Source organism: Ostrinia nubilalis, chromosome 28 (genome assembly GCF_963855985.1).
Source record: "Ostrinia nubilalis chromosome 28, ilOstNubi1.1, whole genome shotgun sequence".
NCBI lineage: Eukaryota > Metazoa > Arthropoda > Insecta > Lepidoptera > Crambidae > Ostrinia > Ostrinia nubilalis.
Window position 1 is genome coordinate 649,728 of NC_087115.1, and position 241,747 is coordinate 891,474.

The 241,747-nt window shown below is 40.5% G+C and overlaps 11 protein-coding genes, 5 long non-coding RNA genes and 1 other non-coding gene across 19 annotated transcripts; 9 read left to right on the plus strand and 8 right to left on the minus strand.

Moving 5' to 3' along the window:
• Window positions 1–26,411: 26,411 nt before the first annotated feature.
• Window positions 26,412–39,633, minus strand: LOC135085516 (uncharacterized). The gene is made up of 3 exons (XM_063980302.1): window positions 39,497–39,633; window positions 37,893–38,004; window positions 26,412–36,900 (listed from the first exon to the last, which is right to left on the minus strand). The coding sequence occupies exons 1-3, from the start codon at window positions 39,497–39,499 to the stop codon at window positions 29,717–29,719; spliced, it is 7,299 nt and encodes a 2,432-aa protein (XP_063836372.1). The 5' UTR covers window positions 39,500–39,633; the 3' UTR covers window positions 26,412–29,716.
• A 329-nt stretch (window positions 39,634–39,962) lies between these two features.
• Window positions 39,963–41,528, plus strand: LOC135085532 (PCNA-associated factor-like). Its single transcript, XM_063980312.1, has 4 exons — window positions 39,963–40,111; window positions 40,181–40,249; window positions 40,336–40,497; window positions 40,694–41,528. The coding sequence occupies exons 1-4, from the start codon at window positions 40,078–40,080 to the stop codon at window positions 40,999–41,001; spliced, it is 573 nt and encodes a 190-aa protein (XP_063836382.1). The 5' UTR covers window positions 39,963–40,077; the 3' UTR covers window positions 41,002–41,528.
• A 4,524-nt stretch (window positions 41,529–46,052) lies between these two features.
• LOC135085464 (uncharacterized) lies at window positions 46,053–50,881 on the minus strand. The gene is made up of 3 exons (XR_010260122.1): window positions 50,797–50,881; window positions 47,592–47,637; window positions 46,053–46,126 (listed from the first exon to the last, which is right to left on the minus strand). It is a non-coding gene; the product is annotated as an uncharacterized LOC135085464 (long non-coding RNA).
• Window positions 50,882–68,682: 17,801 nt separating this feature from the next.
• Window positions 68,683–74,812, minus strand: LOC135085527 (uncharacterized). Its single transcript, XR_010260151.1, has 3 exons — window positions 74,728–74,812; window positions 72,350–72,395; window positions 68,683–68,755 (listed from the first exon to the last, which is right to left on the minus strand). It is a non-coding gene; the product is annotated as an uncharacterized LOC135085527 (long non-coding RNA).
• Window positions 69,967–71,611, plus strand: LOC135085524 (uncharacterized). The gene is made up of 3 exons (XR_010260148.1): window positions 69,967–70,294; window positions 70,748–70,916; window positions 71,197–71,611. It is a non-coding gene; the product is annotated as an uncharacterized LOC135085524 (long non-coding RNA).
• A 19,601-nt stretch (window positions 74,813–94,413) lies between the features above and the next one.
• LOC135085467 (4-hydroxybenzoate polyprenyltransferase, mitochondrial) lies at window positions 94,414–109,067 on the minus strand. Its single transcript, XM_063980262.1, has 7 exons — window positions 108,782–109,067; window positions 108,218–108,593; window positions 104,762–104,937; window positions 103,589–103,736; window positions 101,566–101,759; window positions 100,034–100,222; window positions 94,414–96,016 (listed from the first exon to the last, which is right to left on the minus strand). The coding sequence occupies exons 2-7, from the start codon at window positions 108,558–108,560 to the stop codon at window positions 95,834–95,836; spliced, it is 1,233 nt and encodes a 410-aa protein (XP_063836332.1). The 5' UTR covers window positions 108,561–108,593; window positions 108,782–109,067; the 3' UTR covers window positions 94,414–95,833.
• Window positions 109,068–109,379: 312 nt separating this feature from the next.
• LOC135085469 (uncharacterized) lies at window positions 109,380–110,804 on the plus strand. The gene is made up of 4 exons (XR_010260124.1): window positions 109,380–109,735; window positions 109,823–110,115; window positions 110,217–110,279; window positions 110,488–110,804. It is a non-coding gene; the product is annotated as an uncharacterized LOC135085469 (long non-coding RNA).
• A 2,056-nt stretch (window positions 110,805–112,860) lies between these two features.
• On the minus strand, window positions 112,861–115,943 carry LOC135085525 (uncharacterized). The gene is made up of 5 exons (XR_010260149.1): window positions 115,774–115,943; window positions 115,251–115,431; window positions 115,048–115,116; window positions 114,283–114,390; window positions 112,861–114,040 (listed from the first exon to the last, which is right to left on the minus strand). It is a non-coding gene; the product is annotated as an uncharacterized LOC135085525 (long non-coding RNA).
• Window positions 115,944–116,218: 275 nt separating this feature from the next.
• Window positions 116,219–143,704, plus strand: LOC135085165 (uncharacterized). Its single transcript, XM_063979921.1, has 18 exons — window positions 116,219–116,338; window positions 116,444–116,560; window positions 117,795–118,017; window positions 118,438–118,521; window positions 125,461–125,581; window positions 127,069–127,195; window positions 128,314–128,469; window positions 131,144–131,301; window positions 134,066–134,216; window positions 134,724–134,812; window positions 135,353–135,459; window positions 135,930–136,049; window positions 136,969–137,520; window positions 137,839–137,970; window positions 138,868–138,993; window positions 139,748–139,885; window positions 140,488–140,762; window positions 141,275–143,704. Exons 1-18 carry the CDS (start codon window positions 116,324–116,326, stop codon window positions 142,421–142,423), a joined length of 3,840 nt encoding a protein of 1,279 aa, XP_063835991.1. The 5' UTR covers window positions 116,219–116,323; the 3' UTR covers window positions 142,424–143,704.
• LOC135085137 (uncharacterized) lies at window positions 119,098–124,287 on the minus strand. The gene is made up of 5 exons (XM_063979892.1): window positions 124,265–124,287; window positions 121,870–122,090; window positions 120,913–121,163; window positions 120,154–120,347; window positions 119,098–119,191 (listed from the first exon to the last, which is right to left on the minus strand). The coding sequence occupies exons 1-5, from the start codon at window positions 124,285–124,287 to the stop codon at window positions 119,098–119,100; spliced, it is 783 nt and encodes a 260-aa protein (XP_063835962.1).
• Window positions 132,542–132,615, plus strand: Trnai-aau (transfer RNA isoleucine (anticodon AAU)). The gene has a single exon. It is a non-coding gene; the product is annotated as a tRNA-Ile (tRNA).
• Window positions 143,695–151,593, minus strand: LOC135085489 (ribonuclease H2 subunit C). Its single transcript, XM_063980281.1, has 5 exons — window positions 151,504–151,593; window positions 149,852–150,187; window positions 149,430–149,557; window positions 149,082–149,186; window positions 143,695–143,794 (listed from the first exon to the last, which is right to left on the minus strand). The coding sequence occupies exons 2-5, from the start codon at window positions 150,003–150,005 to the stop codon at window positions 143,780–143,782; spliced, it is 402 nt and encodes a 133-aa protein (XP_063836351.1). The 5' UTR covers window positions 150,006–150,187; window positions 151,504–151,593; the 3' UTR covers window positions 143,695–143,779.
• A 141-nt stretch (window positions 151,594–151,734) lies between these two features.
• LOC135085490 (uncharacterized) lies at window positions 151,735–158,884 on the plus strand. Of its 2 annotated transcripts, none has more exons than XM_063980282.1 (3): window positions 151,735–151,827; window positions 157,608–157,735; window positions 158,676–158,884. In XM_063980282.1, the coding sequence occupies exons 2-3, from the start codon at window positions 157,612–157,614 to the stop codon at window positions 158,867–158,869; spliced, it is 318 nt and encodes a 105-aa protein (XP_063836352.1). In that variant the 5' UTR covers window positions 151,735–151,827; window positions 157,608–157,611; the 3' UTR covers window positions 158,870–158,884. The 2 variants fall into 2 exon arrangements, with proteins under 2 accessions (XP_063836352.1, XP_063836353.1); XM_063980283.1 differs by lacking the exon at window positions 151,735–151,827 and adding an exon at window positions 156,227–156,423.
• An 849-nt stretch (window positions 158,885–159,733) lies between these two features.
• LOC135085167 (uncharacterized) lies at window positions 159,734–201,722 on the plus strand. Its single transcript, XM_063979922.1, has 27 exons — window positions 159,734–159,849; window positions 160,544–160,913; window positions 162,331–162,463; window positions 163,191–163,403; window positions 165,745–165,838; window positions 168,717–168,832; window positions 175,175–175,339; window positions 176,769–176,933; window positions 177,367–177,495; window positions 177,931–178,059; window positions 178,541–178,669; window positions 179,129–179,278; window positions 180,363–180,478; window positions 181,033–181,153; window positions 181,839–181,953; window positions 182,979–183,218; window positions 183,796–183,968; window positions 184,583–184,750; window positions 186,065–186,237; window positions 194,724–194,883; window positions 197,046–197,218; window positions 197,766–197,925; window positions 198,618–198,811; window positions 199,898–200,003; window positions 200,565–200,660; window positions 201,099–201,226; window positions 201,680–201,722. The coding sequence occupies exons 2-27, from the start codon at window positions 160,825–160,827 to the stop codon at window positions 201,720–201,722; spliced, it is 3,678 nt and encodes a 1,225-aa protein (XP_063835992.1). The 5' UTR covers window positions 159,734–159,849; window positions 160,544–160,824.
• A 12,107-nt stretch (window positions 201,723–213,829) lies between these two features.
• LOC135085259 (mucin-2-like) lies at window positions 213,830–217,160 on the plus strand. Its single transcript, XM_063980009.1, has 3 exons — window positions 213,830–213,910; window positions 214,925–214,964; window positions 215,179–217,160. Exons 1-3 carry the CDS (start codon window positions 213,863–213,865, stop codon window positions 217,029–217,031), a joined length of 1,941 nt encoding a protein of 646 aa, XP_063836079.1. The 5' UTR covers window positions 213,830–213,862; the 3' UTR covers window positions 217,032–217,160.
• Window positions 217,161–222,821: 5,661 nt separating this feature from the next.
• Window positions 222,822–226,381, minus strand: LOC135085552 (protein suppressor of hairy wing-like). The gene is made up of 3 exons (XM_063980330.1): window positions 226,096–226,381; window positions 224,259–225,009; window positions 222,822–223,375 (listed from the first exon to the last, which is right to left on the minus strand). Exons 1-3 carry the CDS (start codon window positions 226,285–226,287, stop codon window positions 223,308–223,310), a joined length of 1,011 nt encoding a protein of 336 aa, XP_063836400.1. The 5' UTR covers window positions 226,288–226,381; the 3' UTR covers window positions 222,822–223,307.
• An 878-nt stretch (window positions 226,382–227,259) lies between these two features.
• On the plus strand, window positions 227,260–234,684 carry LOC135085484 (uncharacterized). 2 transcript variants are annotated; one of them, XM_063980274.1, is made up of 5 exons: window positions 227,260–227,408; window positions 228,201–228,339; window positions 229,244–229,746; window positions 230,351–230,551; window positions 231,966–234,684. In XM_063980274.1, the coding sequence occupies exons 3-5, from the start codon at window positions 229,251–229,253 to the stop codon at window positions 233,669–233,671; spliced, it is 2,403 nt and encodes an 800-aa protein (XP_063836344.1). In that variant the 5' UTR covers window positions 227,260–227,408; window positions 228,201–228,339; window positions 229,244–229,250; the 3' UTR covers window positions 233,672–234,684. The 2 variants fall into 2 exon arrangements, with proteins under 2 accessions (XP_063836344.1, XP_063836343.1); XM_063980273.1 differs by lacking the exon at window positions 228,201–228,339.
• The last annotated feature ends 7,063 nt before the right edge of the window (window positions 234,685–241,747 follow it).

The following is a 241,747-nucleotide window of genomic DNA, read 5'->3' on the forward strand; positions in this document are numbered from 1 at the left end:
ACAAAAAAAAAATGTCAATTAAAAACATTTTTTTAAACATGCAATGTTTCTCTAAACACTAGACATTGGTGGCGAAACCAGCGTGTTCCAAGTACGCAATTGACTTCAATAAAAAAGAAGAAGAAAAATATGTTTTTTGTATGTAACTCAAAAACTTTGCCTCCTTTTTTAAGTCGATTATATTTAATCGTTTAAATAAAACCCAATATACCAACGTTCTAGCAAAGCTATAGATGATAGTATTACAACAAGTATTACGCATTTATACTTATTATAGGATACATTATACTGTTTCACAACGTAGCGAGAAAAAATTGACTATAATACGCATTGAATTATTAAAGGCAAGCACATTTATCTACCCGGAAAGGGATCGTAACCGTATCAACTCGAGGCGGTCAGTATTCTTTAAATGAAACTTCATACTACAACGCACACTTATCCGCACCGTAACGTAAACGCCTCGCCTCGTGGTTGACAGCGCGCGAAAGGCGATGACAGCTCGCAAAACGCAATACGGTGTTGATCCCTTTCTAAGTTGATATGTCTGCTATGACCTTAATAATGCAAAATCTAAGGGTGAATCTGGTTCATAAAGTCAAATCTTTTATTCAGTACTTCATCATCATCATCATCAACAGCCCTTTACAGTCCACTGCTGGACTATGAGCCTCCTCCACTATAGTGGAGGGTTTTGCCACAATCCCCACGCTTGGCAGGCGGGTTGGAGATCGCAGTTTAAAAGATTGATGTTTTTCAGAGAGCGCTGCTGCCCGTTCTCTGTTTGATGTGTAGTCCCTAAGTCGCTTCATACTTCATACACCCGTGGGAAGAGTAGGGGTTGGTGACAAATGTATTCTACTCTGCCGTCACCACACTTCAGTGTTAGTTCAGTCTATTCAGTACTTAGCCCCTAACAAATATGGCGTCTTCAACATTTAAAGAGTTCTTATAAAGGAATATTATTTTTAATATCATCATCAGGTCATTTAGTCTCCACTGCAGGAGCACGACCCTCTAATGCAGCGGTTCCCGAATGGTGGTCCGCGGAACCCTGGGGTTCCGTGGAAAGGCCGCAAGGGTTCCGTAAAAAATATTATCCCACGTTTCGTGACCGACGTTGTTCGCGCGCACCGACTTGTTTACGCATAGGGGAGGGGCAGGGCGTGCGGGCGGAGTAGTACGGGGGTTCCGCTAGGAAAAGTATAATCAATTAGGGTTCCTTGGCAAAAAAAAATTGGGAAACCCTGCTCTAATGTACCAGAGGTAATGGAGGATTTGGCCTACACTCCCCACGCTGGCCAGACGGGTTGGGGAGGCCTGGTGCTCGCATGTTTGTCCCTTAGTCGCTTCTTACGACATCCATAGGAAGATTGAGATTGGTAGACCAGATTCACCACGGCAAAGATTTTGCATTAACTATAGTCTGGTCTGCGAGCACGTAGAATTTTGTCCAATGACCCCAAGCTACCCATCCTTATCACTCGCGCGTAATTATGTCGTTGTCGCGCTCGCACACTCACTGCGGGCGCCCGTCGCACAGTCGCGACAGCAATATAATTACGCGCGAGCGAAAAGGATGGGTAGCTTGGGGTCATTGGACAAAATTCTACGTGCTCGCAGACCGGGCTTTAGAAACATCCCATATTAAATAATATAATTCACAATAGTTATTAGTAAAACAAAACATTTTGTGAATTAATTTGTACTTATTTCTTTAAACTGTTTAAAAACATGTCAATAAATCATGTCACTTTTTATATTTTATTATACAACACATTGACCTACTGAAAAATGGTTAAAATATTCTTCAATTTTGAACCTTGCATAAAACAAGTATGTAGTTCAATTTCGTTTGAGAATTTTGTCATTTTTTGGTAGGTAACCGTACTTATATGAGTAACTCTTTTTGTATACAAATTTACACGATGCAAAAGTTAGTATTAAGAGTAACATTTTAACTAAGATTCAATATCGTAATACTATAGAGGGATTTAGAGAAGTCATTTAACTGTGCTATTAAATATCTGAAATCTGTCTACGGGGTCTAAAAAACCTCGTACGTGCTGAAACGAGGTGATTTTGATACTCAAATACAACTTTGTATGGAACCAAAATCGAGAACTTTAAAATAATCATTTCTATATTAATTGATCGATCATCTATTATAATATTACTGTCTATGAACTAGTGATTTTTTTAAATTTGATGTTGGTCCTAAACAAAAATATGTTGTATCTAAGCATCGATGTCACCCTCTTTTGGATCGAACATGGCTTATAATAAATAATATATCATAAATAAAGATTTATTGAAGTTCAAGAAAGGTTCGTAAAGAGAATTTGGGAAAAAAAAATAGGAATACATAAAATATTGTTTCTTCTATAAGCGATATCGATATTATGTTAAAGTTGGTAATATACATCACTTTATTATGACATTATAGAAGTTCGAACGAAACTCAAAACTTGATTCAATTTGAAGCATAGAATCTATGACTAACATTGAATCAAGTTTTGTACAGTGAGCGTCAAATAATTCGTGACACCCAAAGTAGCCAAAAAGTTCGCAACATGTTTCCTGGGTAAAAAATAAAGAGTTTTAATTAGTCAGTCAGTTAACTTATCAAAAAATACTCGACACCTATTTTTCACTTTTTCAAACTATTGAAAATTTAAAGAGATACAGCGCGCCAAAGTTCAGAAGAAGAGGCCGGTGACGTCAATGAGTGCTTAAAATTGCAGCACTTTGTGACGTCGCGCGGAACTTCAATGCTCCATAGCTTTGTAATTATGTGTTTGATTTACAATTAAAAATATACGTGTCCAATATTTTTTGATATTAAAATTTACGGACTAAAAATTTTTTTTTAGGAAACAAGCCATAAAGGTTCTTTTGTTAACTTTTTGGCCACTTTGGGTGTCACGAAATATTTGATACGAATATATACAGATTGTGTAGAAGAATGCGTACAGTTAAATGACGACTCTCGGTCCATCAGAATAATGTATCATTTAGCGTGAAACATTTAGAATCATGTATTGAAGTTAGTGGTTTTTCAATTTTCTACAGAATTTTAAACACTGTACTTTAGTTTGTATCAATAAACGTGTATATCTACTTCTTGCTTTTTATTTTTTCCATTTGAAATTAACATATTTAAAAATAAAATATTTACGAGAAATAATCCATTTAAAAACTGTAACAGGTGACTAATATTAGAAGTATTATGACCTAGGTATAGCATTCGATAAGTAATTTATTGAAAAAACTAGATAAAATTCGTAGATTCTAGTTTCAATTGAAGTTAATTTCTATTTATTTATTTTTTTCATTTACTCGTATAAATCTCAAAGCCTAAATTTTGAATGCAGTTTTCTTAAAAAAAAGGAATATTTTCTTTGAGAAGAAAGGAAAAATAACAGTAATACAAAAACATACTTTCAACATGTTTATTATTTCAAAAACAATGTGTATCGTAAACTAAGAACATCAACCGAGCAAGTTCTTCAAAACTACTTCCAATCCCGGCAAAAGTCCCGAGGTCCCGCCGGTCGCGCCCCCGGGACTACCACCGCTACCACCGCTACCGCCGTCACCGCCGCTCCCTCCGCTACCGTTACCACCGCTCCCTCCGCTACCGTTACCGCAATCCCCTCCGTTATTACCACCGTTGTTACCGCCGTTATTACCGCCGTTGTTACCGCCATCGTTGTCGCAGCCGTCGTCACAACCGGGCTTGGGAATGGCGAAGCAGGTGCTTATCTATAACAAAGAAAACATCATCATCATAATAATTATTATAGATCGTTTCATGCACGAAGACGCGCCCCACCATTCTTCCGCTAATGTTTGAGTGTTATCGGTACACGCTAAGGCTGGTTTTAGAGTCGCGCTGACCGTCAGCGCTGACAGCCGAAATGTATGTAAGCGTCGGCGCCGAGCGATCAGCCTCACAATTACATACATATTTTGATCTGTCAGCGTCGACGCTCAGCGAGCGGTCAGCGCGATTCTAAAACCAGCCTAAATGATCCATGAGTGCACACGCACACTACAATAATGACGCTCGGATGGCTCGGATCAAACTCCCCGTACACCGCGCGACCGAGACCAAACATACCACACATCAGACATAACACATAACATATCATATCATAACACAACACACATCAGCCGTAGTATGTGCACTGAACAGAGAACTGATCCTGAATCATGTTTCATCATTTATTTATATCAACCGGCAGACAGTGGTGACTGAGTTTGTAGCGGCGCTTCTTCTCAGCACTTGCCAAATGTTGGTCTCGAAGCGCTGGTAGGGTAAAAAGATTATGAGACATGTAGAGGCTCTTTATGAGAAAATATTGTACAAATGCGGGTGGGTGAAGAAAATTCATCGCGCCCAAACAGACGACGCTTCATCTCTTCAGTCTGCCCGCGACCATGACTCGTGCAACCGAGTTGAAACGTCGGGAGTAGGGTTGCCAGGCGTCCGGATAAAGCCGGACATAGTTAGGCTTTTTCATTGCGTGTCCGGCCAAAATAACCGATGTCCGGCCTGTCCGGCTTTTGTTAGGCTTTTTATTTGGCTGCCGCGCCAGGCGAAAGTCGAGCCACAGAATGAGGCACGCACGCATCACGTTAGGCAACCGATGATGATATGATGATAGTACTCACTCGTGAGCTCACTAATTGCCGTCGCATGTCCGGCTTTTAGGGTAAAATGTCCGGCCAAATGAAGCACATAGTCCGGCTTTTGTGTTTTTGGACCTGGCAACCCTAGTCGGGAGGGTAAATATCTGTTTACCGTTAAAAAGTGTGTGTTGCAAAATCCCATGACAGTGATAAATGTGGTGTTATTTTGTGATTTAAAGTGTAGTGAAGTAATAATACCAAGTAAGAATAAATTAATACAGTGAATTCATACATGCATCGAGTGTTATTTAGCTGTGTATAGTCTAGTTCATATAATATTATAAGCCTTCGAAGTATCGGTTGTGACTTCGGTTCCAGCCCCTGCATGGGTGAGTACTTAGACATTTAACATTTATTTCTAGACTAGCTGTGCCCGCGACTTCGTACGCGTGAAAACCCGTTTTCGCAACATTTTTCATTGTTGCTCTGCTCCTATTGATCGTAGCGTGATGTTGTATAGCCTATAGCCTTCCTCGATAAATGGGCTATCTAACACTGAGATAATTTTTCAAATCGGACCAGTAGTTCCGGAGGTTGGCGCGTTCAAGTAAACAAACAAACTCTTCAGCTTTAATATTAGTATAGATATTGGACAATTTTAATAACCTACAAGGTTATTTTCTATTATTTTAAGGAAGTCGTAAAGGTGACTAAGGGGCACACTATGCGAACATCAGGCCTCCCCAACCCGTCTGGACAGCGTGGAGAGTGTACTCCAAATTCTCCATTTGCCTCCGGTACATTAGAGGGTCGTGCTACTGCAGTGGAGACTAAGAGTAGGCGCACACCGTTGATTTTTAGTTGGCCGATAGTTGTGCCCGATTTTAAATTGTATGAAGAATCGGCCAAATCGAATCGGCGTAGTGTGCGCATTCCCATACATGCCCATACTGATCAACTGCCCGACTAAACTATCGGCCGACGAAAAATCAACGGTGTGCGCTTACTCTAAATGATGATGATGATCATAATAAGAAAGGACTTACCAGACAGATCACCAAGACGATCACAATTTTTTTCGTCGACATTTTTTATAGTTTTATTTAAAATAAAACTGAGGTTTGAAGGAATGGAGACTTATGATATTGGTAGCTATTAACATCAGCTTTTTATACTAACTGGCGGTCTTTCACATTAGTGAAGAATATTAAATAATTATTTATACAAGAACTAGGTATTGTCAATTGTTATATGTATATTGTTATATTAATATTGTTGTCCCTTACAATAAAAACAATAGTAAAGCAGGTGCTATATTAGATTGAGCGAAATGACAGCAGTATTGTTCGAGTTCGTAAGTTCGTTTCAGCCAAAAGACGTCCACTGCTGGACAAAGGCCTCCCCCAAGGATTTCCACAAAGACCGGTCCTGCGCCGCTCGCATCCAGGCACCTCCCGCGACCTTCACCAGATCGTCGGTCCACCTAGTGTAGTATTGTACGAGTATGGGTACATAAAAGCGACGATAGCTGAACGGTGAAGGTATCTGTACTTCTAGCATGAACAACTTTCGTCTTGGAATCGTTTGCGTATTCGACAAAACTCGATACTCAACCTGCGAATTAAACGATAACGTGACAATTTTGATTCTCAAAATAAGTTTCGTGCAACCATTTCTCATACTAAGTTCTCTTTATGACACGTTTACAAGGTCACAGTTGTAGTTTTCGTACTAAATCTTTTGATATAGGTACGTAAACGATTCGAACTCGAAAGTTTTTAGTACTGACTGACCGACTCGACACTCGTTCGAACCCCGTGGCCGCTGGACTCTTGTGGTGAACCCCTCGTAACACAAGCTTATTTAGTTTAGTACAAGGGGTTAACAGGACTATTACTATTTTTTTTCGTATAACAAAAATTACTCGTTCGTTCGTTTCGTATTAGAAAAACTTTAAAATAATATTAATACCTTAGTTACATTTGTTACTTATTGAATTTTAATTACTGTGTGTCTAGAGAGATTTTTAGTCAACTCTTGATCCTTAAAAACTAAACATAAGGAAGATTTCCAGGGAAATAAAAACACTTTTATTTTCTCTTTATTTGGGACTAGCGTTCCGCCCGCGGCTTCGCCCGCTTGGTTTACATATTTTTTTCCAAAATAAAATGTAGCCTATGTTACCCGTGGATAATGTAGCTTTCGAATGATGAAAGAATTTTTAAAACGGTCCAGTAGTTTTTGAGCCTATTCATGACAACCAAACAAACAAAGTTTTCCTCTTTATAATAATAATATTAGTGTAGACAAACAGTTACATTGAGGGTTTATGTACTAAATCTTAATAACATAAAAATTGAGTAACAATGTAACCAGCACCATTGTCCACAGATAGGATCAAAAGTAGTATAATGCGGAGAATTTTTAATCGCTTGCATAATGCATAGCGCATCGCGGACACTGGAGGATCAGACCAATGCGTACCTACGCAAGTGTTTTATAAAGATTTTATAAAAGCTGTTTGCTGACCCTTTACAATATTTTTCAGTATTTGTCACGACAGGTGGTAAATTATAAAGGTAAAAAAGAAATTCCTAATGTAAGTAGATAATTAGTATTATGTTCAAATTTAATGTCTGTGCAAATGTACACAAATATGATATGCGTGGAGGTATAATAATGCCTGGAAGATACAATAAGTATTATTTTTCATACATACAATAAGATTCGAAATGAAATTCCCTACGAAGTAAATGTCACATCGTGATCCCTTAAACTTACAAAACGTGAAAGTTTTAATTCCAAAATCGTGTTTCTTTTTATTGTAACTTCGCCTAATGAAGCGATTTCGAAATAGGTAAAAACTGATTTTGAAACTTGTTTAAGAGGGAAGTAATCATCCACAACAGTCCACTATTAGGCCATTTTCACTCAAGTAAAATCTGAAATATCTCAGAGTCACAATTTTCAGCGTGCCAATACTGCCAATAAGTGCTAACGAACTGTCAAACAGGACAGGCAATGCCTAGTGTGGAGGTCTGTCTTTTAGTTATTGTATTGTTGGATTCTGGCAATAAATATTTTCATTTTCATTAACATTTCATTTGTCAGTTGAAAAAAACCTGTGTGACTTGACGGCGACGGCATTACGCATCTCTTGTTATCACAGTGTTGCTGCTAATGACATCTCGCTCGCTTAAGTTCTTTGTGTCTCTATTCCGCTAGGTATATTGACTTTATGGATAGACGTAAGCCTCCCCCAAAGAGTGACATTATGCCCGTATTCACAAACATTACTATGAGGTCTCACAGTGCGCGTGGACGCACAGGGTCACACACGAACCAATCACAGAGCTCTATTCGACGGTGTGCGTTCGATTTGCTGCGTTACTTAAGCAAGCATCGTTTGTGATGTGAATACGGGCCGCAGCCAGGGTCCGCTAGCCATCGGCTCATCGGGCAGGGGGACATCTTAAACTACGTTCACTAGGACGTAGTCACTACTCAAAAACCTGTTTACCTTTCATTAACTGCGACAGATTATAGTCTGTCTACTGATACATACATCATCATCGTTTTAGCCACAGGACTTCCACTGCTGAAAATAGGCTTGCCCTATTCCATGATTTTCGATTGGCTGGCTTCTAGCGCCTTCCTACAACCTTAAGATGCTTGCTACTTAATATGGTATAGGTAGCCACAGGGCCGGATCTATCATATGGATTTTTGGGCTTCAGTCCAGGGCCTCGTTGATTCAAGGGCCCCCCAGCTAAGTCAAGTCAAAATTAGACGATAATGTGAAAGAGTAGGAGGGCCATAAACTCACGGTCCGGCCCTGGCTATCAAGTAAGGCTGGTTTTAATGTCACGCGGACCGTCCGGTGCGTACCCGCTCCGCACGGCCAATCTGTATGAACTTCTAGGGAGCGTTTTAGAGTAATGCGGTCCGGAGGAACCGCTCCGCTCCCTAGCAGTTCACTTCCGCGTGACACTAAGAGTAGGCGCACACCGTTGATTTTTAGTTGGCCGATAGTTGTGCCCGATTTTAAATTGTATGAAGAATCGGCCAAATCGAATCGGCGTAGTGTGCGCACTCCCATACATGCCCATACTGATCAACTGCCCGACTAAACTATCGGCCGACGAAAAATCAACGGTGTGCGCCTACTCTTAATCCTCCAAGCTCCGCGAATCTAGACACAATAGATAATCAATTGTTATGACATTAATTAATTCCGTCTGGGACTCAATCGGTAACCAGCATAAGTGAATCTACCTAGTTATTAGTTACCTTCTAAGCAAGATATTTTAGGATTAACTAGGTGGGCGTGTAGCCTGTAGGTGTAAGGATAAGTATAGGTCTTTCAACACTATCGTGTAGGTTTTTCGTTTACCTACTGCGAAGCTACAACATGGATAGCTGACATTCTGCCATGAACATCTGATAAGGCTCAAGAATTCCACCGAAGGTGTCTTAATGGTTTTCAACTTAAAAACTCTTTTCCCGTTTTCACCATCAATCCCTAATTTTGACCTCTATGAAAACAAAATTCCTGTTAGGTGTTACCACCTAAAAATTAGGGATTCACTTAAAAATTAGGGATTGATGTGAACGAGCATTATTATTTTCCTGCATAGTGAAGTGACCGAGTTTCTTGCGCTGCTTCTTTTCAGCACTGGCTCATTTATTGTCCCAAAGCAGTGGTAGGGATACATACTGGGACGTGTAAATAAATAAAATAATAATAAATAAATATAGTCTTTATTTATTTTTAGGCTTTTACATCCCATATCTTACCTAAATATTTCAAAAATATAGATTGTAAAGTAGGGATTGGGAGACAATAATCTAGTACATAAAATTTAAAACGTTTTTTAAAAAAAAACAGGTAAAGCCTATTTGCAAAAAAATTAATCTGAAAAAGCAGTTGTTTCTATTACCGACCTTATACAGATGTTATACAGGGTGTTAGGTAAATGGGTTTATAAGCCGACACTCGCCCATGACACGGGCCACTTTTGACCCGTGAGCTCTAAAGCGTACAATAACAAATAACTTTATTAACATACATAATAAAAATACAATAAAATGGTTAAACTTAAAAGAAAGAGACAAAAATGCACGTTAATAGGGCGCCCCGCTCAGTTTTGATTGGGACACCTTGTAGGATGTCCCGACACTGGTTTTAAAGACGAAGTATATAAAAGTTGTGTAATAAAGGTAGGTATTTTATTTTGTACGCGGGGTCTTGGAGGAATGTAAGATGGTGCAACTAAACCTTAGACTACACTCTGAACAACATTTCCTAACCCACCAAAAAGATTAGTTAGTAGTATGGACGTCTCATCAGCAACAGACCCGCGTGTGCTGGGACCGCTGAGTCCGGGTGGGCCGGGACTGAGGGGACCGGCAGGTGTGTCGGGGGTCCCGGATGTGGCGGGGTTCCCGGGTGTGCGGGGAGTTCCGGGAATTTGGGGTATGGGAACAGGCGCAACGAAGCAGATGCTCATCTGTGAATAAATAGCGGATTATTAGTTTCAAGAGGTCAATTCTGTACATGAAATATATTTTCAAAATAATATCAGGGCCCATCAGGGGGTAATTAGTGATCGATACTGATGCCAAAAATGCAATCAGTAACATTTTTCAAATTCCCACGGGAACGTCAATTAGCGGCAAAATCCAAAAATTCAATGTTACCAGATTCCATAATCTGTAACCTATTATTGGTACCATTTGAAAGAGCTCGTGAAGCACTTTCAGAATCAGTAACTTGTTTTTCGATATCTTGTATAGTTTAGAAATAATCGAGTGAAATCACTTATCATTTCCACCCTGGTACCTATAATCCGGCTGTATCTCCATGTCACCTAAATACATTCCATAGCAGCCGTAATAGACATTTAGGTACATACATTTACCAATTTTGGTGATAAATAGGCATTTTGTATTAGTTTTTGTATAACGCCTGAACAAAAACAAAGGGTAATATTTTGGTGTTATACCTACATAGATTTCGAATAAAAAAAAATATAATTTAACTAATTAAGACATGACAAAAAAACTGAGGTATGTCTCGTTTCTGTCGGGTCTGGGTTTTTTTGTATGGGGCGTGCGTGACCGTTCTTCTTTAGTTACTATAAAATTAAATGTCTTTAAACGTGTTTGTTGCATTGATTTAGGTATGTTTTTCGATACAATTGCAGAGTAAATACCTTTTTTTTATTAGGTAAATAGTACATTTTCGAAGTTTTTTGACTAAGTTTAAAAAAATGTATATAGCATGTCCTCTTTTAAATAATATTACTATATTTACTTACCAAACCGATGAGGATAAAAAATATCAATGTAATAATATTCATTTTTACTTTTCTATAAAACTGTTTTTAATATGAAAAGAAAAAGCTAATTGACTGATATATTCGAACCTTCTCCATATATACTAGTAACAAGTCTTTCATATTTAAATTATGTACTTAATAAATAAGCGGCTATAAGATGCACATTTTACACTAGAAATAATTGTAAAGCCGGTGTTACACTATGACCAGGTGCGACATGGCAACAATATCCGCTGGACTATTGGGGAACCCCTCGTAACACAAACATTTAGCTTAGTACGAGGGGTTAACGGGACTATTCCTAATTATTATTGCTTAGAGAAAAAAATCTGTAAGTATATGGCTCAATTTGATAGTTTCTAATAAGCAATAAACTTCAACGTGATATCGACTTGCTTGTTTTTTTTATCCACAACGAGGAAGCTCTTGGTCTCTCACCTGATGGTAAGTGACGATCAGGCCGAAGGTGGAAGCGAGCTTCACCCGGAATCCTCAACCACGGAGGAACTGGCTATCTTACCTCTAACTGCCGGAACACAACAATGCTATTAACACTGTTGTTATGGCGACAGACTTAGGTAAGATGGTGGTAGCTAGCCAGGCGGACTTAGAACAAGCCCTACCACCAACCAAACCGAACAGAAAAATCTGCCCCCACTCGGAATCGAACCCGGGACCTCTGCGTCTGAAGCAGGTGGTCTTACCACTAGACCACAGAGGCGGCTTGTATCTGTTTAATACTTTTTAACAGATTTTTTTATTATTTTTAGATAGATCCTTTTCAGAAAATGTAGTTCTTTTAAGCCTCATAATGAAATTGAACTTTGGAGGTCTTTTTAACACGGTTTAGAGTGGTTTATAAACAAAAAATAAATTAACAATAAAAAGAGCACAGTGACCCCTTTAATATGGTTGGCTATTTTTATCCCTCCACGATGATTTGTATTTTGGTCGATGTCACAAGTTTTGTATGGGGCCGATCTACAGTGCACCGCCGCAGCTGGCCAATTCTATAGAAAAAGAGGGCCCGAAACTACTTCGGTTTGCTCCGCTTTGGTGAAAACCGGGCCTTGATAGCTTGCAAACGCATAGCGCATCGCGTGCACTGGAGGCCTCAAACCATTCTAGTCTACGCAAGTGTTTCAAAAGCTGTTTGCTGACCCATTTCAATATTTACAACATTCTGTTATGGTACACGATAAATTATAAAGGCACACAATAATACATTTTATGACACAGTAGGTAAATATAATAGAAGAAGAAGAAGTTATTAAAAATGTAGCGATGATAGGTAGGTAAGAAGATACTTGCATTTAATGAATTTTGATTCGGTTATTCTAAGTCGCCCTCACCGGCATCGCCCCCACTGGGGGCAAATGGGAATTCATAAAAAATAATGTCCCACTTGCCCCCGGCCGGTGCCTCCTATTTTTTTTAATTTTGAAACGTCCCAGTTTTCCCCTCTTGAGACGCTGTAAAGTATAATTAGATATTTTTTCCAAATATTGCTAGAAGTCAAGTGAATATTGTAGCTATTGTTTAAATCTATATAAATAAAAATGAATTGTTGTTCGTTAGTCTGATTATATGTATAAAACTCGAGAACGGCTGGGCCGATTGAGCTGATTTTGGTTTTAAATTGTTTGTCGTGAAGGAACGGTGAGCAAATAAGGAAAAATTGCGATGGCTTATTTATTGCCTTTAAGGCGGAACAGAGTTCGCGGGGTCAGCTAGTATTGAATAAAGTTCATGGTAGCGCATTTTCTTACATAACTTTTCAATTCCTATCATTGGAGGTCCGAAAATATTTCTCATACAATTTGATACCATAATGATCATTCTTCATAAAAAATTTAAAACCTACATATTTAAAAACATAATCATTGTTATTCATAATGTCACTAATCATACACTTAGTTTTTACTAATATTTGTTTTCATACATTTTTCTATACTAATGATCCAAACTCATAATCATTCGAATAAATAACTATAATATTCATAAATGTGATTTATCCTAATATTTGTTTTCATAAAGTTATTACTCATAAGTGTATTTATCCATATTATTGAAAATCATGATGTCTATATTCGTATTAAATCGTATTTTAACATTAAATTAATTTGAAATGGTCCAAAACAGGCAATATTTTGTGCCACAAAACTAACGTGACAGAAACGAATCGCTGCAAAACCGACTCCACGTAGTCTTGTCTGCCCTACCCCTAGAGTGTAATTTAAAAGCCGGAGGCGCGGAGGGAGGGCAGCCCTCGCCCGCTGTAACGAGGCTCAGGCGCCCGGGTGAGCTGGAGCGGCTGAGGCTGGTCGACGAGGCGCCGAAGGCGCCGATGGCGATCCAAAAAGCCGAAGCTGCGGAAGCAAGCGTGGGTGCCTGAGCCTCGTTACGCAAGGGCGGAAGGGCTGCACATCCCGCAGCGCCGGAGACGAGGAGATACCAATGCATGTTGCATGCTTGCTTTCATGCTGCATGCTCTGCATGCTTCTCTACTCTATTAAATTATATATGATTTTTTTAAAGATACGAGTATGTCGGTTATAAAGTAAATTATTCTGAACAACAACATTATGAGTTGAAATATGTTCTTAGTAACAACATTATTAATTAAAACAATCCCATCAAAAACAATACTTGTCAAAAAAACCAAGTCTCGCAACTCAGTTGTTCTACGGTAAAAAGTTGTGAGATCCATGTAATACCAAGTCCAGGCCAGGAAATCTTTAACGTTTTACATAAATATATTGACTTGGCCATCGCATGAAAACACGTGTAAATTAAATTATTTAGTGCGATGGCCAAGTCAATATATTTATGTAAAACGTTAAAGATTTCCTGGCCTGGACTTGGTATTACATGGATCTCACAACTTTTTACCGTAGAACAACTGAGTTGCGAGACTTGGTTTTTTTGACAAGTATTGTTTTTGATGGGATCTCATTTCTTTTTGTATTTTGTAGACAGCAGTTATGTATCTAGAAAACTGGACCGAAATTGAAAATTTTTACTCGACTTGGCGGTTGCACTACCGTGCCCCCAAATCTCATTTCTTTTTGTATTTTGTAGACAGCAGTTATGTATCTAGAAAACTGGACCGAAATTGAAAAATTTTACTCGACTTGGCGGTTGCACTACCGTGCCCCCAAATATTTTAGTTTTTCCTTGATTCATACACCAAACACTACTTATATTCCAAATTTGAAGCTTCTAGGTCTGCTAGAAGTGCCTTAGAGTTTTGATGATCGGTGAGTCAGTGAGTTACAAAATTAAGTAACTTTGACCCGTTATAATTCTTAAACCACTGGTTCAAATTGAATGAAATTTTAAATATACCGTGTCTTTACAATGCCTGCATAGCTAATGAAAATTCAGCCTTCTAGTTTTATCCACAACGAAGTTACAGGCAGTCGAAAATGGCCTGAATTGCTTCGAGAAAAGGATGGTACGGCCGTGCCGCTTTTTTGCTCGACTTGGTGGGGGCACTGCCGTGCCCCCAGATATGATCAATGAATGTTATGAAGAAAAAAGATCTGAAAATAAAAATTATGTATTTTAAATGGTTCTTGGTAGTAACAGTATTGATAAAAAAAATTATGATTACTAACTGTTATGAGCTCCGATGGTAGTAATAAAAATGTATGAATAAAAAAAGTATGAAAAATAAAATTATGAAGAGAGATTATTATGAACACAAATCAGTAGTAAGACAAAAAATAGGATTTAGAATTTTATGTGAGCCAATATAGAACCAAAGTTCATAAGTGCCACTTATGGTCTAAACTGAATAATGATTTTGATTTTTTGATTTTGATTTTTGATTTTGAGTGGTTCTGAATGCTTCGTGGAAAAATAATGTCAGGCCACTCTATTTAGATAGTATTACCTACATAAAAACGAAACATAAAGTAGATAAATTTCCAAGGGGGGGAAAGAATAAATCAATCGCTTGCATATCGCATAGTGTATCGCGGTCGCAGACACTGGGTGCTCATTAAAAGGTTTTCATAAAATCTGTTTGCTGACCCTTTTACCTACATAATTATATTTTTCAATATTTGTCATGTCATGGTAGGTGATAAATTATAAAAGTAAAAAATATTATTAACTAAACAACTAAACTGCCCGGGAGTCGATCCACCTACCTCCTTATCGTGTCAGAGGCAGTGGGACGAGCCGCTCTGTTTGCGTTTTCAGAGTGATCTATTGGCTTCTCAGTAAAACTCAGTAAAACTCATTTATTTCTGTAAGTAGGCTTTAAAAAAGCACTTTTACACGTCCCAGTATTAACCCTACCACTGCTTCAGGACAATAAATGGGCCAGTGCTGAGAAGAAGCAGCGCAAGAAACTCAGACTTCCTCTGAAAATGCTGCGGAACGTGCTCGCCTACTAGCGATCTTTCAGGCAGAGTCCGGTTATTGGCTACATGCTCTTCCTTCGGCCAATATCGGGACTCTGCTTGACAGGAATACACTGTCTCTTGCCATTTCCCTTAGACTTGGCGTCAAGACAAACCATCCCCATCGCTGAAGGGCTGTCGTTGCGGTACTCGCGTCGGTGAGTTAGGACACCATGGCCTCCCATGCCAAATGAGCGCAGGTCGAGTCTCCCGACACGCCTGCATCAATGACGTCATCCGCAGAGCTCTTGTCGCCGTCAATGTGCCAGCAGTTTTAGAGGCTAACGGCATATTCCGTGACGACGGCAAGAGACCTGACGGTATGTCGCTCATTCCCTGGAAGCAGGGACGTTCCTCCTCCCACCCCCTCTTGACCTACCTAAATATGGAAAGGGCGGTGGATTTTTTCGAAATTTCTGTTTTGGTCCTTACTTAAAGTCGTTGAATTTGGGCGATTTTATTATCGGAAAATAATGAAGAGGCTTTAAACAAAAAATCGTTAAAACAATTTTATTTGGTACGTTTAATTATTTATAGCTAGTACTATAATTTCATTTCATGATACAAGGATAAGTAGCTCTATCTTGGAAATATTAAAGTACTTCCTGAAGAACAGCTGCTAATCCGCTTAAAAGACCAGTTGGTATAGACGGCTCATCATCGTCATCGGGGAGAGACCCGTATGTGTCGTTAGGACCGGGACTCCCGGGACTCCCGGGTTTGTAGGGAGAGCCGGGAGTTTGGGGTGATGGAACAGGCGCAGCGAAGCAGAAGCTCATCTGTGAAAAATTTTATATATATTTTTTATATTTATATTTTATACTTATTTAAGCATCATCATTTCAGCCATAGGACGTCCACTGCTGAAATCGCTTCCACCTTCGGCGTGATCATCACTTACCATCAGGTGAGATACAGGCCAAGAGCTTCCTCGTTGTGGATAAAATTGTATGAAAGTCCTATGTTTTTGAGTTGTATCTATATATATAAAAATGAAACCCGTTTCGCGTTGTCACGGCATCACGTGTGAACGGCTGAACCGATTTCGATAATTCTTTTTTTTTAATGTTTGTGGAAGTCCAAGGATGGTTCTTACGGAAAAAAATATTAAGAAAATCTCTACGCTAAGGCGGTACGAAGTTCGCCGGGTCAGCTAGTTACATATAAATTAGGTATGTGCAAATAACTACAAACTAGATTTACTTACCAAACCGACGAGGAATAAAATTATTAATGTATTATTCATGTTTACTTTTCTTAAAATAAAATGCTAATTGACTGATACAACGAGCCTCCCTATAAATGCTAGTAACACCAATAATAACAAGTCTTTCGTTTTATTTATTCAATAAATAATAAGCTTGTATTACTTCCTCTCTGTATTGTATTAAAACACAAATGTTTTAATAATAACAATTGTAAAGCCGGTGTTTCACTAGGCTGAGCGAATCGGCAGCAATAATGGTACGACGGTACGTGCAAGTATACTGGTCATCACAAAAATCGGCCCACCTAGCCATATTTTAGAGATATTTTTTAAAGAATCGTTTCAGCCAAATGACGTCCACTGCTGGACAAAGGCCTCCCCAAGGTTTTCCACAATGAACGGTCCTGCGCTGCCCGCATCCAGGCTCTTCCCGCGTCATTTACCAGATCGTCGATCCACCTAGTAGGAGGCCTGCCCACGCTACGTCTTCCAGCCCGTGGTCGCCACTCGAGAACTTTTCTGCCCCAACGGCCGTCGTCTCTACGAGCTATGTGCCCCGCCCACTGCCACTTGATTTTAGCAGTCCCGCTAACCCCTCGTACTACACTGGGTTCACCACAATAAATAGTCCAGCGGCGGCGGGGTTTCAAACCAACGTTCCTCGGATCACGAGTCGGTAAGTCTGACACCTACTGCTACTGTCGTTTGTTTCGCTACGCTACTCGTATGTACCACAGGGATGTTATGGATATCCGTAACCGTAACCGAAACTTTCGGATATCCGAAATAAAAAAATATCCGTAACCGTTACCGGTATAATATTATTCCAATATCCGTAACCGTATCCGTAACCGAAACTACATATCCATGACATCCCTAATGTACCATATAGCTGCCGATTCGCTCTGCCTACTTAGTGTAACACCGGCCTTACAAATTGTTAATTAATAAAACATTATTGTGCTTTGATACAAAACAAGCTTATTATTTATTAAATAAATAAAATATGAAAGCCTTGCTAGTATAGGCTAGTTTCCTAAAAAAATTTTTTTAGTCCGTCATGTTTAATATCAAAAAATATTGGACACATATATTTTTATTTGTCAATCTAACAAATAATTACATAGTTATGGTACGTTGAAGTTCCGCACGACGTCACAACTTGCGGCACTTTTATGCACGCATTGACGTCACGGGCCTCTTCTTATGAACTTTGGCGCGCTTTATCTCTTTAAATTTTCATTAGTTTGAAAAAGTGAAAAATACGTGTAGAGTATTTTTTGATAAGTTAACTGACGGACTAATTAAAACTCTTGCTTTTTGACCCAGGAAACATCCCTATTGTTGTTACTAGTATTTATAAGGAGGTTCGTGATATCAGTCAATTAGCTGAAAAGTAAAAATGAACAATACATTAATGATTGTATTCCTCATCGGTTTGGTAAGTATCTATGTTTATAGTTATTTGCACATAATTTCTATGTAGGTACCTATAATTAAAAAATATAGGACTCATAAAAACTTCCAACCCCCGTTTTCCCTTAGGGGTGGAGTCTTGTGGACGACGACAGATCTTAAGCTGATCCGTTTACGTTACATGCAAGGCGGCGATAGGCCATACGGCAGGGATGGTATGGATAACCGAAACTTTCGGATATCCGAAATAAAAAAATATCCGAAGCTGTAACCGTAACCGATTCAAAAGTTTCGGATACTTTCGGATGAAGGCAGTTTAAATTGTTTTTTGTATAGCATGATATGTAAAGGCATAACAGCCCGATTTACCTTTATAATGCCATCTTAGTATCAATTTTTTTTTATTACTTTTTATTCGATGTAAAGTGTGCGGCCATGAATGAACCGTGTTGGAAAACTATTGCAAATTGCATTCTAAAGCACAGATATCCGTAACCGTAACCGAAACTTTCGGATACCTATCTGAAATAAAAAAAATATCCGTAACCGTAACCGAAACCGGTATAATATTATTCCTATATCCGTAACCGTATCCATAACCGAAACTACATATCCATAACATCCCTACCATACGGTGTTGACCCCTTTCTGGGTTGATAAGTGTGCCTTAGTACCTACCTGCAAGCGGCGCAGGACCGGTCGATGAGGAAGTGCTTAGGGGAGGCCTTTGTCCAGCAGTAGGTACTGACCTAAGTAAGGCACCTTTCCACGCACGTTTGTCCACGCATTTATCTGAAACTAATAATGACTGAGTTTCTTGCGCTGCTTTTTCTCAGCACTGGCCCATTTATTGTCCCGACGCAGTGGTAGGGACGTGTAAAATTGTTTTATGAAAGCCTACTTCTATACTATCTATACTAATAGGTATTATAAATGCGAAAGTAACTCTGTCTGTCTGTCTGTCTCTCTTTCACGCCTAAACCACTGAACCGATTTTGATGAAATTTGGCATAGAGATAGTTTGAGTCTCGGGAAAGGACATAGGATAGTTTTTATCCCGGTTTTTGAAACAGGGACACGCGCGATAAAGTTTTTCTGTGACAGACCAAATTCCACGCGGGCGAAGCCGGGGGCGGAAAGCTAGTTTTCTATATTTTGACATTCATAAGTGCCACTTGTGGTCTAAACTGAACCTAAATATTTTTGATTTTGATTTTTTGATTTTATTCTTCTTTTTTTCAGATGAGCTTCTGCTTCGTTGCGCCTGTTCCCATACCCCAAACTCCCGGAACTCCCGGCACACCCGGGGCCCCCGCCACATCCGAGACCGCCGACACACCTGGCGGTCCCGGCAGTCCCGGCCCACCCGGGACTCGCGGCACTGACGGCCCATACGGGCCTCTCCCCGGTCCCGCCGAACCCGGGGTACTCAGCAGTCCCAGCACACCCGGGATACCATCTGGTCTTTTAAGCGGATTAGCTGCTGTTCTTCAGGAAGTACTCTAATAATTGCAAGACAGAGATCCTTAATTTGTATCTTTGAAATTAAATTATAGGTACTCTAGCAATAATTAAACGTACCAAATAAAATTGTTTTAACGATTTTTTGTTTCAAACCTCTTCATTATGTTCCAACAATGAATCTACTTAAAAACCCTGTCTGTGAGCACGTATAATTTTGTCCAATGACCCTAAGCTAGGTACCCATCCTTATCGCTCGTGCTCGGCGACCAGACTTTAGCAATAATTAAACGTACCAAATAAAATTGTTTTAACGATTTTTTGTTTCAAACCTCTTCATGTTATGTTCCAATTATGAATCTACTTAGCCTAGACGCAGACCACCGACTTTTAGTTGGCCAATAATTGGACCCGAATGCCCGATTCTAAAGTATGAAGAATCGGCCGATACCAAATCGGTGTAATGTGCTTCATACATCTCCAAAGATCAACATAATTTTTTTAGAGTTGCGTCGTCATGACAAGTCGTCGCCTTATAGTTTCGTCATGTCGGTCTGTCTGTCTGTCCGTCCGAGGTTTTGCTTGGAAACTATTGGGACTAGAGAGCTGTAATTTTGTGGAATTAAATGTATGTAGAAAAAAAAATTGAAAAAAAAAATTTTTTTACGCTCTCCTACGCCCCCCTCCCCCTTTTAAAAACTAAACTGTAGGCTTGAAAAATCTGGAAAAAAAATATGATAATAGTGCTTTTTATGAACTTTTAAGGAAAACTAAAAAAGATAAATCGAGTAGTTTAAGAGTAATAACCGTATTACTCATGTATCTACACTGTGAAATGCAATAAAGTAACTCTATACTGTACATCTACCCTACACTGCGCGTGGCACGACACGCACATGGCCAATTTTTATCACATCAAATAACATGGTACTTTTATCAGGACAAAAGTTGTCCGTCGTTACAACAATATATTTCAGAAGCAAGCAATTACTTCATCTAAATTCACTTTTCATATTTTCTTCTAAGGAATTTTTTTGGTTAAAAAATTTATAATACATGACTATCTTAACCGCTATAGTTTTCCTTGAAAGTTCATGAAAAGCAGTATTATTACGAATTATTCCAGGTTTTTCAAGCCAACAGTTTAGTTTTTAGAGGGGGGGGGGGGGACGCCCTACTCGAACTAAAATTGGCACTTTAAACTTTAATAATTTGCAAACAGGTCCCTAAATCGAAAAATAGTCTTAGAAACCCTTAAACCATTTTAAAAGGCCTATCCAACGATACCCCACACGATGGGGTAGAAGATGAAAAAAAATCATCCCCACTATACATGTAGGGGAGCTATCCTAAAAAATTTTTTTTTCAAAATTTTATTCTACCGTTTTGTGGGCGTGATTAATATACATACCTCTACAAAATTACAGCTCTCTAGTGCCAGTAGTTTCTAAGCAAAACCTCGGACAGACAGACAGCCAGACATATCGAAACTATAAGGGTTCCTTGTCAGGACTACGGAACCCTAAAAAGGTAATTTCATCTACCAGAGTAGTTTGCCCTTGGGAAAAAAAAGAGATCTTATCAAATATTTTTTTTATTCACATAATATTAATTTTAGGCTATATTTTAATTTTATGAAGTCAAAATAAAGTTTTTTTCAACATTACAAAACTTCTCCAGTAGAGCAGTTTGTATGGGAAATATAACATATAACCAGTTGAACAGTTGCGCAGTTGAGCAGTGGGGAAAAAAGGAATTTACTACGGTGAATAAAAGGTACCAGACTTCTTGGCGGGAATCTGAAGCGTCATGTTAGCGGTTTTGTTTTATTTCCTCAAATTCGTGTTTGGGTAATGGTGGATAATTAACCATTAAGTGTTCGTGAACGTGCATGAGTGTGGGCAAGTGAAGCAAAACAGTGCATCGTGATTCTTCTGGTTCTCTCAAGTTGTCCATGGGAGGTCTCAGTAAAGCACCACAACTTTACTGAGACTTAAAAGGTGGGAAGGGGTATCATCCTTCATTATTATCATTACTTGATCTCATTTTGTAACTCGTATCACATAAATACTTGAAAATGGCACAAATCAAGTCGACCTCGACGTGTATTGCCAACATCATCAAAAAAGAAGAAGAAAAAGGAACCAGGCAGGGTAACACCCTTATAGGAGCTATTATCAAATTCTTCTTGGTTGACCCGAGAAATAAATATGTATCACAAAATAGCTCCTTTATTGTTATGTTGCCCTGGTACTTTATCTGATACTTATTATTCAATAAACGGGTACGTAGGTATTCAAAATTCAAATTCAAATATTTATTTGCACAATTTTGGGTAAACATAATGAATTGTATGAATTGTTGTTATTTTATTTTTATTTTTAACGATATAAATTTTATTACATGTTCAATGAAATCAATTTAAAATTCATAGAGGTATTCCACAACACTTTTTGTGTCCTTGTTTGTCAACTTTACTCCCAGGGGTATCGTGGGTCTGACTGAAGTGTATTTATTTAACGAGACCCACGAACCCACGATACCACCAGGAGGGGTATCGTCAGGGGTATCGTCGTATCGTGGGTCTGCAGTGAAAATATGCTTGTATCACGAGCTCACACCACGAGCGTTCCCCGGATCACGAGTCGGCCAGTCCGAGCCCTTCACCGTTCGGCTATCGTAGCTTCTTTAATTAAAACAATAACAATATTTAAAAAAAAAGATAAGTACATCTCTGTTCTTAGAGTACATTCTGCAGCACAGCAGTTAATCCGCTCAACAGACCAGTTGGTATGGCTGTTCCACCGGCGGGACTGGCGGGAGTCCCGGGTGTCCCGGGACTGCCCCCGGGACTACCGCCGGGACTGCCACCGGGACTGCCGCCGGGACAGCTGCCGGGGCAGCCGCTGGGACTGCCACCGGGGCAGCCGGGATCAGGCGATGCCAGGCAGGAGCTTATCTGTGAAAAAAATAATCACAATCCGGATAATGCGTTTAGTCCGAAATAAACCTTTCTAATACTATTTCTAAAGAGCTGTGGTTTTCTGAATAAAGAAAAATAAAATAAAATAAATAAAATAAAGAATTAAGTAGGTAGGCCTACTTACCAAACCGACAACGAATAAAATTATTTTTGTATTATTTTTCATTTTGTTTTTTTTTTCAATAAAACTAGTTTTAAATATGAAGGAAGGAAGCTAATTGATTGATATTCAAACGTTGTTCCTTTAAATAGCAGTAATAAGTCTTTGATATTTTATTTATTTAATTTAATAAATAATAAGCGGCCACTTGTACACTCTGTTTTTATAGAAGCACAATATGTTTCTTTGTTTACAAATATTGTGTTTTGCTTTATAATAAGCCGATTTAGTTATATTGTTCGCATTTGCGTCAAACTTAGCTATACAATTGGATATTCATAGACAATGATGGGTAAATCACATCGACCCTGCAAAGAAATTCTTGGTGTGAAAGCCCTTTTGTGTAGTGAAAAAACGTAAACAGATATTTTATAAAGCGCCATCTAGTCCCAAACTAAGCTAAACTTGTACTTATTGACTGTCTTACCTATGGGTACAAGACGACAGATCCCTTATTTACAGGTACAAGGGTCACAGTTCCAGCTACATTGCATGTCCGAAATGACTAATTGTGAGACCTGAAACATTATCTGTAGGTATCCATCTTCTGTACCACATTTTTCATCCAAAATACCCCAGTACCTAAAGACGAAAGTCTACAACCAATGTGTGTTGCCAGTGTTGACTTATGGCTCGGAACCTCACTATAGGCCTTATTACACAGAAGCTCAAAATTGCACAGCGTGCTACGGAAAGGGCTATGCTCAGCGTTTCTTTACGAGATCGAATCAGAAATGAGGAGATCCTAACGAACTAAAGTCGCTGACATAGCCAGACAAATTAGCAAGCTGAAGATGGACCGCAAGACTCCTCTAAAATAAAGTGTTTTATAAGTAAGTTTACACATGCTTTATTTTCGTAGAGTTAAGTGTTAATTCCATATTGCTAATCTTATTTTTATGACTAAAGAATCAACACTTGTTGATAGATCTTTGTCAATAAATAAGTAAATAAACACTGTTTTGTTTTATTTAAAACATAAAAGTATGATCATTTGAGTAAATAGGTAATCTGAAAAATTGTATAGCTATTGTTTTAATGAATAATAACTGCACTATGTCATAGACCTAGGTCGCGTATATAAATGGATATAAATAACGGATATTCATTCAGTTTTATTACTTTTATCAACTGGTACTACTTTTCTTGAGACAAGAAAAAATGGCCAAAAATAAATTGCTAATACTTTTACTGCTGTGTTTGGTAAGTTTTATTTGGATTGTTTTTTGTAATTTACTCTTCGCGTTAAATATTTAAGAGAGCGTTCAGTTTTAACAGCTGATAAAAACTTTAATCAGTTTTTCATGATTTTTTTTTGTTTTTAAGCTAGTTTTGCATAAATTATAAAATAAAAAAATATTCAGTTACATTTATATTGGTAAATAGACAGTCAATTGACTCGAAAAAAACTGACGTCACCGGCTTTTCTCCAAAAAGTATGACAATTGACCGTTGTAATTTGGGGCGTGTGCTTTTTATAGTCTCAAAAGGGCTTTTTACGGTAAAAGGCCTACTTCTTTACTTCTACTTTTACCTACTTCTAACATTTAATAAAGAATAAGAAATTAAACAATATTTCAACCACAGCTAAGTCCTTTTCTCTCGTTGTAGATAAGCACCAGCTTCTCGAAGCCAACATGTGACGATGACGACGATGACTGCAATGACTGCAACAATGGAGGGGGGAATAACGGAGGAAATAACGGAGGTGGGGACAACGGTGGCAATAACGGAGGAGGGAATAATGGAGGAGGGAATAATGGAGGTGGAAACAACGGAGGAGGGAATAACGGAGGAAACAATGGGGGTAATAACGGAGGAAACAACGGTGGTGGGAATAACGGAGGCGGAAACAACGGAGGTAATAATGGAGGTGGGAATAACGGCGGTGGGAACAATGGTGGCGATAATGGTGGTAACTGTGGCAATAATGGCGGTAACAACGGAGGCAATAATGGAAATAATGGAGGTAACAATGGAGGAAATAACGGAGGTAACAACGGGGGCAACAATGGAGGCAATAACGGTGGGAACAACGGAAATAACGGGGGAAACAATGGCGGAAACAACGGAGGGAACAATGGCGGAAACAATGGAGGAAATAACGGAGGAAATAACGGCGGAAACAACGGTGGTAACTGCAATAACGGCGGCAATAATGGCAACAACGGTGGCAAATGCGACAAGAAGGGCAAATGCAATGGAAGCGGCGGAGGCGGCGGGGGTGGTGGAGGGAACGGGGGCAGCGGGGGCACCGGAGGGGGCGGTGGTGGCGCGCCCGGGGCGATACCTTCTGGCCTTCTGTCGGGGTTGGGGGTGGTACTTAAGAATGCTCTCGGCTAAACAGCTGGGTGCTTTGTTACGAGAAATCAGAAAGCTGCTATTATAATCGTTGCATGTTACTGCTATAATGGTACTGCATGTTATTATTAATTATTATTGTAGTTTATCAAAGCTGTAAAAATATAATATAGTTAAATATAACATTTGACATTAATAATTAGTTTTATTTTATTAATATTTTTGATGCGTCATACTGCAGGGCAATAATGTAACACTAATTTCCTTCTAACTATTATTAAGTAGTAGGTCTGTACGTAAAGTAACTTGGAATTATAAGAGTGTAGGATGGCGCGTCACCTAAGAAAGTAGATTATTTTCTTTAAATCGAGGGTAGCAACTATCTAACGATTAGTAGCAATTAGTAGCAACTGGGTAGCAACTTTCAATATTTGTTTCGATGTAAAATATGGGTAGTGGTGAGTGTGGTGACCGTCCATTCTGACGCACACTGTTATTCATTACCTTTTTTTTTACCTTATTATCGAATAGGTACTTAGTTAGTTTTCCGCCCGCAGCTTCACCCGCGTGGAATTTTGTCTGTCACAGAAAAACTTTATCGCCGCACGTCCCTGTTTCAAAAACCGGGATAAAAACTATCTCTATGCCAAACAGACAGAGTTACTTTCGCATTTATAATATCACTCAGTATACCTACTTAACTAGTTAGATGTAAATTAAAAAACCCTTAGTATGTAATAATTGGAATTTATAAATAGGCAGGTTAGTTTAATAGACAATTTACCTATATTATGTATTATAGTAGTTATTTACTCAATTGTACTTTTTATTGGTGCAACGTGTGCAAATAATAATATTATTCCTTTATGTTCAAAACCTATGCAAATCAATCTTTTTCACTGATGCTCTTTTGTTATTATGTACAAACATTGCTAGGGCGTGAACCTTGGACTGATTGTTTTGATTGACGTCAATCGTCAGGTCTTGTTGGTTTTCATCATCATCATCATTTCAGCCACAGGACATCCACTGCTGAATATAGGCCTTCCCTAGATTTCCAGATTGGTAGCTGCTGCATCCAACTGCTACCTTTTTGAGGTCGTCTGTCCACCTTGTTGGCTGTGTTATAAAGTATGAGGGATAATGCAAAATTACAAATGGGGTTTCAAGTTTTTCGCTGATGGCGCCAGTGGGCGGTCCAGACATGTAAATTTTATGAAACGGCAATTTTTGCGTTTAGGTTATGTACTTTTCAGTGGCCTGGCTTTTTTTGGCCTGGTTTGTAATTTTAACTCAGTCAGTGTTTGAGGTATGGGAGCGGCACGGGAGGGACGGATTTTGACGTGAGAGAACATACAAAAATCTGAAGCACATTTTTGAAGTCTCGCTGACGTTTGACATCCCAAAAACACCTCCCGCTACCATACCTCAAGCACTGACTTTTAAGCACTACCTGTAAGTGCTACTTTTTCCAAACAGAAAGAAAACAGTACAATAGTTTTGTAAAAAAATCATTTATTAATATCTTAAATACATCTTGTATCGGTAGGTGTTTCGATCAACTAAATTTACAGTCACGAAAACTAGGTTAGTCGCAAGTCGCAACTTTTAGCATTGAATTTAGAAACTACAAAATATTTTTGTACACCCCTGTCGAGTTAAGTGCGTACCTGGCTGCCGTGACGTCACATCGACGCTCGAGGGAGTCGCACTCAGCGAGATGCGCAGTTAGCTTGATCGAGTTGTAGTGAAAGAGGTAGATATATGCGTTCTATGCTAAAAGACGCGACTATATTCACTAAAGTCCGGTCGTCGAGCAGATAGAATTTCGTCCAATGACCCCAAGCTATCCATCCTTATCGCGCGCACGTAATTATATTGCTGTCGCGACTGTGCAACGGGCGGCTGCAGTGAGTGTGCGAGCGCGACAGCAATATCATTACACGCGAGCGATAGGATGGGTAGCTTGGGGTCATTGGACGAAATTCTATTCGCTCAGCGACCGGACTTTACAAATAATCAACCATTTTTGCATCCTCAACTAATATTTTTAGGTAATTAACGGTAGATATTATAAAACTGAAAAGAAGTGTCTCTATAGATAGAGAAAGAGAGCTAGATAATTTTTGAGTGGTGTGAAAGAGACAGGTAGCTTTGGTTGCAAATCAGTGTTGCCAGTCCATATATCTAACAAACTTAATAATATTTTACATCGATACAAAAATACTATGTACATTTCGTTTTACAAAATCACTTTTCATGAATTATTAGGGTATTTTTAAATGCTCTCATATACTAAACTTTTTATCTAACCCTACATAATAATAATAGGAATAAAGTAAAGTCAGCGTCAGAAAGTTGACAACACAACCTATTCTAATTAGGGTTTTCGCGAATGAAAAATCCGCCAGATGGCAATATGTAGACGCGAGGTCCAAATGCTGCATTATTGGTTATTTTTGACATGACATTGACAGATATGTCAAAATCCACCTTCTTCTTTTTTTCATGTCGACAACAAACCTACACAGTGTCAGCCCAAAACTCCGCCATAAGAGTGGCGTTGTCAGTAGCACTCATCAAATCCTCCTGAGTGCAGTTGCTTGGGCACTCAGGGCATGGCATCAGGTGCTTCATCGACTGGGGAACAAAAACAAAACATGACAAACCGAAGGTCAAAATCCACCAATCACGCAGCAGTCAGACCCCACATCCACGTCCCGCCATCTAGCGGATCTTTCATTCGCGAAAACATTGTAACAAAGACGTGTCGCGAACTATTTGACGCTCACCGTACCTACTATTATATTAATCTCATAAGACTGTTTTTCTCAACAACAATTATACAATTTTAATTTGAAAATGTGTGTAATCATCATTTAAAGGTAGAAAGTATCTTACGACCGTATTCACAAACATTGCCATCAGAGTAAATACAAACAGACTAAATACAAATGAGTAGGTTATCTTCATAGAAACGCACCGAGCGCGGTTTGTATGTGAGCGCGCCAATACGTATGCGGCGCGCACGCACACACTGACAAAATTCGGCTAATCCCCGCTAAATTTTGTCAGTGTGTGCGTGCGCGCCGCATACGTATTGGCGCGCTTACATACAAACCGCGCTCGGTGCGTTTCTATGAAGATAACCTACTCATTTGTATTTACTCTGTTACTATGTCTCACAGTGCGCGTGGACGCACAGGGTGACACACGAACCAATCACAGAGCTCTATTCAACGCTGTGCGTTCGATTTGCTTTTGCTAAGCAAGCATCGTTTGTGAACACAGGCGTTGTGTATCAAACTGAAAATTGATACATTTTGAATTTTAAACTTACTTCTTTTAAAACAGTTTTTGTTAATTTCAATATCATATTTATTTTTATGACAATTAACAGGCATATCTTTAATTCTATTTGCATTCAGTTTTTTTTTACAAATTTTGTGACAATAAAACTTAATAAATAATGCCATGTATGGCAACATTTACATACTAAATTCGACAACATTACTGGCAACATCGAAGACAATGTGGATAAAAACTAACAACATAGTTGTTGTTTAAATTCAACACACTTATTAATAACTTAATAAATTAACTTATAATTATAATAAAAAAGGTCCCTTTCTTACTTCGTAGTGAGCAGGTTTTTAGAGATTTTCACTTTAAATAAACCATGAAGTAAATGACTATTTAATTATATGGCTAATACTTTGGGTAAATGCCATTTATTACAGTTGACAGTTACAAAATTTAAGTTGACAGTTACTAAATGTAAGTAGACGGTTACTTATAATAAGTCGACAGTTACTAAACAAACAATGTAAGTAGACAGTTACTAAACGTAAGTAGACAGTTACTAAACGAATGTTGACAGTTACTTAATATAAATATACGGTTACTTATTATAAGTTGACAGTTACTAAACGTAAGATGACAGTTATTTAATGTAGGTTGACAGTTACTAAATGTAAGTTGACAGTTACTTAATGTAGGTTGACATACACTAAAACGTGAGTTCACCAGTTCTAATTTGTTTTAGTTGCTGCTAAGTTAAGCTTCGGCCAAACCAAAGCGTTCAGATGCGTTCGCGATGGCGATCAGACGGTATCAACGTGTTCACTTTGACGCGTCCTGTCATTGGCCGCGGCGTCAGATCAGATCGCGCTTGTCACTTTGACGTTTCTGATTTTAAAATGGCGGATTTTTTTCTATGGTATGCGTCTGAAACGCGAACGCGGACGCAAACTGAACGCGTTGGTTTGGCCGAACCTTTAGGTACTTATTTATCTCAAGATGGCGCCCACTACTGTAAGTCAGGAATTAAGTAAAGCACATAATATTATGCACAAAATGCCATAGAGCCCACATAAGTCAGACGCGTGCTTTCCGTACAATTTGACTGTCATCTAGCTTCACACACTGACAGCTGTCAAAAGAACCCTAAAATAGGTCAATGGCAATATATTTTCCACCCTAAATTCATCCTTAAGAAAATGCAAGATACAACCCGGTCGAGTTTACTGCGCACCAGGCAGCTGTGACGTCACATCGCCGCTCTGGTACGGACGGGGCAAACGCGGTGTGCGGATGAGTGCGAGGGAATCGCATTCCAGCGTGGTGCGCAGTTGCTCGATCGGATTGTAAGTAGTCTGCTTTTCAATACTTATTGTTGAGTAAGTTTCCCTCTATGGCGAAAGTAACCCGCATTTACGTTAACCGAAAGTTCCTTTCGTTCTGCCTCAAGAAACAAGTAAAGCACATTTTTGACGCTTTAAACTTAAAATTAAATAATAATTATGCGTGAGAATGGTGCGGTAACATATCATTATTATACTTCTCCCCGCAAACACAGCAGGTGAACATTCCACAGGTTATTTGTAAATGAAGTTCGTTTAAAATGGACGCTGGATAGCTCTTTTTACAAATAGGACAGTCTTTCAACGCGTCCAAATGGTCTAAATCCTCATGGAAGTCTTTCGCTCGTCTACTAACAAATTTTTCAGGACAATACGCACACGAGTATCCATTTTCAGTCGAATCGTTCTTTTCATTTACATTCCCTGCGCCTTCATTTGATTTTCGGACGCCTTCATTTGATTTTCGGGCGCCTTCATTTGATTTCCGACCGCCTTCATTTGATTTCCGAGCGCCTTCATTCGAATTCCGGACGCCTTCATTTGTTTGTAATCTAACAACATCAGTACTGTCATTTTCTTCTTTCACTTCAGCGAAAGATTCTTTGAAATCAGCAATAGATTCCTTCACGTCAGCCAAAGAAGGTATATTGACCATCACATTTTTATTATCACTATCTAATTCCGTTTTAGTTTCTTTATTATTAGTATCACTTATTATTACAGTGTCCCTCGAATCGTCACTCAATTCTATCGCATGACTTTGAGATACTTCAGCAGAATCAACCACGGCATCGTCTGTAGTCGTGCTTATCAAGCGAGACTGGACCTTGTCTTTAGCGTAATAGATATCAATCTTCGGCACCTTGTCCTCCTCCGTCTTAGGTCGGTATTCCTCTATCAAAACTTTGTCAAACTCAAAATCTGTCTTATGGTGTTTTCGGATATGAGTGTTCAGAGATACGATCCTAAATTGGAAACTGCATAATTTGCATTCTATGTATTCTTTGGGGTCCATTGGCGTGTGCTTAATGATGTGTTTGTAGCAAGTGGCTTGGGTAAGGAAGTAAACGTTGCATGCCCCGCATTTGTAAAGTTTTGTGGAACTCGCAGTAGTTTTTGCATTCTGTTGTTCTTCTGTATCCTCTGGATCGTCAGTTTTAATTTTCTTCTCCGAGCTACTTTGCGGTAAATCATCATTAAACCCAAACTCATGCCTCCTATACTTCCCAATACTAGTATCTATCACGAAATCTTCTAGACGCAGCGAGTGGGTCCTATGGTGAACGCGTTGATGCATTTTCAGGCCTACGTGGGAGAAAGTCAACCCACAATCGGGGCAAGCCATCGGTCTCGCTCCATGGACTCCTCTCACCATATGCGCCACTCCGGTCCTCGAATTCAGGAAGTGGTAACCACATTCCAAGCATTTGTACAACTTGTTAACACTATCAGATTCGTCGTCAATGTCTTGTATCAAAAAAACACCTGACGTTCTACCAACGTGGTGCTCTTTATGGTTTCCCATAGAGTTTCTGGTGATCGTCAAACCGCAAACTTTGCAAGTTTCTTTAAGGCTAACGCATCTGTGTTCATCCTCAAAATGCATATCCAATCTTCTTAAGCTTAGAAAAATGACGTCGCATTTTTTGCAGTTGTAATAAATTATTTCTTTCGTTCGGTCATTCTCAGACGCATTGGATTCCTGAGGTTGAATTTCTTCTTGTTTTTCAAGTCCGTTTTCCGTTTCGTCAGGTTCGGAATCGTTTTGCACTGATTCGCTAAATTCATCGTTATCATTTATGATGTTTGCTATACATTTAACGTTAGCAATCATTCTATTATGATGCTTTTCTTTGTGTAACATAAGCGAGCTGTGGTTGAAAGGCAAATCACAGAACGTGCATGTGTACTTTTTGATGTCATGATTGAGAGCCGCTAAATGATTTTTCAAGCTCATTGCTTTCATGAAATGTATCCCGCATACGTGACACTTGTAAAGATCTATCACTACTTCTCGAATTTTGGGGGCGAATGTTTTACTGGATACCCGATTGAATCGTCTCTCAGAATCGTTATTATATTCATATAGAGCTAAATCTTCAATAGTCAATTTCTGAACTTCGTGATGTAATTTAACGTGTTTGAATAGAGATTGCGGCATAAATTGTAAACCGCAGTGCGAACAGGGCACTGCGCGTTCTGGTTTGCAAGCTTTTAGCTGGATATGCTTCTCCACCGAGTTACGTTTCAAGAAATGAGTGGCGCAAAGACCACACCTGTAAACATTCTTGTCGTCATCAACTAATTGGTCAGCTATCACTGGATCGTCAGTTGTCAAATTGGCATCCGATTCAGAATATTCCGCGTCTCTAGCTACAGATTCGTCCATTTGCTCGCTCACATCAAGTTTGGTATCGTTGATAGTCACAATACGACAGGGCTTGCTCAAATCGGACGATGTTTTGTGCGACTCCCTGTGATTTTTGATTTCAGACGCGTGGAACTCCAAATCGCATTCGTCGCATAGAGTCCCTTTAATATTGTTTGGATCACAGCATTTATTATGCTTCAAGACGCGAGATTCATTCATAAACAAGCACTTGCACGAACCGCATCTATAGAATGTAACGGTAGGTATAGTTTTAACCTCAATGGTGCCTTTCCCATAGCTGTGGTGGTTGCAAAGGTGACTAACCAGATGTATTGTGGGGAAAAGAAGACCACATTTGCTACAATTGTCTGCAGGTATATCATGATCCGGAGAACACACGGTGAAGTGTTTTTCTATAGTCTTCTGGGATATAAAGTGTAAACCGCACGAGCATTTGTATACGGTGGACACTTTCTCCACAGATTTGTTACTCCCTTCGGCAGAATTTTCCGAATTCTTGGATTTCGATATTGGTATGACAGTGATTTTCCCTCGGGTCATGGTTTTGTGTCTATCGTGCTTCTTCATATGGTCAAATAGGTTGTGGACTGAGAATTTGAGCTTGCATTTCGCGCACGACCTGATATGCTGAACAGGAGTGCAGATGTCATGCCGATTGGAAGTGACACACACCTCACAGTTCTCGCATCTATAGTAAACGAATTCAGGCTCTCTGCCCGTTGCACACTTGTGTTTATTTAAAAAGATCGTAGCTTTTGAACTAGAACCGCATTTTTTACACCAATACTTGTGATTTTTGAACTCAATGTTATTTTCTGTATTCGTCGACTCGTCGTCATTTCTCTTTAATATATTCTCATTCGCGGACTCAATTTTATCTTTGCTTATTAATATTTTTTGGTTCGTCGATCCCACTTCATCTTTCTTCAATATCTTTTGTTTCGTCGATTCCATTTCATCTTTCTTCAATATCTTTTGTTTCGTCACCACGACCTCATCCTTACTCTTTAATATCTTTTGGTTCTTAAATCGGACCACTTTGATGCACTGTCTGTTGTGTTTTTTGTTTTCCATGTGCCAAGCTTTATGGTTCTTTATTCCGACGAAATAGAACGTCAAATCGCATATCTTGCAAGTCCTGCGATAGGATTTTTTGGAGCAAAAGGCGTGATTCTTGACATAGCTTAGCGTAGTGGAACAGAGCTTACAGAATTGACATTGGTATACCACTAGTTTCTTCGGGATTGGTTTAGGTTTAACTTTGGCTTTAGATACGGGAGGCGGGCGAACTCCCAGCTCTTTTCTGCATCTGCTTATCGATTTTAAGAATAGTTTTCTTTCCTCTTTGCTCTCCGAACTCGTTTTGCGCGACAACGGCACGACTACGATGTCATTTTTAGTCGCGTCCTTATAGGTTTCGTGCCAAAGCCGATGCAAAGCGTAGCTTTTGGGGGTGAACAAATATTTGCATATACGACATCGTTGATTCCGAGGGAGGCACGTAGGGTGTGGCACCCAAAACGAGTAGCACACTTTGCACTTTTTGCACTGATGCAATTTACACACCGGTCGCTTTTCTTCGCCATCTTTGACCGGCCTTCTGAGTAAACACTTGTTATCTATCGCCACAATTTTGATCTGCCTTTTAGTTACATCCTTATTCCGCTTATGCCACTTCCTATGGTCTTTCAAGTCTGCCGCAGGTATGTCTAAATGGCACTTCTTGCATTTGACTAGCTCCTCGCTCGTTAAGCACTTGTGTCGGAGTATGAGCTCGGCATTTGACGAGCAACACATGCAAATGTTGCATTGATAGAATACCCCAATTTTGATGGAGCCAACAATCGTTTTCGGCTGGAATTCCGCAGCTTCTGCGTCAACTTGCAACTTCTTATTGAACTCTTTGTCTGCTACATCGTTAAATGCGACTATTCTAAAAGAATTCGCGGTGATATTAGGCGTCGAATGCAGTTTTTCGTGGTTGTCCCTTGCGTTCTGCGTACTAAAGGGTATGGCGCAGAATTCGCAACTAAAAGCCTTCCTGTGTGGTAAATTCTCTGCAGGCGCACAAGTTGTCGCATGGTTGTATATGGAGTGCGGATCGACGTACAGTTTGCACGTCTCACATTTATATATAGTTAATTCTGGGGGTCCATTCAATATGAGTCTCATTTTCACAAAGCGCGTCACATACATACTACGCGACACAATCTGGTGCACTTCTGCATCTGATAGCGTGCCAAAGAGCTTCAACCAGTCTTCGTTGAGTAGGTTTTTGTAGTCATATTCCACAGCTTTGAATGAGTCCCGCGTTATTTTGGGTGAATGAAGCTGCTTGTGTCGCTTGTAACAACTTTCTTCCAGCCTCAAGACACAAATGTCGCAACTCAACGTTACCGTATCGTGTATGTTGTTATAATGGTTCTGACAATGCACTACAACATCGTCATATGAATCTGTAGCGACTTGGCAAGACTTACAAAAGTAAAGTATATTCCAAGTGGAAGCGAGGGTTTCGTATCTTTTAATCAATTCGTTCACCTCGGCATCCTCTTTCAAATATTTATGGTGGAGTAGATGCACTTTGAGCACGGATTCGGAGAACTTTTTCTTGCAATGCTTGCAAGTTTTCGAACTACCGCACTGATGGTTTGCTAAGTAATACGTTTCGCAATCTTCGCATTTGGGATAGTCCGGAATATGCGGCACTATGGGCTTGTTATCTTCTAGGTTGACGAATGTGAAATCTCTTAATTTCGCGTTTGATTGTTTATGTAATTCCTCATGTGAATTCATAGGGATTCCCCCAAAGAACAAAAGGCCGCAGAATTCGCAATTCCGTTTGCTGGTGTACCGTTTGCACTCGCCAGTGGAATGGAAGCCACGAGACGTTTTCATGCAGGTGTGACATTTCTCGCAATACATAAATTCGTATTTGTCTAGCTTCGGAATTTTAGTCGGAGTCGAATGTTCTGAATCTTGTTGCTTTCGCTTCAGACTTTTTTGAGTGGGCTTTTCTGGGTCTTTAAGTTTCTCTTTTTGTGGACTCATTTGTTCCGGGACTTTTTGGGGAGTCAAATCTTCATCAGGCAAGACGTCGTCTACAAAAATGAAGTCCGCTTTGGTTTTATGTTTGCTGTGATTACTCATATGCGATAATATATCGCTGACGTCTATATCGCACAGTTTGCAACGCACCGACGACGAAGTGCCCGTACAAACGGGTGTGTGCGCCTGAATCTTTTTGATTTCGAAATACACCGCGCACTTTTGACACCAAAACAGCATTTTTGAGTTCATATTCCCAGTGATGGGGTATGTTCGGAACGCGTCGTTGTATTTATGTTGGTTTTGGTGAATCTTCATGTCTCTTAGACGGAATTGCTTACAGCAAACGTCGCATTGGTAGCGTGAAATCATCGTGAGTTCAACGCAGGAAACGTGTAAAATCGCGGACCAACACGTCACGAAGTTAATGTTACATTTGTCGCAGTTAAAAACACAACTTTTCGGCACCAAATTGTCGTTGATTTTAATCTTTTCCGGCACTTTTATCGGAAATTGTGGTTGTGGTTTTTCTATGTTACGATTTAAAGCTTGCGATTTTAATTTGGGTAACTTTTGGATGTCTTTTCTGCAGGTTATACGTTTAATCGTAGTCTCACCCGGGTGAAAACGTCTCTGATGACGTTTTATGCTTCCCAACGAAGCAAAGAAGCTCCTACACTTAATACACTTAAACTTCACTTTAGACCGAGTTTTTTCGTCACTCACTTTAGAAACTGTGCTAACCGAACTTGACTCTATGTGTTGAATCCTTTGGTCTTTTTCTGGTTCTTCTGTATCACTTGATATCACTTTTTCCTTCGGAATTTCCAACAAGTCCCTTAACAACGAACCTCTTGGCTCGAAATTGTCTCTCTCTATATGCATCATTCGCACGTGACTGTTAAACCGTTTCAAATGCGTAAACCTTCCTTTGCAAATCTTACAAACGCCGTTAAAAATCATTTTTTCGTAGTTGCCTTCTTCCGTCATATCATGCACCATTCTCATGTGCACTTTGAACCATCTTATATCTAAATATGCTGAGTTGCATAGCTTACACGAGAACACTATGCGTTGACTAGTACTTGTACAATCGTTGTACTTCACAGGGGTTGGTTGAGGCGTAGTATTCATAGGTAGAATATCATAGAGATGCTGTATCAGCGCTATTTGACTAGGGAAATAAGTTTTGCAATGTTCACAATATTGGGGGGCGTTTTCAGGTTTTTCTTCAACTGTGGGGCTTTCAGATTCGGAACCTTCGGGGCTGTCTAACGCTACTAAAAACGAATGAGCGACCATATTGTGGGCGTCTAATGCATTTTGTGTTGCAAACAGAGTCATACACTCCTTGCAATAGCAGTCACTATTCTCTAAACGGTCTTTCCAGTCTTCTAAAGACACATACGCACCGTTTATGTCTCTAATTGGTCGTTTACAAGGCTTGGTACCTAGAATGATTTTGTTCTTGTAATGGTATATCTCGTCTGAAAGATCTGGTATGTATTCTTCTGCCTCTGGTTCCTCAATTTCAGATTCTTGGAAGCTTTCACAGTTCATCAATTCTTCTTCATGGTCGCCTAATTCTTCATCGTTATAATACTCTTCGAAAACCTCTTGGTGTTCGGATTCTTCTGGGTTTGCTGTCACGCTGAAGTTGTCTAACTCTTGGTTATGTAGATCTTCTTGGTTGTTCAGGTCTTGGTTATGTAATTCTTCTTGGTCGCCCAGGTTATAATTGTTGTATTCCTGGTTTAAATCTTCTTGGTTGTCCAGGTTATAATTGTTTTCTTGGTTTTCTGATTCTTCTGGGTTATCTGTTTGGTTATAGCTAGTTTGTTCTTGATCTTCATTCGTGTAGTACTTGTATTGATCGTAGCTGTCGTATGAAACTGCTGATTCTGTAAACATTGTTATTGGTTTAGATTAAAACAAATGTTTTGAAACACTCCCACTAGGTGGACCGACGATCTGGAGAGGTAGCGGGAGGTGCCTGGATGCGAACGGCGCAGGACCGGTCTTTGTGGAAATCCTTGGGGAAGACCTTTGTCCAGCTATGGACGTCTTTCGGCTGGAACGAACGAACGAACGAAATGTTTTTAAAACGTCTAGCGTCAAGACGAGTAAGAAAAATATCTGCTCATTTGTACACACAGCAACAAGAGACAAGCTCAAAAATGTGATTTAAAGAAAACGAAAAAAATTCATATCTGAAATGATGATTCTTTTACTGATTTTTATTAATCTATCATCTCTTTAAGCAGGCTCTTTTCGGGACACCCTGTATATAAAATATTGATTTGACAAAACTTCGTTGACGTCTTTCCCGAATACTATAAATCCGGGGCTTTTTAAGGCGAGAGTGAATAGGCACTTACAGGACAGATATGTACCATCCTAGAATGCATCTCACTTAACATCAGGTGCGATTGCAGCCTGGCTTGTATAAAAAACGTTTTCAGCTGTCTGTCCCTATGTATGCTTAGATATTTTAAACTTCGCAACGAATTTTGATGCAGTTTCTTTTTAATAGATAGAGGGATTCAAGAGAAAGGTTTTAGAGGTATACTTAGCACCCGTGCGAAGCCGGGGCGGGTCGCTAGTTCTGCATAAAACATAACCGTCTGGCGCAATCGGGTAAAAAAATAGATACAAAAGACTATAATTTGTATATTTTAAAGACTGTAAACCCTTGAAAAGGAGGCTGACAATAGTGACCGAGTTTCTTGCGCTGCTTCTTCTCAGCACTGGCCCATTTATTGTCCCGAAGCAGTGGTAGGGTTAATATTGGGACGTGTAAAAGTGGTTTTTAAAAGTTTATTTGCAAAAATAAATGAGTTTATGAGTTTTTTAAAGCTGGTATTAAAAATTAAAGTACAGATATAGTTTTTACCTTCATACTGGTCCTCGTCAAGGTCAATGGGCTCGTCCTTGATCTGCAGCAGGCCCTGGATGCGAGGGTTGTCCAGGATGTCGTGCTCCTCGATGTCTATGTCGTCTGCCATCTGGAATTAATGTCAGACATCTAAAGTCTTAGTTCAGTTATTCGTGCCTGACACGTTCCTAGCACGGTCATGGTATGATATGGTGTAGTGCAGGGTTTCCCAATTTTTTTTTGCCAAGGAACCCTAATTGATTATACTTTTCCTAGCGGAACCCCCGTACTACTCCGCCCGCACGCCCTGCCCCTCCCTTGTGCGTAAACAAGTCGGTGCGCGCGAACAACGACGGTCACGAAACGTGGGATAATATTAATATATAATATTTTTACGGAACCCTTGCGGCCTTTCCACGGAACCCCAGGGTTCCGCGGACCACCATTCGGGAACCGCTGGTGTAGTGGGTAGAGACCTTAAGGATAAATGTGTTACTGCATAAAAACTTAACACAAATACATACAAGTTCGGTTTCAATAAAATTAAAACACTAAAGTAATTAATTAATACCTAAACCTAAAAAATATTGCCTGTATCTTAGGTATCTATTTAAAAAGTGCAGACTATACTATTGTATAAGTGTGTCAAACTACAATTATGTACATTGAGGCTGCTATACTTAACTACTTACTAAGCATTATTTCTACACTGACCTAAAATTAATAATTAGGCAGTACTTAGTAGTAATAAATAATCCCGCTTTAGGCAGTTCGATTTATTCAAGTTGTTTATTTAAAAAGAAATAATTAGTTGAAAAACAGCGCAGCCCGGGACTTGCTCTCGATGCAGCTTGAGCTGAACCTCATTGCCTTTTGTTTACTGTATTTACTCTAGTTTTAATTTTAATTGTAACTTTTGAATTTTGGTTGTGGGAAACAATAAATGATTTTAATTTTTTATTTATAAGTATGTGGTATTTATTTACCTGATTGTGAATATTTGTGTTGTAGTCTGTGCACTTTTGCAGCACATAATGTGTATGTAAAAATTAACATTATATGCCACAGTAACTACATATTTAGCTTGTTATGTATCATCTGTACATAATATTGGTATTTTAACAAGTTATAAAGTAGAAGAAATCAACCAAGCTATAAAGTACCTAAAATAGAGTCAGTCTGGTACATCTGACAGGAGATAAGATGTAAATACAGTGTGGTAAATATCCATAACAAATGTTTTAATAATTTACTTATTATTTTTTTATGACTCCTAATTGCTATTTTAATTTAAATAAACCTGTTAATTCTACTCTTTCCTTACTGATGTGTTTAGCCCTAAGATAAAGGTATCAATATTTGATGCAAAGGTGAAAGGGACCAACCATAGTAGCTACAAAAAATGTTTTTGTTTGACTTACCTACTTTCACCAAATCAATTTTTAAAAATCATTTGTGCCTTTGAAATCTCTACCATAGTCTCCAAATGGATGTGTTAAGTCATAGTCGAGCTCAGTTATAAAGGGAAATATAACTAAATGCCAGGAATAAAAATTTAAATGCATTTTACTAGGTTGTTTGTACACACAGCAATGGTTTATAAAAACAATTGTTCTATTTACCATGTATCAGCTTTTGTTGATCTTCATTAACTATCACAAACTAATGTGGTAATTTCGGTGGTAATTACGAGTTCTTTAGAAATTTTATCATCAAAATTAATATCCGGAGAGGTTACTTTTCAACGAAAAATGAATGAATGAATGAACAAATACAGACAGAGGAATGTGAATAAATGAGCGAATGTTTATGATAGAATGACACGCTATAGTGCTGCACCGCGACTATTCGATATTTCAATTGATTTGCAATTTGGTTAGTTTATATCTTTCTAAGCCTAAAAAAGCTCAAGAAAAGAACAAAAGTGAAATATTACATCTTAAATGTTCTCATCATATTTTTGTTGACTTTAATACATTTAATCATACTTGATATCAAGATACGATGTCAATACGATCAAATATGATGGCAAGTCGACAGCGAAAAAAAGTCAAGAAGATAGTTTCGCGCCAAAATCTGACATATATGTGCGAATGTCAGCTGATGTTTTGATCATTTTTATTTTGTTGCGAAAACTGAAATTATTGTAGTAAATAGCTCGTGAAATACAGTTTCTGTTAGTTTTAATTATTTTGTATCATTCATGGCCCGAACAAAGGCTTCAGTGGGTGCTAAAGGTGAGTTTTTGACACAAACATGACCTAACCTCTCACTACAATGTTTTCAACAATTTTTTTGCGTTTTAGTTGCATCTGGGAAAAGCAGCAAGGCTCGATGCAGCGTAGCGCCAGTGGCTAGCAGCGGTGGTGGTTCTGGTAGGAAAATTACGATAATTAACTAGTTTTCAGGCTTAAAATTTTAATGTAAAGTTTGGTCTCATAAAAATGACTTATAACTACAGGAAGCGGTGATAAAGCTTCCCGAAGCGGCTCTGGCGGCGGTAACTCCGTCTGCCACCGAGAGACTCCAAAGTGGCAGAAACCAATCACAAACTTCTTTATTTGCAAAGATAACAGTCGCACTAAAAACGATTCCGATACCGAAGAATGTGACGAAGCTGCTGGTAAGTCTTTTAAGTTTTTAAGACCAAAAAGAAATTTTATTACGTGTAAGTTTTTATAAAAATAAATTTAATGCTTTGACTAATTTATTTTTCATTATTCAGAAAACCACAGCTCTTTATAATATTAATACAAACAGGTATTTTCATAGTTCTTACAGCCAATAATGGATTCTATATGTAATGCGTTTGGTTACAGCCGGCAGTTCGAAGCCAAAACCTAAACGTAAGGTAATAGAATCAGAGGACGAAGATGAAACCGAAAGGCCAACTAACAATGTTCTGGATGAAACAATCGAATTGGAGCCGTTAACAGGTGAAGACAGCCACAAGATTGATGAGTATTACAACAAAAATTCAAAAGGAAAAGGCGTAGGGAAGAAAACTAAAGGCAAAGAGAATATCGATGCTAACTCTGAAAAAAGAAACTCGGTGAAAAGGGATCTCGAAGAATTGACGCTGGAAGAGGAAAGCTTACCGGCCACAAAGAAGATGAAAGTGAATTGATCTGACAAACGTACCTCTTAGTCGTAAGTATTGTTTAAACCACTGTTGATACCAACAATTTTGTTGTATGTTACTTGGGTTACAAATCATTTATGTCCGTTTTCACCATCTCTAATTTTTAAGTGACCCCTGTGAAAATTACCACCATAATATCAGAGTAAATACAAATGAGTAGGTTATCTTCATAGAAACGCACTGAGCGCGGTTTGTATGTGAGCGCGCCAATACGCATGCGGCGCGCACGCACACACTGACAAAATTTAGCGTGGATTAGCGGGGCGGGGAGTTGCGCCGAATTTGGTCAGTGTGTGCGTGCGCGCGGCATACGTATTATTGGCGCGCTCACATTCAAGCCGCGCTCGGTTCGTTTCTATGAAGATAACCTACTCATTTGTATTTACTCTGATAATATATAAAAATTAGAGATTGACGGTGAAAAAGGCATGAGACCTGTAAATATACCTTAGTTCTAAGTAAAAAGTTGATGGGCGAATTTTTAATCAGCTTACTTGAAGATTACTATGGATTTTTGGACCAAATAAATAAAATAAAAATTTCAACTTATTCTTGCCAGTTCAGAAGTTTAGTTTTTGCATTTTTGTTTTAGTAAAAAACTAGCTTTCCGCCCGCGGCTTCGTCCGCGTAAAATTTTGTCTGATACATAAAAACTATCCCTGTTTCAAAAACCGGGATAAAAACTATCCTATGTCCTTTCCCAGGACTCAAACTATATCTATGCCTTATTTCATCAAAATCGGTCCAGTGGTTTAGGCGTGAAAGCGTCGCAGACATAGTTTCTTTCGCATTTATAATATTAGCAGGGATAGGGATCATAAAATCTTCAAATAAGTAATAAATAGATTAAAATCAGCCTATAATCAATGTATTTTCTTGATTTCTTATGTTTGTGGACCAAATAGATGTAATGTTAAGTTTTTTTTTATAATAAAAACACAATGTAATTGCAAAAAATATTTTATTTCTGTATGCATTCATAGAAAAAGCAAAATGTATTATGCATAAATAAAAAATGACACACAATAATTTAAATTACACACCCGAAAATAATATAAAACATAAATTGTTTTTGTTTTTACATGCAAAGATCCAAAAAAAAGTACATAATAAAAAAATAAAATGTTTAATTCAAAATAAAACAGCATTTTACACACTATCTACCCGAAAACGGATCGTAACCGTATCAACTCGAGGCAGTATTCTATGCATGAAACAATGTACTGCAATGCACACTTATCCACCTGTAACGTAAACACCTCGTCTCGCGATTACGATGCGAGAGGCGATACGATGTTGATCCCTTTCCGGCTTGATAAGTGTGTTATGACCTTTAGTGTGAAAACTACGGAAATCAACACGGAATTGAGAATGACGTTACCGTACGTACTCCACATATAGCATTAGGAGACTGTAGCCTAACAACATGGGGGTAGACTGATTTTAAACCACAGTCACCAACCGCTCCAGTCTGCCTGTGATCACGACTGGTGGTGCAAGTATTACAGGATTCCCGATTTACGTTTTCTACAGCAATTTGTATTCTGAATTAAAATATTACTTATTAAATTCCGGAAATACACAACTTTAGGGAGGCTATTGTTTTTGAATTTACCGCTAGAGGCGCTACTGTAGTGTGATGTTAAAATTCAAATATGGCGCTAGTGTTTGGTCTCCGAAATAATAATAACTAATTTTTAGTAATGTGGGTGGATTACGCGGTTTTATTTCTGAATTGTTGTGAATATTTTTAATTCCTATGATTAAAAAGTGCAAATATGTGTTGTGTTAGTACTTTTAAAGAGGAGTCATGAAAAAGTGGAATGAAAGAACATCTAATTCGAAGGTAAGTACCAATTTTTATTTAAACTGGGGCAGAAATGTTCTCGAGTGGCGACCACGGGCCGGAAAACGTAGTGTGGGCAGGCCCCTCAATAGGTGGACCGACGATCTGGTGAAGGTCGCGGGAAGTGCCTGGATGCGGGCGGCGCAGGACCGGTCATTGTGAAAACCTTGGGGGAGGAATTTGTTCAGCAGTGGACGTCATTCGGCTGAAACGAACCTATTTTTATTATTATGTACTTAGTAGATACGTATTTTACGGTGTTTAAAGATTGAAATGTAAACTTTATTTTTAACCATCGTAACTTCGTAACTGACTGAGGACAAAACTGTAGCTCTCATTAGCGCCATATTTTTCGCAATTTTTGAGATTGGATAAAATTATACGACGTCGTATCGTGGGAATATACGACGAGCAAGCGACACGCACTAGACTGTACTCGTACATCGAAGTCCTTAAGAGATTCCAGCAAATTAATAAAAAGTTATAGATCGTGCGATCCACGAAGACGCGCCCCACCAGTTTTTGGTCGAGTCACGCGGGGTGCGGGGAGTTTGATCCGAGCAATCCGAGCGTCATTATTGTAGTGTGCGTGTGCACTCATGGATAATTTAGCGTGTACCGATAGCACAAACATTAGCGGAAGAATGGTGGGGCGCGTCTTCGTGGACTAAAGGTGAGTTAAGGAAGTAGCACATTTATCAACCCGGAAAGAGATCGTTACCGTATCAACTCGAGGCGGTCAGTATTCTTTGTATGAAACTCCATACTGCAACGCACACATAACCGCAACGTAAACGCCTCGCCTCGCAGTTGACAGCGCGCGAAAGGCGAACGTTGTTGATCCCTTTTTAAACTTTCGCGTTCCATTTCACTTAAAATAGTAAGACACGGGTCTTAACTCGACATTTATTAATGAGTTACATTATGTACTCACGGCTTGACGCTTCGGCTGCGATGCTGCACGCGTTAAGACCAGGGTCTTACTATTTTAGTTGTTGATCCCTTTCCGAATTGATAAGTGTGCTACGTCCTTTACTCTACTAAATTACTCGACTAGCGCGGGCAAGGCTTATTATACATACACACTGGACTGGCTGCTGTCATAATATTTTTGTGCCTATTTGAGTTTCGCCATTTTAGGGCACTAGGCCATATGCCTTCTTCCTTGATCACACGTATCGAGCAAACGGGCGAGACAGTGCTCTCGGCCGAGTACTTGGTGTGTATGAACATTACGCCGAGTGCTCGAGTAGGTGACTCGCTCACCCAACTCTCTCGGTCTTACTGTCTCGCCCGTACCACTAGGTAGGTGTGATCAAGGCTATACTGTAGGCAGATACGATCATACGATTGTCCATGAAACTAAAAGTATGGACACAGCCTGTCCAGTGTGTATGTATATGTAATACGGAGGGCTTAGTGTGAGTTTACATCAAACGTCCACACTAGTAATGGCAAAAAAAAATTACATCAAATGTATCACGGATTATACCAGGGCCCCGATTACGCTAAAAATTTTCATCTTCAACGTGCCCGGACGTCAGCTGTTTTGACAAATCCGTATCGCAGAATCGAAGAAGCACGTCTGTATTGGAGACGTTAAAAATTAGCGTAATCGGGGCACAGGCCCCTAGCGAAAACTTTCGAGAACTAAAATGTTCAGTACCTCTAGTAGGAAAAACTTTCGAGTTCGTTTCGTTGCGTATTCAAAGTGTCATCGAAAAATTTTGTATGAAAAATTAAACAGCGCCCCCTAGGGCGGCTATAATATAGGGGGCGCTGTTTAATTTTTCATACAAAATTTTTCGATGACACTTTGAATACGCAACGAAACGAACTCGAAAGTTTTTCCTACTAGAGGTACAGGTATTTTTAACGGGCTCACTAGTGTGAACGTTTGATGTAAACTCACACAGGTGACCTTTTACTTTCCAAGATTGAGTTTAACTTTAAGTAGATCTCCAACAATGCCACCTCCTAACAGCCCAGTTCTTTCATCATCGCAATCGCCCGGGCTGTTGCCGGGGGGCCCACCGTTTGAGGGGGGTCCACCGTTTGAGGGGGGTCCGCCGTTTGAGGGGGGTCCACCGTTTGATGGGGGTCCGCCGTTTGATGGGGGACCGCCGTTTGATGGGGGACCACCGTTTGATGGGGGACCACCGTTTGATGGAGGACCACCGTTTGATGGGGGACCGCCGTTTGATGGAGGGCCGCCGTTTGATGGGGGACCACCGTTTGATGGGGGACCACCGTTTGATGGGGGACCGCCGTTTGATGGGGGGCCGCCGTTTGATGGGGGACCACCGTTTGATGGGGGACCGCCGTTTGATGGGGGACCACCGTTTGATGGGGGACCACCGTTTGATGGGGGACCACCGTTTGAGGGGGGTCCGCCGTTTTATGGGGGACTGCCTCCTGGGTTGTTGCCTGGCCCTCCGCCTGGGTTTGTTGGGGTACCGCCGTTTGATGGGGGACAACCGTTTGATGGGGGTCCGCCGTTTGATGGAGGACCGCCGTTTGAGGGGGGACCACCGTTTGAGGGGGGTCCGCCGTTTGAGGGGGGTCCACCGTTTGATGGGGGTCCGCCGTTTGATGGGGGACCGCCGTTTGATGGTGGACCACCGTTTGATGGGGGACCACCGTTTGATGGGGGACCGCCGTTTGATGGGGGTCCGCCGTTTGATGGGGGTCCGCCGTTTGAGGGGGGTCCACCGTTTGATGGGGGACCACCGTTTGAGGGGGGTCCACCGTTTGAGGGGGGTCCGCCGTTTGATGGGGGACCGCCGTTTGATGGGGGACCGCCGTTTGATGGGGGACAACCGTTTGACGGGGGACCGCCGTTTGATGGGGGACCACCGTTTGATGGAGGACCACCGTTTGATGGGGGACCACCGTTTGATGGGGGACCACCGTTTGATGGAGGACCGCCGTTTGATGGGGGACCGCCGTTTGATGGGGGACCACCGTTTGATGGAGGACCACCGTTTGATGGGGGACCACCGTTTGATGGAGGACCACCGTTTGATGGGGGACCGCCGTTTGATGGAGGACCACCGTTTGATGGGGGACCGCCGTTTGATGGGGGACCACCGTTTGATGGGGGACCGCCGTTTGATGGGGGACCACCGTTTGATGGGGGACCACCGTTTGATGGGGGCCCGCCGTTTGATGGGGGACCACCGTTTGATGGGGGACCGCCTCCTGGGTTGTTGCCTGGTCCGCCTGGCTTGTCGCACTTATCGCCACCACCACCTAGCAGTCCACCTGAATATAATAAAAATATAATTTGTAAGTAAATAGGTAAAAAATACCCAATAGCCTTATTCACGTAACAAAACTCCAACGACAACAAATCGCTGATTTGAGAAGAAAGAAAGCAAGGAAGAAAGAAAGAAAATACATTTATGGCACACTAGAACAACAAATTACAGAAATTAATAAATATTATTAATTTAAAAATTATGCCAAATTTGCTTCCACTCCAGTTGCGATCGTGAAATACGCGAGTTAGGCCACAGACCGATCATCATCATCATCATCCGTTTACAGTCCACTACTGGACTTTGAGCCTACTATACTTTAGTGCAGGGTTTCCCAATGTTTTTTTGCCAAGGAACCCTAATTGATTATACTTTTCCTAACGGAACCCCCGTACTACTCCGCCCGCACGCCCTGCCCGTCCCTTGTGCGTAAACAAGCCGGTGCGAGCGAACAACGTCGGTCACGAAACGTGGGATAATATTTTTTACGGAACCCTTGCGGCCTTTCCACGGAACCCCAGGGTTCCGCGGACCACCATTCGGGAACCGCTGCTTTAGTGGAGGGTTTTGCCATAATCTCCACGTTTGGCAGGCGGGTTGGAGATCGCAGATTAAAATATTTCTCTGACCGATACAAATAATATGACCAATGTTCAAACACACAAATGTTTGCATTGTGTTATCTCAATTCGTGCTCATCGCTGAAACTCCTGTGCAGCCAAGATCAAATTCAAATTCATTTATTTCACAGAAATACACGTCCACTAGATGTTAGTAGTACATAATCAATTTCGTTACAGTGTATCTTGCCATGACTGGCAAAAAGTCCCGAACATTAGCGTATTTGTAGGCTTTTTTTACCAGGGGGCCCCGGGCTAGTTGGTCCGGAGCAGACCATTTCCACAAAGGCCGGTAGGTAGCGGCCTCAGCGCCTTCCTGCTACGCGCGTTTTCCGATACCTGGCCTCCACTCCAGAACCTGCCCCATCGGCCGTCAGTTCTGCTTACTATATGCCCTGCCCATTGCCACTTCAGCTTGCTAATCCGTCGGGATATGTCAGCGATTTTAGTTCGTTTACGGATCTCCTCATTTCTGATTCGATCGCGTAAAGAAACTATCCAGTAGTTTCAAAGTCGAACCGAACCGGGTAGAAAGAAACCGATTTGTCAACACACGCACTAAGGGTGGCCCGATTCTAATTTGTATGAAGGATCGGCCGATACCGAATCAGTGTAATTACTTTCGTACATGCCCATACTGATTAACAGCCCGACACAACTGCCAACTTAAAGTCGGTGGTCTGCGCCTAGGCTAAAGGTTCGGCCAAACCAACGCGATCACACGCGATCAGCCGGCGTGCAGCGATGGCGATCAATGCATTTAAGTCTGGTCGCCATCGCTGCACGCCGGCTGATCGCGTATGATCGCGTTGGTTTGGCCGAACCTTAAGGGTATCGTATTTTTCTTACCTAATAGAGGAAGGGTGGGTTTCGGGTCACAGAGGCAGTAGCATACCTGAAACAAAGAATAAAGAAATAAATTACTAACAAACATAAAAACAGAACAAACAGTTTGGTTGTCTTCTTCTCCATCGCTACACTCTTGGTCGTGATCGTTACACATGGATTGGTAGCAAGCTTCAGAATCCGTCATCATTCGTCCCGCATTGCAGCCTTTCTTGTACACTCGTGCGTGGAGTGGACCATTGAGTGCAGTTTTAACTTGAGGGCCTAGTGTGAGTTTACATCAAATGCGCTCACTACATTAAATGTATGACGGATTGTACAGCGTGCCTAGCGGGAAACGTTCAAAAACTAAAATTTTCATAATTTTTTTAACTCACACTCAGCCCACTGATCAGTCCAGCGCCCTTCAGGTTAGGTCATAATAGACTTACGCCCGTATTTACAACACGTATCGCTTAGTACAGCAGCAGACGCAGCAGACGTACGCCCGTATCGCTTTTTTTTTTTTTTTATGTGACAGGAGGCAAACGAGCAGACGGATCACCTGATGGTAAGTGATTACCGTCGCCCATAGACACCCGCAGACCCAGGGGCGTTACAGGTGCGTTGCTTGCTTGCGTGAAGTAGCAAATCGAACGAACAGCGTTGAATAGAGCTCTGTGATTGGTTCGTGTGTGACCCTGTGCGTCCACGAGCACTGTGAGACCTCATAGAAATGTCAAATCGGAAAGGGATCAACACCGTATCGCCTTTCGCGCGCTGTCGTCGCGTTTCGCGCGCTGTCAACCGCGAGGCGAGGCGTTTACGTTACGTTGAGGATAAGCATAGCTGGGCACCGTTAATCAAATAGTTAACTTCGTTAATCGTTAAACCGTTAATAAATAAATTAACTTCGTTAAACGTTAAAACGTTACATTTCACAAGATTTAACGCAAGTTAACGTTAATCGTTAATCCGTTAACACATGATAATAAAACGAAAAAAATAAATGTATGCAAGGTTCAAATAATTTCGAAAGCTTGTATCGCGCATGAAAATTCCTCTTTTATGTTTGCGCTACAAGCTTTCGAAATTATTTGAACCTTGCATAAGTACCTACAATTATTTTTTTCGTTTTAGTACAACTGCATTTCAGAATAAAAGCTTGTTTTTAAAAAAGTTTTTAATTATTATAATTTTATTTTACACTTTTTAGTAAGTATCTCAATCTCAGAGCCTTGGTTCAATTACAATACAATTTAGCACCAAAGTGCTTGAAAAGACAAATCCAGCAAACACAAACTCGATAAGTTTCCACCGTTTCGTTTAGGAATTCCTATGGCCAACTCCTGACTCCATCATCAGGACCCTGGACATCATCTAGTACTAAAGTGCTCGAAAAGACAAATACAACGAACCCAAATTCGATGCGATGCCGCCGATTCATTTAGGAGTTCATATGGCCACCTCATGACTCCATCATCAGACCAGCTCAATGGTACCATAACATTGTATTGTCATCGTACCTACATAAGTATACCAAATTTCAGCTTAATCGGTTGAGGAAAACTGGTCTTAAATTCAATTGCAAGAGTTGTCCCACACATACCTACTACTTAACAAGTGTCGTTAGTGATCTGGATCTAAAAACTGTTGTTTTGGGTTCTGGAAGTTCTGGAAGCCCGAATGTACTTGTAAGAACGCGTTTTTCTAGCGTTTTTCAGCGTGCCTGCTGTATCTTTTTGGTAAATAAATAGTAGGTACTGGATTAACGATTAACGGACTTAGGAAAATTTAACGGAAGTTAACGAGTCCGTTTACAATTTTTAAAGTTAACTTAAAAGTCAATCCGTTAATAGAAATGTTAACTTCGTTAATTAACGATTAACGGATTAACGAGTTAATGCCCAGCTATGAGGATAAGTACATTGGAAGCAGCAGCGACGACATCGTAAAGGTAGCAGGGAAGCGCTGGACGCAGGCCGCTACCAATCGATCAACGTGAAAAGCATAAGGGGAGGCCTATGTTCAGCAGTGGACGTCCTATGGCTGAAATGATGATGATGAGGATAAGTGAACGTTGCAGTTTCATACAAAGAATACTGACCGCCTCGAGTTTTTTATTTTATTTTATTATTTGTTAATTTTATTTTTTTATTGAGTTGATACGGTTACGATCCCTTTCCGGGTTGATAAGTGTGCTATGTCCTTTATCTAAATCGAGTAAGTAGGTAGCTAGGTCGTTCCAGTCAAAAGATATCAACTGCTGCGTTTCGATGGTTTCGATGACTCTTTTATAATGCGAACAGCTAGGGACTGGAATTCGCTGCCTGTTGGTGTCTTTCCCGAAGACTATAATCCGGGTTTTTTCAAGGCGAGAGTGAATAGGCACTTACAGGGCAGATATGTACCATCCTAGACTGCATCCCATTAACATCAGGTGCGATTGTGGTCAAATACCTGCCTTGTTATGCATTAAAAAAACTGCAGCCAAGGTATTTTTTGATCACTATACAGGGTGGAATTTTGTAATGCCACCTGGAGGGAAAGTACTCTTAATACTGTAGATAGAAAATGTTACTCAAAGGAAACATTCCTTAATTTAGGAAAACAAATAGAACTGCATTCGAAGATTTCTTAAATTTTACTTGCCACACTGGGGAATCGAACCAACTAAAATTTGTTTAAAATTACACCCTGTATTTTTATTGCATCGATCGTAAGGGTTAAGTATAAGGAGGAAATCTCTCTAACAAACTTGATAAATCAAATCAAAGGAAAACCATGAAATCTTAAATTACTATAATTATTTACAGAAAATTGTATGGTATGATGGTTAATTTTCGACAATTATTAGAAAAACTTTGAATGCAGTTCTCTTTCTTTTCAAAAATAAAGGTATGTTTTCTTTGAGTAAAATTTTCTATACATATACAGTATTAAGAGTACTTTCCCTCCAGGTGGCATTACAAAATTCCACCCTGTATAGCTTCCCTTACCACCACTTCGGGACAACATTATGACCTGGTTTGCAAGATGCCCGTTTATTATTTTAAGGGTTTTATTAATCTAAGATTTTAAGTTTATTTATTTAACTTATATGCTCATAAAATACAGTAAGTACATAAGGCAAACGTAATATTCGGCACTATCCTCCAGTTAACCTTTAGGGCCACACTGAGAGAGTAGGCGGTACAAAATTCAATTATAAATAAAAAAAACTACTTACCAAAGTTATCAAAAAGAAAATGGTCTTCATATTTGCTTCGTTTAAATATTTTTTCCAAATTAATTTATCACACTTTCTGTACAGAAGTGTGATGATGTGTGTGAAGATATAAATTTGATACCCCTTTTATACGGATTCAGGTAATTTATGCATTATTAGAATTAAAAACAAATAGTGCACTCGCAAACATGCAACTTCTCAGTAATTGGTGAACGAAATAAACATAGAAGTGAAAAATTATTATTGAACTAGTTATTATAGAATAAAGAAAAAACCCCAACTGCGTAAAAATGAACTAAAAAGATAAAAACAAGCCTTAGTGTTTACAAATGCAGTCGGAGGCATCAATGACTAATTCTTTTGTTAGTGATATGTATTTGTATATATTATACATCATACCCACATACCTACATACACTCGAAAAACATAACCCTCCTTCTGGCGCAGTCGGGTAAAAAAGAAAGAAGCCGAACGGTGAAAGGGTCGGACTGGCCGACTCGTGATCCGAGGAACGCGGGTTCGGTCCCCGCTGCCGCTCTATTGTGGTGAGCTTACTCGTGATACAAGCATTTAGCTTAGTACGAAGGGCTAACGGGATTATTAGTAATTTTCTAATTAAACAATTACTAATAATCTTTATAAAAAAAATACAGGTGACTAATGCCCGTTTTCACCATCAATCCCTAATTTTTAAGTGACCCCTATGTAAACAAAATTCCTGTTATTTGGTACCATAGGGGTCATTTAAAAATTAGGGATTGATGGTGAAAACGGGCATAAGGGTTCGTTAGTTTCAGCCAAATGAAGTCCACTGCTGGACAAGGGCCTTTCCCAAGGATTTCCGTAACGACTGGTACGGCGCTGCCTGCATTCTGCGGACCAGTTCCTTCCTTCACGAGATCGTCGGTCCACCTAGTTGGGCCTGAACTACCAGTCTCTCCATCTAGTTCTCATCTCTTGTTCTTTAGCCTATTAGACAATTTGACACCATTCCCCAATAATTCGAAATCACAACTTTTCTAAAAAGACACTTCATTCTGGTCTTAAAAACTTAATCAATTTTAAATTACCTGTAAATTATGATTTTTGGTCGCGTTGTAATTGAAAAAAGTAGTTTAATTGAGTTGACAAAATAGTGACGTCACTTGCTTGTAGTGCCATACAAAATCTATGGGATAGTTTCGTTTTGACAGTTTTAAAAAGTACGTCAATTGATTGGTGGTGTCAGCATGTCTAGTAAGATTATAAAAATGCTAGATCTATCTATGTTTTCCGTTCACCCATGTTTTAACAGATGTTTAAAACTTCCAGCACTTGATAAATAGGTACTAATCCTATTTTTGCATTAATAAATTGACATTAAAATTGTCTACGCAAAGATACTTTTACATAACGCAAACAAATTAACTGTTCATCACCCTAAATGCACCAATGTTATGTCAATACGCATGATGACATTAAAGGAGAAATTAAAATGATGGCTGTTGGGACAAAAAATTTCTCGGTTTATTCCCGTTGTCTAACCAGTGGGGAATTTAATTAAATAATTAAAATTTATTATTTACTAGCGGCCGCCCGCGACTTCGTACGCGTTGATCCCGTTTTATCCCCTTAGGAGTTGAATATTGCAAAATCCCGTCTAAGGCTGTTTTTTGATTCGTAGTTAAATTAACCAATGACGAGTGGCGAGAGGCGATAATTAACAACTGGAATTTAGACTATTTAAACAGTACTTACAAATATTTTGCTCTAAAGCAATTCATCAATCAATTCGACTTCTCGGCACCAGTCGGTATGTTGATTTGTTGAAACATTGAATTTTTGGATAGATCCAATTTATTCTGTAGGCTATTGACGCTATTGTTGATACCGTTGGATAGAGCTCGTGAAGCACTTAGGATCAGTAACTAGTTTTGCGATATCTTGTGTAGTTTTTTAATATTATGTAACTTTCTAATATTATTAATATTATGTAAAGTTATTTTTAATATTATGTAAAGTTCTCGAGTGGCGACCACGGGCTGGAAGACGTAGCGTGGGCAGGCCTCCTACTAGGTGGACCGACGATCTGGTAAAGGTCGCGGGAAGAGCCTGGATGCGGGCAGCGCAGGACCGTTCATTGTGGAAAACCTTGGGGGAGGCCTTTGTCCAGCAGTGGACGTCATTTGGCTGAAACGAACGAACGATGTAACTTTACCAAATGTATGGAAGTTGGAAACATTGAATTTTCGGATAGTTCCAGTTTATTCTGTGACCTATTATTGGTACCGTTTGAAAGAGCCTTTAAAGCACTCTCAGGATCATTATCTAGTTTTTCGATACCTTGTATAGTTTATAAATAATCGAGTGAGATCACTTATCGTTTCCACCCTGTATTGGGACATGCATAAGTGCCCTTCGAAGTTTCTAGTTTCTAGAAGTTTCCTAGGAATCGAACCCATAACTTCTAAATATCGAGAATTCAATCTAGGTACACTCTGCTTCAAATAAATCGCACCTCCCGCGACAAGCACTTTCAAACGTATGCATCCCCACTTCCCACCAATATTGGCACCATTTAAAAGCCTAGTTCTAAACTTCATTTCATTAAAGGAAAGGTTTTTACCCCAAAAATGTGTCTATAGAAGAATCCAGAGTCACTTCTTCAAAAAATAGGTAGTTACGCTTGAGCCAACTTTTATGGCTATAAAACTGTTAGGCCCAGAACAGACGGTGAAACGCAACTGCAACGAAACTGCAACTGCTAGTTACTTTTGAGTTGCATCTAAGTTTCTGCCATAGCGTCCGTTGAGAGACTCAGTTCTCTCAGTTGCGTTTCACCGTCTGTTCTGGGCCTTAATTGGGATTAATCGCTAGGTATCAATCTGTTAAAGAGGAAACGTGAGATCATTGTTTTATAACCATAAAAATTGGTCTAATTGGTTCCCAGAGGTGAGCCCCAAGTGAGGTCTTTTTCAAGTCACATTTATGGTACGTTTATTAAGAAATTAAATTTGTTTTTTTTTTATGTTAATTTATTGGGCTTTCAAATAACACCAATATTGACGAAGAACTATGTTTGTGTTAAAAGAAAATCTTAAAAGTAATTGTCGCGGGAGGTGCGATTTATATTTGACGACTGGACGTCCGTCGTATTACCACGGAGGCTGTAAAATAAAACAAAAACTTGGCAAGAACATAATTTTATTAATTCACCAACATACAATTATTTAGTAACTTAATACCTTTAGATATTTTTGGCATTTCTAGCACAATAGCACACTTTACTTTATCTCCCACAGATGGCGCTAGTGGATCTAAAACTATACATTCAGCGTCACTTTCTCTCCTTAGCGGTTGAAATGGGACAGCAAATAAAATCTGAAAATTCATTTGACAGTTTGACAGATGACTGGAAAAAGTAAATTTTAGGAATCTCCAAATGTAGCAATTTTTAACTTTATTTCTGTATTGGTCACTAAAGAGAAAAAAACAACCGAATAAATATATATTTTTTACATTTTCAATGATTAAGAAAAAATATATACAGCCTTTATACGCAGTAGCGTATACGCAGGACACAATCTCTTAACTGACAGTTTGCTTGTTCGATTGTTTAAACCCATCGATTAAAAAGAGGCTGACATTATTTATTTATTATTATTATTTATAATAAATATGAATTAATAATTTAGCGTGTACCGATAATACTCAAACATTAGCGGAAGAATGGTGGAGCGTGTACGTGGATGAAAGTTAAACGATCTATACTAAAGGCGAGTTAAGGAAGTAGCACATTTATCAACCCGGAAAGAGATCGTTACCGCATCAACTTGAGTTGAAAATTCTTTGTATGAAACTCCATACTGCAACGCACACATAACCGCAACGTAAACGCCTCGCCTCGCAGTTGACAGCGCGCGAAAGGCGAACGTTGTTAATCCCTTTCCGAGTTGAGAAGTGTGCTACGTCCTTTACTAAATTACTCGACTAGTGCGGACAAGGCTTATGGAAGTATGTCACCGACTGACCTGTAATTATACATACACACTGGACTGGCCTGAATATTTTTGTGCCTATTTGAGTTTCGCCATTTTGGGGCTGTAGGCCATACTGTAGGCAGATACGATTTTCCATGGAACTTAAAGTATGGAGTCAGCCTGTCCAGTGTGTATGTATATGTATAGTAATACAGAGGGCTTAGTGTGAGTTTACATCAGATGTCCTCACTAGTGAGCGCAAAAAAAAATTACATCAAATGTATCACGGATTATACCAGGGCCCCGATTACGCTAAAAATTTTCATCTTCAACGTGCCCGGACGTCAGCTGTTTTGACAAATCCGTATCGCAGAATCGAAGAAGCACGTCTGTATTGGAGACGTTAAAAATTAGCGTAATCGGGGCACAGGCCCCTAGCGAAAACTTTCGAGAACTAAAATGTTCAGGTATTTTTAACGGGCTCACTAGTGTGGACGTTTGATCTAAACTCACACTCAGCCCTCAGGTGACCTTTTACTTTCCAAGATTGAGTTTAAGTTTAAGTAGATCTCCAACAATGCCACCTCCTAACAGCCCAGTTCTTTCATCATCGCAATCGCCCGGGCTGTTGCCGGGGGGCCCACCGTTTGAGGGGGGTCCACCGTTTGAGGGGGGTCCGCCGTTTGAGGGGGGACCGCCGTTTGAGGGGGGTCCGCCGTTTGAGGGGGGTCCACCGTTTGATGGGGGTCCGCCGTTTGATGGGGGCCCGCCGTTTGATGGGGGACCGCCGTTTGAGGGGGGTCCGCCGTTTGATGGGGGACCGCCGTTTGATGGGGGACAACCGTTTGATGGGGGACCACCGTTAGATGGGGGACCACCGTTTGATGGGGGACCGCCGTTTGATGGGGGACCGCCGTTTGATGGGGGACCACCGTTTGATGGGGGACCGCCGTTTGATGGGGGACCGCCTCCTGGGTTGTTGCCTGGTCCGCCTGGGTTGTCGCACTTATCGCCACCACCACCTAGCACTGCACCTGGATATAATAAAAATATAACTTGTAAGTAAATAGGTAAAAAATACCCAGTAGCCTTATTCACGTAACAAAACTCCAACGACAACAAATCGCTGATTTGAGAAGAAAGAAAGCAAGGAAGAAAGAAAGAAAATACATTTATTTGGCACACTAGAACAACAAATTACAGAAATTAATACGTTAAAAAAATATTAGTTAAAAAATTATGCCAAATAGGCTTCCACTCCAGTTGCGATCGTGAAATACTTATTTGCCGATGATCTGAAGATATCTCTAGGAATCAAAACTGAAGTGGATGCTTTGGCTTTGCAGAGAGATATTGATTCTGTATACCAATGGAGTCAAGAGAACCATCTTCCATTTAATACTCTTAAATGCAAGATTATTACATTTTCTCGCAAATCCAAACCTTTATTACATATTTATGATTTATCTGACGCTCCTATGGAAAGAGTATATGACATTAAAGATTTAGGCTTAATATTAGATAGTAAATTAGATTTTCATGCGCATATAATAAATATATGCAAGATGGCACATAGGATGCTAGGTTTTGTTTTAAGAACAGCATCACAGTTCGATAATACTACAGTAGCAAAAGTATTATTCTATGCATACGTGCGCAGCAAGCTCGAATATGGTTCGATTGTGTGGAGTCCCTACGAGGAAAAATATATACTCATGATCGAAAGAGTACAGCGCAAATTTGCTAGATGGCTTTATTTGAAAAAATACGGCTATTATCCCTACTTGTATCCATCCCTATTCGTTTCGGGAATGGTCGACATGGAAACCCTAAAACTTAGACGAGCAATGCTGACTATAGTACATTATCTTTCCATAGTGCACCAGAGAATTGACAGCCCACGTATATTGGAGCAATTCCATATTCAAGTTCCCACAATCTCGTGGGACGCATCGGGCCTTGTGGCACCTCGCCGCCGACCGCGCCTACTGGCCCTGCCTGCCGTGCGCACCGAGCGCGCGCGTCATGCGCCCACTACCCGCGCTCTGCGAATTATCGGGGACATTCTTGCTCGGCACTATGAAATTGATCTATTTGCAGATAGTTTAGGACATTTCTTAAATCAATTTTGGATTAAATTAAATGACTTTTATACGTATTGACAATTTGACATTATTTTATTGTTTCTATTTTGACTTTATTTGATTGATTATTAATTAACTACTTTATTATGACATTATTTTTATAATTTATTTGTAATTTTAAATTTATTGTTCTATTGACATTCGGTAATTTGATTTAAATCTATTGTTTTTATTTAATTGACTTTATTATTATTATATTGACATGCATGATAACCAATGTACAATTAATCTTATAAGCGCTTTGGAATATATTCTGTTAGCTTGTAAGATGTTTGAATAATAAATAAATAAATAAATACGCGAGTTAGGCCACAGACCGATCATCATCATCATCATCCGTTTACAGTCCACTACTGGACTTTGAGCCTACTATATTATGTACTTTAGTGGAGGGTTTTTCCATAATCTCCACGCTTGGCAGGCGGGTTGGAGATCGCAGATTAAAATATTAATGTTTATCAGAACACTAGCGGCCGCCCGCGACTTCGTACGCGTGGATCCTGTTTTACCCCCTTCATCTATCTTACGCGGTTTTTCATACAAATGTTTTTTCCCGCTAATTCCCGTTCCCGTGGGAATTTTAGGAATTCCTTTCTTAGTGCACCTCTACGGTACCTAAGCTACGTCCCTTCCAAATTTCAGGTGCCTACGTTTAGCCGTTTAGGCTGTGCGTTGATACGTCAGTCAGTCAGTTTCTCCTTTTATTTCTGCCCGTTCTTTGACCGATACAAATAATATTACCTATGTTCAAACACACAAATGTTTGCATTGTGTTATCTCAATTCGTGCCCATCGCTGAAACTCCTGTGCAGCCAAGATCAAATTCAAATTCGTTTAATTTTTTCAAATTCAAATTCATTTATTTCACAGAAATACACGTCCACTAGATGTTAGTACATAATCAATTTCGTTACAGTGTATCTTGCCATGACAGGCAAAAAGGCCTGAAAAGTCCCGGAAGTCCCTTGTTTTACCAGTGGGGCCCCGGGCTAGTTGGTCCGGAGCAGACCATTTCCACAAAGGCCGGTAGGTAGCGGCCTCAGCGCCTTCCTGCTACGCGCGTTTTCCGATACCTGGCCTCCACTCCAGAACCTTGCTGCCACATCGGCCGTCAGTTCTGCGTACTATGTGCCCTGCCCATTGCCACTTCAGCTTGCTAATCCGTCGGGCTATGTCAGCGACTTTAGTTCGTTTACGGATCTCCTCATTTCTGATTTGATCGCGTAAAGAAACTATCCAGTAGTTTCAAAGTCGAACCGAACCGGGTAGACACCGATTTGTCAACACACGCACTAAGGGTGGCCCGATTCTAATTTGTATGAAGAATCGGCCGATACCGAATCAGTGTAATATGCGCACTTTTGTACATGCCCATACTGATTAACAGCCCGACACAACTGCCAACTTAAAGTCGGTGGTCTGCGTCTTTTTTCTTACCTAATAGAGGAAGGGTGGGTTTCGGGTCACAGAGGCAGTAGCATACCTGAAACAAAGAATAAAGAAATAAATTACTAACAAACATAAAAACAGAACAAACAGTTTGGTTGTCTTCTTCTCCGTCGCTACTATCCGTTCGCGATAAGTTTGCCGCTGGCGATATGACGTCACTCGAAGGGAAGCGTCTATAACTATAGCAAACTATATTGAAAATATTTTTTATCTATTAATATTGATAAAAATTGTATTTGCGAAAAATAAGACACATTAATTACGTTTCATCGCGGTTGGGGGAGGGGACGCGCATTCCACGGACCGGCAAACTTAGCGCGAACGGGTAGTGCACCCTTGTTCGTGGTCGTTACACCTTGATTGGTAGCAAGCTTCAGAATCGGTCATCATTCTTCCCGCATTGCAGCCTTTCTTGTACACTCGTGCGTGGAGTGGACCATTGAGTGCAGTTTTAACTTGAGGGCCTAGTGTGAGTTTACATCAAATGCGCTCACTACATTAAATGTATGACGGATTGTACAGCGCCCCTAGCGGGAAACGTTCAAAAACTAAAATTTTCATAATTTTTTTAACTCACACTCAGCCCACTGATCAGTCAGTCAGTAAAAGTGCTTTTTTAAGCCTATTTACAGAAATAAATGAGTTTTAATGAGTTTTAGTCCAGCGCCCTTCAGGTTAGGTCATAGCAGACTTACGCCCGTATTCACAACACAAACGATGCTTGCTTACGTGAAGCAGCAAATCGAACGCACAGCGTTGAATAGAGCTCTGTGATTGGTTCGTGTGTGACCCTGTGCGTCCACGAGCACTGTGAGACCTCATAGAAATGTCAAATCGGAAAGGGATCAACACCGTGTCGCCTTTCGCGAGCTGTCGTCGCGTTTCGCTTACGTTTTCGTTTACGTTACGGTGAGGATAAGTAGGTACATTGAAAGCAGCAGCGACGACATCGTAAAGGTAGCAGGGAAGCGCTGGACGCAGGCCGCTACCAATCGATCAACGTGGAAAGCATTAGGGGAGGCCTATGTTCAGCAGTGGACGTCCTATGGCTGAAATGATGATGATGAGGATAAGTGAACGTTGCAGTTTCATACAAAGAATACTGACCGCCTCGAGTTTTTTATTTTATTTTATTATTTGTTAATTTTATTTTTTTATTGAGTTGATACGGTTACGATCCCTTTCCGGGTTGATAAGTGTGCTATGTCCTTTATCTAAATCGAGTAAGTAGGTAGCTAGGTCGTTCCAGTCAAAAGATATCAACTGCTGCGTTTCGATGGTTTCGATGACTCTTTTATAATGCGAACAGCTAGGGACTGGAATTCGCTGCCTGTTGGTGTCTTTCCCGAAGACTATAATCCGGGTTTTTTCAAGGCGAGAGTGAATAGGCACTTACAGGGCAGATATGTACCATCCTAGACTGCATCCCATTAACATCAGGTGCGATTGTGGTCAAATACCTGCCTTGTTATGCTTAAAAAAATCTGCAGCCAAGGTATTTTTTATGGCATGTATTTAAATGATCTTTTTAAATTAGCAAAAACGGCAAATAAAAAAATCTAAATGGTCATCTATTTTAATGATTGATCCTCTTTCTTTAAGACATAAAATAAATGAAATCGATCGATATTTTAACCTCTTTTGAACTACGCAAAAAAAATTTGAGATGTAAAAATTATATCTGATCGTTACTTGTTGGTCCTCCAAAATAAAAGAAATGAGCACCAAATATTCAATATTGTGATACTTTTTTAAATAATTCGATTTGTATAAATTATTTTTTGTCTATATCAAATAATCTGCAAAATAATTATGTTATGGTACTTATTTTTATTAAGTTGTAGTCAAAGGATGGAAACTATTTAAAGGCACTTGATGTTCAAAGATTTTTTTTTATTAAAAAAGCATACTTAACACGTTCACATTGCGTTATCGGGTCGAATTGACCTTAGGTGCTGGATGCGTTGGTGCGGGATGGATATATTCTGTCTTTTCAGTAGTACGAAAGATAAATATTGTTTTGCAATTGTTTCGTCAAACACAGTAAATAATTGGAAAAAAAAACTTATCAGGTCCTTACGACCCGATGTCGCACTAAAAGTAAACAAATATCGTTTAGTGCTATTATCGTGTCTAATCGACCCGTTGACAGATTACTTTATGGTCACTGATCACGGTCGAGATCGGTATACTAAGAGAAAATCAACCTTGCGATTTGAAAAAAAATAAATAGGTAAAAATTATGATGTCGGGTTCAGGGATGTCAGAAGTAAGAAATTATTTTACATAGCGCCTCCAGTCCCAAACTAAGCAAAGCTTGTAATTTAAACAAACATGGCAATGTACCATTCTGCTTGCTTATTGGCCGGTAAGCCCTTGGCCAACTCAGTAACCAATGACGGACGATTGTTACTCAACCACAAAGTACCGCGTAAATTAAAAGATATTTATTAATTAAAAATATCTACCAATAATATTTTTTGTTAGATCAAATATATTTTAAAGTTAAGTTATACATAGATCGAAATGTATTTATTAGGTGATCAATATTAAAAGGCAAACTTGATATAAAAATCATCAAATTAACAAAATTAAAGATCAATAACTAAAAAAGAGGATCAAATATTATTTTTGTTTATCAAATATTAAAAGAGTATATTAAACATAAATATTATGTTACCTTTAATGAAGATCATTCATAATTTATCCGTAGATCAACTAATATAGACCCAATAATTAATATAAAGATAAAATATAATAAAAAACATTATTTATTTTTAAAAGTGCACATACAAAAAAGATCAATTAGTTTTTAGAGGATCAAATAATATTGTCCCTTTTTTTATCACTATACAGGGTGGAATTTTGTAATGCCACCTGGAGGGAAAGTACTCTTAATAATGTAGATAGAAAATTTTACTCAAAGAAAACATTCCTTTATTGTTTAAAAGAAATAGAACTGGATTCAAAGATTTCCCAAATTATGCTTGCCACACTGGGGAATCGGAACTAACTATTACTAAAATCTGTTAAAAATTACACCCTGTTTTTTATTGCATCGATGAATGCATTATTATAATTATTATAATTGCATATTACAATTGCAGAATGAGTTATTATAATTATTTACAGAAAATTGTAGGTATGTTATGATGGTTAATTTCGAAAATTATTAGAAAAACTTTGAATGCAGTTCTCTTTCTTTTCAAAAATAAAGGTATGTTTTCTTTGAGTAAAATTTTCTATACATATACAGTATTAAGAGTACTTTCCCTCCAGGTGGCATTACAAAATTCCACTCTGTATAGCTTGCCTTACCACCACTTCGGGACAACATTATGACCTGGTTTGCATGATGCCCGTTTATTATTTTAAGTTTATTTATTTAACTTATATGCTCATAAAATACAGTAAGTACATGAGTCAAACGTAATATTCGGTATTATCCTCCAGTTAACCTTAGTGCCAAACTAAAAGAGTAGACGGTACAAAATTCAATTATAATTAAAAAAAACTACTTACCAAAGTTATCAAAAAGAAAATGGTCTTCATATTTGCTTCGTTTAAATATTTTTTCCAAATTAATTTATCACACTTTCTGTACAGAAGTGTGATAATGTGTGTGAAGATATAAATTTGATACCCCTTTTATACGGATTCAGGTAATTTATGCATTATTAGAATTAAAAACAAATAGTGCACTCGCAAACATGCAATTTCTCAGTAATTGGTGAACGAAATAAACATAAAAGTGAAAAATTATTACCTATTGAATAAACAAAAACCCAACTTTGATAGGTACCCCACTCGATAGGTTTTGAGAAAAAAAAATTTTTTTGATGACATTATGGCGCCTAAAATCCGCCATTTTGATTTTTTTCAATTTTAATATAGCCAGTGTCACTCTCACGATTAAGACGAATCTAACGACACCTTTCACGCTAAAATCGGTCAAGCCGTTTAGGCTGTAGGCCGTGCCGAAGAAATATACATACATCATACCCACATACATACACTCGAAAAACATAACCCTACTTCTGGCGAAGTCGGGTAAAAAAGAAAGAAGCAACGATAGCCGAACGGTGAAGGGGTCGGACTGGCCGACTCGTGATCCGGGGAACGCGGGTTCGGTCCCCGCCGCTCTATTGTGGTGAGCTCACTCGTGATACAAGCATATTTAGCTTAGTACGAGGGGCTAACGGGATTATTAGTAATTTTCTAATTAAACAAATACTAATCTTTATACAAAAAATTACAGGTGACTAATGCCCGTTTTCACCATCAATCCCTAATTTTTAAGTGACCCCTATGTAAACAAATTCCTGTTATTTGTTACCATAGGGTTCACTTAAAAATTAGGGATTGATGGTGAAAACAGGCATAAGGGTTCGTTAGTTTCAGCCAAATGAAGTCCACTGCTGGACAAAAGCCTCTCCCAAGGATTTTCATACTGACTGGTCCGACGCGCTGCCTGCATTCTGTGGACCAGTTCCTTCCTTCACGAGATCGTCGGTCCACCTAGTTGGGCCTGAACTACCAGTCTCTCCATCGAGTTATCTGGGCTGAGTGTGAGTTTATATCAAACGCGCTCACTAAAATGTATGAAAATATTAGTTTTTGAACGTTTCCCGCTAGGGGCGCTGTACAATCCGTCATACATTTATGTCATTTTTTGACGCGCTCACTGGTGAGCGCGTTTGATGAAAACTCACACTCGGCCCTCTCATCTCTTGATCTTTAGTAAGATTATAAAAATGCTAGATCTAAGTTTTCCGTTCACCCATGTTTTAACAGATGTTTAAAACTTCCAGCACTTGATAAATAGGTACTAATCCTATTTTTGCATTAATAAATTGACATTAAAATTGTCTACGCAAAGATACTTTTACATAACGCAAACAAATTAACTGTTCATCACCCTAAATGTACCAATGTTATGTCAATACGCATGATGACATTAAAGGAGAAATTGAAATTATGGCTGTTGGGACAAAAAATTTCTCGGTTTATTCCCGTTGTCTCACCAGTGGGGAATTTAATGAAATAATTAAAATTTATTATTTACTAGCGGCCGCCCGCGACTTCGTACGCGTTGATCCCGTTTTATCCCCTTAGGAGTTGAATATTGCAAAATCCCGTCTAAGGTTATATGATATGTCATTGGTCTAAGGCTGTTTTTTGATTCGTAGTTAAATTAACCTATGACGAGTGGTGAGAGGCAATAATTAACAACTGGAATTTAGACTATTAAAACAGTAGGTTACAAATCGTCAAATATTTTGCTCTAAAGCAATTCATCAATCAATTCGACTTCTCGGCACCAGCCGGTATATTGAATTGTTGAAACATTGAATTTTTGGATAGATCCAATTTATTCTGTAAGCTATTGACGCTATTGTCACGGTAATAATATCATACAGTATTATAACTTCATATAAACCGACGAAACGCGAGCTTTCCTTCGAATTTCAAATCTCGGAACGCGGTCGAAATCCAAAAGTTAGGGTTAGGGGTGTCGCGAATGTGCCGAACGGACGTCGATGGCCTAGCTAGTGTTGAAAATGACTAAGGTGATTGAATTTGACTACCGTCATTTACGGTCAAATTTGTCAAAAACAAGTTATTAACAGTCAAAAATGGACATTTTCAGTCAGTTTGTTTTGAAATAAAAATTATATTGTATTAAACCAGCTTTTGCCCACGACTTCATCCGCCTGAAATTAAAGTAACAGGTCATTAAGTACTCATTATGATTAGTAGATTCAAAATTATTTTAGTATATTTTTTAATTAAATCTACTAACACAAAACAACACGCATTTTTATCCTATTCCATTCACAAAGTATTTTGTTTGTCTAAATAAAAAAAAATTACAATCACAAAACTAGATAGAAATTCTAAGTAGACAGATGTAATTAGAATGGGTACTGTAGGTGGGCAGCCCTATCGCATGTTGTCATACCGTGACGTACCGCGGGGCTCTTGACATTTATTTCAAAAATATGGCCGAGTTGGAATACTGTATAGATAGTATTACCGTGCTATTGTTGATACCGTTGGATAGAGCTCGTGAAGCACTTTTAGGATCATAACTAGTTTTGCGATATCTTGTGTAGTTTTTTTAATATTATGTAACTTTACCAAATGTATGGAAGTTGGAAACATTGAATTTTCGGATAGTTCCAGTTTATTCTGTGACCTATTATTGGTACCATTTGAAAGAGTAAAACACTCTCAGGATCAGTAACTAGTTTTTCGATATCTTGTATAGTTTAGAAATAATCGAGTGAGATCACTTATCGTTTCCACCCTGTATTGGGACATGCATAAGTGCCCTTTGAAGTTTCTGCTAGGAATCTAACCCATGACTTCTAAATATCGAGAATTCAATCTACACTCTGCTTCAAATAAATCGCACCTCCCGCGACAAGCACTTTCAAACGTATGCATCCCCACTTCCCACCAATATTGGCACCATTTAGAAGCCTAGTTCTAAACTTCATTTCATTAAAGGAAAGGTTTTTACCCCAAAAATGTGTTTTTAGAAGGATCCAGAGTCACTTCTTCAAAATATAGGTAGTTACGCTTGAGCCTACTTTTATGGCTATAAAACTGTTCATTGGGATTAATCGCTATCCATCTGTTAAAGAGGACACGTGAGATCATTATTTGGTTTTATGACCATAAAAAGGTCTATTCCACTTTGATCACCTGGCTTTGATGACCCAGGTGATCAAAGTCCACTTCCAGCGACAATTTAGTGTCCTTTGATCACCCACGGATACGATGCTCTGGGTGATCAAAGTGGACTCCAGTTAAATTATTATTTTAGTGTCCTTGTCCAAAGGACACTAAATTGTCGCTGGAAGTGGACTTTGATCACCTGGGCCATCAAAGCCAGGTGATCAAAGTGGAATAGACCCATAAAAATTGGTCTAATTGGTCCCAGAGGTGAGCCCCAAGTGAGGTCAATTTCAAGTCACATTTATGGTATATGTTAATCATTTATTAAGAAATTAAATGTGTTTTTCATTATGTTAATTTATTGGGCTTTCAAATAACACCAATATTGACGAAGAATTACTATGTTTGTGTTAAAAGATAATCTTAATTATTGTCGCGGGAGGTGCGATTTATTTGACGTCGAGTGTATACTATTACCTATAAAATAAAACAAAAACTTGGCAAGAACATAATTTTATTAATTCACCAACATACAATTATTTAGTAACTTAATACCTTTAGATGTTTTTGGCATTTCTAGCACAATAGCACACTTTACTTTATCTCCCACAGATGGCGCTAGTGGATCTAAAACTATACATTCAGCGTCACTTTCTCTCCTTAGCGGTTGAAATAGGACAGCAAATAAAAACTGAAAATTCATTTGACAGTTTCACAGATGACTGGAAAAAGTAAATTTTAGGAATCTCCAAATGTATAAGCAATTATTATTCACTTTATTTCTGTATTGGTCACTAAAGAGAAAAAAACACAACCGAATAAATTATATTTTTTTTACATTTTTCAATGATTAAGAAAAAATATACAGGGTGTTAGGTAAATGGGTTTATGAGCCGACACTAGCCCATGTTAACTTGGGCATATAAATGGTATGGTGAAGTCAGAAATTTGATATTATCATTTTTTTTTTAATTTTCATACAAAATAAATTTTATAAAATCCGATTTATATGAAAATTAAAATATATTACACCCTGTGTATACAGCCTTTATACGCAGTAGCGTATACGCAGGACACAATCTCTTAACTAACAGTTTGCTTGTTCGATTGTATAAATTATAAACCCATCGATTAAAAAGAGGCTGACATTATTTATTTATTATTATTATTTATAATAAATATGAATTAATAATTTAGCGTGTACCGATAATACTCAAACATTAGCGGAAGAATGGTGGAGCGTGTAGGTACGTGGATGAAACGATCTATACTAAAGGCGAGTTAAGGAAATAGCACATTTATCAACCCGGAAAGAGATCGTTACCGCATCAACTTGAGTTGAAAATTCTTTGTATGAAACTCCATACTGCAACGCACACATCACCGCAACGTAAACGCCTCGCCTCGCAGTTGACAGCGCGCGAAAGAAGAACGTTGTTGATCCCTTTTTAAACCCTTTTTAAAAATAGTAAGACACATGACCTTAACGCGACGTTTATTAATGAGTTACATTATGTATGTAAGGTTTATGCTTTTAAACATATATTTTTAATGATGGCAACTCGATAACGGAGGGATGGCGATCGGCGGGGGGGACATGCGGCGAAAAGACAAAAGAGAGCTTTATGTGATTTTTGGACGGGATGTTTTGTGATGTTTAGTGCTGAGATTTTGTATCTTTATATTGATTGATTGTGGTTAGTTGAGCGATAAAACAATAAACAATTGGTGACAGCGATAATAAACAATAAATAACAGTGAATGGTGGTTTTCCTTACATGTACTCACGGCCTGACGCTTCAGCTGCGATGCTGCACGCGTTAAGACCCGTGTCTTACTATTTTAGTTGTTGATCCCTTTCCGAATTGATAAGTGTGCTACGTCCTTTACTCTACTAAATTACTCGACGAGTGCGGGCAAGGCTTATTATACATACACACTGGACTGGCTGCTGTCATAATATTCTTGTGCCTATTTGAGTTTCGCCATTTTAGGGCACTAGGCCATATGCCTTCTTCCTTGATCACACGTATCGAGCAAACGGGCGAGACAGTGCTCTCGGCCGAGTACTTGGTGTGTATGAACAATACGCAGAGTGCTCGAGTAGGTGACTCGCTCACCCAACTCTCTCGGTCTTACTGTCTCGCCCGTACCACTAGGTAGGTGTGATCAAGGCTATACTGTAGGCAGATACGATCATACGATTGTCCATGAAACTTAAAGTATGGAGACAGCCTGTCCAGTGTGTATGTATGTATAATAATACAGAGGGCTTAGTGTGAGTTTACATACGTCCACACTAGTGAGTGCGTAAAAAAATTACATCAAATGTATCACGGATTATACCAGGGCCCCGATTACGCTAAAAATTTTCATCTTCAACGTGCCCGGACGTCAGCTGTTTTGTCAAATCCGTATCGCAGAATCGAAGAAGCACGTCTGTATTGGAGACGTTAAAAATTAGCGTAATCGGGGCACAGGCCCCTAGCGAAAACTTTCGAGAACTAAAATTTTCAGGTATTTTTAACGGGCTCACTAGTGTGAACGTTTGATGTAAACTCACACAGGTGACCTTTTACTTTCCAAGATTGAGTTTAACTTTAAGTAGATCTCCAACAATGCCACCTCCTAACAGCCCAGTTCTTTCATCATCGCAATCGCCCGGGCTGTTGCCGGGGGGCCCACCGTTTGAGGGGGGGCCACCGTTTGATGGGGGACCGCCGTTTGAGGGGGGTCCGCCGTTTGAGGGGGGTCCGCCGTTTGAGGGGGGTCCGCCGTTTGAGGGGGGTCCACCGTTTGATGGGGGTCCGCCGTTTGATGGGGGTCCGCCGTTTGAGGGGGGTCCACCGTTTGAGGGGGGTCCGCCGTTTGAGGGGGGTCCACCGTTTGAGGGGGGTCCGCCGTTTGATGGGGGTCCGCCGTTTGATGGGGGACCGCCTCCTGGGTTGTTGCCTGGGTTTGATGGGGGACAACCGTTTGATGGGGGCCCGCCGTTTGAGGGGGGTCCACCGTTTGAGGGGGGGCCACCGTTTGATGGAGGACCACCGTTTGATGGGGGACCACCGTTTGATGGGGGCCCGCCGTTTGATGGGGGCCCGCCGTTTGATGGGGGCCCGCCGTTTGATGGGGGACCACCGTTTGATGGAGGACCACCGTTTGATGGGGGACCGCCGTTTGAGGGAGGACCGCCGTTTGATGGGGGACCACCGTTTGATGGAGGACCACCGTTTGATGGGGGACCACCGTTTGATGGAGGACCACCGTTTGATGGGGGACCACCGTTTGATGGGGGACCGCCGTTTGAGGGAAGACCGCCGTTTGATGGGGGACCACCGTTTGATGGAGGACCACCGTTTGACGGGGGACCGCCGTTTGATGGGGGACAACCGTTTGATGGGGGACCACCGTTTGATGGGGGACCACCGTTTGATGGAGGACCACCGTTTGATGGGGGACCACCGTTTGATGGAGGACCACCGTTTGATGGGGGACCGCCGTTTGATGGAGGACCACCGTTTGACGGGGGACCGCCGTTTGATGGGGGACCGCCGTTTGATGGGGGACCGCCGTTTGAGGGGGGACCACCGTTTGATGGGGGACCGCCGTTTGATGGGGGCCCGCCGTTTGATGGGGGACCACCGTTTGATGGGGGACCGCCTCCTGGGTTGTTGCCTGGTCCGCCTGGCTTGTCGCACTTATCGCCACCACCACCTAGCAGTCCACCTGAATATAATAAAAATATAATTTGTAAGTAAATAGGTAAAAAATACCCAATAGCCTTATTCACGTAACAAAACTCCAACGACAACAAATCGCTGATTTGAGAAGAAAGAAAGCAAGGAAGAAAGAAAGAAAATACATTTATGGCACACTAGAACAACAAATTACAGAAATTAATACGTTAAAAAAATATTAATTTAAAAATTATGCCAAATAGGCTTCCACTCCAGTTGCGATCGTGAAATACGCGAGTTAGACCACAGACCGATCATCATCATCATCCGTTTACAGTCCACTACTGGACTTTGAGCCTACTATACTTTAGTGCAGGGTTTCCCAATGTTTTTTTTCCAAGGAACCCTAATTGATTATACTTTTCCTAACGGAACCCCCGTACTACTCCGCCCGCACGCCCTGCCCGTCCCTTGTGCGTAAACAAGTCGGTGCGAGCGAACAACGTCGGTCACGAAACGTGGGATAATATTTTTTACGGAACCCTTGCGGCCTTTCCACGGAACCCCAGGGTTCCGCGGACCACCATTCGGGAACCGCTGCTTTAGTGGAGGGTTTTGCCATAATCTCCACGCTTGGCAGGCGGGTTGGAGATCGCAGATTAAAATATTTCTCTGACCGATACAAATAATATTACCTACCTATGTTTAAACACACAAATGTTTGCATTGTGTTATCTCAATTCGTGCTCATCGCTGAAACTCCTGTGCAGCCAAGATCAAATTCATATTCATTTATTTCACAGAAATAGCTACACGTCCACTAGATGTTAGTACATAATCAATTTCGTTACAGTGTATCTTGCCATAACTGGCAAAAAGGCCTGAAAAGTACCGGACATTGGCGTATTTATAGGCTTGTTTTACCAGGGGGGCCCCGGGCTAGTTGGTCCGGAGCAGACCTTTCCACAAAGGCCGGCAGGTAGCGGCCTCAGCGCCTTCCTGCTACACGCGTTTTCCGATACCTGGCCTCCACTCCAGAACCTGCCCCATCGGCCGTCAGTTCTGCGTACTATATGCCCTGCCCATTGCCACTCAGCTTGCTAATCCGTCGGGATATGTCAGCGGCTTTAGTTCGTTTACGGATCTCATTTCTGATTCGATCGCGTAAAGAAACTATCCAGTAGTTTCAAAGTCGAACCGAACCGGGTAGAAAGAAACCGATTTGTCAACACACGCACTAAGGGTGGCCCGATTCTACAGTCTGTCTATAAAGTCGTGACATGAATGTTTGAGGAACTAACATTATTCATGTGTCTGGCAACACCAAAGATCACCAAACATATGTACATCAGCTGTCATCGAGAACAAGTTGTGGAACGATTTTCATTTTGTGGTTTTTATTGTTTGACTAATCTCCTGTAAATTATTACTCAGCTACGAAGAAAAGTATAAACAATGAGTAAAGTAAATTGGAGTGCCACGCGGAAAGTGATTTTTAAAGTTTTCCAGCAATGTTCCGCGGAGTACCAAGCTGGTCAAATTTTGTGGGATTTTGATGTTTTTTATGGGCGAACAGCATCTTTGACGGGTACGTAATCGTGTTACTGCTTGTTTATAATCTACCTAAAGTAACAAATTTACTGCATTTTGCGATTTGGTGACCAAAACAGGCATTGTTTACATAGGACATTTTTAGGTTAAATTTTCATTGTAAGTACGTAATATTGTAGTACGACCATTTCTTTTGATATATTAATTCAGTCAAGTTTTCTACGAATTTTGAATTTGAATTAATTGCTTCATATCTATATTACCCGTTCGCTTTGGCCATTGATAACTGTATGACATCACTTTCACATCAAGTTGTCCGTCTACAAAAATAATAATTTGTTGAAATATTTTTTTATGATTATGATTTAGCTCTTATTATTAAATGCATGTGAAATGATATCTTGTTGGTAAATCTTTAACAATAAATAATATTAGTTAGGTATTGTAGTTATTCTTTCCATCCCTTTAAACTTTGAATTTTTTTTTTCAGGAAAATCAGAGAGTACAGTTAAGCGCATAGTCAATGAAGGTTTTCAGAATAATGGAAAATTTAGAACTCCTGGGAAACACAGGCAAGGCCGACCAAAGAAAGAAATGGATAATTTTAATATTTGTGCTCTGCGCCAAAAAATATAATTTTTTACACGGTACAAAAAGAGGTAGGTTAATAACATTTTTCATCTTTTGCATGTTTTTTGTTTGATGTGAGCTATATTCATTCTTCATACAAGGTAACCTATATTATAGACTATGTTAAGCAGTTTTTTTTAGATTGTAATAATGAAATAATTTTAATTGCACCCTCCCCCTCCCTCTTATACACCCTTAAACCCCCATCCAAACAAACCAAAAATGAAATCTTTCTTCTTAATAATATGAGTATAGATGTATAATTTTATAAAATTTTCACTAACAAGAATCTATTTATTTTTCCACCAGGTCACAAAATGTTCGCAATCTCTAAACATCAAAGGCATCACAAAAGACATTTTCAAAGGAAAGCGTTATATCATAGTCCATGCTGGAAGCGAAAAGGGGTTTGTGCCAAACTGCCTCCTCATATTCACTGGCAGAAATAATTTGGAAGACTACCATTCAGAAATGAATGCGCATAACTTCACGAAGTGGATTAAAGAAAAACTAATACCAAATCTTCATGAGCCTTCCATTATATTTATGGACCTGTACCAAGACAATTGGTTATTTGCTTAGGCGATAATAACAGCAGCGAAGATGATGATGTGAATGATGACAGCGCTGCTTATGAAAGTGGCAACGAAACTTTTCTTAACATCGAAAATTTGGAATCCGATGATGAAAGTGATTAATAAATGTCCTTATTAACTATGTATAATGCATTTTTTATTATGCTGATTCAACAAAAATGCTTGGTAAAACCTCTCATAAGCATAGGTACCTACTGTATAAAAACAAAAACAAAATATCGTCGTCTAAATTGGTTAAGGGCTGATTTTTCAATCGTCGGATAACTTTTAACTGAAGAATAAGATTGGCACATTGACAGTTTCAGTATGGAAAATTTATGTCAAAATGACAAGTTTATTGATCAGTCAAAAGATATCTAAGGATAGAAAAATCTACCCTTAACTAAATTGCCCTAGTATCAAACTCATTTGGTCAAATTGTATAGGGTTGCTACATGAAGAAAAAAAGCGCCCTCATTTTATGTCACGACTTTATAGACAAACTGTAATTTGTATGAAGAATCGGCCGATACCGAATCAGTGTAATGTGCGCACTTTCATACATGTCCAATGCCCATACTGATTAACAGCCCGACACAACTGCCAACTTAAAGTCGGTGGTCTGCGTCTAGGCCAGCGGTTCTCGAATGGTGGTCCGCGGAACCCTGGGGTTCCGTGGAAAGGCCGCAAGGGTTCCGTAAAAAATATTATCCCACGTTTCGTGACGGACGTTGTTCGCTCGCACCGACTTGTTTACGCACAAGGGAGGGGCAGGGCGTGCGGGCGGAGTAGTACGGGGGTTCCGCTAGGAAAAGTATAATCAATTAGGGTTCCTTGGCAAAAAAAAATTGGGAAACCCTGGTCTAGGCTTATCGTATTTTTCTTACCTAACAAAGGAAGGGTGGGTTTCGGGTCACAGAGGCAGTAGCATACCTGAAACAAAGAATAAAGAAATCAATAAAGAAATAAATTACTAACAAACATAAAAACAGAACAAACAGTTTGGTTGTCTTCTTCTCCGTCGCTACTATCCGTTCGCGATAAGTTTGCCGCTGGCGATATGACGTCACTCGAAGGGAAGCGTTTATAACTATAGCAAACTATATTGAAAATATTTTTTATTTATTAATATTGATAAAAATTGTGTATTTGCGAAAAATAAGACACATTGATTACGTTTAATCGCGATTGGGGGAGGGGACGCGCATTCCACGGACCGGCAAACTTAGCGCGAACGGGTAGTACACCCTTGTTCGTGGTCGTTACACCTTGATTGGTAGCAAGCTTCAGAATCCGTCATCATTCCTCCCGCATTGCAGCCTTTCTTGTACACTCGTGCGTGGAGTGGACCATTGAGTGCAGTTTTAACTTGAGGGCCTAGTGTGAGTTTACATCAAACGCGCTCACTAGTGAGCGCGTCAAAAAATGACATTAAATGTGTGACGGATTGTACAGCGCCCCTAGCGGGATACGTTCGGAAACTAAAAATTTCATAATTTTTTTAACTCACACTCAGCCCACTGACACCACTGATCAGTCCAGCGCCCTTCAGGTTAGGTCATAGCAGACTTACGCCCGTATTCACAACACGTATCGCTTAGTACAGCAGCAGACGCAGCAGACGTAGCAGACGTACGCCCGTATCGCTTGCTTACGTGAAGTAGCAAATCGAACGAACAGCGTTGAATAGAGCTCTGTGATTGGTTCGTGTGTGACCCTGTGCGTCCACGAGCACTGTGAGACCTCATAGAAATGTCAAATCGGAAAGGGATCAACACCGTATCGCCTTTCGCGCGCTGTCAACCGCGAGGCGAGGCGTTTACGTTACGTTGAGGATAAGTACATTGGAAGCAGCAGCGACGACATCGTAAAGGTAGCAGGGAAGCGCTGGACGCAGGCCGCTACCAATTGATCAACGTGGAAAGCATTAGGGGAGGCCTATGTTCAGCAGTGGACGTCCTATGGCTGAAATGATGATGATGATGATGACGATAAGTGAACGTTGCAGTTTGGAGTTTCATACAAAGAATACTGACCGCCTCGACTTTTTTTTTAAATTTTATTTAGTTGATACGGTTACGATCCGTTTCCGGGTTGATAAGTGTGCTACGTCCTTTATCTAAATCGAGTAAGTAGGTAGCTAGGTCGTTTCAGTCAAAAGATATCAACTGCAGCGTTTCAATGACTCTTTTATAATGCGAACAGCTAGGGACTGGAATTCGCTGCCTACTGTCTTTCCCGAAGACTATAATCCAGGTCTTTTCAAGGCGAGAGTGAATAGGCACTTACAGGGCAGATATGTACCATCCTAGACTGCATCCCACTTAACATCAGGTGCGATTGTGGTCAAATACCTGCCTTGTTATGCATTAAAAAAACTGCAGCCAAGGTATTTATTTTTTGATCACTATACAGGGTGGAATTTTGTAATGCCACCTGGAGGGAAAGTACTCTTAATAATGTAGATAGAAAATTTTACTCAAAGAAAACATTCCTTTATTTTTGAAAAGAAATAGAACTGCATTCAAAGATTTCCCAAATTTTGCTTGCCACACCGGGGAATCGAACTAACCATTCTACTAAAATCTGTTAAAAATTACACCCTGTATTTTTATTGCATCGATCGTTAGGGATAAATCAAATCAAAGGAAAACCATGAAATCTTGAAGTATTATAAGTTATTTACAGAAAATTGTATGGTATGATGGTTAATTTTCGAAAATTATTAGAAAAACTTTGAATGCAGTTCTCTTTCTTTTCAAAAATAAAGGTATGTTTTCTTTGAGTAAAATTTTCTATACATATACAGTATTAAGAGTACTTTCCCTCCAGGTGGCATTACAAAATTTCACCCTGTATAGCTTGCCTTACCACCAACCACTTCGGGACAACATTATGAACTGGTTTGCAAGATGCCCGTTTATTATTTTAAGTTTATTTATTTAACTTTATATTATTATGCTCATAAAATACAGTAAGAGTAGGCGCACACCGTTGATTTTTCGTCGGCCGATAGTTTAGTCGGGCAGTTGATCAGTATGGGCATGTATGGGAGTGCGCACACTACGCCGATTCGATTTGGCCGATTCTTCATACAATTTGAAATCGGGCACAACTATCGGCCAACTAAAAATCAACGGTGTGCGCCTACTCTAAGTACATAAGGCAAACGTAATATTCGGCATTATCCTCCAGTTAACCTTTAGGGCCACACTGAGAGAGTAGGCGGTACAAAATTCAATTATAAATAAAAAAAACTACTTACCAAAGTTATCAAAAAGAAAATGGTCTTCATATTTGCTTCGTTTAAATATTTTTTCCAAATTAATTTATCACACTTTCTGTACAGAAGTGTGATAATGTGTGTGAAGATATAAATTTGATACCCCTTTTATACGGATTCAGGTAATTTATGCATTATTAGAATTAAAAACAAATAGTGCACTCGCAAACATGCAACTTCTCAGTAATTGGTGAACGAAATAAACATAGAAGTGGAAAAATTATTATTGAACTAGTTATTATTGAATAAACAAAAACCCCAACTGCGTAAAAATGAACTAAAAAGATAAAAACAAGCCTTAGTGTTTACAAATGCAGTCGGAGGCATCAATGACTAATTCTTTTGTTGGTGATATGTATTTGTATATATTATACATCATACCCACATACATACACTCGAAAAACATAACCCTCCTTCTGGCGCAGTCGAGTAAAAAAGAAAGAAGCCACGATAGCCGAACGGTGAAGGGGTCGGACTGGCCGACTCGTGATCCGGGGAACGCGTGTAAATTACGATTTTTGGTCGCGTTGTAATTGAAAAAAGTAGTTTAATTGAGTTGACAAAATAGTGACGTCACTTGCTTGTAGTGCCATACAAAATCTATGGGATAGTTTCGTTTTGACAGTTTTAAAAAGTACGTCAATTGATTGGTGGTGTCAACATGTCTAGTAAGATTTTTAAATGCTAGATCTATCTATGTTTTCCGTTCACCCATGTTTTAACAGATGTTTATACTTCCAGCACTTGATAAATAGGTACTCTAAGCCTATTTTTGCATTAATAAATTGACATTAAAATTGTCTACGCAAAGATACTTTTACATAATGCAAACAAATTAACTGTTCATCACCCTAAATGTACCAATGTTATGTCAATACGCATGATGACATTAAAGGAGAAATTGAAATTATGGCTATTGGGACAGAAAAAGTTGGAAACATTGAATTTTCGGATAGTTCCAGTTTATTCTGTGACCTATTATTGGTACCGTTTGAAAGAGCCTTTAAAGCACTCTCAGGATCATTATCTAGTTTTTCGATACCTTGTATAGTTTATAAATAATCGAGTGAGATCACTTATCGTTTCCACCCTGTATTGGGACATGCATAAGTGCCCTTTGAAGTTTCTGCTAGGAATCGAACCCATAACTTCTAAATATCGAGAATTCATCTACACTCTGCATCAAATAAACCGAACCTCCCGCGACAAGCACTTTCAAACGTATGCATCCCCACTTCCCACCAATATTGGCACCATTTAAAAGCCTAGTTGTAAACTTCATTCCATTAAAGGAAAGGTTTTTACACCAAAATTGTGTCTTTAGAAGGATCCAGTCACTTCTTCAAAAGATAGGTAGTTACGCTTGAGCCTACTTTTATGGCTATAAAACTGTTAATTAGGATTAATCGCTAGGTATCAATCTGTTCAAGAGGACACGTGAGATCATTATTTGGTTTTATAACCATAAAATTGGTCTAATTGGTCCCAGAGGTGAGCCCCAAGTGAGGTCTTTTTCAAGTCACATTTATGGTACAACGTTTATTAAGAAATTAAATGTATTATTCGGCATGTGACGATGCACAGCATCTGGTGAGAGATGCGTCTACTTCCGGTGTAGTTTTTTTACCATTTTATACCTTAAATGACGTCATTTCCGCAATTATTTAATAGGAATTGATTTGACTTACTTCCGTTTGCCGCCATTTTAGTCACCTGGGGGCGAGCTTGCTCGGAGTTCTTCATAGCGTCTTTAACTTCCAAACTAGCAACATCGTAAGCAGAAACTCTGCTCAGATTTTTACTGAAATAATTTATTTCTCAACGTTCTTATACTAAGTTTAAAATTAAAAAGTGCAATTGACCGCGCGTGTGTGACCGCGAACGACATGTACGTGATGGTGGTTGGCGCCAAAGGGGACGAGTGTCTTCCGGACGACGAGCAGGTGGACCCAGAGCGTCGGATACCGGAGAAACTCGGACCCCGGCGAGATTCAAAACGGATGAAACGAGGTACGTGGGATTCTGATAGCTTTAACACTATTTTCGATCAAATGAGCATTCTCGCGAATCTCTATATTGTATAAATAGATTGAATAACGTACCCACAACCATCTTATACATTTTTAACGGCGGCCCCGTCAGCCCCAATCGCAAACATTACCAATCAAAATACGTTGTTAGCATCACCACAATCGAACGATAACTCTTTCTGGTACGAGTTTCTTAATAAATACCCATTTAAAAAGGCTCATTGTGCTCATAAAATAAAGCACCTACAAATGCTTTACCACATCAACAAAGCACTTTAAACTACAACTATTAGTAGACTGGGTGGCCACCCCCAACACTGAGCCAGCTTACAGCTTGAATTATTAAATTCTAATGTTTTTTGCAAATCGAGAAGCTTAATAGGTATGACAAAATGTGCTAAGTGCATCGAACATGTACTTACATACTTCTATTTTGCAACAACATATAAATTGTAATGTGACATGCAATAAACGTTTTTGAATTTGAACATGTCACGAACGTATCCTGGCTAAAATTCCTAATTAGCATTGTGCGAGGAGCACCCTCCCAGTGCTGGATTTTTGTTCGGCAAAATCACCCTGTGCTCGTACTGGTGATATCTAAAAAATAATCCGACCTTGGTTCTCTAGCCGGTCACTTCAAGCAAAATCAAAACGTAATAATATCTTTATTTGCTTAGACTGATTAAATTAGTTCTTACAAATCGTCAAATACTAATAAAACAAAAAGCCAAGGATTCCAAATCAGTCCCTTCAGGTCCCCTTGACGACCAATAAGTCAAATGACCATCCACTCAGCAAATTCTATGGAAGCTGCCTTTGAGCGTACCTATCTCGGGCATTGGCAGGCGTCATCATTCTGCGGAGGTCAACCTTTTACCTGACAATGGTTCCAGGGATGCGTCTGCCATTCACCTCCAAGCCGGTGCTTGCCCCTGCAACGCCGTGCTTTATTCAGCGTCTTAACACTCGTGGCTGTCCAGCGCTGACCAAATAAGAATAGCAAAGTCAAGTGACTTTCCACTCAGCAAATTCTACGGAGGCTGCCTTTGAGCGTATCTTAGGCAGTGGTAGGCGTCATCAGACTGCGGAGGTCAACCTTTTACCTGACAATGGTTCCAGGGATGCGTCTGCCATTCACCTCCAAGCCGGTGCTTGCCCCTGCACCTGCAACGCCGTGCTTTAATCAGCGTCTTAACACTATTGACTGTCTAGCGCTGACCAAATAAGAATAGCAAAGTCAAGTGACTTTCCACTCAGCAAATTCTACGGAGGCTGCCTTTGAGCGTATCTTAGGCAGTGGCAGGCGTCATCAGACTGCGAAGGTCAACCTGTTACCTGACAATGGTTCCAGGGATGCGTCTGCCATTCACCTCCAAGCCGGTGCTTGTCCCTTCAACGCCGTGCTTTATTCAGCGTTTTAACACTCTTGACTGTCTAACGCTGACCAAATAAACCGAAATCCTGTTAAAACAGGTGCTGAAATTACCAGATAAGGCACCGCTCAGCATGAGGCCTGCTCCTCACAATATTCCTTCGCAAGAAGGACAGACCAAACAACCTATTCTGTAGATACAATTATGTAAGTATTGATCCGATCTGAAGTAGTTGAATGCTAAATTCTAAATCTGGATGCAGATACCGATCACAGAGACACCGCCGGCCTCTCCGCATGTCTTGTCAAGGTACCCTAAAATTATCAATCTCTCGTTCTCTACTGCATACCGAAAAACATTGATACAATCACAAACTACTTACTAAACCTCGTCACCTTTGACAAACCAGACAAGACAGCAACTACTAGAACGGAAGGTTAGTGTGTAACATTTTATCTTCTGGAACACTTTAAACCTTGTCAATTACGTGAACTCAGGTTCAACAAGTCATCTCTAAGGGTTTTGTCGGTAAATACGAAATCTATACGACTCAACAAGTGCCTATAATGGTAAGCTTGATCTCCAGTGAGGGCTCATCACAACTCGACCCCACATAACCGATCCAATACACAAGACTCCAGCTCAGCATCTCTTAACAACTATCTGGATGTCTACAAAATATCAGAAATCATAATCAGCGATGGGGGATTTCTCATTCTTTCATTCATTTCATGTGCGTTTACTAATTTTGCTATCGGACAATCAAAGCATAGCCTATACTCGAAACTAAGGGAGGAAGGGGCACATTCAGAGCCTCTATTGGAACCGTCTCTCTAACTTTTCAACTTGAAAAACATCACCTCCTTTCGGTTCAGTCGGGTAAAAATAGCTCTGACAGCGCAAAATATTATCTCCCAGGTCGATTCAATCAAATTTATCTGACGATCTAGGTCGATTTACGGTGAAAACAACCTACTTAGTGGCATCTCCTGGGTTCAAATCCAAAGGTAAATATTCCAAAAGTTCGGGAAACTGGATATCCAGAGACCCCACAGAGATTCACCAGCAGCCTTTGCAACGACTTCAACCAGGGTGGCTATGGTGGTAAACTAGGCTAAATCTTTGCTGTCCCGTTTCTCACCACAGCAAAAGGTACCTGCTTAGCACCTCGAAGTGACCTTTCTGGTTTTTCTTAGCAGGGCTCGAGGCCGACCCTCAAAATACAGAATCTCCACCATGTTCTTACCACATGGTGACCTCCACGTCAGGATCAGGTAACATGTAATTTTTTAGTATGTTGAGTTGGGGGTAATAAGGTATCGTTCCTAAAACATACCTGGCAAAAATCCACTTTAAAAACTTATAAAATAATCTGGCCTTGGTGGTTAAACTAATGGCCTAAGGAAAACAGCCGTAGCTATATATATACTTACCTCTTGAAGCTCGACAGCAAGATTTATTTGCTAGACTAAATCGTTTATCTACTCTTCTACTACCTTTATGCCCTGTGGGTCTAGACAAAATTCACTTCAAAATCGCAAACCAGTCGAAGGATGGTCGATTAGCCTTCTTTTTTCTATATGAAGTTATAACGTATCCAATTTTCGATTCGATCAAAAAGTGCTACTTGTCTAGGGGGCTGGTATTACTAATCTAAAACTATATTAAAGATAACTTTAATTTTCTTACGAAGCATAAAAGCTTAACCAATTTCACTTCCTGATAAAGGCCTTAAACCCAACAGTAGGTATCTAAAATGTGACCTTTACGAGGCTTCTCGTAGACTAGCTTATGTATTATTTTTCTCCTACCATCTGCATCAGCTGCTGACATGACAAAACATAGTCTCACCTGAATAATTTCAAGATTAAACTAATAAACCTTGACCTACGAGTAAGTTCGGCACCGTTACGGCATCATACAAACAACTGGGAAAAATGACAGCAAATCCCAAAAAACAACATAGGTATGCCCTTGCTACGGTTGCGTAAGTTACTGGAATCAGACGAGCAGAGGCGAACAGCGGAATATAATAACACATTATTTATTTATTTTCAACACCAAGTAATACTAGGAATCTACATGGATAAAAACAGTATAAAGGTTGTTGGATTTAAAACCTCTCCTGACTTCGTTGTGGCATCTTTAATTTGGGTTGATATTTAGCCATAGATGAAATTATTTGATGAGATATTGGCGTAGGTAGAACAATAATAGCAATATTATAAGGCAGACACTTTTATTAACTGATCTACGACCGATACACCAAATAACATATTATTTAATTAATAACTTTCAATCAACAGATCTAAAGCATGTTGGATACTCTTCAATCACATCGTACGCCTGTATTATAAACTTATGTTGATGACTCGCATGAATCTTACTGCCATGCGGGCAAATTATATCAATACACACTCAATCTGCATTTTATTGAGGAAAGAATTTCTGAATTCAGTTCAGTAGCTTTCCAGTTTATTCATTTCAAACATACAAAAGTACAAACCCTCCTACTTTGTGATATTAGTGCTGCTCTCACTGGGCATTTAGAACAAAACATGTTAATACCCTGAAATTAATCATGTTCTAATCTAGTTCTGTTACAGAAACTCGAAAACTTTCATCACATAGCGCCATTGGTAAGTAGTCACCAGGAGCTAATAAACAAGTCTCTCACCAGATGCTGTGCATCGTCACATGCCGAATAATAGTACAAGTTTTACAAAACAATAAAACTTGTATTATTGAGCAGAGACGATGCACAGCATCCCAAGAAGGCCTCCTGGTGAGCTCTCTATGAAGAACTCCGAGCAAGCTCGCCCCCAGGTGACTAAAATGGCGGCAAACGGAAGTAAGTCAAATCAATTCCTATTAAATAATTGCGGAAATGACGTCATTTAAGGTATAAAATGGTAAAAAAACTACACCGGAAGTAGACGCATCTCTCACCAGATGCTGTGCATCGTCTCTGCTCAATAATACAAGTTTTATTGTTTTGTAAAACTTGTACTATTTTTCTTTATGTTAACTTATAATTATTAATAATTGACTTGTATTTGAATTGTATCATTTATTGTGTCATAGATTTTTACTAGCTATCAATTGTATCTTACCATTATTGTATGCCCATGCGGCGGAACACAGCTGATCTATCATACAAATTTAATGACCTGACTTATGTACCTGTGATTTCACAATAAACACAATTTGAATTTGAATTTGAATTTGAATTTGAATTTATTGGGCTTTCAAATAACACCAATATTGACGAAGAACTATGTTTGTGTTAAAAGATAATCTTAATTATTGTCGCGGGAGGTGCGATTTATTTGACGTCGAGTGTATTAAAATTCAAAATTTTTATTGCATATATTAAATATATACCTATAAAATAAAACAAAAACTTGGCAAGAACATAATTTTATTAATTCACCAACATACAATTATTTAGTAACTTAATACCTTTAGATATTTTTGGCATTTCTAGCACAATAGCACACTTTACTTTATCTCCCACAGATGGCGCTAGTGGATCTAAAACTATAATTCGGCGTCTCTTTCTCTCCTTAGCGGTTGAAATGGGACAGCAAATAAAAACTGAAAATTCGTTTGACAGATGACTGTAAAAAATAAATTTTAGGAATTTCCAAATGTTTAAGCAATTTTTAACTTTATTTCTGTATTGGTCACTAAAGAGAAAAAAATACAACCGAATAAATATATTTTTTTACATTTTCAATGATTAAGAAAAAATATATACAGCCTTTATACGCAGTAGCGTATACGCAGGACACAATCTCTTAACTGACAGTTTGCTTGTTCGATTGTTTAAACCCATCGATTAAAAAGAGGCTGACATTATTTATTTATTATTATTATTTATAATAAATATGAATTAATAATTTAGCGTGTACCGATAATACTCAAACATTAGCGGAAGAATGGTGGAGCGTGTACGTGGATAAAACGATCTATACTAAAGGCGAGTTAAGGAAGTAGCACATTTATCAACCCGGAAAGAGATCGTTACCGCATCAACTTGAGTTGAAAATTCTTTGTATGAAACTCCATACTGCAACGCACACATAACCGCAACGTAAACGCCTCGCCTCGCAGTTGACAGCGCGCGAAAGGCGAACGTTGTTAATCCCTTTCCGAGTTGATAAGTGTGCTACGTCCTTTACTAAATTACTCGACTAGTGCGGACAAGGCTTATGGAAGTATGTCACCGACTGACCTGTAATTATACATACACACTGGACTGGCCTGAATATTTTTGTGCCTATTTGAGTTTCGCCATTTTGGGGCTGTAGGCCATACTGTAGGCAGATACGATTTTCCATGGAACTAAAAGTATGGAGACAGCCAGTATGTATGTATAGTAATACAGAGGGCTTAGTATGAGTTTACATCAAATGTATCACGGATTATGGCCCCGATTACGCTAAAAATTTTCATCTTCAACGTGCCCGGACGTCAGCTGTTTTGACAAATCCGTATCGCAGAATCGAAGAAGCGCGTCTGTATTGGAGACGTTAAAAATTAGCGTAATCGGGGCACAGGCCCCTAGCGAAAACTTTCGAGAACTAAAATGTTCAGGTATTTTTAACGGGCTCACTATGTGGACGTTTGATGTAAACTCACACAGGTGACCTTTTACTTTCCAAGATTGAGTTTAACTTTAAGTAGATCTCCAACAATGCCACCTCCTAACAGCCCAGTTCTTTCATCATCGCAATCGCCCGGGCTGTTGCCGGGGGGCCCACCGTTTGAGGGGGGTCCACCGTTTGAGGGGGGTCCGCCGTTTGATGGGGGTCCGCCGTTTGAGGGGGGTCCGCCGTTTGAGGGGGGTCCGCCGTTTGAGGGGGGTCCACCGTTTGAGGGGGGTCCGCCGTTTGAAGGGGGTCCGCCGTTTGAGGGGGGCCCGCCGTTTGATGGGGGGCCACCGTTTGATGGGGGACCGCCGTTTGATGGGGGACAACCGTTTGATGGGGGACCACCGTTCGATGGGGGACCACCGTTTGATGGAGGACCACCGTTTGATGGGGGACCACCGTTTGATGGGGGACCACCGTTTGATGGGGGCCCGCCGTTTGAGGGGGGACCGCCTCCTGGGTTGTTGCCTGGTCCGCCTGGGTTGTCGCACTTATCGCCACCACCACCTAGCAGTGCACCTGGATATAATAAAAATATAATTTGTAAGTAAATAGGTAAAAAATACCCAATAGCCTTATTCACGTAACAAAACTCCAACGACAACAAATCGCTGAGTTAAGAAGAAAGAAAGGAAGAAAGAAAGAAAATACATTTATTTGGCACACTAGAACAACAAATTACAGAAATAAATACGTTAAAAAAAGATTAATTTAAAAATTATGCCAAATAGGCTTCCACTCCAGTTGCGATCGTGAAACACGTGAGTTAGGCCACAGACCGATCATCATCATCATCCGTTTACAGTCCACTACTGGACTTTGAGCCTACTATACTTTAGTGCAGGGTTTCCCAATGTTTTTTTGCCAAGGAACCCTAATTGATTATACTTTTCCTAACGGAACCCCCGTACTACTCCGCCCGCACGCCCTGCCCGTCCCTTGTGCGTAAACAAGTCGGTGCGAGCGAACAACGTCGGTCACGAAACGTGGGATAATATTTTTTACGGAACCCTTGCGGCCTTTCCACGGAACCCCAGGGTTCCGCGGACCACCATTCGGGAACCGCTGCTTTAGTGGAGGGTTTTCATAATCTCCACGCTTGGCAGGCGGGTTGGAGATCGCAGATTAAAATATTTCTCTGACCGATACAAATAATATGACCAATGTTCAAACACACAAATGTTTGCATTGTGTTATCTCAATTCGTGCTCATCGCTGAAACTCCTGTGCAGCCAAGATCAAATTCAAATTCATTTAATTTTTTCAAATTCATTTATTTCACAGAAATACACGTCCACTAGATGTTAGTACATAATCAATTTCGTTACAGTGTATCTTGCCATGACTGGCAAAAAGTCCCGGACATTAGCGTATTTGTAGGCTTGTTTTACCAGGGGTGCTCCGGGCTAGTTGGTCCGGAGCAGACCATTTCCACAAAGGCTGGTAGGTAGCGGCCTCAGCGCCTTCCTGCTACGCGCGTTTTCCGATACCTGGCCTCCACTCCAGAACCTTGCTGCCACATCGGCCGTCAGTTCTGCGTACTATGTGCCCTGCCCATTGCCACTTCAGCTTGCTAATCCGTCGGGATATATCAGCGACTTTAGTTCGTTTACGGATCTCCTCATTTCTGATTCGATCGCGTAAAGAAACTATCCAGTAGTTTCAAAGTCGAACCGAACCGGGAAGAAAGAAACCGATTTGTCAACACACGCACTAAGGGTGGTCCGATTTTAATTTGTATGAAGAATCGGCCGATAACGAATCAGTGTAATCACTTTCGTACATGCCCATACTGATTAACAGCCCGACACAACTGCCAACTTAAAGTCGGTGGTCTGCATCTAGGCTAAGGGTGTCGTATTTTTCTTACCTAATAGAGGAAGGGTGGGTTTCGGGTCACAAAGGCAGTAGCATACCTGAAACAAAGAATAAAGAAATAAATTACTAACAAACATAAAAACAGAACAAACAGTTTGGTTGTCTTCTTCTCCGTCGCTACTATCCGTTCGCGATAGTTTGCCGCTGGCGATATGACGTCACTCGAAGGGAAGAGTCTATAACTATAGCAAACTATATTGAAAATATTTTTTATTTATTAATATTGATAAAATTTGTGTATTTGCGAAAAATAAGACACATTAATTGCGTTTAATCGCGGTTGGGGGAGGGGACACGCATTCCACGGACCGGTAAACTTAGCGCGAACGGGTAGTTCCTGGTCGTCACACCTGGATTGGTAGCAAGCTTCAGAATTCGTCATCATTCCTCCGGTATTGCAGCCTTTCTTGTACACTCGTGCGTGGAGTGGACCATTGAGTGCAGTTTTAACTTGAGGGCCTAGTGTGAGTTTACGTCAAAAATGACATTAAATGTATGACGGATTGTACAGCGCGCCTAGCGGGAAACGTTCAAAAACTAATATTTTCATAATTTTTTTAACTCACACTGAGCCCACTGATCAGTCCAGCGCCCTTCAGGTTAGGTCATAGCAGACTTACGCCCGTATTCACAACACGTATCGCTTAGTACAGCAGCAGACGCAGCAGACGTGCAGCAGACGTACGCCCGTATCGCTTGCTTACGTGAAGTAGCAAATCGAGCGAACAGCGTTGAATAGAGCTCTGTGATTGGTTCGTGTGTGACCCTGTGCGTCCACGAGCACTGTGAGACCTCATAGAAATGTCAAATCGGAAAGGGATCAACACCGTATCGCCTTTCGCGAGCTGTCGTCGCGTTTCGCGCTCTGTCAACCGAGAGGCGAGGCGTTTACGTTACGGTGAGGATAAATACATTGGAAGCAGCAGCGACGACATCGTAAAGGTAGCAGGGAAGCGCTGGACGCAAGCCGCTACCAATCGATCAACGTGGAAAGCATTAGGGGAGGCCTATGTTCAGCAGTGGACGTCCTATGGCTGAAATGATGATGATGATGATGATGAGGATAAGTGAACGTTGCAGTTTGGAGTTTCATACAAAGAATACTGACTGCCTCGAGTTTTCTATTTTATTTTATTATTTGTTAATTTTATTTTTTTATTGAGTTGATACGGTTACGAGTTACGATCCCTTTCTGGGTTGATAAGTGTGCTACGTCCTTTATCTATTATAGAGTAAGTAGGTAGCTAGGTCGTTTTAGTCAAAATATATCAAATGCAGCGTTTCGATGACTCTTTTATAATGCGAACAGCTAGGGACTGGAATTCGCTGCCTGCTGGTCTTTCCTGAGGACTATAAGCCGGACCTTTTCAAGGCGAGAGTGAATAGGCACTTACAGGGCAGATATGTACCATCCTAGACTGCATCCCACTTAACATCAGGTGCGATTGTGGTCAAATACCTGCCTTGTTATGCTTAAAAAAATCTGCAGCCAAGGTATTTTTTTATCACTATACAGGGTGGAATTTTGTAATGCCACCTTTGAGGGAAAGTACTCTTAATACTGTAGATAGAAAATGTTACTCAAAGGAAACATTCCTTAATTTAGGAAAACAAATAGAACTGCATTCGAAGATTTCTTAAAATTTACTTGCCACACTGGGGAATCGAACCAACTAAAATTTGTTTAAAATTAAACCCTGTATTTTTATTGCATCGATCGTAAGGGTTAAGTATAAGGAGGAAATCTCTCTAACAAACTTGATAAATCAAATCAAAGGAAACCATGAAATCTTGAATTACTATAATTATTTACAGAAAATTGTATGGTATGATGGTTAATTTTCGACAATTATTAGAAAAACTTTGAATGCAGTTCTCTTTCTTTTCAAAAATGAAGGTATGTTTTCTTTGAGTAAAATTTTCTATAGGTACATATACAGTATTAAGAGTACTTTCCCTCCAGGTGGCATTACAAAATTTCACCCTGTATAGCTTGCCTTAAATACCACCAACCACTTCGGGACAACATTATGAACTGGTTTGCAAGATGCCCGTTTATTATTTTAAGTTTATTTATTTAACTTTATATTATTATGCTCATAAAATACAGTAAGAGTAGGCGCACACCGTTGATTTTTCGTCGGCCGATAGTTTAGTCGGGCAGTTGATCAGTATGGGCATGTATGGGAGTGCGCACACTACGCCGATTCGATTTGGCCGATTCTTCATATACAATTTGAAATCGGGCACAACTATCGGCCAACTAAAAATCAACGGTGTGCGCCTACTCTAAGTACATAAGGCAAACGTAATATTCGGCATTATCCTCCAGTTAACCTTTAGGGCCACACTGAGAGAGTAGGCGGTACAAAATTCAATTATAAATAAAAAAAACTACTTACCAAAGTTATCAAAAAGAAAATGGTCTTCATATTTGCTTCGTTTAAATATTTTTTCCAAATTAATTTATCACACTTTCTGTACAGAAGTGTGATAATGTGTGTGAAGATATAAATTTGATACCCCTTTTATACGGATTCAGGTAATTTATGCATTATTAGAATTAAAAACAAATAGTGCACTCGCAAACATGCAATTTCTCAGTAATTGGTGAACGAAATAAACATAGAAGTGAAAAATTATTATTGAACTAGTTATTATTGAATAAACAAAAAACCCAACTGCGTAATGAACTAAAAAGATAAAAACAAGCCTTAGTGTTTACAAATGCAGTCGGAGGCATCAATGACTAATTCTTTTGTTGGTGATATGTATTTGTATATATTATACATCATACCCACATACCTACATACACTCGAAAAACATAACCCTCCTTCTGGCGCAGTCGGGTAAAAAAGAAAGAAGCCACGATAGCCGAACGGTGAAGGGGTCGGACTGGCCGACTCGTGATCCGGGGAACGCGGGTTCGGTCCCCGCCGCCGCTCTATTGTGAGCTTACTCGTGATACAAGCATTTAGCTTAGTACGAAGGGCTTACGGGATTATTAGTAATTTTCTAATTAAACAATTACTAATAATCACGCTCACTAGTGAGCGCGTTTAAAAAATGTATGAAAATATTAGTTTTTGAACGTTTCCCGCTAGGGGCGCTGTACAATCCGTCATACATTTATATCATTTTTTGACGCGCTCACTAGTGAGCGCGTTTGATGAAAACTCACACTCGGCCCTCTCATCTCTTGATCTTTAGTAAGATTATAAAAATGCTAGATCTATCCTATCTAAGTTTTCCGTTCACCCATGTTTTAACAGATGTTTAAACTTCCAGAACTTGATAAATAGGTACTCTAAGCCTATTTTTGCATTAATAAATTGACATTAAAATTGTCTACGCAAAGATACTTTTACATAACGCAAACAAATTAACTGTTCATCACCCTAAATGTACCAATGTTATGTATGTCAATACGCATGATGACATTAAAGGAGAAATTGAAATGATGGCTGTTGGGACAAAAAATTTCTCGGTTTATTCACGTTGTCTAACCCAGCTGTTCCCGAATGGTGGTCCGCGAAACCCTGGGGTTCCGTGGAAAGGCCGCAAGGGTTCCGCAAAAAATATTATCCCACGTTTCGTGGCCGACGTTGTTCGCTCGCAACGACTTGTTTACGCACAAAGGAGGGGCAGGGCGTGCGGGCGAAGTAGTATGGGGGTTCCGCTAGGAAAAGTATAATCTATCCTTGGCAAAAAAAATATTGGGAAACTCTGGTCTAACCAGTGGGGAATTTAATTAAATAATTAAAATTTATTATTTACTAGCGGCCGCCCGCGACTTCGTACGCGTTGATCCCGCTTTACCCCCAAGGCCCAGTTTTTTGATTCATAGTTAAAATAACTAATTGTTAAATTTTGCTACTAATGGTTAAATATTAACAAAATGTAAACTAATATTTAAAAAATGCCCTAAATTCAAGCTAACCATTGTTCGAAAAACATTTTTTTCGGATATTTAACCACTTGTCATTTGACATCTGTCAAATTTGACTATTGGTTATTTTAACTACGAATCAAAAAAACTGGGTCTAAGCACAGGTCTAAGGCTGTTTTTTGATTCGTAGTTAAATTAACCAATGACGTGGCGAGAGGCGATAATTAACAACTGGAATTTAGACTATTTAAACAGTAGGTTACAAATCGTCAAATATTTTGCTCTAAAGCAATTCATCAATCAATTCGACTTCTCTGCACTAGCCGGTATGTTGATTTGTTGAAACATTGAATTTTTGGATAGATCCAATTTATTCTGTAAGCTATATTATTGTTGATACCGTTGGATAGAGCTCGTGAAGCACTTTTAGGATCAGTAACTAGTTTTGCGATATCTTGTGTAGTTTTTTAATTATGTAACTTTACCAAATGTATGGAAGTTGGAAACATTGAATTTTCGGATAGTTCCAGTTTATTCTGAGACCTATTATTAGTACCGTTTGAAAGAGCCTTTAAAGCACTCTCAGGATCATTATCTAGTTTTTCGATACCTTGTATAGTTTATAAATAATCGAGTGAGGTCATTTATCGTTTCCACCCTGTATTGGGACATGCATAAGGCCTCAGCCTCGAGTTTAGCGGGCAGCGGGGCGGGAGCGGCGGCGGCGCGGGAGCGGGGCGGGCAACGCAGACCCGTAACCGTTCTCGAAACAAGCGGGCAGCTCGCGCGGCGCTTTAGCGGCGAAATGTTGTGTTGTCGAGATATTTGTTTTTATTCGCAAACGAAATGTTTAAACAACGGCGACAATTTTATTTCGATTCAAATTTATTCCTAACGCTCGATTTATTGTGGGCAAAAGAAGGAGTGCGCTGCCCGCTCGTTGCCCGCTCAAGCGCCGCTGCCCGCTCGTTGCCCGCTGCCGCGCCGCTGTTTTCGAGAACCGGTCTATTTGATTTTACGCATAAGATCCTGCCGCTCCCGCGCCGCCGCCGCTCCCGCCCCGCTGCCCGCTAAACTCGAGGCTGAAGCCTAAGTGCCCTTTGAAGTTTCTGCTAGGAATCGAACCCATAACTTCTAAATATCGAGAATTCAATCTACACTCTGCTTCAAATAAATCGCACCTCCCGCGACAAGCACTTTCAAACGTAGGTATGCATCCCCACTTCCCACCAATATTGGCACCATTTAAAAGCCTAGTTGTAAACTTCATTCCATTAAAGGAAAGGTTTTTACACCAAAATTGTGTCTTTAGAAGGATCCAGAGTCATTTTTTCAAAAGATGGGTAGTTACGCTTGAGGCTACTTTTATGGCTATAAAACTGTTAGGCCCAGAACAGACGGTGAAACGCAACTGCAACGAATCTGCAATTGCTAGTTACTTTTGAGTTGCATCTAAGTTTCTGCCATAGCCGTGTAAAAAATTTTATTGGACAGAATTTGTAGAGAATTTAGTATTCTACAATATTGATAATAAATACAAGTGGCAAAAAGCCCATAGGAAATGAGATATTTCTAGGAAAAGCGCAAAAGACCGATTTTTGTGACCGTTGACCTTGAAATTTGGTGGTTGCTTGCACCCTGCCATATGTGGGTTTTGGGACGGCTTTTGGGGTGTCAATGTGCACGTATTTGCAGACTTGCAGCTGGGTGTCTCGAATTCCGAGGTGAACTTACTATAATGACTGGACTAATATTGCAACATTTTTATACCTACTCAATAATTACTGGTTAATGTTTGTAATCGTTTACTGGATAATGTTTAACTACAACTAATAATGTACCTAATGATATAAGGCAGTGTTCTGTATACTTTTTTACTGAAATAAATATTCTTATATTCTTATTCTTATTCTTATAGCGTCCGTTGAGAGACAGTTTGAATCAAACTGGTCGCGTCATGTGTGGTCTCTCGGTTTTCTCAGTTGTGTTTCACTGTCTGTTCTGGGCCTTAATTGGGATTAATCGCTAGGTATCAATCTGTTAAAGAGGACACGTGAGATCATTGTTTTATAACCATAAAAATTGGTCTAATTGGTTCCCAGAGGTGAGCCCCAAGTGAGGTCTTTTTCAAGTCACATTTATGGTACGTTTATTAAGAAATTAAATGTGTTTTTCTTTATGTTATTTTATTGGGCTTTCAAATAACACCAATATTGACGAAGAACTATGTTTGTGTTAAAAGAAAATATTAAAATTAATTGTCGCGGGAGGTGCGATTTATTTGACGTCGAGTGTATTACCTATAAAATAAAACAAAAACTTGGCAAGAACATAATTTTATTAATTCACCAGCATACAATTATTTAGTAACTTAATACCTTTAGATATTTTTGGCATTTCTAGCACAATAGCACACTTTACTTTATCTCCCACAGATGGCGCTAGTGGATCTAAAACTATAATTCGGCGTCTCTTTCTTTCCTTAGCGGTTGAAATGGGACAGCAAATAAAAACTGAAAATTCATTTGACAGTTTGACAGATGACAGGAAAAAAACATTTTAGGAATCTCCTCTCCATCATGCAATTTATAATTTTATTTGTACATTATTCTGTATACGCTAAGGAGAAAAAAAAACACAAACTTTTTTTTACATTTTCAATGATTAAGAAAAAATATATACAGCCTTTATACTGCGTATACGCAGGATATACAGTGTTAAGGGTTGTAATCTCTAAAACTGACAGTTTGCTTGCTGGATTCTATAATAAACCGATTAAAAAGAGGCTGACAAAAGTGACTGAGTTTTTTGCGCTGCTTCTCAGCACTGGCCCATTTATTGTCCCGAAGCAGTGGTAGGGTTAATACTGGGACGTGTAAATGCGCTATTTAAAAAAAAAAAGTATAGGAGAGGCACGGGAGGGGTGACATTGACATATGACGTGACAGGGCATACGAATCTGTGGGTCTAGACAAAGTGCAAATTATAATCGCAAACCAGTCGAAAAGTGGTCGAAAAGTCCCTTTTTTGTATGGAGTTTTGACGGATTCGATTTTCGATTCGATCAAAAAGTGCGTTTTCAAAGTGCAAATTATAATCGCAAACCAGTCGAAAAGTGGTCGAAAAGCCCCTTTTTTGTATGGAGTTTTGACGGATTCGATTTTCGATTCAATCAAAAAGTGCGTTTTCAAAGTGCAAATTATAATCGCAAACCAGTCGAAAAGTGGTCGAAAAGCCCCTTTTTTGTATGGAGTTTTGACGGATTCGATTTTCGATTCGATCAAAAAGTGCGTTTTTAAAGTGCAAATTATAATCGCAAACCAGTCGAAAAGTGGTCGAAAAGCCCCTTTTTTGTATGGAGTTTTGACGGATTCGATTTTCGATTCGATCAAAAAGTGCGTTTTCAAAGTGCAAATTATAATCGCAAACCAGTCGAAAAGTGGTCGAAAAGCCCCTTTTTTGTATGGAGTTTTGACGGATTCGATTTTCGATTCGATCAAAAAGTGCGTTTTCAAAGTGCAAATTATAATCGCAAACCAGTCGAAAAGTGGTCGAAAAGCCCCTTTTTTGTATGGAGTTTTGACGGATTCGATTTTCGATTCGATCAAAAAGTGCGTTTTCAAAGTGCAAATTATAATCGCAAACCAGTCGAAAAGTGGTCGAAAAGCCCCTTTTTTGTATGGAGTTTTGACGGATTCGATTTTCGATTCGATCAAAAAGTGCGTTTTCAAAGTGCAAATTATAATCGCAAACCAGTCGAAAAGTGGTCGAAAAGCACCTTTTTTGTATGGAGTTTTGACGGATTCGATTTTCGATTCGATCAAAAAGTGCGTTTTCAAAGTGCAAATTATAATCGCAAACCAGTCGAAAAGTGGTCGAAAAGCCCCTTTTTTGTATGGAGTTTTGACGGATTCGATTTTCGATTCGATCAAAAAGTGCGTTTTCAAAGTGCAAATTATAATCGCAAACCAGTCGAAAAGTGGTCGAAAAGCACCTTTTTTGTATGGAGTTTTGACGGATTCGATTTTCGATTCGATCAAAAAGTGCGTTTTCAAAGTGCAAATTATAATAGCAAACCAGTCGAAAAGTGGTCGAAAAGCCCCTTTTTTGTATGGAGTTTTGACGGATTCGATTTTCAATTCGATCAAAAAGTGCGTTTTCAAAGTGCAAATTATAATCGCAAACCAGTCGAAAAGTGGTCGAAAAGCCCCTTTTTTGTATGGAGTTTTGACGGATTCGATTTTCGATTCGATCAAAAAGTGCGTTTTGTCTAGGGGGGCTGAAGTCTCGCTGACTTTTGACAGACACAAAGTCACCCTCCCGTGCCGCTTCCATACCTCAGTGGGTCTAGACAAAGTGCAAATTATAATCGCAAACCAGTCGATAAGTGGTCGAAAAGCCCCTTTTTTGTATGGAGTTTTGACGGATTCGATTTTCGATTCGATCAAAAAGTGCGTTTTGTCTAGGGGGGCAGGCATTGACTGTGTTAAGCCTTGTATCAGGATGTTTTATCATTTGATCACAATCTATAATTTGAAACTGAATATTTTTACAAGCAAACTATCAGTTAAGAGTCATAATAACATTCATAAACTAAAAAAGTACGACTTTTCAATTAAATAAACGAGTAAGTATTTGACCAGTGTGTGTTGCCAGTGATGGTGTATGGCTCTGAGACGTGGTCGCTTACTATGGGCCTCATAAGAAGGCTCAAGGTCACCCAAAGAGCGATGGAGCGTGCTATGCTCGGAGTTTCCCTGCGTGATCGAATCAGAAATGAGGAGATCCGTAGGAGAACCAGAGTGACTGACATAGCCCGCAGAATCGCTAAAATCAAGTGGCAGTGGGCGGGGCACATAGCTCGAAGAGCTGATGGCCGCTGGGGCAGAAAAGTTCTTGAGTGGCGACCACGAGCTGGAAGACGTAGCGTGGGCAGGCCTCCCACTAGGTGGACCGACGATCTGGTGAAGGTCGCGGGAAGTACCTGGATGCAAGCGGCGCAGGACCGGTCTTTGTGGAAATCCTTGGGGGAGGCCTTTGTCCAGCAGTGGACGTCTTTCGGCTGAAACGACGACGAACGCAACTATGTTACGTGCCTCAATAATATACAAATTACTGCATTGTTTTTTGTGAAACATGTTTTTAATAATATTTACACTCAAGTCTGTCTCAAAAGTAAACTACGAATATAATTTAGCGGAGAGCCAGTCGTGGTTGCGCCGAATTTTGTCAGTGTGTGCGTGCGCGCCGCATACGTATTGGCGCGCTCACATACAAACCGCGCCCGTGCGTTTCTATGAAGATAACCTACTCATTTGTATTTACTCTGTTAGTATCCACTAATAACATATTTCACAACAAAACAGATGTTTAGACATAATTATGTAAATATTTTTCACGTACTGTACATACTTGATCAACACCCGCACATATTATAACAGCAAAATAAACTATAAAATACTATCGCCCGTATTCACAAACATTACTATGAGGTCTCACAGTGCGCGTGCACGGGTGACACACGAACCAATCACAGAGCTCTATTCAACACTGCGTTCGATTTGGTGCTTCAATTAAGCAAGCATCGTTTGTGAATACGGACGTATATCTATCACATAAACAAAATGGCGCCAATTCACAGCGCTAGGTTCACGGGATACCGAGAGGGGCAAGGGGGTCACTTCCTCCCTATACAGGGTGTTAGGTAAATGGGTATATGAGCCGACACTAGCCTATGTTAACATGGTCATATAAATGGTATGGTGAAGTCAGAAATTTGATATCATCATTTTAATTTTTTAAATATTGATACAAAATAAATTTTACAAAATCCGATTTGTATGAAAATTAAAATGAAGATTTCAATTTTCTGACTTCACCATACCATTTATATGACCATGTTAACATGGGCTAGTGTCGGCTCATATACCCATTTACCTAACACCCTGTAGATCGTTTCATCCACTCGGCCGCGCCCCATGTTTGGTCCCGGTCGCGCGGGGTGCGGGGAGTGTGGTCCGAGCAATCCGTAAGGCATTACTGTAGTGTGCGTGTGCACTCATGGAGCATTTAGAGTATGCGCACACCGTTGATTTTTCGTCGGCCGATAGTTTAGTCGGGCAGTTGATCAGTATGGGCATGTATGGGAGTGCGCACACTACGCCGATTCGATTTGGCCGATTCTTCATACAAATTAAAATCGGGCACAACTATCGGCCAACTAAAAATCAACGGTGTGCAAATCACGGAAGAATGGTGGGGCGCGTCTTCGTGGATGAAACGATTTATAGAAATGGTACGCCCTTTAGGGGGTATCCCTTATATTTCTTTTCCTACCTACAGTATCGTGGGGGATGTGCTTAAAAAACTGGATTACCACCCCTGGGCCAGCCTTAAGTATTTCTAGTGTTGCCAGTATCAAAAATATTTATTTTAAGCTAGTATTAAATGCAACATAGCTCCATAAGTTTTATATTTGCACTATACGTTAAAATTTTAATAAGTTTATATTTATAATTTTGTACCGCCTACGATATTTTCAGTTTGACCCTAAGGTTAACTTGAGGAGAATGCCGATTGGCATTAAGTCCGCCTTATGTTCAGTGTGCTTGTAAGTTCTAAATAAATAAAATTTATACGAACTATAAAATAAAAACAAATTAATTAATCACTCGAATGGCCACCACATGTCAATGTCAAGACGCCATCTTTGACAGCGATTTAAAGTGACATTGACATAAAATATGTCAAATACCTCAGTACTGACCCAAATACATAAAGCTGTTACCTCTATTAGGGTACACGTTTAGATATGAACTAAAAACAGCTTTTAGTGAGGTTCAAATCCTAACGTGACACCTCTAGGGTACAATTGTGACCTCTAGGGTACAATTGGAACCTCTAGGGTACAATAACACGTTTAGGCATGAACAGCTTTTAATTAGGTTTATGTCCTAACCTGGCACCTCTAGGGTACAGTTGTGACATCTAGGGTACAATTGGAACCTCTATGGTACAATAAGTTACATTTTAGCTAAAAACACAGCTCTCAGTGAGATGTCTTTCCTAGGCCCTCTAGGATACAATAGTGACCTCTAGGGTACAATTGAAACCTCTAGGGTACGATTGGAACCTCTAGGGTACGATTGGAACCTCTAGGGTACAATTGGAACCTCTAGGGTACAATTGGAACCTCTAGGGTACAATTGGAACCTCCAAGGTACAATTATTGGAACCTCTAGGGTACAATAAGTTAAGATTTTAGCTAAAAACACAGCTCTTAGTGAGGTTTAAGTCTTCCTTGCCTCTATTCTTTTGTCTATTCTCAATGTACTGACTATACCCGCCTCCTAATATTCCTAGGAGGATAATAAGTCCAAATAAGGAGTTGGATTTGAACTTCTTCGCGCAGTCGTCGGGGTTGTTGACGTCCAGAGAGTAGATCTGTAACAAAAAATATTAGTTTATAACAATGTTCGCTCCCAATTTTTCCGGTGCGGGGCAAGCTTTATTTGGGATGTTTATGAGTTCTCTGAAAAGTGCGTACCAGCTACTAAATATATCCTCTCTAACTATCGTTGCACTAGCAAGCGTAGTTAACGCTTGTAGCGACACTATCAGGCTTCCATAGCTACCAAAGAGGTTATTAACCTACTGTAGCACTAGCAAGCGTCGTAGATGCTCGTAGCGACGCTACCAGGCTCTCATAGTTATTGAAGAGCTTGTTTGCTCCCGCCGTAGCAGTAACGCTTTTCGTAGCCTCTCGTAGGCGTCGTAGCATGTTGTCTCGCTCTAGTACATAGTACAGCTCGCACAGCTACTGTTGTAGCAGTGGCAAGCGTCGTAGACGCTCTTAGAGACACTACCAGGCTCCTATAGCTACTAACTAAAGAGGTCATCAACTTACCGTAGCACTAGCAAGCGTCGCCGAGTCGTAAGACGCTCGTAGTGATCATACCAGGCTCCCATAGCTACTGAAGAAGTGTTCCCTCCACCTAGACACTTCTCGTAGCAGTGACGCTCGTCGTAGCCGCTCGTAGGCGGCGTAATATGTTGTCTCGCTCTAGCATACGCTACAGCTCGCTTCCACAGCCACTGTCGTAGCAGTGGCAAGCGTCGTAGACGCTTATAGCGACACTACCAGGCTCCCATCGTTACTGAAGGAGTGTTCTTTAGCTCCGTAGCACTGACAAGCGTCGTAGCCGCTCGTAGCGACACTATCAAGCTTTCATAGCTACTTAAGAGGTGTTATTTAGCTCCGTAGCAGTGTCTAGCGTCGTAGACGCTCGTATCACAAGTACCAGGCTCCTACAGCTACCTAAGAGATGTTCTTTGTTCCCGTAGCAGTGTCAAGCGTCGTAGACGCTTATAGCGACATTACCAGGCTCCCATAGTTACTATAGAGATTGCACAGCCACTGTCGTAGCAGTGGCAAGCGTCGTAGCCACTCGTAGACGTCGTAGCACCATGGCGTCTCGCTGTAGCTCGCTCTCATAGCTACTGAAGCCCTTCTCTCCAGTCGTAGCACTACTTCTCTCGCTCTACACACCTGGTGTCCCGCTCTGGTCGCGGCGGCGGCCAGCAGTAGTACGGCCAGCCGAGCGCGGCCGCGTGCCCGACGCCCGCCAGGCAGGCCGCGCTGGCCGCCGCGTGCCGGACAGGAGACTAAGGTACCAGGCTCCCATAGAAGGTAAGGAGCTTGCTTCTCTAGTGACACTACCAGGCTCCCATAGATGCTAAGGATCTTGCGAGCTAGTGACTATGATACCAGGCTCCCATACGTGCTAAGGAGGTGTTCTTTAGCTTCGTAGCAGTGTCTAGCGTCGTAGACGCTCGCTGCACAAGTACCAGGCGCCTATAGCTACTGAGGAGCTTGTTTCTCCCGCCGTAGCAGTGACGCTCGTCGTAGCCGCCGTAGCTTGTAGTTTTACTCTAGAACACGCTACAGCTCGCTTCCACAGCCACTGCCGTAGCAGTGGCAAGCGTCGTAGACGCTCCTAGCGACCCTACCAGGCTCCTATAGCTACTGAAGAGATGTTCTTTGTTCCCATAGCACTGTCTATCGTCGTAGACGCTCGTATCACAAATACCAAGCGCCTATAGTTACTGAAGAAGTTGTTTCTCTCGCCGTAACAGTGTCACTCGTCGTAGCCGCTCTCAGCCGCCGTAGCAACATGTTCTCTCGCTCTAACACACACTACAGCTCGCTCACGCAGCTACTAAAGACACTTTTCTGTCGTAGCACTGGCAAGCGTAGTAGACGCTCTTAGAGACACTATCAAGCTCCCATCGTTACTGAAGGAGTGTTCTTTAGCTCCGTAGCACTGACAAGCGTCGTAGCCGCACTCAGCCGCCGTAGCAATACTTCTCTCGCTTCAGCGCACACTACAGCTCGCATTCACATCCACTGTCGTAGCAGTGACGATCGTCGTAGCCGCTTGTAGACGCCGTAGCAACTTGATGTCTCGCTCTTATAACTACTGGCGCCTTTCTCTCCCGCCGTAGCACTGGCTCGTGTCGTAGCACTACTTCTCTCGCTCTACGCACCTGGTGTCCCGCTCTGGTGACGGCGGCGGCCAGCGCGGCGTAGTACGGCCAGCCGAGCGCGGCCGCGTGCCCGACGCCCGCCAGGCAGGCCGCGCTGGCCGCCGCGTGCCGGACAGGAGGCTAAGGTACCAGGCTTCCATAGAAGGTAAGGAGCTTGCTCCTCTAGTGACACTACCAGGCTCCCATAGAAGGTAAGGAGGTGTTTATTAGCTCCGTAGAAGTGTCTAGCGTCGTAGACGCTGGTGTCACAAGTACCAGGCTCCCATAGCTACTGAAGAAGTTTCCCTCCACCTAGACACTTCTCGTAGCAGTGACGTTTGTCGTAGTCGCTCTCAGCCGCCGTAGCATCATGGCGTCTCGCTCTAACGCAGCTACTAAAGACACTTGTCCGTCGTAGCACTGGCAAGCGTCGTAGACGCTCCTAGCGACACTACCAGGCTCTCATCGTTACTGAAGGAGTGTTCTTAAGCTTCGTAGCAGTGTCTAGCGTCGTAGACGCTCGTATCACAAATACCAGGCGCCTATAGTTACTGAAGAAGTTGTTTCTCCCGCCGTAGCACTGGCAAACGTCGTAGCCGCCTGTAGACGCCGTAGCAACATGTTCTCTCGCTCTTAACACACACTGCAGCTCGCTCAGGCAGCTACTAAAGACACTTCTCTGTCGTAGCAGTGTCTAGCGTCGTAGACGCTCTTAGCCAGGCTCTCATAGTTACTGTAGGAGTGTTCTTAAGCTCCGTAGCAGTGGCAAGCATCGTAGCCGCTTTCAGCCGCCGTAGCAATACTTCTCTCGCTTTAGCGCACACTACAGCTCGCATTCACAGTTACTATCGTAGCACTGGCAAGCGTCGTAGCCGCTTGTAGATGCCGTAGCACTATGATGTCCCGCTTTCATAGCTACCTACTGAAGCCGCTCCTTTCTCTCCCGCTGTAGCCTATCTGTTTTCTCGCTCTACGCACCTGGTGTCCCGCTCTGGTGACGGCGGCGGCCAGCGCGGCGTAGTACGGCCAGCCGAGCGCGGCCGCGTGCCCGACGCCCGCCAGGCAGGCCGCGCTGGCCGCCGCGTGCCGGACAGGAGACTAAGGTACCAGGCTCCCATAGAAGGTAAGGAGCTTGCTCCTCTAGTGACACTACCAGGCTCCCATAGAAGGTAAGGAGGTGTTTATTAGCTCCGTAGAAGTGTCTAGCGTCGTAGACGCTGGTGTCACAAGTACCAGGCTCCCATAGCTACTGAAGAAGTTTCCCTCCACCTAGACACTTCTCGTAGCAGTGACGTTTGTCGTAGTCGCTCTCAGCCGCCGTAGCATCATGGCGTCTCGCTCTAACGCAGCTACTAAAGACACTTGTCCGTCGTAGCACTGGCAAGCGTCGTAGACGCTCCTAGCGACACTACCAGGCTCTCATCGTTACTGAAGGAGTGTTCTTAAGCTTCGTAGCAGTGTCTAGCGTCGTAGACGCTCGTATCACAAATACCAGGCGCCTATAGTTACTGAAGAAGTTGTTTCTCCCGCCGTAGCACTGGCAAACGTCGTAGCCGCCTGTAGACGCCGTAGCAACATGTTCTCTCGCTCTTAACACACACTGCAGCTCGCTCAGGCAGCTACTAAAGACACTTCTCTGTCGTAGCAGTGTCTAGCGTCGTAGACGCTCTTAGCCAGGCTCTCATAGTTACTGTAGGAGTGTTCTTAAGCTCCGTAGCAGTGGCAAGCATCGTAGCCGCTTTCAGCCGCCGTAGCAATACTTCTCTCGCTTTAGCGCACACTACAGCTCGCATTCACAGTTACTATCGTAGCACTGGCAAGCGTCGTAGCCGCTTGTAGATGCCGTAGCACTATGATGTCCCGCTTTCATAGCTACCTACTGAAGCCGCTCCTTTCTCTCCCGCTGTAGCCTATCTGTTCTCTCGCTCTACGCACCTGGTGTCCCGCCCGGGCCCCGGCGGCGGCCAGCGCGGCGTAGTACGGCCAGCCGAGCGCGGCCGCGTGCCCGACGCCCGCCAGGCAGGCCGCGCTGGCAGCTAGTGTGCCCGACAGCAGCGGCTTGGTGTGCGCGCCGAAGGTTAAAGCTGTTGACTTCATCCCGATGCGGGCGTCGTCTTCTTTGTCCTGGGGGAAATGATGTGATCAGAAGAACTATAGAAAAAAACTTAAAAGGGGGTTTTCTCATCAATAAAACGTCTATTTATGGATACGAAACGTGTTGCTTAACTTTTTGCATGAAACTCCTCTCCAAACCAATCGTTTCATCGTTCGTCTTTCGGGTTTGGGGAAATCCTATATTTTTGTATTTTTGACCAGTAAAACTTTGAGAACGGCTGCTACATGGCAGCCGAAACGTCAAGTTGTGAGTTACATAATGTAGCTCATGTAAAAAGTCGCGTGGTTCTCTATTTTAGTTAAAAACGCGTCATCTAAACGAGACCTTAACTTCTTTTAACTGAACTGTACACTTTTACAACAGACCTCCACTGTATTTCTATACCCATATAAAGCTGTAATTATAAAATTATCGGAAAAGAATGATTACAGGTTCTCCCACCAGAGCCAATCCATTTCTTCAAGTATGAAAAATTAAATAAGACAAACCTGGTGAGCATAAATGGTGTCATACACCACAGTCCACGCGAGCGCGCCGAGGTACAACGGACCGCATACCGCCGGGTCTATCGTACCCTGTACCGCGCTGTACCCAAGTAAAGGCCTATTCAGACCTAAGCGGTATTCGCTACCGTCTGCGGCAGAGAAAACCCAGTGGGTATGCGGTAATAATACTGTTCAAACCTAAGCGGTATTCGCTACCGTCTGCGGCAGAGAAAACGCTCTAGCCGCGGTACTTGATACTAAATACCTGAGCGAAACCCGCGCGGTATGTACCTCTACCCACAGCGGCAGCGAATATCACTCAGGTTTGAGTAGGCCTTAAGGCGCCCCAGTGAAAAGTATTTAGTTCAGTTTAAAAAACTTTATAGTTCTTTAAACTGAACTACATATTTTTTCAACAAAGTCCCACTCTTCCTATACCTAGGCTGTAGTTAGTGAAATTATCGCCGGCAACCGTAAGGTCGTAGTTTCAATTCTCACCTTTTTTTTTTTTTGACAAGTCAGGTATTTGACCACAATCGCACCTGATGTTAAGTGGGATGCAGTCTAGGATGGTACATATCTGCCCTGTAAATGCCTATTCACTCTCGCCTTGAAGAGGCCCGGATTATAGTTTTCGGGAAAGACAGCAGCCGGCAACGAATTCCAGTCCCTAGCTGTTCGCATTATAAAAGAGTCATCGAAACGCTTAGTGCGAGCTGGTGGAATGTCAACAATATAGGGATGGTACGCTAACCTGCGTCTGGTTCCCCGATGATGGAAGGGGCAATGTATTTCTTTGACTTGGATAAACTGTAGTCTCTAGTATAGTAATAAAAATATTTGAACTTAAAAAAAGCAAATCTCACCTGGTGAGCATAAATAGTGTCATACACCACAGTCCACGCGAGCGCGCCGAGGTACAACGGACCGCATACCGCCGGGTCTATCGTACCCTGTACCGCGCTGTACCCAAGTAAGGCACCCCAGTTGAAAGTGGCGCCGAGGAATATCTGAGGGTAGTTTGTATACCGCTTCGCTAGGGGGTAGGTTATTACGAACACTGTAAAAAAAAGATAAGATAAGAAAAACTTTATTCAGCATGTAATAAAATCAGTACATACATACATTTTCCTAAAAATAAGTAAAATACAGGGTGGAATTTTGTAATGCCACCTGGAGGAAAAGTACTCTTAATACTGTAGATAGAACATTTTACTGAAAGAAAAGGAAAACATTCCTTTATTTTTGAAAAGAAAGAGAACTGCATTCATAGATTTTCGAGAATTTTTCGAAAATTCACTACCATACCATACAATTTTCTGTAAATAATTAAGATAATTTAAGATTTCATGGTTTTCCTTTCATTTGATTTATCAAGTTTGTTAGAGAGATTTCATCCTTATACTTAACCCTAACGATCGATGCAATAAAAATACAGGGTGTAATTTTTAACAGATTTTAGTTGGTTCGATTCCAGGGTGTAGCAAGCAAATTTTTGGAAATCTTTGAATGCAGTTCTATTTCTTTTCAAAAATAAAGGAATGTTTTCTTTGAGAATTTTTTTCTATCTACAATATTTAGAGTACTTTCCCTCCAGGTGACATTACAAAATTCCACCCTGTATACTAAAGAGGCGCCCGCTCAGCAAAAATCTCAAAAGCTTTCAGAAAAATATTTTATAATTTGAAAAAAAAAACATGCAAGATGATCCTATGCAACATTTGTAAAGGGAGTTATAGGATTAGCGCTTAACCGAGTTAGTGTTGCCGATCGATAGTCGACTATCGATAGTCTATCGATAGTCAAACTATCGCAAGACTATTGATTGGCCTATCGATAGTATCGATACTGTCGATACTATCGATAGCTCAAAACGAGGCAATACTATTGAATAGTCTAGAACAATCGATAGTATCGATAGCTTTTTATTCAAAAGCGACAATACTATCGATAGTATCGATACTATCGATAGTTTATTCTTCACGAGCAACAATACTATCGATAGTATCGATAGTATTGCACATATTCAATAGTATTGCCTCGTTTTGAGCTATCGATAGTATCGATAGTATCAACAGTATCGATACTATCGATAGGCCTATCGATGGAGAAGGCTTTTTCGAATGAAAACTATCGATAGTTCGGCAACACTAAACCGAGTTAGTTCTTGAGGCACAGGAGGGTGTTTTTGTGACGGTCAAAAGTCAGTGAGACTTCAGATTCTGTCAAAGCATACAAATCTGAGATGTCATCATAATAATATGTCAATGTCACCACCCGTGCCGCTCCCATACCTCAGGCACTTACTGAGTTAAGTCTCCACCAAAGCGGAGCCGAGCGGAGAAGTTTCGGACCGTCAAATCTAAAATTATATAAAAGGAGAAACTGACTGACTGACTGACAGATCAACGCACAGCCTAAACGGCTAAACGTATGCACTTGAAATTTGGCAGGGACGTAGCTTAGGTACCGTAGAGGTGCACTAAGAAAGGAATTCCCGAAATTCCCACGGGAACGGGAATTATCGGGAAAATCCTTTTGTATGAAAAATCTAAACAGCTTAAGTTAGACGCTTGAAATTTGGTATGCAGGTACCTTAGTAAACTTAAAGCTTAGGTACAACAGGATATTGCAAAATTCTCACGGGAACGGGAGTTAGCGGGAAAAAACATTTTTATGAAAAAATCTAAACCGCGTGAGATATGTTGTAGATGAAGGGGGTGAAACGGGATCTACGCGTACAAAGTCGCGGGCGGCCGCTAGTTATTCTATAGAATTTTACAGCGGAGACGAGAAGTGGAAATAATGAAATCTGATTGGTCATTCAAAACACTTTTCCGCTTTGGTGGAAACCGGGCTTTATTTACATAAAAAGGAGACAATACTCACGCATACTACCAGCCCCCAACAGCACGCTATAGCAGTTCAGTTGCAGCAGTATTCCCAGAGCCAGTGACAGCTGGACTCCTAAGAAGGCTATGGCTTGCTTGTCTGTTATTGCCCCTGACACTAGTGGACGGTTCTTCGTTCTTTCCACCTGGAGAATTAGAGAAAAAGAAAATAATTGACACGAAAAAAAAGAAGTTTGCATTTACAACATCGTTTGCAAAAATACACTGGTCATCACAAAAATCGGCCCACCTACGTTTTACAGGAAAACTCGTTTCTACTGACACAATCATGGTGCCCCAACAATATTGGTGTTATTTGAAAGCCCAATAAATATCCTTAAAGAAAAACACATTTAATTTCCTAATAAACGATTAACATATACAATAAATGTTACTTGAAAAACTTGAAAAAAGACCTCACTTTGGGCTCACCTCTGGGATCAATTAGACCAATTTTTATGGTTATAAAACCAAATAATGATCTCACGTGTCCTCTTTAACAGATGGATAGCGATTAATCCCAACTTTACAGTTTTATAGCCATAAAAGTTGGCTCAAGCGTAACTACCTATTTTTTGAAGAAGTGACTCTGGATTCTTCTACAGACACATTTTTGGGGTAAAAACCTTTCCTTTAATGAAATGAAGTTTAGAACTAGGCTTTTAAATGGTAATATAGTATAGTAATATTGGTGGGAAGTGGGGTTGCATACGTTTGAAAGTGCTTGTCGCGGGTGTATCGATTTTTATGATGACAAGTGTATTATTGGGACAAAAGGTTGATAGCCACGATCCTTGTCCCGCAGGTCGTTGATAGAGCGCCCAACGCCCCGTATAAATCCCACGGTTTGTAAGATGCCCAAACGGGGCGCTGCCGGAGAATAAGTTGCTACTGCCCCACAGATCGTTGAAGTACATCCAGCGCCCCGCATAAGCCCCACGCATAAAAAGGATATTAGTAGTGGCCCCAAGCGGGGCGTTGACGGGGAGTAAGTTAATATAGATAAGTTAGCAGTACCTGTCTATCCACATCCTTATCCAATAAGTCGTTGATAGTACACCCAGCGCCCCGCATAAGCAACGCGCCTACTAAAAATATCCCCACAATCTGTAAATTGACCCAGAGCGGGGCTTAACCGGGGAGTAAGTTAATATAGATAAGTTAACAGTACCTGTCTATCCACGTCCTTGTCCCACAGATCGTTGATGGTGCACCCAGCGCCCCGCATAAGCCCCGCACCCGCGAGGAAAAGCCCCGCGGCCTGAAGCGACGCCCCGAGCGGGACGTTCCCGGGGAGTGAGCCTAGCGCTATGGACCACGTGCACGGCCAGTACAAGAGGTACACTCCTGGAAAGAAACAGGATTTAAGTGAGTGTTCTTAAAAGGGCGATGGAGAAATAAAGAAAAAATATGGAGCGTGCAATGCTCAGTTTCCCTGCGTGATCGAATCAGAAATGAGAAGACTCGCAGGAAATCTAAATCTAACTATCTGACCTAAAACCCCCCCTTAGGTGGAAGCTGGGTATGACTTGCCTATCCCCCTAGGGAGAAGCTGGGTATGACTTGTCTACCCCTAGGGCAGAAGCTGGGAACGCCCATGAGGCCTCCGTAACCCTTCAAGTGGTTCATAGAAATTAATAACTTGTAAAATAATACACGGCGTATATCCAGGTTGGATATGACCCCCCCTGGCACCTAAAAATCTGACTTCTGAGTCAGATTTAAGTTTGAAGGGGGAGAACTGCAGGAAATTGCTTTATTAAATTAAGTTTTCCTGTTTACTAGTGCAAGTAATTAGAGGAAAATAACATAATTTGTTGTGTTTTTGATTAATTGTCCTGCCGTTAAGAAAGATCATCGTCATATAAGCAACTGAAAACAATAAGTGATGTTTCATCTATCTATCTATCTTCTATAAATAAAAATGAATTTCTGTTCGTTAGTCTGATTAAAACTCGAGAACGGCTGGGCCGATTGAGCTGATTTTGGTTTTAAAATGTTTGTCGTAGTCCAGGGTAGGTCTAAACGGTGAGCAAATAAGGAAAAATTGCGATGGCTTATTTATTGCCTTTAAGGCGGAACAGAGTTCGCCGGGTCAGCTGGTTTTAAATATTATAATATCCAGCAATTGAAGTCTGGGACCTTTCAAAGATACTCCCAACTTATTTATTTACTAGCTTTGTCATAGAAAAAAACTATCCCATGTCCTTTCCCGGAACTCAAACTATCTCTATACAAAAATTCATCAAAATCGGTTCAGTGGTTTAGGCGTGAAAGCGTAATAAACAGACAAGCATATACTTTCACATTTATAATAATTAGTAGGAAAGTAGCCTTTAACCTGCTTGAAGAATTTATAAAAGTGCCAACAAATTATAAAACATAACATAATGTCACTAAAATACACATAAATTGTAAATAAAATGGTGTTACATATTTACTTTTTTAATATATTATCTACGCTTCACTGTTATTTACAATAACTAAACACATCTGTGTTTAAATAAAATGCATTTGCATAATAAATAAACATATTTAAGTGAATAACATAACGTAAATTACCGTAAAGGTAATTTACATACATTTTTCAAGTATAGAAACAATATGTAATGTTTAACCTTGTCGCTACATTATTTTGGTGGTATACTTACATAGTTTACTATGCTAGAGGTCATGGTGACGAACCCCGCATAATATAAATTTTATGCATGAATATTTCAATTTGTGTGATATTGTTTTTGAAACATTTATATTTCTACTAGCTTTTGCCCGCGGCTTCACCCGCGTAATATTTAGTTTGTCACAAATCGTCATAAATTATAGCCTATATGTTATTCTGGGTTCTAACTAATAATACTGTAGTTTCATCAAAATCCGTTTAGCAGTTTTTGCGTGAAAGAGTAACAAACATCCAGACATCTTTAATAAACTTTCGCATTTATAATATTAGTAGGACAGGAATACAACTCTCCAATTTACCGAAAATTAACTTTAAAAAAAAATAAAACCGACTTCAAATGCGTGAACACAAAAAAAACTAAAAATTGAAAATATTGCGTATAAAAAAGTTCATCCCCAATTTTCCACCCTTGGGGGTGAAATATTTTCTTCAAATTCGCATGAAACCACCCTTTTGATAATACCTATTCAACAAAAAAATAATCGTTCAAATTGATTTATAATCGGCGGAGATATTGCGTATAAAAAAGTTTATCCCCAATTTTCCACCCTTGGTGGTTGTTTTTTCTATTATTAAATTTAAATGGGACCACCCTTGAGGTATTACCTATACGCAGAAAAAAGATTTGTTCAAATCGGTTCATAATTGGCGGAGTTATCGCGTAACAAACATAGAAAAAAAACATACGGGTCGAATTGAGAACCTCCTCCTTTTTTTGAAGTCGGTTGAAAAAAGGGGTGAATTACCCACTACACTGCCCACTTATTTGGTCTGTCACGTCATGACATATCAATGTCACCACTCTCATACCTCAGGCACTAAGTTAAGCACTAGATCTATATAGTTATTTAATTTTTAGCGTTAAGAGTCGCATCTCAAACTAATTTGAAAATTATAAATAACTTGAAAAAATCGAACTGCCTAAGGCGGGAATTGAACCCACGACCTTCCGCTTGCCGGGCGACTGCTCTTCCAACTGAGCTACTTAGACACTGGATGAACCCGTCGAAATTTTCAAGTGTAATACGCTGTTACGGCCAGCGTTTGTTTCATCAATGTTGAGTATACCTACCCTACATCTAACAGAAATATTGTTGCAAATATTTAACTGTCAGTTAAGATGAAACAGCTCTTTTTACATAGTTATTTAATTTTTAGCGTTAAGAGTCGCATCTCAAACTAATTTGAAAATTATAAATAACTTGAGAAAACGCTGGCCGTAACAGCGTATTACACTTGAAAATTTCGACGGGTTCATCCAGTGTCTAAGTAGCTCAGTTGGAAGAGCAGTCGCCCGGCAAGTGGAAGGTCGTGGGCACAGAATAATAATAAGTACTACGTACAGAAGTTTTACTTCGCGAAGGTATTTAAAAAAATGTATGCTCAATGTCATTAACAATATGGTGTAATTTAGCTTGTCTCAAGAGTCAAGCAAGTTTGTCAGAAGTTTTGTTGACAAACGTCAGTGATCGGTACTGCGCCGAAGCTATAGGGCTGACTTCGGTAAATTGATGTGACGTGAGGTGCCAATCTGCAGAAAATGGCGGAGGAAATACATGATTTAGCATGAATTATCATGAATAATATTAACTACTTATTTACCTCTCAGTGTCTTGAGGCAACTTAAAAAAGTACATTCTGTGTTTTTATTTTTATTTAGGCAGTTAAATACTGCACAGTATTTAGTACACCATTTTCTTTATTTTTTTCCATCATACACAAGAATACGCGTGCGTGAGTCAATGTTCGCTCGTATGTGAGGCCTTGTCGAATAGTACTCTTGTAGGGGGCAATCGTGCGTGTTTTGTTTTCGATGTAAACTCGCGGAGATGAACAGGCCTGTCGTGGGTTCAATTCCCGCCTTAGGCAGTTCGATTTTTTCAAGTTATTTATAATTTTCAAACTAGACCTATACTTTTACATACATACGTTAATCATCATACCAACCTATAGGCCTGTCCCATCTTGCTAATTGTACATATGGCAACACTTTCCTCTTCCAAAACTCCTGCAGCGTTTTCTCATCTATAAGCTTTTCGTCTGGCAATACTTTGTTGTCTATGACGATTTTTGGTTCTGTTGTCTCTATGACTACTTTTTGTCTATGCTGGTCGCTTTGCGTCGAGTGAGTCCGTGCATTCTTGAAGAAATCCTGACGATGCCTGCATAAGCAAGAGTGAAACTGTGCTGTTACGACTAGTTTATGTTTGGACGCAAATGTGACGTTTCTGTATTGCAATAAAGTCTTGATTTGTAACGGTTTGCATTGTTTTAACGTTGTATTGAACATCTTAGTGCGATTGTGGACTTTATAGCATGGTTCCTGAAAAGAAAAACAATGTTTTTAGAATTTTATACAACAATAAAAAATAATTCTATTTAAAAACACATGCGGAGGCCGTAATAGGTAAGAAATACCTGTTACACCATTTTAAACGTACAGGATAACCTAACTCACGGTTTACATAACCTTACGACATACCTGAAAAATAACGTAAACAAACTACTTACGAATGCAAAAACTGGTCGTAATTATACTTCCTTACGCACAAACAAGTATAAAACAAAAAAAACTTATGCCTGAGCAATGGTCATCACAATATTCAAGGTTATAAAGCAGAGTTCAATATCACGGTCACAAGTAATTAAATTCACGTTGCGTAAATAAAATCACACTCCGAATCGATCGGAAAGTTATATCGGATCGTTTTATATAAATTATCACTACTTTTCTAATAAGAAATCAATAAAATAATTATAAAATCGAACGCGCCGCGCACCCTGTGACCAAGGTAGGTACACGCACGGGGTGGAAGAAACGCCATAGAGTTTGACAGCTCCATAGAGAGTGAATTTTTTTGACAGTTCCGAGAGGAAGTGACTTTTTTTATAGTTGTCCTTTATGCGACAATGGCAATGGTCTTTTGCGTGTCTGGAATCAAGTTAGTAAACATTTTCGAATTACAACTTCAACTTTTATTTATAAATTATTTTATTGAATCTATTTGCATTCTATAAATGAAATGTTTATTTAAAAGTATATTAATTCAAAGTCGCAATTTTCACTTTAATCAATTTAGTTCCGTCTCAAGTCTACAACTGTGACATTATTAAAAAAAAAAAAACGTCAAAAATTTTCATCGAAAAAACGTGTTTTTCTTTAAACAAATTTTATCTAAAATCAATAATTTCTCAATCAATATTAATAAGAACTACATGTGCATGGATTGCCAGTTGGATTGATGTTTGTTTTAAGAAGAAATTTCTCTCAAGTAAGATATCCACTCGAGAAAGGTTATTGCAGCTTGCAGCAACATCATGTTTTATCAAGTATTGAACCACACAAAGGATTAAATCTTCATTACAATATCATTCATAACTCCATTTAAATCAATGGAAACTAAATATGGATCGTTTCATGGAGTAACAACATACTTTGGAGTTTGGACCCAAAATACAATACACGTAGGTACATTGCAGGCATAGATTGCAGGACACAGTGAATGATGATACGTGTTTTATACAGTGAATCTAAGTACCTATTTGTTTCAGGTTAATATCGAACTTATAAGGTGTTAAGCTGCAATTACAATAAAAGTGCTTGCTATGGAATCACCGGTGCTGATCATTATTGTCTACTGTTACTTAAAATCCAGATGAACCAACCTTTACTTCCTATTCAAATAAGTTTAGAAGAAACCTATATAAGCAATAAAAGCAGACCAAGAATGCTTGATTACAAACGATGAACTCATTTCATTTGCAAGTTATGCCATGACATAAATGCATTAAATTAGGAAGATTTGTATTAGATGAATATTAACTTCTGTTGATAAGAACATTTGGTAAGTACCTTTAAAATTTAAAACACCCTCAAAATGATTCTAACACTATCCTCTGACGCTTTTCGACTAGGATCAAATACAAGTTAATTATTTAATTACAGATTGGTGGAATCCAGATTCTGTGAATGTACATGTAATTGATTGACAAGTACACATTTGACTAGGTAAATTAATTTTATTTAACAAAGTAGTGCAAATCTAGAAACAAAACAGACAGTAAGATAGGTATGGTAGATAAGACAGATCACTTGTTCATCTGCTGTACTCTTTATAATATTAGTGTAGAATGTAGATGATGTAGGAGATTACAGTCTTACGGTGACATGCGCATCTTTTTGCTCTTAATTTACAAATATTTCATATATTTTACAGGTGGTGAGAAACGTGTAGATCTGGCCTGCTTACAGTGGCTATTGGATTGGACAGAACCAAAGTGAGAGTGAACGTGTGAATTTATGGAGAACATTAAAAACTATTTTACTATAAGTCATAACGCAACTTATTTTGTATGAGTTACATACAAATGTCAAGCCGTGAGTACATTATGTAAAAACTAAAACAATGTACCTACTGTAATCACAACAGTAACTGTAATCTTTTAAAATCCAATAGTTTTAATGCTTATTGATTTTCGTAAACAAAATATTTCATGTTATATTTCATCAATAAAGTTTCATTTGATACTTCAATAGTTTTATTTTTAACCGCAATACATGAAAAGGAACGGATCATAAAAAAGTATGACAGGTATATTTAATCTGTGGGCGGCAGACGCCATATTGTATTCAGCGCCACCTACTGGACAATCTAGCTCGGTACCAGTTTGTTTATCGTTTAACCAATACTAGGGCCGTTTCCTATCTGTCTTTAGACATACTCTCTAATCTGTGGGTACACGTTTGACAGGTGTCACATGTGACACCGGACAGCTGACATATTTGGCGTTAGACATGTGATACCAAATTATTTCACAGGTTTTAAAAAAATACTCTCTAATATAACTTGGTTTAGAAGAATCCAGTTTTCAAACTGAATTTGATTGAAATATATTTATTTCCTTTCATTAGCGGGCAATCAGTAGTTTTTTAAACATTGGCAGTTTGGCACTGACTCAGAATACAGAACAAACCGAAGGAGTTAATTGACATATTTTCTTCGCGGCAACGTGCGTGCTTGCGTGCGTGACATGAAGCTAAAGATAAAAATGGAGGGCAGAGTTGGAACAAAAACTTGAGTCAAATACCTACTTATATCTATCTCGCTCTCTGTGGCCCTACCTCTCTTTTTAGTGTGAACTGTAGTATTGCTATCTTCTGATTTAAATCTCCTTGTAAATTCTTCGAAATAGCCAATTCACTAACCAAATCAGAAGTTAAAAAAATAAATAATTAATATTTGAAACTATTGGAAATGGGGTTTGAGAAAATAACAAAAAACCGTTTCAGAAAGTAAAAACTGTATTCTTCTTCTTCTTCTTTGGTTTATGGCGATGAACTTGCGTTTTTTCGCCACTGGGGGCACACTATTCCGCCAATGTCACGTGCGCAGCTTTTACATTCTTCTTCTTCTTTGGTTTATGGCGATGAACTTGCGTTTTTTCGCCACTGAGGGCACACTATTCCGCCAATGTCACGTGCGCAGCTTTTACATTCTTCCAAGGAAGGAGAAAAAGTAGTGACATTGACATATTGATACATGTGCTTCTTTCACTCTGAATGAATGAAGTGAACATCGAATGAGATTAACCACAGATTAACATTTACTTGATTATTTGTGTATACCAACAGAAACTAAGATTACCTAGTTAAATAAAAAATCACAAAATTGTCGGCCATTTAGGCTTAATGTGTTGGCGAATCAGGGAATTACAATCCCAATTCCTGGGTAATCGGTACCATGTGGCAACATCGGCCCAATCCGGCCCATCATGGCGGTTGTTTACTATTTTGTTTATTAAGCAGTTAATTTCGTTTGAGATTGTTTACAGGAAATAATCATTGTTTTATCACAAGAATTGGTGCAAAATTTTGTAGTGCGTGGTTGCGGTAGTACGTGGTGTCCTGGAAGTGACATAAGATTCCACGCGTAACTGTTTATTTCGTGATTTCCGACATTGGATCATTGTAAACATTTTTCACATTTTTTACAGTAATTTCTTCCTAAAACGTTTTACCAGTAATTACACTTATCATTTTTAATGATACCTATGTCAAGAAATAAAGATTTTACATTGGTTTCATTGAATTTGAGCAATTTTATATTTTTTGTTTATTTAGAAAGAGCGAGTCTGCCCACAGAGAGCGAGATAGTGATACTTAGTTTGTGCTTCAAGTAGGTATTCGGAGTGTGGCCTCCATTTTTATCTGTAGCTTCATGGTGCGTGACCTTGTGTCCAAAATACTTCCCCGCCCGCGCCCCTCCACCCGCTTCAGTGTTACCAGCGCCGTGTGACACTCCCATTTTTGGGGTAAAATTACGTATTTTTTTTATAAAGATGTTAAACAAGTAAAAAACACGAAAATAATGATTATACATAAGTATAATATAATTATTTTAAAGTCAATTACAAAAGTCAAATAAACATTTCAGAGTGCCAAGTACTGTTGTGTGCACTTGTTATTGGAGCTGCAACAAGTTATACTGTATTGTATAACCTGCTTTAAATGCTTTGTATGTTATGGTTGTATCCCTGTTTTGTGCACCAAATAAAATAAATAAATAAAATAAAATAAATAAAACAAAAAAGAAACTTAAGGTAATACTTTATTATGTAAACTTTTAGAATAATTATATCCTACTAAATCAACTAGTCCTACTAATATACATGCAAATGCGAGTTTTCAAGCAAAAAAATACTATGCAGACTTTGAAGAAACTTAACAGTACCTATTTATACATCAGAATAACATAAGCCTACAATTTCGAATGATTTGTGATTGTGACAACTGAATTGAACGCAGGCGAAGCCGCGGGCAAATGCTAGTTATTTTAAACGATTATAACGTTATATTCGACACTCCTAAAAAAAGTTAAATAAAAGGTCATTACTTAATCTCCAAAATAGGAAAATTATAAAAAAAAATTAAACAAAAACACCTGCCGTCTCCAAAAGAGAAATAAATCGCATAAAGGAATTTTAGGTACACTACAAAACTACGGGCAAAAGTGTAGTGTAGGGCAGTAATATTAGGGATTTTAAATATTAGGCTTATATTTTTTTCGGCGAAAGTATAATAGTGCGAAAACAACTGTAAGGCTAAACAATTCTGTGGCTATATTTTTAGACCCTCTCCGCGTGTTTAAGCTTGTACGAAATAATTGGGAATCTAAAAAAGTAATTTTAGACAACGATAACAATAAAACTTACTGGGATCTTTTACGTCAATTAAATAAACTCCAAGAAAACGAAGGCTTACATTTCGCTAACAAGCCTACACGAAGACATTTATGTTCCGCAATAATATTATGAAAGTAAAACTTGCTAGTCAAGTCTTAAGTAGAAGCGTGGCAACTAGGCGTTACAATTTTGCAGGGAGGATGCCAAACTATCCATCTTTAAAAAATTCCAAGCCAACTGAACTATTTCTTAGTAACATGAATCATCTTTTTGATATATTTAACTCTCGAAACAGGAAACAATTTGATTTTAAGCAACATTTGAACAATTTTAACAAAGATTTTACTTTAAATTTTACCGGTTATTTTTTAAATTCCTTATGATACTTTTTAAAGATTCATTTCTTTTAGCAAGCCGTTTGATTTTTTGTTGTAAAGTTTTTATTTTTCGAACATATCGCTTACAAAACATTTGTTTACGGCGCAACTGTGCTTTAAGTATAATTTCTCTTGGAGATTCAAGTACAGAAACATCACCAATGCTTGAATTTGATCCCGTAGGCAATTCTGGCTGTGTATCCTGAAATTCCTGAAAGAAAATCAGAGTAAGTATGTGAGCAATCATCACTTAAAATTAAAATATTAAATATACAAATATTGCTGCTGCTGATCAGTTAGGATACCAATGCCTTACTATTGGATATGGGAAAGTATGAAATTCAGTGCATGTATAATTATAATGAAATTAAAAGGAATATCATAGCTGATAAGTACCCCTTAACCGTTAATATACGGTTTTATCTATATTATATAATTTTATATTATATTTACAGTTTTAGGTATCAAAAGTCCAGATATTCCCACAGATGCATTGTATTTTTCTGGGACCAAATCCAAATTATTTACATTATCAATCACTGTATTTGATCCTGTAGGTTCCTGAAACACAAGTCAAAGCCTGTAAACACTTAAAAACAGTCATGCTATTGAACATTATGAAAAAGAAAAGAAATAAAAAAAAAACTTTTTTAAAAACAAGCTTTATTCTGAAATGCAGTTGTACTAAAACGAAAAAAATAATTGTATGCTAGGTTCAAATTCATAATTTCGAAAGCTTGTATCGCGCATGGAATTTATTCTTCTTTTTTTCTATTTGCGCTACAAGCTTTCGAAATTATGAATTTGAACCTAGCATACAATTATTTTTTTCGTTTTAGTACAACTGCATTTCAGAATAAAGCTTGTTTTTAAAAAAGTTTTTTTTATTATAATTTTATTTTACACTTTTTAGTTGTATCTCAATCTCAGAGCCCTGGAGATCATCTAGCACTAAAGTGTTTAAAAAGACAAACCCAACGAACCCAAACTCGATGAGGTTCCGCCGTTTCGTTTAGGAGTTCCTATGGCCACCTCCTGACTCCATCATCAGACCAGCTCAATAGTACCATAACATTGCATTGTCATCGTACTTACATAAGTATACCAAATTTCAGCTCAATCGGTTGAGGAGAACTGGTCTTAAATTCAGTTGCAAGATTTGTCCCACACATACTAACAAGTGAAGTCAATATAAAGCTTGTAAAAAGAATAACCTACACTTTTGAGCACTAAAGGTACTGATATTCCAACAGGTGTCTCGGACGTTTCTGGAGGTAAATTCATCTTCTGTAACAGTACATTATTTTTTTAATTAAATTACTGGCATCTATCTGCGAAGAACAAACCATTATAATTTTCTCTAACGCTCATAAAATTAAAACCCTTAAAAAAGGATGCCAGAACATAATAGACACACATACCCTATTTGGAACAGCTTTTTTGTATAGTCTTTTATAACCACCTGGCGTCTCATAAAAATATTGCTCCTCAAAGTGAATTGAGCAAATTAGGCTTTTCTTCGATGGTTTCCATAAATCATCTAGCCGTGCTCTTCGAATTATTTTTGTCCATTCTGATTTCCTTACTTCGTCAACTGGAAAGCTAAAATTTATACAGTCACATATTATGATATCTACATTTTGGTCCTCATTATTTAGGGAGTAATAGTAAAAATAAATTCAATACATTATTTTGAATTAATCAGGTTATCACGGAGGAAACACTAAAAATTAATTAAAACAAAAAAGGTAGGTAAAATATTCCATTATCCTGTGGTAACGCTAACAAAATAAACGCGTGAATTTTTTACAAACAAATATAATTAAATATTTTAAAAAGTTGAGTAAAATATTCCGTTGATCTGTGGCAACACTTACAAAATGCAACCGTGATTTTTTGGAAAATTATTATTTAATTAACATGAATTGGAAATGTGCTACTTACACATGAAACGTGATCCCATGCAATTTCTTCGTGATCCCAGTAGCATGCTTGCATGTTGGAACGACACAAGACGGCATAATTTAAATTTAATTAATAAGTGTCAATCTGAAGGATATGTAAACAATGCGCGCGTCGGCCACACAGATCAGTCGGCCATTGACTAAATCAAATCACGCCGATTCGGTGGATTTACACGGTCACACACTCACACATTTACGCGTGTGTTTACGCGCTATGACGGTTTCTGGTTTGTTCCGTATTTTGCGGGCACTGATAAATTGCTGGGGCTCCTTAGATTAATAACTCCTTAGTTTTATTAATCTAAGTGGGGCTCCATGACTACGCCACGACTACGCCCTGTTACAAATACGGAATAATGTGATCACATAGTATTTGCTCTGTGGCAGTTTTCTGAACGGAAATCAATGTGTCAAGTCAATGTCAAATTAAATATCCGGAATCGGCCGAAAAAACACAAATTTTTGAGAAAATCTAATTTTCTGCAGTTAATAATACTTAAAATGAATTGAATTTCCAAAATAACATTAAAATGGCAGCTACAGTCGTAAGATGTCTTTCCTTTTTCGTTGAAAATAAAAGTTTTTTCTGAATTTTAATTTTTCTCACCCACCTTCAACCAGTCTCAATAATTGTTTTTTACTATTTACAGACGGAAGATGAAGAGTTCTTGTCTTCGCACGAGATCTTGAGAGAAAATCTAAAAAGAAGAACCAGAAGAAGAAAAGTTCAAACTTATGCAGAACCAAAATGCGGGGAATGCGGCAAGGTACTGTACTCGTGCTGAATTTGCTTTTAAATAACTGTTCGTAGTTTTCCAACTGTTTTCATGATACAAGAAGAAAATAAGTTATGAAAAGTTTGTTTTGTACAACCCGGTCGGGTTAACTGCGCACCTGGCAGCCGTGACGTCACATCGTGCTCTGGTAAGGGGGCGTCCATTAATTACGTGAGACTTTTAGGGGAGGGAGGGGTCGAGGGGGTCCAGAAAAACCTCACTTAATCTCACGTGGGGGATATCACGTAATTTTTTTCCACAACAATCAGAGTAAATCCTCCATCTGCATTTGTGAACACAGGCCCAGTTTTTAGATCCGCAGTTTGCTACCAATGCTTAAATATTAACAAAATGTAAACTAATAGTTAAAAATTGTACTAAAAGTAAAAAAACTGGTCCTAAATTGTTTTGTTTTATCATTTCAGTTAATTTTTTTACGCAGGTCAGGTTTTTTTTATAAAATCTAATATTTTCGAAGCATGGATCAACTCATTTACATTGCAAATAGGCATTATGGAAATCTCACGTGAGATCAGGGCGTCTGGCAAAATCTCATGAAATCTCACCAAGCGGTTGAAAAATAGCCAAAATTGTCTCACGTAGTTAATGGACGCCCCCAAGGACGGGGCGTACGCGGGAGGTGTGGGCGAGTGCAAAGAAAAGTCGCATTCGAGCGAAGTGTGCAGTTAACTCGATCGGTTTTGGGTAGGGTTGTGTTCCTCCAGTGAAGAGATATCAATACACAAAACTCATTTATTTTTGCAAGTAGGCTCTTAAAAAACACTTTTACACGTCCCAGTATTAACCCCATCACTGCGTCGGGACTAAAATGGGCCAGTGCTGAAAAGAAGCAGCGAAAGAAACTCAGTCACTATTGTCACTTCCTTTAAATTAGCCGGCTAATCTTAAGTTTATGTTCATACCTATCTTTAGCCGTAACATACATACTATTGCCTAGTACACATCCTACTAATATTATAAATGCTAAAGTTTGTATGGATGTCTGGATGTTAACATGTTTGTTACTCTTTCACGCAAAAACTACTGAACGGATTTTGATGAAACTTTACAGTATTATTGTTTATAATCCAGAATAACATATAGGCTATAATTTATGACGATCTGTGACAAATTAAATTTCATGCGGGTGAAGCCGCGGGCAAAAGCTAGTGTTCACATAAATATACTTAGATATGCTCTTCAATAGACATTCATTCTTTCTCAGGTCCTCGCAGACAAAGCAAGTCTAGCCCACCATATCAAAACGCACAACACGGCAGACCCGTACCAGTGCAAGAAGTGTCCGTACAAAGGCAAGACCCAGAAGTACCTTACGAGACACAACAACCGAGTGCACGGAGGCAAACAGAAGAATTACAGTTGTAAATACTGCGGGAAACTGTTTCTATTCAAGTCTGGCTTGGTGACCCATGAGAGAGTTCATACAGGTAATTTTTTGAATTATTTTTTTATTAAATTGAAAGAAAGAAATTAGGATGATGACTCTGTAATGAAATAGAAATTCTTTAAGTCCGTCAAACAGTGATAAAAAATATTGGACTCATGTTTTTTCTTAATTGAATAATTACAGTAGGAGTTGAAACATCGTGTGATGTCACTTCTAAAAAAATGTCATCTAACCTATTAATTGAATAATGAAAAAAAAACTTTGGGTAATCTTCAAAATAGGTTGAGCCTGCAATTTTATGCATTTTTTCCATGTAAAAAAAAGTAAAATAGATAGAACAACTTTTTTGTTCACACAGGAAAAGAAAATAAAATACAAATGGTACAAAAAAAGCGCTCTTGTATCTTTAAAGCGATCCGGTATATCCTGCTGAAACCTTAAGTTTGTTTCTTTCTTTCAGGTGAAAAACCCAACGTTTGTGACGTCTGCGGGAAAGGATTCAACTCTCCGTACTCGCTTTCAACGCACAGATTCATACACTCTGGTAAGTCCTTTTTATATTTAGTTTTATGGCATCACAAAACTGCAAAACAAGATTGCTGTTTTATAAAGTTTCGTAAAAGTAAAGATTAACTATAGCTAAAATAAAGTTTCGTGGATAGCTAGTTCGAACCCCATGGTCTGCTGGACTATTGTGGTGAACTCACTCCTCTCACACAAGCATTATTATTTGTAGATCTTGTAGTAGTTTTTTTTCCAGTTGTTAAATACAAAAAAAAATGTATTTAGGTCTTTTCATAAGTGAAAACTTCATAGTGAGTAATTAAAATTTGTTTTGATGATAAACCATTAGAAAAGCGATTTTACCTAAGAGAAGAAAATGGACACATTGATTAAAGGGACTCTTCCCAACGCTCGTTCCCACCGCTGCAACTGCTGTGTAGCCAGGATCTACAGCTTGACCGCCAATAACCCAACCAATGAAGGTCAAGTTTGTCCCGGGGGAAAGTTAAACTGTCATTGGACCCGCAACGAAATTAATCAGAACATAGGAAGAGACGATCATTAGCAAAATTATTTTTATTAAAGTTTTATCCTAATTCTTTAATGCGAAATAATACTAGTAGACAATAATCCTAGCCATATACTTGGCGAGCGACTTCTCTTCTGTGCAATTGGAAGGCTCCACGCATCGCCCAGAGTGTTCCACGAACCTGAAAAATAATTAGGACTTAAAATAAAATTGTTGAAAAACTAGGTGGACCGACGATCTGGTAAAGGTCGCGGGAAGAGCCTGGATGCGGGCAGCGCAGGACCGTTCATTGTGGAAAACCTTGGGGGAGGCCTTTGTCCAGCAGTGGACGTCATTTGGCTGAAACGATGACGAAAAACAAATACATGTTTATAGTGTAGCCTTATTTAAAAGCTGCCACGACATGCGCATAGATTGCGCGGAAGCGTAGTATCGATCAAAGTCTAAAAAAACTCGAGAATTTAAGAATTTAATTCAAGCCAGGAATCCAGCATATCAACTGCATGCCTTAGATAATAGTGACTAAAGGTAGAAGTAAATTGACAAACATTCGCACTCAGGTGCTTACAAACGGGATTATTCCTACCACTCATTCCCACCGCTGCAACTCCTGTGTAGCCAGGATCTACTAGCTTGACCGCCGATAACGGAAATATAAAAATGCAGTTCCATTTCTTTTCAAAAGGAAGGAAGGAAGGAATGGTTTCTGAGTACTTTCCCTCCAGGTGGCATTACAAAATTCCACCCTATATACTTGTCAGGGTGGAAAACTTCGACACCGCGATGCAGGATTGTAGGCGCGGCGCCTTAGTAAGTAGGTGTCAGCGCCATCTGTTGGTGTTGACTGTCACTAGACTTTAGTGGCGCGTCGTAGATGTCGCCACAGTACGATCTATAGTCTGGTCTGCGAGCACGTAGAAATTTGTCCAATGACCCCAAGCTACCCATCCTTATCGCTCGCGCGTAATTATATTGCTGTCGCGACTGTGCGACGCGCGCCCGCAGTGAGTGTGCGAGCGCGACAGCAACATAATTACGCGCCATTGGACAAAATTCTACGTGCTCACAGACCGGGCTTTAGTAAACGGTCGTGGGAAACAAGATCGTTTGGCTGAAATGAAGGAACGAAGGAAATCACCATACCCTCTCTTACAAAAGCAGCCAGCCAAATGTGCGCTCAGACAGTGCGAGTTTGCCAGCTTGACAGTAGGCAGGCCCTCGTCGTGTCCCTGCTCTCTGTTCTCTATGGCTATCTTCAAGTAGTTCAGGATCTTTTTTATGTCGAAGATCCCGTTTCGGAGATCCATGTTCGAGCCCAGGATCTTTTGGAGGAGTATCTGTAACAAGGGTGACACATTTTTGTTAAGGCAATAGAGTGTAGCGTGTGACGTCCACCCACAAGGTGGACCGACGACCTCATAAAGGTAGCAAAAAGGTGCTGGACGCAGGCTGCTACCAACCACGCGATATTGGAATCATTGGGGGAAGCTATACCCACCTCTCGTTCTCACCGCTGCAACTCCTGTGCAGCCAGTTGGTATTTTAGATCTACAGCTTACCGCCAATAAAATACCAACTTTGCCATCAGGCTAAGTTTATCCCGGGGGAAAGTTAAACTGTCATTAGACCTGTAACGAAATTAATCAAAAGAACAAATAAGGAGTTACCTAATCCAAATATTTTAAAATACCTCTTCCGAATATTTAACAACGAGCGGGTTATAAAATGTGACGGCTTCCAGTCAGACAGCCAATCCGGTGGCTGTCGTTCGCTTCTGACGCTCTTAGAAATGTGGCCGTAGCGCGCGACAGCCACTGGTGGCTGTGGTCGGTGGCCTATTTGCGCCGACACTTAGCTATGATCTATACCATAGCACTAAAACACATAGACGATTATACTAACCCTAGTCATGTCATTGTCAAACTTGATCTTCGTCGTGTATTTATTCAGAACGTTCGTCAGTCCATTTAAAAAGTCCATCTCTACGTTTGACTTCCGCGTACATTTGCCCAATATCCGCTTCAGCATGTTTGGTTTGATCGCAGCCTTTTTCAGAAGCGTAGAGCATTTATTGTCTGTGGTGTCCGCCATTTTGTCTACTTCCTTTTGGATGTCGGTGAAGAAGTTCTTATGGTGTAACAGTTTATTGAAGTCTGCAACAAATAATTTAGTTCAGAGCCTAGCTCTCTAGCTACCTTATTCACGTAACAAAACTTCAACGACAACAAATCGCTGAGTTGCGATCCTATCGAGTAATCGTTCTATCGAATTGACCCTTGTGAATACGGATTTAGAACTGTTTTTCAATGGGACGACTTCTAAACGTTAGCGAGATCTTGACTGTCAAAATACGTGAATCAGGCCACTGTAAAAGAAAACGGGACTCATCCCACCACTGCCACCTTGTATAGCCAGCCATATTCCTTTTATGTTCTTCTGATTAATTTCGTGCGGGTCCAATGACAGTTTAACTTTCCCCCGGGACAAACTTGGCCTTCACTGGTTGGGTTTTTTATTGACCGTCAAGCTGTAGATTCTGGCTACACAGGAGTTGCAGCGAGAGGCTGGAATAGTCCCGTAAGCCTATTCTGACTTGAAAATGACTTTTCATGACAGATCTGCTATGCACCAATTTTTGGTCTCGGTCGCGCGGGGTGCGGAGAGTTTGATCCGAGCAATCCGAGCGTCATTATTGTAGTGTGCGTGTGCACTCATGGATGATTTAGCGTGTACCGATAACACTCAAACATTAGCGGAAGAATGGTGGGGCGCGTCTTCGTGAATGAAACGATCACCTAAAACACCTGGTGTTTTAGGTTAGGCACCGTTGTCGGCCATTTTGTTAATGCACTCTCTTACCTTTAAATGCCTCTTCAATCGAATACTTATTGTTCCTCCTCACAAAGTTGAAGGTTCGTCTCTTAACCTCGTTCTTCTGCACCTTGACCTCGTTCGACGAGGTGTTATAGCTCAGTTTGAGCTCGGCCTCGATGGAGCTGAGGATCTGTCTCGAGGAGCTCAGATCGTCTCTGATGATGACGTCCTCGGCCAGCAGGCTGCGGTAGTCTAGCATTTTCAATCTGGAAGTAAAATCTCATAAAACTCTTTTGTTCACAAGTAGGCTTTTAAAAAGCACTCTTACACGTCCCAGTATTAACCCTACCACTGCTTCGGGACAATAAATGGGCCAGTGCTGAGAAGAAGCAGCGCAAGAAACTCGGTCACTGTCAGTTAAACATGACACTCATTATCACTACTCCGTCATCATTATTTCAGTCACAGGACGTCCACTGCTGAACATAGGCCTCCCCCAAAGATTTCCATATTGCCCGATTGGTAGCGGCCTGCATCCAGCGCCTTCGCGCTACCTTTATGAGGTCCACCTTCTGGGTAGACGTCCTACGCTTTGTTTTCCGATACGCGGCCTCCACTCCAGAACCTTGCTGCCCCATCGGCCGTCAGTTCTGCGTACTATGTGCCCTGCCCATTGCCACACTTCAGCTTGCTAATCCGACGGGCTATGTCAGGGACTTGATCACTACTATCGGAGGCAAATGGAAGATTTATTTTCGCAATCGCACATTTACAGTTCATATTGACCATCTATACTTACTCGACGCAAAGACTCGTGGCAGGCGGGGCCATAAGTAATTTTTGAAACAAAGATGCGCACTCGCCTATATTCTTATTATTAATTATTACGTTTTAAACAACGCTATGCTTGACTCTGTATAACACCCATAAGAGAGCAAGAGAAAACGTGATATGCACTGTTTTATTATTTCACCGTCTGCCACGAATCTTTGCGCCGAGTTTAGTTGAGGTCGGGGGAAGCTCGTGAATGTGTTGTTGGGAAAATCCTTGAGATCTTTGGTTTAAAACGAACCTTTCTATGGCATATAGTACATTATGGCAGTTCACAGGGCAGGAGACCCCTAATGCTGTCCATGGCATGGCGTTTGCGTCCTCACAGAACACTCTTCCATCTGAAACAGATGAGAAAGAATATATCAGTGTCTCATTCTCTCGACACACTTCTGCAATGTCTAGGGTACTTATCCCACCTCTCGTTCCCACCATTGCAAGTCCTGTTTATCCAGGATCTACGGTTAAGCCTCCAATAAAAATAATATTCCCACCTCCCATTCCCGCCACTGGAACTTCTGTATATCCAGGATCTACAATGAAAGAAGAAGTCCCAGGGATACGGACTATTCCCACCTCTCGTTCCCAGCACTTCTTGTCGTGTCGACAACAAACCTACACAGTGTCAGCCCAAAACTCTGCTACAAGAGTTGCGTTGTCACTTTGTCAGTAGCGTTCATTAAATTTTCTGCGTGCAGTTGTTTGGGCACGCAGGGCACGACATCATGTGCTTCATCGACTGGGGTTCCCAGCATTGCAAGTCCTGTTTATCCAGGATCCACAGCTTGTCCTTCATGGAAACCTAACCAGTGAAGGTTGAGTGGTCCTTCCCATTCTTCCTGTGTATGTCGTAAAAGGCAACCAAGGCCCAACAGACGGTGAAACGCAACTGCAACGAAACTGCAACTGCTAGTTACTTTTGAGTTGCATCTAAGTTTCTGTCATAGCGTCCGTTGAGAGACCACACATGACGCGACCAGTTTGAAACTTTCAGTTTCATTCATAAGAATCATCAAAGAAAGAAAGAAAGATACATTTATTACAATGGACATCACACAAATACAGGCAATTACATAGACATGACAGTGGCACATAATAATGGAACAAGAAAAAAAGTAAAAACAAGAGTAAACTGAGCAGTGCCACCCATCCACCAACAAGATGCCCACTGCAACGGGACCCCACTCAGCATATGCCGTGGCCCACGGTGACGAAGGCCACGGCGCTGGTTTTCAGTGTGCCCCATGCCGAGTGAGGGTCACGGACCATTGGTAAAATAAATAAAATAGTAAGCTGCATAATATTTCAGACATATACGTACATTATACATCAGAAAGTTGCAGTTTCGTTGCAGTTGCGTTTCACCGTCTGTTCTGGGACTAAGAGCCAAATACGTGAACATCAGGCCTCCCTAACCTGTCTGGCCATCGTGGGGAGTGTAGGCCAAGTCCTCCATTTGACTCTAGTAGGTTAGAGGGTCGTGCTCCTGCTCATCATCATCATCATTTCAGCCACAGGACGTCCACTTGTCAACATAGGCCTTTTTTTACCCAGGAAAATGACCCGTCGGGGGACGGCAGGTTATGTGGGGCTCGAACCCACTACAAACCTGGGGTGTTCCCTCTGCCGCATAGTGGTCGGCGCAACCAGAAACGACCAAGGCGCCTTCCGCGGACCCAACACGCCCCCACTTAATGAGGGGCCGACAGGATTAGCCGGGACCACGAGGCCAATCCCGTCCGACGGCGGTGGTAGCCTGTGCGTGCAATGCAGGAGGAGGCGCCACCACCAAGGGCAGGAAGAAGCGAACGGTCATACAACCGCCTTCTAACTCCCCTCCTCCGTCTGCGAAACGGGGGTGCAGAGGGGTCGTCCTCGCGTTCCCGCTCCGCCGCGTTCAATATAGGCCTCCCCCAATGACTTCCACATCGCCCGCTTGGTAGCGTCCTGCATCCAGCGCCTTCCTGCTACCTTTATGAGGTCGTGCTCCTGCAGTGCCGACTTAATGACCTGATGATGACATTTGAAACCTTTTTACCTGCTAAAGTAAATCGAACCACGATCACAGACCAAAGTATAAACATTTCTCTCGATTTCTGTACCATTTCACTATCAGCCCTTTATGAAACTATGAAAGTAAATGAGCCTTGAATAATTACGCAATTTTGTGTTGATTGCCATCATAAAGATTGTTTATGTATTATGCAGTCGAGAGCACATGAAACCATACATTTTTCTTGCAAAATAGTCTGTATTTCAAAGAGATAAAACTCCATTTAGTTTAATGTGCTGTCATCTGTACTTGATTTTGTAATAGAATGAAAGAATTAATATTGAAGTTAAATAAAACAAGTTATGACTACTATCTTCAAAAACTTGTATAAAAAATCATAAAAATCGTATGTTTTTTTCCTGGATCTCAAACTCTTGACTCTATTACCTTTCATCATCTAAATCGGTTTAGTAGTTTAAGCGTGAAAGAATAACAAACATCCATCCATGGTCACAAACTGTCACACTTATTAATTGGAATTAGGCTAGGATATACGACGACCTCATAAAGGTAGCAGCTACCAACTGGTCATTGTGGAAATCATTAGGGGATAGGCTGGGGCATAGGTGGCTGAAATGACGATGATGAGGAGAGGATAGGTAACGCAGTAGGATAGAATATATCTTTTTTATGCATAACAAGGCAGGTATTTTACTGCAATCGCACCTGGCGTTAAGTTAGATGCAGTCTAGGAAACCATATCAAGGAATATCTAACGAATATTTGAAGATATTTTTTGTATTTTTTGACAGATGAGAAACCGTTCAAGTGTGTGTTCTGCGACTACGCCTGCCGGGACAGTTCTACGCTACGAAAGCACCAAGAGAGGCACATGGGCATCAAGAAGTACCCTTGCGATATGTGTAACAAGAGGTGAGTCATCATCAGCTCATTCACACTCCACTTAATAAATAATAATAATAATAAATATCCTTGGACATTTTACACTGCGCTTCTAGTCCCAAACTAAGCAAAGCTTGTACTATGGGTACTAGACAACGGATATAAACATACTTAAATACTTTTTTTTTGTAAATACATACATTTTATACATAGAAAACACCCAGTCCAATACAAACAAATATGTTCATGCACACAAATGTTTATATTGTGCGGGAATCGAACCCGCAACCTCCGGAATAGGAGTCCGTTTCGAACCACTACACCAAACGGCCGACTATCTAGACTTCTTCTTCTTCTTCTTGTCGTGTCGACAACAAACCTTTACAGTGTCAGCCCAGAACTCCGCTAGAAGAGTGGCGTTATCAGTAGCCTTCATTAAATCTTCCTGCGTGCAGTTGTTTGGGCACGCAGGGCACGACATCATGTGCTTCGTCGACTGGGGAACACAACCACACTTGCACTCCAAGTTCGAGCCATCCAAGTATCTCCACTGCTTAAGCACGACATTCTTTAATCTACCTGAGACACCATCAAGTTCTTCAGGCCATCACCTACTATAGTCTGGTCTGTGAGCACGTAGAATTTTGTCCAATGACCCCAGCCCCAAGCTACCCATCCTTATCGCTCGCGCGTAATTATATTGCTGTCGCGACTGTGCGACGGGCGCCCGCAGTAAGTGTGCGAGCGCGACAGCAACATAATTACGCGCGAGCGATAAGGATGGGTAGCTTGGGGTCATTGGACAAAATTCTACGTACTCACAGACCGGGCTTTAACTACCGTAGAATGGTGAACTGTGGAATTTAAATATACCACAATAAAGAAGCTAAGTGCTTGATGATGATAAGATGTGATGTGCGTAAGACCAAGGTCCAATTTACCTACACCATATTGGTTTTTCTATTATAATATACTTGTCATGGTAGAAAATATCGACACCGCGATGCAGGATTGTAGGCGCGGTGGACTATGCCGTAGTAAGGTAGGTGTCAGCGCCATCTGTTGGTTAATGACTGTAGTGGCGTATCGATAGATGTCGCCACAGCGTCATCAGGCCATCAGCACGTCCCTCTCTAATCTACCTGAGGCATCATCAGGTCATCCAGTCTCCACTGTAAAAGCACGACCCTATAATTTACCAGAGGCAAATGGAGGATTTGGCATACACTACCCACGCTATGGCTTTATGACTTTAGCTTTTACAAAAGACGTCTAATGCAGGGCCAAGGCCTTCCCCAAGGATTTCCATACCTCTTACCGGATGACATGGCATAGGCAGGCCTACCACTAGGTGGACCGACGATATTGTGAAGGTTGCGGGAAGCACCTAGATACGGGCAGGGCTGGACCGGGCGTTTTGGATCCTTGGGGGACCCATAGCACAAGCTTTGCTTAGTTTGGAACCAGATGGAACCGTGTAAAATGCCCGCGGATGTTTATGTTTTGTTTGTCCACAGATTCTATTCAAAGTATCACCTCACCGCTCATATGAAGGAGAATCATATAGCGCCAGAAGACCGGAATCACGCTTGCGACAAGTGTGAAGCTACCTTCAAAAACAAGCGAGGGCTGCTGACGCATAAGGTATGTATATGTCACCGTAAAATTGTGAATTCCGTCAGATTATAATCTGACGTAGTTAAATTACAATCTAACCTAACCTAACCCTCTCTTAGTTTACAACAGCGGTTCCCAAACCTATTTGGTCTACTGCCCACTTTGAGAATAAGTTATTTTTAGCGCCCCCTTTTTTGTAGTCAATAGTCGAGCTCAGTCGGTGTCTAAGAGTCCTCCTAGTAGATGACGCCTCCCAATCCTCTACACAACGTCCCGATTTTTTTTCTGGGTCTCTTACCGCCCCCCTTTAAGCCTGCAGCGCCCACAAGGGGGCGTTATCGCCCACTTTGGGAAAGACTGGTTTACAATTTGACATTTCATCCACTCGGACGCGCCCCACCATTCTCCCGCGAATGTTTGAGTGTTATCGGTACACGCTAAATGCTCCATGAGTGCACACGCACACTACAGTAATGCCTTACGGCTTGCTCGGACCACACTCCCCGCACCCCGCGCGACCGGGACCACACATGGGGCGCGGCCGAGTGGATGAAACGATCTATAAGTAGTATATTCGTTAAGCTAGCACCCATAACACAAGATGGCCATGGCGTTGTGTTGTGTGAAATTGTCCAAAGATTTATTTAATATAGCGACTTCGTACGCGTGGACCTCGTTTTACCTCTGTTAGATATCATGTTGATAGATAGCGTTTCACGGCTTCCCCCGCATGAATATTTACCAATGTCAAAAATAGTAGTTTGTCCAGCGCTGTAGTTTTTAACCAATGACGATAGATGGCGCTTTTTAGACACGTCTTATTTATTTATTGAAATTGATTTGTCACATATCGTCATAAATTATAGCCTATATGTTAATCTGGATTATAAACAATAATACTGTAAAGTTTCAACAAAATCCGTTCAGTAGTTTTTGCGTGAAAGAGTAACAAACATCCAGACATCCACACAAACTTTCGCATTTATAATATTATATAATATAATATTATAGTAGGATAGTAGGATATCCGTTAAGCTAGCACCCATAACACAAGCATATTTAACTAATTTAGTTGCTTACTTTGGGGCTTGATAGCGCTTTGTGAAATTGTCCAAAGATTTATTTATTTATCCTTTTCTCCCTAGAACCTCGTCCACGAGCAGACCAAAGCGTGCATATGCAACGTGTGCGGTGTTCGCATACCCAACAAGTACAACCTGAGCTCGCATATGCGGACGCATATCAACGTGCGCCCGTACAAGTGTGCCTACGACGGGTGTAAAGCCAGCTTTAAGGATAAGGTGAGTTTTTTCCTATTAATACAGGGTGTGGTTTTATAAAACAACGATCATCTCAATGGTGGTAGTATACACGACGCTGATGCCAAAAAAACACCTCAAATTTTCATGGAAAATCTATGAAATAAGGAAATTATGGTATTTTTACGCTCGATTACGGTCACTCGATATCAGACGGTCTCATTTACTCGGTGGTGTAGCGGGGCACGCGGGGGTGGTGCGGGCGGTAACAAGCGCCGTCTCGAAAGTTTAGGATACGTTTGAACAAGTTTTTATTAATATGTATAGTAATAGCTTTTTTGTAATTATTTAACACCAGGTGCGATTGCGGTCAAATACGTGCCTTGTTGTATTTAAAAAAAAATACTTTCATGTATACTATCACCCGTAAGTCGGGCGTTGCTGTTCAAAACTACACTCTGTATAATAAGCGTGCATATGCAACGTCTGCGGGGTTCGCATACCCAACAAGTACAACCTGAGCTCGCATATGCGCACGCATATCAACGTGCGCCCGTACAAGTGCGCCTACGACGGGTGTAAGGCCAGCTTTAAAGATAAGGTGAGATTTTTCCTACTAATACAGGGTGTGGTTTTATAAAACAACGATCATCTCAAGGGTGGTAGTATACACGACGCTGATGCTCAAAAAAACCTTAAATTTTCATGGAAAATGCATGAAATCAGGAAATTATGGTATTTTTACGAGGGCCAGCTGCTATGGGTCACTCGATATCAGACGGTCTCATTTACTCGGTGGTGTAGCGGGGCACGCGGGGTTGGTGCGGGCGGTAACAAGCGCCGTCTCGAAAGTTTAGGATACGTTTGAACAAGTTTTTATTAATACATATTAGTAATAGCTTTTTTGTAATTATTTAACACCAGGTGCGATTGCGGTCAAACCTGCCTTGTTGTATTAAAAAAAAAACTTTCATGTATACTATCACCCGTAAGTCGGGCGTTGCTGTTCAAAACTACACTCTGTATAATAAGCGTGCATATGCAACGTCTGCGGGGTTCGCATACCCAACAAGTACAACCTGAGCTCGCATATGCGGACGCATATAAACGTGCGCCCCTACAAGTGCGCCTACGACGGGTGTAAGGCCAGCTTTAAGGATAAGGTGAGGTTTTTCCTACTAACATAATAACGGGACTATTTATTTATTTATATTAGGAAGACCAGGGTTTACATAATTGATTATTTTACAATTAATAACACTTGATAACCACTTATAGGTCCTCAGAGATAGAACTATTCCCACCTCTCGTTCCCACCTGCAACTCCTGTGTAGCCAGGATCTACAGCTTGACCGCCAATAACCCAACCAGCGAAGGCCAAGTTTGTCCCGGTGGAAAGTTAAACTAGCATGCTTTTATATACCATATCATACTTTTACCTACATTTGCAAAATTATTTAAAGTTCTAATTTTATTTTATGGATGGATAAATGCCTAATTTTATTGTTTACAAATCACATATACCTCTATGAGGTAGCAATGTAACATTCATCTCCGCGAGTTTACATCGAAAACAAAACACGCACGATGGCCCATCCACAGGATACTATTCGACAAGGCCTCACATACGAGCAAACATTGACTCACGCACGCGTATTCTTGTGTATGATGGAAGAAAATAAAGAAAATGGTGTACTAAATACTGTGCAGTATTTAACTGCCTAAATAATAATAAAAACACAGAATGTACTATTTTAAATTGCCTCAAGACACTGAGAGGTAAATAAGTAGTTAATATTATTCATGATAATTCATGCTAAATCATGTATTTCCTCCGCCATTTTCCGCAGTTTGGCACCTCACGTCACATCATTTTACCGAAGTCAGCCCTATAGCTTCGGCGCAGTGCCGATCACTGACGTTTGTCAACAAAATGGTGCTTGACTCTTGAGACAGGCTAAATTACACCATATTGTTAATGACATTGAGCATACATTTTTTTAAATACCTTCGCGAAGTAAAACTTCTGTACGTAGTAGGTACTTATTATTATTCTGTGCTACTACCCTTTATTGTTGGAACTTCTGTATCATTCCGAAGTGAATAAATGAATATGAATTAAAATTAATTGTGTGCGGTAGTTGTTATAAATAGAGATTGCCAATCCTTTAGGCTCGGTTTTACCAATGCGGGTAGGATAATTATTATGTAAGTTTTTACGAGATCGAATCAGAAATGAGGAGATCCGTAAACGAACTAAAGTCGCTGACATAGCCCGACGGATTAGCAAGCTGAAGTGGCAATGGGCAGGGCACATAGTACGCAGAACTGACGGCCGATGGTAGCAAGATTCTGGAGGCCACGTACCGGAAAGCGCAGCGTTAGATGTCCACCCACAAGATAGACCGACGACCTCATAAGGGTACTAGGAAGGCGCTGGCCAATCGGTCAATCTGCAAATCATTGGAGGAGAGATACAAATATCAATATCTCTCCCATCCGCTTTGGTGGAAATCGCACATAATAATGAGCTATCGTTCGTTCGTTTCAGCCAAATGACGTCCACTGCTGAACATAGGCCTCCCCCAATGATTTCCACAATATCCAGTTGGTGGCGGCCTGCATCCAGCGCCTTCCTGCTACCTTTATGAGGTCGTCGGTCCACCTTGTGTGTGTATAACATGCCTTAGCGTAACTCTTGTAAAAACTGTTACAGGGAACTCTGAAGAAACATTCGGTAATTCACTTACCGCCTCAGTGGGTATGTGGATATTGTGGCAGAGGCTTCAGTAGACGGGTGCGACTGGTGAGACACATCAAGCTGCATGAAAAGCCTGGGGCAAAGACCGAAGCTTGCCAGTATTGTGGGGTGAGGTAAGAAAAGACAGGACTCTTGCTTGTTGAATTAGGAACTGCACACATTACCAGGCCTGTTCATCTCCGCGAGTTTACATCGAAAACAAAACACGCACGATGGCCCACCTACAGGATACTATTCGACAAGGCCTCACATACGAGCGAACATTGACTCACGCACGCGTATTCTTGTGTATGATGGAAAAAAAAACGGTGTACTCAATACTGTGCAGTATTTAACTGCCTAAATAATAATAAAAACATAGAATGTACTTTTTTTAAGTTGCCTGAAGACACTGAGAGGTAAATAAGTGGTTAATATTATTTATGCTTAATCATGTATTTCCTCCACCATTTTCTGCAGTTTGAAACTAATTGAAGAGATTAATATCCGTATTCATAAACGAAGCAGCGCTCTCTGAAAAACATCAATCTTTTAAACTGCGTTCGCCTGCCAAGCGTGGGGATTATGGCAAAACCCTCCACTATAGTGGAGGAGGCTCATAGTCCAGCAGTGGACTGTAAAGGGCTACATCATTAACATGTAAAACATTACTATGAGGTCTCACAGTGCGCGTGGACGCACAGGGTGACACACGAACCAATCACAGAGCTCTATTCAACGATGTGCGTTCGATTTGCTGCTTCACTTAAGAAAGTATACAGGGTGTTAGGTAAGTGGGTATATGAGCCGACATACACTAGCCCATGATAACATGGGCATATAAATGGTATGATGAAGTCAGAAATTTGATATCATCATTTTATTTTTTTAAATTTTCAAACAAAAAAAAATTTATAAAATCCGATTTGTATGAAAATTAAAATAATTAAAATGAAGATATAAATTTTCTGACTTCACTATACCATTTATATGACCATTTTAACATGGGCTAGTGTCGGCTCATATACCCATTTACCTAACACCCTGTATATTGTGAATACGGATATACTTTCGAATATTTTTTAACACATGGGTGGCCTAAAATATTGTCTTAATTAATTTGTTTTTACAATAAGGTGATTGTGCCTAAAATGTGTGCTAATATTTTCTATAAAACACAAAACATTTTTTGGTTGTTAAAAGTGATTTTTCTTTAGTGAATAATACATTTGTAATGTAAGATAGCTCTCCGAGTCTCTAAAGTCTAAAGCGTGCTAGTGTTTACAAAATGTTGTTATTTCTCTACGCATGCGCTTCCAACTGACAGCAGAAGTGTCAAAGGAAGCGTTCGCTATTTTCGTCACTCTGGCATCTGGCCCATTAGCTCAGTTGGTTAGAGCGTCGTGCTAATAACGCGAAGGTCGCGGGTTCGATCCCCTCATGGGCCACTCTAGTTTTTTTATTTTGATTTCTAATTTTATATTTTATTTTGTTAATTTTTTTTTAAATCTGTTTTTTTTTTCAAAAATATTTGAAAATGGTAATCAATTTTTTTCTTCGTATTCAAATATTTGCATTGAAGTGGTGTTTGCGATTACATTTTAAAATATTTTACTTGTGCCCCGAAATGTTAAAGAGACTTCTACGGATTTTTTTGTACCAATATCGTACTAAAATTATAAGTAAAAAAAAAAAAAAGTAAAAAGTATTTTATTTGCCAACAAAAGAATTACAGTTTGTTTGTCTAGCGGCTGCTGCACTAAGCTGTGCTTGTGTCGCGGCAGCCTTAAGTAACACAGGTTAACAATGTTGATAAAATATAGTGAGGACACACGGTACATGGCAATTAACAGTTATTAAACTCTTTAAGATAACTAGAATAATATTTTTTTTTTTACTTAGACTAAACAAAACTAAACAAAAAGTAACTGAGGTAGTGGGTGTAATGTGTGTGTGTGTGTGTGTGTATGTGTGTGTGTGTGTGTATGTTGTGCGTGGTAATGTGTGCGTGATGTACTGTGATGTTATGTAGTGTGTTTAAGGCTATTTATATGGAGGCTCAGCGCGGTTGAAGGTGTGTAGGTAACGTGTCTTGTTATAGTGGAGACTAAATGACCTGTGATGACGCCGTCTTTAACGTATACAAAATACGTCATCGTTTATCAGTATTACGATAGCATTATGTTTTATTTATTTATTTCATCACCGCCTCCCTATTTTATTTCAAACAGAGAGTTGGTTGAAATATCTTCTCTTCTTGGGTTATCTAGAAGATATCGCTTCCTAGTGATAAGATTATATAAATTGTGCCGTTTTGATTTTGTATCTACTATTTATGTTTTGTGTGGTGATATGTGTACAATATTATAATTTCTATCAATAGAATCTAATTTCCTCCGGCAGTGGAGACTATAATATTATTGTAACGTGCGTTAAAAAAAAAAATCAAAATTTTAGTTCTTGAAAGTTTCCGCTAGGGGCGCTGTCCAATCCGTCATACATTTAATGACATCACCGTTACCGTTACCGTTTCAGCCAAATGACGTCCACTGCTGGACAAAGGCCTCCTCCAAGGTTTTCCACAATGCACGGTCCTGCGCTGCCCGCATCCAGGCTCTTCCCGCACTAGCAGGCACTAGTGACGACGTTTGATGTAAACTCACACTACGCCCCTTTTCGGGACTATTCCCACCTCTCGTTCCCACCACTGCAACTCCTGTGTAGCCAGGATCTACAGCTTGACCGCCACAAAAACCCAACCAATGAAGGTCAAGTTTGTCCCGGGGGAAAGTTAAACTGTCATTGGACCCGCAACGAAATTAATCAGAAGAACATAGGAGGAGTTCGAAATTAAGGTTCACTACGCCCCTTGTTGATAATAATCACTTTTGTCCACAGATTCCTCACCAAGAACTACCTGACCAAGCACATCCGCACCAAACACGCGAAGGACAGACAGAAGTATATTTGCGATATGTGCGACTTCGTGACGCACAACAAGCCGAGTATAGTGATGCATATCAAGTACGGACATAACTATGATAATAAGGTGAGGATTTTTTTGTATAGGGTAAATCCGCCTGTTTGCGTCCACTCGCATTCAAAAAGCTGATAACTTTTTAAAAAATCGTGAAAATTAGTATAAAATGATTCAAAAATATTTGCTACTTGTATGTGTATTTGGAGTGTTACATTTTACATAACATTTGTATTTTACATATTTGAGAGCGCATTTTTTTTATTTATTATTACATTATTTAGCCATTACATCATTGATTTAAATACAACACAACACACAAATTCACTCAATACACCACAAACACACTAAATAAGGATGTATGTTAATACTGTTGGAAGAGCGGTAACCTCCTACTACAGGTATTCTTATACTTAAAAGAATGGTTACCAAAATACTTTGTGAATCAACTTTATTTATAAAATAAAACATTTTCGTTTTCATTTCATTTTCATAAATAGTGTCTTAAATCCTCTTGAGGTTTGTCTAGACACTATTGTTCTCTATACAAATAAAAATAAACATTTATTTGTTCCACAGACTGAATGCAAAATATGTGGCAAAATATACAAAAGCAAGACTTTCCTGAAACTACACTACAAGAATACACACAACGTGTCTATGAAAACGTAAGTATACTCGTGCTGTAAATGATTTATTCAATATTCAATAACTAACTTTCCGCCCGTAGCTTCGCCCGCGTGGCATTTTGTCTGTCACGGAATAACTTTATCGCGCGCGTCCCTATTTCAAAAACCGGGATATAAACTATCCTATGCCCGGGACTCGAAACTATCTCCCTGCCAAATTTAATCAAAATCGGTTCAGTGGTTTAGGCGTGAAAGCAAGACAGACAGAGAGAGTTACTTTCGCATTTATAATATTGGTATAGATAGGCAGAAAAGTTCTTCAGTGTCGACCACGAAACGGAAAACGAAAAGTTTCCACTGGGTGGACCGACGATCTGGTGAAGGTCGCAGGACAGGAAGCGCCTAATTGCGAGAAGGCCTTTGTCCTAAGATGGCATTAGTTTGAAACGATTGGCACTTCTCCGTAGTTCTTTGGAAATTGATTTTACACTTGAAAAATTCACTATCTCTTGTAGGATATTCAAGTTTGTTCTATTACATACTGATTTCATACTTCACATATTGATTTGATTTTTTCAGCAAATTGAAGACCCTGCCCAATATACAGATAAAAGAAGAGCCGATGGATCCCGTTCCTGATTTGGAGATAGATTTGCTGGACATTGAAAAAGAGGAACCATTCACAGGTTTGAATGATTATAGGATCTTCTAACTACATGATAAATATACTCTGTACCAACTTGTAACATACTAACTTTTGCCAGCTATTTTAAGGCTTATGTCACTTATTTATTACTAGCTTTTGCCCGCGAATTCGTCCGCGAGAAATTTTAGGATAAAAATATCCTATTTGCTTTCCTGGGACTTATGCCCGTTTTCACCATCAATCCCAAATTTTTAAGTGACCCCTATGAAAACAAAATTCCTGTTATGTGTTACCATAGGGGTCACTTAAAAATTTGGGATTGATGATAAAAACGGGTATTAATCTATCTCTATGCCAAATTTCATAAAAATTGATTCAGTGGCTTAGTGGTGAAAGCGTGATATACAGACTTACTTTTGCATTTAAAGTATTAATAGGTCTGTCAGTTAGACAAATTGTAAAATAAAGAAAAGGAAAGGGAAGATAATAAAGATTTTTTTTAAATTATAGGTTACGACGCAGAATACACCGATAGCATGTCAGCGTTCGACAAGGAAGAGAACGAACGGCGTTTGCGTGTACTGTTCAAGAAGATGATACACGATCCGGATTTAGAAGAACACGATGATGGTAAGTGACCATACAAGTAATTTTATTTTTAGTTTTAATTTTAATGTGTTGTGCCAAATAAACAATTATTTATTTATTTTTTATTATTTATTATAATGGACTCTTGCCCGTTTTCAACATCAATCCCTATTTTTTAAGTGACCCCTATGGTAATACATCAGGAATTTTGTTTTCATAGGGGTCACTTAAAAATTAGGGATTGATGGTGAAAACGGGCATCTGTCTCTGTAATAGGGTCTGATGGTAGTTAATTGTATGATAGATGCAAGAAAATATAATTTATAGAGAAAAACAACCGCACCGCCTCTGTGGTCTAGTGGTAAGACCACCTGCTTCAGACGCAGAGGTCCCGGGTTCGATTCCCAGTGGGGGCAGATTTTTCTGTTCGGTTTGGTTGGTGGTAGGGCTTGTTCTAAGTCCGCCTGGCTAGCTACCACCATCTTACCTAAGTCTGTCGCCATAACAACAATGTTAACAGCATTGTTGTGTTCCGGCAGTTAAAGGTAAGATAGCCAGTTCCTCCGTGGTTGAGGATTCCGGGTGAAGCTCGGTTCCACCTTCGGCCTGATCGTCACTTACCATCAGGTGAGATACAAGCCAAGAGCTTCCTCGTTGTGGATAAAAAAAAACAAACAGTAAAACAACATTGAAAAAAAAGATAAAACCAATAGTATAGCTCGTAGAGCTGATAGACGTTAGGGCAGAAAAGTTCTCGTGTGGTGACCGCGAGCCGGAAGACGTGGTGCGGGTAGGCCCCCACTAGGTGGACCGACGATCTGGTGAAGGTCGCGGGAACTGCCTAGATGCGGGCGGCGCAGGACCGGTCGTTCTGGAAAGCCTTGGGGGAGGCCTTTGTCCAGCAGTGGACGTTATTTGACTGAAACGAACGAAACTAAAATATTTTTTATCGTATTTAAAGGAATTACGGACCAAATCGACTCAGCCAAGGAGGAGAATAAAACTGAAGACACTCCTGACTCTCCAAAGAACACTAAAATGCCATTTGAAGACACTCCACAGAACACCATGATACCACTTGAAGACACTCCGCAGAACACTACAATTCCATTTGAGGACACTCCGCAGAACACCACAATACCATCTGAAGACACTCTGCAGAACACAGCAATGTTACTTGAAGACACTCCAATGAAGACCGCAATACCTCTTGTAGACATTCAGCAGAACACAGCAATACCATTTGAACACACTCAACAGAACACCACAATACCACTTGAAGATACTCCACAAAATGCCACGATGCCATTTGAGAACTCTCCGCAGAATTCCACAATACCATTTGAAGACACTCTAAAGAATGCTACGATGCCATTTGAAGACATTCCGCAGAACACCTCGATGTCATTTGAAGACATTCCTCAGAACACAGCCATGCCACTGGAGGAGTTGATCCAGCAAGATACGCTGCTATTGGTTGTAGGGGACGGACAGAAAACTTTACAGGAACAAGGTATTTACATTGTACTATCTGATACAGACAGACTATATCGGTTTTCTTTAATCATTCCTTCGTCAAATCCGGCCGTCAACTGTTCAATTACAATATGTTTTTAGCCAAATATCTACGGTTTTCATGATTTTACATTTTAATAGTGTTTTTAAACTATTTATAGAATCAAATTAATTTTGGAGTATTTTTGACCTACTGTGGTAAAAAAATGTATAGTGACTACAACCTGGGTCTCTACCCTATAATGTCAATTGACTGTTGGTGCCAAGTGTCGACCACCTATTGTCAAATGTCACCCATGTGGATATTTCTTTCCAGAATCATCTAAAAACATGCTAGAAGAAGAAATTCCACCTGAAACTCCAGAAACCGTTTCTATGATGGAAGAAATGAAGCAAATGGACGAAGAAGAAAAAACTGAACAATCGACGCCGACGCCTGAGGATGATGGTAAGTTGTCAATTTTATTTTACTAGCGGCCGCCCGCGACTTCGTACGCGTGGATCCCGTTTTACCCCCTTCATCTATCTTACGCGGTTTAGATTTTTTCATACAAATGTTAGATTTCGGTCATACAAAAGGATTTTCCCGCTAATTCCCGGCCCCGTGGGAATTTAGGGAATTCCTTTCTTAGTGCACCTCTACGGTACCTAAGCTACGTCCTTTCCAAATTTCAAGTGCCTACGTTTAGCCGTTTAGGCTGTGCGTTGATATGTCACTAAGTCAGTCAGTTTCTCCTTTTATATGTAACTATATAGATTTAGATGAAGTGTATTTCCCGTTAACGAAAAATCGTAGAACATACATGGGGGTGATTGATTCGGGCAACCCTACTAAAGCACTACCAAATTATTCTGTGGCACTACCTCTGGGCTTCTGATTGACACTACTTTTCTTCTTCTTTTTTGATGATGTTGGCAATACACGTCGAGGTCGACTTGATTTGTGCCATTTTCAAGTATATAAGTGATACGAGTTACAAAATGAGATCAAGTAATGATATAATGAAGGATGATAGATGATAAGGGGTATCATCTATCATCCTTAATTATATCCCACCCTTTGAGTATCAGTAAAGTTGTGGTGCTTTACTGAGACCTCCTATGGACAACTTGAGAGAACCAGAAGAATCACGATGCACTGTTTTGCTTCACTTGCCCACACTCATGCACGTTCACGAACACTCAATGGTTAATAATCCACCATTATTACACATTAATAGTCGCTAACACACGAATTTGAGGAAATAAAACAAAACCGCTAACATGACGCTTCAGATTCCCGCCAAGAAGTCCCGACACTACTTTTTGGGACAGCCTGTATAAAATAAGTTTTGTTTTGTTGTAGACTCAACAGAATCGACTGAAATGGCCGAGAACCGAACCGAAGACCCGCCTGGTCCCATGCCAGTCGAGGAGTTCATCCAACAAGTCATGGGGGACATGGAAGACCCACAGCAAGAAGAAGAAGATGGTATGTCATCATCATCTCAGCCACAGGACGTCCACTGCTGAACATAGGCCTCCCCCGGTGCTTTCCATATTGCCCGGTTGGTAGCAGGCAATATGGAAAGCATCGGGGATGTAATATGTCATTGGAAAGAAGAGAAGCCAGAGATGTTTTTAAGATCGATCGGCGGGTCCAATGACTGTTTAACTTTCCCCCGGGACAAACTTGACCTTCACTGGTTGGGTTTTTGCGGCGGTCAAGCTGTAGATCCTGGCTACACAGGAGTTGCAGTGGTGGGAACGAGAGGTGGGAATAGTCCCGTTAATCCATTATCACCTTAATTTTTTTTTTTAATCGAATTCTAAGTTAAATTAATTTAACTAGCTATCCAAAAATTAAACTAGGTAACCAATCATTATCTGGATCTAAAATTTATTTTATTTGACTAAAGACATATTCGATATTATTATCAAATAAAAAAGCGATTGAAAATACGCGACAAAAAAAATTTACAACGGATTATAATAAACATACTTAAATACACACAAATGTTTGTACTGTGCGGGAATCGAACCCGCAACCTCCGGAATAGTAGTCCGTTTCGAACCACTACACCAAACGGCCGACAGGTTAAAAAAAAACACATTTAAAAAGAAAGTAGCTCACTGAGGGTCAAATGGGCGAACTTGTATTCTTAAAATGACCTTACCTACACACCCACGAAGTTTGTCTAACCCTCCGCCAAACACCCTGTATATTTCGACTATTTTTCTTTCAGACACGTACACTCTAGACAAGGAATCCGAGGAGTTCGTAAGGAATCGCATTCGAGAACTGTTGACGAACCAACGGATCTTGGACCGCGAGTCGCGTATTGGTTTCGGACGGAGGACGCTTAAAAGGATCTCACGAGATGGTCAGTATCATCAGAGACTTCGGTAGTGTTGCCATATTCAAATATGTATTTGCACAATTTTGGATAAACGTAAGATCTTAAAACTAGTGTAATTTAAATAGGGCCAAGCTGTTTAACGCTTAACCAGGCTCAAAAAAGTCATTGTTTTTTAACCGTATCTTCAGAGCACAAAGTTCAAATTAATATGGGCTCTATGGCCATCAGAGCCTGGCTGGGATAAAATTATTAGTCGGTCTACTAATTGAATTATTGAACCCACTCTTCTTAACACAGCTTCCAATCAATAAGGAAGGACTACTGAATATGCTCTCAAAAGTTGACGCCACTGTCAAGTCCTTATAGATGACCCACGCTGAACTGTCCCACCAAACTCAATGACAGGGGGGCGCTACCATCGTTCAACTATATGGTTTCCAACATGGCAAAAATCGGAACCACACTAACAATTTTTGAAGTACTTTTTATGGGCTGTTTAAACGCTATTCTCCCATTGTGGTACTTATATGTATTTGTAAATCCACATCATAAATATTATTCACGTGCCGCGTTAAAACCTGTTTAAATTAATTAAATTAGGCAACGTATACTTTTGATTTTTACAGAAATGGAGACATCCCAAATAAAACCACGAGTAACTCGAGCCGTCGAACCAAACACTGAAAACATTATCTCAGAAATAAAAAACAAAGAAAAACAGGCCAGAAAAGAGGCAAGAAAGGCCAGAAGAGAAGAAAATAAAATAAAAAAGAAAAGAAAACGCAAAACTAAAGTCAAGAGTGACAAGGATAGCAAGAGTGGAGAGAAAAAGACGGAAATGAATAATAAATACGATCCCAAATTGATCTTTAATATGTTCCAGTGTAATGTTTGTTTTAAGGTATGTATGAAAAATATTAATTTTAGCATAAAATTAAATATTTCAGTGATTCTGGACTTAAAGACGAGGGAATAAGGTTCAGAATAATGTGGTAAATATATTCCCAGGCATTATTTAAGTACCAACAAACATATTTATTTTTCCTTTCAAATGATATTAATAGTTTATTGTAGTGGACTTGTAGTACGAAATTTCGTACTACAAGAAAAAGTTGTGTAGTGCATACATTATAATTATATTGTATGTACTACAATTTTTTTTCTTTTTGAGCCAATAGTTGACTGATAGAAAATAGGTACTTGTCTTAAGTTCACATTACAATAAAGTATAAATAAATAATATGACAACTAAAACTAATAATTAATACAAACAAAAACTTTAACTTTTTACGGAAGTGGGAATACACTTCCCACCCTATTTTGAACTTAATTCCTGTCTTAAGGTTTAAAAACAATAAAAAATTTGAACTTAAAGGCTTAAAACTTTTAATGAAAATAATAACTTTTTTTCAGCTGTTCCAAACCAAACCTGAACTAATGGAGCATTGTCAAACTCACTTTGACGTATGCAGCGACACAATGCTCATGAAATGTCCCCTCTGTGACTACGTCACGGAAAGAAACATACGAAAACACATGAAAACAGTACACAAGGAAGACGTCAAGATATCCTTTTTAAGTATACTCGATCGAAAAGAGACAACAAATAACTCTAGGTATTATTACGAGACAAAAAATGATAATGCAAAAGAACTGGATATCATACCTAGTATCAAAATTTTGAATAAGAAAGCTGGGATGGATTTGGATAGGAAGAACAGAGAAATAAAGAAAAAATCTATGTCTACTTCTAAATTGGTTAAAAAAGGGAAAGAATGGATTGTGGAGACGCAAAAATTCGATGTATCAGGTTATGTTTTGCCTAATTCGAGTGAGTTGGATAAAAATGATGTAGATTATTTGAAGAAGTTAAAGAAATTGGGGATTGAAGCGAAGAGGAAAGGCGTTAAAATGTTGTACCCCTGTAATAAATGTGAAAAAGTATGCCAAAATCTGAGTGCGGTGACTTTGCATGGCCGAACTCATGATCCGAATAAAAAACCTTTTAGGCCTAAAGTATGGAAACACAAGACAAATAACTCTAATGATAATGCCAATGCTGAGAAAAATGAAGATGTGACTGCAAAAATAAATAATCGAACGGCGAAGCCTAAGCCGATCGTAAATAAACACAAATGCGACCCAAAACTGAAGGATTTTTATGAGAAAAATATTAGAGGCTTGAATATAGAATTTTGGCAGTTTTTGAAGATTTTCAACAAGATGGAGCGAGAAAAGATAAATGATTTTGACGATTTGAAAAATTCTACAGAGTATGGCATTGGACATGTTAACTATTTATATGATAGCCCAAGTAACAGTCAAACTGATAATAATACAGAAAAAGAAATAAATATCAAAGATAATAAGCTAAAAAATACCAATATGGCGGCTAATAAAAATAAAAAACTCAGTGTTACCAGTAGAAATAATTCAAAAGTTGCCAGCAAAGCTAAGTTTACAAGGACGATTAGATTAAGCAGATTTGAGCATAATAGAAGGATGGAATTGCAGAAGAAATTGAGGGAGAAAATAGCTAATACAGAAAATACTGAAGACTAGACCCCGTGGGTTCTTTCGTATTTCACTAGTAACAGATTGTTATGACCGTGATCATAAAACCTGGGCCCCGGTTGCGCTAAAAATTTTCCAACAGCAACGCGTTTGGACGACGAACGAACGTCAGCTGTTTTGACAACGCCTCTGAGTAAAAGCTGACAGAAGGCTATTCTTTTTCAAACGCAAGTCAAGCGCTTCACGAATATTTGCTGTTTTAGTAATTTTAGTTTAAAAAACTAGGTGTTCGTAATTTTAATGGATAATGTATAAAGTATCAGCCAAACCAACGCGATCACACGCGATCATCCGGCGTGCAGCGATGGCGATCAATGCATTTAAGTCTGGTCGCCATCTCTGCACGCCGGCTGATCGCGTTGGTTTGACTGAACCTTAAGAGTAGGCGCACACCGTTGATTTTTAGTTGGCCGATAGTTGTGCCCGATTTTAATTTGTATGAAGAATCGGCCAAATCGAATCGGCGTAGTGTGCGCACTCCATACATGCCCATACTGATCAACTGCCCGACTAAACTATCGGTCGACGAAAAATCAACGGTGTGCGCCTACTCTAAATCTGTTGTTTTGTCTTTGTTTGCGCTTGAACTTTACCGAGATACCTAATTGCACATGAACTGGAGCGTAACTGGAGATGAAGCGCGAATGAATTGGAGAAATTACACATTAGCGCAATCGGGACTCTGGTCGTATCGATGAGATTCGTAGATTTGTGTCCCACCGATAGTCGAACCAAGGATTTCCGTATCTGATCCACTTAGCACTGATTAATGTAGGCAGTAGGTAATGTAATATTTAAAGTTCCTAATATTAAAACGCATAATTATTATACTACTACACTCGCGAGCAAAAATATGGAATCACCCTATTTATTTCGAGCGATCATAAGAACTAAGTGTCTAATAGAAGATCAATAAAAATGGTACCATTTTAAAGGTGATATTATAAACTTAAAATTGATACCATAGATACATACAATACATAGTCATTCAGTTCTTAAGACCGCTCGGAACACAAAGGGGTGATTCCATACTTATGCTCGTAAGTATAGATTCTGCAAAAAAAAAACGAAGTGGAAAAGAACCTTAGGTGGTTGAATTAAGTGGTACTTAGCAATAAATATTTATATTCTGATTAGCTGTTGTTTGAAGATGATGTTTTTTAGAGTATTGTGTTCATGAAAATGCATTTCTGTTAGTGTTAAAGACATGAATTTGGTTTGTTCAGATAACTATAAGATGTTTTGTTAAAAATACAAAGTTTAAAACAAGTACTTTTTTTATTTATATCACATTTTATCCTTAAAATTATTGGTTTTCTTATAATTATGTTGCAGCTGGTTTCTTCAGTCTCCATGTATCTGAAAGAGAGAAATCAGTAAAGGATTACTTCATGTAATACTACTTGCTAAAGCCCGGTCTGTGAGCATGTAGAATTTTGTCCAATGACCCCAAGCTACCCATCCTAATCGCTCGCGCGTAATTATATTGCTGTCGCGACTGTGCGACGGGCGCCCGCAGTGAGTGTGCGAGCGCGACAGCAACATAATTACGCGCGAGCGATTAGGATGGGTAGCTTGGGGTCATTGGACAAAATTCTATGTGCTCGCAGATGCAACGTTGGGCGTTGGGACGATTAAATAAGTAGACTGACTGCGTATTAAGAGCTATTAAGCGTGCGTTTATTGACGTGCATTGCCTTATATACTATGTAAGGGATGTGAGTGTGTGCGTAGTGACGCGCATACTACACCTCCCCCGTTTTTTTTGTTTTTTTTTTTACATACAAAAAAGATAATGAAAAAAAATAAGACTACAAAATTGGGTAGGCTTGACACCATTCAATAATGATTTTTTTTTATAAAACGTGAGATTGGCTATATTAGAAATAAACATAAATGACAATTTAACACATTGCAAAATTTGATTTAAATTAGTGGTGTCAAATATCCATAACAAATAGTATTAAAAAATATTAAAAAAAAAAAAAAAATAATTCTTAATCGAAACGTGTTGTTGACGACTATTTAAATTTTTTAAAAGATATCAATTTTATGTTATAAGAATAAAGTCACATCCAAGTATTTCGTACTAGTACACAAGTCATATCCATTAGTTTCCATTTACGTCATCAATTCTTATGAGGTGGCCACCCTCATGTTTTATTAGTTAGTATAGTAGATCTACTATACACTTACAATTCATTATTTTCATTTATTTATAGTCGACTTAATTCATTTTATCATATTTTATTCATGGTACTTTTATAACATGTGCGCGCACTTTATAATAATATTTATTTATTTATAATAATCATTTAAATTAAGGGATAATTTTAAGACTTATTAATGTCTCCAACTATTCTCACAGAGATATCTAGTATGCACCATGATCGAACGAAGGATAATTCCCCTTAATATTATTTATTTTAGTACCATGTTTACATAATATTCATATAATATTTCAATATTCATTCAATATCTAACAAAATACTTTACAATCTCACAAACCTACGCAATCAATGCACAAGAATATCTTTAAATATTCGGGTGATCAGTCCAAAATAATTGAAAGTATCCTATGTAATTAATGCATGCCTTACTTTTAGCTTACCGTTACAAACAATATCAACCTATTTTATAACTTTGCCTATCTGAATTTCAAACCAAAACCTGCATTATAACAACAAACCTTTATCTCATAGCCTTCATCATTTAATAACATTAACATACATTCCTATGCCTACAATTTTCTAACTTACAATAAGTTATTTAATTAACTTTATACATTGTATAAATTATATTCATGTCATAGAATCAAAATTATTCTTATTATCATCGTCTTATCCGTGCAATTATAAGTTCATAGTTATAACATAATTTCTAGTTACACAATAAGTCATTTACTATAACTGAATATACTGTAATAAAGTCATAATTAAGACAAACCAAATAGAATTTGTGTACAATAATTTACGTTCATAGTCAAAAACTTTCAATTACAGTTAATCATTGTTATTGTGTGTTGACCCAAATAAATCAGCAATCGAGTAGTAAGCCAAGTGATATTTTACCTACGCTACGCTTTGCAAAATATTTCAATCATCAAATTCTACTTGTGTCACGTTTTCATAAGTTACTTTATAATTTTATCATTACATCAATTAGTATAATCAATTGCATACTATGTCATGAAAAAAAATCAAAATAATGTTTTCCTTATAAGTTAAATCCAATATCAATCACATCAATCAATAATCCTATTAATGTTTTGTTAAAGATACACATTTAGAAATGCGATCTTGGTAGTCTCAAAAAGTCTAGAAAATTATGACAATGATTTAAAGTGTTTACTTGCATACCAAATTACAATTATTGTTTAAAATGTAAAGATCTTAATTACAGCGAAGTATTGTGTCGATACGCTAGAAAATACCTACAAGTCATCATAATGTGTGTGATGCTAATCACGTTTTGCTGATTTGCAATAAGTCGTATGCGTTGAGTGCAATGACATGACTGAGTAACAAAATCATTGACCTACTTCTAAAAAATCAAATATTTAAAATACAAATTTTAGTAATAATATTAATGTAAATAAATCCTAATCAAATAAAATGTAACAACATGAGGCTGTAAAATATCACTGGTGTGATTGTGTAAAAACTAAAAATACTTAAATTGGTTAATTCCTGTTAGAAAAAAAAAATATTACTCATATTTAACTTCTGCAAATAAAATATTATGCGAATTATTCAGTATTTTCATATTCAGTATTACATTATTATGTCGTCAACAAACGTTATTATTAATAATTTTAACTTAAACAGAAAAAAATATTCAAAATACATAATAAACATTTTACATCTTCAACAAAAATATCGAATTCCCTTATTCCATGTAAATTAAGTTTTAATTAGTACATTTAATATTTCCATAAAAAATATTCTCACAAAAATAATTTTCTTTAAAAAAATGTTACGAAATTATTAAAAAAAATCATATCTCAAATTAAACCAATAAATTAACACTCAAAAATTAAAGTAACCTCCAGAATTTAAATGATAAATAATAAATGACAAAAAAAAATTACCGTAGAATGATGACCTAATTTTTAAGAGGACAAGAGGACTTTTCTTCATGGGGCATATGGGGACTTCTGCACGGGGACTTATCATGATGTAGGGTTCTCCCGGCTGCGACCACTTCCGACTCGAACACTCCCGGCACCCTGCTAACTGCTGTCAACCTCATCATCTGGCTCCATCATCGCCCGGCTCCCAGCACACTGTTGTTACCTCATCTGACTCCATCATCGCCCGGCGCCCAGCACACTGTTGTTACCTCATCTGACTCCATCACCTCGGTCCGTTGTTTTCTAACGTCTTCATCAGGAATTTCTTGATTTTTGGCACTTGATATTACTATTTTGCGTTCATGTTCGATATTTTTATTGAATTTTGAATTAAGTCTAATTTTTAGTCCATATTTTGTTTGTTCACTTTTCACCGATAACTATCTTGAATTTATATAACATTACTTTAATTAATTTTTATTTTCCACTAAACCATCTGCACAATGCTGCGTGAGCAGCACTGGCAGGGTCGCCATGCAACGTTGGGCGTTGGGACGATTAAATAAGTAGACTGACTGCGTATTAAGAGCTATTAAGCGTGCGTTTATTTTTTTTTTTTTTTTTTTTTTTTTTTCGGTGCATTGCCTTATATACTATGTAAGGGATGTGAGTGTGTGCGTAGTGACGCGCATACTACACAGACCAGACTAGAATACTTGTATTAGGTGACTTTGATATTATTTGCACGATTGTACCTATAACTTGTTGGCGCGTTGGATTTTCTGTAAGCCTTCAAGCAGCCTTCTAGAATAAATAAATAAATAAATAAAAATAAATGTGACTGTGACCAGCCATCAAGTCTTGTAAGAATAAGATGATTATGCATTATCTTGGTGAAGTCAATAGATTTTGAGTTATCATTTGTTGAAAAAGGTAAAAATTTAACACAAGAGCAAATCTCCACATTTAAAATCCTCACACATAAAGTAATTTCATAACTAAGCTTAATAGTCCAGTAGAATTAGCTTTTAAATCGGAAATAATTCCTACAAAAGATTTTTTTGCTTTAATGGCTTCATTGGTTGCCCATTAAGACTCTCCTAAGTTTTCGACTTCGACGGAGTTGTGCTTAAGTGGTTGGGGCCCCCGAAAGGGGCGCTTTTTCGGTTTTCCAGTTATACCGCGTAAAGGACTTACCCTATCGAAAAGTGGTCTTCCTGATGGTTGAAGGGCATTTAATTCTGCATTAATTAAGACCAAATTCATATGTTTTGAACAAACCGTTCTCGTGCAAATGTTCGGCAAAGTAGAAAATATGTGTATAATTAATGACCCTCTCCACGTCCAATGGCTCGTTACCCGCAGGCTTCCAAGTCTTGAAAAGGAGCGCCTCAACCAGTGTAACCCTATCAAGGCATACTAGCTGGATTCGCCGATCCTTGTTCGTCCCAGCCGTTCCTTAACTGCGGTTGCTGCACCTCTTCCTGGCACTCACCTGAACGACTCTGTGTTACCTACTGTGGCTGCCCCTCTTCCTTGTATCCTCCTGCACGACTACGTTGCCTAGCCGTATGCCTGGTCTAAGGTTTGACGCCAAAAATCAACAACAAGTTCATATTAAAACGCTGAAGAGTTTTTTGATTGTTTGTTTGAACGCGCTAATCTCAAGAATTACTAGTTTGATTGAAATAATAATTTTTGTGTTGAATGGCTCATAAAATGAGGAAGGCTATAGGATATATACAATCACTCTACGACTAATAGAGCCGAAGCAGTAAAGAAAAATGTTGCAAGCACGGAAAATAGTATTTAAACTATTTTCACGCGTGCGAAGTTGATTTTGTGGCGTCGAACCTTGGACCAGGCATACGGCTAGGCAACGTAGTCGTGCAGGAGGCTGCAAGGAAGAGGGACAGCCACAGTAGGTAACACAGGGTCGTTCAGGAGAGTGCAAGGAAGAGGTGCACCAACCGCAGTTAAGGAACGGCTGGGACGCACAAGGATAGGCGCATCAAGCTCGTAAGCCTTGATAGGGTTACACTGGTTGAGGTGGCCCTTTTCAAGACTTGGAAGCCTGTGGGTAACAAGCCATTGGACGTGGAGAGGGTCATTAATTATACGTATATTTTCTACTTTTCCGAACTTTAGCGCGGGAACGGTTTATCCAAAACATTTGAATTTGGTCTTATTCAATGCAGGATTAAGTTCCCTTCAACCGTCATGAAGACCACTTTTCGATAGGTTAAGTCCTTTACGCGGTATAACCGGAAAACCGAAAAAACGCCCCTTTCGGGGGCCCCCACCACTTAAGCACAACTCCGTCGAAGTCGAAAACTTAGGAGAGTCTTAATGGGCAACCAATGAAGCCATTAAAGCAAAAAAATCTTTTGTAGGAATTATTTCCGATTTAATCAATTTTTGTGTTTAATTCTACTGGCCTATAATAATAGCTAGCTAAGCTAATACTTAACATTTAAAAACAAGCCAGTCCTGGATAAAGTGGAAATCCAATCTTCGATCTTTCATTGATATGGCAGCAAATACTGAATCAAAATATAGTAGACATCAACCTACCGCCTCCGATATATCGATCCATTCCATGGCTCTTGTCAGATTGTCGTTTTTCGAAGGCTTCTTGTCCCAATTCCAGTAAACTAGCTCTTTGAATCCACCGGCAACCTGCAAAAATACATATTGATCAATACAAGTGTTTTGTTTGGGTGTTTCTTCTCAATAGAGACAGTCAGACACACAGAAAGACAGACAGAGACACACAGAGAAACAGATGGATACATAGCACACACCCACACACACACACACACACATAGATAGACACACAGGTAGACAGACAGACAGACACACATCAAGAATACACTCGAAAAACATAACCCTCCTTCTGGTGCAGTCGGGCAAATTTCTTACCTGAAATCTTCTATCAGCTTCTTCAGCTAGAGGTTTTTTGGCTTCTGTCACCACAATAGCTCTGTATCCTTTAGGAAGTTCCATGTTGGTTCCATCTAATTTGTGGCCTCTGAAGGTTGCAGTCAAATCTACAAAAAAAAAAAGGTAAATATAACCTTAAAAATATTTATAAGATACTGAATTATAAGATTGTTTATGCTTAAAATGACTACTAATGGTATTTCTTTTAACGTTGGCAACATGAGAAGATGATGTGTACGTTATATTAACTATAAAAAGAGCATACTTTCTGTAGAAAAAGGACTTGACCTCTACAAGCTTAAAAATGTTTTGAAACCACCTAAATCCCTATTATTTTTGCTAATACAGAAGTGAACAAAGAAAACTACGTACTTATATTAGCTTTTCAAGTATATTCTTACCTCCATCATCGTTTTTAGTAACGTACGGCTCGAAATATTTATTTACATTCGCTTGACCATCTTCGTCTATTTTACATGGCACGTAATGAGCCCGCTGTTCGAATAAATCCTTGTTTTCTGTGTTCTTTAAGTTGTTCTCTACTTGTATTGACATTTTTATGTATTTTAAAGTAAAGTTGCGGTTTAAAAAGTGTTGGTTTTAGGTGAAAAACTGATTTTCCCGCCGCGTTTTCGCCGTTTTGCAAAAGAACTGTCAGTGTCAATCACAAATGTCACTGTCAATAAGTACAGTGTATGTTTGTTCCGAAAATCCTCATGGTAGTTTTATTGTAAATGCTAAAACGCACATTTAAATGTTAATTAACAATGGAAAAAAATACTTTAGATGAAATTGATTTTAGATGACGTTCAAAATGTTTTATATGTCATTAAAACAAATAGAGGAAATTTTAATTGGAATAATTATTTCGTTCGCAAGTAAATCGGACTGGTATCAATTTTAATTTAATAATTAATGGCAACACTAAAATTGCTTGTTGTTCCGAATTCTATAGTAAGTACGTTTTGATTTTATTACGAAAGTCATTATTAAATTTAAAGGCACTGGGTCTCTATCAGAAGGAACTCTAGGGGTGGAATCTCCATAGGCGTGGGTTAACGGGCAAGGAGATAATATCTTGGATGGTTGACAATCACTTTTCCTACAATTTAACGTTCCACCAAACTCAACACGCTTTCAAAGATATAGTTCCAAAATACTGAACTGTCCTATGCATGACATTGACAGTGGGGCGCCACCGTCAATACCGGATCGCTGGTTCAGATTTTTGCCATGTTGGAAACCATATAGTTGAACGATGGTAGCGCCCCCCTGTCATTGAGTTTGGTGGGACAGTTCAGCGTGGGTCATCTATAACCTCGCAGCCGCCTGCTCACACTTGACATGACACAACTGATTGACAGTTATCTTTTTCTGCGCATCAGTCGGGTGTTACGTTTAGGAATCACAAACCTTCTGCTCTACAGATTTATACAGATAACATAATATTAAGATTGGTACTATTAATCATCAATAATAATTTGCAGCATCTGTGTCCGGCGCCGACAAATTAAACAAGCGCAAATAATCACGATTGGATGTCTTTGGGCGGCAGTGGCGGCGTAGCATAGGTTGGCACCCGGGGCGGCACCCCCCCCCCCCCCCCCCGTCATAATATAAATATATAAATTATAGCCTAAGACACCCCAGAATGGCACCCCCCCTGTCATGACATCACGACCGTCCTTGCCATGCAGATGCGTCAGTGAGTACTAATCTGCGTGACTTTGTCACCCCCTGATGCTTGGCACCCGGGGCGGACCGCCCCCACCGCCCCCCCCTTACGCCGCTACTGTTTGGGCGTACTTTTTTGTAAGAAATTGGAAAAAATCTTTCAATTTTTCAGCTTGTACGTGCTATTGCAGGTTTCAAACATTTTCACAAAAATATTTTAAAATATCCACTAGTTTCGGTTCGGACATTGGTTTCCGATGCTGCCAGTGTAACCAGTGTTGCGAGTTAAGAATAAAAAAAATCTAAATGTCATTTATTCTGTCACTAAATTGTCAAAGTTGTCAAATCAAACAAAAATGGGCCGAGCGGGGAAATGTACCTTCGATTTTCAATGGAAATAATCGGCGAAAATAATTTCACAACCGTTACAAAATAGTCTTATCAGATTCATACGTGTTTGAAAACGTAATAGTACACGCGTAATGTATAAGTCACTGATGTGTTCTGTGTAAACAAAGAGACCCTAGCAAGATCGATTGTATTTAAACAGTTGCTTTAATCTTGATCTTTGCGTCACGATAAATAATTTGGCAGTGTTCCCTTGTTTGTTTTGTACGTTTCTGTTTATTCATAAGTGTTTTAGACGCCTAGCTGGCAACAGAAGACTTGTTTATGCGTGACCTTGAACCTACAACAGCTGTTTGTGAGTAAACCTTTTTCATATTTTAAATTAAGAATTTTCTTTTTTTTTCGTAATAATACCTCCTTGGTGACCTTGACGTGAAAAGTTTTTTATTTTTTGGCGCGAAATTATTCCAGGAAGAGAAAATTACTGATTGTACCCTTTCTAATATTTCGCAATAGTTGCCTTGGATTGCTAATAATACAGATCGTATGATAGCATAACTCTTACTTCTTGCACAACATAATGCATTGTCTGAGTCCAGTTATGAGAAATTAGAATACCCTACTTAACATTTATATTTTTTTGGCTATAGTTCAATGTTTCTAGTGCTAATTTTTTATCCATTTGTAATGAGAATCATAAAAAGTTGTATGAAATAATGTGTTTTTTATATTCAGTCATTCATTAACAAAGTATGTTTGTATTATATACTTTCTAGTCATTGTTTTAAATATTTCTTTAATTTTTAATCATTGTTTTCTAAATTAACTCTTTTTATAAATGAATAAGATGAATAAATAAACTTGACTTCTTTATTATTATTCTGTCTAATGGCTTCAATGGTGCGAATTTGAAGCACACTGGTTTACATTTGCTTTTATTCTTTAACTGTAACAGACGTCAAGTCTGTCAAACTCCATACAAAAAAAAAAAACAGTTATGGTTACCTACTGTTAAAGTAAGAAGAGAGAAATCAGCCTTAATTCCAAGTTTTATCAGTGTTACATACTAAATTATTCAGTTTACTTACCAAGAAAACAGTAGAGCATAACCATGGACTGTAACTTTTATTCATAAAAATTTTGACAGAGTAACATTATTTTAAACAAACAAACTTGTAGTCTGTTAAATGAAACAGAACAGTGTTTTAGTTGGAACAATGTTATAAAACATTATCCCCTTTGCATTAAACTGGAATAAACCTTGGGGGAGGCCTTTGTCCAGCAGTGGACGTCATTTGGCTGAAACGAACGAACGAACAAAGGCTATCTTATGTTTTTATTTGGGTCTTAAACTGCCTCCCCTTTGATTAAAATTGGTCAACTCTTAAAGAGGTAGGAGACACATACAAAAATTGGTACTTTTGAATTTATAATATTAGTAAAAAGTATACTGTTACTTTTTACTATTTTAAATTCAAGTTTTAGAGTTTTAAGAGTGTCTATCTTCTACACTAGTATTAGGAAAGTTTTGTTTGATTGTTTATATTGAATTGAATAGGCTCCAAAACTACTAGACTGATGAATTAAAATCTTTCACCATAAGAATCCTACATTATTTTCTGATGAACATAAGCAGTACAAAATTCAGTTAGTAAATGTATAAATTGTGTTTTTCAGCTGGACTCCATATTTTTTTTGTAATCCCCAATGTTTTGTATGATTGTTGTAACCTATTTATTTTAATTTTGTTATTTACTAACACCAGTTGTAATGTTACATAAACAATTGGCATCAGCTAGGCATGTGCTTTCTAACGAAAAAACGTTTGACGTTCGAAACATTCTAACATAGACATTGCCAAAATAACTTAGCGTCTAGTCTCATGCCAAATTATGGACATAATAATTATTTATAATACTGACAAGTGATGGCGCAGTCTGGTGTATCACCTTGAATTTGTATTTGATTTAATTATAAAAAGAAATAACAAGTTCGTAATGAGGGCTATCGTTTTTATACTTAACAGTTGGCACCCCTGGCGATTGACAGGACCTTACTCTACAGTGGCGCCATCTTGATGAGTGCAAATGCGATAGTCCTCCTACCACTTTCGCGCTCACCAGTTGGTGCCACTGTCTTCGCTACTAGCAAGTGACAGGACCTTACTCTACAGTGGCGCTAACTGGTGAGCGCTAAAACGATAGCCCTCATTGATATTGAATAAGTCAGCGTCAAATAATGAGGGCTAAAGCTAAGTTGACAAGACAACCTTATTCCAATCGTAACAAAGACGTGTTGCGTACTTTTTGACGCAGACTGCACATACATCGTCGCACGCGCAGTACATGTTTTTCTGCCGTCCGTTCACATGGAAACAGGTTTTGTTATGTTTTTGGACTTACTGAAGTGTTATTTCTCTTTTTACATAACAGTAATCGTCACCAGTAACTTGTAAATCTGTGACTCATTACATTTGGTAAACAGTGTTTCTCTGACGCACGTTCCTATTACATTTTACGCAAGTTTTTTTTGTTTTTTGCAACATGCGAGCTGATATGGGTAGGTATATTTGTATTACACTTTTTCGTAAGAGTCTACAGTTTTTTTATAAGTTGAGGCGACAAAAGAAGCGACAATATTTAGCCCAATGGCTCGGGAACACCACCAATCCAACGAACGCAGCGGGTGCGAACCCCTCCGGTAGACTTGTGGTGAACCCACTCGTAACACTAGCATATTTAGTTTACCACGAGTATCTAAAACTATCAGTAATTTGTGCAATAGAAATTACTATATTCTTTAAAAAACAAATGAAACGGTTGCTGTCTTCCCGCCTCGGTCTCTTATCTCGTTGCATGTCTCAGTCGTGACTCGAACCGCCACCTTTACAAGTTTCAAGTGAAGAAGAACTTGAAGTAACTTGAAAGGAAAGACAACAGTCCCGTTAACCCCTCGTGGTAAGCTAAATTACCTTGAAAGAAAAGACAACAGCCCCGTTAACCCCTCGTGGTAAGCTAAATTACCTTGAAAGAAAAGACAACAGCCCCGTTAACCCCTTGTGGTAAGCTAAATTACCTTGAAAGAAAAGACAACAGTCCCGTTAACCCCTCCTGGTAAGCTAAATTACCTTGAAAGAAAAGAACAGTCCCGTTAACCCCTCCTGGTAAGCTAAATTACCTTGAAAGAAAAGACAACAGCCCCGTTAACCCCTCCTGGTAAGCTAAATTACCAGGAGGGGTTAACGGGACTGTTATATTTTCTTTCAAGTTACGAGTGGGTTCATCACATTAGTCCAGCACCGGCGGAGTTCGTACCAGCGTTCCTCGGATTTTTAATCGGCCAACTCATATAAACTTTGTTATTTGGCGGGAAAACTATAATAACAACGCTACGATATTATTTTGTTTGCAACCTTGAGCTAGGACGCTGCCAAACTTTATCCTCAGTGCGATTATCTAAATTTACTCGAGGCTGATAAAAATAATTCGCTGTTGAGAGGTCGTTCACTCTTTGCTGTTTACATCATATTAATTTCTCATCTTGTATTTTGTGTTAGCAATTAAATGCTCTTTTTTGTTGCGGAGGAAATGCTTTGCGCACCGTCACCACTGCCGGAGGACAGGGTGGTTATGGGACTCCCAGCTCCCTTTAAAAGGGCGCTGCTCCGTCCTGAAAAGGACGGGGTATAACCACTAAAACCTCCGCCACGTTCCGTCATCGCCCGTGTGGGGGTGTCGTAGACTTCCGCGACAGCAATTAATGCCCTAACCAAACTAGGAACAAAGCTTTTTTTCAGTACACAGTACTTATGCACTTTCCAGGGTGAAGTGATTAAACAATAATGTTGATCCATATCCTTACAATCCAACCCAGGACCAGGACTCTCTTAACATTGGATGGATCTATGAGGTATTATCGGTGTTAAAGCCATAAAATCATGGCGCAATCATGGTGTAAAGCGACAATAACCCAATGCACAATGGTGTTGTCGAGGTAGGATCCGAGGAACGCGGGTTCGATCGCCGCCGCGCCGCTTGACTATTGTATTATGTAAATACCCACTCTTAACATAAGCATATTTAGCTTACCAGAAGGGGTTAACGGGATAGTCAGTAATTTGTATTTTTTTTAAACCTACACAATTTTACCGATCACCTCATAAAGGTAGCAGGAAGGCGCTAGATGCAGGCCGTTACCAACCGGTCATTATGGAAATCATTGGGGGAGGCCTATGTTCTGCAATGGACGTCCTATCCTATGGCTGAAATAAATTAATAAATAAATAAATATCCTTAGACATTTTACACTGCGCTTCTAGTCCCAAACTAAGCAAAGCTTGTACTATGGGTACTAGACAACGGATATAAACATACTTAAATACTTTTTTTTTTGTAAATACATACATATTATACATAGAAAACACCCAGTCCAATACAAACAAATATGTTCATGCACACAAATGTTTGTACTGTGCGGGAATCGAACCCGCAAACCTCCGGAATAGTAGTCCGTTTCGAACCACTACACCAAACGGCCGACAATGATGATAATGATGAGTATGATGACTCATTTTTAAATCCTTTTTTTAGTTCAAAACAGAAATCCCAAAAATCCCCTTCCCCTTCGTTTCAAACTATGACGCAACATTATCAATTTTGTCATAACGGGAAATACCTACGTGCGAGCTTGTTCTCGATCTCTGACTAATTCATTTATTGCATCAGTATGGATTGATATTTTGCTATCAGAAGATGTCCAATACGTTTTAGATATGGTGTAATTGATAATTAATTAATTGTTATAAATAGAATATCACTTATGATAAAACATAATAAAATCTGATAAATATAAATCTTGTTTGGATTTAAGTTAGTGACTAGTTGACTTATGCGGATTGAAGTTAGTCATTATTGTTTTTGTGTGAAAAGTGATTTGTGAAAAAACTGTTTTTGTAAGTTTTATTGTGTATAAATGGTAAACAGCATAATATTATTGTTTATAACAAAGAAGAGGTATTGTTTTGTGTTGTTTTTGCTAAATTAAATGTTTTTTTATAAACAACTTGAAAATTGAAATGTTATTATTGCTTTGATTTTTTCACCTGTTATGGGAATTATTCTAATAAATAGACAGTAAAAGGAACAGAAAGATAAAATATTTTATAATTTATTGTACACCACACAAAATAGACAAAAAAAGATACCAAATCGAAACGGTTTAATTTTAGGCGGTGTTATCGCTAGGAAGCCATCTCTTGCAGACAATCCAAGGAGAGGATAGGAATTTAATAAATCACATTCTTCGTTTGCATCTGGTACAGTTGGCTCCAAATAGTTCGGACACCCAAAGTGGCCAAAAAGTTGACAACACAACCTTGAGATGCGAACTTTTTGGCTACTTTGGGTGTCACGAACTACACTCGACAGCAAATAAATCGCACCACCCGCGACGCGAACTTTAAAGATTTTATTTTGACACAATAATGGTGCCCCAACAATATTGGTGTTATTTGAAAGCCCAATAAATATCCTTAAAGAAAAACACATTTAATTTCTTAATAAATGATTAACATATACCATAAATGTGACTTGAAAAAAGACCTCACTTTGGGCTCACCTCTGGGATCAATTAGACCAAATTTTATGGTTATAAAACCAAATAATGATCACACGTGTCCTCTTTAACAGATGGATGGCGATTAATCCCAACTTAACAGTTTTATAGCCATAAAAGTTGGCTCAAGCGTAACTATCTATTTTTTGAAGAAGTGACTCTGGATCCTTCTAAAGAAACATTTTTGGGGTAATATCCTTTCCTATAATGAAATGAAGTTTAGAACTAGGCTTTTGAATGGTACCAATATTGGTGTGAAGTGGGGATGCATACGTTTGAAAGTGCTTGTCGCGGGTGGTGCGATTTATTTGTTGTCGAGTGTATTTGACGCTGACTGTTCATTAATTCTTTAACGGGCGTAACGAGTCAAAGATTTTGGAAGTTCAATATGTGGGAACCATATTCCCACTGCCGTATAAAAGGGTTAGAGAGGTTACGCTTCTACAGTGAAGACTAAATGATGATGATTCGTGCTCCTCCAGTGGATACTACATGATCTGATGATGATGATGATTGTTCCAGAGCCATGGATTCCTTCTTCAGCCTGTTCGACCCTTCGGACGGAGCCAATAAGGGCCAGAGCAGGAAGAAACACCGCACAGAGCAGGACAACGTCAAGAAGAAAGCTGACGCGCACGCGCCGCCTAAAGGTAAAATTAATGCAAGATTTGGATAGATGTTTGTTAGTGAATCACGCTGAAACGGCAGAACGGATCTGGATGATATTAATTAAATTATGAAAATCAGCTGAAAATCAGTGTTCTGCTTATTTTAGAGCAGTGTCTACACTGAGCTCTCTGCTTTTTTGCATCGCTGCGGCACACTTATACCTTAGCGCAGGATTTTCTTTCTTACTCTTTGTAATGTACTATATCTTTCCTGCTACTCCTGTGTTTATTAATCTTACTTTTTGCTTCTTGTGTGTCAACGTGTTTTGCAAATAAACCATTTATATCTATCTATCTATCTAAATTCTTTCACCATTAGAATCCTAAATTTGATCCCTGAAGAACATAGTATAAAATATGTTCTGTCCGTACGTGGGCGAAGCCGAATGTAAAATCTAAAAGACCATTGTTTGGAATAACACAAAAACGTACGGTTCCTGTGGGATATATTTGTTTTTATTTCCATAGAGAAAGATACATTTTTGCACAGTAGTAGCACATGTGTAGTAGATAAGTTACAAAAAGTAGTAAAGGGGTTCGAGAATTCTATAAGTATGTATGTAGATTCTTTTATCCCGGAAAAATGCTTGATTCATGTGGGATGGCACTTAATTGTAATTTAATTTTATCTAAAGCCCGGTCTCTGAGCACGTAGAATTTTGTCCAATGACCCCAAGCTACCCATCCTTATCGCTCGCGCATAATTATATTGCTGTCGCGACTGTGCGACGGGCGCCCGCAGTGAGTGTGCAAGCGCGACAAATTCTACGTGCTCGGCGACCAGACTATAGGTTATCTGAAAAATCTACGATCAATGTTCAGAGCAGTTAAAGTGAATCCACCTTGCACAAAAGCAATAATTTTTTTCAAAGGTTTTTTTATCTAAAATACAAAAATCCTAAATGTGTTGGTTTCTTCACAGGCAGACGCCGAGGCCGCCGCAGCCATAAGAACGAGACGCTCCCAGAGGAATCGTCTTTCCTCTGCGAGCCTGAGCTCAGCACTGACCTGCTAGTGAAGGATGGCAGCTATATCGAGAGCTACATCGAGGTCAACAAGAAGGATGAAGGTAGGAGATATCTCTATAGTCACCTAATAGATGGCGCTGACTCATGAGTTACTATGGAATACGCTGCCGCGCCTACAAACCTGCATCGCGGTATCAAAGTTTTTTACCCTGAAAAGTATATAAGGAAAACCAAGATGGCATCAATTGGTCCCCTATCCGTCCCCCGGACACGGCCTGAGCCCCCTATCCGTCCCCCGGACACGGCCTGAGCCGAGGTCCGAGCCTACCGTGGCGCCCTCAGGCCGCGTCCGTAGTCCCCTCGATCGGGCCCACTAGAGTGAGCCCGCCGTAGGCTGGACTTTGGTCCAACACCGCGGTGGGCAACCCTCTAGTTGGGTTCGCCACTGATCGGGCGCCTTATGCGCTCGATACGGCCCGATCGCGAACGTCGGTCTGCGACCGACGCGGACGAGCCTGGGCTTCGCTACGCGAAGCCCACACTCGGCCTCGTCGGTACGCGCACCGGCGATCGCCAAACGGCTAGAGTACCTTCTGTACTCGCCACTCTGCCCGGTGAAGCTGGAAAAGCTCCTCAAGCTACCAGCGCGCGTCCCTTCAAAAAAAAAAAAAAAAAAAAAGAATCAATTGGTACTATCGTTTCAAGCTAGTGCTGTCCACTGCTGGACAAAGGCCTCCCCATAACTACCGGTCATGCGCTTTCCATATCCAGGTGCTTCCCGCCAGGTCGTCGGTCCACTGAAGCCGCAGGGTCGTCGGTCCACTGAAGCCGCAGGGTCGTCGGTCCACCTAGGACGCAGAAGTCACATGAACGAGACCCTCCCAGAATGGTCCTGCGCTGCCCGCATTCAGGTACTTCCCGCCAGGTCGTCGGTCCACCAAGGCTGGCAAGGTCGTCGGTCCATCGAGGCCGCAAGGTCGTCGGTCCACCTAGGCCGCATAAGCCTCAAGAACGAGACGCTCCCAGAGGAATCGTCTTTCCTCTGCGAGCCTGAGCTCAGCACTGATCTGCTGGTGAAGGATGGCAGCTATATCGAGAGCTACATCGAGGTCAACAAGAAGGATGAAGGTAGGAGATAGCTCTATAGTCACCTAATAGATGGCGCTGACTCATGAGTTACTATGGAATACGCTACGGCGCCTACAAACCTGCATCGCGGTATTAGTGTTTTTTTTCCCTGAAAAGTATATATAAGGAAAACCAAGATGACATCAATTGGCACACTCGTTTCAAGCTTGTGATGTCAATTGTTGGACAAAGGCCTCCCCATAACGACCGGTCCTACGCTCCCCGTATCCAGGTGCTTCCCGCCAGGTCGTCGGTCCATCGAGGCCGCAAGGTCGTCGGTCTACCTAGGCCGCAGAAAGTCACAAGAACGCGAGACCCTCCCAGAATGGTCCTGCGCTGCCCGCATCCAGGTGATTCCCGCCAGGTCTTCGGTCCACCGAGGCCGCAAGGTCGTCGGTCCATCGAGGCCGCATAAGCCTCAAGAACGAGACTCCCAGAAGAATCGTCTTGGGTCGTCGATCCACCGAGATCGCAAGGTCGTCGGTCCACCTAGGCTGCAAGGTCGTCGGTCCATCGAGGCCGCAAGGTCGTCGGTCCACCTAGGCCGTAAGGTCGTCGGTCCACCTAGGCCGCATTATCCACAATAAAGACACCCCCTCCCAGAGGAATCAAATTAAAACACAAATCAAATCAAACAAAACAATGGAAAAACAAATCCTTTAAACCAAAACTAATTTAAACCCGCTCTTTCCAGACAAAGACGACAAGAAGCCCAAAAGGCGCAACTCCGGCCGCAAGAATCGACGGAAAAAGAACAAAATATCTCCAGCGAAAGACCTGCCTTCTTCCCAAGCTTGGACCGAAGACCCAAACCCTACTAGCTGGAACAACCAATCCTCAGTTTCTAAAATTTGCGACGAAAATATCGGAAAAAACGTCAATGATCTAACTGACAAAAGTAATAAGAAAGAAGACTATGACAAAACCGTCTATAAGGTGATAGATAAGTTAGAAAAAGTGGGGCTGAAAGATGACATGTATTTGGCTGGAGATTTCAATACGGAGGAGTTGGAGAATGACTTCTTTTATAGTTCTGATGACTTGGAGGACTCGTTTGATGACACGTGAGTGCATTTTTTTTAAAGAATATTATAGGTCTAAAGCCCGGTCGCCGAGCACGTAGAATTTCGTCCAATGACCCCAAGCTACCCATCCTTATCACTCGCGCGTAATTATATTGCTGTCGCGCTCGCACACTCACTGCGGGCGCCCGTCGCACAGTCGCGACAGCAATATAATTAGGCGCGAGCGATAAGGATGGGTAGCTTGGGGTCATTGGACGAAATTCTACGTGCTCGGCGACCGGACTTTAGTCCTAGCGTAATAAACGGGTCAGTGCCTGAGGTATGGGAGCGGCACGGGAGGGGTGACATTGACGTATTAGGGGCCGTTCAAGTATTACGTAAGCAGATTTCTTACCATTTTTTACGCACGGTAATTTCCCTAATGTGCGGTAATTCCCCTAATCAGTTCTCAAAGCGAGTGCCTACGCATATGTATTATTTGCGGGAATCCCCGAAAAAATGTAAATAACTAACGATGACGTAATCATCATCTAGACCCTCCTACCCCCCATGTCATCCAAAATAAGCAAAACAGAGATTCCCCCACCCCCCCTTGGTGCTTACGTAATACTTGAACGGCCCCTTATGACGTGACAGAGAATTCAGATTTGTATGCTTTTTATGTATAGTATTTGGGCAATGATTAGAAGTTTCCTCCTCAACTCCTTGCCAGACAATTTTTTGAGCGTCTCTGCCAAAGCCACGATGACCCAAACTTCATAATGCACCAACATTCCAACCTATAATTGAGAGCATACGCTGACAACTCTCATCTTTTATAAAATGACGTAGGTCTGGCGTTTACTAGCTCTTAGTCTATTTGGATATTAATAACTAAAACTTGTCATATCTCAAAAGTTATGCAACTTTTCTGTGGACATTTTAGACTTGTTCGATGCGTCGGCCCAGCTACAGTGTCAGTTCGTTCGTTCGTTTCAGCCAAATGACGTCCACTGCTGGACAAAGGCTTCCCCCAAGGCTTTCCACATTGAACGGTCCTGCGCTGCCCGCATCCAGGCTCTTCCCGCGACCTTCACCAGATCGTCGGTCTACCTAGTAGGAGGCCTGCCCACGCTACGTCTTCCAGACCGTGGTCGCCACTCGAGAACTTTTCTGCCCTAACGGCCATCGTCTCTACGAGCTATGTGCCCTCTTGATTTTAGCAATTCTGCGAGCTATGTCGGTCACTTTGGTTCTCCTGCGGATCTCCTCATTTCTGATTTGATCACGCAGGGAAACTCCGAGCATAGCCCGCTCCATCGCCCTTTGGGTGACCTTGAGCCTTCTTATGAGGCCCATAGTAAGCGGCCACGTTTCAGATCCATATACCGTCACTGGCAACACCCACACTTTGACAGTGTCAGTGTGACGTACCAATTTTGGGACACCTGTATTCAATTCACGTTTATCTCTTTAGGTCCTCAGAACCTGACGATTCAAGCGAGGAAGTGTACGGCAGTCTACCACCAGAGCCTCGCTTCGGGAACGTGGAGTACAAACTACAGCTCGTAGCGCCGTGCGAGAGAAGGTTCCAGCATTTGGTGACGCAGGTACGCGAGTTCATCATCATCATTTCAGCCACAGGACGTCCACAGCTGCTGAACATAGGCCTCCTCCAATAATTTTCAAATCGCCCGGTTATTAGCGGCCTGCATCCAGCGCCTACGGTAGTCAAGTTTATTCCAGGGCGCTTATACACGTTCCAAATAGCTTGCCCTACCACCACTTCGGGACAACACATGGGCTGGTGCTGAGAAGTGGCGGAAAAAACTCTTGCCCGTTTTCACCATCAATTCCTAGTCTTTAAATCGGCTTTTACCCGTGGTCCCCCCAACATGTCCCCGGTGACATGCAATGTTTGCCACTTAGTGCGGTGGGACCATGGTTAAAATAAATTACCCGTAGACCCACTGGCAAACACTGTTCAGAACGGTGGGACAACGGGTAAAAAAAATTACCCGTAGACCCACCAGGGGGACATGTTGGGGGGACCACGGGTAAAAGCCGTTAAATGACCCCGTCACCTTTGTCAAACTACAAGTGCTAGGAGTCGAAAATTTTGCATGAGGGTTCCTTTTAGAACGTAGGTGCTCACTACGACGGGATTTTGCAAAATTCAACCCCTAACGGGTCAAACGGGATCCACGCGTACGAAGTCGCGGGCGGCCGCTAGTGCCACCATATTTCGAATTTTAGTCAGGTAACAACAATAGAGTCTAAAAACAATGAAAAAATCATCTTTACACCAGTTATGGGAGTTAATGTTTTTTCTTGCAGCTAAAATGGCGTCTCCGCTCCGGCGGCGGTAGCGCAGTCTACGTATTAGGCGTTCGAGATTGCGGAGCGCTTCGAGGACTCCGAGCGAGAGCCCTTAGGGCCTCGCTGCACTCTCTCCGCAAGATGGCGGCCACACTGGACGCGACTCTGACGCACGTGACGGCGAGACGCGTGGCGCCGCACCGCGCCGTGGCCGAGGTCTACGTCAGGAAGGTGAGCGGAGCGGAGCGGAGAATGTTGCTAGGTAGCGGAGCGGAGATAGTAACTAAATAGCAGGGCGGAGACAGGTGGTGCAGATAGGAGCGGAGAAAGTAACTAGATAGCGGAGCGGAGCGGAGAAAGTAACTAGATAGCGGAGTGGAGCGGAGACAGTAGCTAGGTAGCGGAGCGGAGACACTAGAGTGGAGCGGAGACACTAGAGCGGAGCGGAGCGGAGACGAGCGGAACGGAGAGAGTAGCTAGGTAGCGGAGCGAAGACACTTGAGCGAAGCGGAGACTAGCGGAGCGGAGCCAGCTGGCTGTGTACAGGCGTGAGACTGCGAGCCCTCAGGGCCTCGCTGCACTCTCTCCGCAAGATGGCGGCCACACTGGACGCGACTCTGACGCACGTGACGGCGAGACGCGTGGCGCCGCACCGCGCCGTGGCCGAGGTCTACGTCAGGAAGGTGAGCGGAGCGGAGCGGAGGCTAGCGGAGAGGAGAGAGTAGCTAGATAGCGGAGCGGAGAGCGGAGAAAGTAAGTAGATAGTGGATCGGAGCGGAGAGAGTAGCTAGGTAGCGGAGTGGAGACACTTGAGCGGAGCGGAGCGGAGACACTAGAGCGGAGACGAGCGGAGCGGAGACAGTAGCTAGGTAGTGGAGCGGAGACACTTGAGCGGAGCGGAGACAGTAGCTAGATAGCGGGGCGGAGACAGGTAGCGGAGTGGAGACACTAGAGCGGAGCGGAGACACTAGAGCGGAGCGGAGACTAGCGGAGTGGAGACTAGCGGAGCGGAGACTAGCGGAGCGGAGACAGTATCCGGAGCCAGCTGGCTGTGTACAGGCGTGAGACTGCGAGCCCTCAGGGCCTCGCTGCACTCTCTCCGCAAGATGGCGGCCACACTGGACGCGACTCTGACGCACGTGACGGCGAGACGCGTGGCGCCGCACCGCGCCGTCGCCGAGGTCTACGTCAGGAAGGTGAGCGGAGCGGAGATAGCGGAGCGGAGACACTAGAGCGGAGCGGAGACTAGCGGAGCGGAGACAGTAGCTAGGTAGCGGAGTGGAGACTGGTGGCGGAGCGGATAGACTAGAGCGGAGCGGAGACAGTAGCTAGGTAGCGGAGCGGAGACAGGTAGTGGAGCGGAGACAGGTAGCGGAGCGGAGACAAGTGGCGGAGATAGAAGTGGAGCGGAGAAAGTTACTAGATAGCGGAGCGGAGACAAGTGGCGGAGAAAGTAACTAGATAACAGCGGAGTGGAGCGGAGACAGTAGCTAAGTAGCGGAGCGCAAAAAGTAGCTAGGTAAACGGAGCGGAGACTGGTGGCGGAGCGGAGACACTAGAGCGGAGCGGAGACAGTAGCTAGGTGGCGGAGATAGGAGCGGAGTGGATAAAGAAACTAGAAAGCGGAGCGGAGAAATAAGCAAGGTAACGGAGCGGAGAAAGTAGCTTGGTAACGAAGTGGAGAAAGTACCTAAGTAGCGGAGCGCAAAAAGTAGCTAGGTAACGGAGCGGAGACTGGTGGTGGAGCGGAAACTGGTGGCGGAGCGGAGACACTAGAGCGGAGTGGAGACTAGCGGAGCGGAGACAGGTGGCGGAGATAGGAGCGGAGTGGAGAAATTAACTAGATAGCGGAGTGGAGACCGGTGGGGGAGCGGAGACTAGCGGAGTGGGTAAAGTAATTATATAGTAGAGCGGAGACAGGTGGCGGAGATAGGAGCTAGATAGCGGAGAGAAAACTAGCGGAGCGGAGAAGGAGTAGATAGAAGCGGAGCGGAGAAAGTAGTTAGATAGTGGAGCGGAAAAATAAGCTAGGCAACGGAGCGGAAAAAGTAGCTTGGTAATGAAGCGGAGAATGTAGCTAAGTAGCACAGCGGAGAATGGTAGTGGAGCGGAGTGGAGTGAAAACAAGTGGTGGAGCAGAGACTAGCGGAGTGGAGACGGAAGCGGAGTGGAGACAGAAGAGGAGCGGAGACAGTAGCGAAGAACGTAGCTAAGTAACGAAGCGGAATAATAAATTATTTTCTATCACCTACCTATGAAAATGAATGAAATCAAGTTTATTTGCGAATACGTCGGCCGTTTGGTGTAGTGGTTCGAAACGAACTACTATTCCGGAGGTAGCGGGTTCGATTCCCGCACAGTACAAACATTTGTGTGCATGAACATATTTGTTTGTATTTGACTGGGTGTTTTCTATGTATAATATGTATGTATTTACAAAAAAAAAGTATTTAAGTATGTTTATATCCGTTGTCTAGTACCCATAGTACAAGCTTTGCTTAGTTTGGGGCTAGCGGCGCAGTGTAAAATGTCCAAGGATATTTATTTATATTTATTTAAACGTTTATTGCAGCTAGCGGACACACAACAAAGCGTGGAACTAAGAGTAGCAGTAATGGGAGCGAACGAAGCCGGCAAGTCTACCCTCGTAGGAGTGCTAACTCAGGGTAAGAGACCTTTTGGTTGCAGAGCAGATTGCTTAGTGTGAGTTACATCAGTCGTCCTCTCTAGCGAACGCGTTAAAAAAAATATATGAAGTCTTGAAAACTTTACCCTAGAGGCGCTGTATACAGGGTGTTAGGTAAATGGGTATATGAGCCGACACTAGCCCATGTTAACATGGTCATATAAATGGTATGGTGAAGTCAGAAAATTGATATCTACATTTTAATAATTTAAATTTTAATAGTGACTGAGTTTCTTGCGCTGCTTCTTCTCAGCACTGGCCCATTTATTGTCCCGAAGCAGTGGTAGGGTTAATATTGGGACGTGTAAAAGCGCTTTTTTAAAGCCTATTTGCAAAAATAAATGAATTTTATTTTTTTATTTTAATTTTTAATTTTTTTCATACAAATCGGATTTTATAAAATTTATTTTGTATGAAAATTAAAAAAATTAAAATGATGATATAAACATTTCTGACTTCACCATACCATTTATATGACCATGTTAACATGGGCTAGTGTCGGCTCATATACCCATTTACCTAACACCCTGTATAAATTTAGTGTCACTTTTTACGCAGTCGACATCGAATACGTTTGAAGTAAACTCACACTACGCCCCCTGAGCGGAAAAGTGTCGGGCGGACTATTTTTTGTAAAATTTGACAGTGACAGCGGAGCTGTGCGGAGCGGAGAAGATGACACTTCTCCGCTCTGATCCGCTTTGATGGAAACCGGGTCTACACTATTACTATTACTACAGTCATAAACCGGATACAGTACGTTATCTTCATAATAGAGGAGAGATTTCATTGTTTGTTTGCATTGAATAGACTCCGAAACTACAAGACTGGTTTGAAAAATTCTTTCATTATTAAAATCCTACATTCATCATCATCATTTCAGCCACAGGACGTCCACTGCTGAACATAAGCCTCCCCCAATGATTGCCACATCGCCCGGTTGGTAGCGGCCTGCTTACAGCGCCTTCCTGCTATCTTTATGAGGTCATCTGTACACTTTGTGGGTAAACCTCCTTGCAAATAAGTGGCCTCCACTCCAGAACCTTGCTGCCCCATCGGCCGTCAGTTCTTCGTACTATGTGCCCTGCCCATTGCCACTTAAGCTTCAGAATTAGAGCAAATTATAAATTATGTGTATTAACTACCAAAATTTTGCTATTTTTGCTGCTTTTCAGGGTTTTCAGGGCTGCTAACTTGAGTGTATAGTACCTAACAATCTTATATACAGTGTGAGTCACGTTAAAGTGTACATATGAAAATAGATGAAACTAGACCTATTTTTATCGACAAAAAAGAGGTCAAAAATTTTTTGAGATTTTTTTTTAATTTTTTATAGATTTTTTTTTCTTCCAATTACTTATTGTAAAGATAACGTAATAACTTTAAAACTAAGAGGTATATCCTGATAAAATAAAAACAGTAGTAATGCTAAATAACAGGCAATACTAAAAAAATACATAAAATACATAAAAAAGGCCAACAAATAATAAAAAAAGATACTTTTTGAAAAAAATCTGCTTTTAAATTCGTGTTTTTTTTGGTTATTTGATAAATTTCTCCAAAAAATGCCCCTATAACCGGTGGTTTTTATTACTTTGTATTATTTTCTATCGTATTACCTTCGTAAAACCAAAAATCGCATGTCTCTATCCCTATCACAACGTGTGCAATGATCGTTTGAACTAAGCCTCTCCGGGCGCGCTATTCAACGCTTCGTTAACAACGAAACTGAAAATGGCTCTAGATTTGTTATTTTGATAAAGACAAGTTAGATTTCAAATAAAAACAAAACATTTCGAAGTAAAATAAGCATTTTAGTTAAAATTAAAATTGTCTCTAACTGTAGCGGAGAATAATGTGGTGGCAGGCCTTTGTTCAAACGATCATAGCAAATGTTGTGATAGGGATAGAGACATGCGATTTTTGGTTTTACAAAGATAATACGATAGAGAATAATACAAAGTAATAAAAACCACCGGTTATAGGGGCATTTTTTGGAGAATTTTATCAAATAACCAAAAAAACACAAATTTTAAAGCAGATTTTTTTCCAAAAGTATCATTTTTTATTATTTGTTGGCCTTTTTTGTGTATTTTATGTATTTTTTTAGTATCGCCTGTTATTTAGCATTATTACTGTTTTTATTTTATCAGGATATGCCGCTTAGTTTAAAAGTTATTACGTTTTCTTTACAATAAGTAATTGGAAGAAAAAAAATTCTATAAAAAATTAAAAAAAAATCTCAAAAATTTTTTGACTTCTTTTTTGTCGATAAAAATAGGTCTAGTTTCATCTATTTTCATATGTACACTTTAACGTGACTCACACTGTATATAAAAGAAAGTCGTGTTAGTTACACCACTTATAACTCAAGAACGGCTGAACCGATTTAGCTGAAAATTGTCAGGGAGGTAGTTTAGAGCCAGAAGAAGGACATAGGATACTTTTTATCCCGTTCGAAATTAAAAAAAATGTCTGCTTATTTATTGCCATTAAGGCGGAACAAAGTTCGCCGGGTCAGCTAGTAATTTATAAAAAAAATCTTAGATACGTGCGCCTTTGCGATGTTTTCTTTTGTGTCATGCTAAAGCCCGGTCTGTAATCACGTAGAATTTTGTCCAATGACCCCAAGCTACCCATCCTTATCGCTCGCGCGTAATTATATTGCTGTCGCGACTGTGCGACGGGCGCCCGCAGTGAGTGTGCGAGCGCGACAGCAACATAATTACGCGCGAGCGAAAAGGATGGGTAGCTTGGGGTCATTGGACAAAATTCTACGTGCTCACACTGCTCACAGACCAGACTAGTAACTAGCCTAATTTTGAACTTGTTTTATGTAATTATTTCTTCTTAATCAGGTGAATTGGACAACGGCCGAGGCAGTGCTCGTCTGAACATGTTCCGGCACTTGCACGAAGTCAAGAGCGGTCGCACTTCCTCGCTCAGCCACGAGATACTCGGCTTCGATGCTCAGGTAAGACAACACAGTATGTATTTCCAATCGATCCCGGACAAAAAAAAAATGATTAAAACATTTAATCCCGGGATTACGGTATTGGCTACATACAATCCCGTCATCCTGGGATTATGATCATGAAATAAAAATCATTATTTTACATAAAAATCAGCTTTTTTACATAAAAACAGCTACACTAGCGCCTAATAACGGCTAAAAAGTGAACACCTTATTTTTTTAACTAAAAAAGCAAATATGCGTGATGCGTTTGACTAGCGTGTGAGATAAAGTAGATTTCTGTCAGCTTTTACACTGAGGCGCAGTTGCGTTACGATTACGTTACATCTTCGTTTGAACTAGCTATCAAAACGACACCGCGATACGGATTTGTCAAAACAGCTGAAGTTCGTTCGACCACAGAATAATAATAAGTACTACGTACAGAAGTTCTTCTTCGCGAAGGTATTCAAAAAAATGTATGCTCAATGTCATCAACAATATGGTGCAATTTAGCTTGTCTTAAGAGTCGAGCACCGTTTTGTTGACATACGTCAGTGATCGGTACTGTCTTGATGCCATAGGGCTGACTGCTACAAGAAGCTACTGTGTCGCCATCTAGCGCACCACACTTGCATTCACTGCTCTTCGCGGCAACGCGCAGCTACATGCGGCCGCCAGTTATATAGTGTAAGAGCTAGCACCTAAATATTTTATAACACACATAACTGTGACAATTTATTTCACGTGGGCGAAGCCAAAAAGCTAGTAAGAAATAAAAATTCAATTCAGTAGGTATTTCAAACCAAATTTTATTACATAAACAAACATTTTCAAAGCAATTGACGATATTTCGCACTGTTTTCAATATTATGTATTACAGAACGTATGTGTGATTGGATGATATTTTCGAAAACACGATTAGAAAAAATTTTTCTCGAAAAAAACATTTTACCTCTGGATTTTTATAAAAGTTTAATATGACCGTGTTTTACAATAAAATTCCTATAAAATCACAAAGGTATCATGTTTGCCTCTTTGATTTCCTGGCTGTTTTAGATTTCAAAAACCTAAATATATTAATTTATTAACTTTCTGATAAAAATGTGAATGGCTCTTACGATGTCCCCCCCTTAAATCAAAATGTCTTTATTTGGTCTATATGCCCATCATCACTACGTAATAATTATAAAAAAAAGTCGCTTTCCTGTCTGTCTGTCCCTATGTATGCTTAGATCTTTAAAACTATGCAACAGATTTTGATACGGTATTTAGGGTATTTATTTTTTGCATTCGGCTCTTGGTCTAACCCAAACGAAACACGAACAACTAATGAACTAACAATGAACAAAGTTGATAAATTAGTAATAATATGTAAATAATGAATTTGTTTTACGAGCTGTCCCGGCGTACTTCGTACCGCAAATTAATATAAAGTTGTTTAAGTGATTTATAAAATCGCAATATTAATTTTTGAAAGTAGGGTCATTGTGCTGGTTTTCTATCTAACTTCGGTTTTCGTCCATTTCACTGAGCTGCCATAAACACATGCGTAAAATTCGAATACAAAGTATTGTATTCACAGAAGGCAGTAGCCATCCCGCGCTAGTTTTGTTGCAATCTTTAATGCCTAAGCAACAGTTCTACCTAAATAAAAATGTAATTTAAAAAGTAGTGACTTCCAAAAAATTACGTAAATGCGCGGCCATACACCGGTCACCGGTACATTGCAGAAATCATCGCGCTAGAAAAAAAACGTGCTGTCAGGAAAAGTTTTTGGCACGTATGTCTAATTGATAGCATTATAAACGCAATTTTAAGTGTTTATTAAACTTCTTCATACAAAATTAAATCTTAGATGACTAAGGGTCATTTCTTTAAAGCATAGCTCAGGTCATATAGCAGGTGTTAGATTTTTGGGCATTAGTCATTTGTAAATTAGGAAATATTAATGTATTAAAGCAGATTCTTTAATTAATAAAGTTACCACAAAAAGAAGAATAATAGTAAGCAAAATCTAGCATAAATACTTTATGCTATATTCCTATCATATCGTATTATACCATGGAAATATATAGGACTATAATACTGTAATTTAATAAGTTCCAAATTAAAAAATCCAATTTCAAATTCAAATAGTTTATTCAGTATAAATCCCTTTTCCAGGGCATTTATACACGTCCCAAATATAGCTTGCCCTACCACCACTTCGGGACACCATGGGCTGGTGCTGAGAAGAAGTGGCGGAAGAAACTCAGTCACCTTTGTCAGCCTCTTTTCCAACCAGATACAACATAAAAATGAATAATCTAGCAGTAATTAAGTCTTATAATATATTATTAACATTTTGACGGTATTTTGTATAACCAGTATTTATAATCAAACACACAGAACACAAGTTCTAAGTTAGGTTACGTTAAGACTTAGGTTTTGGTTAGGTCAAGAGTTAGATTTAGGTTAGGTTAAGACTTAGGTTTTGTACCATAACATAACCAGCAACTATTAGCATTGTCCTTCTTTATACTGGTCAACAAACTACCGACCCGACCCCGTGGCATGTCACCATCAATTGGCCAGGTGTCAAAATAATAGCCCTGGCGCAGCCACATAGCCAGGTGTTAATACAATATCACAATAATACAATACAATAACACAACAAGCACAATAATAGTACCAATAAACAATGTACACTTAACTTTGGTCAGCATCACCTCAAAGATCCATCGAGACTGCCTTTCAACGAGGAATTCCATATATTTATACCCATACTCCTACCTTTCCTCTACTCAACTCTGATTGGTCACTTAAGACGACCAATCAGAAAACAGGAAGTTAGATAATATAATTAATATTTAAACGGACCCGGAAGTTGGAATTTCTCATTTTACAATATTTGTTTTTGATCAAAGGATAGTAAGTTGGCTTATTAATTATACATTTAATAATATTTAATAAATATTAATAATTATCCAAATCTGGATATCTTACAATAAATTCCATAAACAGGAAGTTCGAATATATTATAACTAATAATATTAAAACGGACCCGGAAGTTGGAACTTCTCATTTTACAATATTTATTTTTGATTGAATATTAGCCAGTTGGCTTATTAATTTATCAATTTAGTTATATTTAAGAAACATTAATAACCACTATCCAGAAGCCGTAAATCTTACAATAAATTCTTATTTGCAAACGGAAGTTCTAATTTTATCTGACAGTTAATATGGTGGCTGTTTGATATTTGGTGTGTGTGATGTTATACACTCGCGAGCAAAAGTATGGAATCACTTACATGAAGTTGTTTCCACGCGATCTTGTGTACTAACGCATTTGTTAGGAACAAAAAAAGTGGCACCATTTTAAAGATTAAACTTTTATCTTTAAATTGATACCAAGTTTATTTAAATCACACCAGTATTTAAAAAGATATCCCGGCTGATGTGAAGAAGTAACGAAAAAGACATGTATGAACTGTTTGATACGTCGCGAGTTGCGGCCTATTTACCCCCTATAAAAGCACGCGTTTTCGGATTTTTGCTTTCACACGTTGATTTATACACATCTCCGCTTCTTTTGACACTTTACCTGGGATTCTACACCTTGAGAAGCAGCACAAATCGTTGCACTATTTCAAGAAGGGCTCGGCCAGCGGGCTGTCGCACGTCAGCGCCACATAAGCCAGTCCTGGGTTTCGAAAGTTTTAAGACGCTTTCGGGAGACTGGTGGCTTTATCCCGAGACCAAGTTCTGAACAGCGCCGGCGCACATCGCAGAGGGACGACCGTTTTTTCATGTCAACCTCTCTATGAAATCGTCATTTGACTGGAATCGATGTCCATCAAGAGCTCAGAAATGTTCGTAGGATAGCTGTTAGCGAGTAGACAGTTTGTCTAAGACATAAGCAATAGAATTTAACTCCAAAAAGGCCTGCCACAGGCTCGAAACTGACGGCAGGTCACCGATAAGCACGCTTTCAATTTGCTCGTACACATCTCGATGTTAAGTCGAGTAAGCCACCCCCATAAGCCACTGTTTCAGCGAACCAGCACTGCACAAATCGCTCCTCAGGCCGCCTATAAACCCGACCTCTTCGACTGCTGCCCTGCAAACACAGTTTGCATTCATCGGAGAACAGAACTCGCCTCCATTACTCGCCTTCCCATCGAGATGTGTACGAGCAAATTGAAAGGGTGCTTATCGGTGACCTGCCGTCAGTTTCGAGCCTTTGGCAGGCCTTTTTGGAGTCAAATTCTATTGCTTATATCTTAGACGAACTGTCCACTCGCTAACAGCTATCTTACGAACATTTCTGAGCTCTTGATGGACATCGATTCCAGTCAAATGACGATTTCATAGAGAGGTTGACATGAAAAAACGGTCTTCCCTCTGCGATGTGCGCCGGCGCTGTTCAGAACTTGGTCTCGGGATAAAGCCACCAGTCTCCCGAAAGCGTCTTAAAACTTTCGAAACCCAGGACTGGCTTATGTGGCGCTGACGTGCGACAGCCCGCTGGCTGAGCCCTTCTTGCAATAGTGCAACGATTTGTGCTGCTTCTGAAGGTGTAGAATCCCAGGTAAAGTGTCAAAAGAAGCGGAGATGTGTATGAATCAACGTGTGAAAGCAAAAATCCGAAAACGCGTGCTTTTATAGGGGGTAAATAGGCCGCAACTCGCGACGTATCAAACAGTTCATACATGTCTTTTTCGTTACTTCTTCACATCAGCCGGGATATCTTTTTAAATACTGGTGTGATTTAAATGAATTTGGTATCAATTTAAAGATAAAAGTTTAATCTTTAAAATGCTGCCACTTTTTTTGTTACTAACAAATTCGTTAGTACACAAGTTCGCGTGGAAACAACTTCATGTAAGTGATTCCATAGTTTTGCTCGCGAGTGTAGAAAGTTAATTAATAGTGTAGTTACTAATATTAATTATAGGACACATGAAATATTAATATCAATCAGGTATGTACATAATATATAATTAATCTAACACAGGCAAATCAACTCGGAAAGGGATCAACAACGTATCGCCTTTTGTGACATGGAGGTAATAGTGGAGAGGAAATATAGATCTATACAAAAATTCGACAAATTAATGACAAACAGCTGTTTATCTCTTTCTAACTTACCCCTGGTGATGTATAAAAAAAAGAAATAGATAATGTTTGGTCAGTACTCATTCTGGCAACATTTTCATGTGACGTCACTAACTACCTGACTTGTGCCGAGTAGGTACCTACATACAAGATTTAAGAAAACAACATATTTATAGGCAATCAGCTGACAACTACACGCACACACACACACAAATACCTGTCAGCTGATTGCCTATATTGCGGCCATGTTGTTTTCTTAAATCGTGTATGTATTTATAATGCGTGTAAGTGTGTGCGTAATGTACCGAGTACGTTTATTTTAAAGTTACGCTAAGTCCATGAGACATTGATATACGTCAGTGTTTTGCGAGCTGTCATTGCCCTTCGCGCGCTGTCATCGGCGAGGCAAGGCGTTTACGTTACGGTGCGGATTGTGTGTGCGTTGCAGTATGGACTTTAGTTGACTGCCTTTATGAGCACTCGAACGACATAAAATAATAATGATACATTTATGTAAGGGTATTTTAAGATCACAAAGTTGGCAACTCCGATCGTTGGACGAAAACCAGCGCAAAGACCCTATCCTGTTTGACACCTATAATAATTGACAATAGCTGGCTCGGCGAACTTCGGCAAACTAATGTGTGACGTGAAGTGCCAAATCGCGGAAAATGTCGGAAGAAATACATGAATTTGCATGAATAATAATAACCACTTATTTACCTCTCAGTGTCTTCAGGCAACTTAAAAAAAGTACATTGTGTGTTTTTATTATTATTTAGGCAGTTAAATACTGCACAGTATTTTTTACACGGTATTTTTTTATTTTTTTCCATAATACAAGAGTACGCGTGCGTGTGTCAATGCTCGCTCGTATCTCGTATGTGACGCCTTGTCGAATCGCCTCCTGTAGGTGGGCTATCGTGCGTGTTTTGTTTTCGATGTGAACTCGCGGATATGAACAGGCCTGGTTCGACGTCCAATCGCATTGCAGTTGAAAATTTTTAGCGCAATCGGGGCCCTTAGCATAGACAGTTAAGTGGGAGTCGGACTCACCCGCTTGGAGGTTTCCATACAAACTGTTTTTTTAATATTTGTTGTTATAGCGGCAACAAAAATACATTTTCTGTATAGCTATCATGAGTACAGCCTGGTAGCAGACAGACAGTGGAATCCTTATAATATGGTCCCGTTTTTACCCCGATTTTTAGTGTATTTTTCCCGTAATCGGGAGTTTTTAAAACTCTTTTTTTATTCCAGGGTAACGTGGTGAACTACGGATGTTCGGAACTGATGACAGCGGAGCGTATAGGCGAGAGATCTGCCAAGCTGGTGTCTTTCTTGGATCTGGCAGGACACAGCAAGTACCAGCGGACTACGCTACACGGGCTGTCTGGGTACTGTCCACATTGGGCCATGCTGCTGGTAAGTCTAGACATAAAAACAGGGAATTTAGGTCCTAAAGTGTCTAACCCGTATTCACAAACGATGCTTAAGTAAAGCAGAAAATTGAACGCACAGCGTTGAATAGAGCTCTGCAATTGGTCGTGTCACCCTGTGCGTCCACGCGCACTGTGAGACCTCATAGTAATGTTTGTGAATACGGGCGTAATAAGGGTACCAGGCGTCCATAAGTCTGGAAGAGTTTAAACACATGAGACTTGCAAATCAAGGTCCAATACATTAACTAATGTTGGGTATGTACCAGGCGCACATGAGACTAGAGGAGTTCTAGAGTAAAGGAGCTGGTGTCTTTCTTGGATCTAGCGGGACACAGCAAGTACCAGCGGACGACGCTACACGGCCTGTCTGGGTACTGTCCCCACTGGGCCATGCTGCTGGTAAGTCTAGACAACGAATCTAGGTCCAAAAACAGGCAATATAGGTCCTAAAGTGTGTAATAAAGATACGAAAGGACATGGCGTCCATAAGTCTGGAAGAGTTAAACACAAGAGACGGGCAAATCACAACTGATGTTTCAAAAGTACCAGGCTCCCATAAGACTAGAGGAGTTCTAGAGTAAAGGAGTTTGGTTTCCTTCCTGGATCTAGCGGGACACAGCAAGTACCAGCGGACGACACTACACGGCCTATCTGGCTACTGTCCTCACTGGGCCATGCTGCTGGTAAGTCTAGACTAGGATTCTAGGTCCTAAAGTGTCTAATAACGGTATGAAAGTACCAGGCGTCCATAAGCCTCGAAGAGGTTAAGCTCTCACGCAAATCCAGGTCCGATAATGTAACTGTGCTGGACAAAGGCCTCGCTCAGAGTTCTCCTGTGCTGCCTCATTCGGGCGCTTCCCGTGGTCTTAACTAAATCGTCGGTCCACCGAGTGGAGCTTGCCCGCATTGCGTTTTCTCCTTCGTGGTAGCTACTAGTCATGTGCCCCGCCAACTGCCAATTGTTTTGACAATGATTTTATTTTCCGCGTAACAAGGCAGGTATTTTTTTTATACACAGTTAGTGAAACACGTATTTCATGTATGCGTGTTTGTCTTGTTGGTTGTCCTAATAAATAAAATAAAATAAACACTTAGGCTGGGTTGCACCATCTTACTTTAACTTTGACAAACGTTAAAAATCTGTCAAAATCAATACAAAAAATACCGGTTATCGTTATATTTACGGTCAACTTTAGGACTACCGTATTTTGACCGTGACTATAACCATAACCGGTGTTTTTTGTATGGAGTTTGACAGACTTTTGACGTTTGTTAAAGTTAAAGTAAAATAGAGCAACCCACCTTAGTGCGAGCTGGTGGAATGTCGACAATGTCGGCCTGACTATGACCCTTTATGACCTGCGCCTGGTCCAACGGTGATGGAATTCATTAACCTATTGAAATTGTTCCAGATATCAGCCACAGCCGGTATCACCCGCATAACAGAGGAGCACCTAGGGCTCCTGCTCGCGCTGGACCTGCCTTTCTTCGCCGTCGTCTCCAAGTGCGACATCGCCGCGGCCGGCGTGCAGCCCGCGCTGCGACGGTTGGCCGAGCTGCTCAGACCACATGGGAAGGTAAAAAGGGGGGGAGGGCGATTGATTGAGGGGGGCAGACCCAAAAAGATACGAGAGACAAAAAGACAGATCAGCCGGTGTCACCTTTGTAACAGAGGAGCCTTAGGGCTCCTACTATCACTTGACTAATGTATCAGAAGTACCAGGCTCCCATACTACTCAAGGAGTCTTCGGAAAAACAAGGTGTCTTCCTTGATCTACAGCCAGCGTCACTCTTGTCACAGAGGAGCCCTAGGGCTCCTTCTGACGCTGGACTAATGTGTCAGAAGTACCAGGCTCTCATACTACTCAAGGAGCTCTCGGAATCTTAGTTAAAAGCTACCAAGGGTATACTGTAAGTCACATAAGTACTAGGCTCTCATACTACTCGAGGAGTTCTCAAAATCTTAGGATTCTGTGCAGTACAGTATAGGCTGTCACCTTCATAACAGAGGAGCACCTAGGGCTCCTGCTCGCGCTGGACCTGCCTTTCTTCGCGGTCGTCTCCAAGTGCGACATCGCCGCGGCCGGCGTGCAGCCCGCGCTGCGACGGTTGGCCGAGCTGCTCAGACCACATGGGAAGGTAAAAAGGGGGGAGGGGGATTGATTGAGGGGGGGCAGACCCAAAAAGACACGATAGACACAAAAAGACAGATCAGCCGGTGTCATCTTTGTAACTGAGGAGCCCTAGGGCTCCTACTATCACTTGACTAATGTATCAGAAGTACCAGGCTCCCATACTACTCAAGGAGTCTTCGGAAAAACAAGGTGTCTTCCTTGATCTACAGCCAGCGTCACTCTTGTCACAGAGGAGCCCTAGGGCTCCTTCTGACGCTGGACTAATGTGTCAGAAGTACCAGGCTCTCATACTACTCAAGGAGCTCTCGGAATCTTAGTTAAAAGCTACCAAGGGTATACTGTAAGTCACATAAGTACTAGGCTCTCATACTACTCGAGGAGTTCTCAAAATCTTAGGATTCTGTGCAGTACAGTATAGGCTGTCACCTTCATAACAGAGGAGCACCTAGGGCTCCTGCTCGCGCTGGACCTGCCTTTCTTCGCGGTCGTCTCCAAGTGCGACATCGCCGCGGCCGGCGTGCAGCCCGCGCTGCGACGGTTGGCCGAGCTGCTCAGACCACATGGCAAGGTAAAAAAAGGGATTGGTTAAGGGGGTTTATTGCGGTGGAGCAGATAAAAAAAAAGGGGGGGGGGGGGGGCAGACCCAAAAAGACACGAGAGACAAAAAGACAGATCAGCCGGTGTCACCTAGGAGCCCTAGGGCTCCTTCTGGCGCTGGACTAATATGTCAGAAGTACCAGGCTCCCATACTACACAAGGAGTTCTTTGGAAGAACTCAGATTCTTTCAGCAGATCAAGATCTGCTGAAAGACCAGCCGGCGTCACTCTGGTCACAGAGGAGCCCTAGGGCTCCTTCTGGCGCTGGACTAATGTGTCAGAAGTACCAGGCTCCCATACTACTCAAGGAGTTCTCGGAATCTTACTTAAAAGCTACCAAGGGTATACTGTAAGTCACATAAGTACTAGGCTCTCATACTACTCGAGGAGTTCTCAAAATCTTAGTAAGCATTCTGTGCAGTACAGTATAGGCTGTCACCTTCGTAACAGAGGAGCACCTAGGGCTCCTGCTCGCGCTGGACCTGCCTTTCTTCGCGGTCGTCTCCAAGTGCGACATCGCCGCGGCCGGCGTGCAGCCCGCGCTGCGACGGTTGGCCGAGCTGCTCAGACCACATGGCAAGGTAAAAAAAGGGATTGGTTAAGGGGGTTTATTGCGGTGGAGCAGATAAAAAAAAAGGGGGGGGGGGGGGCAGACCCAAAAAGACACGAGAGACAAAAAGACAGATCAGCCGGTGTCACCTAGGAGCCCTAGGGCTCCTTCTGGCGCTGGACTAATATGTCAGAAGTACCAGGCTCCCATACTACACAAGGAGTTCTTTGGAAGAACTCAGATTCTTTCAGCAGATCAAGATCTGCTGAAAGACCAGCCGGCGTCACTCTGGTCACAGAGGAGCCCTAGGGCTCCTTCTGGCGCTGGACTAATGTGTCAGAAGTACCAGGCTCCCATACTACTCAAGGAGTTCTCGGAATCTTACTTAAAAGCTACCAAGGGTATACTGTAAGTCACATAAGTACTAGGCTCTCATACTACTCGAGGAGTTCTCAAAATCTTAGTAAGCATTCTGTGCAGTACAGTATAGGCTGTCACCTTCGTAACAGAGGAGCACCTAGGGCTCCTGCTCGCGCTGGACCTGCCTTTCTTCGCGGTCGTCTCCAAGTGCGACATCGCCGCGGCCGGCGTGCAGCCCGCGCTGCGACGGTTGGCCGAGCTGCTCAGACCACACGGGAAGGTAGAGGGGATGGGGGGAAAATAGAAGGATTGGGGGAGGGGAGAGATCAATCTACAAAGGAGATGAATGTACCAGGCTCCCATGAACCTAGAAGAGATCGAGTCCCAATAATAGACACGAAGGCATCCTTTCTTTAATGTATCAAAAGTACCAGGCTTCCATACTACTCGAGGAGTTTTTGGAAGAATAAGGTATCTAAAGGGGGGGGGGGGGGAGGTTCCTTGATCTTCAGTCAGCGTCACCCTTGTCACAGAGGAGCCCTAGGGCTCCTACTGACGCTTGACTAATGTGTCAAAAGAACCAGGCTCTCATACTACGCAGGATCAAATTCTACTCAAGGTGTTCTTTGGAAGAACTCGAGTGTCTTTCCTTGATCTGCATACAGCGTCGCCCTTGTAACAGAGGAGCCCTAGGGCTTCTTCCGGCGCTGGACGCTACCAGGCTCTCGCACTACTCGAGTAGTTCGGAGGACGTAGTTACTGCACATACCCAACGTAACGTACGTGCTACGTAAGCACAGTATTAGTATCATAGTATCATGTGTCCACAAAAGTACCAGGCTCCCATACTATACAAAGAGTTCTTTGGAAGAACTCAGGTGTCTTACCTTGATCTGCAGATAGACCAGCCGCCGTCACTCTGGTCACAGAGGAGCCCTAGGGCTCCTTCTGGCGCTGGACTAATATCTCAAAAGTACCAGACTTCTATACTACACAAGGAGTTTTTGGAAGAACAAGGTGTCTTCCTTGATCTACAGCCAGCGTCACTCTTGTCACAGAGGAGCCCAGGGCTCCTACTGACACTCACTAATGTATCCGAAGTACCAGGCTCCCATATTAGTCGAGGAGTTCTTTAGAAGAACTCAGGTGTCTTTCCTTAATCTGCTGAAAGACCAGCCGGTGGCACTCTGGTCACAGAGGAGCCCTAGGGCTCTTTCTGGCGTTGGACTAATATCTCAAAAGTACCAGGCCCCCATACAACTTGAGGAGTTCTAAGAACGTAGTAGGGACTCTGTACAGTATAGGTTCCGTGCCCAAACAGAAGTTTATAATTATTGTATTGTATTTTTCTCTCTCTTTCCCAGAAACCATTCCTGATCACTGATGAGAACTTGGCGCGGAACTGCGTGGCGCCACAGAACTTGATTCTGGACACCATAGACAACGGGGACGACGGAACCCCCGTTCAAAAGGAGGAGGAGTGAGTCTTGTCTATGTTATAACTTTTTTTCTATAGCCTATGTCATTGGAATAGAGAACATAGCGCGCACTTGATACTGGACACCATAGACAACGGAGAGTATGGAGCCCCCGCGGTGAAGGAGGAAGAGTGAGTCTTATCTATGTTATAACTACCCTCATCCCAATATCATTTATGGTCCTTCGAGCCGGATAAGAACCAGCGACAGGATTAAGTTCTCCGGTCTTCAATTCGAGAAATCATGAGTCCTTTTGAGTGTTTCAGTCTCATCTCATTGGTGACATCAGGATTTGTAGCGAAGCTGTGATAGGGTGTGGTTGTTTCCACAAAATCTGTGCTGACTGGATCCCTGACTGGGGCTTTTCCCACTTTGTTCACCTGGGTGATGAAAGTGGAATTTTTAGTGTCCTCACTTCACCTCTGAATCATTTCACCCAGCTTAGCTTAGCTTAGAGGTAAATAAAGCGATTCTGTTGGTTCTTACCGAACAAAATTATTTTTTTATCTAGGCCCGTTTTTTTGAAGTCTGTTATAATTTTCGTATTTGTCCACAGATCGCCTCTAGAAAGGGTGTGCGTGTTTCCCGTATCGTGCGTACGCGGGAGCGGTCTCAATGCGCTACACGCTTACCTACTAGCGCTACAGCCAACCAATGCTAGGCACACCGCGCTACACGTGAGTTACTAAAGCTTCTAGTGTTGAAAATATTCGCCGCTAGAGCGCGTGTACGTGTTTCCTGTTTCTATGGCCTCAATGCGCTACACGCTTGCCTTTTGGCGCTACAACTGCCGAATGTTAGTCACACCGCGCTACACATGACTGGGACAATCCCGTTTATATGGGGGAATCCCCAAAGTCCTTAGGTTCCTCTTAGGGAGAATAGAACTTAGATTTCAACCCCCCTGACTTTGGGGGAGGTGGAGACAGATTGGCATCGAAAAGAGAGGGGGGTTTTAAGGACGAAGCACACTTATCAACCCGGAAACGGATCGTAACCGTATCAACTCGAGGCGGTCAGTATTCTTCATATGAAACTCCGTACTGCGCACACTTTTTCGTGCGGTAACGTAAACACCTCGTCTCGCGGTTAAAGGCGATGCGGTGTTGATTTTTTCCGGGTTGATAAGTGTGCTATGACCTATAAGGAGGGGTCCTATAATATACAGAGAGGACTCTGTGAGGGGTACTTAACATTAAGGACATAGGAATTAGGGTTTAGGAACCTAATGTGTGACATCATCATCATTCCAGTCATAGAACGTCCACTGCTGAACATAGGCCTCCCCCTATGATTTCTATATCGCATGACCTGATCTTCTACCCTACTAAAGACTGCATTTATATCGTAATGTTGTTCCAGGAAAGCTGCGAGTTCCAAATCGACGAGATATTCCACGTGGGGGATACAGCGGGGCCAGTTGTAGGTGGACTTATGACGCGAGGACAACTGTACGAGGGCGACCGCCTCATCATCGGTGAGTGACGCTACACTTACACTACTACTTAAATATATCCTATCATCATCATCATCATCATCATTTCAGCCATAGGACGTCCACTGCTGAACATAGGCCTCCCCTAATGCTTTCCACGTTGATCGATTGGTGGATCGATCGAATTTTATATCCTATACCCCACATCAATTCCAATTACAGGTCCAATGTCCATGAGACGTGGTCTCAGCATCGAAGAGTGACAAAGTACAGCTATAACATTCCCTAACACAAGAAGTTAGTTATTATTTTATCTGCCGGCTTTCTCTATCCTAGTCCAAACAGGCATTTTATACGCTAAAGTAAACGATTGCTCGCTTAGTAGTTGGTGGTCAGGGGGCCTAGTGTGAGTTCTTTTTCAAACGCGCGTCAAAAAATGACATTAAATGTATGATGGATTGTACAGCGCCCTTAGCGGGAAACTTTCAAAAACAAAAATTTTTATACATTATTTTAACGCGCTCACGCAAACAACACTTGGTTACCGACACACTATCATAGAAGAAAATAGAGTTATTCTAGTGTCAAGTGGAAGCAACTTAACACAAAAAGTGTCTTTAAGTCTGCTCAGAGAGTGAGTGATTTCATGTTGGATAAATTAAAATAAAATACATATTCACTGGTGGATGGATAGTACTTCTTCACAGTTGGCGCCACTAGCGAGTGACAAGACCTTTCTCTACAAGGGCGCCTTTCTAGTGAAATCAAATGTGATATAGTTCCAAAATCCTAACAACATGATTATGAACTGTTCTATCCATGACATTGACAGTGGGGCGCCACCGTCAATACCAGATCGCTGGTTCCGATTTTTGCCATGTTGGAAACCATATAGTAGAACGATAGTAGCGCGCCCCTGTCATTGATTTTGGTGGGACAGTTCAGCGTGGGTCATCAATAGTCACCGCTTCAGCACTTACCAGTGTGTGACACTAGCAAGTGACAGGACCTTACTCCACAACTGGTGAGAGCAAATAAGATACTTATTCCTCTTTATTTTTCCCCAGGTCCATTCGAAACGGGCGAGTTCCGACAGATATCAGTCCGCACAATCTACCGCAACCGCGCTCGTTGCGGTGGCGTGCGCGCGGGACATTGCGCCAGCCTCGGGCTCGCTCTCCCGCCGGGACAAGGGGCTGTCAGGCTCCGAGCGGGAATGGTGCTGTTGGGAGCTCCCGAGGGAGACGCCAAGCCGGTCAAGTTTGGCGCATGCATTGGCGCCTGCAAGAGCAATGATCAGGTGAGCAGTAGCTAGAGGTACTAGGCTCCCATAAGTAGGAGGCATCACAGGTTTGGCTACAGAAGCACTAGATGACTGTAAAATGACACTTCTTCCACTCTTCAAAGGAGAGAAGTAGCAAAAGGTACCAGGCTCCTATACATGCTTAGGAGGTAGCATGCAGAGGTGCAGTAGATGACTGCTAGCCAAGAAGACCAGACCATCATCACCATCATGGACTTCATAGACCCCCAGGAGTTGGAGATATTCTGGTAAATGCGTAGACAGCAGTCCAAAAAGTACCAGGCGCCCATAGTTGCTATAGAGGTTTTCTAACTAGTACTATGTAGGGTCATACTACGAATCCGTAGCACAATGCGCGGTCGTAGCAGTACTTTAGCATCGTAGAAGCGACTCATACTACGAGTCGCGCTGGTAGAAGTAGCTAAAAGTACCAGGCTCCTATAGATGCTTAGGAGTAGTCACTCCGCACGATCTACCACAAGCGCGGGGTTACTTCAAAGCTTCGAATGTTGCCATCCCTCTCACGCAAACCGAGCTGCCAGCAAGAGTGACAGTGACAGATAGACCCGATACGTAAACAGCGTTTCGGAGTATCCCTGCTGGTTTCCACTGCGCCAGCCTCGGGCTCGCGCTCCCGCCGGGACAAGGGGCTGTCAGGCTCCGAGCGGGAATGGTGCTGTTGGGAGCTCCCGAGGGAGACGCCAAGCCGGTCAAGTTTGGCGCTTGTGTGGGCGCTTGCAAGAGCAATGACCAGGTGAGGAGTAGCTTGAGGTACTAGGCTCCTATGAGTACACAGGAGGCATCACAGGTTTGGCTACAGAAGCACTAGATGACTGTCAAATGACACTTCTTCCACTCTTCAAAGGAGAGAAGTAGCAAGAGGTACCAGGCTCCTTTACATGCTTAGGAGGTAGCATGCAGAGGTGCAGTAGATGACTGCTAGCCTAGAAGAATAGACCATCATATTATTGGATTTCATAGCCAGGAGTCACTTCATCATCAGGAGTTGGAGATATTCTGGTAAGAGCGTAGACAGCAGTCGAAAAAGTACCAGGCGCCCATAGTTGCAAAAGAGGTCTTCTAACTAGCACTATGTAAGGTCGTACTACGAATCCGTAGCACAATAAGCGCTCGTAGCAGTACCGTAGCATCGTAGCAGCGACTCATACTACGAGTCGCGCTGGTAGAAGTAGCTAAAAGTACCAGGCTCCTATACATGCTTAGGAGTATTTCAGTCCGCACGATGTGACTACCGCGGGTTACTCCAACAAAACACATTATCCAAAGTGTCTAATATTGCCATCCCTCTCACGCATACCGAGATGCGAGCATGAGCGACAGTGACAGATAGACCCAAAACGTATACAGCGTTTCGGAGTTTCTGGTTTCCACTGCGCCAGCCTCGGGCTCGCGCTCCCGCCGGGACAAGGGGCTGTCAGGCTCCGAGCGGGAATGGTGCTGTTGGGAGCTCCCGAGGGAGACGCCAAGCCGGTCAAGTTTGGCGCTTGCGATGGCGCTTGCAAGAGCAATGATCAGGTAAGAGAGTACTAGGCTCACAGAGACACATAGGAGGTATCACAGGTTCAGCTATAGAAGCCCTAGATGACTGCCAAGTGAGTGGGCGCTTGCAAGAGCAATGATCAGGTGAGAGGTACTAGGCTTCCATAGCTAAACAGGGGGTTCACAGCTTCAGCTACAGAGGCTCTAGTCTAGAGGTGGTCATCAGGTGATCCGTTTGCTCGTTTGCCTCCTATCACATAAAAAAAAAAAAAGAAAAAAAAGATGACTGCCAAATGACAGAGAAGTAGCTAGAGGTACTAGGCTCTCATAGATGCTTAGTAGGGTGGTCCTTATTTTTCGACTTTTGAATTCTCCCCGGGGCACTTTCTCATTCGATTATATACCTCTAAATATGAAATTAGCTTTTTTTGTTTTTTTTTTTGGTTAAGATTTAGAGGTCGCTACCAGCTGTCAAAATATTTACAAAAAGCTTTGAAGATCTTAAATCATGGTTTCATAAATGTTTTATTTAAGTGTTTATATCACATTTTACGTGCAAATGGACATCGCATAGATAGAATAGACAATCGCTTCTTGTCCCCTTCTCCCCTCAACCCCTCTTCTGTACCGACCATGGTACCGACGCGTCGAGATACTAACAAGTAAACTCTTATATCTTAAAAATAATTGATTCAAATATGTAAATTGTACATAATATCTTAGTTCATAGCAACAACAATAATTTTGTAATATTTTTACTTGGCTTCGGCTAAAAATAAATGAATCTAACAAATAAAGATTTTGTATTTTTACTTAAAATTCAAACCTTGGTAGCGACCCCTAAATGTCTTTTAAAAATTAAAAAAAAAATAATGAAAGACTTTCATATGGTATATATTCAAATTACGTGGTGCCCCGCAAAATATAAGAAAAAAAATTTTTTTCGTAGGAATAAGGACCACCCTAATGCTTAGCCAGCAGTTTTACAGAGGCAGCTGATGACTGCCAGCCAAGAAGACCAGACCATCATATTGGTTTTCATAGCCAGGAGTCACTTCATCATCAGAAGTTGCAGATATTCTGGTAAAAGCGTAGACAGCGCTCTAAAAAGTACCAGAGTTGCTAAAGATCTCTCATTGCAAACAACTACGTTTCGTAGCACTATGTAGGGCAAAGACAATGCATACTACGAGTCCGTAGCACAATGCGCGCTCGTAGCAGTACCGTAGCAGCGATTCCATACTCGTACTACGAATCGCACTACTAGAAGTAGCAATGTAGCCATCTCTCTCACGCATACCGAGATGCGAGCATGAGCGACAGTGACAGATAGCCTTGATACGTAACCAGCGTTTCGGAGTAGCCCTGCTGGTTCCCACTGCGCCAGCCTCGGGCTCGCGCTCCCGCCGGGACAAGGGGCTGTCAGGCTCCGAGCGGGAATGGTGCTGTTGGGAGCTCCCGAGGGAGACGCCAAGCCGGTCAAGTTTGGCGCTTGCGTGGGCGCTTGCAAGAGCAATGATCAGGTAAGAGGTACTAGGCTCCCAGAGGTACACAGAAGGTTTCACAGGATTAGCTATAGCGGCCCTAGATGACTGTCAAATGACACTTCTTCCATTCAAAGGAGAGAAGTAGCAAGAGGTACTAGGCTCCCACAGATGCTTAGGAGGTAGCGAGCAGCAGAACAGAGGAGCCACTCAGGAGTTGGAGATATTCTGGTAAAAGCGTAGACAGCAATCCAAAAAGTACCAGGCGCCCATAGTTGCTATAGAGGTTTTCTAACTAGTACTATGTAGGGTCATACTACGAATCCGTAGCACAATGCGCGCTCGTAGCAGTACCGTAGCATCGACTCATACTACGAGTCGCGCTGGTAGAAGTAGCTAAAAGCACAGAATACATAATAGTAGCACAGAATACATAATAGTAGCAACAGAAATTGCACTCCTTTGTGTAGGATCAGATGCCGACATTTTAACGGTAATAATAATAATGCAAAATATCCAACGCACATGGTGCATTCGAAATCGCACCTTACTACTATGCTCACAAGAGCGCAATTTTTTTGTGTTCAGAATTGATTTACCTCACAGCTCAAGCGTCAGGGTTGTATAAGCAAAGTAAAATAAATAAAAACTTAATTTTAAGAAGCAATTATTGTATTTACGATTGGTAAACTATAATCTAGTGGTGTTTGTATAATCGTACCATCTCTAAAGTACCTAATAATAAACTTCAGTGTTGCGATAATTTGAAATTGGACAAACAGTTTTAAAAGGTGTAGTGTCGGAAAATAGACACGGTGAAGTAAAGTTAATGTTTTTATTAGCTAAAATAATTTTTTGCTACAGTTTTTTGTCATAAGTATTTCAAAATTATTTAAAAAGTGCAGTTTTTTTTAATTATTTAAATCACTACAGTTAATTATTATTCCTAAATATTACGATTTTCCATTAAAGAAGAATAACAGTGCTGTTGGAACAATAAACCTTGATTGCGACGATGATCGACCGAGCGTGTATAGAAATACGCGTGTGCTCACAGGCGCGTGGCGGCCCTGACTGATTTGCAACTTGAAGTTGTCGCGCGCTGTAGGTAATTATCTCGGCCGGCATAGGCGAGTGACGGAGGCCTGATAGTAGCAACAGAAATTGCACTCCTTTGTGTAGGATCAGATGCCGACATTTTAACGGTAATAATAATAATGCAAAATATCCAACGCACATGGTGCATTCGAAATCGCACCTTACTACTACGCTCACAAGAACGCATTTTTTTTGTGTTTAGAATTGATCTACGTCACCGCTCAAGCGTCAGGGTTGTATGAGCAAAGTAAAATAAATAAAAACTTAATTTTAAGAAGCATTTATTGTATTTACGATTAGAAAACTTTAATCTAGTGGAGTTTGTATAATCGTACCATCTCTAAAGTACCTATTAATAAACTTCAGTGTTGCGATAATTCGAAATTAAACAGACAGTTTTAAAAGTAAAATTAATGTTTTTATTAGCTAAATAATTTTTTTGCTACAGTTTTTTGTCATAAGTATTTCAAAATTATTTAAAGTGTAGTTTTTTCTAATTATTTAAATTACTACTGTACGCGCCAGCATTAAAACCTCATACATTTCAAACTCATGTCACACTGTTCTATCACTCATTCTGACAGTCCTTTTCCTATCCTCTCCCTCCCACCTTCAGTCTCGCTCTCGCATCGCAACGCGCCGCTTCGCCTACCTATCTGGGCGTTAATACTAAATAAGTATCCAAAATAAACCAATTCAAATAAACACAAATCGCGCGCTAAACTCATCTCAATAAAAATTCAAGTGTTTGTGAAAGTGAAAGAAGAACCAAGCTTGGACCGTCCTGTGGAGTCTGCTCAATCGAAGGTATCCCATCCCATTCCTATCCCAATCTCCTACAACTCCTTTCTGGTCCTACCGAGCCGCATGGTTCATTTCCTATCCTTTACACTTACATAAAATCACAACTACACATTTTCACGCATCCGTCATTTTGACAACCCTCTAGAAAATTCTAGAAAATTCGCTCGTTTGACACATTCTTTCTGGAAAGTTCGATTCGTTTGACATTTGACACATTCTAGAAATTACTATTCGCTCAAACGTCAACTCGTTGTTTGTAAACACGTGTATTTTTTAAATTCAATCTTTTAAAATTTTATTTCAATTCAATTTCAAATTCGCTTACATACGCTACGCATTTTATTTTCCTACTGGATTATAAATAAATACGCACATCTCAACTCATTTTTTAACGCTAGCTCTCGTGCGTGTGTTTGCTCACCTACAATACAATGGAGGGAGTAAAACGCAAAATTAATTTGCTTGAAGCTAAAAAAGAAGCGCTTTTTCAGAGGGTTCAGGAACTATACGACCTCAGCCTAAAGGTCTCCGACCCTCAGATTGAACAAATTTTCATGTCTCGCATGCATTCGATTGAAAAAACAAGATCGGATTTTCTTGATACTATTGACGAACTTAATTTGTGTTATATGAAAAATGATGAGGAACTCAAACCTACATTTGCCGCACTCAACTCGTTTGACGATTTGTACTGTAACATCCTTTCGGTGCAAAGCTCCATCGCACAACTAAAGGCCAACACAGAGCGTCGCAAACAGGATTTCGTAAAAAAATTACCGCCTTTAGAACTAGTCTCTTTCGACGGAGCCCCTTCCAAGTGGCCCGTTTTCTACCAAAATTTTAAAACGCTTATTCATGAGAACACTGGTTTGTCTCCAGGTGAAAAGGCTCAATACCTTATAGGAAAACTTTCCGGAAAAGCACTTACAATTTGCTCGGGTATTCCACCGACTGGTGAGAACTATTACATAATTTGGAACAACCTATTAGAAAAATACCAAGACATAAGAGTACAAGCCTCTATGTATTTGGAACAATTAATAAACTTCAAATCGCAATCTTTAGATGAATTTTTGGAACAGTATTGCTCAGCTGAAGCTGCCTTACGACGTTTACAGATTGATGACCTTTCCGATTTCATTTTGACTCATATTGCTCTCAGTAAATTAGACAAAGACACTCTAAATTTATTTGAACAATCCATTAAGCACGTAAAAATGCCTACGTTTAATGATCTCAAGACTTTTATAAAAGAACAGAATAAGATCCATTCTTTACGCTCATCGTTTACGCAGAATAAGCCGTACGTTAATAATAAAACGAATTTCGCATCGCAGTTTAAAAACTCGAAACCGACACAGTCGTTTGTTTCTAATACAGCTTCTGGAGTAAAACCCAATCAACATTACTTCCAATCTCAACCGAATTCGCAAGGCTCATACACTCCATCCGCTGTACGCAAGAATTGTCAACTTTGTAAGACGGAACCTGAACATGCCCTGTTCAAATGCAGTTATTTTCTCTCGAAAAATGCGCCAACTCGCCACTCTTTAGTTACTAAATGTAACTTTTGCCTCAATTGTTTAGGCTTTCATAACATTAAAGATTGCAGATCTCAAAATCGTTGCTCAGTTTGCCAACGGAAACATCACACTCTTATTCATATAGATAACTTTAACGTGAATAGACCTATGACGTCACAACAGCTGACTTGCAGCGCGACGCTTTCGCCGACCGACGCGTCCATGTCCGCGCCCGGTCCGGTCACGCCGCCGTTGCAATCGATGCCAACCAACAATGTGTCTCTCTCTGCAGTCACGCCGTCGATCGCTGATGAATCTAGTACCACGGTCTTATTACCCACCGCGTCAGTGTATACTTATGACAATAATAAGACGTGTCAAAAATTACGCGTGTTTCTAGACACAGGTTCGATGAGCAACTTTATCACAAATAAATGTTGTGCGCGACTGAACTTAAAAGTCAATCCGCTACCTACCACTATTAAGGGCATAGGTCAGTCTGAAAGTGTGTCGCTAGGATATGTATCTTTCACAATTGCCTCACGCTTTGATCCCAGGTGTAAATACACAATTAACGCACGCGTCATTGATACAATAACCGATTATTTACCTAATGTAAGGGTTGACATAACCCAGTTATCGCATTTACAAGGTCTTCCTATGGCTGATGACAGCTTCGATATCCCTGCTGAAATCGATTGTTTGTTAGGCAATGAGATATTCCCGCTTCTTTTAGGTAGTAATAAAATAACTTCACCGCAATCCTCTGTCATCGCTATCGAAACCACGCTCGGATATCTCGCTATGGGACGCGCTCAGTGCTACTCAGCTCATTCACGCAATGATAACAAAGCATTCTTTTGCAATGTAGACTCGCACTCATTAGAATCACTCACGCAACGCTTTTGGGAGCTTGAAAGTGTACCTACTAAGAGACACATCAGCCCTGACGACGAAATATGTGAAAACATTTTCCAATCAACTCATTCTCGCGACGACTCTGGGACGTATACCGTTTCATTGCCATTTAAACTCGACCCATCAGAACTCGGCGATTCTTACTTTACTGCTAGGCGTCGCTTCTATAACTTAGAGAAAAAGTTAGACTCAACTCCGGGCTTACGCACTAACTATAATGAAAATATTCAAGACTGTATCGATCGCGGTTTTCTGTCAAAAGTCGAAAACGCATCGAATTCAGAGGAAAATACTCCAAATTATTATATACCTCATCATGCAGTATACCGACCAGATAAACTCACTTCAAAAACTCGAGTCGTTTTAGATGCAAGTTGTAAAACAACCTCTGGAAAGTCGTTAAATGATGTTCTTTACACTGGCCCAAACTTACAAAGTAATATTTTTGATCTTTTAATTAACTTACGCATTTTCTCAGTCGCTTTATCTGCTGATATTGAAAAGATGTATTTCTGTGTAAAGCTTGATCAAAATCACCACCCGTTTCAACGCATATTATTTCGATTTGATCCTGAATCACCGATTGATACTTATCAATACAATAGGGTTTCTTTTGGCGTTTCTAGCTCGCCTTACCTCGCTATGCGTGTCGTTCGCCAACTCGCTGAGGACGAGCGCGCGAATTATCCTATCGCCGCGTCTGAAGCTCAATCCTGTATGTATATGGACGATTATGTCTCATCGATGGACGGGTTAGAAAAAGCTGAACAATCTTACCATCAAATGGTTAAGATGTTCATGGCCGGGGGGTTTAAAATGGTTAAGTGGATCTCGAACAACCCTGAGCTTATAAATAAGATTCCCGATTCGCATAAAAATCCACAGCTCGTCGAATTTGACACTGACTCAGAAATTACGACAAAAATCATAGGCATGCAGTGGCAACCTAATGATGACGTTTTTCTTTACAAAATTAACTCTACTAACTCTGACCAATGCACAAAACGCACGATTCTTTCCGCAACCGCTAGATTATTCGACCCTTTGGGTTTGCTAGGCCCTGTGACAGCGTTTCTCAAACTCTTAATTCAAGAATGCTGGCAGCGCGAACTTGAATGGGACCAGCCAGTTCCAGACTCAATAAAAAATAAATGGAATCGGTTTGATAGTGAGATTAACTATTTATCGCAATTAAAAATACCTCGTCACATAGGAATCACCGCGGGTTGTCACGTCACTATCATGGGCTTCGCGGACGCCAGCGAAGTATGCTACGGAGCTGTAGTTTATGTGCGCGTGAGCTCTGATGCAGATTCACCCGGTGAAGTCTTTCTTATCGCATCCAAATCGCGCGTCGCGCCTTTAAAGAACATATCTCTTGCGCGGCTTGAACTGTGCGCAGCGCTGCTCTTAACAAATCTTTTATTATCGGTTCGCGATAGTATAGAGAATCGTTATCCTGTTAACTCAATTTACGCATTTTCAGACTCGACTGTCACTCTCACGTGGATACATTCTCCCGCGTACAAATTTCACACATTTGTTGCGAATAGAATTACTGAAATTAATTCGAAACTCAACGCCAAAATTTGGTATCATGTTAATGGAAATGAAAATCCTGCAGATGTAATATCGCGACCTGTAACTCCTAAAGCATTATTAAATCAATTAAATTGGTTTCACTCTCCTCAATGGACAGCTCAGCCAATCTCGCAATGGCCTATCGAGCCATTTCAAGTTTCATCTAACAGTGTTCGACTGGAAGAGAAAACTATCGCTCTTGTTTCAGAGACAAGCTCTCAATCGAACTCTCACCCTTTCGATCGATTAATTGATCGCATTTCCACGTACCCAAAATTATTACGCGCTACTGTGTACGTGTTACGCTTCGCTAAAATACTACGTTCAAACGGAGTGGTTACATCCTCTGATTTAGAACTCGCTGAACTCTATTTAGTACGCCATATACAGGCATTATTTTTTACTCAAGATATGCACGCAATTAAAAATAATAAACCCTTTAACAAATCGCTTCTCAAACTTAACCCTTTCATTGACTCTGATAATATACTTCGTGTCGGAGGTCGACTCACTCACTCTCAACTCAACTATGGACAAAAGCATCCAATCATTCTATCGCCTAAACATCGCTTCACTCAACTTTTAGTTGATTACTTTCATGTATGTAATTTACATACTGGTCCTTCACTTCTACTCAGTCTGCTTAGACAGAAATTTTGGATACTTTCCGCACGTAACTTAGTACGTCAAAGAGTGCATCAATGCAATATCTGTTTTCGTTTAAACCCTAAATCTACAAACCCTCTTATGGGCGACTTGCCATCATTTCGCGTTTCAGAAGCTAAAGCCTTTGTTTATACATCGGTCGATTATGCAGGTCCCTTCTTTATTACTCACATTCGCCGCAGAGGTGTTAAAAGCCAGAAGGCTTATATTTGTTTATTTTGCTGTCTTACAACTAAGGCTCTACACATAGAGTTAGTTTCAGACTTAAGCTCTGATCTATTTCTCGCCGCTTTTCGTCGATTCATTTGTAGAAGAGGCCCCGTTTCCATGATATATAGCGACGGAGGTACTAACTTCATTGGCGCTAAACGCAAGCTTGACGAAATTTACGCTCTTTTGGAATCTGACTCTCACAAAAATTATTTAAGTTCACATTTGGCTGAACAACGCATTAAGTTTCTTCATAGTCCACCATATGGTCCGCACTTTAACGGCATCACAGAGATAAATGTTCGTTATGTAAAAACGCATCTTTATAAAGTTATTGGTCTTCAAGTGTTAACATACGAAGAGTTCAACACTGTACTTGTACAAATAGAAGGCTTATTGAATAGTAGACCATTGTGTGTTCTTAGCTCTGACCCATCTGATATATCCGCTCTCACTCCCAATCACTTTCTCAATATAACTCCACTGAAATTCTTACCAGTAGAGAATGTCTCTGATATTTCTGACAATCGGTTAACGCGTTATCAGTTAGTCAATAAATTAGTGCAAAGCTTTTGGCGTCGCTGGAGTCAGGAGTATTTAACTTCTCTACAACGCCGTGAAAAGTGGAATACGGTGACCAAACCGATAGATGTGGGCTCTGTTGTTGTTATAAAAGATGACAATGCGCATCCTCTTTGTTGGCCATTGGGTGTGGTTGTGGAAGTATATCCCGGAAAGGACAAAATCATTCGCACCTTAAAGATTCGCACTGCAACCGGTACTTATGTTCGGCCTGTAGTTAGAGTTTGTCCCCTTCCTTTACAGTAACTCAAATAATGTTCTTAACTTTATTTTAACCTTAACTTTAATTTAACACAACTTTAACGCTAATTTAACTCGTTTAGTTCTCTCTAACGCATGTTTTTTTACGTTTTTAACTTTTTTTTACAAACGCTACTCAATCTAGAGGAAGACCTCTAGGCCGGGGGAGTTGTACGCGCCAGCATTAAAACCTCATACATTTCAAACTCATGTCACACTGTTCTATCACTCATTCTGACAGTCCTTTTCCTATCCTCTCCCTCCCACCTTCAGTCTCGCTCTCGCATCGCAACGCGCCGCTTCGCCTACCTATCTGGGCGTTAATACTAAATAAGTATCCAAAATAAACCAATTCAAATAAACACAAATCGCGCGCTAAACTCATCTCAATAAAAATTCAAGTGTTTGTGAAAGTGAAAGAAGAACCAAGCTTGGACCGTCCTGTGGAGTCTGCTCAATCGAAGGTATCCCATCCCATTCCTATCCCAATCTCCTACAACTACAGTTAATTATTATTCCTAAATATTACGATTTTCCATTAAAGAAGAATAACAGTGCTGTTGGAACAATAAACCTTGATTGCGACGATAATCGACCGAGCGTGTATAGAAATACGCGTGTGCTCACAGGCGCGTCACGGCGCGTGGCGGCCTTGACTGATTTGCAACTTGAAGTTGTCGCGCGCTGTAGGTAATTATCTCGGCCGGCATAGGCGAGTGACGGAGGCCTGCTAAAAGTACCAGGCTCCTATAGATGCTTACGAGTAGTCAGTCCGCACGATCTACCACAACCGCGGAGTTACTTCAAAGCTTCGAATGTTGCCATCCCTCTCACGCAAACCGAGTTGCCAGCATGAGCGACAGTGACAGAGAGACCCGATACGTAACCAGCGTTTCGGAGTAGCCCTGCTGGTTCCCACTGCGCCAGCCTCGGGCTTGCGCTCCCGCCGGGACAAGGGTCTGTCAGGCTGCGAGCGGGAATGGTGCTGTTGGGAGCTCCCGAGGGAGACGCCAAGCCGGTCAAGTTTGGCGCTTGCGTGGGCGCTTGCAAGAGCAATGACCAGGTGAGAGTACTAGGCTCCCAGAAATACACATAGGAGGTATCACAGGTTCAGCTATAGAAGCCCTAGATGACTGCCAAGTGAGTGGGCGCTTGCTAGAGCAATGATCAGGTGAGAGGTACTAGGCTTCCATAGCTAAACAGGGGGTTCACAGCTTCAGCTACAGAGGCTCTAGTCTAGAGGTGGTCATCAGGTGATCCGTTTGCTCGTTTGCCTCCTATCACATAAAAAAAAAAGAAAAAAAAAGATGACTGCCAAATGACAGAGAAGTAGCTAGAGGTACTAGGCTCTCATAGATGCTTAGCCAGCAGTTTTACAGAGGCAGCTGATGACTGCCAGCCAAGAAGACCAGACCATCATATTGGATTTCATAGCCAGGAGTCACTTCATCATCAGGAGTTGGAGATATTCTGGTAAAAGCGTGGACAGCACTCTTAAAAGTACCAGGCGCCCATAATTGAGAAAGAGCTCTCATTGCAAACAACTACGTTTCGTAGCACTATGTAGGGCAAAGACCTCAGATCATAGAAAGAGAATAGATATGAAGTCGCGCGTAACTACAACGAGAACCAGTGTCCCCACATTTCCCCCACCACAGCTCCCACACACACATTCAACTGTGTAAAAACAAAGCGACTGAGAGTCTACGACAACATGTGCAACCGGCTTAAAAGTGCTGTGATTGGCCAGAAGGCGTGCCTTATGGCCAATCAATGGCCGCGTGACGTGACGCACACTTTGAAAAAAGCAATTAGAGAGAAGAAAGATAAAATGGAGTCGATAAGATATCGATACTTTAAATCCTGGGGGCAAGGCTCGAAATTGGTTTAAAAAATGCTTGTATGAAAACCTTTTTATTATTATACGTTATTATTATGTTCTTTAACGATTTTTGCATAAAGGAGTCAGTTCCATTTTGTATGGACGAAAAACTCAGAATCAATTATTGGGACTAAATGAAGTTACCTTATATTAATTTACCCCAACCAAAGCTCAATGTCGTTATCGATGGAGTATAGAAGTTATAGACTGACAAAGTTTGTATGAAAAGTCATGGGTTAAGTAGGTACTTGCGATTTTTACCAGTATTTACAATATTGGTAATATATTATTATTTACTTTAATAATAATAACAGGATCACTGTAATTATTATTAACTACTATCGCGCATTAACTTTTTAATTATGGCGAAATTCGTACCGCCTATGTTTATCGAAAATAATGCCTATATTAGGCTTTCAACTAGCTCTTATAGTAATTACATAGTTGACAAAAACAATAACAATAGTAGAAGGGATTAGTAATAATCCCTTCTACTATTGTTATTGTTTTTGTAAAAACTTAAAAATCGCAAGCAACTAATGATTTTTTCATTCAAAATTAGAAAATAGAAAATAATAATTTACTTCTATTTATCGATAATAGGAAACCGTATTAGAACACGAGCCCTGCACTATGTTACGACCGGCACATGCGGCCGTACTGTGTATTTTCACGCGTCAGTGGATATCGGAAGAAATAAAATACATTGCGCAGTAGTTACGCATGACATAAAGTGGTTGCTAACTAAATCGTCAATGTACAACGTGTTTGAATTTTTATCACCACTAATTTCGATATCGCAGTAAATGTCACGGCACTGAATTCGTTCGTAAAAATGTTTAGTTTTTTTTATTTATAAGCAAAATACCAATGGATTTGCAATACTTACATGTGGTAAATGACTTCATTGTTCCTGTAGTTCTTCGTTTCACTTATGTTATTGCACGTTACGACGCATTTTCCAACAATATCGGAGAACATTTCCTCAGTACGACTGAATCGCGACTAACCTGGCGTCGCGGGCGATGTTCGTTTCTGGGCATATCGCGGAGACACGCGCCACGCCCCCGTTTCACATCTATTCCCTTCTATGATCTGAGGCAAAGACAATGCATATATATGTTTCATCAAATAAGCATCTCGGTGAAGGTCGTTGTATAGCGGGATCTTATACTAATACTACGAGTCCGTAGCACAATGCGCGCTCGTAGCAGTACCGTAGCAGCGATTCCATACTCGTACTACGAATCGCACCACTAGAAGTAGCAATGTAGCCATCCCTCTCACGCATACCGAGATGCCAGCATGAGCGACAGTGACAGATAAACCCGATACGTAACCAGCGTATCGGAGTAGCCCTGCTGGTTCCCACTGCGCCAGCCTCGGGCTCGCGCTCCCGCCGGGACAAGGGGCTGTCAGGCTCCGAGCGGGAATGGTGCTGTTGGGAGCTCCCGAGGGAGACGCCAAGCCGGTCAAGTTTGGCGCTTGTGTTGGCGCTTGCAAGAGCAATGACCAGGTGAGGAGTAGCTTGAGGTACTAGGCTCCCATGAGTACACAGGAGGCATCACAGGTTTGGCTACAGAAGCACTAGATGACTCTGTAAAATGACACTTCTTCCACTCTTCAAAGGAGAGAAGTAGCAAGAGGTACTAGGCTCCCATAGATGCTTAGGAGGTAGCAGGCAGCCAAGAAGACCAGACCATCGTATTGGATTTCATAGCCAAGAGTCACTTCATCATCAGGAGTGGGAGATATTCTGGTATAAACGTAGACAGCACTCCGCAAAGTACGTGTTAAATCCGTAATGCGCGCTCGTAGCAGTACTGTTAGCATCGTAGCAGCGACTCGTACTACGAGTCGCGCTGGTAGAAGTAGCTAAAAGTACCAGGCTCCTATACATGCTTAGGAGTATTTCAGTCCGCACGATGTAACTACCGCGGGTTACTCCAACAAAACACATTGTCCAAAGTGTCTAATGTTGCCATCCCTCTCACGCATACCGAGATACCAGCATGAGCGACAGTGACAGATAAACCCGATACATAACCAGCGTATCGGAGTAGCCCTGCTGGTTCCCACTGCGCCAGCCTCGGGCTCGCGCTCCCGCCGGGACAAGGGGCTGTCAGGCTCCGAGCGGGAATGGTGCTGTTGGGAGCTCCCGAGGGAGACGCCAAGCCGGTCAAGTTTGGCGCTTGCGTGGGCGCTTGCAAGAGCAATGATCAGGTGAGACAAGTTGGGAAGAGTACTAGGCTTCCATAAGGACACAGGAGGTTTCACAGCTTCAGCTACAGAAGCCCTAGATGACTGTAAAATGACACTTCTTCCACTCTTCAAAGGAGAGAAGTAGCAAGAGGTACTAGGCTCCCACAGATGCTTAGGAGGTAGCGAGCAGCAGAACAGAGGAGCCACTCAGGAGTTGGAGATATTCTGGTAAAAGCGTAGACAGCAGTCGAAAAAGTACCAGGCGCCCATAGTTGCTAAAGAGATCGTCTATCAAGCACTATGAAGGCATGTGCTACGAATCCGTAGCACAAGACGTGCTCGTAGCAGTACCGTAGCCTCGTAGCAGCGACTCGTACTACGAGTCGCGCTGGTAGAAGTAGCTAAAAGCACCAGGCGCCTATAGATGCTTAGGAGTAGTCAGTCCGCACGATCTAACTACCGCGGGTTTACTCCAAAACACATTATCCAAAGTGTCTAATGTAGCCATCCCTCTCACGCAAACCGAGATGCCAGCATGAGCGACAGTGACAGATAGACCCGATACGTAACCAGCGTTTCGGAGTAGCCCTGCTGGTTCCCACTGCGCCAGCCTCGGGCTCACTCTGGGCACGACATCAAGTGCTTCATCGACTGGAGAACAAAACCGCACCTTTTTGTTCCTTATATAAATAATTTATTGTTTATTGTTCCAGGCGAAAGAAATAGTGCTAAACCATCAACAGAACGCCAAAGACAAGAAAAATCGCAAGAACGTTCGCCGGAAAAACAAGAACCTACTCCAAGACCTGGCCAACGTTGAGAACTGCCTGACCAAGGCCATAGACAACGACCAGAACATCTACAAGTCGGACAGCGAGAGCGTGGACAAGATAGAGGATGTTTATAGGTGAGACTTATGCCCAGAACAGACGGTGAAACGCAACTGCAACGAAACTGGAACTTTCTGATGATTCTGATGAATGAAACTGAAACTAAAAGTTTCTCTCAACGGACGCTATGGCAGAAACTTAGATGCAACTCAAAAGTAACTAGCAGTTGCAGTTTCGTTGCAGTTGCGTTTCACCGTCTGTTCTGGACCTTAGCTCTTGAGTGGCGACCACTAGCCGGAAGACGTAGCGTGGGCAGGCCTCCCACTAGGTGGACCGACGATCTGGTGAAGGTCGCGGGAGGTGCCTGGATGCGAGCGGCGCAGGACCGTTCATTGTGGAAATCCTTGGGGGAGGCCTTTGTCCAGCAGTGGACGTCTTTCGGCTGAATCAAATCAAATCAAATCAGTGAAGCGAACTAACGAACGAGACTTAGCTATGGGATAGCCCGCGGCTTTGCCCGCGTGTTTTTACCTCAGACTTTTTGCGTATTGCTTTTATAATTATAAGTCTAGCTTAACACAGTCACTGCTTGAGGTATGGGACCGACACGGGAGGGGTCACATTTTCGCCATTTCAATTAGTTTTCGTATAGAACGTGCAGCGAGAGTTGATCAACACAAGCATAGATCTGTGTACGCTCGTCGCGTTAACATCTTGCGTAGTCTCACTGACAAGTGTTTTCTGTCTCGCTTGCACACTTTATCAAGAGCGAGGTAATAAGTGAATTCAAATTTCAACTTGAATGTGTAATGTGTTAGTTTTTATTCAATAAACAATAATTTTATAATATATTTACATAAACTTAAAATTGTGTAATGTAATGTGTTTTGTTTTGTAATAAAATATTGCATCAGTGTCAGTATGCGTTCGCCTCAACTTTCATTGCGCGACCTATACATGCTTAAGGCCCGGTTTCCACCAAAGCAGAGCGGAGCGGAGAATTGTTTTGAACAACCAATCAGATGTCATTCAGTTAGGATGAAAATCTAAATGGTTATTCAAAACATTTCTCCGCTTTTCTTGGTGGAAATCTTACTTAGTTTGGGGCTAGATCGCGCTGTGTAAAAGTTTAATAATATTTGTTTATCTATTTTTTCTTGTAGATCTGACAGCGAAGGCGAGAAGGACAAATCAGACGGGGAGTGCACCTGCCGAGATGCGGTACTGTTGGAAGACCCCAATAATCCTAGGGGGTGCATATTCTTCCAGGTAAGTTCAAATTCAAATGTTTATTCAGTACATAGGCCCTTTCCAGGGATATACACGTCCCAAATATAGCTTGCCCAGTAGGGACACAATCAACAAAACAAGATTTTAGTGTATCGCGTTCCATTTCAACTAAAATAAAGAAACACGGGTCTCAACGGGTTGGATTTTCTGTAAGCTTTCAAGCAGCTTTCTAAATAAAGAAATCCGTCAACAAAAACATATCAATATCAACGAAATTGCCTACAAAAAATGTTGAATGTTGACATGTTTTTGTTGATTGTGTAAGAAAATACGCGCTGGAGACCCAGCTTAGGCTGCGTTTCCACCAACCATCACTAAATGAAGCGATTCTATTGGTTCTCCCTCGCTACGCATCCTCGCACGTATCTGGTGGAAACGCAGCCGTATTGTCGTCACAGTGTGTCTAGGTGTGCGATATCATAAAAGTACTGAACAGATTTTGATGAAATCTTTACCGCTCCCAAGGTTAAGTTTTTACTTACTTTTGTAAGCAAACATTATTATTTTAATAGTAACTAAAGTATGTGATTATTTGTACAGGCGTCAGTGCACGTGCTAAGGCACTCTACAGCGATTTACCCCGGTTTCCAATGCACGGTGCACGTTGGAAACGTGCGACAGACCGCTATCATCGAGGTAAGCGTTACAGACAGGGTGTGTGTAATATTAGACCAAAACTTAACGCTTGAAAATAATTTATTACATACCTACTAACATTTGAAAAAAAAATTAAATGTTAAAATATTTTTCTATAGTCTGGTAGTAACTAGGCGAGCACTTAATAAATAAATAAATTTGAGACTTACCCTTAGTTGTTGAACACTGTTTTAAAATGACATTTCCATACTAAACATCACTTTAAAACACTGTTCAACAAGCGAGTTTTATTAGTAAGGGGGTTAGGGTTGATTTTTCAACCGTCAGATATCTTTTATCAGAAGAATAAAATTTACATTTTGACACATTTCCCATACAGAAACAATCAATAGGCCAATTTAATTTTTCAGATAAAAGATTCGATTATTGAAAAATCAATTCTTAATTCATTTTAACTATTTTCAAATATGTTCCCAGGGCATCCTGTCCCGCAATAACGAGGTGCGAGCGGGAAGCGGCGCGTCGCTCGTGTTCCGTTTCACGCGCAATCCTGAATACCTGGTCACGGGCCGGCGGCTGCTGCTTACGGCGGGACAGGGGACCAGGTATGGATCACTTTGTACTTACCATGACCTTATATCGAACATACAGGGTGTCCCAAAAACAATGGATAACCCTGTAGCCATCGATTAATTTTGACCCTTATAAAAATATCACCGTTTTCAAGTTCAAAACGGTGATATTTTTATAAGAGTCAAAATTTTGAATGTTTTCTTTGAGTATAATTTTATGTCTACAGTATAGAGAGTACTTTCCCTCCAGGTGGCATAACAAAATTCCAACCTGTATAGGCCCTTTTCAGGACATTTACAATACACATCAAATTTTAATAAACCTTGCCTTACCACGACTTCGGGACAACATTTCAACTGGTGCTAAGAAGTGGCAGACTCAGTCACCTCTGTCAGCTTTTTGATACCTTTAATGGCTACTATCAAATACCAATCAACAAAAATGTTAAAGATTTTGATTAATATCATGTAATTTTTTTGTTACAGAGGCATTGGGAGAGTGACGCAAGTATTCCCCTACGTCCCTTGAACGACAAAACTTAACATGTCAGGAATAAACTGAATTATTATTTTGCCGATCGGCACTGTATCTCGACGATATAATCATATACACTGATATTTTCACGAACATCTTTTTAGAATAATAAAAACTGACGTTAAAATACATTTTAATTAATAAAAATAGGCACAATTTTAATTAAAAGGATAAGATTTTTTTGTATTAAAAATGCAACGATTTTAAATGTTAGTACACTTAGGTCAAATATTTAATCCCCAAAGTAGATTCTTTTCATATGATACTAAATAATTAACGCTTGTACTGCTGAAACTTTTCTACTAGATATCACATTATACTAGATAGCTAAATATTTTCAAGGTATTGTCTTGGATTTATACACTATTTAGATATGTATAAGAAATTCACGAATTTCACTTGACGAATTGCTAAAATAGCAAGATTAACTCGTATTATAGAAACCTAAATATTATAAAGGTACTTGAAAATGAAGATGTTGTGTGACTTGTGTGTACTTATTGTTTTCTTTATTATAAAACACAAAACTTCTCGGTTAAATAAAAAAATATTATAATTATTTGAAAAACATTTAAAAATGCAAATTATTATGTTACGGAAAGATGTTTGTTTGATTCGTTAAAAAGGTTTGGTTAAAATGAATGTTATATTATGTTTTATGTTCAATTCAAATTGTCTATGACATTTGTCCAAATGTTTTATTTGCAATACTTTTATTTACTTCAAAATATATATTTACAAAAAAACTCGTTATAATAATATTTTCTTCACTAACCTAAAAATTAAGACATGTTTGAATTGTGATTTGATTAATTTTCTTTTTTATTTCTTTTCTTTGTTGTCTTGTCAATATGTTTAATATTTCTTTAGTCCAGTACAATTTCTAATTAAGATCTAAATTATTAATATTTCTAGTACTTTTCTAATCGGAACACGTTCCTTGAATTATTAATAACAGTCTAGTATTTTTTAATTTATTATGCTTGAAAAACCATATCTGACGATATGAAATCTATCTGTCTCTTTCACACACTAATATCCTGCCACGAGTGAGAGGGTAGTAGAGATAGGTATAGAAAATTTCAAATAATGCAAATTTACTACTCGATTTCGAGTAAAGGACGTAGCACACTTATCAACCCGGAAAGGGATCTTAAGGCGATTAGTGTCCTCAATCCGCGCCAAATGGGCATTTTGTAAAGCCTACTCCTCTTTTACTGCTGGATAGAAATAGTTGAAAAAAATATATGTTCTACAACAGTTCAAGGACTACATTTGTGACGTTTGAATTTTCGCTACGTCTCTTTGTTTTGGATTAAAAAAATAAATACGGGACATCGATTTTTTACTTAAATTCCCTACTCCTCCAAAACGGCTATGTTAATTTAAAAGATTTTTGCACGAATAGATTAGGAATTCTTTAATCTTTAAATGACACGTTGCGTTTTTCAATCGAACATTACTTTAATTCATAAATTTTACTTTTGATAAATTCCGAACGTTTTGCTGTTGAGGGGGCCTTCGCGGGGTGCGGGCGGCAGTCGGCCGCTGGCCTTCAGACGGGGAGGTTGTGTCACTCGCTGCAAACTGACATTAGCGATCAAAATGAATTTTTTCTTTGGCTGAGTTGCACCACCTGACGTGACCTAACTTTGACCGTAGCTTTGGCGATAACCGGTGTTTTTTGTATGGAGTTAGACAGACTTTTGACGCTTGTCAAAGTTGAAGTAAGATGGTGCAACCCAGCTTTTGTTTTCGACAATAGATTTTATGTCAGAATTGTTCATAGAGTACGTGCAGTCAGATGATACAATTGAATTATGACGCGCTCAGACGCTATTTTCTACCTGAATAGAATCTATTAGTGTAAAAAAACTATAATTGACTCCAAAACAACTGCACTAGATGAATACAAGTAGAAAAATTATTACGTTATTTATTTACTAGGCCTTTGCAATCAGTATCCAAATTAGGAGCTAGTCAGAATCTGTAACTTAATCGATTTACGTGAAGAAAACAATTTATATTTTCAAAACGTTTCTTCGCGAAAATACCACAATTAAAAATAACACCTGTAACGCCCCTGGGTCTGCGGGTGTCTATGGGCGACGGTAATCATTTACCAACAGGTGATCCGTTTGCTCGTTTGCCTCCTGTCACATTAAAAAAAATTAAGATAAAGTGATATTGAATTGTTCTATTAGAGCTTATTAAAAAATTTGGATACTGACTACAAAATTAGCCATTTTCGGAGTCGGTGGCAGCCTACCTTTTGGTGAGTCGTTTTGGAGTTGGTTTTAATTTTTAGTGAAATTAATCTATTTCATGCCTTTAGTAGACTATAGGTACTCAGTAGACCTTGTTGTTGCCACTGAAGGTGCATAGGTACACAGTACATTGATACCATATTTTTCATGTTAAGTGCAAATAAACTTCCCTAAATTACCAAACCATGAAACGTACCTATATTATTAAAAAGTTTCGCAGATAATAACTGAAATCCTCTTATAAGGTGATGAATTTTAGGAGCATGTCATGAAACCAAAATTATTAGCATACAAGAGCTTGTTTTAAAAAAAATCTTTTTATTTATGATGGGGAATTTACTGCGGCGTAGTAGCAGAAATTTTCCGTTTGTAGATCGTAATAATTTCGAAGAATAGGGATGTTTCGTGGATAAAGCAAGAAAGTAGCAAGAGTTTGAATTAGTCCGTCGGTGAACTTACCAAAAACAAACTCTAAATGTATTTTTCACATTTTTAAACTTATGAAAATTTAAAGAGATGAAGCGCACCAAAGTTCAGAAGATGAGGCACATGACGTCAAGGCATGCTTAAAAGGCAAGGCATTCTTCATAAGTGACACAGAGAGAATGACAATAGACAAAAGCAGAAACATTTGCTTTTTTAGGCCATAGACAATACTAGGTACTAATGCGTTCCAATAGGGATGATGACTGGGTAATGAAATCGAAATTCTATTTAGTCCGTCAGACAGATAATTAGAAAATATTAGACTCATATTTTTTATTTTTTTCCATAATCGAATAATTACAGTATTATATTGAGTTGAAATCTCGCGTGACGTCACATTTGAGTAAAACTTCTACTCAAGCGTGGCGTATCGCGCCATTTCAACTCGATGTAGCACTGTTAATATTTAATTATGAAAGAAAATAAAAAAATTGAGTCTAATATTTTCTAATTATCTGTCTGACGGACAAATAATTGAAATTTTGTCATCTAGCCTAGTTATCGTCAGGAAGTTGGTCTAACTAATTCAGCTTGCAAGATTCCACCCGAACAAACATTTATGTAATTACCTACATACATCATAAATTGCAAGCTAAATAAAAGCTTGAAATAAAGTCGGGTTTGTTCAAATTTCGAGAACGACTGAACCGACAAAAGCATTAGAAAATTTACGAAAAATAAAATAAAATTTTATCCCGTACAAAATGTTCATGGATTTTGTTATTTTTATTAAATACCTTTACGCCTGAGTTAAATGACACCGACATCAAGGTTCATCAATTTAAGTTTAAAATAATAGGCAGTGTAATGTATGAAGAAAGAGCTTCTATTCTGTATCTACCTATGCCCGTGTATTTTTGATCGGTGTCAAATCGGAGTTTTTGGTGCGGGGTACGCGGGTGTTGCTCGCGGCGTGAAGGTCAAACGCCCAAGGTCATTGAGGACTCTAATCGCCTTAACCGTATCAACTCGAGGCGGTCAGTATTCTTTGTATGAAAGCCCATACTGCAACGCACGCATCGTAACCTAACGTAAACGCCTCGCCTCGCAGTTGACAGCGCGCGAAAGGCGATACCAGAGTAAATACAAATGAGTAGGTCATCTTCATAGAAACGCCCGAGCGCGGTTTGTATGTGAGCGCGCCAATACGTATGCGGCGCGCACGCACACACTGACAAAATTCAGCGCACCTCCCCGCTAATCCCCGCTAAATTTTGTCAGTGTGTGCGTGCGCGCCGCATACGTATTGGCGCGCTCACATACAAACCGCGCTCGGTGCGTTTCTATGAAGATGACCTACTCATTTGTATTTACTCTGGCGATACGGTGTTGACCCCTTTCCGAGTTGATAAGTCTGCTATGACTAATAGTGAAATAAGTGTTTAGTTCAAAAGGTACAATACTTGCTTTAAAAGTATTTTAAAACGGATGATCTTCACAAACATAGTTTTATTTAGTTTTAGGTAATTTTGGTAGTTTTAATAGACACGCTTGACACGCCTAATGTTTTTACATTTTCTTAACGTTTTGTAACTTGGAAGGACTTTTGAACTTTTTAAATGTCAAAAAGTGCTCAAAGTAGTGAATTATATCTAAATATAATACCTAACTAAAACCTACTTAATGACAAAAACACTTTCTTGAATTTCATAAGTGATACAAAATATTTATGTCGACATTATCGCCGTAGAATTTAAAAATAATAAACACAGTCTTGTACAATCAACTTCAAATAGTTTGTGACACCCAAAGTGGCCGAAAAATGTTGACAGCAACCTTATTTCAATTGTAACAAAGACGTGTTGCGAACTTTTTCGCTACTTTGGATGTCACAAACTATTAGACGCTGACTGTATTCTTACCAAACGATAATATTATATTATGATATGTAAACCATTTATATGTACCATCAGCAACAGTGTTAACTATCCATTGCCTGTCATGTCGTCTCGTTCTATCGCAAAGAATCACCATTTGATGAGAGCGAGAGCAAAAACGGACAGGTATAGTTAACAGTGTGGCTGTGTGTACTGCAATCTATAAAATGAAATAATCTATATTACAATCAACTGCACACCATGCTTTAAATTTTTATACCTAGAACCTATGACAACTACATAAGGTACGGTTTGGCTTGATATGCAGTCGGTTGTATAAATTTTAAAGATACCCACAATAAATATGATAACTAGTACTTCCACACAATTTTAATGTATTTTGCACCGTTGATGGATGATAATAAATAAAATAATTGATGGAATAAAATTCGTTTCATTTAGTTGCAAACTGCCAAATGAAAGAAAAATATACCACGAAGAACGAAAAATTGATTTCGCGGATCAAGAACAACTTTTAAAAACACAAATAAAAATCGACGTTTTTCTCTCAACTATTTCATTTCTATAGTTCGCGCAACGAGTGTTGAGACCAACACATACTATCATCATCATATCAGCCACAGGACGTCCACTGCTGAACATAGGCTTCCCCCAATGCTTTCCATGTTACCCGGTTGGTAGCGACCTGCGTCCAGCGCTTTCTGATGTCGTCGGTCCACCAACACATACTAACACTGATGTAATATATGAATTCAGGGGGCTTAGTGTGAGTTTACATCAAACTTATTCGATATCGAGTGCGTCAAAAAATGTATGAAAATTTTAGTTCTTAAAAGTTTCCCGCTAGGGGCGCTGTACAATCCGTCATACATTTAATGCCTTTTTTTACGCAACGTTTGATGTAAACTCACACTAAGCCCCCAGAATACAAATCGGTCAGAATACGCAAGACGTTAGCGCAAAGGCCCAGTTTTTTGATTCTTAGTTAAAATAACTAATTGTTAAATTTTGCTACTAATTGTTAAATATTAACAAAATGTATACTAATAGTTAAAAAACGTGAGAATAAAATAATAGATACATTAACTTAAAATGACTTAAAAAATGTACTAAAAGTCACGCTAACCATTGTTCGAAAAAAATTTTTTTCTGATATTCAACCACTTGTCATTCGACATCTCTCAAATTTGACCATTGGATAAACGAATCAAAAAACCGGGCCTAAGCTTATACAGATACATAACGATCAATCCGTTTGTTCCCGTTGGGTCACACCATTTTGTGTAACACTGTTACCCATTGGTCAAAAAATTACCGATTAGTAACACTGTTACTCAAGCCACATCTTTTTTTCCCTTTGAGTAATAGAATAGTGTCACTCAATAAAACACTAAGTAACACATTCTTTTAAAATCATTGTTAATACATAATACATCGCCTCATCTCTTGCTGCGCGACCTATAGTGTCAAATATGCAAAAAATATTCGGTAAATGTATGAATTTTACTTTACCCAATTCATTATCTTAGTAAACATTTTCAAAGGAATTTAATAAAAGTAAAACACATTTAAACATTTTATTTATAACACAAATCTACAATTCCACGCTAACATCCAAAATTGATCCTAAATTCAAATGGAACGGCTCTTCTTTCTCCCTGCCGTGACGTTGCGGCGACTGATGATGATTATTCTTCTTTGGATGATGATTGTGATGACATGGCTTATTCCTGTGGTCATGGTGTCTTTTCGGGTGTTTTGGTTTGTGATGGTGGTTGGGGTGGGACTTATGGTTTTTGTGGGGTTTCGTGGTGCAAGGGGTTGTAACAGTGGTTGTTTTGGTAGGAGCAGTGGTGGTGGTAGGAGTAGTGACAGTGGTGGTAGGAGTAGTTTTAGAAGTGGTTACAGTAGTGGTAGGAGTAGTTGCGGTAGTGGTAGGAGTAGTAACAGTAGTGGTAGGAGTAGTTGTGGTAGTGGTAGACGTAGTGGAAGGAGTAGTGACAGTAGTACAAGGAGTAGTGATAGTCGTTTTAGGAGTGGTTACAGTAGTGGTAGGAGTAGTGACCGTAGTGGTAGGAGTAGTTGTAGTGGTGGTGGTAGGAGTAGTAGCAGTAGTGGAAGAAATAGTAGTGGTGGGAGTAGTTGCGGTAGTGATAGGAGTAGTTGCGGTGGTGGTAGGAGTAGTTGCGGTAGTGGTGGGAGTAGTGACAGTAGTACTAGGAGTAGTGGCCGTGCTACAAGGCGTCGTTGTAGTAGAATCTTTAGGCGTAGTGGTAGTCGTGGTAGCCGCCGTGGTCGTCGGAGAATTCGTTGTAGTTTCGCATTTTGTCGTTGGGCTATCTGGTGCTGGAAATACAATAAATTATTTAAAATCTTGTTCTTATCCAGGCTTTAAATTATAGTAGTAAGGATGAGTCCTGGTTTCTAACTTCCACCTCTACCTGGATTCTCTTGTGGTAATCCTACTAATATTATAAATGCGAAAGTTTGTGTGGATGTCTGGATGTTTGTTACTCTTTCACGCAAAAACTACTGAACGGATTTTGTTGAAACTTTACAGTATTATTGTTTATAACCTAGATTAGGCTATAATTTATGATGATTTGTGACAAACTAAATTTCACGCGTGTGAAGCCGCGGGCAAAAGCTAGTTTTCGTTATAATACTGTTAATCAATTACTTACTTGGTCTACATCCACAGCAAGTCACCTGCAAATTAAAAATAAAATGTAAAATCGGGAAGGATTTAAAAAAAAACAAGTAAAATCTATAGGATTTTCTATATGAAATAGTTTAGAACTTCAATCCTGCACGAAATCAAAACGTTTTAAAATAGGACTTTACTCTTCGAGACAAACTGAATAATGCAAAGATCCAAGCATTAATAAATAAATAAAATACCTACTTACCAGTAACACCAACACTAGAAGCTTCATAATTATTTTTTATATTAATATTTAACACATACCACATTTCGCTGTGGTTTCTTCATTAATCATTACAATACTTTACAAGTATTCAGTATTCTATAAAGACAATAGGTACGTTTAATTTTTATTCAATGAAAATCTATACTAATATTATAAATGCGAAAGTAACTCTGTCTGTGTGGCTTTTACGCCTAAACCACTGAACCGATTTTGATGAAATTTGGCATAGAAATAGTTCGAGTCCCGGGAAAGGACATAGGATAGTTTTTATCCCGGTTTTTGGAACAAGGACGTGCGCGATATAGGTTTTCTGTGAAAAACAAATTTCCACGCAGGCGAAGCCGCGGGCGGAAAGCTAGTATTATTATAAAATAATGCTAATTTAATTGTCTGTTACCAATTTTAATTAATTTTATTTTTCCCTATCCAACCCGTCTGACCAGAGCGTGGGGAGTGTAGTCCAAATCCTTCATTTGCTTCAAGTAAATTGGAGTCGTGTTCCTGCAATGGAGACTAAATGACCAGATGATGATAGATATATAATATTAAAACATGGGATAAAATCCTAAAAATAACTAGAATGAGACTAAATAACTATTTAATACTAGCGGCCGCCCGCGACTTCGTACGCGTGAAACCCATTTTACCCCCTTAGTTAGGGGTGGAATTTTGCTCGGAAATTATTCGATTTTTTTCTCGCTGTAAAAACCATCCTTGGACTTAAAAAAAAAAGAATTGGTAAAATTGTTCCAGACGTTGTTGAGTTATGCGCTTACCAACACATTTTACGATTTATTTTTATATTAAAAAAGACGTACCTATCTGGGATTTTTTGGCAGAACGATTTCACCCAAGTACATTCTCAATTGGTCATGCAATTGCAAACGAAACAGCGAACAACAACTAGTTTACATATTAATAGAAAATACCTGAATAGCTATTTACTTATTTACTTTTAATATTTCAATAAAAACAATAAATAGAGGTATGCAATACAATACAATGATGTTTCTTTCTAGACTTTTTTCAAATTCAAATCCAAATAGTTTATTCAGTTGTTATTTCATATGCGTAGCTAATGTGCGACGTATTTGCAAGGTATTGATGCAATAAAATGTTTTCAGTAGATATTTATATCCATTTAATCACTTTACAGTCATCATCATCATCATTTCAGCCATAGGACGTCCACTGCGGAACATAGACCACCCCCAATGATTAGCAATAGCAAGCTGAAGTGGCAATGGGCAGGGCACATTTTACTCAGAACTGACGGCCGATGGGGCAGCAAGGTTCTGGAGCGGAGGCCACGTACCGAAAAGCGCAGCAGCAAGACATCCACCCACAAGGTGGACCGACGACCTCATAAAGGTAGCAGGAAAGCGCTGGAAGCAGGCCGCTACCAACCGGTCATTGTGGAAATCATTGGGGGAGGCCTATGTTCAGCAGTGGACGTCCTGTGGCTGAAATGATGATGATATAGCATGTTAGTCATCTGATAGACTGGCAATTTTCTAAGTAACTTATGAAAATTGTACGTACCTACTTTGAGAAATTCTCGTGATGGGCAGCACGTACTATGAGACTTTCTCATGGTGGGCAGGGAAAAACAGCAATTAGTAAGAAACGCGAATAGTCGGTGGTCTTTACTGTACCTACTCGTATTGCTACGGGACTATTCCCACCTCTCGTTCCCACCGCTGCAACTCCTGTGTAGCCAGGATCTACAGCTTGACCGCCAATAATCCTACCAGTGAAGGTCAAGTTTGTCCCGGGGGAAAGTTAAACTGCCATTGAAGAACATACGAGGAGTTCGAAGTTAAGGTTCATATCGTATAGTTAGTCACCGATTACGAAAGCGTCATCATTAAATAAACATTTTAGCAATGAAAGAGCGTGTAATTGTATACGATAATAAAGACAAATACTGCTTCTGCGCTGTAAAATGAAAGTCAACTTTACGTATTAATAATAAATTGTAATAAAACTAAAGATTATTTTTAACATTAGCGCAGACCATCGACTTTTAGTTGGCTGAAGTTGTTTCGGACTGTTAATCAGTTGGACATGTATGAAAGTGCGCACATTACACCGATTTGGTATCGGCCGCTTCTTCATACAAATCAGAATCGGGCCCAACTATCGGTCAACTAAAATTCGGTGGTATGCGCTTAGGCAAGACTTTGGACTGTCCGCTACGAGAGGACGCTATGTGACGGTGCTTTTTGTAAGGAGTTTGACATATTTTTGACGTTTGTTAAAGTATAAGTCAGATGTTGCAACCCAGCCTTATAAGTACCTACTTAACAATGCTACTGTCCTTACTGTAAAGGGTCAAAGTTAAGTGGTGTAACTCAGCCTAAGAAACGGCTTATATTTTAACAAAAAGAAATGTGAAGAGATTATAAAATTATAAATAAGTATAAAGTCATAAGACACCTCTAATTAGACTTTTTCTAGTAAATTTTCGAATCGAACTTAAAAGTTATTTGAACCAATTGCTTGGTAATACTTGATACTGTTATTACTAAGCAGTACCTAGTAGCGTACGTGTAAAATCGCTTTTTAGAAGTCTATTTGCCGAAAATAAATTGCTTTTATTCTTGCCTATTAGAAGCGAGCACCTGTAAGTTTAACGAATGACAAAAGATAATTTGTTTAATTGACCAGGTGCTGTATTGTTGACGTCAATATACTGTTTGGTTAGACCGCTGAGGGCGTTGGTTTAGAAATCGGATATCATTTTGCGGAATTTCACGCCTGTTTTGTAATATTTTACTAACTTTCCGCCTGCGGCTTCGCCCGCGTGAAATTTTGTCTGTCAGAAAAAGTGTATCGCGCGCATCCGTTTCAAAAACCGGGATAAAAACAATCCTATGTCCTTTCCCGGGAGTCAAAATATCTCTATGCCCATCAAAATCGGTTCAGTGGTTTAGGAAAGCGAGACAGATTTACTCTCGCATTTATAATACTTAGTAGGGATTAGGAATTTGTGTAAAAACATATCTTTGGTCATGAATGAGATGGTGCGTAGATATCTCTCTCAGACTTGTAATCTCTCATCTGATGGTCAGGCCGAAGGTGGAAGCGAGTTTCACCCGGAATCCTCAACCACAGAACTGGCTATCTTACCTCCAACTGCCGGAACACAACAATGCCATCCACGTACACTTTGGAAGTCGATCCTCTTTGCTGACAATTTAACTCCTGGAACAAACTGGACCTCACAGGTTGGATTTTTATTGTCAAGCTGTAAATCCTGGCTACACAGGAGTTGCAGCGGTGGGAATAGTCCCGTAAGCTTAGTCATCATTAGCAGGATCTAGACTTTAGTATTTTAGTATGTTCTAGACCGGACTACTTAACTGTTCAAAATAAATTTTGATTGTACTTAGCGCAGACGTATAGCTATTATTAACTGCAAAATGCGCACGTAAATAATGACGATATATTGGATTAATTAAAACGTTACCTACGCCATAGCATATTCGATAGCAGTGTGGTTCTGACAGAGTAGAATAGCTACTCTTCACGTGAATGTCGTAAGAGGCGAATAAGGGACAAATGCCTGCCGGGCTAGGATGCGTGCCGTGATAAAATCTTATCGATTTTATATGACAAAAGTATGGGCTTATCGCGTAAAATTATTAAAATGGCGTGATAAACGCTTATCACGGCGCGCATCCTAGGCCTACAGGCCTCCCCAACCCTTTCTGGCCGTGGGGAGTGTAGGCCAACCCTGCTGTACATTAAAGAGTGCAATGTTTTGTTTTATGATTTTATTGTTTGTATTTATGTGGTAGGTAATAATCTGTGTGTTTGTTTGTTTTTTTATTTTTACGGCGACCCCAGTGCCCCAAAGGTCCTTGCTGAAAATCAGTGTCGTGGCATCTTTGTCACGACTGATGCTGAGTCAGGGACCTTTTTGGCACAGGGCACTTAAAATCTATTTTATTTTTCTTTTTTGTTTTTTCTATGATGTTTTAATCTTGTATTGTGCTTATATCATGTATTGTGTATTGTGCCAAATAAACAATATTCTAATCTATTCAATGGTTTCAGGGGTCACTGCGGTCAGGACTTTCGCCCGGCAAGAGAAATATTGAATTCCTACTAGAGGCTACTAGATTTTTTACCAGTTTTAAAATAAAAAGGCAATGGTACCAGTGGGTGGACGCCGCACGCTACGTTTTCCGGACCGACTACTATAAAGGTAGCAGGAAGACGCTGGATGCAGGCCGCTACCAACCGGGCGATGTGGAAATCATTGGGGGAGGCCTATGTTCAGCAGTGGACGTTAAATGATGATGATAATAACATAGGTAGGTTTCACCGAATTATAGAACATAGTAAATAGTTAGTAGGTATTATTCGAATTCCTACTTCTTTCAGTAAATACTATTTTACTACAGAATTTCAGCTCGCAAAATTGTCCAAACGAAAATTGTTTTTATTCTTGCTGCCATAAAATGAATTTTGCTTAATTATTTTTTGGGTAACAACTGTTAAAATAACTTGAAGGACAAATATACTGCGTCAACATACAATATATATATTTGAGTTCCTCCATTGTTGGAAGTATTTTGCCATGATATATTGTTGATGTAACATACATGGTTAAAAATAAAATGGCGCTCTTAAAAGTTTTTGCTTTTTGCCTGGTGAGTTTTATAATTACTTACTAGCAGCCGCCCGCGACTTCGTACGCGTGGGTCCCGTTTTACTTACGAGTTTCGTAAATTCCGTTTTTAGTGAGTACCTACGTGCTAAAAGGAACCCCCATGCAAAATTGGAGACTCCTAGCACATGTAGTTTTTGAGATTTCGTGATGAGTGAGTCTCAGTCAGATAATCAGTGACCTTTCGCTTTTATAAAATAGATAAGTGTTCATCACAAGTGATAGTAAAGTGTGTAAGTGACATATTTTTCTCGAAGTGCGCACCACGTGTTTTCGACAGTTATAGAGTAGGACCACACCCACTCTGGATAACGTAAGAGGCGATTAAGGGACAAACATGCGAACATCAGGCCTCCCCAACCGTCTGGCCAGCGTGGGGAGTGTAGGCCATATCCTTCATTTGCCTCTAGTAAATTGGAAAGTCGTGCTCCTGCAGTGGAGACTAAATGGCCTGATGGTGTGCAATACGCGGATTAATTTGTTAGTGATTGTTAACGTTCATTGGGATATGTGTGTGTGAATATGGTAAAACAATATATCTTGAAAAAAAAATGAATTCTTAACTGCGCATAATCTTCACTGTATTTGTAACACTGTACTGTAACTAGTGCGGATATGAGAATTTGAAAACTTTCATCATCATCATTTCAGCCATAGGACGTCCACTGCTGAACATAAGCCTCCCCCAATGATTTCCACAATGGCTGGTTGGTGGCGGCCTGCATCCAGCGCCTTCCTGCTACCTTTATGAGGTCCTCGGTCCACCTTGTGGATGGTCGTCCTACGCTGCGGTTACGAAAACTTTGCAATCGTATTATTATAGAGCTACGATAAATTAGCCGAACGGTGTCGCTGGCTGACTTGTGATCCAAGGAACGCGGGTTCGATTCCCGCTGTCGTTCGAATATTATAAAGAATAGTTTAGGAGGGATCAATTAAAATATCTAGAACTTTATCATGTGAAAATACTAAAATGTATATTCATCAACTTTTTCAGGTGGGCTCGGCCGTCGCTGCTCCAAATTTATTTGATTTTGGTAAATATTTCATGTTATACAAAAGTCTGTTTTATTTTGGACATAATTTATACCCATTTTAAACTTAGCCATTGGCTACGAGTAGTTCGTATATCATAAATGCTGCTGTTACCGTATTTTCTATTTTCATACATGATTTACGCAATTCCCGATTCACAATAACTTATTACATATTTTTAGTTGCTAAATTGACTTATTCAATACTATTTCACAGCGCGAGCCAAAGCCAACGACATCCAAAGCGAAACCAAAGACGCGTACACCCAATGGAATGAGCAGAAGGCGTCGCAAGCATCCTACCCCACGCAATACAACTGGAATCACCCAGAAGCCCACGCCCAGAACGAGTACCTTTCCCACGTCAACCCAGTTCCTGCCATACCTGGCTGGGAACACGCTCAAGCCCAAAACGAATACTTATCCCACATCAACCCAGTGCCTTCAGCTGTACCAGTTTGGGAACACGCCCCAACTATTGAAAGACCTTACGAGGTACCTTCCTACCCTGTAGCACAACCAATGTTCCACCCCGCTCTGCCCAGTCCAAATCCATACGTAAACCACCCGTTTTTCAACCCAGAATATACCCACCCCCAGAACATCCCATCCTACCCCCCACACGTTAATGTCCAAAGTCTTCCTCAATACCAACCCCAGTCTTTCGGATTCGGATGGCCTCAAGGACACCCAGCATTGCAGAACGTGCCTTATGCTACACCGTCTCCAATCCAGCCGAACTACCAGCCACCTACAGCGACAGTAAGACCAGTCAAACCAACTGTAGTAACTGTGAAAATTCCTCCCCGCCTTACAAGAGCAAAAGTTGGCCCAACTGTGGTTGCTGAATCAAGTCCCAGCCAAGCCAGAGCCACTGTTGGTCCCGTTCGACCAACTGTGGTTGCAGTAACCACACCCCGGCCCAAAACCACACCACGAACACGACCAGGAATCCCTGCAAAAGCCAATGCTGCTGCAAAAAGTCCTGCAGCCACAATTGCTACTGCAAACCCAGCAGTTATCCAAGCAGTAACTCCACCAACTGTAAAGCCAGGCGCTCGCGCTGTAGCCACGATAGCGACTGCTAATCCAAGAGGCATCCAGGCCGTTACTCCACCAACTATAGCTCCTGCTACGGCTACTATCGCCACTGCCAACCCAGGATTTTTTATAGCAATTCCTCCAGTGCCTAGCGCTGCCACATCTACCGTAGCCACATCTACGGCCGCTCCATCTACAGCCGCTCCACCTACTGTAGCCTCATCTACGGCTGCCCCATCAACCGCGGCTCCATCTACTGCTGCCCCATCTACGGCTGCCCCAACCACCGTAGGCCCATCTACGGCCGTTCCATCTACCGCTGCCCCATCTACAGCCGCCCCATCTACGGCTGCTCCATCCACCGCGGCTCCATCGACGGCTGCTCCATCTACTGCCGCTCCTTCTACTGCTGCCCCAACCACTCCTGCCCCAACAACTGTAGCCCCATCTACAGCTGCCCCAACCACTGTAGCCCCATCTACGGCCGCTCCATCTACCGCGGCTCCATCTACGGCCGCCCCAACCACTGCTGCCCCATCTACGGCTGCTCCATCTACTGCCGCTCCTTCTACTGCTGCCCCAACCATTCCTGCCCCAACTACTGTAGCCCCATCTACAGCTGCCCCAACCACCGTAGCCCCATCAACAGCTGCTCCATCTACTGTCGCTCCTTCTACTGCTGCTCCAACCACTCCTGCCCCATCTACAGCTGCCCCAACCACCGTAGCCCCATCTACAGCCGCTCCAAGTACTGTAGCCCCATCTACGGCCGCTCCATCTACCGCGGCTCCATCTACGGCCGCGCCAACCACTGCTGCCCCATCTACTGCCGCTCCTTCTACTGCTACCCCAACCACTCCTGCCCCAACAACTGTAGCCCCATCGACGGCTGCCCCATCCACTGAGGCCCCATCTACCGCCGCCCCATCCACTGAGGCTTCATCTACAGCTGCCCCATCTACTGAAGCCACACCTACAGCTGCCCCATCTACTGAAGCCCCATCTACAGCGGCCCCAACAACTCAATAAGCCATCTTCACCCACCCTCCACTAACGCCTCTACAAACGATCTTAGTACCTCTTAGTTCTTGATATACATAGTTCATTTCAATAGTCTATTCGATGTAAACTTTGTCATAATAAATCTGTTTCGAACTGTTTGGTGTTTTTTTTTAGAATAAGGGCTATATTTCACCGGGACACCATGGCGGCGCAACCAGTCGCCGGCTACCAACAAAATGTATACAGCTCTATAGAGAGTTACTCACCTGGTGTCCGTTTGGTTGCGCAAAGCTGCATACATTTTGTTGGTAGCCGGCGACTGGTTGCGCCGCCATGGTGTCCCGGTGAAATATAGCCCTAAAGGTCGTCACACGTTGTCGCTTGCCTCTCTAACTGACGTATCTGACATTTTTTTCGAAAATGAGTTATCTACACCATCTTAATCAATTTTAAAGACAAATCGATCTGTCTAATCGCCTGTGGGTCTAGACAAAGTGCAAATTATAATCGCAAACCAGTCGATAAGTGCTCGAAAAGCCCCTTTTCAACCGACTTCAAAAAAGGAGGAGGTTCTCAATTCGACCCGTATGTTTTTTTTTTTTTCTATGTTTGTTACGCGATAACTCCGCCAATTATGAACCGATTTGAACAAATATTTTTTCGGCGTATAGGTAATACCTCAAGGGTGGTCCCATTTAAATTTAATAATAGAAAAAACAACCCCCAAGGGTGGAAAATTGGGGATGAACTTTTTTATACGCAATATCTCCGCCGATTATAAATCAATTTGAACGATTATTTTTTTGTTGAATAGATATTATCAAAAGGGTGGTTTCATGCGAATTTGAAGAAAATATTTCACCCCAAAGGGTGGAAAATTGGGGATGAACTTTTTTATACGCAATATCTCCGCCGATTATAAATCAATTTGAACGATTATTTTTTTGTTGAATAGATATTATCAAAAGGGTGGTTTCATGCGAATTTGAAGAAAATATTTCACCCCCAAGGGTGGAAAATTGGGGTTGAACTTTTTTATACGCAATATTTTTAATTTTTAGTTTTTTTTTGTGTTCACGCATTTGAAGTCGGTTTTATTTTTTTAAAAAGTTAATTTGTATGGAGTTTTGACGGAATCGATTTTCGATTCGATCAAAAAGTGCGTTTTGTCTAGGGGGGCTGAAAATTATGCTAAATGTCAGTTACGTCAGTTAGAGAGGCAAGCGACGACGTCACACACTTATCAACCCGGAAAAGGATCGTAACCGTATCAACTCGAGGCGGTCAGTATTCTTTGTATGGAACTCCATACTGCAACGCACACATATCCGCACCGTAACGTAAACGCCTCGCCTCGCGTTTGACAGCGCACGAAAGGCGATGATAGGCGTTCCAGTGTTGATTCCTTTCCGAGTTGATAAGTCTGCTATGAACTTAAAATGTACTTACAATCCGATCGAGCTAACTGCGGACCTCGCTGGAATGCGAATGCGACTCTCCCTCCTTAGCCGCACACCTTCCCGCGTTACAAAGAGCGTCGATGTTACGTCACAGCTGTCAGGTGCGCAGTTAACTCGACCGGATTTTATGTTGTTTTTAATTTTATTTCAATCAAAATGCGAAAATGTTTTAATCATTTAAAATAAAAAATCAAAATCAAAAATATTTTTTCAGTTTAGACCACAAGTGGCACTTATGTTTTGTAATTAGACTTTTAAGCTCTTTTACATGTCTCATTTAACTTTACCATTGTTTTTTGGATTGAGTCAAGTCCTCATAGGGAGATTTCTTTAAAATCTCCATAGGTGGAGGCGGGGCATTTTCCCGGGCCCATTTTTTAGAGGGCCGCTCTTGGTACTTCTCTGATCAGCAGAGCTGACTGAGTAGCGGCATGGAGGAAACCCGAAAAGGCGTCCGGGTGTCCAGTTGTGCTTAGGTACCAGGGCGAAAACCTCTATGAAATAACTGGAAGAAAAGATTGAGGATACCCTCGAAGCCGGAGCCTCGTTGCACTATGCGGAAAACTTACTGAGACGAAACTCTAGATCGCACACCGAAGTATGGGCTGTTTGGGCGAACGCACAGTTGGGAAGAAGAATGTAACCCAGATGGTGTTCACACTATTACGACTCGGTCAATTTCCCGCATAGTGTACTTACACCATAGACCAGGGATGGCGAACCTTTAAGTTTGAACGTGCCACTATTTAAAAAAAAATTGAAGTAGTCATAGACACGTGCCATTAAATTAACACCTAATGCTATCAAGTGGCACCACTGGTGAGTGATGACGGCAAATACGATAGCTCATAATCAAAACACATTATTTACTATTGAATTACTGAATTTGTGATTGGTGGCGTGCCCAAAATATTATGTCGCGTGCCATCATTGGCACGCGTGCCATTGGTTCGCCAACCCTGCCATAGACGGAGCTGTGGGCTGAGTGTGAGTTTACATTAAACGCGCTCACTAGTCAGCGCGTTTAAAAAATGTATGAAAATGTTAGTTTTTGAACGTTTCCCGCTAGGGGCGCTGTACAATCCGTCACACATTTAATGTCATTTTTTGATGTACTCGCTAGTGAGAGCGTTTAATGTAAACTCACACTAGGCCCTCTGTGGACGAATGTCAGAGTTAGGATAATAACTCGCGGCTCCGTTTCATTGCGCGAAGCTGCGGATGGACACCATTGGGCTTTAATGGGTAGACGACACAGTGGGTCGTCCCCATCGACTATGGTCTGGTCTGCGAGCACATAGAATTTGTCCAATGACCCCAAGCTACCCAGCCTTATCGCTCGCGCGTAATTATATTGCTGTCGCGCTCGCACACTCACTGCGATATAATTACGCGCGAGCGATAAGGATGGGTAGCTTGGGGTCATTGGACAAAATTCTACGTGCTCACAGACCGGGCTTTAGTATGCGCAAAGCTTTTCCTGATGTTTAAAAAAATCCGTACAGAGATACTTAAGAAATTAATAAAAACGACATGTAGGTAGTAGAACATTTAGATAATTTATTTACATAATACAAAAAAATAAATCAGTAAAAATCAACTATACAATAATAAAAACTTCATCTAAAATCCATTTTTATTTGTCAACTACACCAACTCTCCTGATATTAGGTATACAATTTTGTATTATACATAAAACCCGGTCGAGTTAACTGCGCACCGGGCAGCCGTGACGTCACATCGCCGCTCTGGTACGATCGGGTTGAACTTATCTATGATGACCATCAGTTCATTGCCATAAAATTAAGAAAAACAATAAACACAACAATATTTGAATAAAAAAACTACGATTTCATTTAGTAAATCTAATTATGTTGCTTTATTAATCTAAACAGTTATACTTATAACTACCTACCTACCATAATATAGGACGAAGCACACTTATCAACCCGGAAACGGATCGTAACCGTATCAACTCGTGGCGGTCAGTATTATTTGTATGACACTCCGTACTGCCAAAGCACACTTACGCCCGTATTCACAAACATTACTATGAGGTCTCACAGTGCGCGTGCACGGGTGACACACGAACCAATCACAGAGCTCTATTCAACGCTGTGCGTTCGATTTGCTGCTTTACTTAAGCAAGCATCGTTTGTGAATGGACGTTAGCACCGTAACGTAAACGCCTCGCAGCGAAAGGCGATACCAGAGTAAATACAAATGAGTAGGTCATCTTCTAGCGCCCGAGCGCGGTTTGTATGTGAGCGCGCCAATACGTATGCGGCGCGCACGCACCCACTGACAAAATTTAGCGGGGATTTTGAGTGAGGTGTGCTGAATTTTGTCAGTGTGTGCGTGCGCGCCGCATACGTGTTGGCGCGCTCACATACAAACCGCGCTCGGTGCGTTTCTATGAAGATGACCTACTCATTTGTATTTACTCTGGCGATACGGTGTTGATCCCTTTCCGGGTTGATAAGTGTGCTATGATCTTAAGCCTTATTATTAATATCTTTGATCAACTTTAAATCTTAACTCGTCATTCAAAAGAGACTAATGCCAGTTTTCACCGTCTATCCCTAATTTTTAAGTGACCTCTATGGTAGGGATGTTATGGATATGTTGTTTCGGTTACGAATATAGGAATAATATTATACCGGTTTCGGTTACGGTTACGGATATTTTTTTATTTCGGATATCCGAAAGTTTCGGTTACGGTTACGGATATCTATGCTTTAGAATGCAATTTGCAATAGTTGTCCAACACGGTTCATTCATGGCCGCACACTTTACATCGAATAAAAAGTAATAAAAAAATAAAAATTGATACTAAATGGGATTATAAATGTACAGAACGTTTGTAATAGATCGTAAATAGTTTGTTTTGTATTCGTTTCGTAGATTGTAATAGACCCTGCAATGTATAAAGAAATAGCGTTAGAAATAGACACAGAGATGTATGTTGTTTGTGCAATAAAGATAAACTAGGCCAGAAAAGTAGGCAATTGTTGTGTAAATAGTTATCTTTATCTGTCATTTTGAATTGTATAGTGTTTTGTTGTATGTCGCTATCAATTTCTTGAGCTTCACATTCATGTAAGATTGTGTTAAGTCATTTTGTTTGTATTGTACTCTATTGTGTCTTTATTTCGTGTCTTTATTGTTTGTGTCTTTTGTATTTGTTATTTTTGTATAGTTGATCGTTATTTGTTTGCTTTGAACTTTGTAAATTGTATTGTATTTGGTATGCAAATAAAATAAATTCATTTAGAAAGGGACAAATAGGTAGGAAAATAGGGAGTTAGAATAGATAGGCAATAGGTACTCACCCTCCGACGGAGGACAGAGACAGACATATCGGAAATAGAGCCGTAATCGCTTTACGGTATTGCCTTTTCGAAAGAAAAAGCAAGCATATTGTTGTCTCGCTCCCACTAGCGGCTCTCGCTCACACCGTACTGCGTCTCGCTCGCACTCGCTCCGTCCTTGTCGCACGGAGGCGCGCGGTACGGCGTTAGATTGAGGCGTAGACGTCACTAGTGGAGAGTGGCATGGTGGGCCCAAATATAGCGGTGGTCCGAGCCAAAAGCACAGTCCACTTGAAGATAGCTACGAAGTAACAACTAAGAAACAAGAAGTCCCTAGAAGCCAACAGCAGCCAGTACAAGCCCACTCAAGAAATAAGGGGTTGTTATTTCCATACACCCCCTCCCCGCTACCCCGCTACGTGAACACCGGCGAGAGAGAGACAGCGATATCTCTGCATCGGGCGCTTCTTCTTCGAGCCTTCAACAACTCCCAGGCGCAACTCCAGTAAGCCGTGGGGCGTACCCCACAATAAAGGTAAATAAAAAAAAACAATTTAATCTGCCTACATCCGAAACTATCCGAAACTTTTTAATCGGTTACGGTTACGGTCTCGGATATTTTTTTATTTCGGATATCCGAAAGTTTCGGTTATGGTTACGGATATCCATATGGATATCCGTTATGTGTTACCGTAACACATAACAGGAATTTTGTTTTCTAAGGGGTCACTTAAAAATTAGGGATTGATGGTTAAAACGGGTATTAAACCTATTATTATTATTATAGGTAGGTTATTCTCCGCCTACTGCGCATTCCAGACAATATCTTACGAACACATATTGCTCATGCATAGAGAGGCCCAGTTCCAGCACCATATTACAAAAACTAGTTACATAAAAGAGAATATTATAATAAGTGTAAAGTCCGGTCGCCGAGCAGATAGAATTTCGTTCAATGACCCCAAGCTACCCATCCTTATCGCCCGCGCGTAATTATATTTCTGTCTGTCCGTCGCAGTCGCGACAGCAATATAATTACGCGCGAGCGATAAGGATGGGTAGCTTGGGGTCATTGCACGAAATTCTACGTGCTCAGCGACCGGACTTTACCCAATTTTATCACATTAATTTACTATAGTATTTTTTAAATTACATACTAATATTATTTTTAACTAACAGTCCCGTTAACCCCTCGTGGTAAGCTAAATATGCTTGTCACGAGTGGGTTCACCCCAATAGTCCACCGGCGGAGTTCGAACCCGCGTTCCTTCGACCTCGATTCGGCCAGTCTGTCATCGAAACCAACTATACTTATCCTACTAATATTATAAATAAAAGTTTGAATGTCTGGATGTTTGTTACTCTTTCACGCAAAAACTACTGAACGGATTTTGTTGAAACTTTACCGTATTATTGTTTGTAACCCAGATTAACATATAGGCTATAATTTATGCCGACCTGTGACACTAAATTTCACGCGGGTAAAGCCGCGGGCAAAAGCTAGTTTCATAATAATAATTATGTGTATTGTCTTACTCCATTACATCTTCCTGAAGTTCACATTCCAGTGCGTTTTGTTCTCTATCAGCAAATTCCATATCTGCAAAAACATTTTAATATGTCAGAAAGAAAGAGACTTGTGGAAAATTAAGGAGCCATGTATAAGATTTTATGACGACATCGTAAAGGTAGCAGGGAAGCGCTGGACGCAGGCCGCTACCAATCGATCAACGTGGAAAGCATTGGGGGAGGCCTATGTTCAGCAGTGGACGTCCTATGGCTGAAATTATGATGATGATGATGATGTATAAGATTTTAAACATTCGCGCTCCATTTCAACTGAAATAGTAAGACACAGACAGTCTGCTTGTGACCACGGCTGCAGCATCGCAGCTGAAACGTCAAGCCGTGAGTACATAATGTAACTCATTAATAAACGTCGCGTTAAGACCCGTGTCTTACTATTTGAAATGCAGCTGGGGCAGCAATTGTCTGGAATGGAGACCACATACCAGAAAGCGCAGCGTAGGACGTCCACCTACAAGGTGGACCGACGACCTCATAAAGGTGGCAGGAAGGCGCTGGATGCAGGCCGCCACCAACCGGCCATTGTGGAAATCAATTTGCCTCCCCCTATGATGGTATTCTGTTTGGGTGATGTACAGAGGTATTAAGTAATATATAGGGTGTTAGGTTAGGCAGAACTATGTAAAAATTGAAAGAAAGAAAGAAACATTTATTACGATGAACATCACATCACTAAAAAAGACAGAAATAGCACATAAATATTACAAGGAAATAAAAAGTGAACTGAGTAGTGCTACCTATATGTCGCAACAGCGATGCTCATCGCAATGGGACTCCACTTAGCCGTGGCCCACGGTGGGGAAGGCTACGACGCTGGTTTTCAGTGCTTTTCATTGCCATAATTTTTGGTATCATAAAAAAATCTAATGGATTTATTTAAATAGGTACATACTTACATTGCAATTTATGGTCTCCCTTCATTTTCAAGATGTGGTGTTTGAGCAAGACTTTGTTCGTAAACGATTCTCCGCACGTGCATACTTTTTTTATCACCGTTTCACTGGTGTCGTACAAGTGAATCTGAGCCACATGATCTGCCATTCCCTTAAGGCTCGTACAAATCTCTCGACACAGAACGCAAATATAGATTTTATTCCAAAATATTAAGCCTTGCACGCCAATTCTGAAATTCCTGTAAAACCACGATTGCCTAAAACGCGGCAACAAGAAATAATCTCTGTAATTTCTCACGTTTGGAGTTTTGATTGCTTTCCTTCGCTGGTACCTATCTAAATGTAGATTAAAGTCTTTTTCTTTTATGGATATGTAACCGCAAACGTTGCAATGGTAGTGCTTCTGATGTGTCTCCGTGTGCAGTGCAAGCGCTTTAGTGTTCTGTTGTTTACGGACACATATCGGACACACCGATATGCCTTGCGCCTCATGTTGTATGAGATGGCTCATGAATTTTCTGCAACTTTTCTTTTTATGACATAACGGGCAATTTAGGAGGAATCCAGTCGGTTTCTTGATGTGACGGTAGTGTATATGGAACGCTAAGAGTCTTTTGTTGAAGAATAACTCGTCGCAGTGATCGCAGACGAAGATTTCTCTCTCGACTCGTCGGGCAGTTTTTGAGCTTAGTAAGTGAATTGTTTTGATGTGTTCAACAAGGGTAGTATCGTCCGGAAAACATTTTACACAGGTCTGAAAAAAACAACAATAAAGTAAAGTACAGCCGTAATGTTCCAAACCTGGTTATAAACAAAATAAGAAGGAGGAAAAAAAAGTAAAATAAGATATACAGGGTGGAAACAATAATAATAATAATAAGCCTTATAAAGGACCGGGCCACTTTTGACCCGTGAGCTTCAAAGCGTACAAACATAATAATAATAATAATAAATACTCTTTATTGCACACCACATTGTAAAAAGAAACAGAAAGAAAAGGAACACATAAGGTACAATTAGGCGGTCTTATCGCTATGAAGCGATCTCTTCCAGACAACCTATAGAGAGGACAGTTACTTAAAACAGATGAAGGGGAAGGCGGTGTCGACACTAATGAAATAAATAATAATAAACAAAAGTGTAAAATTTAACCCAAAATAATACATACAAAATATAACATAAAATATATTAATATATACATACATATAGCTACATATAACATATAATATATACATACACATACAATTCTTGATACGAACCGAACAATATGTAATCTTATTCGATTGTTTCTAAACTATACAAGACATCGAAAAACTGATTACTGATCCTGAAAGTGCTTCACGAGCTCTATCTAACGGTACCAATATTAGGTTACAGAATTAACTGGATCTATCCGAAATCTTAATGTTTTCAGCCGTTTTTGAATATCGTGTATAGTTTTTAAAATTATGTGGTTTTACTAAATGTATGGAAGCTGGAAACATTGAATTTTCGGATAGATCCAGTTTATTCTGTAACCTATTATTGGTACCGTTTGAAAGAGCTGTGAAGCGCTTTCAGAAGCAGTAATCAGTTTTTCGATATCTTGTATAGTTTAGAAATAATCGAGTGAGATCACTTATCGTTTCCACCCTGTATACATACAGGCAAAGAGATTCCACTTGGCAATTCGATTTTTAAGTAATTTGTAATCAAATATAGGGATCAAAATATGGATCGAAGCCAAGGATCAACTTCTTTCCATACTCTGAAGTTTTAAACTCGGTAAATAAAGGTTTGATAAATCAAAACTTTGTTTATCAACAAAATTTAGAGGTTATATCACAAAAACTTAACTCACCAAGCACACGTTGGACTGTTTTGCCACAATTTGGTGTAGATCTGCTAAATGCATGGTCTTCTTGTGTACTTCTACTTCGGTTTCGCTCAACCAGTCCCCAGAGTCGCATAAATCACAATCGTACGTTGGCGGTTTTTCAGCTCCACCACCGTCCCGTGAGACGGGTTCCCGCGTTACTTCCGCGTTAAACATTTTAAAATTATTAAATTACAATTTACAATGCAATGAATTAAATGATATTTTAATGTTAGAATTTATTTTAATTTTTACATACAAAATGAAGAAAACAAACAGAAAAATCGTAAGTATGACAGTTTTTTTTTTAAATAACGGGCAATCTAGGCCGTTATTTTATTAACTGATAACAGTGAATGTACAATTTATTATCGTTATCCCGCTTTAGTAGAGTGTAGACAGCATTCCACAGGCTGTGGACCACAGCAGGCTGAAGGCAGCAGAACAATAATTCTAGAGGAGGGCTACTAGCAACTTTGTAATGAAAGCAGCTTAATTAACTTATATGAGTAGGAAAGATCAAGGGCATCTTAGAGGGGCGATGCCCATCTTTATTATGTATCTGACAGGCTGGTAAAGCTGTTTGGCACAGCTATGATGTTGTTTTATCACGGCCACGCTAAACAAATAAGGGCATAGGAAGAAGAAACTAGGTATCACAACTGTTATCGGTTTATCTTGATGCATAGCCTTTCTAAGGTCTATAAAGTCGCTAAAAGGTCATGGGCTCATGGCCACCAAATATGCATAAGAATAGATCAAAAGTGATGGATACCAGTATTTTACTATTGCAATATTTACTCAACAGACAGCACATTGCGTGCCTCCTCAAGGTCGACGAGTTTCGCTTTCAGTTATTAGATAACGTTATGGCGTTATTGGTGACCGAGAATGCCACCCTCTAATTTTGTTAAGTAAAGTGCAGAGACATGTAATTGAAATAAATTTATCCTTATTTCGTCTTCTAAATGAATGCTTATTAGTATAATTGTAGTTAATTAGTAAAATAATCAATTAACTTCTTTAATTACTCTCATTTTCTTATTTAATAACTTGCATTAACTGAGAAAAACGCTAAAGTGACAAAGTTCTAACTCACCTACAAACGTGATGATTATTTATCTCATGTAAGAAGACAATGGAAGCTTTACATTGGTTGCATCTATCTTCGGAGAAACAACCATTCTATTTTTCGTATTAAAAGTAATTGAAATCGTTTAAACTGGCGCTCTTTATCAGTTAATTAAGCCAATTTATTCGTCTTTAATAGTATTTGATCGTGGGCGGATCCGGAACGGGTAAGTTATCATTGGAGTCCCACATACGCTTCAACACCGATTTTGTACCATTTCTTGGCCTTGTCTCCTTTACTTCTTGACTTTATATCGTTAGTAAAAGAGCTGAGTTGCACTTTCTTTACTGACATGGTATAGAAACCTATAATACCAGTAATAGTTGTATTGATAATCAAGCTTTATTAATCTAAGATAATCAATAATTGCCTTGCGAAAACAGTTTCAGCACGTACCTGTACCTACGTTACGCACATTTATTGTAAATTACGATCATGTTGGTATCAAAGGTTACTAACGTCGCCTATTAATATTTCGTTAACTATTAACTAAATATGCTACTTAAATAAATACTGCCCTGTTTTTATTATTTAAATTTGCATTTTTCGTAAATATTTTTACACACCTACCTACCATACCGCACTGTGACTAAGTAGGTAGGTATTTGTTTGATATTTATTGACTAAGTTTGAAGTTTGAAGAAATGACTAATGTTCAATGAAAGTAAAAAGTAAAGTAAGTTCAATAATTAATAACATTTTATGATATTTTTGGGTTAGCACAAGCAAAACTTCTTTAGCTTTTTATCTGAAAATGTAAAATACCTACTACAAAATGTTTATAAAATTATTATAGTAGGCACAAGTAGGCATCAATTTAAAATTTTTTTTAAAGAAAGACATTTAAATTACCTAAGTTCAGATAGGTTATTCCACATCTTTGCTAATTGACTCTTCTCTCATAAATTACAAGATGGCTGCATGAATGGTATTTTCACATATCTGTGGTATTTTACAGCTTGCTACAAAGAGCTTAAAGCTTGCTAGTCAGTTCACTGGTAGTTCTCAACTTGTGAAGTTCACACTACATTCATAGAAAGATCTTGAAGTGATTTTGAGTTATTGATTTTCTAAACACCCTAATTTCTGCAAGATTTGTAAGTATAATTAATTTCTTTTAAATTGAAAGATCTATTCAATATTGAAACTGTATATTAGGCTTTAATATCAATAATCCTTTATGATGTTTAATTGATAAATTAAGTTTTATTTATTCAGAAGATTAATGCATATAATTTACACACTAAATGGAATGAATATTCCTTCTTAGGAATTAGACTTAGGAATAGGACATCCACTGCTGAACATAGGCCTCTTCAAATTATTTTCAGATATTTTTGCTTAATTTTACTGTATAAAGTAGTAGACTTAGCTGATACATAACATTTTATTATAGGTCAGTGTAGCATGTCTAAGAATATTTATTTATTTATACAGGGTGTCCCTTGCATGGATCAAATAAAAGAATTGATTCTACAGTTCAAAAGCCACAATTTGACCTAATAAAAGGAAGTTTCGATTTTCCAAATAAAATTCCCTTTTCATACAAATTCTCTTCATTAATCAGTTATTATGGGATGGGGATATGAATTTTTATTTTCGAGAATTTTAATTTTGTTCCTGTAGGAAAATTGTTGCTTTTGCATAGTAGAATCCTTTTTGTTTCATCCAAACTTACTGGGCATCCTGTATACAAAAGAACTTAATGCTAAAATCAACAAGACACCTAGTCTTGAGTTTCTTCCTCCACTTCTCAGCCCATAATATGTTGTCCCGAAGTGGTGGTAGGGCAAGCTATATTTGGGACGTATACAAGTGCCCTAAAAAGGCCTAAGTACTGAATGAAATTTTTGACTATGACTTATTAAATTAAATAGTCCATACAAATAAAGAATTTTTGACTTAGGCTTTGCATAGTAGATTAAATTTTTTTGTTTGATCAATACTACTTACAGGGACACCCTTTATACAAAAACTTAATACTAAAAGCTAAATCATCAGTTTCAGGATGTCCAGGTCAGAGCCAAGAGACCCTAGAATAGCACCCAAAGAAATGATCATCACCCGTTTCAAGTCAGCCCAACAGAAGAAGAAACAGCAAGAACAGTTCGGCTTGTCGATACAGCCTGCCAAAAAACCGCCTCAACCTCCCCAAAATCTTAAATTACCACAAACGATCACAAAAGTAACGCAAAATGTCCCCAAAGTAACACAAACTGCCACAAAATTGCCCCAGACTGTGACAAAAGTGACGCAGAACATCTCAAAAGTGCAATCGGTCAAAACACCTGACACGGTGCAGAAATCAAAGTCGAAAAAAGCCAAGGGTGAGAGCAGTGTTAGCAAGCCGAGCAGTCCGATACTGATTGAGGATGACAGCCCGGAGTATTATCCGGAGAAATTGAAACGGGCTCCGGGGTCGAGGAAAGTTTTTATGAAACCGAAGCAGAAGTCAACGATGGTTGCTAGAACTAATAAGAGGAAGTTTAATACGCCTAAACGAGGTATGTTTTAATTATTTCTTTTTAACAATTTTCATAAACATAGTATTTTGTGACGAAGCGAAGGCTATAACTGTCTTAGTTTTATTGTGCACTAGCTTTTGCCCGCGGCTTCACAGATCGTCATAAATTATAGCCTATATGTTAATCTGGGTTATAAACAATAATACTGTAAAGTTTCATCAAAATCCGTTCAGTAGTTTTTGCGTGAAAGAGTAACAAACATCCACACAAACTTTCGCATTTATAATATTAGTAGGATATCACATTTACAGCATGGCGTGGTGGTTTGCGTATTTCCGAAATACAGTTGCGGGTTCGATTCCCGCTGGGGTCAGTCATGCCTGTATTGGTGATATTGTTGGAAAAAAAATTATAGTTGATCGCCCACGTTATTTTAAAATCTTGAAAATTTGTTACATAGTCCGTTTTGTCTCTAGACCAGCAAAATATGACCAAGGCCAAGGGATAGATCCCTGAATACTGACATATACAGGCGTTATTTTTATTTATCAGTCTCTTATTTTTAATTTTACTTTAAACATTTGACGATTTGCAAGTTTCATTTTTTTATAATCTTTCTATACAAACAAATAAAATATTACAGGTGTAAAATCCCCGCTCCCCCGTTCACCGAAGCACACATTCTCCCAAGAGGAATGTCCAGTCTACTCTGAGTTGAGCATGGAAGAAGTCATTCGGATAGTGGAAGAAAATGACAGCCTTGATGATGATGATCTGATGGAGATACTGACTTGTCCCAGCCCGGTGTGGTGGGAGGAGCCGCCTGATGAGATGTATATTGAAGGTAGGTATTATTTTTTAAATAGCGTCTTTTCTCACCTTCGGTTTGCCGACAATATCGTGGTCATGGCAGAATCGCTGGAGGACCTCGGCACCATGCTCGAAGACCTTAATCGAGTTTCCCAACAGGTAGGCCTTCGAATGAACATGGACAAAACGAAGCTTATGTCGATAACAAGGTATTATGTAGGTAACAAGGTTTTAGTGTCACGCGGACTGTCAGTGCGGATCGCTCCGCACAGCCGATTTCTATGAACTGCTAGGGAGCGAGCGGTTCCTCTGGACCGCATTACTCTAAAACGCTCCCTAGAAGTTCATACAGATTAGCCGTGCGGAGCGGGTCCGCACTGTACGGTCCGCGTGACACTAAAACAAGCCTAAGACTTTCATACAAACTTCCAACCCCCGTTTTACCCCCTTAGGGGTTGAATTTTGTGAAATCCCGTCTTAGTGAGCACCTACGTTCTAAAAGGAACCTCCATGCAAAATTTGAGACTTCTAGCACTTGTAGTTTCTGAGATTTCGTGATTAATAAGGTGAACCGTCATCGTCATCATCTCAGCCATACGACGTCCACTGCTGAACATAGGCCTCCCCCAATGCTTTCCATGTTGCCCGGTTGGTAGCGGCCTGCATCCAGCGCCTTCATGGTGACCTCATGCACCTTTATGATGTCGTCGGTCCACCTTGTCGGTCACGTCCCACGCTACGTTTTACGGTACGTGGTCTCCACTCCAGAACCTTGCTACCCCATCGGCATATGGCTCAAAAACGTGGCATTTCACTATAGGCCACATAAAGAAGCTCGAAGTTGAGAGTCGAGTTTAGAGAGGGCTATGCTCGGTGTTTCTTGAAATGAGGAGATCCGTAAACGAACTAAAGTCTCTAACATGGCCCGACGGATTAGCAAGCTGAAGTGGCAATGGGCAGGGCACATAGTACGCAGAACTGACGGCCGATGGGGCAGCAAGGTTCTGGAGTGGAGGCCGCATACCGGAAAACACAGCGTGGGACCTCCACCCATAAGGTGTTTTTACTTATCCACAATGAAGGAGCTCTCTCCCTCAAGGATTTCCACAACGACTGGTACTACCCTGCCCGCATCCAGGTACTTCCTGCGATCTTCACTAGATCGTCGGTCTACCTAGTGGGAGGCCTGCCTACACTACGTCTACCGGCTCTTGGTCACCACTCGAAGACTTTATTGTTCCGTTTTAGCCTGTGGTTGAATTAGGCCTCCCTAAACCGTTTGGCTAGCGTGGGGAGTGTAGGAAATACTCTATTTGCCTCTGGTACATTAGAGAAAGTCCTGCTCCTGCAATGGAGACTAAAATAACCTTATAGGTGCTACTGATAACCTGATAATTCATATTTTTTCATACATAATCATTCATTTATATTTCTAATTCAATTTTCAGAAGCGATTTGCTCAAGAAAACCAGAAGAAAACGCCACCGGAAAAAAGAAGAGTCCGATCAGGGAAAGGTGTCTGAATACTCTACGAAACTCCTCAAAATTGGGTAAGAAAATCAAAACCCAAGTGTCTGATATACCTGCCAAACCTGCTACTGCCCCAGAGTCCAACATACCTGATAAGTCTGCTAAAATAGCTACAGAAAAACCAGTCGAAGTGAAAAAAGACGAAAAATTCATCAAGAAAAGCAAAAAGCTTGAAAATGTTCTTGGGAATATCAAGAATAAAGCGAGTAAAGATACTGATGTCATATCCAAGAGTATTAAACAAGAATTGATAACTAATGAAGAGAAATCACAAGTCGAAACTAGTGAGAACGAAGCTGTATTAGCTGAAGCTGTGAAATCAAATGACGTGCCTAGTTTGGTTGAAACTAAGAAAGACGTTCCTAAAACAGTTGAAAATGTCAATAAAACTACCGAACCAGTGATCAATGTCAAGAAAGAAGTAGAACGTGCAAAGAAGAAGAAACTGTCAGAAAGTACAGAAGATTCGTTCGGAGATCTGAATTGTAGAAACCAAGAGATGCTGCTAGATTTAGAAAACATGGACATTCCTGTTCAAGAGAGCGCAGCGTCACCAGATTGTATGATTATTATTGATGACAATACGAGCAAAGTCATCGATTTGGATGACGATGACAAAGAACATCAAGATGATAAAAATACTGATAAGAAAGCCACTGGAGTTGGAAATGAAAGTGATGCTAACAATGATATTAAAGCTGATGAAAATCCATCAACAAATATTGATAATCAAACAAAATTACATTCCGAAACAGCCAGAGAAATCGACGCAGAATCTCTGGTGCCAAAAAACATGCCGCCACTCACAAAACGTCCTAAAATCAACAACACAGCGTTCGCGTCCCCCAATTCATATAAAAGCATTTCCGATGATGTCACTGAAAGTTCTAGCGTTTCAAATACTGATGGAATGGATACCATATCTGATACGAACATAAAATACATCATGGATGATGATTTAGATGAAGTTATGGATAACAACAAAATTGATAACATCAAAGATAGCAATCAAGGAACAAATGATCCGAAAATCAATGTTAAAGATGAAAAATTCGAATTGAATGAGCTCACAATTCTATCAGACACAAACGATCCAAAATCTAAAGACGCGTATATTACTGTATACAAAATCATGTCCAACGAAGAATCAGTGATTAAACCGACGAACAAATTTAAAGATATACCAGAATATTCTAGCTATGTTGAAAACTTGATACAGGTTGAGACCAAGCAAGAATTTATTGATGAAAGTTTAGAAAACGAAATACAGGAATTACCTGTGGATGCGAAAGGGCAATTGAACTCCTTTTTCAAAAAATGCAAATATGCGAATCGAAAACGCAAAAGGGTGGATCCTAAAGACAAAATTGTCGATGATACCGAATGCAAATCGCCGAAGAAATCTATCACAGTTGTTCAAGAAGACAACGTAAAATTATGCTTGAAATGTTCTGCCATATTTGACACAGAAGAATGCAACTTCTGCCTCAAATCGCAGAAGGAAAGTAAGGATGTGGACAAAAGTTATATGTGTGATAAGTGTGACTATGTAGGGGAAAGTACGAGTAATGTGATTGTGCATTTGGAAGAGCATATGCGCTCTGCAGATGAGGGCAAAACGTAGTTATGTAGGAACGTGTAAAGTCCGGTCGCCGAGCACGTAGAATTTTGTCCAATGACCCCAAGCTACCCATCCTTATCGCTCGCGCGTAATTACATTGCTGTCGCGACTGTGCGACGGGCGCCCGCAGTGAGTGTGCGAGCGCGACAGCAACATAATTACGCGCGAGCGATAAGGATGGGTAGCTTGGGGTCATTGGACGAAATTCTACGTGCTCGCATACCAGACTATAGTTGTGTATTTTATTTAGTACGGTTACTTATAAGTTACTTCGTCACTCGAAATCTGAACGGTCTTGCCCCAAGATATTGTACGAAATCCTGTAGACCGGGTTCACAGAACACAACACAAAATGCAAGTGTGTATTTTTGATTTTGTGAAAACAAGAAATCTTTTTTCTTGGTTTCATACTATACTCACATGCTCGTCGAGGATCGTATTTGTATGACGCCCGTATTCACAAACGATGCTTGCTTAAGTGAAGCAGCAAATCGAACGCAGAGCGTTGAATAGAGCTCTGATTGGTTCGTGTGTCACCCTGTGCGTCCACGCGCACTGTGAGACCTCATAGTATTGTTTGTGAATACGGGCGTGAGACAATTTGTACATACAACCTGGTCGAGCTAACTGCGTACCTCGTTCGAATGGCTATGTGACGTCACGGCCGCCACGTGTGTCGTAAACTCGATTGGAGATTGTATAAGTGAAATTGTTAATATAGCTAAAATCGATGTTCGTTAGTGCCAACATTTTGTCGGTTTTCGTTCATTATTTCTATTAATATGAAAAAGTTGACGGTTCGGTCACCCATCAAGTTGTATCCTCGCGCCAAGTCGTTTGACTTTTACTTAGTTATGTTATGTTTATCTGATTGTAAATAGATCTCAATGTACTGACTGATGTTTTTTCTTACATTTTGTTGAATGTATTGTTTACTGGATATTTGTAAGTGTACAAAAATGTAAATAGGTTAGTGTAGTATGTAGTGTATGTTAATCGTTGACTATCATGAAGTATTAAATACAAATATAATATCTTCATTTGTTTTTTTATTACTTTAATTGCCCTTGACGACGCATAATCGATGTCGACTGCTTAAAAATGTGACATTAAAATTAAATGTATGACGGATTGTACAGCGCCCCTAGCGGAAATTTTCAAGAACTGAAATCTTCATAGATTTTTTTGAAGCGCTCGATATTGACGATGTTTGATGACTCACAATAAGCCCTCAGATTGTGTACAGTACATCTGGTACCTACCCAAAATGGCCAAAGTTTGATAACCTTATTCTAAGTAACAAAAACGTATTGCGAACTTATTGGCTACTTTGGGTGTCACAAACTACACTCGACATCAAATAAATCGCACCTCCCGCTACAAGCACTTTCAAACGTATGCATCCCCACTTCCCTCCAATATTGGCACCATTTAAAAGCCTAGTTCTAAACTTTATTTCATTAAAGGAAAGGTTTTTACCCCAAAAATGTGTCTTTAGAAGGATCCAGAGTCACTTCTTAAAAAAATAGGTAAGTTACGCTTGAGCCAACTTTTATGGCTATAAAACTGTTAAGTTGGGATTAATCGCTATCCATCTGTTAAACAGGACACGTGAGATCATTATTTGGTTTTATAACCATAAAAATAGGTCTAATTGATCCCAGAGGTGACCCCAAAGTGAGGTGTTTTTTCAAGTAACATTTATTGTATATGTTAATCATTTATTTAGAAATTAAATGTGTGTTTCTTTAAAGGATATTTATTGGGCTTTCAAATAACACCAATATTGTTGGGGTACCATAATTGTGTCAGAAGAAAATCTTTGAAGTTCGCGTCGCGGAAGGTGCGGTTTATTTGATATTGAGTGTATTTGACGCTGCCTGTACCATTCGTAAGAACGTTAGATTACATAGAAATGCTCTAGTCCAGGGGTCTACAAACTGACTTATTCCACTATTCCCCATTGACAATCCCCGTCAACGGGGATTAGTGAACTTTTTGTTCACTATTCCCCGTTAACGCCAATGAGGGTTTTCGCGTATGAAAGATCCGCTAGATGGCGGGACGTGGATGTGGGGTCTGACTGCTGCGTGATTGGTGGATTTTGACATATCTGTCAATATCATGTCAAAAATAACCAATCATGCAGCATTTGGACCTCGCGTCTACGTATTGCCATCTGGTGGATTTTTCATACGCAAAAACCCTCATTGGAGCTTATTAAAAATGTTTGTTGGCAGAAAAATTTAAAATGTTATGGCCCTTGCAAATTACCGAAAAAAATATTATGGCTTCTGTTTGGAGACCCCTGCTCTAAGTGTATACTCGCCTTTAGGCCAGGCTTGACTTATGGTCCTATGTCCCCTAGATGGGGCAGAGGGCGTCCACAACAGTCCTTCATCTCGTTCGGTCTTGAGCTTCTCGTTTGATCTCGCTCCAGGTCTTGCCGATCTTCTTCGCCTCGTCCGCTACAGTGCGCCTCCAAGTTTGCCTGGGTCGACCACGTTTGCGTTTTCCTTGGGGATTCCAATCCAGAGCCTGCTTAGGGATGTGATCGGGGTCCCTTCGGAGAGTGTGGCCGATCCAGTTCCACTTGCGGCGCTTGATCTGCTGGTCGATCGCCATCTTTAGGCCAGGCGGTTGTCTTAAAAAAAGTCTATAAGTAATAAAAGACCATTTTTTCTCTAAATCCTTTATTTGCTGCCTTGCATGAACCGTTCCCTGCACTGCTGTGCGTACAATATTCCCAGCAGCTGGATATCCGAGTCGCTGAGAGCGAAGCGACGGCCCATGGACAGAGTGCGCTGCCATAGGTGGTCCTGTGGACAGAAGAAGAAATGTATCCGGCTCGAAGGACCATAAGGGTACAACTATAGAACTATTATTAGCTGGCTTGTTATATTAAATAGAAGAAAGGGGACAAAATAACAACTTTATCCGGCTCGAAGGACCATATAAAAAATCAAAATATTTTTGTTGAGCCATCCATAATAAAACACTATTTTAGTAACTCTATTTACAAGTACGGGTACATATACAGGGTGTTAGGTAAATGGGTATATGAGCCGACACTAGCCCATGTTAACATGGTCATATAAATGGTATGGTGAAGTCAGAAAATTGATATCTTCATTTTAATTATTTTAAGTTTCATACAAATCGGATTTTATAAAATTTATTTTGTGTGAAAATTTAAAAAAATAAAATGATGATATCATTATCAAATCAAATCATGATATGAGCCGCATATACCCATTTACCTAACACCCTGTATAGGTACAACTGCAGAACTATGAACTAAAATTTCGACTTTTATCCGGCTCGAAGGATCATATAAGAAACTATAGAAAAAATAATCATCTGTAGGGGTATAACGGTTCTAGAAGCCAGCGGGTCATCGCAGTCCCGGCACATGTAATTCGCGGGCGCGTGAGTCGCGCTCCGAAGTCGTAGGGAATCTGCTGGAGCCACGCCTCGTCTGGGCTCTGATCCCTAGTGACTGCTAGCTAGCGATCCCCCATCCCCTAGTGACTAATGACTAACCCGTGAACCCCAAAAATTCACGATTACCTTATGACTATTGTCCCCGATCCCCTAGCGACTATTGTCCACCTCCCTTAGTGACTAATGAACTCCAATCCCCTAGTGTCCTTGATCCCCGATCCCCTAGTGCCCTGGATCCCCGATATCCTAGTGACTATTGTCCCCGATCTCCTAGTGTTCTTGATCCCCGATCCCCTAGTGACCGATCTCCGATCCCCTAGCGACTGATCCCCGATCCCCTAGTATTCTTGAACCCCGATCTTGTCCCCGATCCCCTAGTATTCTTGATCCCCGATCCCTAGTGTTCTGGATCCCCGATCCCCAAGTGTCCTCGATCCCCGATCCCTAGTGTCCTGGAACCCCGATCCCCAAGTATCCTTTATCCCCAATCTCCAAGTATCCTTGATCTCCGATCCCCAAGTGAATGAGGTTGATCCCTGATCCCCTAGTGACTAATCCCAGATCCCCTATTTTTGTACCCTGATCCCCTAGAGACTAGTTATAACCGATCCCCTAGTGACTCATGATACCCGATCCCCTAGCTAGGAATGATCCCCGATCCCCTGGTAGTTCCTTCCTATCACATACCTGTAAAGGTATAACGGTCCTGGAGGCGAGTGGATCGTCGCAGTCCCGGCACATGTAAGCTCCCGAAGTCGTAGGGGATCAGCTGCGCCACGCCTCGTCTGGGCTCTGATCCCTTGTGACTAGTGATCCCTTAGTGACTGCTAGAATTCTGATCCCCTGCTGATTGATCCCGCCTCCCTACTGATTGAACAACGATCCCCTAGTGAGTAATGACTCACGGTCCCCTATTGACTATTGTCGCCGATCCCCTAGTGTCCTTGATCCCCGATCCCCTAGTGTCTTTGATCCCCGATCCCTAGTGCCCTGGATCCCCGATATCATAGTAACTATTGTCCCCGATACCCAAGTATCCTTGATCCCCAAGCGTCCTGGATCCCCTATCCCCTTGATCCCCGACCCCCTAGTATCCTGGATTCCCGATCCCCTAGTGCCCTAGATCCCCGATATCCTAGTGACTATTGTCCCCGATACCCAAGTATCCTTGATCCCCAAGCGTCCTGGATCCCCTATCCCCTTGATCCCCGACCCCCTAGTGTCTTGGATACTCGATCCCCTAGTGCCCTGGATCCCCGATATCCTAGTGACTATTGTCCCCGATCCCCTAGTATTCTTGATCCCCGAGAGACTAGTTATAACCGATCCCTTAGTGACTCATGATACCCGATCCCCTAGCGACAATATCCTTTTAAGTGATCCCCGATCCCCTAGCTAGGAATGATCCCCGATCCCCTGGTAGTTCCTTCCTATCACATACCTGTAAAGGTATAACGGTCCTAGAAGCGAGCGGGTCATCGCAGTCCCGGCACATGTAATTAGCAGGCGCGTGCGTCGCGCTCCCGAAGTCGTAGGGGATCTGCTGGAGCCACGCTTCGTCTGGGCTCTGATCCCTAGTAACTAGTGATCCCTTAGTGACTGCTAGAATTCTGATCCCCTGCTGATTGATCCCGACTCCCTACTGATTGAACAACGATCCCCTAGTGAGTGACTAATGACTCACGGTCCCCTATTGACTATTGTCGCCGACCCCTAGTGACTAATGACTTACGATGCCCTAGTGACTATTGTCCTCGATCCCCTAGTGACTGATCCCCGATATCCTAGTGACTATTGTCCCCGATCCCCTAGTATTCTTGATCCCCGATCCCCAAGTGTCCTCGATCCGTGATCCCCGATCCCTTAGTGACTAATGACCCCGATCCCCCAGTGACTGAGGTTGAACCCTGATCCCCTAGTGATGATCCCCGATCCCCTAGCGACTGATCACCGATTCCCTAGTGACTGATCCCCGATCGCTTAGTGCTAATTACCCCCGATCCTCCAGTAGCCGAGGTTCATCCCTGATCCCCGATCCCCTGTATTCCCGACTATCTAGAGTCCTGGATCCCCGATCCTCTAGTGACTGATCCCCGATCCCCTAGCGACTGATCCCCGATCCCCTAGTGACTGATCCCCTATCCCCCAGTGACTGAGGTTGATCCCTGATCCCCTATATAGTGCCTGATCCCAGATCCCCTATTTTTGTAACCTGACCCAATAGAGACTAGTTATAACCGATCCCCTAGCGACGATATTCTTTTGAATGATCCCCGATCCCCTGGTAGTTCCTTCCTATCACATACCTGTAATGGTATAACAGTCCTAGAAGCGAGCGGGTCATCGCAGTCCCGGCACATGTAATTCGCAGGCGCGTGCGTCGCGCTCCCGAAGTCATAGGGGATCTGCTGGAGCCACGCTTCGTCTGGACTCTCGATCCCTTGTGACTGGTGTCTGAACCCTTATCGAGTGTTTGCAAGCGATCCCCTATTGTCTAGTGATCCCCGATCCCTTAGTGACTAATGAATCACGGTCCCCTAGTGACTGTTGTCCCCGATCCCCTAGTGTTCTGGATCCCCGATCCCGTAATGTCTTTGATCCCTGTACCCTAGTGTCCTGGATATCCGATCCCCTAGTGTCTTGGATCCCCGATCCCCTAGTGCCCTGGATCCCCGATATCCTAGTGACTATTGTCCCCGATCTCCTAGTGTTTTATATCCCCGAACCCTAGTGTCCTTGGTCCCCGATCCTTTAGTGTCCTTGATCCCCGATCTCCTAGTGTTTTATATCCCCGATCCCCTAGTGTCCTTGGTCCCCGATCCCTTGGTGTTCTTGATCCCCGATCCCCTAGTGACTATTGTCCCCGATCCCCAAATGTCCTGGATCCCCGATCCCTTAGTGTCTAGGATCCCCGATCTCCTAGTGACTATTGTCCCCGATTCCCTAGCGACTATTGTCCACGATCTCCTAGTGACTGATCCCGATCCCCTAGCGACTATTGTCCACAATCCCCTAGTGTCTTCGATCGCCGATCCCCTAGTGACTGATCCCCGATCCCCTAGTGACTGATCCCCGATTCCCTAGTGACTGATCCCCGATCGCTTAGTGCTAATTACCCCCGATCCTCCAGTAGCCGAGGTTGATCCATGATCCCCGATCCCCTATCTCACCTGTAAAGGTATAACGGTCCTGGAGGCGAGTGGATCATCGCAGTCCCGGCACATGTAATTCGCAGGCGCGTGCGTCGCGCTCCCGAAGTCGTAGGGGATTTGCTGGAGCCACGCCTCGTCTGGACTCTTCTCTAAGTAGTGCTCTTTGCCTGGAAGGATGGAAATATGTTATGCGTAGCGACATTTATCGACGACTATTGGTCTCGAAGCGCTGGTAGGGTAAAAAGATTATGAGACATGTAGAGGCTCCTTAAGAGCAAAATATTTGACGATTTGTAAGTACTATTTATTAGTAAAACAAATAAAGAAATTTTGTCTTTGACTTTGTGACTGAGCAGGCATCACTCAACAGATGGCGCTGATACAAACTTGCTACGGCACACGTATTCCCGCCTACAATCCTGCATCGCGGTAGTACAGTTACATGAAAACAGTGGAGGAGGGACAACAATTTGGCCAGCTTAGCAGCTTCTGAGCCAAGAGTGGGGGCAGTATGATGACCAGGTTCAGGGCAGTCCTGGATCTGTCAATAGGTCGTATAGGCCGCGGCCTAGGGACGGCAGCGTCCTAGGGGCGGCAGATTTCAGATGACGCTTACTCGATTTCAGAAGATAAAAGTTAAATAAAGATTCAACCCCACCCTAGCCTATGGGCGGCAAAACTGTAAATCCGCCACTAGTTCAGGGGGAGGGGAGAATAGCCAGCTTCTTAGTAGGGCGGAAGAGAGGGGCAGTTAAGCCACCTTCTCATCCAGACCCAGTCGCCTAACTCTCGCTGCGAGATGTAGGAAATAATGTAATGCCATGTTTTGCTTCTTCTCAGCACTGGCCCCAATGATATTACAGAACTATAGATATGTTACGTTCATAGAAATTATGATTTTAATCCGTGCCGAGCTATTCCAAATAGCACACATTGACAAATGTAACTGATAAGTGAAACAAAAGATACGAAATAGCACGCAAATGAAAGAGATAGCTATAGTTTTAACGATTCTGCACTAACTAATCTATGTCCGCAGCGCACGCATCCTTATCGCTCTAACGTCAAAACAAGATCGCTTTCTCTTTCTTAACTTGAACATGGCGCATGGCGTCTTGATTGTTTGCATAAATAATTGAAAATATAAATACTAAATAATTTTGCATAATCATATGTGGTAAGAGATCCCTTGTATTTTGTTTACTTTAGAGTCATAATTGGTACACTTTCGAAACACACACGATGGCATTTTTTATTTATTTTGGTAAGAACACAGGAACTTACGGTGTGGCACGCACGCGATTGCGCACGACGCAGGCCACACGAAGACTAAACACAAGACGTCCCAATTGGGACGTATTTGAGTATTCACAGCGCGAGCGCTTATAACATATCTGCTTTTGTTTTTATATAATATCATTGACTGGCCCATTTATTGTCCTGAAGCAGTGGTAGGGTTAATACTGGGACGTGTAAAAGTGCT

What these genes read in the sequence shown, in the direction of transcription:
- LOC135085516 (XM_063980302.1), bottom strand. An exon ending in TGACGAGGACCAGTATGAAG is followed by an intron (nt 36,901 to 37,892) that starts GTAAAAACTATA and finishes CAATGTTTACAG; the next exon opens with AATCAGCAGTTTCATACGAC.
- LOC135085532 (XM_063980312.1), top strand. Translation starts at nt 40,078, where the DNA reads ATGGCCCGAACAAAGGCTTCAGTGGGTGCTAAAG. An exon ending in TAGCAGCGGTGGTGGTTCTG is followed by an intron (nt 40,250 to 40,335) that starts GTAGGAAAATTA and finishes TTATAACTACAG; the next exon opens with GAAGCGGTGATAAAGCTTCC. An exon ending in AGAATGTGACGAAGCTGCTG is followed by an intron (nt 40,498 to 40,693) that starts GTAAGTCTTTTA and finishes GTTTGGTTACAG; the next exon opens with CCGGCAGTTCGAAGCCAAAA.
- LOC135085467 (XM_063980262.1), bottom strand. Translation starts at nt 108,560, where the DNA reads ATGTTCAATACAACGTTAAAACAATGCAAACCGTTACAAATCAAGACT. An exon ending in AAGATGGGACAGGCCTATAG is followed by an intron (nt 104,938 to 108,217) that starts GTTGGTATGATG and finishes GTTTCTTTCCAG; the next exon opens with GAGTGTACCTCTTGTACTGG. An exon ending in ACACTATTTATGCTCACCAG is followed by an intron (nt 100,223 to 101,565) that starts GTGAGATTTGCT and finishes CATTTCCCCCAG; the next exon opens with GACAAAGAAGACGACGCCCG.
- LOC135085165 (XM_063979921.1), top strand. An exon ending in TGCCAGTATTGTGGGGTGAG is followed by an intron (nt 131,302 to 134,065) that starts GTAAGAAAAGAC and finishes TTTTGTCCACAG; the next exon opens with ATTCCTCACCAAGAACTACC. An exon ending in GAAAACTTTACAGGAACAAG is followed by an intron (nt 137,521 to 137,838) that starts GTATTTACATTG and finishes ATTTCTTTCCAG; the next exon opens with AATCATCTAAAAACATGCTA.
- LOC135085137 (XM_063979892.1), bottom strand. Translation starts at nt 124,287, where the DNA reads ATGCGGCAGAGGGAACACCCCAG. An exon ending in CGGCAGAGGGAACACCCCAG is followed by an intron (nt 122,091 to 124,264) that starts GTTTGTAGTGGG and finishes TTTTACTTCCAG; the next exon opens with ATTGAAAATGCTAGACTACC. An exon ending in TTGACAATGACATGACTAGG is followed by an intron (nt 120,348 to 120,912) that starts GTTAGTATAATC and finishes CCCTTGTTACAG; the next exon opens with ATACTCCTCCAAAAGATCCT.
- LOC135085489 (XM_063980281.1), bottom strand. Translation starts at nt 150,005, where the DNA reads ATGTCAATACAAGTAGAGAACAACTTAAAGAACACAGAAAACAAGGAT. An exon ending in TACTAAAAACGATGATGGAG is followed by an intron (nt 149,558 to 149,851) that starts GTAAGAATATAC and finishes TTTTTTTTGTAG; the next exon opens with ATTTGACTGCAACCTTCAGA. An exon ending in AAGCTGATAGAAGATTTCAG is followed by an intron (nt 149,187 to 149,429) that starts GTAAGAAATTTG and finishes GTATTTTTGCAG; the next exon opens with GTTGCCGGTGGATTCAAAGA.
- LOC135085490 (XM_063980282.1), top strand. Translation starts at nt 157,612, where the DNA reads ATGGATTCCTTCTTCAGCCTGTTCGACCCTTCGGACGGAGCCAATAAG. An exon ending in CGCGCACGCGCCGCCTAAAG is followed by an intron (nt 157,736 to 158,675) that starts GTAAAATTAATG and finishes GTTTCTTCACAG; the next exon opens with GCAGACGCCGAGGCCGCCGC.
- LOC135085167 (XM_063979922.1), top strand. Translation starts at nt 160,825, where the DNA reads ATGTATTTGGCTGGAGATTTCAATACGGAGGAGTTGGAGAATGACTTC. An exon ending in TGCTCAGACCACATGGGAAG is followed by an intron (nt 176,934 to 177,366) that starts GTAAAAAGGGGG and finishes TTCATAACAGAG; the next exon opens with GAGCACCTAGGGCTCCTGCT. An exon ending in ACGGCGGGACAGGGGACCAG is followed by an intron (nt 201,227 to 201,679) that starts GTATGGATCACT and finishes TTTTTGTTACAG; the next exon opens with AGGCATTGGGAGAGTGACGC.
- LOC135085259 (XM_063980009.1), top strand. Translation starts at nt 213,863, where the DNA reads ATGGTTAAAAATAAAATGGCGCTCTTAAAAGTTTTTGCTTTTTGCCTG. An exon ending in AAGTTTTTGCTTTTTGCCTG is followed by an intron (nt 213,911 to 214,924) that starts GTGAGTTTTATA and finishes CAACTTTTTCAG; the next exon opens with GTGGGCTCGGCCGTCGCTGC. An exon ending in TCCAAATTTATTTGATTTTG is followed by an intron (nt 214,965 to 215,178) that starts GTAAATATTTCA and finishes ACTATTTCACAG; the next exon opens with CGCGAGCCAAAGCCAACGAC.
- LOC135085552 (XM_063980330.1), bottom strand. Translation starts at nt 226,287, where the DNA reads ATGTTTAACGCGGAAGTAACGCGGGAACCCGTCTCACGGGACGGTGGT. An exon ending in AACAGTCCAACGTGTGCTTG is followed by an intron (nt 225,010 to 226,095) that starts GTGAGTTAAGTT and finishes TGTTTTTTTCAG; the next exon opens with ACCTGTGTAAAATGTTTTCC. An exon ending in GGGAGACCATAAATTGCAAT is followed by an intron (nt 223,376 to 224,258) that starts GTAAGTATGTAC and finishes ATGTTTTTGCAG; the next exon opens with ATATGGAATTTGCTGATAGA.
- LOC135085484 (XM_063980274.1), top strand. Translation starts at nt 229,251, where the DNA reads ATGTCCAGGTCAGAGCCAAGAGACCCTAGAATAGCACCCAAAGAAATG. An exon ending in GTTTAATACGCCTAAACGAG is followed by an intron (nt 229,747 to 230,350) that starts GTATGTTTTAAT and finishes AAAATATTACAG; the next exon opens with GTGTAAAATCCCCGCTCCCC. An exon ending in TGATGAGATGTATATTGAAG is followed by an intron (nt 230,552 to 231,965) that starts GTAGGTATTATT and finishes TTCAATTTTCAG; the next exon opens with AAGCGATTTGCTCAAGAAAA.